Genomic DNA, 243,793 nt, shown 5'->3' with positions numbered 1-243,793 from the left:
ATTGGATGAATCTTAAACATAAAACGTATTTCAAGATTGTGAACACGCTTCACGAATAAAGAAAAGCCTGAAAAAAATAAAAGTCACTTTATACTTTTGTCTTCTAGAAATAACTGTGTTAATATTTTGGCCCACTGTCACCTCTCCTTAAGGGCAGGGACTGTGTTTTATTGACCTACAAATTTCGGAGTTAGCATACTGCCTGGCCCTTATGAGCACTCAAAAAGAATTTTTCTATTTTAAAAGTATACCGTACATAGTTTTGTAGCCTATCCTTTGCATTTAGCCTCAGAGTTGGTCAGTTTCCCCATATGCGTTCTGTAACTACTGCATAACATTAAAGTTTTCAAGTTCAAACTCACTTTAAAAACCGTGACTTTACTTTGGCAAGGAGTAAAAATTTTGCAAGGGAAAAAAATTTAAACGACATGGGTCCAGAAGGACTCCAGGGGAAGAAGTTTGGGGAGCAGGGTCGCTCCGCCACAGACTCACCGCGCCTGGGACACCTGGACACAGGCCACCGCGGTGGGGAGGGGTGAGGGTCCAGTGACCATGGCGCTTGGCGCTTTTTCGGGGGCTTTCGCGCGGGACCGACATGGGAAAAGAGGGGGGCCCTCCCCGCGACAGGGAGGGTCTTCCAGCTCCGGCTCCCCTTCCCTCAGAGGAGCTGCCTCTCCTGCACTGTCTGGGCACCGGAACTCGAGACAGTTCTGTCAACAGTCAGCCGGGGAGCCAGCTCCCGGGACGGCCCAGAAAAACTGAGCATGCGTGGAACGCACCGGGCGTGCAGTCCCGGGAGAGGTTAGAGGTCGCGAGGAACATCTCCGCGCCGGCATTCCACAGGAATTAGCTGCTCTGGTGGCTCCACAGGGCGAGTGGCGGCGCTAATGCACTAGTGTGCGGCTCCCAGGAGTTACACCCGCTACTTCCACGCCATCCCACTCCTTTTCCTAGGCTCCCGCGGCCGTCGGAAAAACCCGGAGAGGCGGACCACTTTCGCTTCGCACGCACTTCCCCTCCCCGGCCGGAAGGGAAGGCGGGGCAGACAAGCATCGCATGCGCCGTTCGCAGGCGGCCCCTGGAGTAGAGTCGAGTTACTGGTTTCGTCGGCCCGGCAGGAGTGCGCCTGCGCGGTCTCCGGGTTCCCTCCACCTCCGCTTCCCCTCCCCCTGTCCCCCGCGGGGCCTCGGTCCGGCGGGACCATGTTCACCAGCACCGGTTCCAGTGGGCTTTGTGAGTACCGGACGCCGCCATCCTGGCTGTCCCCTACACACCACACTGGGTACCTCCTTGAGGAGGCTGTGGGCAGCGGGGACCCTCGGGGTTGCAGGCGGTTTGGGGGTCGATCTGCCGTCCCTGTGCCGGAACCTTGGTAGTTCTTGCCCGTTGCGGGGCAGCGGACACCGCCCCCATTTCAGCCTGGAGGGGTCAGTGGGGACTGAGTCAGCCGCCAGTCCCCCACCTGTGAGCCCCAGGTGCGATGCTCAGATGCTCCTGGGGCTGCTGCAGGTGGGCTGGGCAGTTAGGGTCTGGCTGGGTTGCCCTGGTCTTATGGCCCGGCCCCCTGCCCTCAGCGGTAGGTTTGCCAGCTAGAAAGAAGAGGCTGTCCGGGTGGAAGCGATGCTGGAAGCCTGCTCCCTTCCCAGTCACCTTGCTCCATTCATTTAGGCTACAGGGGACCGAACTGGCTCTCCCCCGGATGCAAATTCCAACCTCTGTTTCAGGAGCTGACCCCTTAGTTTTACTTAGATTTTTTTTTTCTCCTCAGTCTCTCTTAGGAGTTTTTAGGCAAACAAAAACTGATTAAAGTACTTGAAAGTGGAAGGAAGTTTGGAAGTAGTTTGGCACGAAAGCAGAGACATTGCTGCTGGATGTTGCTATATTTTACTGGAGTGTCAGCTGTGGAGTGTCAGCAGATAGAGGGCAGAGAAATATATATAGCCTTTTAAACGACTTTCTTTTTCTCATTGAAATGGCTTAATTGACTTTTGTTAAGGTGGACTGTATGTTAACTAAACAGCACTGAGATTAGGCACTGACACAGCAACAGTGAATTGTTTGAATAGCTATAATTTTTGCAATTGCTTGTCACTGTTAACGCTTCATATCTCTATACCTGTGAAGTTAATCTTACTGAGTACAGAGGCAGTTGACATTTCCAAATATTAGTGATCTGTTGTGAATGTTAGGAATCTTTTTCTGAGAATACATATCTTAGCCTGGGAGTAAGTTAGTATCAGGGCAACAGGCATAATTATAAATCTTCCTCACTTCTCAACTTCTCAGGTTCTGAAGTGGGTTTAATATTTGTGATTTCCCTTGTTTCATACTTAATTTGACTTATGGCATCTTTCAGGCATTGGCCTCAGAGTATGTTACAACTACTAGGTAATTAATCTTCCCCAAACTACCCTTTAGAAAAAGAACATGACTGTTGAAACTGATAGTCAAAAGGTGGTGTGATTTTCCTGGGATCTGTGAGCCATACACTGGTGGATATGAAATTAATGGTAGAATTCTTCAATTTTATTTGTTTTCTTTCATCATTTTGACCTATCCTTCCTTGCTGACGAAAACACATTAAAGAATTTAAAAAGGAAGCAAAATCTGTAATTGGTTACTATGCTGTATTAGCTATTATGTTGGCAAAGTGTATTCAGATTTGATACAGGGTGACTCTGGGGAAGGTAGTAATATGTGATTACCTGTGGCACATGGTTGATGAGTATTGAATTCTAGGAGCCAAACTGCTACCCAGGGAGAGGCCTAGGCCAAAGGCTCCTCCTTAGCTGTCTTGCCCTTTTTCTAAAATAAATGTATCCACAGCATAAGAATTGATGGAATGGCCATTCCTCAGAAGTCCATGTCTTATATGCTCATTTAACAAACATTTTGAGCATCTCGGAAACTGCGAAGGGCTGGGAATGCGACATTAGACAAGTCTTGGTGCCAGTGTTTGCAGAGCTTACAGTGGTGTTTAGGCACTGGTTTTCCAAGACTGGTCTTTCAGCAAGTCTGAGTGGGAAAATTTACTTTGCTCTGAAATTTTTCTTTGCAGTGCGCCCCACCGAGAGGGAAGTGATTTCCTTTAGATAAGTTGTGTAGCCCTTTGGTAATTCAGAGTTCTCATCCTGAGTAAGTGTCCCGAGGATGAATAATCTGCCTAGCAGTGCCCCCAGGGATGCTGAATAACATTCTCTTTTTAAGGGAAAAATCCTGGCCATTTCCTACCACTGGCGTATTTCCCACATCTGTGACTAGTAGATAGTTTATTTGTGTTATACTTGCTTTCCTCCCTCTCTCACTCATTCATTTATTTATTCAACAAGTGTCTGTTTACCACCCACATAAGCCACACACTGTTCGTGTATAGAGGATAAAGTGGTACACAGGATGAAGGAGACCAACATCCAATAAGTAAGTTATGTGTTTTCACGTAGTGATAAGCGTCATGAAGAAAATCTGAGGGTAGTGGCATAGACTGCGGTTATGGAGGACTTTAGCAGGACGCTAAAAGAATGCTAAGGATGCTGCTTTAGCAGGTGTGGTCAGCGAAGATGTTTGGGAAGGTGACCCAAATGGCGTGAAGGAACCCACCTGTCAGTTTTTGTTGAAAAGTGTGCATCTTGCAGAAAGAGAGCAACAAGCACAAAGGCTCTCAAACAGGCACAGCAGAGCGTTTTCAAGGTGTTGAAGACAGCTGGTGCTGCCAGGGCAGTAAATCAAGGGAAGGGCATTTGTGACCATGTCTATGAAACTGTATTGCTGTCTGCCCTGTCAGGTAATTATGACTGGATAAAAGTGCATAGCAGGCTTCCCTGGTGGCGCAGTGGTTGAGAGTCCGCCTGCCGATGCAGGGGACATGGGTTCGTGCCCCGGTCCGGGAAGATCCCACATGCCGTGGAGTGGCTGGGCCCGTGAGCCATGGCCGCTGGGCCTGTGCGTCCGGAGCCTGTGCTCCGCAACGGGAGAGGCCACAACAGTGAGAGGCCCGCGTACCACAAAAAAAAAAAACCACCAAAAAAAAAAAGTGCATAGGTATTGTGTTCATGCTTTATCTTAGACCCTTGCTTAGAAACAAATGCTACCACTCAATTACGTGTTGAATAATAGATGTATCATTTCTTACATTTGTTAGTAAGTGTTCCCATGACTTATTCACTTCACAGTGTATTCACTCTAACATGGACTCAACCAACATTAATTGTGTGTCTGTTGTATTCTAGGTATAGGCCCCACCCTCAAGGAGTTCTGTGTGTAGTGGGGAAAAACTTAAAAAAAGAAATGAAACAGCTTCTGTACTGGGTGCTGCAGGTTTATGGCAGCCGTGGGCTGGGCAGGGGAGGGGCATGGTTAAGACTTCCAGTGTGGGCGCTATCTCAGCTGATGTTGAGGGATGAGTAAGAGTTTGTCAGGCACGCAAGTGGGGAGAGAGCCTCTATGAGGGACGGAGCCTGCGCAGGGCCTGGCCGAGAGGCAGGAGGTGATGAGCTGGGGGATTGTTGCTTACAGCTGAAGGGAGCAGTTTCTGCACAGAGGTGTGCAGTGACGTCATTCAGAGGGCTGGTGAGTCGAGAGCTGGGGATGGAACATGAAGAGGGAGAAGCGGAGGCGTGGCCACAGCTGCCCCTGTTCAGGAGCACAGCCGGGACCAGATGGTAGGGCAGAGTCCGGGGAGCAGGAGAAGGTGAAAATCTAATACAACGCTAGTCGGGAAGGCTTCACGTTGCTGTGGCAGGCAAGACGGATTATTGTTGCGGATGTGAGCAGTGTTTTCCATATGCTGCCTGTGGCATGGCCACACAAAAGCAGCTATGGAGCTTTCTGAATGTCCAGATTCCTGGGTCCCGTTCCTAGAGAGTCAGATTCAGAAGGGCTAATGTGGGAATCAGAAATCTGAATTTTTAAAACATCGGGGGGGGGAGCTTCTAACGGACAGACTTAGGTCAAGGCAACAGGGTGGCCAGCAGCAGGGGCCCAGAGAACAGTCAGAGTCCAGTGGGAGATGCTCACAGCCCCAGTGAAGGTGGTAGCCGTGAGAATGGACAGGATAGAAGAGAGGGGTTCTAAAGATGTGCAGGCAGGTAGGCTGTGTCCGTCAAGCCCGTTGGACTGGGGGAGAGAGAGAGGAGTTGAAGGTGACTTGGGGTAGACAGGTGGTGTTACGGTTCACAGAGGCAGGGGGCGTGGAGAGGGAGGAGCTCATCTGGGGAAAGACGTTTAATGTCCAGGGGCTTGTAAAGTCCAGTGGGAGATACCCAGGGGCCATCTGGAGAGAGGGAGCTGGCCTGGACATGGGTTGTTAGGTGGGAATTATGCTGTGGATGTGAATGAGGACGCTGGAAGCAGCGAGTAGAGCTAGAAGGCTAAGGACAGGACTTTAAGCAGCTCCAATCCAGTATGTACTGCGTGGTGGAGAAAGAGTGGACAGCAAAGTAGGCAGAAGTGGGTGTTCCTTTAGGAGAGAGCTGTCTCCACCCAACCTAATTTGATTCGTCCTCTTTCGTTGTAAACAAACTCCTGCAGTTTCTTCTCACTCTCTCACGGTGACTCTGATCACCAGATTCTTGATCCCCTTGTCTCCAGTTTACAGCCCATTTCTGGCGTCTTCCACATCCAGTCTGGAGACCGCGTTGCATTCCCATCAAGAGCCTCGGCTGTCCTGCTCTCTCACCCGGCAAAACCCCAGCCTTGTATTGATGTGGGGTGTCCAATCCAAGCTGAGTCCTCAGCACGACTGCTCAGTTACATTTCTTGGATTTCGTTGTCTCCCTGTGCACTTCCCCTGTCATGGTCAAGAGTGTTCCCACTCTTAACCCAACCTAAATATAAGGGCCATCACCTGGGCACGTCCGCTCGCTAACTTGTTTGTATCCACACTTCAACAGTTGTTATGTAGGCGATGTTTGAGCTGATTTTTGAGGGATGAGTAAGGGTTTTCAGGCATGTGAACTTAGTTCCTGTTTTCCAATCTAAAAGAATGAGGCACCCTTCTAAGTGAGGCCCACTCTCCACCCATTCTTTTTTTAACTCATTCCTTGCTGCCTTTTCTAGTGACGCTCCCTCCTCCTCTCTTTGCCTGGCGTGCATTGAAGCTGATGCTTTTTCCTGTGGCTCTTCAGAGACCCCCCCCAGAGTACTTCGGATCCCTTATCTGTGGAAAGGAGATAATATTATTCCCTATTTTATTGGGTGGTTTGTGAAGATTAAAAGATTTACTATGTGTAAACTCCTAGAGTTTTGCCATAGTAAGTACTCAGGGTTAAGTATTTTTAACTGGATCCTTCTTTGGGGTCTGTTCTTAAAACTGCGGAAGCATAACCCCTCCATCAGTTGACCGTTTCTTTGTTTCTTCTTCCCAACCAAGCTTCTTGAACGATGTCTTCACTTTTTTCCCTTTCTCCCTTCCCTTCACTCTTTAGCCCTCTGCAGTTAATCAGCTGTTTTTTGATGGTCACCTGCTGTGGCTTGACGCTCACTGCAGCCTGCTTCTGCTCCCCCCACCCCTGACACCACTGAGGACGAGTGACCGGGGACTTCCTTGTCAACAGATCAGATGGGTGCCTCTCAGTCCTTATCTTAGTGGAATGTTCTCTCACACTGGCCTTGATGAACACTTCTTTCTAAAACTCTTTTTTTTATTGAAGTATAGTTGATTTACAATATTATATTAGTTTCAGGTGTATAACATAGTGATTCAATATTTTTATAGGTTACACTCCATTTAAAGTTATTATAAAATATTGGCTACATTCCCTGTGCTGTATATTACATCCTTGTATCCTATTTATTTTACACCTAGTAGTTTGTATCTTTCTAAAATTCCTTGTTCTTTGACTTTTTCTTCATATCTCCTGACCACATCTACGTAGTTTTTCACATCCTCAGGGTCTACTGGACTTGGCATTAAGTTATTGTTACCTTAAGAAGAGTAGTTTCAGTGGATTATTAAGGCCAAAACCTATTTTTGTTGAGGTACGGAGTGAACCAGAGGTAGAGAGTAGAAATAGAGTCGACCGTTGGGATGGACAGCTGGCAGTCTCAGGGCACAGCTGGAGTCATCCCTTTGAAGACTCAGATGGCTGTCAGTACCCAGGATATCATGCTAACTCAAGCCACACAGTCCTGAGGTGGGAACCAGTACAGACTTACCAGAGTGAGAAATAAAGTTCTCAAATGAGCTGGCACTTTCCCTCGAGTGAAACTCGTTTTGATCTAAAACATTAGTTAGGGAGCCTAGAGTCAGGTGCAGTTAGGGGAGGTTGATGAATGTGAGGTCCAGCGGTAGCAGCCTATGGTAAGGACATTCATTTCGCTCTAGAGATGGGTGAGCCACAAGGCCTGGGGGGTCATTCAGGGTCTGTAACCCCCCCCTTCATTTCAGCTTTAGGGTCCAGCCTCGGAGCCCAAAGGCTCTGTCCCCAGCATCATCCTGAGATGGACACTTCCACAGTTTCCCAGTGTAGCTGTGGTTGTGCTCCCAGGAAGGACCAAACTATGTTCTGATTGATATATTCTTTCTTTAGGTATGTACTCAATGTGTTGAATACATAACTTGTGGGAGATGATTAAAATAAATCTTTATTTTTGTCTCTCACCATCTCTTTAAAATGCACTCAGCTTGGAAAGCTTTTTCCTTTTATGAGAAGGCATCAGGCCTTATGCCTTTTTATTCACTCTTCAAGTTATTATTTCAACAGCTGTTTAATGAACATGGCTCATTAAGTGAAAGACAAAAGGTGCATTCAAGTGGCAGTGATCTTAGGGAATAGAAGTCACAAAACATAGGCTCAATTTAAAAATTAAAAGTATCCAGTTCAGTGTATTAATCAACACTCAGCCTTCGTTCAAAGGTAAGACTTTTTCTCCCTCTTTCTCCCAGTTAAGATTTGTAGTTGGCAACCACTTGCTGTCAGAGAAGGTGGTATAGTTGGCTTCTGTCCTTTTGTGTCCCCTCTGACCCCCCAGTTTCCTGTTTCTGACCTTACTGGGTTCTAGATAAGGTGGGGTGGGAGGAGGAAGGAATGGTGAGGAACGAGGATTGTTCTTAGGTGGCTCTCTGAGCCTGGTACCTGGTTAAAGCTGACTCTGTCCTGTGGGCTTTTTAGAGTCTCTTGGGAGGCGCCCATTCCGGCTGCTTCCCTGACCTGGAGGGATGCATTGTTATGCTGGTGAGCTTTATTTGGTGTCTTTCATAGCTCCTAGGAACTTAGGTCCACCTACAGTTTCCTCCTTCCAGGGCTTGTTTGGCCTGCTTGAGGACACTGCTGGACTGATTGGAAGATGACCCCACTGTTGCCTCTGGCCTGTGGTCCACCTCTGCTTGCTGGAATTGCTGATTCTTTGCCCTGGTCATGCATTCTTATCTCAGTGATCAACATGGCTTCTCCTCCTTCTGCTCTCTAGAAACCCTGGTACCCTGCTCTCAGGGGTCACGTGTTCATCTCACTCACTAGGCCCTTTGAGCCCCCCACGCGCGGCTCAGCGCGAGGGCCTGGATTTACGCACAGCACGTCGGTGCTTCACTCCACGCGTCTTCCTCATGACGTCCTCTCTTTTTTTTTTTTTTTTTTTTATTTATTTTTTATTTTTTTGTGGTACGCGGGCCTCTCACTGTTGTGGCCTCTCCCGTTGCAGAGCACAGGCTCCGGACGCGCAGGCTCAGCGGCCATGGCTCACGGGCCCAGCTGCTCTGCGGCATGTGGGATCTTCCCAGACCGGGGCACGAACCCGTGTCCCCTGCATCGGCAGGCGGACTCTCAACCACTGCGCCACCAGGGAAGCCCCGACGTCCTCTCTTCACAGCAGAGAACTCTCACCCGTCCACTCACTGTTTATATTCATGATGTGACCGAGAGGAGTCTCAGCGTCATGGGACTCCTTTTGGTTCTCTTTCTTTGTAAAATCTGCATTTTGGTGTGGAGTCTCCCTTTGGTGTGCAGCAACCCTTGTAGTTCAGTACCTCAGTGGAAACTGTAATTTTACTATCTTGTTTTAGTTGGACTTCTGTTTTGGGGGCCAAGAATCACTTGGCTGGCCTCTTTAGAGTTGACTTTAGAATATATATATTTCTGCTGTGATTTCATTCTTTGTTGTAGTAAAGGATTAACTCAGCAGGCCTGGGTTGCCCAAACCCCTGCAAGAGTTGCCTTTAATGCTTGACTCTTGGAGATAAGCTATTTCCCACAGTTCTTAAGTTTGGGGGGAGTATATCTTTGAAACTCTCCAAGAATACAGTACTTTTTATTCAAGAATTTTGATTGAGAAGGAAAGACAGGTATTAACTAGGGAAAGGCAAGCTTGAGGGAGGATGCTTTTAAAACAATGTTTTTCTTTTCAGTCTAAAAGTAAGATTAACCACATTATAGAAAGTTTGCAAGACAGAGAAAAACCACAGTTAGCATTTCAGTTAATTTTCTTCATCTTTTTCCCCCTATACATTTATGTTCTTATTTTAAATGAACTGATTTTGTTATTATAAAGTGAATACATGTTCACCAAAGAACATTCTGATGTCTGGAAAAGTGTTAGGAAGAAATAAAAATATCATTTATTGATATCTTGGTGTTTATCTTCATACGTTTTTCATTGCAAAAATGAATATCCAAAGAAATAATTAAAAATAAATTGATCACACCTGAATACTTGAATACTATCTTGTAACTTGTTTTTATTTCATGCAGTACTCTTAAAATGTAATGATTAATGACTGTATATATTCTTTTTTCTCTTTTGTCATAAGCATTTTCTTAGTACGCTATTCTTGCAGTTAGGTTGGTGCCTCCCTCCTTTTTTTCTATTATAGTAGCACCGAGAGCATCTTAATTTTCAGATATTCCCAGAAGTAAAAGAGGATTAAATGATGAGTATTATCTTATAATTTTGATACTGCCAAATTCTAACCCCAAAGAATGGTACCTGTAACTTTACCAGCAATTTAAGGGAGAAAAGATTGCTTTACTTAAGTTATTACATTTAATTTTCACAGTAAGTCTAGGTATTGTTTTTCTGTTTTTTTCTGCAAATGAGTACGTTGAGGCTCAGAACATAATTTGTCCAAAATCACATAGCTAGTGTGTGGAAGAGCTAGGATTTGAACTCAGGTTTGCCCACCTCCAAAGCCTGTATTCCTTCCATTGTGCCATGCCACATTAAAGAGACTAAAGTGATGTGAATTTAGTCTCTTTAAGGAAAATGGCTAGGAGGAACGGCAATATAACTTCTAAGCCTTGGGAAGAACATCTGGGAAAAAGAATCATAAGGTAAACGAGAGTTCTGCCTATCTCTCTATAATTTTTCAATCAACAGCTAATAGGTGTGAGTTATTATTTTACTTATGTAACACCGTAACTGTAAATTTTACTTATGTAACACCGTAACTGTAAATTTTACTTATGTAACACTACTAGGCTCTGTCTAAGCAGGTTACATGTATTAACTCTGTAATTCTCAGAGCAACCCTACGAGGTAGTAGGATTCTTTTCGCCAGTTTGCGCATGAGGAAGATGAGGCCCAGGTATTTCCGTAACTTTCCCAGCATCATATAGCTGGTGAGGAGCAGGACTAGGATTTGAATCTAGTGGCTGCACACTGTGTGTTCTGAACTAACGCACACTACTGCTGCTCAGACACAAGGAAGTTTATTCACGTTTCTCTCTCTTGACCACTGGGCTGTTCGTAGGCTCATGATGAATATAGCAGCTCTGCTTAGCAGTGGAGCTTATTTCCCAGCCCTTGAACACTTATTCTGGGTCCTGGCAAGTTGCTTTTTATTGCCCCCCTTGTGACTGCTGCAGCTGGTTCCTCATGTGTCCGCCATGTTCCTTCTTTCAGTCCATGAGTCTCCCTCTTTCTTCCTAAAGCAGAACCAAGATCCAGTTTTGCTTTTACTAGAGATGTTTTATGTCCTAATTAGGATCTTTTTGTAGGAGCTAATGCACTATTGTTGTTTTTATTTGCACGTTTTTCTTTTTCCTTTATTATTATTATATTTCTCTTCCCTTTAGTCAAGTTATTATCTAACTTCTACAACTTTTTCCATTCTCAACTTGTGGCAGTATCAGTTTTAGTCATGAAGGCAGAACCTACCTTAAATCAAGCTACTTTAAAACTTGCATTTCTATGGAATTTTAATAAATACAACCTGATAAAGAGTATCTCATAAATAATTTACTCCAGCATTTTTGAGGTGTGCTTTCTAGAATGCACTGGTACTGTGCAGGGCTGCTTAAAATTTTTTTTTTAATTAAAAAATTGTATTATTTTTAAACCCCAAATTTTATTGTTCAGTTAATTTTTTCCAGCTTTATTGAGATATAATTGACAAAAATTTTATATATTCATGTTGTATGTGATGTTTTGTCATTTGAATACATTGTGAAATGATTACTGCAGTCAAGGTAATTAAAACATCCATCACCTCACAGTTATCTTTTTGTGTGTGTGTGCGTGTGGTGAAAACATTCAAGATCTACTCTCTTAGCCAGTTTCAAGTATACAATACATTATTCCTACCTGTGGTCATCATGCTGTACATTGCTTAAGTTTTAGCCCTCATTTAAATTATAATTATAAATGAAAATTATCATTTAATCCTCATTTAAATCATGATTCTCTTTCCCAGACATTTTTCTTAAGATTTTTATAAGTTATATTGCCACTGTTCTCAGACATTTTCCAATGCTTATGTTACCTTAGTCCCTTGAATGCAGCGTGATAAAGTGGAAAGAGCACAGTATTAATATTTGGAAAGCGTCCTGAAGCCAGGATGTCCCTAATGTTGTTTTTAAAGATTGACGATGGAAATTAGCACTTCCAAGGCTTATGGGCCCGGCAACAAGGAAATTTAACTTTTTATTAACTCTTTGTTTCTAAGACTTAGTGGGAATGGTTTTCATTGTAGAAAATTTGGCAAATAAAAGGAAGAAACCTAAAATTCCATTTCACTGTGCTGCCCAGACTTCATCCCTGTTAACATATTGGTGTTCTATACATTTTTTCATATGTATGTATGTAAACAGATTTAAAGCAAAATTGGAGCTACGTGCAGTTTCATATTCTGATTTTTGCATTTAACCTTAAATGAATTTGCCCCATGTTATTAATAATGTTCAAAGATGACTTTTAACATTTTTTTGTTTTGCCTTATTACAAAACTGAAACATGCTTGCTGCCAAAAAAATTAAAATATTACACAAATACGTAATATAGAAAGGAATAGTCACACATTACTCTCCCACCTAAATAATCATCACTGATATTTTAGTGCTCATTCTTTTAGATTTTTTTCTCTACAGGCTCTTACCTGTGCATTCTTTCTCTCTCAGGCAATGTTATGGTGAACGTCTTTAAGTTATTGATCACATCTTTGACTTCATCCGAAAGAAATGATCACAAACGTGGAATTATAGTGTCAAAGAATAGGAACATTTTTAAGCTCTTGATCTATATTGCCAAATCCTTCCAGAAAGGATGTGTCACTTTACACTTTTCAGCAGTTTAGGAGAATATCTTTCTCACCAAACTCTTGTAACACTTGAGTATGATAATTTAACATGATTTTTGCCAATTGAGAGATTGAAAAATGACATTTCATTGTTTTAATCTGCATTTCTTTGAATGCCTGGGAAAGTGAGCTTATTTTCATCTTTCATATTTATTGGCCATTTTAATATATTTTTGAACTGATTTGACTATGTCCTTTGCCCTTTTTTTTTAAATTGGAGTATTAGTGTTTGTTTTGTTTTTGTTAAATTGATTAGTAAAAGTCCTTTAAGGGTACTAGCTTTTGTCATGGTATATGTTACGAATATTTTAACCACTTGTCAGTTGCTTTTTAATTTTATTCATGAAATTTTTCTCATATAAAGTTTTTCATTTAAATAAGTCATTAAAATAAAGGGATTTAGCTCATAAGTTGTATTTAGCCAAATTCATCCTTTTCTTTATTAAGTCCTCCTGAGATCTGTTAAATATTCATTCAATATTTTTGTATCTTATATTTTTCTAATTATGTAGGTAATATATACTGCTGGTACAAATTCAGGCTACCCGGAAAAGGAGAAAGTGAAACGTGAAATTCTTTCTTCTCAGTCCCAACAGTTTGGAGAATATTCTTGTAGATTGTTTTTTGCTTATGAATCCTGTGTGTGTGTGTGTGTGTGTGTGTGTGTGTGTGTGTGTGTGTGATTAATATAAGAGTAATATAAGCATATGGTAAAAGTTTATATAAGGATATAATATGAATTCTCTTCACTAGCAGTAGCCACTTTTAAGTTCCTCTTTCTTTGTTTCTTCTGTTATTACAGCTTTAAATGATGTATTTATGCCTTTATTGATTTGTCAACTACTGGTTCTACTTATAGATTCCACATAATGAAAGATGAGGAATTTGCATACCTCCAACCTCTCCATGTTTTAGTTTTGGTTTGGTTACCCCTTGTAGTGGTTACATTTATAATTTTAAACAATGGACAAAACGCTTTATTTTTATTTATTTATTTATTTTTTTTGTGGTACGCGGGCCTCTCACTGTTGTGGCCTCTCCCGTTGCGGAGCACAGGCTCCGGATGCGCAGGCTCAGCAGCCATGGCTCACGGGCCCAGCCGCTCCGCGGCATATGGGATCCTCCCAGACCGGGGCACGAACCCGTATCCCCTGCATCGGCAGGCGGACTCTCAACCACTGCGCCACCAGGGAGGCCCACGCTTTATTTTTTGATTCATCAATTTTGGGCACAGTCAGTAGACTACACTATGAAAATGAGAAAAATTAGCCCAAGAACATCTACTTTTTTGTCTCTCAGTTCTTAATTTGTGTTCTATGTATGCTGTGTGTTTTTATAGCCTGTTCTGTAATGATAGTTAAGCCTTCCATGCTTTGTCTGTAGGTTGATTTTATATAGAAAATCATAACAATAGCTATATTTACATTATTATGATTGTGTATTCATTGTTGAACCAAGGTGTGTGATTGGTGTCGTAGAAGAAGATAGAGGGTTTCCCTGGTGGCGCAGTGGTTGAGAGTCCGCCTGCCGATGCAGGGGACGTGGGTTCGTGTCCCGGTCTGGGAGGATCCCACATGCCGCGGAGCGGCTGGGCCCATGAGCCATGGCCGCTGAGCCTGCACGTCCGGAGCCTGTACTCCGCAATGGGAGAGGCCATGACAGTGAGAGGCCCACATACCGCAAAAAAAAAAAAAAAGAAGAAGAAGAAGATAGAGCCCTAGGTCAGAAAACCTGTGCTACTTCAAGGAGTCTCTTAATTTGTTTTAATATTTCTTTACTACTGAAGTTCACACTCAATTATTATTGCTGTTTCTTGACCCTTGCATCATTTTCTTCTCTGAGTCTCCTGTTTTCTCCCCTGGCATCCCTCCTGCAGTAAACGTTTCGGTGCAGAGGACACGGGGGTGAGCTTTCCGGATGCTCACTTGACCATTCTTGTACATAGCGAAACACTGGATTTGCAAGTAGCTGGTGTGGGTTTCCTCTTTACTTGTGGGTAGGTCTTTGTCCCCAGGAGGCCCGAACCTCAGCTGGCAGGGCTGCCTGTAGGCTCAAGTTTGCAGAGCTTGTGAGCAGCCTGCTCTCCATATAGGGTGCAGAGGTGGGGAGCAGGAGACAGGCAAAGACGGTGAAAATCCCCTGCTGTGGGCCAGGGTGGGGGGCTTGGCTCTTGGTGTGAATCTTACTCTGAGTGAAGCCGCCCTTCCTCTTACCACCCGCCTCCCACTGTTCCACGTTACCCAGGCTGGCATCTGTTGTGGGCGTCTGAAGATGCCCGAGCTCTTTTCTAGTCTTTCTCAGCCCTCAGACCCTTACAATGTCCTCCCTAAGTAGATCGCCGCTTTCTTTGGAGAGCGTTTCTCGGATTTTATTTTGGGGGCAAAGGCTTTTCTTCAGCTGGGGTGGTCCAATGAATGGTTGTGTATGAGAAAATGCGAAGGAGTGTGTCTGGGGGCGGGGTTTTGTGGAAGGGCCTGACCCAGCTGCCACATCAGGCACGTGCGCCGTTTATACCCGGGATGGTTTAAACAGGATGTGGGCTCAACACTAAGGGCCATTGAAACAAACTTAAGATAGTAATTCCCTTTTCAGTTCTTTTTCCTCTTGATTGTAACAAAGAGAAAGTCTCAATTAGCTGCTAGTCTGAAATACCTTTCTAATAGCAGCTAGTTTCCTCTGGTAATGTAGAGAACAGGAGGCAAGCCCAGATCTTTCTGCAGCAACAGTATTAGTTAGAATTTAGTAAACTGTGTTTATTTTTATAGTTACCACCTACTGATGACAAAGTGACACTCGTTTTGCACTTATAATAGTGATATAAAGTTTCCTTTAAAATACATTTATTTAACTAGAACATAGTAAGATGATTTAAAGAAAAATATTAAATAATAGGATAGGTAACACTGGGATATAACAAAAATTGTGGCGCCGTAATGGGACTGACTGAAGTTTGAGAAATACTGAAAATTATTCTGTTGGGTAATTCTGTTTGCTTATGCTCCTCTCCAGGTCTTGGTATTTATTGATTAGTTCCCTGGACTATTTGGAAGGAGGCATTTCTCTGGTGTTTTGAAGGTCCTTTTATTTCAGTATGACTTTGGGAGGGGGGAAAAGTGGACGGGTGTAGGAGCCTGTCATCTTGAACTGAAATTTTGTTGAGCTGTCTTTTTGGTTTCATTGCTTTTATTTGATTCTTGAATCCATTTAGAATTAATTTTAGTGTTTAAGTGGGGTTTTTTGTCCCCACCAACCAGCCAGTCTCAGCAGCAGTGGTTAAAGATGTTTAGTAGCATCTCTACTCACACGTGGATTAGGTGCTAAAGGCCGTGTACAGGTCCAAACTTAAGAGGATTTAAGCTTGGTTCTCTATTTTAGTAGGCTTTTCCACCAGACAGGAGTGGAAGAGGTTCCTTGTATCATCAAACTCTAAAATCAGACTTGGGTTTCTCCATCTTGCAGATGTATGTTTTGTTTGCGTCTTTCCCCCCAGTAGACCCGTTTAGTCTACATTAAACATCTGCTGACAGATAACTCCCTCTCCTGCTTATCTTCTCAGATGTTCAAGTGTATGTATGTCTTTATAGGTACGGTATCCTTACTTGTCAATCTACTTTGTTTGATTCAAAGATTCATAGGGTCTTTGAACATATAGAACCATCCTTGGTTTGTCCTCAGCTGTTACCGTTAGGGCAGCACCTTCACCAGCCTTGGTCTTTACGACTCAGCCTTCTCTTAAATTAGCATTGCTCTGATAGGCATTCACCTCAGTGATGATTCTCTAGGCCAGACTTTGAACACTGGCAGGCCACACAGATGTGTTTTGTTTGAGCTGTGTGTTGGTGGCGAGGGTAGGGGGGTGGGAGGAGAGTCACCTTCCAACATTTTAAAATTGGTGTCTTTGAGACAGAAATCCAGATTCCTCTTAGCTCTTGAGATGATGATCTGGCACACCAGGGCTGAACTGTTACGTGACAAAAACCCACTGATACGTGCTTTTTGCCACCTACCTCCCCTGTTTCACTGCTACCTGCCTGGCCTCCTTAGGCACTTGAATTTACAACAGTTCTTTTTTTTTTTTTTTTTGCCAATAACCACACATTTTCTCTTAAAATTTTTTTTTTCTTTTCTCTTACAGTTTATTGCATGGGTCTAGAACAAGCTTGTCTGGACAAGCTTTCTGATTCACTTTTTCAGAGCTGTTCCTACCATTGAATAATTTATCATTTATGTGTAACATTTATAATTTTCTTCTTTGGGCTTTTAAAATTATTATTTCATTTTATTGCATTCCTTGTCTAATTAGCACTTTTTTTTTTTTGCGGTGCGTGAGCCTCTCACTGTTGTGGCCTCTCCCGTTGCGGAGCACAGGCTCCGGACGTGCAGGCCCAGCGGCCATGGCTCACGGGCCCAGCCACTCTGCGGCATGTGGGATCTTCCTGGACCGGGGCACAAACCCGTGTCCCCTGCATCGGCAGGCGGACTCTCAACCACTGCGCCACCAGGGAAGCCCTAATTAGCACTTTTAACAATGACTGCCTTCTTTTTTTTTTACACTTAAGGAAAGGCTTTATGTTTGTATAAAATCTCCCTAAGAAGGATAAACCTGAGTAGTGTCCAGCATAGTGGCAGGACTAAAATTAAAGTGTAGGAGCCTATTGCCACTGTTGATGACGTGCAGATCTGACACACTTTTCTCTGGCGTCGCGAGCCTTTGTGTTCAGCTCTGTTTTAGAACTTCCTTTTTCAATTTTATTGCTCATTCTTTTTTTCCCCCTAATTCATACTATTGAATATTTTAGATATAGAATACATTCTGGTCTCTAGAGGGCAAATCTTCCTCTTTCTTGCCTTTTTTCGGGGTTCTTTTCTGGAAACTTTCTAGCCTTTTCTCCTGTTCATTTTCCTGATGAGTTTTACAAGCGTTGGTCCAGTAACAAGTGTTCACGGGCTGCCCTCCCAGGCCAGGCCCCCGGGCCACCTGTTGGGTGAGGAGTGGTCAGTGCAGCAGACGTCCAGGGCCTTCACATTCTCCCCAGGGTGTTAGGAACAGCAGCGGGTTCGTGGATGGCTTACCGTGTTTTACTTCTGAGCATCGTAGGTAATTGACTGTCACAAGAATAAACTTGGGACCTTTTGATTCTCGGGCAGTTTTATGGACGTCTTTGTGGAGACGGTCACCAGAACGCACTTGGTCACTGAGGGTGTGTTTCATCAGGTTTTCTTCCAGGAAGCTCATAGGCCCGAAGAGTAAAGCAAGGTGGATGCAGAAGGTGTCCCTCGCAGTGCACGGGTTTCTGCATTTTCGTGGACTTAAACACATTGGTTTAGCCCCTTTTTGATGAAAAAGTTTAAGGCAGTGACTTCATAAAACACCAGATCACCCCATTTTTGTGGGACCCCTGAGAAGTTTACCGAATAGTTGACTAGTCAGAAATAGGAAAACCGATCTGGTAGGATATAGCAGCCCCTCCTCCAGGGGTGTGAACCACACCGGGGTTTTTGACGGGTATACTTTGACATGGTGACTTGTGGGGATGGGCAGAGTTGCTGGGTTACTGCCTTTTCCTCCCCCCCATCCCCACCCCCTGCATCTCTCCTCAGCTACGATGCTTCTGTAGCAGCCCACATGGCTAAGCTTTGCAAGACCTGTGGTTAGTATCTTTAGTACCGAAAAGATGCATATTCTTATTCAGGTAGAATTCACATAACATAAAATTCACCGTTGTAACCATGTAAAAGTGTACAATTATTGACTTAACAGCACATTCACATTGTTGTGCAGTCATCACCAACCACTCTCTACTTGCAGACCATTCTTATCAACCCCAAAAAGAAGCGCAGTTCCCGTTAAGCAGTCCCTCACCATTCCCTCCCCTTCCCTGCCAACCACTAATCTGCTTTCTGTCTCTGGATTTTTAAATTCTGGACATTTCATGTATATGGAGTCATAATATGTGGCTTTTGAGTCTGGCTTCTTTTGCTTAGTATAATGTTTTCAAGGTTCTTCCATATTGTAGCATGTGTTACTAGCCTGTGTCCTTTTATGACTAATAGTTCATTGTATGGATATACCACATTTTGTTTATTCATCTGTTGATAGACATTTGGGTTGTTTCCACTTTTTGGCTCTTAGGATAATGCTGCGATGAATATTCAGGTTTTTGTTTGAATATCTGTTTTCAGTCCTCTTGGGTATATAACTAGGGGTTGAATTGTTGGGTCATGTGGTAATTCTATGTTTAACTTTTTGAGCAACCAAAAAGATACAAGTGAAGTACTAAAAATAGTAAGAGTGAAAATCCCTTTGGACCATGGACCATGATATAAAGATATCAGATTTCCTTGTTATATATTACAAAAACTTTTTCTTTGGAGTCAGGCAGAACTGGTCCAGATCTCAGCCTAACTAGTTGTGACTTTGAACCAGTTATTTAACCTTTCTTAGCCTATTTTTCACCTAGAACGTTCGGATAACTAAGTATTGCCTCAGGTTTACTATAAGCATTCACTGAGATGGTATTACACAGAAAGTGCTTTTTTTAGCACAGTGCTTGGCAAAAAGTGATCCACATATACTGTAATAATTATTTTAGGATAATACGCAGTCACCGTAGCCTGATTGCTATTCTTTGCCACAGAGAGATGGCTTTGTACTGCCATCATACCAAAGAGGTGAATGACCCAAAAGGAAACACCTTAAACTTTGGTGTTTTATGTTGTCTTTACCATAGATGTTTTGCATTTTTATTTTTAGATTAATGCATTGTCTGTCATTCTCAAAATCTGTTACATCCCTATTTTCAAAAGTGGAAGGACCCATTGTAAAGAAGTCACATTTTTTAACCTTCCATTTGATCACTGCTTGGGTTCCTCATGTATGAACCACTTTCTGGCTCCACTCACAGGGGGGCCAGCAGATTGCTAGCAATTTGCCTTATCTCACAGTGTAAGGATTTAATGAAACTTTTAACTGAGTTAGTAACTAGTTAAACCAAAATTATTTTTTCTAATTCTTAAAATATTTTCATAAAAAGTTAAAACCTCCCGTGAACAGATCATTCAGAGATTGCCACTGTTAATATTTTGATAGGTGCTTTTAAAAAACCCATGTATTTATGAACTATTTTTTAAAAGCATTATTCAATATATAATAATGCTACTGGAAATATTGCACTTACTATTTAGGAACATCTTTCCAAAGCATGAAATACTTTTCTACAACCTAGTTCTTAAAATGGAGTATTATTCCATTTTATGGATAGAACATAATTTATCTATTTTCCTTTTGGACATTGATGTTTCTAGTTTTTTCACTATTATAAACAATGCTGTGATGAGCGTCTTTGTAGCAAAAATCTTTGTGTATATCTGTGATAATTACTTTGGGCTAAATTCCTAGATGTAGATTTCTTTTTGGATCAGAGGGTTTATATATATTTTTTAAACTTTTGATCAGTTTAACATTTAATAAGTACCCACCACTCTGTGTTGTACCCTCCCAGACTGCCGTCTTTTTATATCTCCATTCACAAGTGCATTTACTTTTGTGACATAGGGTACCACTTGGATTTCTTATTGCTGTTTGTGACTATGTATGTCTTTCATTTAAAAGCCACCATGCAGGTGACAGTCCCTTTGGACCACGGAGCTCTGTGGCCGCGCAGCATAAGGAGCAGTTTTATTTGTAGTCAGATTGTCAGGGTTTGTTCTTCCACTCCCTGGCCATTAGATCAGACACCTCTTCTTGAACAGCATTCCTGTGTCCTCGGCCTCACCTCTTATTCCATGTATTTCTGTACTCTTGTTTGGTGTAACCTGGTCTGATTTGGTAAAGCTTATTTCTCTGTTCTTCCCTTGGGGCTTCTTTTCTGTGGCCACTCTAGACATTTGCGGGATGATGGATAAAAATGCTTTCCTGTTTCTTCCCTGGGTGATGTTTCTGAGATACATTCACAAGGCTTCTTAGAAAATCCTGTGGGACTCAGCACTTGACAGAAACATCTGTAACTCATAGAGGTGGCCAGCTTCGTAATGAATCTTTGTATGGACTCCCTCTGTGTTTCATTCCCTGTGTCCTTCACTTCTGCTCCCTGGAACCACATTCCAAAATAAACTACCTGCCGGCTAGTCTTTGTCTTGCCTTTTATTTTAAGTGGAACCCAGGCTGAGTCATTTGTGATCACGGACAGGTAACTCACGCTTTGAGTCGCAGTTTTCTCATGATAAACTTGGAGAGGGTCACGTCTACCTCATGTAATCCTTTCCTTCACCAGATACTTACTAAAACACTACTCTATGCCAGATACTGTCCTGGGTATAGAAATATATAGTAGTGAGCAAGACAAGCAAGACCCTGCCTTCATTGAGCTTACATTCTGATGAGGGAGACAAAGAAGGAAACAAAGAAGAATTTCAAATAGTGAAAAGTGCTCTTCAATAAACAAAAAGTCACGAGGGAATGCTACTCTGAGATGCTGTCCGAAATGAGGACCGAGTGGTGAGGACAGGCTGGATGTGGGGAGAAATCTTGAGCAGAGGGAGTAGCAGATGCAAAGGCCCTGAGGGGTAGGAGCCTCAGGAGCAAGGTGGTACACATAAAGTGCTGTGAATGGGACTTTGCACTTGCCAAGGGCTCAATAAATGTTGGATAGTATTAGGAGTAAGGTTACATCAAAGGGATAACCTGGCATTAACTACACAGCAGTAGGTGACCAGTTTTGTCTCATGAACGGACAAAAATTGGCTTCATAGAATAAGCACATAATTGTACAGGATGTGAATAGAGTTGTGCAGTACATTTTTCTTTACCAATGTAGTGAGTTACATTGATATCTGCTTTGCATTCCTGGTATAAACTTCACTTGATTGTGATGTATTATCCTGTTTATGTATGGATTCAATTTGCTAATATTTTGTTGAGAATATTGCAACAAAATATTAGCAAATTGGTCTGAGATATTGGTCTCTTGTTTTCTTTTAACGTCTTTGTTTTTGGAATCAGTGTAATGTTGGCTTCATAAAATGAATTGGGAAGTGTTCTCTCCTTTCTACGTGGTGGAAGAGTTTATGTAGGGTTGGTATTCTTTTTCCTTTTAGTGTTTGGTACAATTCTTCAGTGAAGCCATCAGGCCTAGAGTTTTCTTTGTTGGAAGACTTTTAACTATGAATTCAGTTTCTTCATTTCTATAGGACTGTTCAAATTTCTTTTTGACTTTGATAAGTAGATTGCATCTTTCAAGGAATTTGCCTATTTCATCCAAGTTGTCAAATTTGTGGCTAAAATGTTGTTTCTGATATTCCCTTATTATCCTTTAAAAATTATCTTATTTATGATAAAAGTACATACATAAAATTTACCATTCTAACCATTTTTAAGTGTACAGTCCAGTGGTATTAAGTGCATTTCACAATGTTGTACAACCCCTTACTAGCCTATTAATGTCTATGGCATCTGTAGTGATGTCCCCTCCTTTATTCTTTTTTTTTTTTTTTTTTTCCTGGTACGCGGGCCAATCACTGTTATGGCCTCTCCCGTTGCGGAGCACAGGCTCCGGACGCGCAGGCTCACGGGCCCAGCCGCTTAGCGGCATGTGGGATCCTCCCGGACCGGGGCATGAACCCGTGTCCGCTGCATCGGCAGGCGGACTCTCAACCACCGCGCCACCAGGGAAGCCCCCCTCCTTTATTCTTGATACTGGTAGTTGTGTCTTTTCTTTCTTTCCTGATCAGTCCTGCTAGAGGTATATCAATTTTATTGATCTTCTCAAAGAGTTAGTTTTTAGTTTCATTGATTTTTCTGTATTATATTTTGGTTTTCAATTTCATTGATTTCTGCTCATAATTCTGTCTTTCCGTATGCTTGCTTAGGGTTTAGTTTGCTCGTCTTTTTCTAGTATTTTAAAGCTTGTACTCTTTATTGTCATTTGAGACCTTTTCTCTTCCTGTATAAGCATTTAATGCTATAAATTTCCTTCTAAGCATTGCCTTATTTGCAGCCCACAAATTCTGCTTGGTTGTACTACTTTTTATTCTATTTAACATATATTCTAATTTCCCTTGTGACTCCCTCTTTGACCCAGGTATTATTTAGAAGTATGTTGTTTAATTTTCAAGTACAGTTGACCCTTGAACAACGTGGGTGTTTGGAGTGCTGACCCCCATGTAGTCGAAAATCCGAGTATAACTCTATAGTTGGCCCTTCATATCCATGGTTCCACATCCGTGGATTCAACCAACCATGGATTGTGTAGTGCTGTGGTATGTACTTATTGAAAACAAAATCATATAAGTGGACCCTTGACGTTCAGACCTGTGTTGTTCAAGGGTCAGCTGTATTTGGAGGATTTTCCATCCATCTTTCTGTTGTTGATTTCTGGTTTAATTTTGTTGTAATCAGGGAACGTACTTTGTATGATTTTAATTTCTTTAAATTTATAGAGGTGTGTTTTATGGCCCAGAATATGGTCTGTCTTGGGGAATGTTCCTTATCCATTTGAAAAAAAATGTGTAATTTTTTGTTGTTGGGTGGAGTATACTATAAATGTCAATCAGGTCAAATTGACTGATATTGTTTTTCAAGTCTTCTATATTCTTACTGATTGATATGACAACGTATTACAGTGTGGGTGGATGGCTTAAACAACAGAAGTTTATCTTCTCACAGGTCAGGAGGCTGGAAGTACAAGATCCAAGCCTTGGCAAGTTTGGTTTTTCCTGAGGCCTTTCTCCTTGGCTTGTAGATGTCTTCTCCCTGTGTGTTCACATGGTCTTTCCTCTGTATGTGTGCATCCCTGGTGCCACTTCCTTCTCCAATAAGAACAGATTGGATTAGGGCCCCACCTTTGTGACCTCATTTAACCTTAAACTACCTCTTTAAAGACCCTATCTCCAAATATAGTTGAATTGGGGGTTAGGGCTTCAACATATGAATCTGGAGGAGGGCGGGGGACATTTCAGTCCATGACACTGATTTTCTGTCTACTTGTGTCATTGATTACTGAGAGAGGAGTGCTGAAGATTCCTACTATATTTGTGAATTTATCTGTTTCTGTAAGTTTTTGCTTCATGTGTTTTGAAGTCTTATCTCAGCTCTCATATTCTGTGATTCACTATTTGCCCACCTCCACAGTTGAAGAAGGGTATAATGAACACCTAGATTCTGCAATTAACATTTTACATATTTGCTTTATTAAATATCCATTCTCTGTTTCATCAATTTGTCTTATTTTTTGGTGGATCTCAAAGTAAGTTGTAGTCACTTTATCTCTAAACACTTAAGCATACATGTTGTTAACTAGAATTTAATAATCATTTAAAGTTCTTTTTTTGTTTGTTTTGCGGTAAACTTCATATGGCGAAATGTACAGACCTTGAGTTAATCGGTAAATGCTGCTGTCCATAGTAATACTGTATACTTGTCCTGTGATGTGGGACTTCTTGGACCATTGTATATTATCTGTTACTTTCCTCATAGGTTTTTGGGATCTGATTTTTGCTCATCTTAAGAGGACTTAATGGTAGTGTTATCTGAGTTAAGTAATCAGGTCTGTATTTTTAGGGGTTTAGTCCTAGGCAGAATTAAAGTGATTGTATAAATAGGATCCGTTATTAATTCAGTAAATATTTTATTTATTTTTAGTCTTTAATTGTGGTAAAATACACATAACATAAATTTTCCATCTTAACCATTTTTAAGTGTATGGTTCCATGGCATTAAGCCCATTCACATTGTTGTGCATTTGTTGCTAGAACTCTTCATCTTGCAAAACTGAAACTCTATACCCATTAAACAGCTCCCTATTCTTCTCTCCCCCCAGCCCCTCAAAACCACCTTTCTATTTCCTGTCTCTGAATTTGACTCCTTAGGTACCTCATAGAAATGGAATCATACAGTATTTATCGTTTTGTGTCTGGCTTATTCCCTTCAGCATAATGTCCAAAAAGTTTATCCATGATGTGGCATGTGAAGATTTCCTTCCTTTTAAAGACTGAATATAATTCATTATATTCTGCTGTATGGATATACCACATTTTGTTTATCCGCTTATCCATCAGTGGATGCTTGGGTTGCTTTCACCATTATTTATTGAGCATCTCTTATCTATCAGTCACCTTTCATTAGGTAAACACTTGTTGACTGCCTTTACGGACCTGATCCTGTTATAGGCATGAGGGATACTGCAGCAGTGAACATACGCAGACAAAATTGTTGCCTTCAAGAGGCTTATATTCTAGTGGGGACTGAGGATGGGGAGATGGACAATACACAGAGAAATGTATTTCTTGATTCCAAATTGCATTTTTTCACATTTTAGTGTTTCTAATATTGGGCTGTACTTTACAGTTGATGCCATCTTAGAGTTATTTGACAGTGTTTCTTTTTTAGTAACACCTAAAATAATGGTATATCTTACAGTCAGTTTGAATCATAGATTTGGTGAATCACTATTAATAAGTCAGTTGTTGATAAGTGCTGTGAAAAAATAAACCAGAACAAAGGGGATAGAGAATTACATGGGACATCCACAGATAAGGTGACATTTGAGCAGAGCACGTGTTCAGTGCAGGTGATATTTTTTTCATAGCAGGACTTCCTCCCTGCAGGACATAGTGTGTTGGTTCACATTCTGTTCTCACTCTGGACTGGTAACAGCTTGTGGACTAGTTACTTTGAGCAGCATTGGTATAAAGGGTAGAGCCCTAGGAGGTGGGGGGTGGAGATGGGGGTTAGGGAACAGTTTGCAAGGTGGGCCCAGATCTTGTAGGCATGGTATGGGAGAGGGTGACAATTTTCCATCATAGGAGCTGGCAACAGTTCTACTGGCTCGCAACAAAAACTTTGGATCATCTTTGATTTCTCCATTTGCCCATACCTTATACCCAGTCAGCCAGCAAATCCTGCCTGCTGTACCTTCCAAGCATACCGCAGTTCTGACCACTCTCACTACCCCCACCCAAACCCCCCTGGTCCAGGCCATCCTCATCTTCTGTCTGGATTATTATGATAGCCTCCTAACGGGTCTCCTTTCTTCTATGCTTGCCTTCCTGTAATCTCTTCTCAACTTAGCAACCAAAGCGATCCTTTGAAAACACGTCTGATCATGTTATTCCTTTCCTTAACGTCCCCAAGAGCATCCTGTCACTCTCCAAGGAAAGGTTACGTCCTTATGGCCTATAGGGTTCTACACTGTTTGCTGCTCGACTTCTTTGACCTTATATCCTGCCTCTCTGCTTTTCGCTCATTCTGCTGTTAGCTGCCTTGGCAGCCTTACTGTTTCTTGATCGTATTGAGTGTGTTCCTGTCTCACAACACCTGGACTTGCTCTTTTCCCTGCCAAGAATGCTGCTCCCCAGATATCTGCAAGGCCCACATCCTCAGGTGTCTGCTCAAATTTCACCTCGTCAGAGGGCCTTCTAATCACGCTATGAAAAAGAGCACCCTTCTTTCCCCACCAGCACTATGTTTTCCCCTAAACCAGGATAGGCTAGTTATGCTGCCGTAGCAAACGGCTCTAAAATGTCAGGGACCTGAAACGACAAGGTTTGTTTCCTACTGCTGGTGTCCCTCCATGGTGAGTCGCCTGGCAGGGCCTGTTCCGTATTGTCCTGAACTCTGGCGTCCGGCTCGTAGCATAGCCACCATCTTGAGCATTGGCCAAGGGAAAGGCCATTCACTGGCTCTCCAGTATTTGCCTGGAAGTGACATCTATTATGTTGACTTGGCCAAAGCAAGTCACATTGCCATATGCCACTTCAGTTAGGGGCAGGTGTGGGTGGGTAGCAGTCCTATCTTTTATCTGAAGAGAGAGCAGGAAGTCCATGGTGGGTAACACAGCCTCGCTCTTTACCCCACTTAATTTCTCTATAGCATTTGTTTGTATCTGACATGATATTTACCTTGCTTTGTGTATTTTCTTTTCTCTGCTGTCTAGACTGTAGGTCCCACAAGGGGAGGGACTTTGTCCATCATTTGCTGCTATACCCCAGGACCTCGGATAATGCATGGTGTGCAGGAGTAGGTGCTTATTAATTGGAGAGATATGAGTGAGAATACCAAAGCAAACCATTCATTTATTCATATGGTGACATGTAAGCCATTGGGAGTGTGCAGCAGGAAGGTCTGAGGAGAGGGCACACTTACTATAGAAGAGCGGGAGCATTGCTGGTCCGTGGAGAGTGTCAGTTTGAGATTTGAGACCGTGAACCTACAGTGGAATCTTGCAGGCAGCCAGGAAGAGGCAGGAATGAATAAATGATGGGACCCATTTCACAAGGATCGGTGAAGTCCAAGTTGAAGGAGGAAACCTTCAAGGCGCACCTCTGTCACCTCTGCTCCGTCTTCAGTCCTGTTGGAATAATAAGGGAGGAGCTTGCCTTTAACCAAGGAGGCCCAGTCTCCTGGGGTTGTGATTGTGGTGGTTGGAGCAGTTTTCCCTATATTCATTCGTTATTTACTTCTCATAACTGTCTTGAGGTAGCGTCTCTTATCTTCATTTTACAGGTGAGGAAAACAGGCTGAAATTGCTCGCGTTAGGACTTAGGTTGGTCAGGCTCACAACCACGGTGCTTTCCGGTACGTTTGGGGTACTAGGTGGTGGGGACTCCGTTTTCTGGGGGGCGGGGAGCTCCGTTAGCTCTTAGATTCCCTGGAGCCTTGATTGCATCTTGGTCGTGAAAATAGTATGCAGCCACTTTACCGATGGTTCCAGTTTAGCTGTTTGTAAGACCTTACCAGAGAGGAAATAGTTGGGCTATTTTTATATACGCAAACAAGTGCAATAACCACACTATACCAACCATAACTAGTAGCTTCACTCCCCATGGAAGTGCACCTCACACGATCTGAGAATGTCTCTGTCTGAAAGTGTCTGTGACGCTTTCCTGTGGTCTTGCCTGTTGATGATCTGGACGTTTCATTCCCTCAAGGAGCTGTGCTAGGTTTTATGGCCAACATAGAGAAGAGAAGGCAGGTGGCCTCCCTCGGGAATCTTTAATGTAGTCGGCAAGGCCAAACAGGTTCCAGACCCTGACTCCTCAACTAGTACCTGGAAACGGGGATGCAGGTTGGGGGAAGAGCCCCTCAGGCTAAAATGGGAGAGACTGATGTAAGGAAGTGGAAACTGAGCTGTTGTTTGAAGGCTGCGTGAGATTTAGACAAGGCTCCAGGGTGCCCGTGGTGGAAAATCTCAGCAGACCACTGCAGGCAGCAATGTTAGCACTTTTAACCGCCTCTTAAATTTCTTAAAGTGAATGTTTATGTACGTGAATCCCAGTCATGCTCAGGAGCTAACTGGTCAGTTTGATAGAAAACATACTCCTCTGTCTATTTCTCTATACTTTGGTTTTCTAAAAAGGTATTCCATGGAAGTAAACTTGGCTTGGTCTTGTATAAGAGCCAGATGACAGTGAAGCCCCCATCAGCCGATTTCACTTGTTTTCCAGTGCCCTTTGATCACTTACCTCTGCAGGAAGATGTTTTGAAAATATATGTTAATAAGAATTAAATTCCAGAGTGTGTGAACTTTGTCTTCATTCTAATTCAAAAGAAGTGAATTCTCTTGCTTTTCAATCATGTGCTTTTTAAAATCATAGGGACAGTCATTCTGAAAGCAGTTTTGTTTTTCCCTCCAGACAAAGCACCTGTGTCCAAGGGTCTTTTACTGGTCCCCAGTGCCCTGTCCCTCCTGCTGGGCCTCCTCCTGCCACACTGCCAGAGGTTCTTTGTGTACGACCTCCAGGCAGTCAAGGACGACTTCCAGGTGAGCTCCGCTCCACTGGCCTCTGGGAGGGGAGAAGGCAGGCCTTCTTCTTTGATTTGCCTTTCTTCCTGCCATTCTTAGTCTCTCAAAGCCTCTAAATTTGTAAGAAATAGTATTTATTATTAATATTCCACTAACAAGTAACTTCTCTAGTTGTATTTATTGATAATTTCAGCAAAGCAGATTATAATGAAGCAGTTGCAGTATTTCCTTTTACACATCTCTTTTCAGCTTCAGTTTTTACTCATGGAAATGCAATTTTTAATTTCAAGAGAATTAAACAATGTTAAATCTGTTTTTTGTATGATTAGTATGCATACTTAACATTTTCAAAAACTTGCCTCAGTTTGAATATGTTAGAGGAGCTAAGCTCTCTCTCAGCTCTAATAGATTGAGAGTCTGTGAATTACTTTTACAGTGGTGGTTAAACCAAGTAGGAAATTTCTCTTGGGTTTTTGCTGCTGGGAAGAGCAGAAGTCTGTGGCTTTTGAGATTTATGGGTTGATCACATGAAAAATGCTGGTGCTGGGTCTTGTCTGTGAGTTGGAGTGCAAAAGGGGTATTCCGTTACCATTTCCAACTTGGCAGGGATTTCCCCACACCAACACTAAGCAATTCTCAGACACCAACTTGGGTGTCCTACAGTTGAACTCAGTTCTGATGCCATCTTCCCAGAGAGCATCACATTCCACAGGGTTAGGGCTTAGTCCCACGGGACTGCCCACTGCACTCGCACTTCAGATACCAGTCACCAGCCCAGGTGGTTACCTGTACCTCTGACCGAATGGCTATAAATCAGAGTTCCCACGACCCCCTCCCTGGGCTCCATTAATTTGCTAGAACAGTTCACAGAACTCAGAGAAACGTTTTATGTACTGGATTACCAGTTTATTATTAAAGGATAAAGATGAACATCCAGATGGAAGAGATGCACAGGGCAAGGTAAGGGGAAAGGGTGCGGAGCTACCGTGCTCTCTCTGAGCCCCACTGTCCTCAGATCTTCACATGTTCATCACCCAGGAAGCTCTCAGAACCCTGTCCTTTTGGGTTTTTATGGAGATTCATTCCATAGGCAGGATTGATTAACACTGGCCATTGGCAGTGGATCCACCCTCCAGCCCCTCTCCCTCCCCGCAGGTCAGGATGTGGGACTGAAAGTTCTGACCTTCTAATCACAAGGTTGGTTCCCCTGGAAGCCAGCCCCCATTCTGAGGTGCTTCCAGAAGTCACCTCATTAACATGACAAAAGACACCGTTATAGCTTTCTTCACTTTGGAAATTCCAATGGGCAAAGACCAAAATATATTTCTTATTATAAATCACAATATCAGAGAGTGTTAGTGCAAATTATGGTTATAACCTGCCACCTTTTCTTTGCTAAATACTTGATTAGCCATTTTAAGCATGATAATCCATTATTGAGCACTGACATCTTTTCTTCATAGGGATGTAATTAATGCCATTGCTTAGGTGGGCTTTGCCAAGTTCCTGTGATTCAGTTATTTATCCATACTACTGCTTTCTGTTGGAATATAGTAGAGCTTCAGTATGATTTCAGTTGCTGTAATACAATGATTCTTAATCCTGTCTGCACAGTAGAATCACCTACATAAACTGTTTTTTTTTTTTGATGCCAAGACCTCGCCCTAGACCAACTGAGTCAGGGAGCCTAGTGGTGGGGCCCGGGCATTGGTGTACTTTTTTAGAAAGATCCCCAGGGGATTATATGGCCAGCCCTGAGAACCACTGCTGTAAGGGAATGTCAGGGCCCTGTGGCCCTGTGTTGGTACCTTTACTGTTTGGGGGGTTAATTTGGTTCACCTGGCTAAGTTGGCAGCAGTCCCCTTCTCCTGCACCACTTTGTGGGCATTTGTGCTCTAGAGGTGGGACCTGCCTGGATGGAGGACAATCACCCTCTGTCTAGGAGTGCAAATAGCCACACTCTCCTGCTAGAACCTCTTAAGGAGCCCTCAGTGTGCATTTCTAAGAGCTGCTACAGAGATATGGAGAGTTTCAGTTCTACCTTGGGGAATCTGAGCTTAGAGTATTAAAAATAAGCAGTATAAAGTAAACGTAATAAATTTGCTAAGGAAGAGACCTGAACAAATCTTACTCTTATTTGTTATTCTTTTTTAAATCCCCATCTAGATTTGGAGGTTGATTTGTGGAAGAATAATTTGCCTTGATTTGAAAGATACTTTCTGCAGTAGCCTGCTTATTTATAATTTTAGGATATTTGAAAGAAGATATGGAAGCAGAAAATTTGCAGTAAGTTTTTATGTATTTTCCCTTTGCTACTTAGGTTATAGAAAAAAATGTTTCTGTTTTCTTGTTTTTAAATAGTTTTATTTTGTTAAGCTTGGTGTTTCATTAACAATTATCTTTTTATTACGTGATCCTCTGCCTGATTTGGAACATGGACATTAACCAAAGAAAAAATTTAAATTTAAGCCATTAGCATAATAAAATAATAATGATGATAATAGATAATAATATCAGTGTGAGTGGGCAATAACTTTTTTTTTTTTTTTGGCTGCACTGAGTCTTTGTTGCTGCGCGCAGGCTTTCTCTAGTTGCGGCGAGTGGGAGCCACTCTTCATTGCGGTGCGCGGGCCTCTCATTGCTGTGGCCTCTCTTGCTGCGGAGCACAGGCTCCAGTCACGCGAGCTTCAGTACTTGTGGCTCATGGGCTCCAGAGCACAGGCTCAGCAGTTGTGGCTCACAGGCCCAGCTGCTCCGCACATGTGGGATCCTCCTGGACCAGGGCTCGAACCCGTGTCCCCTGCATTGGCAGGCGGATTCCCAGCTATTGCGCCACCAGGGAAGCCCAGCCATAACCCTTTTAATAAGGATTTTTATTTTGATAAAATTCTAATCACTTATTTTGCTTAATGGTTTGTGTATTAGTTGTAAAAATAAGTCATGCTATAAATATCTTTTTTTCAACATACTTAGGAATTACGGAAGTTAATACATTTGACCAATACGGTTTTACTCCCTCACTTTGAAAAGTCTATTCAAACAAAAACAAACTTTAAAAATATATATATATACCTGAGCTGGTTCTAATTAAATAAATGTTAGTTTATTTGTAGAAGACTCCTCTCTGTCATGTTCTTCCTGTTTTATTTTCAGTCCTTTCTGCTGGGCTCCTGGGTGTTGTCAGTGGCGGGTGACTTTATCCTCGCTGAAGCTGTGCGGTATTCCTCTGGTATCACTGCAGCCAGAAACTTGCCTTCTGGATTGTAAGTAGCTCTCAAATATTAGCTTAATTCATAACTACTTAAATCTGACTTAGAGCGTGATTATACATGAAAGTCAGTAAGAGGATATTTTAAACTTTTAGATATAGTAAAATTGATTTTATATGTAAAAATTCCAGTGTATACTTAACATTTTCATTATGTTCTTGAAACGGAATCTGTTTTACACTCACTCTTTTTTTTAGCTTTCAAATCTCATATTTTAGAGAATTTTTAATGAATTTTCTGTTCTGGTCCTGAAGATAGAATTGTGTTTTCATAGTGAAATTTTGTCTTTGTAGCTTTGTTAACTAATTAAACATAAAAACACAAAATTTAATTAATTAGGGAACAAAATTTATTTGTCTGAAGTTAAGCTTCTGAAGAATGATGCTTTTCTTAAATGATATTGTTTATATATTTCCACCAAAGGTAAAAGAAAATCACTACATAGGTTATAACTTTGTAGCCAATCTGCAGTGGGCAACCTAACTCAAAGAGGGTCTGTGCTTTCATACTGTGTTGGTCTTCTTTAAAAACAAAATGAGAAAACATGCATTCGTTTATGAAATCATTGGCATTTAGGAGCAGAGTTGTTGGCACATATAAGTGCCTTTAAAGCATCCCTGAATTAAGTTTCTGAGACTGTTTGTAAGAGACGAGATACTATAAAATAAAGGTAACATATATTTAAAATGTGTGTGTACTAACTTCTGCCTTATTTTAATTTTCAGTATATATTTTTGAGAACTATTAGGCTATTGCAGGTACCTTGATTTAGATTCACTTTGGATCTCTATTTTTAAAATACGGTTAGTGACCTTATAGCTCTCACACTTGCATTGTTAATATTGATGGTAATAGCTACCCTTCATGGGATTTACTGAATTATTGGCATGAGTACTGATATTTAGTTGTCTTAATAATGTATGATCCTGAATAATATTTTAACGGAGACCCATAAAGTTCTGTGTCATAATTATGCAGTTTTTGAGTTTTACGGGTTGTAATTGCAGTTAGACTAAGAAGTTTAAGTTGACTATTCTGCTGTTGTGGTAAATAGTGTAGTCATTAGGAATGATTCCATGTTGATTCAGAAAAGAAGTAGCATTACTAAATCATTAGTTTTCCCCTAACGTTTCTCACTGAGGCCAATTCTTTTTGGTTCTTTATAAGGCCTACTGAGGTGTAGAAGGGTTATGTGTATTGTGTATGTTTGTGTTAGAATAAAGTTAGTGGGTGGGTAGTAACATAGCTTTTAATTCTTATGTACATCGTCCCCTTGTGTGATGACTTTTTTTTTTCTATTGCACATAGAGTTCAATGACACTTACTTCTTTGAATGCATGACACTTATTTCTTTATGGAATCGTGACTGGTACCTATAAGGAAGATTGATTCAATTTTGAAGTTGGTGGCAATGTTTTTACTAATTCTTAAGGCCAGAAGGCTTTTACCTATTTAAATCTTAGCTAGTAGCAAGAATTGCAAATTTGAGTAAATTCAAAAGTTATAGGATCCCCTTTGAAAGACAGTGTGAATGTTAATTCAGACATCACCTGAATGAGAATATATTTCTCTTTCCTTTTAAATCATGAAACATTATAGTATGGCTTTTTTGAATCTTGACGCGTTCTCAAACACAGACTTCTTGGAACCTAAATCTTTACTTCAATAAACTTTGCATTTTGTAAATATATCTTTTATTTGATGGTAAGCAAGCTTCAAAAACTCAGGAGAGGAAACCCTTTTTAGTCAATGTGTTTTATAATTTGCAGTGTTTTCCACATAATGTCTTGTTACCTTTTTCTTTCTCATCAATGCCAAGTTGACCTGCACTTCCTGCAATTCTTCACTTCCTATTTAATTCTCACTCTCTCTTTTTTAACCTCACCACTATTAAAACTTCTCTTAGGGCTTCCCTGGTGGCGCAGTGGTTGAGAGTCCGCCTGCTGATGCAGGGGACACGGGTTCATGCCCCAGTCTGGGAAGATCCCACATGCCGCGGAGCGGCTTGGCCCGTGAGCCATGGCCGCCGATCCTGCGCATCCAGAGCCTGTGCTCCGCAACGGGAGAGGCCACAACAGTGAGAGGCCCGCGTACCGCAAAAAAAAAAAAAAAAAACAAAACTTCTCTTATAAAGGTCACCAGTAACCAACTAATTTCTAAAGCCAGTGGCTTGTTTTCACTTGTCTTATCTGACCTTTCAGTGGCACATTAAATGCTTTTGACGTCCCATTATTTTTTGAAATAAGCTGCTCGCCTGAATCCTAGCACACTGCTCTCTCCTGGTCCTCTTTGACCTTCTTTACTCTGTGCAGCTCCTTTCTCAAGCTTACTCCAGGTGCACTCTCTGTGCCGTCGCGTCCACCCCGATGACTTCAACTACAGTTAGCATCTGTTGTTTGTTTCCCAGCTCTCTATTTCCAGTCCATATTGCTTTCTTGATCTTTCTTCAGTCCTATTTCCTAGTGACTTCGAAGACTCCAGGAAAATTCGTCATGTTCAGAAGCTCTTACCTCCCCTGATCACCTCTCTTTCTGCACTCTTATCTCCTCCTCCTTCTGTGCTCCTTATTTTAACTAATGGCATTTTCATCTACTCAGTCATCCAAGCTGGAAACCTTTCCCTCTTCTCATCAGTGGGGTAGGGCACTGACTCTTACTCAGTCGAAGTCCTATGGAAGTCAGCTCTTCATCGCATCTCCTTGACTCCTTCTGTCATTATCCCAGTCTTAACCAGTCTTTTCTTGCCTAGATTTTTGCAGTAATTCTCCAACTAGTCTTCCTATCAATTCCAAAGTATTTCATGCCATGTTTTCAGAAGTTATCTTTCTAAAATACAAGTTTGACCATGCTAATCTTCCTTTTAAAAACCTCTAAATCCTTATTTTCTTCAGAATAAAAATCAAGCTTCTTCAAGGCGGCATCAGGGCCGTCTAGAATAGTATGGATGGCTTAGGCTTTGCCATCACATAGACCAATTTACCTGAGATTCCAGCTCTGCCGTGTATTATTTGTGTGTCATCTTAAGCAAGTTACTTCTCGCAACTTCCCTCATCTGTAAATTGGGGCTCATGCTCTGTAATTCACAGGGCAGTGGAGGGAACTAAGTAAGGCCACTTATGCAGACATCCTAGCAGTAGCAGCCACCCCACCCCATATATTGTTGTTTTTTTCTTTCCCTTCAAAGCCCTCATAATCTGACCCCAATCCAGTGTTTCAAGCCACTCCCCTGTCAGTCATTCAGCTTTCTTAACATGCTGTGTATTTGTATTCTCGTACCTGCTGGTTTTCTTTCTGCACCCTGTTGCCCTTTGGCAGGATTAATTGTCCTTTTTTTTAAAAAATAAATTTATTTATTTTATTTATTTATTTTTGGCTGCAACGGGTCTTCGTTGTGGTGCGCGGGCTTCTCATTGCAGTGGCTTCTCTTGTTGCGGAGCACGGGCTCTAGGCCCATGGGCTTCAGTAGTTGTGGCTCGTGGGCTCAGTAGTTGTGGCTCGTGGGTTCTAGAGCGCAGGCTCAGTAGTTGTGGCGCACGGGCTTAGTTGCTCCGCAGCATGTGGGATCTTCGTGGACCAGGGCTCGAACCCGTATCCCCTGCATTGGCAGGCAGATTCTTAACCACTGCGCCACCAGGGAGGTCCCCCCCACTAGTCTCAAGGAGAGTCTGGTGCATACTCGGCTCTCAGTAAGTGTTTATTGAATGACTATTGTCTGTTTCCAAAGGAAAATGAACTTAGAGTAGGTGGGGGCTGATGGCAATGGCCTTTACAGCACCCTCAGGTGCTTTTGCTTCTGCAGATTTTGCTCTGCAGCAGTAACAGTGATGAGTTGAACGTAGTTGTTTGTGTAGGAATCATGGAAGTTTGGTGTTTAGAATACAAAGAACTGGATTTAGACCACCAATTCGGAGTATAAGTTAGACCAAAGGGAGCTGCGTCTAGTTGGAAAATAATTCAATCAAATTATTTCAAACAATAGCTCCATTATTTTGCCTGCTGACCTGATTGACATCATGACTCACCTGCACATAGAATTAAATCCAAAAAGTCAACTATGTATTTAGATAAGGCTTGAATATGAAACACGAATTGGATGCTTTTCTCCCAGTAATTCATGAAAATGTTTTATACAGGTTTTAAAAATAAAGGTAATGAATTTATTGAAGTACTTTAGTGTATTTAATTATGCTGCCACAATAATAAGATCTCACAAAGGAGGAAGGGTTCTTAAAGTTTATTATTTTTTTTCAGGAGAGAAGGGACTTGATGATATCATACAGAATATCCACTGACCCTAAGTTAGTAAAGTGAATTTAAAGAGATCGAAGACAAACAATGACCGTTCATAACATTTCACTGTTTATGTTGCTTAGGGACCGTAAGCTACCTGAGCGGAAGCTCTTTCTGCGCACACTCCGAAGATAATTGCGGTATAGCATGACACTGATGACTCGAGCCTGAAATTGTTTTGAAACAATGTAGTAGAGAATCACATCCAGACAGGTGCTGAGGTTCATGAGGAAGGTGGTGAAGGCTCCCCAGGGGTTGTAGCTGTTCTCGTCCCCTCCCAGCATCAGGAAAGCAAAGCAGATGTGGAAAGGCATGAAGCAGACAAGCACCTGGACCATGAGCGTGATAATGATCCGTATAGACTTCTCCTTGACTTTTGGCTTCAGCTTAGATGTCTTACCGTGAAGGAGACTATGAATAATGACCAAGTAGCACCCAATCATGATGAACAGAGGAATCAAGAAAAAGAAAATCAGTCGAGTGAAGTTCAGCACGTTAATGGCTTTTAAGTGGATGATGTCAGAAACCTTGAGGCAGGTGGCAGTGGTGGAGGCTTTATCTGGGTCTTCATAGAGCAGTAGGAGTGGGATGGTGGTTGTCAGGGTCATTATCCAGACTCCCACACACGCTAGCATGGCCTTGCATGTGTTTTTAAGTTCCTTGGTGTATTTCGGCTGTACAATGGCCATGTATCTGTCGGCGCTAATGAGAGCAAAAAGCCATAGAGCAATACTTGGATAAAACACTGTGAGAGCCCCAAGAATCTGGCAGAAGTACTCTCCAAACGGCCATTCACCTTTTGCATAATAAAACATTTGAAAGGGTAAGCTCATGATAAATATCAAGTCCAGTAGTGCCACATTCATCATATAGATGGTTACAGTGGTTCTCTTCTTGGTGGTACAACTGAAAACCCATAAGGCAGTGACATTAACAAACAAGCCAGTTATGAAGATACAGCTGTAGAAGACAAGGGCTGCTATTTTGTATTCGTCTGGATATGGCTCGATAGAAGGGCCAGGTTGAGCTTGATTGTGAGGGGTGGTCATCGTATAGCTTGTTGTGGGCATGACACTTAGAAACTGTAAAATAGTTAAGAATAGGAGGAATAAAACTCTTTGTTGAAAAAATAAATGCTTAACATTCTCACACTCGACTTGGCATATCAGTGGATTTTAATTTTGACAGTATTTTATGTCATAGAGTCAGTATATGTGTCTTAGTATTTATTAAGAAATACACTCCCTAGGTATTATTACTAATATGTACTAACATATTAGTGTATTAAGATGGTCTGGTGTGTCATGATGCACTGGCAAATGTATTCATTTTCTCTCTGTAGTGTGAAATTGGGTAGCAGTTGTGCCTATGGTAGGTATCCTTTGTTTGGGACTAATTGGGGAAAGGCCATTCTGAATTTTGAATCTTAGAAAGTATTGATAGCTTGCCACTTTTTATCATCTTCATTCTGTTTAAATATTTGGTAACCCAGATTAGTAATGTCCAAATAATGAATTTTTACTCATTAAATATAATTTTAATATATAAATTATGTATTGGAAAACTAATAAAGAAACCATATAACTGGTTGCTTACTGAATATTCACAGTAATTCTCATTTGAGAGCAGGAACTTTTCCTTTTTACTGCTGAATCCCCACTGCCTGGTGAGGACATAGTAGATACTCAGTAAGTAATATTTGCTGAATTGACGGATAAGTGAAGGAAGGAAACTTTGGCGGGGTTACCCATAGCAAGCACTCTCTAGTTTGTCAATGAAGGCTTGCTTCATTGGCCATCAAACCGTTTTTTTTTTTTTTTTTTTTTAAGTGGCAAACACTTCTTCATAGTATTATGTTCTCTCTAGATTATCATAGGTCTAGAAACAGCAGTGTCTTGTGCCATGGTATACAGATCAAGAACTTTACTCTCTCTGTTTTTTTTTTTTTTGGCCACACCTTGCGGCATGAGGGATCTTAGTTCCCCGAGCAGGGATCGAACCCGTACCCCCTGCACTGGGAGCGCAGTCTTAACCCCTGGACTGCCAGGGAAGTCCCACAAGAACTTGACTCTTAAAACAATAGATGGGCTAGTTTTTAATGCACAGTTGGGAGTGCCTAATGCTGAGTCTTCCAGATGGTGTTTACCAGTGCCCCAGAAGCGGATTACACTCCTTGAGAATAAGATATTGCTCGTGTGGTAACTTTCACGCCCTCACTCTACCGAGATCCAGAGGCGTAAGTATTATTTGTCAAATTTAATTTTAAAAAAGGAATCTCAAAGACAAATAGTTATTAGTAAGAAGTCACTCAGTAACTTTATGTGTTTGCAGAAACTAATTTCCACCCCCCCAAATGCCCATTTCTACTGGAAAGGAGTTTAGCTGTGACCCCCTCAGTGTGAAACTTCTATCACCCACGATATAACATCAACAACAGTGATTTTAAAAATAGACTCGCTACAAAGAGATGGAACCTTGTGGCATCCCCCTTGAAATATGGAGGTGTAAGAAAAGTTTCCCTCAAAAATGTCACTTTGCAGAATGGTCTGTCTCTCATTCACCCCTGAGTCTCTCTTTAGTGAAAACTGGGGGAGGTTAGCCATCTGGTAGTGGCATCATGGGCTGTAATTTAAAATTAATTTGAGCAGTTGCTGAGGACAAACACAAGCTATGAATTTGTTTTCTTCTCCCCCCTTTCTTCCCTTCCTACCTTCCTGACTGTAGCGAGTTTGCCAAATATTTAGGTTAAATATGATTTTGGAGTAGAATTCTATATATTTAAAAGCCTGTATTTATTAAAATTTCCAAATATTGTATTGACTAGAATATTAATTTCTATAAAATGAGAAAAATACTACATAGAAAAATTAAATCTCTAGTATTACCATACAAAGGAAAATAATTTTAGAGACTTGACTCATTTTTAACTTTCCATGAATTTTTAAATAGTAAAAATTGTAATGTAAATGACATTTTGTATCCTTTTTTCTTTTGTATCAGAACTCCCTCCACCCATCCTTATTCCCGAATTTTGTCACAGAAATTCCTTACTTACAAACCATTTTTGAGTAAATCTTTTTCCCCTCATTGAATTCAAGCTGACTTTATGTCACCAACAGTTGTGTTCATTTGCTTAAGGTTAACTAAAATATGTGTGATGTATGTGTTTTAAAGGCATTACCATATAGGTTGTACTCTGTACACACAGATAAATTTTTGGATAAATATTGAAAAGTGATTGGCTTTTAAGTGAGCATTTTAAAAACTTTGGATTCCATGATTAGCTATAGTCTTTTCTTAAAAGCCTTTAAGTACATTCTGTGAAACAATGTAATTGAAACCAGGTGACAAAGACTCCTAAAGATATTTCTGACTTATTGTATCAACATTTTCTTTAAGTTGAAAAAATTTACATTTACTATTAATGTAAAACAGTATTGAAAATAAATGAAACATGTTAATAATGTAGGAAGATGACAGTATATCCCATTTGAGGGTCCTTCACCAACATAGTTTCAGTAATATATTATTAAAATAAAACAAAGATTTTGAGATTTAGTAAATAAGTACAGCATTATTTCTGATAATCTGTGATGAAGTTAATTAAATGCTACTTACCTCCTGTCCATCAAAAGGCTGTGTTTGAGAGGAACATTTCTCGGTATACCCAGTTCTGTAAAAGATTTCTTTGAGTTGCTTGTGTTAAAACAGCTCTTTCTAGAAATGGTGTATTTAAGAAATGCTGTATTTCTTTTGTTTTAGGTTCTTCCGTTGCTTTAAGAAGTTGTTTCAAATATAATACTCGGTATAGGAGTTGGTACTTGTTCAGCTGTAATTGCTGCTTTGTCTCTTTCAGGAAGTACTCTCTGAAATAAGGCTTTTTCAACTTATGACTTTGCCCTGGATGTGGTTTTTCTCTTTCACAAATGATTTGTTTATGAAGTCATTCTTAGCATAAGCTCCCCATGAAATGATGGCATATATTTAAGAGAATCATACAGAAAGGAGAAAATGTCTTCAGTTTGTTTACTTAGTGCTTAAAGTCTGCATCATCTGTTGAAAGAGAATGAGATTTGATGCTGACTGAATAGAATTCATAGTATAACTTAGTTTCTAAGCTGTGTGACTTTGTTTAGTTACTTAAGCACTCTGAGCCTTTGTTCCTGCTTAGTTTCTATAGTGCTAAAATAGAGATAATACCCATCTGGTAGGATTGTGAGGACTCTAAACCAGAGAAGCCCAAGGGCTAACCTGGCACCTAGTAGGTAACTTCCAAACAGCGTTAACCCTTTACTACAAAGTTCCTAAAATCATTGAATATCTGCTTTTTACTGCTAAACCATTTCTTTTGTGTGTGTGTGTGTGTGTGTATGTGTGTGTGTGTGTGTGTGGTGTGTGGGCCTCTCACTGTTGTGGCCTCTCCCGTTGTGGAGCACGGGCTCTGGATGCGCAGGCCCAGCGGCCATGGCTCACGGGCCCAGCCGCTCCACGGCATGTAGGATCTTCCTGGACCGGGGCACGAACCCGTGTCCCCTGCATTGGCAGGCGGACTCTCAACCACTGCGCCACCAGGGAAGCCCTAAACCATTTCTAAATGGTAGAAATTTTGGGACCCTCAATTATTTGCTTCTGCTTTTCATATACCTTTACCTACTTTGGTTTGCTTTATTTATTAAGTCCCCAGTGCTTCATATCCCTTTTCTATCACATGGACATCTAGAAATAATTCCTTTTGCAAAAACATCCCTACAACTTGTTAAGAACTTTGGAAGTCTTTAGTGGAATAATTTACATATTAGGAGTATTTTAACCTAAGAAGGGAAGTGAGACCAACGAAAAGGGAAGTGAGCAGCCCCAATCGTTGCCTGCCCGCCTAGTTACATTACAGTTTTTACTTTCTCTTTTCTTTTAAAAAAATCATAATTTCATTTGCTTGTACTAAAATTTTAATTATCTTTATACTTGGTTATGCGTGATTTATCAGCCTTTAAAAGGTACATGAACTTAACTGGTTTTTTAATTTAAGACAGTTTGAGGGCACATGCTCCTTTTTTTTTTCTTCCTCAGACAAAACCGTAGTAAATCTGTGACTTATAAATTGTTGAAATCCTTTCCTTTGGTGATTAAAGTACTTTTGATTATGTTAATGCCAGAGTAATGGGTTTTAGAAGCACAAGCAACAGCCACAGCAACTATTTCTTGTGTAAATGAGGATTTGAGGCCCAGAGAGGTCCAGTGACTTGCTGCAGAACTCAGACAACCAGGCCCAGCCTCTTCTCTGCCAAGTTCAGTGCCCTCCCTTTTCTGCCCTAGCTGCTATAAAGACTTCTCGTTGTGAGGTGATTACATTGATTTATTCACTAGACATGATTTGCTCATTGCTGAATTACAGTAATCAGTTTTTTATACATGGAGTTATGTTTCATATGCAGGATAGGAGTTTGATATTTCACTTGGAGATAGGAACCTCTTATCTGCAGATCCAATCTTTTCATTGTGTTAATTTCATATAGCCTATGACAGGTCTTCTAAAATTCAGTATTGATTCGTGTTCTCTGTGCTGCTGAAATCAACAGGCACAGGGAAGGCATATATCTCATTAAGACAAATCCCCTTGTACACAGGGAGATTCTTCTTCCTGACTTGCCAGTCTCTCAGAGAGAGGTACCCAGGGGCACAGCTTGAAGGTGGGTCCCGCCTTTCTCTCCATCTTTGCCTTACGGGATTTCCTACTCCTGGCCTTTCACAGGCTGTTCCACCAACAGCTGTGACATTCCTTCCCACCGCACTCCCATCTCTTGGCTTGGCCGGCTGCTATTTATCTTAAAAGTTTTAGCTTAGATGTTGCCTTTCCCAGGAAGTTTTCTCTGACCCCTGAAGCTGGTTGGTTATTCGCCCCTGTAAGGTTCCTTAGCACTGGATTCTTACCCCTGTAGTGGCTTGTGTTTGTATTATTATTGGGAGTTTATTTGCCTTTTATCCTTCACTACATTGAGGTCCTTAAGGGTTTGCATGTGTTGTATATGTATGTATTTAACAGGCAGTTAGGAAATACTGGTTGAATGTGTGACTGAAAAAGTAGGTGAAGAAATGGAGGGTCGAATTATTGAGCCCAGTGTCAGCATCAGGGACACTTTGACTTGCTAATGTGAGGGGAACCTGCCAGTCACAAGGCAGACTGGAGGCAAGACCCACTCTCCTTCTCTCCATGACCCTGCAGCACTTAGCATTGTTCTCTGTGTTCCTGGCTCGTCACACAATAATTTTATGTTGGAAAAGAATTACAGTTAAAAAAAAAAATTCCCCAAACCATTTGGCAGCAAGTAAGTAAACAATGGATCAAGAATTAAACTTTTATACTGTCTGGTTTGCCTCTTTAATACTTGAACCTAATGAAATTTTTATTCAAATAGAAGAGCTTATCTCATTTGGGGACCATTCATGCAGCTTTAATTTCCTCACTTATTTTGGGATATGAGTGAAAGAAATTTTTCCCCTTGCAAAAGAGGGATTTCACAGAGTTTTCTTCACTTTATAAAGTCATCTGTTTTAGCTCCTTTTTGAATTCTGGTTTAGATGCTAAAAGCCCTAAATGAATTTTTATTTTAATACTCGAGCCCAGTTTTAGAGTGAATATAATCTAGTTATAATTAGTTATAATTTAGTTAAGCCAATTTTATAATTATCAGAAAGGATGTAGTTAATAGACTTACACAGTAAATCCCCATTATAAAAACATGCTCTTTGGGACTTCCCAGTTGTTAACAATCCACCTTCCAATGGGGGGAACACAGGTTCAGTCCCTGGTCACGGAACTAAGTAAGATCCCACATACTGCGGGGCAACTAAGCCCGTGTGCTCTAGAGCCCGCTCACCACAACTAGAGATCCTGTGCGCCACAACTAAGACCCGACACAGCCAAATAAATAAATAAATAAATATTAAAAAAAAAAAAAAAGAAAACATGATGTTATATCAGAGATTTGTCTATGCCACAGATAAAATTGTATTTCTCGTTCTTAACACGTTTCTCTGTACCTCAGCAAGTGTGAGTGAGGCTTCTCCTAGTTCCTCAGACCAGTATTGTGATGAGGGGCCCACTGTAGTTACTGTTTATCTTTCCCAGCTCAGGTGGCCATCAGCACACACAGCCAGAGCAGTTGGTAGACAGCCAGTCCCCAGAAAGGAGAGGTGGTGAGGGACATGGGGGGAGCCCCAAACTAGGGTGAAAATATTATCATTTGGCCCTGACGGTCTCCCACTTTGATCTTATGGAATCTTTGTACCATACCCCTTTCTTTTTCAAGCTTGCATCTAAACTCACTGCTCTTTTTTTTTTTTTTTTTTTTTTTTTGAGGGGCAGATATATTGAATAGTGGTTTCTGGATAAAGAAGACTGAGATACTATTTGTCTAAATCTATTTTATTTTAAACCCAGCAACTTACAGCTGTAGCCAAACTAGTATGGACCTCCTTTCCACTTGACTTCCTAAATTGTATTATAAATTTAACATTTCCCAAATTCCTTTTCCCTGGCAATTTTTGTTCAGTTTCACAATTTCACAGACATACAGACAATCAGATGATTACTTACCTCACAGCAAGCAAGTTGAACCCAGATAACCAAAATGATAGATAATTCTAAAACTAAAGTAAATAATTAATTCTAAAAATAATTAATTCTAAAAATAATTCTAAAAATAAAATTGATCTAAATTGGCAATCAAAGTAGAGTTCCCTAAAGATATTAAAGATTCTTTCACTTAGAGGATCTTAGGAGAAGGCATCAACATGACAGTGAAATCATTCCTGGACCCACCAAAATCCCAGGCCAAGAGTTTGCAGGGTGACGTCTCACTAACTGCATGGAGAGCCATTCATTGGTCCCCGGGCACAGACAATTAATTGGAACTCTCTGGGTATTGTGATGTACATGGCCACCTCGTACAGATTCTGATCTCACAGTTAAAGGAGACATGTAGAGGGAGATGAGTTTCTAGGGGAAGATATCTAGTAATATGGTGAAGTAGCAGCGTAGAAGAAAAAGGTATTGTGGAGAGTCAGGATTGGTAAAGAAATGAGAGGTGTGTTATTGAGTTACTTAAATCCAAACTTGTATACTGGTGTGTGTGATGGAGGATTTTAGTATCAGGCATCTGTATACTAAAAAGTAACAACATGTCTATAGGTTGAAGTTTGTTGGTTTAAAAAGTTACTTAAGATTTTTTATTATCTCTGCCATTACTCTTATCTGTATTATCAGAGGTGAACAATCATTAAGCAGAGGTCTAAGTGCTTTACATGCTTCACTGAATTTAATCATTATGCCAGCAGCAAAGTATGTTGAGGACGCAATAGTTGTATGGATGGTGTAACCCAGGGATATTTACTCAGGAGTCTCAGATTGTGAGATTGTGTTGTACTCTTTCTGTACTATGGTATTGTACTTTGTTTTAGTAAATTTTGTTGAAGTTGGTCCTACTTAATAGAGAATAATCAGAATAGTAATTTGATCTGTAGCAAAAAAACCTTCTGAGGGAATAGACCATCCTTTCCTTTCCCTGTTTCTCACTAATGAGTTGATATTCCCAAGGAAAGATTTTGTAACTGGATTCTGTCAGCCTGTAAGTTTAATTTTGGGAGGGAGATCTCTGCCATTCGGTGAGCCAAAGACTTTAAAGCACTCAAAAATGGGTATATCCAAAAGGTTGGTAAACATGTATAAGTATGCTGGACCTCATAAGTAATCAGGGAAGCGAAAATTAAAACCATAATAAGGATGTTACTACCCACTCACCAAAATGGCTACAGTGAAAAAGACTAACAACAAGAAGTGCTGGCTGAGTAGTATTCCATTATACGTACTTGGCCAACACTGGAGTATTACTTGTCCATAAAAAGAAACGAAATTGAGTTATTTGTCTTGAGGTGGATGGACCTAGAGTCTGTCATACAGAGTGAAGTAAGTCAGAAAGAGAAAAATAAATACCATATGCTAATGCATATATATGGAATCTAAAAAAAAAATGATACCGAAGAACGTAGTGGCAGGGCAGGAATAAAGACATAGACATAGAGAATGGACTTGAGGACACAGAGGGGAATGGGGAAGCTGGGGCAAAGTGAGAGTAACATCGACATATGTACACTACCGAATGTAAAATAGCTAATGGGAAGCAGCAGTATACCACAGGGAGATCAGCTCGGTGCTTTGCAACGACCTAGAGGGGTGGGATAGGGAGGGTGGGAGGGAGACGCAAGAGGGAGGGGATATGGGGATGTATGTATGCATGTGGCTGATTCACTTTGTTGTGCAGCAGAAACTAACACAGTACTGTGAAGCAATTATACTCCAATAAAGATCTATTTTAAAAAAAAAGTGTTGGTGAGGGTACAGAGCCTGACTGGTGGGAGCTTAAATTTGGAAAACAGTTGGATAGTAAGTACTAAAATGAAGATGCACACACCCTAGGACTCACAGTCCACTCCTAGGTAGAAATGCGTGTTCCTGTGCACCAGGAGTTAGAGATAAGAATGTTCACAGTAGCATTATTTCTAATCGCTCCAAATTAGGGACAGCCCACATGTTCAGCAACTGGAGAGTGGATAGATCAGTTGTGTCGACAAACAGTTGACTGCTTTTCACAATCAAAATGAATCACATAGAAGGCGCATGGAACAACACAGGCAAATCTTGTGCATATGGTGTTAAGTGAAAAAAGCCAGACATGAAGGAATTCATATTGTACTATTCCGTTTATATGAATTTCAGAAAGCAGACCAAACTGAAATAAAGAGTTGAGGGCTTCGCGCATAGGCGATAAAAACTTTTGGTGGGTTGCAGGAGCGTGTAATACGTGGGGCACACGGGAGAGCTCCCAGGATGCTGGGAAGTTCTGTTTGTTGAACTGAGTGCTAATTATTTTAGTGTTTGTTCTGTGATAATTCATTAAGCTGTCTATTTTTGTTTTGCCCTTGTATCTGTAAGGGTCTCAATAGAAAACAGATGGCACACTTAAACTAGAGTAATTCAAGGGCTTATGTATAAAAATCTAATGACAAAAGAATGGAACCTAGTGACAAAAGGGGGACCTTTGGCAGGACTGTTGCCTTGTTGTGCCCACCACCTTTAGGCCCAAAGAGGTTAAGGAAGGGAGAGGGTACTAGAACCTGGAGGGGTCACCCCTGGAGAGTCAGCTGCCTTGGAAACAGTAAGTGTGAAGGAACAAGGGACAAGGGGAGGAAGTCCCCTGGCCTCAGGCTCCTCCTCGCCCGGATGTCCTCTGAGGCGCTAGCAGAACTCAGCAGAAGCCAGGGGGCCCTTGAGCCTTTGGGTGGAACCTGTACCCTCAGCCTCAGGAACAGAGCAGGGTGGAGAAGAGAAAAGAAGCAAGTGGATTTTTCCAGCATGCTGGGTTTTCTGTATGAGTGTTACATTTTATATCAAAGAGGTTTCTTTAAAAAAGCTTAGGCTTTGAGTTGGCAAAACTGGGTTTGAGGGTATCTGCTTCTAAGTTGTTTCCGTGAGAAATTTTTTTTAAACACCTTGAGTCTCATCTCATCTGTGAATCATCTATTCTTAACTGTGAATCATCTCATTCTTATAGCTTGTGTAAAGTACATGTTTTAGACACCAAATACTAGTTTTCATTGTCTCTCTCCTGCCTGAAATCTCTTTTTTTTCTTTGCATCATATTTTTCCTGGGAATTTTCAGACTGGGAGTGAATAGCAGTGCAAGAGGTCTGTCTATGCTACTCATTAATTAGCTGAGTTATTGTTTTTAAAAGTTACTTAATTTTCTCTGATCATGACTCTTCCCAGCTGGAAGAAAGGGGAATTGGGATGAGGCTTTCTCGAAGGGCTTCCCACCTCTGGCATTATACATTTCTAAGGAACTCTTCCCACTGCAGTGCGTATTTTATCTTTGTCTCCTTTTGAATTTTTGTAGGACTGGAGATGAGAGACATAGGATAGTACTTGGGCCTCTGTGCCCTCACAGCTTCTGCGTGGAACCCCAAATGTGTCCAGGAGTCATTTAGTCAAACCTCATTGCAGGGAGCCTTGAATGTGTTTGTTGGTATTTGGGTCCTACTTGAAACTCAGAGCACCCAGAACCCTGTGGGGGTCCCACTAATTCCTGGCCTTTGCCTTCCTTTCATATCCTTTATTGTGTTGATTTCTTTAGTGTGTATTTTTTTTTAATTTTTAAATTGAAGTATAGTTGATTTACAATGTCAGTTTCTGGTGTACAGCAAAGTGATTCAATTATGTATATATATATTCTTTTTCATATTCTTTTCCATTATGGTTTATTACAGGATATTGAATATAGTTCCCTGTGCTCTGCAGTACGACCTTGTTGTTTACCTTGGAGTGTATATGTTTTAAATCTTATTTAAAATTTATCTTTAAGTCAACTTAATCTTTTTTTTTTTTTGGTACGCGGGCCTCTCACTGTTGTGGCCTCTCCCGTTGCGGAGCACAGGCTCCGGACGCGCAGGCTCAGCGGCCATGGCTCACGAGCCCAGCCGCTCCGCGACATGTGGGATCCTCCCGGACCGGGGCACGAACCCGTGTCCCCTGCATCGGCAGGCGGCCTCCCAACCACTGCGCCACCAGGGCAGCCCAAGTCAACTTAATCTTAACATATTTGATATTATTTATTCTTTAGACATTTAAACATTTCTAGTAGACTGTTAGATTGTTCCAGCTAATTTGCCTATCTACTTTTAACCCTTTTTCCTTTAACCATTACTTTTGTAAGTGGCAAGCAGGAAGTGCGGCTGTGAGGATGGGCCGGGCCCAGGGCTGCCCAGCTCCTAAGCCTGCGAGGCTACCCGCTCTGTCCGTTGCCCTCCGCCACCCTCTCAGGAGAGCTGTCGTTCTTGGTGGTGGAGAACCTCCTTGAGACATTATAATCCGCCTGCAGAGGAAGATGTAAAAATTGTGCGGGGTCTTTGTTTCTTTGGTAATAAATCTGTACTCGTCTGCGTTACTCAGAATTGTTGTTTACCAGAACTCTCCCTCTTACGCTTAAAAATTAGTCTAGCCCCAGTGACAAATCAGTTGAATTTTTGCAACCATGGTATCTCCTTATTGCTAATGCTTTTCACATGGATATTCTTTACGAGAAGTTTATGGCTTTTAACTCATATGGCCTTTTGCCATCCACAAGCCGTGCTATCTGAATAAGTATCTTAACAGAAAAGGGAAGGAAGTGGGTGGGTAGTACCACCCTCAGAGACCTGCAGGGCGGCCTGCTGGTGCGCATTTGGACGGAGGGACATACATCCTTGGCTTCAGCCTGCCTCTAGTGGAGGATTTATTCTTCTAATGTTAATGTAGTTCTTTATTTGGGGATCAGTAATCCTAGGTTTTTAGAGTTGGGAGTAGGAGGTGTCCATGGCTCTCTCTTTTACAGTTGTGTTTTTATTCATCCCTTGCTCGTACTCTCATCTCATGTATTATTCTTCATATTTTGTGTCTGTCTCGTTGACAGGGACCTGGTGCCTTCGTCTTCACATGTGTCAGAGCACATAGCATAGTGCTTCACACACAGTAGACCCTCAGAAAATAGGCTTTTTGATCTGACAAGTGTTTGTGTGTTTCTTTTTCTAAAGGAAAGAAAACTATACGGTGTCCCCCCAGAATGAAAGCCTAATGTTTCTAAATAGATAGGATCACAAAGACAATATCAAGCAAAAGAGTGAGACGAGATAGATTAGAGTTGGCTGAGGAGAGGCCCTAGGGCGAAGGTGTTTCGGCAAGATAAATATTTGCGGTATCAGAAAAGTTAATACAATTTATTTCATGTAGGAGGACTTACACATGTGTAAGCTCATGTATGTTTTCCACTGTTCCATACTGATTGACCTCCAAGGTTGTTTTGACATAAACACTGTGCTTTTACTGCCACCTACAGGTGACAGTGGGTCGTGGAGCTCTTCACCTTGACCCGATTTGAAGTCTTGTTGAGATTGAAATCAATGTTTTAAAAGCTGTTAATTGGTAGAAGATAGTACATATATTTTAATGTTAATTTCCCAATATTTCTGTATTATACAGAATTATGTAGTAGACATATCCTTATTCCTCTAAAACGTTTTGGCTTAGAGACCATTTCTGCCTTCATGGGAAGCATTCTGTCGTTTTTAGGAAAGTGTTTTCCTCTGTAGGACCATGTATTCCTGGGCTAGGGCCTTGAGAAGATTCCACTTTAAATGTTATTTGTGCCTGATGTTCTACTAAGAGTTAAACATAAAGGTGACCTTGGGACAAATTTGATATGGTTTAAATGTTTTTTAATTGTAGTAAAATGTACACAACATAAAATTTACTGTCTTAACCATTTTTAAGGTACAGTTCAGTAATGTTTGAAGTACATTCACATTGTTGTGCAACCTGTCTCCAGAACTTCTTTCCTCTTCCCAAACTGAAACTCCATGCTCCTTGAACAACTCCCATCCCTCCCTCCAGCACCTGGCAACCACCATTCTATTTTCTGTCAGTGAATTTGCCTACCCTATATACCTCATGTAAGTGGAATCGTACAATATTTGTCTTTTGTGATTGGCTTATTTCACTTAGCATAATGTCCTCAAAGTCCGTCCATGTTGTAGCATGTGTCAGAACGTCCTTCCTTTTTAAGGATGAGTAATATTCAGTTGTATGTATATATTACATTTTATTTATCCATTCATCTGCTGATGGATACTTGGCTTTCTTCCACCTTTTGGCTATTGTGACTAATGGATGTACAGATATCTCTTTGAGACCCTCCTTCAGTTCTTTTGGTAATATATCCAGAAGTGGAATTGCTGGGTCATGTGGTAATTCTATTTTTAATTTTTTAAGGAACCACCGCACTATTTTCCATGGAGCTGTACAATTTTACATTCTCAGCAGCAGTGCACAAGGGTTCCAGTTTCTCCACATCCTTGCCAACACTTTTTTTCTGTTTTGTTTTGTTTTGATAGTAGCCATCCTGATGAGTTTGAGACGGTACCTCATTGTGGTTTTGATTTCCATTTCCCTGATGATGATTGACATTGAGCGACTTTTCATGTGCTTGTTGGCCATTTATACATCTTCTTTACAGAAATGTCTATTCAGGTCCTTTGTGCATTTTTTTAATCAGTTTTTGTGGTTGTTGTTAACACGTAGGAGTTCTTTATATTTTCTGGGTAATGACCCTTTATCAGATAATATGATTTGCAAATATTTTCTCTTATTCCATAGGCTGCCTTCTTGCTCTGCTTGTTTCCTTTGATGTAAGGAAGTTTTTTGGCATGGTTTTAGGTCCACCCATTTATCATATTCTCATGATAAGGATGAATTGAAATGCTTTAAAACTTTAAATGTTAAGATAGGGTAGAGGGGGCTTCCCTGGTGGCGCAGTGGTTGAGAGTCCGCCTGTGGATGCAGGGGACACGGGTTCGTGCCCCGGTCTGGGAGGATCCCACATGCCGCGGAGCGGCTGGGCCCGTGAGCCATGGCCGCTGAGCCTGCGCGTCCGGAGCCTGTGCTCCGCAACGGGAGAGGCCACAACAGCGAGAGGCCCGCATACCGCAAAAAACAAAAAAAAAAAAACAAAAAAAGATAGGGTAGAGGGCTTCCCTGGTGGCGCAGTGGTTGAAAGTCCGCCTGCCGATGCAGGGGACACGGGTTCGTGCCCCGGTCCGGGAAGATCCCACATGCCGCGGAGCGGCTGGGCCCGTGAGCTATGGCCGCTGAGCCTGCACGTCTGGAGCCTGTGCTCCGCAACAGGAGAGGCCACAACAGTGAGAGGCCCGCGTACCGCAAAAACAAAAAAAACAAAACAAAACAAAAGATAGGGTAGAATAGATTTTCCTCAGTAAAATCCGTTTGTCCTTTAGAGACTTTCCCCAATGACTTAATCTGAAGAGTATTTATCTCCAGTCCTCAACACCTTTCCTTCATCCGGGAGGGTGTAAAGCAGGGTGAACAGAAACAAGCTGTATCCCAGAATTGGCTCACTTCAGAGCCTTTCACTCACAAGTGCTTCCTTCTTATGCTCTGGAAATTGTTTGTCTCTATTATTACAATAATATGCAAATGAAAGAACATTGACCTTTCTATAGTGTTCTTATTCCCTGCTGGGCCTGATTAATATGTATCAATGATTGCCTTGAAAATGCAGCATGTTTGCAAATGAAATTTGCAAATTACAAAAGCTTGGGGAGATATTTTAATAATAGTAGAGCAAAGAAACCCCGGAACACAGTGGCTCAGAGAACACAGGTGTCTGTTTCTCTTTTGTAACATCCCTGGTGGGCAGGTGGGCTCTGTTCTAGGAAGTCATTGGGACCGAGCTGGTAGGGCAGCTCTGTCATCCTCACCATGTGCCCTGCAAGGTTTCCATTTCTAGCAATAGGGAGGAATCAGAAGGGAAGTCCAGGATAAGGGACTGCTCTTTCACCAGGTACTTTGGAAGTTGTACATGTCACTGCTGCTCATACACCATTGGTCACGTGGCCACACCTAATCGTAGGGGAGGCTGGGAAACTAGCTCTAGCGAGGGAGCCAAGTCCCTGGAGATAAGGGAGAATGGGTCTGGGGGGAACTGCTAGCAGTCGCCTTCAAAGACCAAGAGCTGTAATACATTAACTGGTTTAGCGAGTTATGGGCTCTGTGATCAACGTATAAAACACTGAAGAGAGAGAACATCAGGTCTTTCTCTTTAGCCTAAACAATCAACTGCAGAGTCACTGAACATCAGGATGGCTGTTTCGGTAGCTGTGTGTCTGGAAAAGCTAAGGGAAGCCTGTGAGATGGCATTGTGATGTGACTACCAGTTGACACCGATGTGCTCATGGATGCTGTAGGTAGTATGACAGGGCAACAAGCACGGCTCTGGTGGTCCTCGTCCGCAGCAGAACAGGGAGGGGATGCAGACCTGCCATGTGAGGAACAGTTGAGAGAGCAGGCAGTGTTGATCCTGGAGAGGAGAAGACGGGGCAGGAGAACAGTCTTCAGCTGTTGAAAGGGACTACAGTATGAAAGAGGGGTTAAAAACTGGGCGGGGGGGCATGGCCAAGGGTGAAGTAAGACTTCAGAGATGCTGCAGGAGGTTATTGGGCTTGGTAAGGGGTAACTCAGAGGCACTCACTGTCTCGAGGCAAAGTGATTCCCTTGGGAGGTGTTGACTTGCAGACACTGAAGATACTCAAGCAGTGGCTGGAAAAGCACCAGGCAGGGATGTCCAGTAAATCCACACGTTGGGCAGGTGGCAGGAGTGAAATCTCCGTGAAAGCCCTTGAAACTCTGAGCATCTCTGCTCGTGTGCGCTTCCTTACTGTGGGATTCGCTGGTAGGCTTAGAGAACTAGAGACATTCATAGGAGTCTAGCAGAGGGACAGTGTTTCCCAGGAAGTTCTGTGCAGCCCAGCAGCGGTATAGCAACCTTGTTCTCCTATTCTCTAAATAACAAAGACATAAGTATTCATTAGTGGATGAATAGATTAAAAAAATGTGGTACGTGTATGTACACACACACACACACACACACACACACACACACACACACACACAGACACACACACACACACCGGAACATTTATTTGGCTATATAAAAAGGAAATCCTGTCATTTGCAGCAACGTGGACAGACCTTGAGGGCATTAGGCTAAGTGAAATGAGTCAGACAGAGAAAGACAAATACTGTATGATCTCACTTACATGGGAAATCTTAAAAAAGCTCACAGATATAGAGGATAGATTGACAGAGGTGGGAGGTGGGTGGCAAAATGGGTGAAGGGAGGTCAAAAGGTATAAACTAAAACTACAGAACTCCTGAGGATCTAACATACAGCACGGTGGCTGCAGTTCATAATGCCGTATTGCATATTTGAAAGTTACGAAGAGAATAGATCTCAAAAGTTCTCATCAGGACTTCTGGGGTTGGTGAACTCACGGAGATTCAGGGAGAGTGGAGAGTGACGCACTTGGAGGGAGCATGGAAGCTCCGTGTCCTTGCCCTATATCTTGCCCTATGCATCTCTTCCATCTGGCTGGTCCTGAGTTATATCCTTTTATAATAAACTGGTAATCTAGTTAAAGAAAAAAAGGTTTCATCACAAGAAAACACAGTTTTGTAACTTTGTGTGGTGATGGACGTTAATTAGACTTACTGTGGTGATCATTTTGCAATATATACAAGTATTGAATCATTCTGTTGTACACCTGAAACTAATATAATCTTTCATGTCAATTATACTCAATAAATATAACAAGAACATAATTCACTGCAGTAGATTATTATACTAGTGAAATAAACTATTTGTAAAATGAAGAGGTTTTTTTTCCTATATAATCTACATGATTGCTTTTGCTTATGAACAAAGAATTTTTTTTTTTTTTTTTTTTTGCTGTACGTGGGCCTCTCACTGTTGCGGCCTCTCCAGTTGTGGAGCACAGGCTCCGGACGTGCAGGCCCAGCGGCCATGGCTCACGGGGCCAGCCGCTCCGTGGCATGTGGGATCCCCCCCGGACCGGGGCACGAACCTGTGTCCCCTGCATCAGCAGGCGGACTCTCAACCACTGCACCACCAGGGAAGCCCCAAAGAACATTTTTAAATTTTTGAAGTATATACTTCCAGAAAATACTTTATAAATACTTAAAATTAAAGAGAAACAGAATGAAAAAGATCTTGACAAAATTAAAATTTAGGGTAAAATGACTAGAACTAAATAATGAGTTCGTAGGGTGACATCTTTGAAACATATGTAAAATAAAATATCCAAAATAATTTATATTTTTCATATATTACTAACAATTCTTATAGAACTTTAATATGAACGGTTTAAGCTTCCATGTTAAGGATATTTTTCCCTTTCTGAGTGAGCACATAAGCAGTTTAATTGGCTTTGCCTGCAGTCACGTGATGAACCATTAGATGGCAGTGTTAGGCAGAATTTGATAAAAACTAAATCTACTCTGAAAATTATTAAATGGGACTCAAATGGTGAAATAGTTTTGTAATAAAAAAATACTAGAGAGATATTGTGGTTTATACAAACAGCTTGAACAGTTTGATACCCTGTGACTGTCTTTAGAGCCTGTATACAGTAGTTAGAATTTAAAATGGGTATTGTATATGTGTGTTTATTTATTCCTAAATTACATGGCAAATTATTTCAGACACCATTGGTATAACAATTGTGAAAATCCTATGATAAAAACGTAAGAATAATTTTAGGTTCTGATTATGAGTGGGCTCAATATAGCACAATTTCAAATTTATAATTATGCAAGATGAAGTAATACCCTACTTGGTCCCAATGCTAATCGTAAGAAAAAAAAATACTGTTATCTGGGCTAACCAAAGAGAATTATGAGCAGAGATTTTTGTCAAAGGGATACAGTAATATTGTTTTATGTTTTGTTTCTCTGAAGTCTTATATGAGGCACAAGCTATATTTTTACCAGAATGCACATGTATGTAAAAGTTAATAAGAAAACACTTGGAATTTAGCAGAGGTGATAATATAATACTATGTTATAGTCATCAGCTTTTATTTTCCCAAATAATGTACCTTAGCTGATCCTTGGGCACAGAATGGAGTGGTAGATTTTAATGCCTACTTCTAGCATTTCTATACAATATCCAAGGGTATAGGTATCAGCAACAAATAGAATATTTTCAAAGCCCATAAACTGAGGAAGTAGGAGATAAGAGTTTGCCCTAAGACAAACTATATAGTTTCTATATATATTTAGAAATTGATGGTTAATGGTGTGGACATAATATCCTTCTAAGGAAGGATAAAAGTAAGGAACAGGAAGCTGAACTGTGAAGGGTGATTTTTACTATACTGTCTGTGTACTTTTAATAACTTAGAAAATGTTCTAATGTTTTATCTAAGTTATTTTTTGAAAAGTCAGCTTTAGTCTGACTTTAGTCTGAGTTATATCCTTGAAAATGGAAATGAAGGAATAATTTACACAGCAAGGAAAGGAATACCTTGACACTCCCTTGTATTATAAGGTAACACTTAGTAGTGTTTGAGCGTGCATGTATATATGCATGAATGAATGAGAGAATTCTACCTCATCTCTTACAAGAACGATCAGCTTCCTCTGATTTCTCTATTTCTTCATTCAACACATTTATTGAGAACCTGCTTTGTGGTAGACAGTATGTGTTCCGGGCTCTGAGGTTCCTACACTGATCAAAACAGACACAGTCTTTCTCATTGACTCTGCATTATAATCGGGGATAGAATGCAGTAAACAAGATAGCATAATATAAGGTGTGACGGGTGATGATATATGCTGTGTAAAAACAATTCCACCAGTCAGCAGGAAAGGGAATACCAGGGTGTAAGCATGGTCGCAGTTTCAAACAGTATGGTCAGGAAAGGCCTCGAGGACTCAAAGGGAGAGCCATGTGATCTGGGGCAGGGGGCGGTCTGGGGGTGGGGGGCGTTGTATTCCAGGTGTAGGGAACTGCCAGCACAAAGGCCCTCAGCTGGAGGCCTGACTCAGGCAACTGTGTAGCTGGAGCAGAGTAGGTGGGGGGAGGGGATAGGAGGAGGTGAAGCCAGGGTGGGGAGGAGAGGTCACCAGGCTTGCCAGGCCTTTGTACCAGCTTTAGCTTTTTTGTTTTTGTTTTTTTTTTTTTTTGCTGTACGCGGGCCTCTCACTGTTGTGGCCTCTCCCGTTGCGGAACACAGGCTCAGCGGCCATGGCTCACGGGCCCAGCCGCTCCGCGGCATGTGGGATCCTCCCAGACCGGGGCACGAACCCGTGTCCCCTGCATCGGCAGGCAGACTCTCAACCACTGTGCCACCAGGGAAACCCCCAGCTTTAGCTTTTACTCAGCGAGCAATAGGGAGCCCTTCATGATTCTTTGGGAGATGGAGGCATATTGGTCTATACTGGGTTTTTTTTTTTTATTATGGTTCCTATTCCTGTAAAAAAGTGTGTAATCGTTTTGCCCATTTACACATTGTTCTGTTACTTGTCGTTCTCATATTACCAAATTCTCCCTTAGGGCATTCTGTTGTTGCATCTTGTAGTTTGTGATTTTTCGTTGTGAACTTATTTTTTTTTAATTAATTAATTTATTTATTTTTGGCTGCGTTGGGTCTTGGTTGCTATGCGTGGGCTTTCTCTAGTTGCGGCGAGCGGGGGCTACCCTTCGTTGCGGTGCATGGGCTTCTCATTGTGGTGGCCTCTCTTGTTGCGGAGCGCGGGCTCTAGAACGCAGGCTCAGTAGCTGTGGCGCACAGGCTTAGCTGCTCTGTGACATGTGGGATCTTCCCGGACCAGGGCTCGAACCTGTGTCCGCTGCACTGGCAGGTGGATTCTTAACCACTGCGCCATCAGCGAAGCCCCATAGTGAACTTATATTCCGTGGGTTTTGTTTGCTGTGGGAGCCCTCACAAGCCCTAGCTCATGAAAGGATTTCTGTAGGAGGGCTTTGTGTTTACTCTTGCTGGGTCCCCAGGCGTTTTTGCTGTCCTGCAATAGCTTTTATGTTATTTTCTTACGTTAGTGTTCCCATGCCATTCAAGTGGGGTAAATCTAGACCACAAATTTAGGTATGATATTGGCCTTGGATTGTGATGATTTGTTGGGACTGTTTATTGTTTTCTTTCTTTCCCAAGGCCTCTCGTGTAAGCTAAATGTCTTCACCGCTTCAGCAGACTGAGTGGACTATTTTTAGCCTTCTCTGTAAAAGCATCTGTGCTCAGTCCTCCTCTTCTTCCTTGAGCAGCTTGAGGCCATGTCTCCTATCTTAGGCTGTATCTTAGCCTAAAAATTCAGCCCCCAACACCGGGGCATGTATTTAGTACCCTCCTTGGGGCGTCACTGAAGCAACACATGCTTTGATTTCTCTTTTTGTTCAGATATTTGGGATTATTATACAGAAATTTTTAAGCATATGCAAGCGTGGAGAGGGCACTATAATGAATCCAAGTTTCAACATCACCCAGCTTTGGTAATGATCAACTCACAGTCGTCTTGTTTTATCTGTATCTTCACTCACACTTACGTGATTCTAATGAACCCCTGATGGACTTGCTGTGGCCTCTTAACCAGGTGCAAAATATAGGGTCGTAGGGCGTGTGTGTGTGTGTGTGTGTGTGTCTGTGTCTGCTTTTTGCTCTCTATTCTATGCCATTGGTCTCTTTATCTGTTCATGTGCCTCATACTCTAATATCTTTCAATCATTTTGCTTTTTAGTATATATTAATATCTAGTAGAACAAGTCACTTTTTTGTTCAGCTATTTCAAAATTAACCTAACTACTCGTGTAGTCATGTACTCTTCCATATGAATTTTAGAGTAAGTTATCTTAAAGTCAGCTGGAACTTGATATGGTATTGAATTTATAGATTGCTTTGGGGGAGAACGGATACCTTTATTAAGTTTTCCAATCCAAGAGCATCAAGGATCTCTCCATTTATTTATAACATCTATGTTGTTTATTAGATTTAAACATTTTATGTTACAGATATTTTGTAATCCTAGATACCATATAATTTTTGTTGTGGTGAATGATATTGTACTTATTTATTAAGTTTCCCAAGTGCAGTTATTTTATTGCTGAAGTAGAGAAATGTTAGTGATTTTGTAAGTTGATCTTGAATTTGGCAACTATATTGAGCTCTCCTATTTATTGATTTTGTTTATTTTTCTAGGTGGTATGGTAAGTATATGTTTTACTTTTTAAGGAACTGCCAAACTGTTTTACAAAGTGTCTGTAACATTTTGTACTGTGATCAGCAATGTATGAGAGTTCCAGTTGCTCCGCATCCTCAGGTCATTTGGTAGTATCAATTTTTAAAGAAAATTTTTAGCCATTCCAGTGGATGTGCAGTAGTATCTTCTGTCGTTTTACTTTGCATTTCCCTAATGACTAATGATGTGTTGAGCATTTCTTCATGTGCTTATTTGTTATTGGTACATCTTCTTTCAAATCTCTTGCCCCCCCTGCCTTTTAAAATTGGGTTGTTTTCTTATTACTGAGTTACGAGCGTCCTTTAGGTTTTGGATGCAAGTTCTTTATCAGATGTGTATTTTGCAAATATTTTCTCCCTGTCTTGCTTGTCTTTTCATTTTCTGAACAGTGATCTTTGAAGAGCATAGTTATCAATTTTGATGACATCTAAACCATCAGTCTGTTTTTGTTTTTTTTTTTAATGGCTCATGTTTATTGTGTCCTAAGAAATCTTTGCCTAATCCATGATCACAGAGATCTTTTTCCATTTTTTTTTTTTTTTGTGGTACGCGGGCCTCTCACTGTTGTGGTCTCTCCCGTTGCGGAGCACAGGCTCCGGACGCGCAGGCTCAGTGGCCATGGCTCACGGGCCCAGCCGCTCCGCGGCATGCGGGATCTTCCCGGACCGGGGCACGAACCCGTGTTCCCTGCATTGGCAGGCGGACTCTCAACCACTGCGCCACCAGGAAAGCCCTCTTTTTCCATTTTTTTCTTCTAGAAATACTATAGTTTTAGGTTTTCCATTTAGATTTTTGATTCATTATGAATTAATTTTGTATATGGTACAAATTATGAGTTGAAAGTCATTTGTTTATATAAGAATATCCATTTGGATATATAAGAATATCCAACAACAATATCTAGTTGTTCTAGCCCCTTTTATTGAAAAGAGTATCCTTTTTAAACAGAATTACCTTGGAACCTTTGTCAAAAGTTACTTGACCATGTACAAATGGGTCTGTTTCTGGATTCTGTATTCAGTCTCACTGACATTTATGTTTATGCTTTCCTCAATAGCACACTGTCTTGGTTATTGTAGCCTTCTAAATCTTGAGATTACAGATATTGTGAGTCTTCAGAGTTTTTTATTTTTCAAAATTGCTTTGGCTCTTCTGGTTTTTTTGTTTATCATTATACATTTTTTTTTTTTTTTTTTTTTTTTTTTGCGGTACGTGGGCCTCTCACTGCTGCGGCCGCTCCTGCTGCGGAGCACAGGCCCCGGACGCACAGGCCCAGCGGCCATGGCTCACGGGCCCAGCCACTCCGCGGCACGTGGGATCCCCCTGGACCGGGGCACAAACCCGCGCCCCCTATCATTATAAATTTTAAAATCAGTTTGTTGGTTTCTACCCCAAAAGGCTGCCGGGGATTTCCCTGGGATTGCATTGACTTTATACATCAATTTGAAGAAAACTGACATTTAAACAACATTGAGTCTACTAATCCATGCACATGTTCTGTCTCCATTTATTTAGGTCTGCTTTTTAAAAAATTTCTCTTTTCAGTGTTTATAGTTTAGAGCGTACAAGTTTTGCACACTTTTTTTAGATTCATATCTAAGTACTTTATAGTTTTTGGTGTTATGGTAAATGTTAATTAATTAATTAATTAATTAATTTATTTATTTATTTTATTTATTTTTGGCTGCGGTGGGTCTTCGTTCCTGCATGTGAGCTTTCTCTAGCTGAAGCGAGCGGGGGCTACTCTTTGTTGTGGTGCGCGGGCTTCTCATTGTGGTGGCTTCTCTTTTGTTGTGGAGCACGGGCTCTAGGCGTGCGGGCTTCAGTAGTTGCAGCACACAGGCTCAGTAGTTGTGGCTCATGGGCTCTAGAGCACATGCTCAGTAGTTGTGGCGCACGGGCTTAGTTGCTCCGCGGCACATGGGATCTTCCCGGACCAGGGCTCGAACCTGTGCCCCCGGCATTGACAGGCGGATTCTTAACCACTGTGCCACCAGGGAAGTCCCGGCAAATGTTATTTAAATTTAAAAAATTTTTCAATGGTTCCTTGCTAGTATATAGAAATACAATTGATTTTTTTTCAAGTAAGATTTATTCCAGGAATACTGATATAGTTCAATGTAAAGATATCAATACCTATTAGCATATATCATGTATTTCATTACATAAGTGGGTCAAAGGCAGCAAAAATGATCATTTTACAATTCAAATATAACCAAGTCATGGCCATGCTTAAAACAGAAACCTGGCTTTCTATTGCTTTTTTTTTTTTTAATTGTGGTAAAACCCACATAATATAAAATTTATCATCTTAACCATTTAAGTGTGCAGTTAAGTCTTGTTAAATATATTCACATTGTTGTTCAGCAGATCTTCATAACTTTTTCATCTTGCAAAACTGAAACTACACCCATTAAACAGTAACTCCCCATTTCCTACTCTCTTTTCAAGCCTTTGTACCCAGCATTCTACTTTCTCACAGAGCTGTTCTAGTAGCTGTTTTTTTTTTTTTTTTTTGGAGATCCTTTAGGATTTTCTATGTAGATATTCACGTTGTCTGAGAATAGACATTTTTGTTTCTTCCTTTCCAATCTGTAAGCCTTTTATTCATTTTCTTGCCTTATTCCACTGACAAAGACAATCCAGTATGATGTTGATTAGGTAGAGAGGGTTGACATCCTTGTCTTGTTCCAGATCTTAGGGGGAAAACATTTGGTCATCATTAAGCATGTTAGCAGAGATATTTCCTAGATACTCTTCATCAGTTTGAGGAAGTCTCTTTTAGTTTGTAGTTTGCCTAGAGTTCTTTACCTTGAGTAGACTGAATTTTGCCAAAATTGTTTTGCATCTGTTGATATGGTCTATGGTTTTTCTTATTTAGACTGCTTTATGGAGAATTACATTTATTTTTGAATGTTGAACCAACCTTACATTCCTGTGATAAACTCCACTTGATGTATTATCCCTTTTATATATTTCTAGATTTGATTTGCTAATATTTTGTTGAGAATTTTTATGTGTATATTCATGTGTAACATCGGTCTGTAATTTTCTTGTAACATCTTTGTCTGGTTTTGGTATGAAGGCTAGTGCTGGTCTGGGACATGTTGCTTTCTGTGCATTTTCTTAAAGTGTTTGTGTAGGATAAGTATAATTTTTTTCCTAAATATTTCGTAGATTTTGCCAGTGAAGCCATCTGGGCCTGGAGTTTTCTTTTTTGGTACGTGTTTTTGTTTTTGTTTTATTCCTCTATGAATTCAGTTTCTTTTACATATTAACAAGTCAAAAGAACTATGCAGATGTTTATATACACACAGATATTTATACACATACGGATTTTTTTGTAGGTTTACTTATAATTACAAAAACTTGGAAGCAACCAAGATGTCCTTGAATAGGTGAATGGACAAACTGTGGTACATCCAGACAATGGAATTATTCAATGCTAACAAGAAATAAACAAGCCATGAAAAGCCATGGAGGACCCTTAATGTATATCACTAAGTGAAAGAAAGCAATCGGAAAAGGCTACATGCTGTATGATTCCAAATATATAACATTCTGGGAAAAGTCAAAACTATGGGAACAGTAAAAAGATCAGTGGTTGTCAGGGTTGTTAAGGGGAAGGGAGGAATGATTAGGGAGAACACAGAGGATTTTTAGGTCAGTGGAAGTACTCTATACAATACCAAAGTGGTGGACATATGTTATTATACATTTGTCTAAGCCTATAGAATGTCTGCCAAGAGTGACCCATAATGTAAATTATGAACTGAATGATAATGTTATGTCAGTATAGGTCCATCAGTTTTTTTGGTTTTTTTTGCGGTACACGGGCCTCTCACTGTTGTGGCCTCTCCCGTTGCGGAGCACAGTCTCCGGACGCGCAGGCTCAGCGGCCATGGCTCATGAGCCTAGCTGCTCCGCGGCATGTGGGATCTTCCTGGACCGGGGCACAAACCCGTGTCCCCTGCATCGGCAGGTGGACTCTCAACCACTGCGCCACCAGGGAAGCCCGGTCCATCAGTTTTTAACAAATGATAATGCGGAGGCTATGCATGTGTGTGGGATATCTCTGTGCCTTCCTTTCAATTTTGCTGTGAACCTAAAACTGCTCTAGAAAGAATAGTCTTTACAAGAAAACAAAAAACAGTTTCAGTGATTCTTCGCTACTTTCACTTTTCAGTGTCATAGATTTTTGCTCCTATCATTATTTCCTTCCTTCTGCTTGCTTTGAGTTAATTTGATCCTCTTTATCTACTTTCTTAAAATAGAGGTCTAGACCATTGATGTAGACCTTGCTTTTCTAATGTTCAATATTAGATGTATTCAATACTTTACAGTTCTCTTTATGCACTGCTTTAGCTGCATCCCACAAGTTTTATGTTGTTTTTATTTTCATTCAATTAAAAATATTTTCCAACATCCCGTATTACTTCTTCTTTAATTCATGGACTATTCAAAAAAGTTTTTAATTTCCAGGATTTTCCAAATACATTTCTGGTATTGAATGCTAATTTAATTCTGTGTAGTCAGAGAACCTACTTTGTACGATTCCAATTCTTTTAAGTTCGTTGAAGTTTGTTTCTTGGTCTACCTTGCTGAATATTCCAAATGCACTTAAAAAGTGTGTGTATTCTGGGCTTCCCTGGTGGCGCAGTGGTTGATAGTCCACCTGCCGATGCAGGGGACACGGGTTCGTGCCCCGGTCTGGGAAGATCCCACATGCCGCAGAGCGGCTAGGCCTGTGAGCCATGGCCTCTGAGCCTGCGCGTCCGGAGCCTGTGCTCCGCAACGGGAGAGGCCACAACAGTGAGAGGCCCGCGTACCGTAAAAAAAAAAAAAAAAAAAAAAAAAAAAATGTGTGTATTCTGATGTTGTTGGATAGTGTGTTCTATGAATGTCAATTAGGTCATGTTGGTTGATGTGTTTTTTATATTTTCTGTATCCTGAGTGGTTTTCTGTCCACTTGTTTTGTTAGTTACAGAACAAGGAATGTTGAATACTTGAAATCCAATTGTGGATTTGTCTATTTCTCCTTTTTTTTTTTTTTTTTTGTGGTACACAGGCCTCTCACTGTTGTGGCCTCTCCCGTTGCAGAGCACAGGCTCCGGACACGCAGGCTCAGCGGCCATGGGTCACGGGCCCAGCCACTCCACGACATGTGGGATCTTCCCGGACCGGGGCACGAACCCGTGTCCCCTGCATTGGCAGGCGGACTCTCAACCACTGCGCCGCCCCGGAAGCCCTATTTCTCCTTTTTGATCACCCTTAACTTCAGCTTTCTGTAGTTCCCTCTTAATTCTTAGTGGGGTACTCTTTCTTTGCTTTTTTTTTTAAAATTTATTTACTTTTATACAGCAGGTTCTTACTAGTTATCTATTTTATACATGTTAGTGTATACATGTCAATCCCAACCTCCCAGTTCATCCCACCCTCCCCACCCCCACTTCCCCCCTTGGTGTCCATATGTTTGTTCTCTACATCTTTGTCTCTATTTCTGCCTTACAGACCGGTTCATCTGTACCATTTTTCCAGATTCCACATATATGTGTTAATATACGATATTTGTTTTTCTCTTTCTGACTTACTTCACTCTGTATGACAGACTCTAGGTCCATGCACCTCACTACAAATGACCCAATTTCATTCCTTTTTATGGCTGAGTAATATTCCATTGTATATATGTGCCACATCTTCTTTATCCATTCATCTGTCAGCGGGCATTTAGGTTGCTTCCATGACCTGGCTATTGTAAATAGTGCTGCAATGAACATTGGGGTGCATGTGTCTTTTTGAATTATGGTTTTCTCTGGGTATATGCCCAGTAGTGGGATTGCTGGGTCATACGGTAATTCTATGTTTAGTTTTTTAAGGAACCTCGATACTTTTCTCCATAGTGGCTGTATCAGTTTACATGTGGAGTACTCTTTCCACGAGTATTTTCACAGTGTATGGCAAAGCTTTGAGTCCTTGTATACATAAAGATATTTTTTCGTTTGCTGTCACTTTTAAATAAGTTGGATATACAAAATTTCTAGGTTGAAGTTCTCTTTCTTCAATATTTTTAATAGTATCACTGTACTATCATATTGAATCCCCTGTGTCTTTTGAGAAATTTGAGGTTGATCTTATTGCTTTGTCAGTTGTTTATTCTTTGCCTTTGGAAGTTTTTAGAATTTCCCCTTGTCTTTCTTAAATATCACCATAAGGTGTCTACGTGTAGGTTATTTTTATCTCAATTGTATGGCTAAGAGACCTTTAGTTGAAATATGTGTGCCTTCTTTAAATGACTTATGGTTTTTTTAAACGTGTTACCTCCATGTCTTCTCCCTGTTCAGCCTCTTATTCTGACTTCTGGTAGGATCCCTTAGTTTATTTTTCTAGCTTGGTAATTTGTTCTTCACCTGTATTTGTCCCATCTGTTAAGTTTTTCATATTTAATGTTTCCATGTAGTCTGATTTCATATTTTTAATATTTTCTCTTATATTAGTATAGATATTAATACATATTATAACTTGGGGTTCATCTATTATAAAAATTCTGCTTTCATTAGTAATATTGTTTGGTTTGTTCTTTCTCTTTCGTTGTGATTGTATTCTAAGGATGCCTAGTTAGTTTGGCCTCTGAACTTGTGCTCCCCTGAGGCGTATTAAACATTTTGGCAATGTCAGAGCAGATCCCTGGGGCAGTGAGCCCCCCCAGGATAGAAAACCCAGTCACCACAGAGCCCATTTGTTACCCATTCCTGTTTGCTGACATCCCATCAGGCATGCAGGCTAGGTGGGGATTCACCTTCAAACTCTTAGAAATAAACAATATTGAGAAGAAGCAGGTTTTTTATATGGTAATTTGTCTGAGTGGGGAAGGGAGGATGTAAAGAAAGAAGTAGGCAAGGGAATTCTACCTCTTGTCACCAGTACCAACCTTGCAGTGTTGCTGTTGACAGATTGAGTGGAGATCTGCTTATTAATACTTTGTGACAGTTTGTGATGAGGTGCTTTCATCTCTTTTGGTTCTACACCTGGTGGACCCTGTCAATCAGGGAAGTCAGACATTCTCTTTTTGAATTTTTCCTGAATTATTTTGATTATTTCCCTTCTATTTTCTTGGTTCTCTCTTTCTGAAAAATCGTACTATCTGGGTGTTCAGCCTCTTGGACAAGTCTAGTTTTAATCTTTTTTTTTTTCTTCTCTCCTTTTTCTTTTTGTCTTTTTGTTCTCCTTGCTAGGAGATGTCTTGGGCTCTGTCTTCTAATTTTAATTATCATTTTAAAATAAACTTTTATTGAACTACAGCATGTACATGAAAAGTGTACGTATCCTAAGTTTGGAGCCTACTGAATTTTTACAAAGTGACACCCTTCTAAACACTATACAGATGGAAAAATAGAACATCACCTGCCTCCTAAAAGATGCACTTGTGCTGCCTCCCAGTCACTACTTCCTCCCCAAGGTCTATCCTGACTTTTAGCCCTGGTCTAATTTTGTCTGGCTTTGACCTCTATATAAGTGGAAATGTGGACTGCTATACCTAGTGTCTTTCTCTCAATATCATGTTGATGTTGCTGTACTTTGCAGTAGTTCATGCTTTATTTATCCTTGTATAGTGTGTTTTGTTGTATGAATTACTGCTATTTATTCATCCTATTGTTGATGGACATTGGTATTGTTTCTGATTTGGGATGATTATAGACACTGTTGCTGTGAACACCCTTGAACATGTCTTTTGTTGTGTGTATGTATACATTTCTGTTGGGTGTACACCTAGGAGTTGAAAGCTGAATTGTAAGGGGTACATATGTTTAGCTTTGGCAGATGCTGCCAGTTTCCCTGTGGGTCAGGAGTTTGGGAGCAGCTTAGCCGGGTGACCCTGGCCCTGAGTCTGTCATGTGGTTGGAGTCAGAATGTCAGCAGGGACCATGGTGGTTTGGAGGCCTGACTCGACTGGAAGACCCTCTTCCAAGGTAGTGCACTCACATGGCTGTTGGCAGGAAGCCTCAGTTCCTCACCATGAAGCTGCCCGAGTGTCTACGTGACCTGACAGCTGATTCCCCCAGCACAGGTGTACCAAGAGAGTTAGCAGTCCTTTTCACTGGATGTGGATGTGTAGTGATATATTATTGTGGTTTTAGTTTGTGTTTCCTTTATGACTAATGACATTAAGTACCTTTTCATCTATTGAGTACCCTTTAAATATTTTTGCTATTCTAGTTTTAATTTCCATTAGTTCTTTTTTACTTTTTCAATATTCATTTTTGCTGGCATCCTGTTTTTGTTTCATAGATGTAGTCTTTTTTCTTGTATCTTTCATGATATTAAGGATAATCCTCCCCCGCCTCAGGGTTTTCATTTCCCTGCACAGTTTGTTTCTTCTGAGTTCCTTTTTTCCTCCTTGTTTTCTGCTTTTGATGTTAGGGGCTTTCCTTAAATATCTCTGAGCCTTTGGCTATCTGTCTATATTTAAGAGCCAGTTTCTTAAAAAGCTGATTGAAAAAATGGATAGTGTGTGAGGGGCTGAATGACCCTCATGGACTACACGGTAGGGTCCCCTCGTTGGGATGTTCCACTGTGAACTCGCAATATCAGGGTCTATAAATATATGCCTTTTTTTCCCTCATGAACTGTTCCTCAGGGCATGCTCTTCAGCCTACTACCTGTAGGCTGTAGGTCTGGGAGTCTCCACATGTCATACATAAACTTTGATTTCCAGTATTGTATTTGTATTCTCAACCGTGCATGGGAGTCCCCTAGTCGCAAGACCCTCCTTGTTACCATTTCCAGATAATAACCCCACCCCGAGTTGTCTGCCGGGATGGAGAGGGGCAGTCAGCAGGTGGACAGGGTGCTGGGAGGGGATCCGTGCCCTGACTGCCTCTTTGCAGCTCTGGGAAAACTCGGTGCCACTGATCCCGCAGCCCTTGGGAAGCTCGGGTGTTAATCAGTTTGCATCTCAGGTTTCACCGTGGCTGCTTTAGTATTTAGTTTTCTCAGGTTTGCCGAGTTAGTTACTACTCTACACTTCTCACCCAATCCCAGCAGCTGTGAGCATCTTTTCAAGGCTCGTTCGCTATTTCTTTGCAAATTGTGTTTTAGGCATCTCCACACGGGTCACTGTAATCTGCTGGAGGGGCCTGCTCAGTGTCAGGATCTGTCCACAGGAATTTAGTGTTCTTCGCATTTTTGCAAATACCCAGTTTCCAGCAGGATAAATTTCCTGTTAGTCTTATCATAGAGGGACCTTTCCTGATGTCCTTGATGATCAGATTATATGTTTGACATAGGTCTAATTCTGCCTCATGACATTGCAAAGGATAAAACTTTTTAGGACTGGGCACAGCCAATTCAGGAGGCTAAGAAACAAATATTACGGTGCTACCATATTTATTTGGTGGACGGACTTGGTTATTTAGACCTATTTTTAAAACTCAGTCATAGATATTTAATGTAATTCTTTCTTAATTTTGTTGCTCTAAATGAGGCTTTCATTTGGACCCCACCAAGAGGTAGTGTTAACTTTTAATCTCAGAAGCGCTAAGCGGGGCTTCCCTGGTGGCCCAGTGGTTGAGAGTCCGCCTGCCGATGCAGGGGACACGGGTTCGTGCCCCGGTCCAGGAAGATCCCACATGCCGCGGAGCAGCTGGGCCCGTGAGCCATGGCCGCTGAGCCTGCGCCGGAGCCTGTGCTCCGCAACGGGAGAGGCCACAACAGTGAGAGGCCTGCGTACTGAAAAAAAAAAAAAAGTGCTAAGGGATTGGGTTCTCTCCAGCTGAGGGCCAATTGGAGAGTAGCAGCACACCTATAATCATCTGTGGGCATCTTGAACATCAACCGTTGGGATATTTTAAGGGAAGTGGGTATTGTGGGCAGAGTTAACAATAAGTGGCAGTTAGCCTTGTAAATTACTTGTCCCTCTGGTTTGAACTTGGGCTAAATATTCAACACGTAAATAATCATCACAGCTTGAATAATGTCCAGTGCCTTAACTTTAGAAGTAAAGTGATATTTCTCAAAGATAGAGCTGCCAGGGCCTCCGGATTTGAAGTGATCACATTAATGTGTTTAGATTAATAGATTAGATGAGTTGAACCAATAGATATTTTAAATATCTTATCTCCTTTGATTCCCATTTTAGAAAGTACTTTGTGAAATTGGTATGATTATCTCATTTTATTGGTAAGAAAACTGATTCTCAGAGAGACTAAGAAATCTGCCAATCTTGACAGAGAAGTCAGTTGGAATTTTGACCTAGATTACTCCACTCTAAAAATAGAATGCCTCGCAATCAAGATAAAGCAGTGGAAGTTGACAGGCTGCTAGTTGATCATGTTTATCAGTCTGCAGAGGATTATGTTTCTGAGTGTTGGTCACAGCAAAGATTTAGACATTCTTTCCTTAATGAGTCCCTCTTTATAAAGTCTGCTGTTGTGTAGCCAAAGCCTTTGGAGCTTGAGCCCTGTTACCGCCCCCAACCCCTTTTCCCACAGTCCCCACTTTCTCCTCTTTCCCCTTCTCGTATCTTGTAGCTTCTGCCCACCCTGCTCCGTTTAGCCTCGGTCCTCCTCTCCCCTCCCAGCAGTACCTACCGGTTTGGTTAGACCCACCAGGGATTTGAGGAAGTAAGTACTTTAATGTGACTGCACAAAAGCGAAGTTGACGAATGAAAGAGAAGTTTCTCAAATTTTTATTTAGAATGAGAGGTGTGAGATAATAAATAGCCCGGACTCCAGGGCTTCAGGAAGGGCTTAAAGGACACTTCTCAAAGAAGCTTTCTCTGACCATCCCCACCCTGCAGTTAGGTCACAGTCTCCTGTGATGCGCTTTCTTAGAACATTTCTCGTAACACTTGTCACCGCAGAGATTAAATAATTGTGTAATAGACCATTTAATATCTGTCTCCTACGTTAGCATGTAAGCTCTGTGCAAGCGGGAGACCGTGCCAGTCTTACCTACTGGTCGTGCCTCAGCATAGTGGCTCCCACAGAGTCGGCGCTGTGTTGGATGGGTGGGTGGATGGATGGGTGAACGGATGGCGGGTAGGCAGATAGAGCAAATAAATGAATGGAAAGCCATCGGTCTGTGGATTCCAGTTCATCTCCTTTTGTTTGGACTATCGCAGTAGCCCCCCAGCTGTTCTTCCTGTCACCAACTCAAAGCTATCATCTGCACTGTCGTCCCCCCACCTCCGTAATTTTATCTCCAAAAAGATCTTATCTTACTCCTTTACACCTTCTTAAAGCTGTGACTTCCTACTGCTGTTTTGTAAAGTTTAACTTGTTAGTGAGACACCTTGGGGTTGAGTTCCCACCAACCTTTCCAGCCTCGTTTACTCTCGTTCCCCACCTGTGCTCCTCACACCAGCCTCATCACATTATTTACCACCATCTGTCACCCCTTGTCATTTCACATCTCTGAATCAATTTATTAATACATCAGACAGTTCTGAGCACAACATCATTTGTCCCCTTTGGCTGGCAAAATTCTGCTTGACCTTCAAGGCTCACCTTGGACATCTCTACTCTATGAAACCCTACCCCAGCCAGAAGTGATCACGCCTTCCTCTGTGCTCACAGATGACTTTATGCTTACAAGTTATGTACAATATTTATTACTCGGTTTTGTAACTGTTTACCTAATTGGCCCCTCTCTCAACTTAGTGCTTTTAGGAACAAAATCTTACTTTCTTTTATTAAAGCTCCCTCAGCGTGGAGCATCTGGGAGACAGCATGGAGCAGTGAAAAGAGGGTTCTTGAACACCAGAGAGACTTGGCTGCGGCGGAAATTTTGATCTGCCACATGCTAGTTACTTCAATTTTTCTTTTGTACTAATGCCCTTTCCTTTCTTCTTTTTTTAAAAAATTATATTTGATTTATTTACTTTCGCTGTGCTGGGACTTAGTTGCGGCACGCGGGATCTTCCTTGCAGCACGCAGGCTTCTTAGTGGCAGCATGCAGGATCTAGTTCCCCAACCAGGGATAAAACCTGGGCCCCCTGCATTGGGAACATGGAGTCTTACCCACTGGACCACCAGGGAAGTCCCTAATGCCCTTTCCTTTCTTTTCTTTTCTCTTCCTTCTTCTTCTTTTTTTTTTGTAAGTCACCTCAAAGCTGTTACAAGAAAAATGTAAAAAATGAATTTCAAATTTGAGTTCAATGATATGTTTAAAGGATTGAAATGTTGTAGATTTATAAAATCATTCCCAGGATCTTACCTAAAGGAAAACATATAATCCATCCATTCTTATATTCTCAGAATAGCTCTTTTCTTAACCAAAAAGTTCTCAAACTTCCCATCAGTCTAGTTTCCGGGTGTCTAATGCTGTGTGTCTGATGTCATGCATCAAGAATCAGCACACACCATGCCTGTCCAGGCACTCTGCCCACACACTGATGTCACTGTAACCCTCTGTACAATGGGAACTGTCGTCTCCTCTGAGGAAGCAGGCTCAGAAACCTTGAGCACCATTTTCTGTAAAGTGGCGAAAGAAAAATCATGATGATATTAGAAGATGCATAAGGAAAGGAAGTGGCTTCTGTTACTTCACTTGTGCATTTGACATTGTCTAGGAATGATTAGAAATGATCAAGGTATTAGTAATGTTTGAAGCCCAGTGTCTTCCGAATCAAATTAAGTGGCATAAATAGCGAGTTCCTTGCCCTTGGAGATTGCTGGTTGATTGTGAAAGGAGACTCAGGTTTTTTACACTGCAGGGATTTCATTGACAGTTGCAGTGGCCAGAGCATCTTTCCAGGGAACGGATTTAATGTACTGTATCTTGTTTGAAAGACTTTGTAAGCTGTCATCAGAAAGTATGTGAAGCCACACGATCAGTGATTTTATATTTGAATGTGAGGGGCAGTGATACAGTTACCCTAAACCAGGGTTTTCTCAGCCTCAGCTGGCGCTTTTGGCCGCACAGTTCTTTGCCGTGGGGGACTGTCCTTTGCATTGTGGGATGTTGAGTAACACCTCTGGCCTCTGCCTCAGATGCCTGTAGCACCCCAGCCTAGTCATAACAGCTAAAAACGTCTCCAGATAGTGCCAGATGACATTTGGGGCGCAAGATTACCCCTGATGGAGGGCCACTGACCTAAACTAAGCTTTTACAGAGCTTATCACCTGTTTTGAAATCCCACACTATGCATGGTGCTGGGTGGTAAACAGAACCTTGAAAAGCGTTGGCGTACACCCTTGAGGAGCCGATGACCTATGAAGCTTGAGATCTTTTGACTAGGTAGAATATTTCTAGTTACTTGACTGAAATAGCTTTGGTTGAGGCTGTTAGTAAAAATTTGTTTCAAAGAAGTTTAACATCTGTTTTCATTTCTGCTTTTGTAAGTTGCTTTGCTACTCAATTCCTGTATTTTAGCTGTCTTCCTCTTAGGACTTAAAATATTTGAGTATATGTCAAATTTTCCAGTTTGGTAGGAAATATGTTTTATTCAAACAGAAGTGAAAATGTTAATAACTTTAAATTAGGATAGGATGGTGAAAAGTTTAATGTTGTTAATCAGGCTAGATGACAGCAGTGTAGATAATACTGAAGGGAACTCAAAGTCTGGTTCTATTCAAGATTCACTTCCTGTTTTTTTTTATCATTGGTTGGAAAGTTGCACCTTATGAAAGATTTTAGATTCAGATCATTGTATTATTCTAAGAAAAAAAATTCAAAATGCTAACCGCGCCTTGGTAACCATAGCAAAATATACAACACACAAAAATAATCTCATACCTATCTTAGGGTTGACGTTTTTTGTATATGGTATATGTTGGGTTCTGAAGTATCTAATTTGCTTCTTTTATCTGAGGTCAAAGGAAAAGAGACTTTCTCAGTTACAAGACACAGGCATGCCTATTAGTTGAAGTAATAGAACCGACTCTGGCTTCTTTAGCAGAAAGGAGGTTTATTATTAAAGTAGTTCAGAGACTATTTGGGAGGGCAAAGATCCAGTCTTGGATGCAATAAAACCATAATTAATACTTAAATTTATCCCCTCCCATAAGCTGATGTTGTTTGCCTATTTAATGTTTAATGTTGGCTTATAGAACATAGGATTCATGAAGGCACCTTGGTCTTTATTGTTTTCAGCTCTCACATCCTGGTACCTAGAACAGTACCTAGCTCATAGTAGGCCCTTAATAAACATTTTTTGTATAAATAAGTTACTAGACAGAGGATATGTTCTTTAGTATCAGCAACAACATGGAGAAAAAATACAGTGGTGTTGAAATGTTAATATTATACATTCTATTGGGAGGAGTTTTTTTGGCAGCAAAACTTATTCTTTTTCTTTAGTTATCTTGACAAATAAATATTGAACGACTATTTTGTACCATAGAGCCCTATTTTACATATGTTCCTGATTTAAATGAACATCCACAGCAGTCTTGCAAGAGTAGATATTGATATGGTTGTATCCTTTGTGAGAAAGTGGAGGTTCTGAGAATTCATCGAATCATCAGGGTCACAGCTATTTAAGTGGCAAAGCCTAGATTGAAATTCATGCCTGTCTAACTTTTAGCACAGACATGCCCCTCTGTGCAACACAGCCTCAATGCCGCTTTCTTTTTTTTTAGGTAAAAAAAAATCAAGTTAATGGTCACCTGTTCATTCTATTAGAAAGTAATCTGAGTGTATAGACTCATCAAACTGAGGCTTCCTATTTGGATTTTCAACTACAGTGTTACAAATGTTTATAAAAGTAAATGTTAGTCTCTAAAGACAATGTTTATGATTACATTCAAATTTTGCTGCTAAAATGAGAAGTACAAAAATAATCCCCCATGGAATGGTATCTGAAAAAGCACTATGAAGTACTCCAGTTATTTAGCTCTTAATATTCAGTTTAATTTAATAGACAGAAAAAAATCTGTGCTGTTTCTCTTCAGAGCTTCCGAGTGCTGCCACTGTGTTTTATACTTTTTTAAAAAATTCTGAAATAATTCAGGCCTTATAGGACAGTTACAGGAATAGGACCCTAAACCCAGATGCCCTAGTTATTAATGTTTTTTACGTTTGCTTTATCATTTTCTCTCTATGTACCCATGGTATTCTTTCTGAATCATTTGAGAGCAAGTTGGAGATGTAATGCCCCTTTACCCCTGAATACATCAGTATGTATTACCATAAAATTGACAATTAGCCAGTTTTGTAGCAAAAAAGAAAAAAAAAAATCTGGTCCACGGGACATCTCAGAATTACATCCTATGTTTAGTTGTTATGTCCCTTTACTCTTTAATCTGGAACAGTCCTCATCCTGTCTTTGTCTTTTGTGTTCTTGACATTCTGAAGAGTATGTTAGTTACTTTATAGAAGATGGTACTTATTTTAGTCATGTGGTAAAATTAAAGATTTTGAAGGAAGCATTCGATGAAAATAATTTGTACTTCCCTTGTTTTTTTTTGGTATAACCTGTTAAAGATTTTTATTATGAGAACGCAGAGAGAATAATAAAAGGAGCCCCTATTACCCAGAATTCATCCTTCACATTTTTGCTCCCCTTCCTTATTCTTATTCTATTCCCCGAAAAACTAAATACTTTTAAGCATTTTGCAGCAATTTCTAGACATCGTAATATTCCATATTTAAGTAAGGTCTAAAAAGTAACAACGTTTGCTTATATAAACATATTACTTTAACCTAACAAAATTATTTAGAATTCCTTAATATTATATACTACCAAAACTATATTCAAATTTCTCTTCTATTCATTTTTTCTCTTTGAAAAAGCCCTTTACATTTGGTATTGCATTTGGTTGTGATATCTCTTAAGTTTCTCTGTCTCTCTTTTTTTTTTTTTTTTTTTTTTTTTTTGGCGGTACACGGGCCTCTCACTGCTGTGGCCTCTCCCATTGTGGAGCACAGGCTCCGGACGCGCAGGCTCAGCGGCCATGGCTCACGGGCCCAGCCGCTCTGCGGCATGTGAGATCTTCCCAGACCGGGGCACGAACCCGTGTCCCCTGCATTGGCAGGCGGACTCTCAACCACTGCGCCACCAGGGAAGCCCTCTCTCTCTCTTTTTAATTAGACACTCCTTGCTCCCTTTTGGTAGAATACTTTAATATTTTTTTATGGTATAGTGAATATGCCTGGATTAGCTTGCTCATTGTCTTTTCCAGGGTCCTCAGTGTATATCCACATAAAGCAGAGGTTGGAAAGCTGGATGCTGTCTTTCTTAAAGTCCCTCGCATCCGGAGTGCTGCCTGTGATTTAGGTTCTTGTATGGTGCTTGAGTTCAGTGTGAGCCGAGGCAGTAGCATATGAGATGCCCATTTTGCTGGTCCATTTCTACAGACTCAACAGGGCCCTGCAGGTTACAGTGTTCAGACAACTTCCTGATCTCTAGACTCTGCTGAAATGACGTAATGACTTCCTGATTCCCAGCATCCTGAATGTGGCAGAGGAAGCAGTCTTCATGGTAGACCAGTCCTTACGTGTTGTTCCAGGAGCCTGTTCCTGGACGCGAAGTCTGGATCTGCCCTTCTGGCCCTTTCAGAAATTTCACAAACACCTAGGTCTGTATACTAAATCTTTTCCTGCCCCAAACAGCTGGAGAGCTTTCTATTATCTGTAAGTGAAACTTGACTGACAGAACTGGTAATCAAAAGAACGTTAACTTTTATCTTTGACTTCAAATGTATATGTATAAAGCAACGTACCTGAATCTGAAACATTCAGATTTGAACTGGGATGTGGTTTAAGGGAAAGGAAGCAGCTCTGTGCCCATGTGTGTGTGTGTGTTTATGAAACCCTGACAATCTTTTCATGCAGATTTCTGGTATAACCTGTTCTTTGCTGGTGACTTTCTCACCAAAAGCCATCTCTTACTAGGACTTCTTGTAGGTCTGTTGACACTACCCTCCCCTGTGCTCCTGGGATATGAATGTGGCCCCGTGTATCCCATTCCTGTCTTCCCATATGACTTGGGATGTGCGGCTGACTGGTGAGAGATGGAGACCAGCAGCCGTGTGACCTCCACCTGCCTCTCCCTCTCAGTCCCCTGTGAATCCATTCCTGAATTTCTGCTTCCACCCCTGATGTAACAGCAGTATGGGAAATGTGTTGGGGACTGCACTTACCATTTTTTAAAATTTATTACAGAAAATTTCAAACATACGTGAATGCAGAGAGAATAATAGAATGACTACCACACACCCATCACCTTATCAGCATTTTGTCAAACACACAAACTTCAAATAATTTGACAATTGGATCCCTAATGGTACACTTTTTTTTCTTTCTCTTTTCCATTTTACTATTTGCTTTCTAAATTCTTCATGGCCAAGACCTACAGTATCTCTCAGCCCTGCCCCTGCCTTCAGTTGACCGGCCTCTCTGTGGCTCTCTCCCCCTGGGGTCTCTCCCTCCTCCCAGGGTCTCCCCTCCCTGGGTCTCTGGGGACCTGAGTGCATGGGTTCAGGCACCATCATAGGCCCCGTCTCAGGTAGAGCCCTTACCTTGTGTTGGGACTCACAACAGGGACTGCATTGAATTATAATATATGATAGACCAATAATATTGTTTGCATTGATTTTTTTTAAACCCTAACACAGGCAGTAACCCCATATATTTTCACTACGTATTAAAAAAAAAAAAAAGCAGATGTTTCACTGTAGGACTTAAGGGGAAAATTGTGGAACTGAAGCCGTAAGAACACATCAAAATGTTACTTTTTTTAGAGTAGGATTAAAACCTTTTGCAGCCTTAGTGTAGTTTCATTCTGACACACTTTTTTTCTTCTCAACCTGCATGGGAAAAATCATTCTTACAAGATATGGGAAGAGAAATAAATGTTCTCACACTCTGAGAAAACTGTTAAAAGCCCATCAAAAGTTACTTGAGTTCTTGGTTCAGATCCATTGCGGTAGGTACCACGTGAGACGGAAGGTGGTGTGGTTCCTGCCCAGGAGTGACTTGCAGTTCACTCAAGTAGGCAAGACAGCTGAAGATCACTGTGAACAACAAGAAGCAACGTAGTAAGTGTGCAAATAGAGAAAGCAGGTCTTTACAATTTGTGGGGAAGATAAACTATTGAAACATCATAGCAGGTATTTTCCCATGTACAGACCCTCTTATACAGTTTCTTCCTTCTAACAATTACAGTGCTGCAGAGATTTCTCCACGTTTGAAGAGTCTGGATGTGCATTATCTGGGATAAATTAAACAAATGAGAGTAGTCCTCGGTAGCTTCCTTGTATGTGGAGGAAGAAGGAAAGCTAGTGGCACTCCTCTTATACTTTCAACAGAAAACTTTCTTTTTGAGAAAGAAATCTTCGCTAATTTAAATGTCATTCCAGTTTCTGATTTCATGCATTTTCCAGGGTTAGTATTTCAGAACTGAGCATGTATTAGTTATCTGTTGCTGCCTAACAAACTACAACACACAAAAATAAAACCTCTCATCCACATACTTGAATAGTACTAATCATAAAGTGTCCTCAGCTAACATTTGATGACCTGTAGTCAACATATATTTTTTTGAGCATTATCTCTATGCAAGGTGCTGTGCTCGGAGCTACCCAGAATAGGAAGAAGTAAAAGTCAGGGTCTCTGCCCTGATGGAGTTTATGTTTCAGCTGAGGGACATAAGAGTGATGCACGGGAAATAACAGATCATAGGCTGTTTGACGGTTAGCAGAGAGCATACATATTCTGTACTGCCGTTATTTTGTTGATAAGATAACAGAAATCTAGAAAGGCTGGAAGTCTGGACAGAGGTGATGTAGCTGACATGCAGTCAAACCAGAACCAGGTTTCCAGGCCAGTGTATTTTTCCTCTCCCTTTGTTTTCAAGATAATGTTTGTTTAAAGTTAAAACTATGTGGCATAGACTGTATAAAAGCCAAGTAAGTTGAGGAAAGGGAAGATGCGTGGCTTTGAGTAGTCAAAGGAGAATTAAAGGAGGAGGTATGATTAGACTATGAGTGTAAAGAATAAATGGCAGAAGCAGAATAATCCAACCAGGAGAACCAAATATTTGTTATATTCACAGCACAGACCAACTATACTATCTTGAAAGGTACATGTTGGGCAGTGGAGGGAAATGAGGTTGCAGAGGCTTGAAAGTGTGGGAGAAGAATGTGGACTTCATGTGCTAGACCGTGGGGAAATACTCTCAGTCCTAGAGCGTGAAATGACACGATGAAACTGCGATTAAGGAAGATTATGTTTGTTTGCCAGGAGAACTGCACCGTGTGTGCATTTTTCTTTTCTTACGCTCATTGTATTGGTCAGTTGCATTCTAAGTAGGTTAAACACTGTGTTGATCAGAGGCCAGCCTGTGTTGTGGCCACAGTTAACCCTGAAATCTCAGTGGCTGAATACATAAATGCATTTCTTATTTGCGCTACTTGGCCAACACAGGTGGATAGGGTACAGGGGTGGGGAGTTCTCCATTTACTCATTCAGGGACCCAGGCTGACAAAAGGTCACACCATTTAGAACCTCGCTGGTCGCTGTGGCAGGAGAGAAGAACAGTATGGAAGATCCCTCACTGCTCTCCAGAGCTCCAGCCTGGAAGTGAGCGACCGATACCATTTTTGTCCCCAACCCATTGGCCAGAGGTAGTCATGTGCACCCCCAGAGGGAAGTTGAGGATATTCGAGCAGTAAGTGTCTCTTCCAAGGCTCTCTGAGGACCTGGGCATATAATTCTACTTGCTTAAGAGAGACAATGTAGTGATTAAGAGTGACAGACCCTGGAGCCGGACTGCCAGAGTCTAGAGCCTGTCTCTCCACTTACTAGCTGTGTGGATCTGGGCAATTTACTGAACTTCTCTGGAGCATAATTTCCTCATCTGTAAAACAAGGATAATAATGGGACAAGCCTCACAGAATTATTGTGAGGCTTGATTATATATAGAGTGCTTAGAGCATTATACTATGTAATTGTTAGGAATTATTTAGTATTGCTGTTATTATTAATCTGCTGGCTTCCACTATAGCACCTGAAAGGAAGGCTAAAGTTTCTGACTCCAATTGAGGGGACCAGTGGGAAAGAAGTTGTAGTAATTTAGGTGTGTGATGCCAGCATCCGGACTAGGATGATGATTTGGGACAGAGAAAAGACGGGCAAGAGTGAGTGCAAGAGGAGAAAACCCAAGCAGGGTTCACTGGTCAAATACCGTGGATGAGAGAGGATGATCAGGTGTGGGTGACTGAGAGAATGGAGCTTGAGTTTGCAAAGAAATTAGGGGGCCCCTGCGGAGAAGGACGATAAGCGGAAAGTCCTATGTGGTGATGGGAAGTGTCTGAGGCCTGGGAAGCCACAGGAAGCGGAGGAATGGAGCCATCTCTTAATGAACATGTTTCTGTAGGAGGTGACATCCTCGTGCTCCAGGTCAGGCTGCAGGCACTGGGGCCAGTGCCTGTAGTGCACTGGATTGAGTCCCCAGCTCTACGTCTCCATGGCCTGGCACTCCACTTTCCTCATCAGCAAAATGGAGAAAAAGTTTTACCTACCTCTTAAAGTAATGAGGATTAAATGAGATAATGCCTGTCAGGTGCTCGAAAAAGTGGCACATAGTAAACAGTCAGTAGTCATTCCTTCTCAGCTAATTGAGCTTTTAGTTGAGTAGAAATTTGAGGATTATTTTTTAAGTGACCAGTTCTTCAGAGTTTAACGTAAAACAAACTTCCAGTGACATCGGTTCTCATGAGTGCGTTTAGTCTTCCCTGGATTCAAAAGAGTGGGCTGTGTTGTCACCAGATCCGCTCTTCATTTTTTCACTCTTACCTGAATAGTCAATGAGCAAATGTTTTTAGCTTTGCAAAGAATAACAAATTACAGTGGGCTAAGAGTGACCGAAATAGACCATTTTAAAGGCTAATTTAAGGTCAGTGCTTCCTGTTTTAAAATTGCCTGGTACTTTTTACTAATCGGTAGGAGTCTCTGCCCTCGCCTCTTGAAATATAAAATTGTTTTCAAGCAGAACATATTTCTGTATCTAGATTTAAATTGGCTTCTTGGGAAATTAGTTCTATTCTTTAATATGTCTAGTTTATATTGCAGGGTCTTAGAGCGTCTTTGTCTTCAATTACACAATTACATATTCTCTAGCATATGTAATTAAGCATTCAATTACACAATTACATATTCTCTAGCATATGTAATTAAGCATTTAGAGTGTTTCTTTTCATTTCATTGAAAAATTAAGAACACAGATATTTCAGTAGGGCTTTAGTATTTTGTTAGTAATAGTACAAAACAGGTGCTATTCAATTAGATGGATATCTGAGAGCCTTCTGTGAGTGAGGCTCTGTACCACGTGCTGTGTATATAACCTACAACATTCTCATCCTCAGGGAACTCATAGCCTGAGTTTGTAATCTACCTGCTCTTGGTTATTTGTCCTACATAAGGGTTAGCTAACCTGCTGGCCTATAACGAAACAAGCCTTGTAATACTTTTTTCAGGGTCTGTGTGATTCAGTTCTGTCTCTTTTATGGCTGGGATATGAAGTTAGGGTTACATTCCTGATGCTGCCTCTAGCTTACCAGGTGCCTTTTCTGAATTTAGGTTTCTTTATAAAGTGTGGGTGATACAATCTGCTCATCCTGTTTCACAGGATTGTGAAAAGGAAGACATTACATAATGCATGGACTATTTTTGTGAATTATTGCACCCTTCATATATACATGATGTCATTTCTAAAATCTAACCTTTACTATTCTATACTATCTATTCTGTACTATCACTGAAGGGTCTACATGTTTATACTGACTCAAATTAAGTAGCTTTGAGAGGTTTTTTAAAATTAATCAAATGATCCTTTTAGAAATAAAAATAAAATTATGGAAGAGGTAAATATGGTTAGCTGCCATATAACTATCAGCTTTTCTAGATGATTTTTCCTAGCTACCTGTTATTATTTAGAATTGTTAATAACATATCACCTGACTGATGGAGAAAATATTTATAGGTTGTGATTTTCAAATAATGTATTATATATAAGGCCACCTCCTTATTTCTGTAACAGAACACAAAATTATACAGCATTGTCCCTGTTCTCCAAGTTTACCTACTCCTGAGGGAAATGCATGGGAGATAAACCTAAAGCCAACTAATACTACAAGACACTGGGAGCGTGCCCCAAGGCCTTGTGTGAACAGTGGCTGCATGAATGAAATAGGAAGTAAGGTCCTTTTGAAGGAGAGCGAATAGCTGAGTTGACTAGAGTACAGACCTTTTTTTTAAAAAAGATTAATTGGAAGTAGGTTTAAAGTTTACCTTTTTGGCAGTATGGCTACTGATGATTGGATAAAATCATTTGCACAGACTTGTGGTGTAGTGGAAGAAGGAGGGAGAAAACTACTCAGAAAGAAGCGTGTGTCATTCCTTTGTCAAGTGACATAGGTATTTACTGCCTTGTTTGGAGGATCTTAAGAACTGACCGTCAGCACTGAAAGGACTCTCTCATCTGCTATGAAACAACAGCATGTTGGCTTATACGTACAACAGTCTATGCTGGAACATAGTCATAGAGCTAGGGTGCCATAAAGATGATCTGAAATTCAGGAGGCTTTGTTTCTGGTTTTCCTTTAGCAACTTTCACAGTGGTTTCTCTTTTGGGATCCAACTCAAATGACTACATAAGTGCCACCCTTTATAAAATTTAGTGTTTTGCCCTTTTTTCTCCTTCACTTGGAAAAGTTTATTAGATGGAGTGAAGGAGAGGCCCTAAGTTCCTGACTTACATCCTTGTGGTCTCACCTGTCTCCGTAAGGTGAAACAAGGACCAGTGCCTATTTTTGACAGTGGCTTTTTAAGGTCAGCTAGCTAGCTATGAAATTAACAAAATACAAATCAGAAAGCACTCAGTAAATGGTGCTGAATCAACCATTAAGATTAGTTTTCTTACAGGATAAAAGTTGAAAATGAGTAAGAGAAGACTTTAAAAGAAAATATTTCCAGGATATAAAGCCTAATAAAAATTTTAAGTATGACTCATGGCACAGCATTTCATTTCTTTAGTTCCATTATCAAACTTGGTGTCATTGCTAACATGGATACTGTATTGGGGTAATTTGGGTATTCAATAAAGCAAATTTGAGCTGGCAGATGGGTGACTGTACTTGCAGAGGTCATGCCACTCATAAAAAGGTATTTATTTGAGCAAATATATAATGTTGTAAAGAATCCTGGCTACTCTGAAGTTTATGATTTTGCATTTTACTCCCCATCTTCTTTAGGTAAGCGACAACTAAACCCCACTGCTCATCCTCCCTGCCCTTTCTGGTAACCCAGACCACTGACATACAGATACAGGGTACTGTCAACTTCTGTATAAATAAGAAACCATCCCCTAGGGACCCCCAAAAACCAAGGCTATTTGTATATTTTTTTATTCTCAGGAAGAATTTAGCAAGTGGTGCCTCCTTCCACATCAAGTCCTTGTCGTACTCCTGAGCAGTGGCCCTCGAATGCTATGCTGGCTGTTTGGGAAGAGCTTTCATTGCATTCGTCACCATCATCATTATAATGTTGTTGTCCAAAATCTGTCTACTGCTAACTTTATCCTCCCTGTAACTTTTGCTGAGAGTTGACAGTGAGCATTGAAGGACATACTCCTAATTTTGTGGCATCCAGCTGTTTATTCCAAAAGAGTTTTTTGAAACAAAAATTTATGACTCAGAACAAAACAAAACAAAAAAACTTATTATCGAGGAGATAAAGTCTAAGATTGAAAGAAACACGCACTGAAGAAATACGTTATCAAAAAAAAAGAAAAGAAATATGTTACAATATTAACATTTCTACACTGGCAATATACAATTTTAACAGTCTTTTTTTCTTTTGCCAAATTATTGGCAGGAAATATTAATGATTAAATTTTTCATTAACGCAAAACTTTTCTTTCTACACTGTGAGTTATCAAAATACGCTCCCTTTTGGTGTAGTATTTCATTTACAAATTAGAACTTTGCTTAATGTTGTTCTCGAGTGTAAAAAAATGCATATATATCAATTTACTTCCAAGTCGGAGGTGGGAAATAGTGCCCAATGAAAGGAATTTAAAAGAATCCTAATTAGAAGTTAAACAATCATTTTGATTTATAAGAAAAGTCCTGCAAAGTTTGTCATACAGTTTACTTTGCTATAAATCCAAGATTTAATTCCGTTTTACTTTCCGTTTAAAGACTTGGAATGTATCATCATTTGAGTTTCCGTCATTTCACGTGAGTTTTCTTCAGGGGCTGACTTCACGGCACTGGAAATTGATACACTGACTTGACGTTTCAGCATCTTCATGACCTTTCTCTTATACCCTTTACATGCAAAGAAATATATAAAAGGGTCCATGCAGCAATTGAAGTTCATCAGGCATACTGTAAAGTGCAGAGATATCTGGAATGAATATCTTGGGCTACATTCCAGGAGATCAGGAAAACGAAGCTTCTTAATCATGTGTTGAATAATTGCAACATGATAAGGTGTGAAACAGACAACAAACACAACAATTATAAAAATAATTGTGTTGAGAGCCTTTTTGTTTACACCAGATTTCTCAGTTAATGGGTTTTGTTTGGCAGTTTTAAAGAGCTTGCAACAGATTTGAGAATAGCAGATAAGAATGATTACGAGCGGAAGTACATATCCTACGAAACATGCACCAAGCAGAATCCAGGGGAGAGATTTGGTTTCTTCAAAGTTTGGATATTCCATGCACGTAGTCCTTCCAGCCTCCTGCTTTGACATAGGTTTTATGAGCAGTGGGAGTGTTTGAGCAAATACGAGAATCCAGACAAATATGCAAATGCATTTTGCATGTTCAATTCTTTTCATCTTGTTGTACCGCAGGGGGTGCACCACAGCAAAGAACCGGTCAATGCTCAGGCAGGTCATGAAGTTCACACCTGCGTACGTGTTGATGTAAAACACGAGAGCAGTTATCCTACACAAGGCCTCGCCAATTCTCCAGTCAAAGCCCAGTGCATAGTAGGCTATCCGTGTAGGCAGGGCAGTGGTGAAAAGTATGTCTGAAATCACCAAATTGGTTGAATATAGAGTGGTAGAGTTGATTTTTTTCCTGTTTTGAATAATGACAGTCAAGGCCAACAAGTTTCCCACGAGCCCAATTATGAAGACGATGCTGTAATGCAGAGGCATGAGGATCCTGGCTGTGCGGTGGTGGGCGTAGAGGTCACAGTCGCCTTCCAGAGGAGCTGTAGAGGGTGTAGTAAAGTTGTCCATTTTCATATCCATCAGCAGTTGTTCAAGGTCTCTAAAAAAACCAAGAAGGGGACATTTAATTCAAAGCATATTTAACTAAAAGCGATATAAACTGCCTCCTATAGATCTAACTTTTAAAATTTCAAGATTGATACAATTTTTTAAAATCTGTGGTACGTAATGTGGTTACATACTATATAGTAACAGAAAGAACAGAGAATAAAATTTATGTTTTTACTCTCACAATTTGGTGGTTTTGGCAAAGCTCTGGCAAAGGAAATAGAACCATTTAAATAGGGCAAATGTATTTTTGTGGGAAGAGGGAATGCACTAACTTCTTCGGCAGAAATTTCCCCTTCCTTTTTCTGAATCATCGTCTGGTTAAGAGTAAAATCATGTAAAGCACCCCACATTTCAGGAAGCGTAAAACTTTGCTTTTAAATTGAATATCAGTTGGACTTTTTTTTTCCACCAAATGCATATCACTGCCAGGAAATGAAATCAGTCACACATTTATGTAGTGAAATATGAACTTACCACAGTGATCTGATTTGTGTTAACCCAAAAATTATGAGAAACAAGCTAAGGCCTTTGTTAGGTTTTCTTTAAAAAAAAGAAAGAAAGAAAGAAAGAAAGAAAAGAAGACGATGACCACAGCAACCCCGACAAAAAAGAAGAAAAAGAAACAAAAAGGGAAAAAACGTAAGAGCTTCAAGGGGAAACTTTAAAATTAATGCAGATACCCCACTGATGCATGCAGTATGTGTTCCTGCATGTACACACTGTAGGAAGCATTACACATGTGGTGTTCTGTGTTCTGCTTTATTCATTTACCACGTTCATGGATCAGTGTAATCTATATTTTTGTCATATGTGTAGATCTTATATAGACATTTGATAGATATTCTACAGTATTACAGTGTGTTAATGCATAATTTGCTTACCTACTCCCTTTATGAATATCTGGATTATTTCCAACTCTTTTCTTGTTATAAATAATGTCTAAGATGAAATTTCAAGTCCTCAGTTGAAAAGTGGAAAACTCCTACAATAAAACTCCGTATATGAGGTTGAACTTTGATAAAACTAAGGAAGAGAAGAGCAACAAATTCTGTGAAGTTATTTTTAGAAGAAAAATAATTTTCTGATAGGTCTGTCTCTGTGCACAAATCTGAAAGGCACCAAAGCTGAGGGAGAAGTTCAGTATATCTAGTGATGATGGTCCTATATGTTAAAGGAAAGAACTCTATCCCTAGCCTTATCAAAGCAGTGACTACAGATCTACTTCTCCGACTGCTGTATTAAATGAATTGGAGCTCTGCTAACTTAGTTCTAACTGTCTTAAAACAGTGATGCTGACGGACAAGGAGGGTTCTGAGAGGACTGCACTAATGTCATAGGTGTGCATTATCTACAGTGTTGATAGGTTAATCATGAAAAATGGGAATACAACCTAAAGCAAAAGGAAGCAACAAAGGAAGGAGAACTTTTTATTAATCAAGGGAATATAAGAAAGGAGCTGGGAAAAAGCAAAGGATGAGGATGATAGGTAGAAAACACAAAATAAGAGGGTAGGGGGCTTCCCTGGTGGCGCCGTGGTTGGGAGTCCGCCTGCCGATGCAGGGGGCAGGGGTTCGTGCCCCGGTCCGGGAAGATCCCACATGCCGCGGAGCGGCTGGGCCCGTGAGCCATGGCCGCTGAGCCTGCGCGTCTGGAGCCTGTGCTCCGCAACGGGAGAGGCCACAACAGTGAGAGGCCCGCGTGCCGCAAAAAAAAAAAAGAGGGTAGGAAATGCGTCACAACAAATTTAAATGGCTTGAACTCACCGATTAGAAGACAGAGACTGGCAGTTTGGATTTTTAAAAATCCAGCTGTATGCTGCTTAGAAAAGAGGGAACTCAAAGCGATTTGGAAAGTTTGAAAACACAGGCACGGGAAAACACATACCAGGCAAACCCCAACCAGTGGAAAGCCAGAGTAGCAATATTAACATCAGAAAAAAAATAGAATTCAAGGCACAATCAATATTAATAGGGGTAAAGAAGGTCGCTACACAAGTTAAAAAGAACAGTTCACCAAGGACATAAAAAAGAATCATGAATTGTATGTGTAACAGCAAAATTTGACAGAATGTAAAGGAGAAATGGTCAAATCCACAGCCATAATGGGAGATTTTAACATATTTTTATTAGAATATGACAGGTAAAAAAAAAGATTGACCCAACATGACTTAAAAGCTAACAGAATTTGTGCTGAAAGCACATTAGAATTATTTGCAAATTTAACCATGTACTAGATCATGAGAGGTGTCTCGGATTTCTCAGAAAATCATTAGCTAGCAGCTCACATTCCTTGTGAGTAGTACAGTGCAACTAAGTTAGAAATCAAAAATAAAAAGATAAAGGATGCACTTGGAATCTAAAAATATATTTTTCTGAGGAACTCGTGGGTTAAGAAATCACAATGCAAAATTTGAAGTACTTAGAACCAAAGGACAAAAATACTACAAAACTGTGGAATGCATCTAAAGAGTTAATCTGAGATTGGTGCAAAGCCTTGAATGCATTTATTTCTTAAAAAATTGAAAATAGGTAAGTTAAATATACAGCTCAAGAAGCTAGTAAAGAACTGAGTTTGCCCCAAAAGAGTAGAATAATAAAATTAATTGGAGATATTAATGAAATAGAAAACAAAACAAACAAAACCCAATAAATATGGACTTTATATTTTGTGCGGGGGTGGGGGGATGGAGTGATTCTTGAAAGGGAAATTGTGTAAATTGCAGTTGTGGAATAAAAGTAGGAAAACTTTATGCAGTTGGTAGGGAAAGGCTTCACTCGTGTGAGAAGTGGCTTTCAGGAGCCGAGACTGGACATGAGGGAGAGGTGGAAATTCCAGGCACGGGTTGCAGTTTAGGAACAGGCATCTAGAGCTGCCTTTATTTTTCTAATTTTTGTGAAAAAAATTTTTTTCTGAAAATCTCAACATGTAAATTTTATTTCAAGGAGTCTTCCAAAGCAGGTTCCTGGGAACCGCCTTTAAAATACATGGTGGGGGAAAAAATACACTGTGGAGTCTGCTAATCCTCCATCTGAATAATAATTTTTGTAGAGATTAGGAGAGTTACACTAATGTATGAATCAGAGAATGTGCCATTGCCTACCAGTTGTAAATGCCTGCCCAGCTGCTTCACCGAATGAAATAAAGCATCCAGTAGAGTCACAAAAGGCAGTGTTTTCAGAACATTTTAAGTTAAGGAAAAGATGTTTAACACAGTGTTAGTTTTTTTTGTTTGTTTGTTTTTCGGTACGCGGGCTTCTCACTGTTGTGGCCTCTCCCGCTGCGGAGCACAGGCTCCAGACGCGCAGGCTCAGCGGCCATGGCTCACGGGCCCAGCCGCTCCGCGGCATGTGGGATCTTCCCGGACCGGGGCACGAACCCGTGTCCCCTGCATCGGCAGGCGGACTCTCAACCACTGCGCCACCAGGGAAGCCCCAGTGTTAGTTTGAAGTGCGAAAATTTGCAACCAAATCAAATGTCCATCATTAGGGAACTGGTTAAGTATTTTATGGCCATATAGTAGAATACGATGCAGACACTGAAGATGGCAATGTAGATGCCTATTTCCTGACAGAGAACGATGTTAAGTAAGATTCCACAACAGGCCACTTTGCGGGTAGGAAAAGCAACTATTCACACACTCATCCCTGCATGGATATATAGGCCAAAACATAATTCACAAGTACAAGTAATTTTTGAGTTTCATCATATATTCTAAATTTTTAACACCAAACATGAATTGACTATGAAATGAGTAAATAGGTAAATAATCTTTTTGAATCTGAAGAAATCTTTTTTGAAATTCAGCTCTTCTTGCAAAAGCCTTGTCCTCTGACATACTTTTCAAAGCTAGTGCTCTTTATTCAGATTTATGCCTTAGTTTTCGCTAGGTGCCTACCTTAAGTCATGTCTGGAAGAACCGTCCCAGCAGCCCTGCAAGCCAGGTGTTGCCATCACGCACGCACTCTCCACTCGAGGAAACCACTGTGAGAGAAGGTAAGGGTCATGCTGGATCCTTCTCTCTGCCGACCTGGCTTCAAGCCTCCTACTCTGTCCAGTCCTCGGCAGGGGCAGCTGCTTCACGCTGCCTTTCAAGAACTGAGAATTTGTGGTTTCAAAGTGGTCTGGACTTCAGGGCCATCCTCACCTGTACACAAACAGCCGGGGCACATGTGGCCTAGCCGTTCCAGAGCAGGGAGACGATTCTTCCAGAGGACAACGGGACTCCCACTCCAGGAGAGGTGCCTTCCCAAGTGGGAGGCTAGACTGGTGGACGCTGCGTCATAGAGCCCCGAGGGGGAGACTGGGGAAGGGCTGTTTGCTGCCTGGCCCTGCCCCGAGTCAGTCCAAGAAAGGCACTTGCACAACGTGGATGTGTAAATGGGCTGACCCAGAGGATCTCAAGTAAAGGAGAATCTGGGCTGTTTCGAAATGTGTTCTTTTGGATATTTAGTAACCTCTGGAAGGTTGATTCCATCCGTCAACAGCTCTAGTATACTACCTTTGGTGTTACTTATCCTGTGTTATTAATGCTATAGTTTTAGTCCATTTTATCTTTTCCAAATTGAGAGAAAGCCACTTCCACATACTTGACTGTTGTTATCCCGTTCTTATATCAACCAATCCCAATTTATTATCATCTTCCCTCAGAAATATTATTTTATCCCTTCCTTACTCATTTTAGGATTCAGGATTACTTTCCTGAACCTTGACTTACTCCGTTCTTTTATTCAGCAAAAATTGTTTTTAGTGCCTCCTCTATATGCTAGATCCTGGAAATTCAGAAATGATACCTTTTAATGTCTGAGGACCTCAAACTGAAGGTTGGATGTTGGGAATGTGCTGTTGTCCGAATGAGGTGTTATCTCAGTATTTGCTATGTGTCTTCTCACACACACACCCGGGTTCTGCTTGCTCTTTGTGTTACAGTGCTCCTTTACCAACCTTTCGATTGCAAATTCCCCTTTTAACTGTTTCTAGTCCTTCCTCTTTTAGTCATAACTAAAGCCTTTCTTTCTTTCTTTCTTTCTTTCTTTTCTTTCTTTCTTTCTTTCACTATATTTTAAATATTTGTCATAATTATTAGACAACAGCGTCTGACATGGTATTTAGGATAGATATACCGAGTTGTACTTGAAAGTTTTGATACTATGGCTCGTCATTTTATTGCCTTAAGAAAAGCATAAAGAAATGTTTGTTCTAATTTTTTTTCCTTAGAATACTTGTACGTGTAATAATTATCATTTCCTCATGATGCTTCCTAATGAAAAGATGTACAATGTTCCTAAGTCGTCCTTTAGTGCCCCACAGCTGAGAGACAAGAATGAGGATTGCAAGCTTTGCCTGAGGGCACAGATAGTACCTGGGCTGAGGGAAGTGTGGGTCCTTATTCAGGTTCCACCCAAGGAACTACGGGGCAGCCATCTGTGCCACTTCTCTTAACATTTTTGTTAATAAGCAAAGGAGCCTCTCTCAGGTTTGTCTCTGTAACGCAGTATTGATCCTTTTCACGTTACTAGTCTCCTAACATGTGTAAAACAGCAAGTTCTTCCACAGCAAAATATCCTCCGAAGTATTTTCACTTACATTCTTGAAAGTGGGCCTGTGTGTGCTTTTCTCTAGAATTGATTTCCTCACTAATAGAGTAGCTAGTGTTTCTTAAGACACTATCGTGTCATTTTTGCATAACCAGACATGTTGACATGAACTGTCAAGTTCTTTCTAGCCACAGAAAGGAAAAAATAAAAGGTCCCCTCAAAACTCATTTATTAGTATTAAAGAAAACTTAGAGCTAATGTGATTTGTACTCTAGAACTATTTACCCTGGATAGCAACTCGGAGGCATTTGTGATTTTTCACAGGGTACTTCTGCAATCCCAATTTACTTGCTTGGATAATGATTTTCTTAGCTTTTATTTGTGGCAGAAACAGAATAAAATCCTCATTATATTCAAAGATTTTAGTAAATGCTAGAATACCGGCTTTTGGTGTTTAGCTTTAAGATTCCTGAAATGTCTGTCACCTTTACCCCTAATATTTATTCGCTTAATAATCATCAACACTTAAAAGTGAGAAGGGGTTAAACTTCTAGTAATTTTGTTTAAATTCAGACCTTAGCAATGAATCGAATGGGTCAAATCATGCTGACATGATCATTAATAAGAGGTGACCTCTCTGTGAGGTGAAGTCTGCTCAGGACCATGTTTACACATTGAGATGATGTGACTCAAAGTGCCCACAGTGGCCTGCACCAAAGAGGAAGTTACAGGAGTGTGCTCTCAAAAACAACCCAAAGAATGGACGTGCAGATACAAATGATACTTGTCTGTTGTTAAATGATGAGTGGTGGTGTTTGATCCCATTGTTTGTCTGATTTCTGTTGCTACACTGTCCTTTGGTTATTTTGTTGAAGAGGGGTAAGATTGAGGGGAAATTCCTGGAGTGGGAAAATAAAGTCACTGGGGAAGGAGGGGGCAGAGAAGGGCTGCAGGCTCAAAGGTGCAGCAGGGATTTGGTCTCCCAGGAGGCAGACGAGCACCGATGGGTCAGGACAGCAGGCCGAGGCTGTTCACTGCCTTTGAGGACAAACATACCCCGTGGAAGAAAGAAATCATGGCTGCTTCCTCCTGTTACCTAGTTTTAGACGTATTTGTCAGTCGCTTGAAAAAGCCTCCTTGTTCTTGAAGCTGAGCAAACAGGGACATCTGAGTTTGGTCCAGTGTCACACATACCGGGGCCTAGCACCCAACCAGTCATGTTTCTCACCTGCTTCAAGGTGACTCAACAACCATCACCTGAGCCGCTGTGCGTCCCACTGGCCTGCAAAATAGGCAGGTGCGAAACAGGCATCCCTGAGGCACAGACGGGCAGTGACGAGCACAGGCCCAGCCTCGCGTCCCTCCCCTGGTGCAGTCTGATGGCCGTTCCAGACTACTACACTGCTCCGAACCGCTCTGACAGCAAGCACACACCCCGATAACCTAGTCAAAGAGATCTTCCTCCACTATCAGGTGATTCTTGTTTTTCACTAGCTTTGAGTCCTAAGTTGATAGCTGTGTCCAAGACTGATTTTTTGGGAGACTATATAGGGAAGATTGTCCAGAAAGGTGACCACTGACAGGTGCCCCCACTTTCTCAGACGGAACCTCCCACGTGCCAGAGCGTTTATGGCAGGAGTCGAGTCATCTGTGGTCCGTGTGTCTGAGGGCACCTCTCTTCCCTGTCTCCTAGGGAGCTCGCTTGCTTGCATCCTCCGGCTTGTGGAAGGGTGACCCTGCGGCTGACCCCAGGGCACAGCCTGGTCCTGCCCACCTCTCAGTAGGTCTGCACAGGGTCATGTGCAGGACAGTGCACAGGGAGCTTCCTCAGAACAGAGAAAAAACAACCCAGCATTGGCCCATCTGCACTTTCCTCTTTGTGCCTCAGTGGTGTCCTGAACCCAACGGGCACCCGCTAAAGACACTTCACCTTCTGTAAACATGTACATTGGAATTGATGGGAAAGTGAAAGGTGCCTGACATTTGTGTTATCTGCTTAAACACCCACTTGCACATTTGGGGTTTTACATAGTCTGGCTATTTTTCTTCCACCTTTCACTGATTATCTATTCCTTTTGTGGCTTTTGGCAGCTTTAATACTCACTAGGATGGTATGAAAGTCTTCAAAGATGAAGACAGAGGAGGTGGTAGCACTACGGACTTGAAATATATGGCATAATGTTTAGGAACTGGAAGAAAAAATAATCCCACCGTGATACTCATTTCAGTGTAAGGAAGACAACTGTGTTTCCCTGTGGCATGATTTGACCTGTATGTAGGATAACCAACTGCATAATATACAAAGACTCCTTATAATGAAGGGCTGAGTCAGTATAATCTTTATCCTCTGAATCCAAAATATTTCTAGAAACACTATGTACCCTGTCTCCTTAAAGTTCAAAGGAGTTTCAAATTTTGATTTTCGTCTCTATTACCTCATAGAAATTAGTCAGAAACATTAAATATCCTTATTTTATGGATAAGCAAAATTCGGGAGAGATTGGATCATTTGCTCAGGGTCCCCCCTCAGGACAGTTGCCAAGCCAGGGACCACGCAGCCGTGCAGGCCTCCGTGTCCTCGTCCCCCGCTGCCTCCTGCCTTCAGCCCACTGGCCCCCGGCCTCTCCTCTGCACGTCCCCTTCTGTCTGTCCGTCTGCCTGTGTGCGTGCTGCTCCCACTGCCCTGCCTGCCTCAGGCCACCCTCTCTTCTCCGTGGAGTTGCAGTTGCAACGCGCACAGTGCCGTTCAAATGGTGCCCAGGCAAACTGAAAGCCGTCTGTCACGCCACACGGTCTCCTTCGTGCTCGGGGTCTGCTTCCCTCTTCAGCTGGATCTCTAGCCGTCTTCCATCCTGTGACCCCCTGGCTCCGGCCCTACTAGATTGCTTGCTGTCTTTTGATGTCCTGTGTTCTCTCACAGCTTCGTTCCTTTCTGACCCTCTTCCTTCTCTCTGGAGCCTCCTCTCCCCGGTCCTGCATCCTCAGCTCCCGCTTTCCTTCAGGGCTTCGCTCAGAATCAGCTGCTCCTGGAAGCTTCTCTGGTTTTATCCTCTCGTGCTCCCCCGACAGCACCTCCCCCTGCCCCGCAGAAAGGCAGCGTGGGGTGTCCTCACCAGGGCACTGCCCTCTGTACTGGCATCTGTACTGTTTGTTTTGTTTCTCTTTCCTACTGGCCTGTGAAGTCCTGAGAGTGGGGGCTGTGTTGTTAATTCTGTGCATCTCCAGCTGGCCCATGATTAATGCTCAATAAATATCCATTGAGGAATAGCAGAATCCCAGCTTTCTTGATCCTCAAAGTTTCTTATCAGACTGCAGGATACGTTTGATTGATAATAGTAACCAGTATTATTCAGCATAGACTGTGTCCCAGGCACTGCCCTGGGCACCTTATGTATGTTCACTCACTGAATCTCACAAAACTTTCCCAAATCCATTGCCACTGGTGAAACTGAGGCACAGACTTATGAGTCTTGCCTAAAGACGCAGCTGTTAAGTGTCAGGATTTAATCCAGGCAGTTTGGCTCCAGAAATCACATTCAGTGTAGTATGTTTTAGCCCTAGCTCCTATTTCCAGCATGATCTGATGTTTTTGGTAGGAAACAAGTAAAACAGGAAGACATCTCAAAACTTCAACGCATACCAACTCATACACCTGTCTCAACCAGCGAGCGGAGAAGGGTTAGGGAGATGGGAAGAGGGAGGAGGAGGGATATGTTGATATAAATAAGGAATTCATTCACTTATTTGTAGCATATTTCAAGGGAAGTAAAAGTTTTATAAATAAATTTAGATTTTTACTATTTTTAACGAGATTTCTATAAAACAGTTTGGACTAAAATTTCCACTGAGAGAAGATGGTGAATACCTAGGATAGCTCTTATGCTGTTAATTTATTTTTATACTGCTATTTAAATATTTGCAGATATTTAGCAAAATATTTTTATTCTTCTCTTTGGGCTTTCCAGATACCACAAGGATCTTTGTTACCTCTGTCATTTTCAGAGGATTTCAACGTGTGTTATTTCATCTTACATTGAAGCCCACTATTTTACAAACTTCCTGGGAAGCTGGGAAGGATACAGACTGGAGGATACTGCACATCCTCAGCACATACACAACCAGGGCATTTTAACAACTCCAGGAGGCCCTTAACCATAGCAGAGAGAAAACTGTCACTAGTAAACTCCTTTACTGGATGGTGAGCTCTTTTTTTAGATGTAAACTTCTTAAGGATGATGGCTTTATCTCATTTTATCCCATAGAGTGTTTCAGGACTGGCCAGCAACAGATATCTAGTAAATGCCTACGGAAAGCATAAATGAATGAAAGTCATATAGTGACCTGAGTTAATATTTATTCCATTAAATGACTGGTCATGTTACTGAAAAGCTCTCAGAAGCTAGTTGAAAGTGATTTATAAAAGGAATTCCCACCACCACATGATAGGTGAACCTTGTGAGTGAGAATGCTTTCTGGAGCGGCGTGCTCTTTGCAGTATTATGTCCAAAAACTATGATTAACCCCCAAGAGAAAACATGCACTGAAATACTAGCAAATGCAAAGTCCAGACAGAAAACACAGTTAGATGTATAATCATCCATAGACTCAGTCTTTATGTAAAATATTTTCTAAAGATCTAGAAATAAGTTCAAGAAAAATAATTCCCATAGAAATGATAGGGCAAGGAAACTTTGCGTATTGGATTCATCCTTCCGTGGTTTAATGGGCAGAGGGAAGAGAGAATGGTAACAGGCAGTTTTCCAGCACTTACTGTGAGAGCCAGTGCTGTAAGACCTGGGCAGTATGATTACTCCCCATTTTACACATGAAGCAGTTGAAGCCTGAGAAGTAACTTGTCCAGGGTCACGCAGCTGGTAAATAATGGAGTCCCAGTTCAAGCCTGACTCCAGAGCCCATGCTCTTAACCACTACACTATATTGTACTTAAAGTGAGACCACCTCCCCCCCAAAATAAAAAAAAAACACACCCTCCTTTAGAGGAAGTCTCTGCACAGCTTATATTTTACCAAGTTTCTGTTACCTCCATTCCCTTCCCAACCTGGATGTAAATACTGGCAATTCACTGCATATAAGTCATTGTTTTGTGATATTTTCTAGGCACACAGAAGTTCTAGAAAAAAATACGGAGATGCGTTTAGTCTTTCTGATCATCAAATAAATATAAAGCAAACAAGAGATGTTCTTTTTTCACTTATTAGATTAATAGTTTATATTTAGAATTAAAATACTCATGTTGGCTGAGAAGCAGTGAGGCCCAGACTGTCACTGGTGGGAGAGTAAATTGGTAAAATGTTTTTGTAAACTGAAAAATATCAATTTATATCTGAAGTTGTTTTTTTTTTTTTTTTAATGTGTACCCTTTGCCCCAGGAATTCTACTACTGGGATTCTATCCTGAGAAATAATAGAAAGTATAAAAGTAGAGAAATAATAAAAGTATAGGAAAGACTTTTATGTACTTACATATGTGGTCAAGTAGCAACATGTACTAACTCTTTTATTTTAAATTGTGCCGTATAACTTGTTATAAGTACAGTACATTTAAGTGTAGGAATACTCCATTTTAAAATAACTTTACTCCTTTCCTTCATAAAGTATCCTGAAATACTGGCAGTATTTGATGATTAATATTTGATACTGTTTTGTGTAATTGTGAGTTCACACAGAGGTACAAAGTAAGCCCTGTTTTTTGGCAAAGATATTTCTGGCATGATCCATTGCTTTCACCCAGCTTACCATCAGCTTATTAGAACTGCCAGTCACCAGAGAGTCTCAACTATATTAATGATAAAATCTTTGTTAGAAATGTTTATAGCCTTTTGTTGAATAGATTCTTTACCTTTACCTTAAACCTTAATTAGGGTTTCAAAGTTCTTCTTAACTCACAAGACTTTGTTGAAAAAGCAAAATATCTGGTACTTACCTCTTAGTGCCTTGTTGGGACCTCTGTGTGGTAGCAGTCAGTATTCGCCCAAACTGAAGTGGGTTAACCTTGGCACGTTGTTTTAAGGGAGATTATGCAGACATCCTTTTATGGTGGTGGCTTTTTTTCCTGTCACCCTGTGACTGAGCACAGTAATGATCAGTTAGCCTCATGTGTGCGTGTGCACTTTTTTTTTTTAATGGGAAGTGAAATTTTTCTGTTAGTGATTTTTTTAAAAAGAGTTATCCAAAAACCCCTTGGAATTTATGAATTTTTGATATCTATGGAACTTTATAAATTTTTCTATAAAGATTTAAGTTTAAAAAAATCCTTTGGAAGAGACTGAAGCAATAAACCTTAACCAGGAAAAAAAAACAATCATAGTTATTGATGATTTTGTATCCATATTATGTGTAAAGTGTGAATTTTTAAAGGTTTTAAGGGAAAAAATGTCAATTTTGACAATTCTGTCTGCCTGGAAACTTGGTGCAGGGAGTAGTTCACTCATTCTGTATCTTATCAACAGCTTAATGAGAAAGAAACAAATTTCTGTGGTGAGTGGAGAAAAATGCTCTTTTGCCTGTGTACAGTGATTAGTCAGTATTTTCAGGCGGGAGACCAACTGACTGGATCGCTGATTGCATGGACACATGCGTGACAAGGGAAGAGTTGAAGGGGGCATCCTACAGCTAGAATTGCCTCTCGTGCACAGGATGAAGGAGACCTGTGCTGTTCACCTTCAGGTCTTAATGGACTCAGTTTAAACCAACAGTGTCACATGGCTATCAAAATGCAAATTGATTTGCAGGCTAAAATAATGGAAATATAGCGCTCAGAACAAGAGAGATGATCTGGCCATTCCCAGTGAGCTCAGGAGGCTGCGTTTTACCAGGGCACGGATGACCTTAGAGCATGGGTGGTGAGAGGTCTGGATGCCAGGTCTTAGGAGAAATGATGGAATAAACTGAGCATGTCTGGGCTTGGCCGGGATGTGATCATTATCCTCACGTGTTAGGAAGCTCTCCTGGTAAAGGGTTTAAATTGTATGTGTCAGTCTTCCTAACTCCAGAGAGTAGAAGGAAGGCCTTGTAAGAGAAGGTTACCAGACAGCTTTCAAATCAAAATGTGAAAGTAGATCTCAAAAGTTGAGATCATAAAAAAGTGGCATGTTGTCTCTTATTTAGGTACTTGCATAAACAGGATGACTATTTTGAGGGATGGTGTAGAGAGAATTGAATCATTGGGTAGGAATTTGTAACCCTGTGACCTCAGAGGCCCTTCCACTCCAGGATTCTGTCAAAGTGGCTGAGAACCTTTAGCCTCTCAGTGGTGTTATTCCATTGAGAGGCTTGTTAGGTTCTTATAAGCTCTAAAGTGCTGAAGATCTGTAGAGAAACCTTGTCAAACGGAAGAGCTACAAGTCACCTAAATTCTTTGGGTCTCCACCCCATTATATAAAATAAAAGTATTGAACTAAATGATCACCAAGATAATTCCTAGTCCAATAATTCTGTGAGGGGGAAATATAGAGATTTTATGATTTGGTGGATCGATATGATAAAATCTTCTAGAACTAGTTCCTTTAAAACTTGGATTGAAGAATCCTTGAAGAAGACACTGTTGAGAAGAAGTCTTTCAATTTGTTGAAAAGCCATCCTGGTGGGGTTTTGGTTTTTAGTTTTTGAAATAGTTTTTATTAAGTAAAACATCGTTATATGATGAAATCTAGGTAAAGTAAATGTTCTAGCAAACTGGATCTCCCCTTTTTTTTTGGTATTAGAGTAGTCAGGTGTATAAAGAAGAGGTGATAGGGTAATTGTCCTCTGAGATGCCATTGAGGTTTATTGTGAGATCATTTCATGAGCTCACAAACCTTATTTTTATTGTTGAAAGTTACCAGGATTTCTTCAGTTGTACTGTAAAAGTGGAGTCCATGTCCTTTTCTGTAGAAGAGATGGACGTTTGTGACCTGAACTGAGAGTTTCTACTATTTTATTTGTTCTGTCAAAGCACAGTTGTGAGTATAGAGTAGATACTCAATAAATATTAGTGACATTAGTGAGTGAATTCCTTATAAACCGTGTTCCTCTTTTCTGAACTTCAGCCCTGTATGCTTAAGCCAGACAGGACTTCCAGAAGTTAGCTGTTCACCATACAAAAAGGTCAAAATGAGTTATTGTTGCCAATATAAGGAACAAATGTCATAAAATAAGGAAAAGAGAAAAACTGGTCAGTGACTAAAAACACTCAGTGTGTATAGAAATAGCAATGGAAATTTTCTACAAAACAACCTGTATAACCGTGGTCTGAACTATATGCTTTTGTGTTATGGGTAGATGTGGTTTAGTGTTTAGTCATCATTTAAAACTACACAGTGATGAATAACTTCTAAGGAATTTTGAAACTTCTTCTATTGGTATATAAGATACGAGCTGGGGTCATTAAAATTCCTATCAATATTTCTTACTTTACATTGGAATGTAACCTCAAGCAAGAACTCTGCTTCAGATTTTTTATTATAGCTTCACTCTTTACACTTTATTGCTAAATGTAAACAGAAGACCTTCTATAAGTTAAGTACCTAAAGACATGTTCTGTAGTGAGAAACTCAAGTGCAACCAAAATAGAGTTTTCTTATTATTACCAAGAGAACAACAGGCCCTATTTTGAGTATATCTATGAAACTGTGTGTTTTAATCCCATTAAAAACAACAAAACAAGAAAAGGGGCTCTTTAAAACAAAAGACAAATTCTGCTGTATGGTTTTACCATTTTAAAGAGAAATTCTTTGATTCAGCAAGTACTCACTGAGCAACTACCCTGTGCCAGGCGTGCTTCTAGAGAGTGGAGGTAAAGCAGCAAACAGACTGACAGAGATCCCTGCCTTCGTGGAGCTTCCATCCTAGTCGTGGAGACAGATGATAAGTAAGCCGCGTAGTAAATTAGGAGGTTATTGGTGCTATGGGGAGAGGAGAGAGAGAAGGCAGAGTAGGGGTGGGGCTGTGATGAGGTGGGCGCGGGCTACAGTTTGGAGTGGGGTGGTCAGGGAGGGCTTCTTGGAGAAGGTGCCATTTGAGTGAAGACCTGAAGGGTGTAAGGGAGTGAGTGATGCACTTGTCTGTGGGAAGATGGCCAGGAGAGGGGGAAGCAGCGGCACGCACCCTGGGGCACAGAGTGCCCGGTCCTGTGTCCGGGAAGCGGTGAGAGCGAGGAGGGGGAGTCTACGGAGTAGAAGGCAGGTCGGGGTGGGGGACGCAGGGTCTTGTGTGTGTTTGTCATGACTTTGGCTTTTACTCTTGGCTGGCGGTGGGTCTTTGCAGGATTTTAAGCCCAGGAGCGATTAATTTGTTCTTTTTAGTGAGAAGAATGCACAGCTGCTTCATCAGCTGTGTTTGTATGTAGTATTGATATTTAGAATGACAATTTAAATAACGCTCTGTTAAAATTGCTTTCGTTAATGTTGCCGGTCGGTTACGGGTAAGTGTCCACATTAGGCACTAGGGGATGCAGCCCTAGATAGAACGTGGTGCTTTCTCATAAAGTGAATGATCTAATGGGAGATTTTTTTTAAAAACCCTATGTAGGGCTTCCCTGGTGGTGCAGTGGTTGAGGGTCCGCCTGCCGATGCAGGGGACGCGGGTTCGTTTCCTGGTCTGGGAAGATCCCACACGCCGCGGAGCGGCTGGGCCCGTGAGCCATGGCCGCTGAGCCTGCGCGTCCGGAGCCTGTGCTCCACAACGGGAGAGACCGCAGCGGTGAGAGGCCCGCGTACCACCAGAAAAAGAAAAAAAGAACAAAAAACCCTATGTAGTTAGTTAAGATGTAGATCATACAGCTGTTCAAGAATTAGAATTGTTTCATTGCCCCACATTTAATGAGCTTTTCTCCTGTGCCAAGCACCGAGTCCAATGCTGGGATAACCACGAGGATGTATCTCCTTCCCCGCCTTGGGATGTATTCAGCCCAGGAGGAGGGCTAGAGGGGCATTCCAGACCCCTCCGCCGAGCTGTCTGCAGACCTCTGCTGCCCTGTCCCTGCCGTCTCCTTACGAGACCGCAGGAGGCTGCATCTTACCCGTCTTCGGGTCTCCAGTCCTGACCAGGGCCTGGCGCTCAGCTGTTCGCTGGTTGGGGTTTTCCCTCTTCTAGCATTTACTACATTCTTATAGCTGCCTGTAGATGATGCTGCCATTTATCACATCTTCAACATGTGTTTGGTTTGGTTTGGTTTTTAATAGAATCGAGAGGACAGTGAATGATTTTTTTAATAATACATTCTCTATCGAAAATGGGAAAATGCACGAGAGGGACCTGTTGTTTCCACAGAGATGATAATGAGAACATTTCTTTATGGAAGTGAAAAATATTTCTTGCATTTTTCTTATGGTAAAAGCAGTCGTTCTTTGTACGATGCCACTTATCCAAAACATGAGAAAATAAAAGACTAGTTAAATTAAGCCGTGAGTTTAATGAAGAATGGGTGTAAGTGTGTGTCCAGACCGCATGCCTCATTCACGTCTCCCGCCTCGCCCTCGTAGGAATGTGAGTTCGCCGTCCTGGAGCTCTAGTTCCTTGAGGTTCGGGGCTGCTTCTTACTTAGAGATGTGGACGGAGCTGCTGTGGCTGGCCCACTGCCTCTCACACAGATTCACTCAGACAGTGAAACTGGGGTAGCTGTGAGGGTGAAGGAGGGCGGCTAACCAGCAGGGGGGTGGAGGCATCTCTGGGCAGAGGAGCTGAGCTCTGTCATACACCGTAAGTGTGAGTTTCCTAAGCAGAAAAGTGCACGGACACTCTTGTGTTGAAACAATAGCCTGTGTCAGTGAATAGTTATCAGAGCCTAAGGTGCCCAGGGAGCATCTGGGCGGGGACGGAGCGAGAGGGGATGGGCCAGATCAGGGGAAGGGAGAGGAGGACGGTTGCAGGGAACCACACTGGTAAGAAAGGCTCGCAGGACTTTGCTCTTTCGTGCTGTTTGAATTTCCTCTTTGAATACTGGCAGCCTGTGGAAGGAAGGGTTTTAAACAAGAGTGTGACATGATCAGAGTTGTATTTGGGGAAGACAATACTGTTGGCAGTGTTAGCAGATGGATTAGAGAGAAACAAGACTTTAAGCAGACAGACGTTTGTGACTTTGGAATATGTCAGGTCGAAGGTATCAAATCGAGTTTCATAGCCAAGGTGAGGGACAGCCGGACAGTTTGGGGACTCACTTCATTTTTTTAGTTGAAGCCATAGAAGGGCTTAGGATTATACCAGGAGAGACTGGAGCCAGAAGAAAAGCCTGTAATGGAACCCTGGAGAGGGTAGGAGAAGAGTGGTGGGAGACCCACGGGCAGACCAACAAGAACACAGGGTTTAAGACAAAAGCAGGAAGGAATTTGAGGAAGGGAGGACAGGAGCAGCGAGCCGTGTCGAGTGCTGACGTGAGATGTAATTGGACAGAGTCTGAGATGAAGATTTTGGATTTGACTGTGTGATGAATTGTAATGTTTCTTGCTTTTGGTTCATCTAGTCTCTTTCATCAGATTTCAGGTCATTCGTGAGAAGAAAACATAGCATCAACTTTAAATTTTCTCACAGTGCTGACAGTTCATTTGTAGATGCTGAACCACCTCTTTGCAATAGTTTTTTTTTTTTGCGGTACGTGGGCCTCTCACTGTCGCGGCCTCTCCCGTTGCGGAGCACAGGCTCTGGACGCGCAGGCTCAGTGGCCATGCCTCACGGGCCCAGCCGCTCCTCGGCATGTGGGATCTTCCCGGACCGGGGCACGAACCCGTGTCCCCTGCGTCGGCAGGCGGACTCTCAACCTGCGCCACCAGGGAAGCCCCCTTTGCAATAGCTTTGAGAGGGTCGACAAGGGTTAGATAATTAGAGGTCTCATAAAATGTTATATATATGTACAAATTATTTTGGATGTGATGTACGTCTAGAAACCAACTTGTGTATCTAAGACCATGCTTTCAGACTGAAATAAAATGATAAGCAGTGTTCCTTCAAATATACATTTACCATTGGTGTTTTAAGTTGAGTGTTACACCATAGTGACTTTGTCTGTTTGTTTGTTTGCACAGCCTGGCACCTGTGTTTGCTCTGTTTGTACCATTTTACTGCTCCATCCCGAGAGTCCAAGTGGCACATATTCTGGGCCCGTTGTCCATCACAAACAAGACACTGATTTATATATTGGGACTACAGGTACAGTATGCATTTTTATGTTCATGTTTCTTTAACCAGATCTCTCTCTCTCTCTTTTTTTTTTTTTTCTCGGTCTTTTTCTCATTTGATCTCCTTGAAAACAATGTGTTTTTTTCCCATAAGTTTGGCTTCGTGATCTCTATCAAACGTTCAAAGGAAGTGTTACAGAACAAGAACGTCAAGGCATATAAGATACTAGAATACTTTCATAGCCTTTAGAAATCTGATAAGAGCTTTCACTGTAATTTGTATCGGTGGAAAATATTTTAATTTCATTGTACAATTGCGTTTAAGTATCTTTTAAAAATCATAGTATGAAATGGAAACAAATGAGAACAGTCAAAAGGTGGAAAGTGGAGAACCACTGTCAAAATTAATTTATTGAATAGAGTGTCACAAATAAAGCTCTGCAGCAGGAACCAGATATGCTCCGCCAGCTTCATAACTCCTGAGCTGCACGGGCTTGATTGCACTGTCACCATCCACTAGATGGTTTGACACGAAGGCCATTAGAGGACTGACCGTTTGACTTAAATTGAAAAAGATTATCTTCACCAGTATTCAACGAATGTTGATTGCTCTCTGCTGGGTTCCAGGCGCAATAATAGAAGATACATGTGATTTTCAGTTTTCCACCTGTCGTACCTGTCACTTTTCTTTCACTCTCACACCTTTTGATGTAAACTTTTATTCTGCTGTTTCCTGTGGTACCGTGTGTAGCTCGGCCTTTTGATCCACCATTATGCTCATAACATTCCTTACCCCACGCACGTGGAACCGGATACCAGTGTCACTGTAGAATACCCCGCTCCCTCCCCTTTTAACCTTCAGCATTTCCTCTAACTTCTCTAGTCTGCTGTCCCGTGTTAGCAGTGGCTCATCAGGGGTGGGTGTTTCCTAACCACTTTACAGCCGTTTCTCATGAAATGTGTTTATTCTTCATCTCTCAACCTATATAGCGTTACACTCTCCCTTATTCTCCTTAATACTCCTATAACCTAATAGCCCATTTCCGCATTTTACTCCTATTACTAGGATTTGCTGTGGCATGTTTAATTTTTTTTTAAGATGTTACAACAGAAGGCAGAATGCAACGGTAGAAGAGCACCCTGGATGGGGGGGGCAGGAGACCCAAGTTCCAGTTCTGACATGGCCCACACTACCTTGAGACTTGGGTCAAGTTATGGAAGCCTCTGAGCCTCATTGTTGACTCTAGTTATAGAGCATCTTTTGAGGGTGAAAAACATTGTTTTATTCATTATGGAAGATATAACAATTGTAAATATTCATTATGGAGTAGGAATTCAGTGGAGCATTGTGGAAAGTCTTTGGAGCCACGTAGACTTTGGTTTAATTAGTTGCTCTGGTAATTATTTTCTTTCTCTGTCACTTTTTCTGAGCCCCCATTTGCCCATCTGTAAAGTGGGGACAACGATATCTATCTTACAGGGTCATTGGAAGGATTAGAGATGTAGCATTGAGTTTTTAGGGTAATCTGAACAGATAATAAGAACTAAGTCAGTTGGTTCCTATTATTAATTAATCATTTATGTCTCTATGGCTGCCACCTTTGGTTTTTCTGAGATTGTGAGTGGGTTGTTTTCTTTTGTTGTGTTTTGTTTTGTTGGTGAGGTAGAAGTTGGTGTCAGGAAGCAGAGGTGGAAATGCCCCTGGCTTCTTGATAAACTCTGCAGTCCTCAGCATGAAGGGCATCCAGGGTTTCTTCTTGCCTGTCCCGTGTCAGCCCCCACCCCTCCCCACCTTGACATGAGCGTGAACCCTTTGTTCCCCAAACTTCTGTTCTCTCCTTCCATCCCTCCCCTCTGGACCTTCGCACACGTTTCTGTGCCTCTGTCTCTTACTCAACAACTTCTTAAAACCAGGGACGTTTGACGCATGAATGGATGAGTGAATGAATGACTTAAATCATTATCAGAAGAGCAAAAATATTTGTGAAGGGTCATTTAAGTGCACATGGCCCAAGGGCCAGTCCTGTAATGCCCGGTGCTGGGGGCCGTGGAGGATGAGATGAGGCATGAGATGTGGCCCCTGCCCTCAAGAAGCCCCGCTGTGAGAGGAAGCATACAGTAAGTGCTGTGAAAGTATTAGCTGTTTTATTGTTCTCTATACTTTTAGAAAAAGACCACAGAAAAATATTTTTCCACATAATTCTCATCCTTGTTATTATCAGTCATTCACACTGAACAAGCATCCATGCTAGATCAAAGGATTAAATTTTAGATCAAGGGATTAAATTTGAAGTTGTAGCCAGTGCTCATTTCCACGTTAGCTGACACAAGAGCACAGCTTGTCAGATTCTTTTTTTACCTGTGCTTTGTCATCTCTTACCTTTGTCTTCTTTCTGTGTATTTCTATGTATCCTTGATAAATGGGCACCACTTTGAGGTTTTCATGTAGCACAGTGTCAGCAATGAACCCGCTTCTTTCTCCACAAGCAGAAGTGCTTAAACTCCCCATCTAAAGATCTAAATGTGAACAAATGCTAAGCTACAAGCCTTTTTTTAATCTATATATGTGACTTTATTTTATTCCCTAAATATTTCAGTGTATATTTCCTATAAACAAGGGCATTCTCTTATGTAACCATTGTTCAGTTAACAAAATTGGGAAATTAACATTGATACAATCTTATTCAAATTTTTATCTTATTCAAATTTCACCAATCGTCCCAATAATATCCTGTTATTAGGCTACAAGTCTTTTCTTTCTTGCAGGAATGCTTTGAGATGTCTTGTGACTTTTTTTTTTTTTTTTTAAACCCTGAGCATACCCTTGGATGTAAATGATTTGGAAAACAAAGGGAGAGGTTTCGTGAGACCCAATTCTAACTGCTTTTGCCATTAATGAACTTTGATACCATTACTTAGTTTGCTCTTTCTTGGGTAAACTGGAATGAGAGTATCAGCAGTTAAGCAGAGCAGCATTGGACATGGACCTGTATGCTGGCAGATGTCTTCCATCTAAAACTAGAGTAGCAATAACAAGAAATTGAAATGAGAGAATTATATAAACTAATATTACATGTCATTACTTAACACCAAGCATTGGGTGGTGACTACATATTTTGTATGTTGTTAATGCTAATAATTTCTTTCTATATAGTATTTTACTTTGTTTAAGCCAATTAATGTCCATTTGTAATTAAGAATGTGCTTGAATTTCACTTACTTTTCTTTGCACGGGAGTGGGCTGGGTTCAACCAATCTGTTTTAGGCTATTGAAAAGCTGAGTTAGGTCTTGGTATAAAAAAAAAGAAAGAAAGGAAAAGAAAAATTAGTATGTTGTTTTCTTTTATATAACAGAATTGATATTTATTAATTTTCTATTTGTTTATATTAAGATATGTATAATGAAGACTTAATATAAATGGTTATGGCTGTAGTTATGTAAAAATAAATATGCTGTGACTGGCAGTTGAATTTCATTTTTAGTTGCCTTTTTTTTTCTTTTATAGCTTTTCACCTCTGGTTCCTACATCTGGATTGTAGCCATAAGTGGACTTGTAAGTGTGATTCCCCCCACCCCCAATTCCCCCTCTTTTCTGAACAAACTTTAGGAAAAATGTCATATTTAGATTATGGGTCATATTCAGGTGTCAGATTGCATCTCAAAGCTACTTCCTTAGTGAGGAAAAAGCCAGTTGCATGGATAATTGAGATGAAAGAAGCCAGTTTGTCTCAGTTTTCAAGGTAATTTTAAAGAAAGTTTTAGCTGAGTTTGTCAGTGTTATTTTTAAATTACTTAGTAGTTGAACTCATAGTAGGACAAAATGGCAGAAGAAGAAAATGAAGAAGTTGGATTTACCAAAGTTAGTGAGAGATATTCTGCTTGTTTTGGAAAGAGACATGGTCATGCAAGGGGAAAAATAAGGTTAAGTGGAAAGTCAGGTGGATTGGAACTGATGGAAGATTCATCAGGGTGTGTGGCCAGGGAAGGAAGAGGGTGCATCTCCTCTGTGTGGCAGACCGCCTTCATCTCCCCCATCCCCACCCTGCTGTATTTTATTTTATTTTATTTTATTATTTTATTTTATTTTATTTTAATAAGCATATAAGTTTATTTTAATAAACTCTATGAGGTATTGAAAATGAATCTAAAGCATGAAATTGAGCTTTATTTTTCATCCATGGCTTAAATTTGAACTCCCAAATTTATCTAAAAATAAGTTTATAACTAGAATATGTGAAATATAGTTTTCAATTTCTTTCTTGGAAAAGACTAAGAAAATTACAGACTGGATTTATAGTAACATGTATAACATCAAAGGGAAAGGATTTGGAAATAACTGCATTCCACTACAGACATTTTAAGTAAGTTATCACTACTTATTCTTGTTTCCTGGGTGAATGGTATTTTGAGACACTGGGTCATTACTTTAAGCCTGCTCACTTCTTTCCTTCCTTTATGCTCTCTGTTTTATTCCTTTTCTATGTTTATTCTTTTCATATACAACTTAATCCTTCACTCCTCACAACATCCAGCCAGAATTCTGGGGATTGAAGTCACTTTGTTTCCCCCTCCCTAAACATTTTTCTCAGATGCCCAGATTTGCTTCAGGACCACAGAGCTGAACTCCATTGTGGGGCCTTCAAGCCATCTGAGCCACCTGGTATTCTTAAGACTTGTAGTGATTTAAAGGACAGCCTGGGGTCATACTAATCCTGTGGGGCACAGTGGCCAGGCTCTGCCCAGTCTAATCTCATCCCCACTTGAACTGCCAGCTTGATTGGCAGGTACTTAACCAGCCTGCAGACAATAGATAGTTCATTGCTTTCATAATGAAAGAGCATGAGAATTCACTCTTTTGTTCATGATAACGTTCTGTTTCTCTTAGCAGTGATAATCTTGAGCCCTTTTTTGGATATTTTCCTAAAGCGTTCAAAAATTTGAGAAGTACCTTATTGTGTTACATTTCATTGTGTTAGTTTACTGTTAATTGATTTGCTCACATTATCTGAACCCCTCTTTAATAACTCATTATGTGACTCATTTGTTTTAAGGCATCCCATTTTCTTACTTTATTCTGTTTTCAGATTCCTGGTTTTAAAATAAGTTCTTGCTGTCACCTCAGAAAGTTTCACTTTGTGACATTCAGTGCTCTAGAATTGGAGGTTGCATTTTTCATCTCTTTCTAGTCTTTTTAAAATCTAAAGTATGTGTGTTGTGATCAGTCTTTTCTCATACAGATGCTTAACAGGTGGTAAGGTGCTTGATTTAATTTTTTAAAGGAATCAGAAGTTTAACAAATTTTTAACATTAAAATTCCTAGTTTCAGAAGAGTGAATAGAATTGCTCAGCATTTGAAATATAATCCCCAGATGAATGTAGCTAGCATTTGAATAATCCCACTATTAGTAAACACCTTTGAGACAATGGAATCTTCACTTTATAGTAACTAATTCAACTAATATTACTGACCTCCTACCATTACACAAATCTGATAAATCTTCATATCAGCCTTGTTCTTTATTATTATTCCACCATAGTTAGATGATACTATGTTTACTTAAGATGATTAATATCAGGGATAATTACACGAGTTTTCCTTCATGCTATACCATTGATGTTAGTGCTTGTTTTGAATTTAATGAATATTTTGTTTCTGACTTTTTCCAGAAAAATCATACTTTTGTTATGAAATATTTAATATAATATGGTATACTTTAGATAAGGATAATTACAAAGGAGGATATTCAAATTATTTGTGAATGTTTGGTTTACCCACACCACTGATTGAGGGATCGAGATCTGAGATTTCATGAAGCCACAGCTTGTCCCAGATGTCTCTTGCTCAACCTGACTTCTCCTCTCCCCGTATTTATCAGGCAACTTCCCTTTTTTGTTTTTGTATGGAGGGGGTTGTTTTTATGCTAAATAAAATACTAAAAAGAAAATAAAACTTTTATTACCAGAAAGAAATGCACAGATGGTTTCCAGTGTTTTGGAGGAATGTTAGAAAACCTGTTGATAAAATAATCACCTTTCAGCTCTGAAACCAATAGTTCTCCTAACATACTATATGTAGTAAGGAAGTAATTTTATTTCAATCTGTGTTTTTAAGAGAAAGAGCTTTTTTTAAAATAAAAAGACATTTGTATAAACCTAAGTCATGTGTTATCTGCTGTCATAGAAACCAAAGCCTTTACTCATGCCCTTCTGAAAAGCTGCCAGCTTTGGGTTTATTTTGTTTAGTTATTGGTGGATTTATTTTGCTTAGGCTGCTTTTTGTCTCTCCTTGTGTCACCCATTCTTTCATGATTAGAAATGTTTCTGAGTACATAGCTTAAAAATGTCCTGCTGACTAAAAGAGGAGGAGGAGATAAATTACATCAGTACAGTATTTTGCTAGGTGGGAGTGCACTTTCTGTCTTCAGTGATGTCACAGAAAAGAATAAGGACTAAATATTTTTCCTGGGTGGAGGCGGGGTTGGGGAAGTGCGTTTGGCTTATGAGGAGCAATAATGAGTTAATCTGACCAGGACAGCTGTCTCCCCACAGTTCTGTTTTGTGATCCCTCAGGGATTCCAGCTGCTGCCAGAAAGGATAAGGGTCATTCGGTTTTACGTAAAGATTAAGATTACAGTAAGTCCCCTACATACGAACCTTCAAGTTGCGAACTTTCAAAGATGGCAGTGCGCGTTCACATGTCCAGTCAAGTTAGTTCACGTGTCTGGTGTACATTGTCACGTGCGTGCATCCTCTACAAGTGGTTGTGCTTTTGTGTACTTTACGGTACTGTATAGAGTACAGTACCGTACTCTATACAGTATCTGTACAGTAGTACAGAATCTTTATCTCAAGCCCAGGATGTCAGGAAGCAAAAGCGTAAAAGCAGCGGTGATGTACCTGGTACTTGCCTGTTCACTCGATGCCAGCGCCTGGAGGCCAGCTGTGGTACTGTACTACTGTACTTTTCAAGGTACTGTACTGTAAGACTAAAAATGTTTTCTTTATTTTTTGTGTTTGTTTTTCATATATTATTTGTGTGAAGAGTATTATAAACCTATTACAGTACAGTACTGTATAGCCGATTGTGTTAGTTGGGTACCTAGGCTAATTTTGTTGGACCTACAAACAAATTGGATTTATGAACGTGCTCTCGGAACAGAACTCGTTTGTATGTAGGGGACTTAACTGTATTCACACGTACCATTGATACATGTTTTAATGTTGTGTTGTTCTTCCTTTGACAATTCTGGCTTTTAACACCAACATTTTTTTTTTTTTTTTTGGCTGCGTTGGGTCTTCGTTGCTGCACACAGGCTTTCTCTAGTGTGGCAAGCGGGGGCTGCTCTTCGTTGCAGTGGCTTCTCTTGTTGCAGAGCACAGGCTCTAGGCACGTGGGCTTCAGTAGTTGTGGCTCGTGGGCTCTAGAGCTCAGGCTCAGTAGTTGTGGTGCACGGGCTTAGTTGCTCCGCGGCATGTGGGATCTTCCCGGACCAGGGCTCGAACCCGTGTCCCCTGCATTGGCAGGCGGATTCTTAACCACTGCACCACCAGGGAAGTCCCAACACCAACATTTAATATCTAAAATACGACTGTTTTCATGAAAGTTTGCAAAATTGTAATTGGAAAGCTTGGCTATAGTAGCCAAGTGAAATATTTCAGTGTTAAGTGAGTGCTTCAGAATGTTAGTATACACCTACTTTCATCATATTCGCACCTCATGTCTAACTACTCTTCTTCATGTCTTTGGTGAGAGACCTTCAAAAATTGAGGCCACTCTGTATGTTCACAGTTCCTCCAGTCTTGTTACACATTAGTACTTTTTTTTCCTTAAAGAAAACGTTGCTTTCTTATCGAACTTTATTTAAGTTCTTTTGTGGTTCTACAGAAAGTCTTTGGGCCCTCCGTATCCTTGCACTTCTTCATTTTCTGCCATCTTATGAATCATAGTTATGAGTCATTACCCCTGGGATGTACCCTGATTCTCAAAAGCTGATGTCTCGGGCCTGAGCTGATTCTAGCATGATTAAAATAGCCTGCTTTTGCCAGTTTTTCTCTTTTTACAGTTCAAATCTTTATCATCATCTGGTCCTCTTTCAGGGTGTTTCGCAGCAGATGAACAGACAGGCCTGTACTTCTCAGACTCCAGGCTTCTCCCCTTCAACCTGTCCATTTACGATCTAGTCATTTCCTGCGTCTGTTACCTGTTCTGTACAGTATGTCAGACTTTGATTATCTTGTGATCAAGCAACCTTAGTGTGAGAGAAAATCTGTCCTACCCAGTAACAAGATTAGAAACGTAGATTCACACCAGATTCGTTAGGACTTTGGTTGTGGTCTGAGTTTGTATTTTTATCTGTAGGCAGGGAGGATCTTTAAAGCTTTTCAAACAAAAAACTTCACAATGGTGCAAGATTATAGAAGTCTTATTAGGGTTTGTAAGTCAAAGAAGGGGGGAAGGAGAGAGTTGAGCAACCTTGAAGGAGTCAGGATGGCTCATTTGTGGGCTGTGATTTGTCTGTCTCTCTTCCCCCAACAAGAGTTTTGAAGACAAAAAAGTAAAACGTTGTCTTATGGTAACTGTAAAAGAAAAAGTATCAGACAGAACCTTATGTTGATGGGCTTTCCAAGTCATGGTATATCATTAAGGAGAAAGCTTATGGAACTAGCATAATCTACTATGGAAATCAGAACTTCTTTGGAGTAAGTTTTCGAGCCCTGACCTGCGTCTCGGGTGAATGAGGATGGGGAGTTGGGTCCTCTGAGCCTTGCCCTGCTTTTCCTGTCTTTCTCTGCTCTTCATGCTTCCTTTTCTTCTTCCTTATTCTTGCTTCCCTTAGATTTCTTTTCCCAATTCACCAAAAGAAGGGTACAGTGTCGCAGGTCAGGTAACTCATCTGATGCCCAGGGTTTTCAGTTGAACTTTAGGGACTGAGATGATTTTCTAGCAGTTCACTGAAAATGAGGGCAGGGCTTCCCTGGTGGCGCAGTGGTTAAGAATCCGCCTGCCAACACAGGGGACACGGGTTCGAGCCCTGGTCCAGGAAGATCCCACATGCCGCGGAGCAACTAAGCCCGTGCACCACAACTACGGAGCCTGTGCTCTAGAGCCCGTGGGCCACAACTACTGAGCCCACGCGCCACAACTACTGAAGCCCGCGCACCTAGAGCCCGTGCTCTGCAACAAGAGAAGCCACCGCAATGAGAAGCCTACGCACTGCAACAAAGAGTAGCCCTCGCTCGCCACAACTCGACAAAGCCCGCATGCAGCAACAAAGACCCAACGCAGCCAAAAATAAATAAATTTATAAAAAGAAAAAGAAAATGAGGACAGAAGCTGCCGAGGGAGGTCAAGGCTGGTTAGAGCTGTGAGGTGGGTTGGGCTTGTGAAAGAACCTAGTGTAGAAGTAGAAGATGGCAGTGGATCCTTAAGAAACAGCCATATTTAGAGGGTGCTTTCACCTTCTTGCATAACACAGTATTTACAATCCCAACACCAAATTGAGTGCTTATGAGTCCATTGTACAATTCTCTCTCTCTCTCGTTCATTGATTCATTCATACCTTCTCTCTCCCCCCATTTTCCCTCCCTTCCTCTCTGTGCCCCCTTCCCCTGTCCCAAAACCCTCTGTCCTCTGCCTTGTCATGACAATCACAACTCAGTCCAGGGCTGACAGAATGTCTTACTAGACAAGTGTTACACAGGGAGTGACTAGTAGACTTTTAAATGTTCAGTGCAGAACAGATGAAATCATGCCAATGTCTTGATAAAACTGTCAGAGAAGTGCCTCATAAAATATAGCTATAAAATTTTCATTACTGTAACTTACCTTTTACTAACTTACCTTTTTTTAGGCAAAAACCTTTCAGAGGCTTTCAAAATTAGGCCTCCTCAGGTCCCTCTCTCAGCCCTGTGGACCCTGTGCTCCAGGGACACTGAGCATCTTATTCTTCCCGACATCTCATGCTGTCTCAGGATTCTGTGCCATCACTTATTTTTCTTTAACAAACACATGGCACTTACTATGTACCAGGCACTTGTGGTAGATTATATTGTTTGTTCAACTGTTTTGTGTGTTGAGAATATTTGCTGCCCGTCTCTACGGGCCCCTCCCTGCAGGGCCTGCCTCTACATGCCCTGTTAACATCAGACTCTACTCTGTGACTTACATGAGCCACTGGACCATGAGCAGAAGTGATGAATGCTTCACAAGCAGAAGTTTTCAGAACCATTGTGTGGTTCTGCCATTGCACTGTTCCTTTTGTCGTGAGAAAAGCATGTGACGTATAGAAGCTGCTCCTTCAGCCCAGACCCCAGAATGAAGAAGACACACGGATCAGGGCTGTGGCCAACATGTAAGATGAGTGAGGAATAAACCTTTGTTATAAGCTACTGAAATTTGGGATAATTTGTTACCACAGTATAACCTAGAGAAAGCAGACTAATACAGCTCTTTTCTAAGCAGTTTGCAAATATTATTTAATTAGTCCTCCTGAAAACCTGATGATGTAGGAACTGTTGTCCCCGTTTTATAGATGAAGAAACTGAGGCACAGAGAACTTAAGTTATTTGCCAAGAATAACTGATAAGTAGTGGAGACAACATTCAAATGCAGGTACTGGAGCTTTGGCGTCTGTGCTCTTAAGAGGTGGCTTTGCATAACCATATGCAGTATCTTCCAACTATATCCATTCCTTCACCATTAGATGCCTTCTTTTCCTAGAAAAAACTTATTCATTTAAGTTCTCACTCTGAAGCCTTTTCTGAGTCTGCCCTTTCAGTTTAGAAACTATACATTATTCTTTATTTTATAATCCCCAGTGCCTAGCAAAATGTCTGGCATTTTATCTTTATTCTATAACTAATTGTTGAGTTTCAAAATTCAGTATTATCAAAATAATTATTTCTGTACAATAAAACACTAACTCTTCGTGATTGTTAGGATGCTGTCAATGTGTACTGCCTTACTAGGTTTGTTTTTTTTGTTTTTTTTTTGTTTTTTGTGGTACGCAGGCCTCTCACTGTTGTGGCCTCTCCTGTCGCGGAGCACAGGCTCCGAATGCGCAGGCTCAGCGGCCATGGCTCACGGGCCCAGCCGCTCCGCGGCATGTGGGATCTTCCCGGACCGGGGCACGAACCCGTGTCCCCTGCATCGGCAGGCAGACTCTCAACCACTGCGCCACCAGGGAAACCCTCCTTACTAGGTTCTTGACATGCTCTGTGTGGTGGTGGAGAACCTGGGCTTACCATTTGAAAGATGAGGAGGCTGAAATTCAGGTTGCACAGCTGATGGATGATAGAGCCAGGACCAAAGGCCAGGTGTTCTGGCGGTCCAGTGGGTTCAGTGCCTTCCACTGCACATTTCAAGGCTCTCATCCATGTCTGTTTCAACCCCAGGACACTTAGGTACAAAGCTGTTCTTAGATCTTCCCTTGACTACACCACTAAGATGAGGCCCTGATCATCGTCAACGGAGACACGATTCTGGAGGGAGATCTTGGTCATGAAGAAGTTTTAAAAGTACCCAGAGGTGCCGAAAGACACATATCCACAGCAACTTCCTGCAGCCTTCATTAAAAATTTTGTGGGCCGACCAATATCCAAGAAAACTTGATCCCGTTGGCAGCCTCTGCTTTCTCCCTATTATGAAGAATTCTGTCTATAGCTGTACTGTACTTTCTTTTCTAATATCATCAAAGATATTTAACTGGTCCTCCATATGATGGATTAAAAATGCAGCTCAAACCTCACCTTCAACAAACTCTTTGTCTTGTGTTTCTGGCATTGTCATGTACAAGAAAACGAAGTAAAGGATGGCTTTGAGAAAGCATAAAGGATAGTATAAAACATATTGAGCCGGGTCAGTACTGCTGCTGGTCAAAGGAAAAAGAAATGGAGATAAGGAAGAGGTTAGCAAGAAAAACACGCATACATTTTCATTTTAGATGATTACTGGTAGATTACATGGCTGTTGCCCCACAGAGCATTTTCTCACAGGGTCTTTACATTGTTTTCCTATCAGGAGATGGAAAGTCTTGAATCAGTTTTGATTATCTCTTTAAACTGATTTTTTAAAATAGAAATGTCCAGTGTTCCTTCCTCTTTGCAGCTGATTGTGTTGATATTTTTCCTATATCTTGACTTTAACCTCTGGTAAAGAACTATGGTAAAAATCAGTGCATGAGATTTTGAATATATTAATTATAAACAACAACATATTATCAGAAAGTCTTATGTTAGTTTATGTTAGCTTGGAATATTTTTAAGATATCAGAAGTTTTTTATTGCTAAAGATTGGTTTTAGTCTCTGAAAATCCCACCTCTTTTATAAAGTTTAAGAGGAGAATTATATATCCAGAAATGTCTTAATCTTTCTAGATCTTCACATTTACTTTTTTATGAAAAATTTTTTTCTTTTTTGTTCATTAAAGTGTTACATGCAATAAAATTTACCAATTTGAAGTATACAGTTTGGTGAATTTTGGTCATTGTATACAGTTTTGTAACCACCACAGTCGGGATAGAAAACAGTCCCATCACCCTAAACATGTTTTTCACGCTGCTGTGAAGATCTGCGTACACATTTATGTGTGGACATATGTTTTTACTTCTCTTGGGTAAATGCCTAGGAGTAGAATTGCTAGAATTTATCATATGAAAAATATATGGTACCATATTATCTTACAAAGTGACTGTGCCATTTTGCATTTCCACCATCAGTACGCGAGCATTCCAGTTCCTCCGCCTCCTTGCCAGAACTTCGCATTGTCAGTCATTTTAAGTTCAGTCATTCTAGGTGGCATGTAATTATATCTTGCGGTGTTAATTTGCGTTTCTCTAATGACTAGTGATTTGGGCATCTTTTCCTGTGACTACTAGCCATTCGTATATCTTCCTTTGTGTTGTGTCTGTTCAAATCTTTCACCCACTTTTTCGTTGGGTTACATTTGTATTATAATTAAATCAAAAGGGTTCTTTTTATATTCTGGATATAAGCCCTTTGTTGGATATATTTTGTAAAAATTTTATACCAGTCTGTGGTTTGCCTCTTTGTTTCCTTAACTATGACTTTGAATAAGCAAAAGTTTTAACTTGATTAATTCAGTGTTTCAAGTTTTAAAATAGTTTGTGCTTTGGTATCTTAAGAAATATTTGTTAATCTGATGTCACAAACATTTTGTCCTATGTTTTCATCTAGAATTTAATAGTTTTTGCTGTTACATTTAGGTCTAAGATCCACTTTGAGTATAATATTTGTGAAGTTAAGGGTTGAGGTGTATTTTTTTCCATACAGATATCTAGCATTGTTCCATCAACGCTGAAAAGACTCTTTTCTCTTTTGCGTATTACCCTAGCAGCTTTGTTGAAAGTCCGTTGACCAGTGTGGGTCTGTTTCTTGACTTTCTTTTCTATCTCAGTGATTTATGTTTGTTCTCATGCCGGTACCATACTGTTTGAGTACTTTTGAGTATGGTAAGTCTTGAAATCAGGTAACATAAGTATTCCAACTTTGTTCATCTTTTTCAAAACTGGTTAAGCTATTTTAGGAACATTGACTTCCCATACGCCTTTTTAAATCAGCTTATAATTTCCTTCAAAAAAGAAAAAATACAGTTAATATTTTGCTTGAGATTGCACTGAAAGTATAGATCAGTTAGGAAGGATTGCCATTTTGATATTTTAAAATATGGCCACAAATTATTTTATACTTCAAGAGATGGAGCTTAATTCCCCTCTTCTAGAGTGTGGGCTATACTTAGTGATTCACTTATAGTGAATAGAATATGGCAGGATGGAGTGTGACTCCAAAAGGCTGATTGTAAGAGACAAGTTACTTCTATCCTGCTCCGTCTCAGGTCATTCATTCTGGGAGAAGCCAGCTGCCATGTCACAGGGGTACTGAAGCAGCCCCGTGGAGAGGTCTGCATGGCAGAGAATGATGGCATCCTGCCAGCAGTCAGCACTGACTTGCCAGGTGTGTTTCTGAGGCACATTAGAAGCTGGTCCTTCAGCCCCAGTCAGGAGTCCCAGATGCAGGCGGTTAGGCCGACATCTCGACTGCAGCCTCATGAGACACCTTGAGCTACAGCCACCCAACTAAGCAGTCCCTAGATTTCTGACCCACATAAACTGTACATATAATAAATGCTTATGGTTTTAAGCCCCTGAGCTTTGGGTAATTTGTTATTCAGTAATAGATAACTAGTACAACTATTTTAACAATATTGGGTCTTCCAATTCATAAACATAATATGTGTCTACATTTTTCTAGTAATTCTTTAATTCCCCTTTTTAATTTTTAAATTTTTGACGTACAGGCCCTACACATCTTTCATTAAATGTATTCCTAAGTTTTTGTGGGGCTTTGATGCTATTTTAAATGGAGTTATTTTGTTCCAAATGTTTGTTGCTTGTATGTAGAAACGCAGTTGATTTCTGTATATTGCTATTGTATCCTATAGTTTTGCTGAATTTGTTGTTTCTGGTAGCTTTTCTGTGGATTCCTTTTGGTTTCCTACACATATGATCAAGTCATCAGGAAATATGTTTGGTTTATATGTTTTACTTCTTCATTTCTAATCTGTGCCTTTTATTTTTCTTGCCTATTGCACTAGCTAAGACCTCTAGTCCAATGTTAAATAAGAGTGGTGAATAGACATCCTTGCCTTGTTCCTGGTCTTAACAAAGGCTTTCGGTTTTCCCTGTTGAGTCTCTATCTGTAAATGCCTAAGTTGTTCTTGATCTGTACATTCATTTTTAATTTATTATTTTTAGTCCAATATAAGAAGCAGATTTTAACATAAGCCTGTTTTCCCCTCAATTTTAGTTTGTTGAATCAGTTTATGAAAGTGAATATAAGTTTAAAGGGGGGTGGTCTCCTTGTTGAAAGGGAAATTCAAAGGTATTTACATTTTAGCATTTGATTAAGGCTTTTTTCCATGTGCTAGAGACTCTAGCTGCCTCCCAATGTATTTTTTTCCTTCGTAACAGAACCTTCATCTTATTTGAGGCAGCAGGGCCTCCAACTAAAAGATCACATTTTCCAGTCTCCTTTGCATCTAGGTATGGCTATCAAACTAAATCCTGGCATCCTGGCTAATGAGCTATAAGCATACATATTGGTGGGACTTCTAGGAAGGCTCCTTAAAGTAGCCTTTTGTCCTCTTGTTCTTCCTCATTTTCTTCTCCCCGCTGCCTGGAATGCAGTTAAGATGGTTGGAGCTTTTCTAACATGAGGGAGAAATAAATTTGTGTTGTATTTAAGCCACTGTTGTTTGCAGCTTTCTGCTTTATGCAGTTAACCTAATCCTGTTGACGCATGATTTTCTGAAAGAAAAAGCTTAGAGCAGCTTTCTAAGACAATTGGTTAGAAACAAATAATCTGTTATTAGTTTAATTAATTCTGTTCCTATTCTAATTCAACTTTTCAAGAATCAGAAGGATACCCAGTGTTTAAATAGATACTTTAAAATAATATTGAAAAAGAAAAGAGGGCTATGGGAAATTCATGTGAATCACTTTTGTACTTGACAGAGAACAAGATAGCAAGACTCTTTCAATAAGTGCTTAAAGCCACATGATTCTGTCATGAAAACAACAGTCATTTCATAATTAATCACAAATGGCACAAATAACTTCGGGCATTTCTAACTTGTGTACATACTCTTTGCATAATAAAATGAGTAATTTCCAAAGTTCCTTCCTTCTTTCTTTAGCGTTTTTCAGTGAAGGAGAAGGAACAGGAAAATGTAAGTTTCGTTAGAGCAGGGATTTTCTTTGTTTTGCCTCCTGCTGTATCCCAGTGTTTAGAACACAGCCTGGCACCTTATAGAAGTTCAGTAAATACGTGTTGAATGAATACGTGAGGCCTCAGTGGGCCTGGTTTCCTCAGGACTTGAGTGAATATAAAGTCTGCATGAAGGGGTCCAGACACAAGGGAACGTTTGTTCCCTCAGCTCCTCTTTATCTTGGGACGGCAATGCTCTCCCCCCAGGAAAGCAGCCCCTTGTGTTTGTCCTACTGTCCCATTAGATGACAAGTTTCTTGAATGTTGGGACTGTGGTTCACCAGGACCCTGGCAGTGTAGTTTGCCAGGTAGGTTTTTGTTCAGCCACAGTTGACTGGAGAAAGAGATCAACAGAAAGCTGAGTGATGGTGCCAGGTCATGGTTTCTCACCTTTGCTGGCTGTGGTTTCATGCTAACACTAAACAAGACCAGAGGACAGTTGAGGTTTACTCTCTGTAATCAAGGGAGTTTCACATGTTTCCACCCAGCAAATTAAATTCTTTTTTCCCTTTGGCCTGGACTTTCAGCTGCACAAGGTCTGGAATGCTCTCTGGTTGCTTGACCTCTGGGCCCTTTACCTGGCCAGGATTCCCAGCTCCTGCCGCTTGAATGCTCTGGTTCCAGCTCTCCCTGCCCTTCACAGACACAGCCCGCTTGTTCATTTCCACTGTATCTGAGCATCCTGGCCCTGACTCCTGGCCTGCCCGAGATCACTGCCACGGCTTCATCCCTTGTCATTGGGCCTCTCAGCTTGATCTTGGGCTTCTGGGCTCTGAGGGCCTGCCAGACCTCTCCCTTAGAATTTCCCCTGGCCTCTTGACGTTGCAAATCCCAGCAGGTGGTCTATTTTTAAAGCCTCTTTTTTCACAAACTCTGTGGGTTTCAAGAAGACTCTCATTCAGAAGTCCCAGTATAAGAAGGGTTTATGAGTTAATGAAAATTAAAGTTAAAAGTAATGTGTAAATGTAAAGTAGTATAATAAATAAGTGATACTCTCTCAAGGCTTTTGGGAGTAATGAGGTATAACTTAGGTAAAATGTAATGTGTTTATCTTATCCCCCATCTTCTCATAGAATAGGGTGATGTGATTATCAAATATTTTTAGGAAACTAAATTCTTAAAGCTCTTTATATTTTAATCCTTTGTGTGAATACCTGTGTTGACCAAAAAATTAATCAAGAGTCAATCTAAGAAAGCATGGAAAATTTTATCCGAGCCAACCCAAGGATTATAACCCAGGAGACAGCCTTTCAGAGAGCTCTGAGGACTGTTCCGCAGGGAGAAGGGGGAGGCCGATACACATGTGATTTTGACGAAGGAGTACATGCAGTCAAGCACACATCTTAGTAGAAGGTTACTGCTATTTGCAAGGAACAGATACCTTAGTTCATGGTTTTAGTGCTTTTCTAAGTATGCAGAGATGCAAGAAACTAAGTTTATAACATTTTCTCCTGAAATATCTGTCTTAAGAGCCAGTTCTGTCCGTTTTCCCAGAGCACAAAGTGCTGCATCCTGAGCTTCACCTTGAAGTCCTTTCAGAGTGTGCTGCTGCTGTAGGTCAGCGACTGCAGCGGCTAATGGCTTGCTTCTTGGAGAACTGGATGGTGGGCAACTTTGTTTATTCTACAGTCCCTTCCCTTTCGGTCTTAGTATTGACTAAGGTTTGGGAGGCATTTCGTGACCAGTTTTTCCCACTGTGCTTAGGAATGCTCATTCCCAGGTCAGAGGAGGATTTCACTGATAGGCTACTCAGTGCTATTACTGGACTAGGCCCTGTTAACAGTAGCCAGAAGCCTCTGGACCTCCTGTCTTACTAGTCTATTATGGTCTAGGAAATGGTTCCCTCTTGTTGCTTCTTCCCGTATCTAGAGTCACACTGTTACAATCATTGATCTTATAGGACTGTATATTTGGTCAGTTGTTTCAAGTCACCTAATCATCATTTATTTTACCACACATTTGGTAATGCAAAAAAACAATAATCTTGTAAAATAGGCAGAATACAAGTAACATAGCCAGTAAAATTAATAAGGTGATAAGTCAGTATCTAAGCTAAGAGCTAAGGTGCAGCCCAGTACCTCCCCAGGTTGTCTGACCAGTCTATTCTGCACCAATCTCTAAGGAAAATGATATGTTGGCATTGTACCTAAAGTTCACCTAAGGTGTCCGCGTGTACAAGGCAAGTGGTGGGTCACTGTGACCATTTACAGGATTGAGTAAGGAGTGTTATCATCTGAGGAGTTACATAGTGGCGCCAGAAGGAGAAAGATTCACCTTTGTGGTTGGGCAGGTATTTCTGCCATAGGGGACATCTGGCTAACACATAGTGCAGATGCACAGTGCACACCAGAGGAGGCGGAGGAGGACAACATGGGCAGCGAAAGTTTTGTGTTTAAATTTTTCTTCTCTTGCCTTAAAATATGAATTTTAATTTCACCACCTGAAACATTTTACAGTAGCACTTTATTTGTTTGACAGCTTGAGGTCAGGCTGATGTATCAGAGGCGTGGACAGGTGAATTCTACCTTTTTTGTCACATGGGAAATACGAACTTAGGACCAAAAAAGTGTGTCTACTGGCACCTTTCCAATTTTCTTTAAAAGAATGTAAGATGACATTTTTGGGGTTTTTTGGACCCTTCATTCACGATTCTCCCAGCAGGTGCTCTTCTATGTGCTACTAGGTGCAAACAGTGATCAAAACCAACCAAAATTCTTCCCCTTCCAGAGCATACATTCAAATAAGTAACCCTTAGAATAGAACTTTAAGCCAGTGAGCACAAAAGCCCTACTTTATCCCTGCCAGAATTTGCAGTCGTGCATTTGTTTATTACTGGGTAGGATGTCCTAATTCTTCATAGGATGTTCCTACCGATATTGAACACATAATTTCATAGCTGTATATGTGATGGTGAGGGGATAGATATGGGCAAGAGAATGAAAATCTTCGGCCTTCTTCAATTCCCTGAAGGAATCTATGACCAACCCCACCCCCCCATTAAGAACCCGCCCCCTTACTAAATTGTGAGCTCCTTAAGTACAGGCAACAATTATACATTGTCGTTATTTTTTTCTGTATTTCTTTAAAAAGTATATGATTTCATAAAGCATAAATAACACTGTATTAATGGGTTTATAACATATATAGGTATAATATAATTAATACAGAAAAAATAGCACAGTGAATGGGGGTGATGTTAAATGGAATTATACCCTTGAAGTTTCCTATATTTTAATTGAAGTAATTCAGTATTAACTCTAAGCACCTTATGTGTGTATTGTAATCCCTAGAGCAAACACAAGAAAAAAATATGAGCTATTGCTAACAAAATTCCATTAAACAAATTAAAATGAAATACTAAAAAATATTTGCTTAACACAAAAGGAAGTAAGAAAGGAGGAACAAAAAGCAAATGAGATAGAACCAAACAGCAAAATTCAACTATGTCAAGGTAAGTACATTAAGTGTGAATAGGTAAACACATTCATCAAAAGGCAGAGATTGTCAGACTGGATTTAAAAGTAAGAAAGTGCCATATGGCGTCTACAAGACACACTTTAAACACAGACACAAAAAGGGATGAAAGAAAATGAAGAAAGATTAATCATGGAAATAGAAATCTGAAATGGCCATATTAATATAAGACAAAATAGATTTCTATGTGAGTATTACTCAGAACAAAGAGGGATTCTTTATTATGACAAAAGGGTCAGTGTACGTGTGCCTGATGACAGCTTCCAAATACACCACCGTTTTCCAAATACATGAAGTTAAAACAACTGTGGACAAATGGACAAATTCACAATCGCTTTGAGACTAAAAAATACAAGTGTTTAATTTTTCACTTAATTCAAATCTCACAGTTCTGATTTGATCAATTTTTTTCATATTTTGTTATATTTATAACAACATTTTGCTATCTTCAGCTAAATCAGCGTGATTTTGCTGTTATACAGCTCCATTTTCTATCTTCCTTTTTATCCAGATCTTCAGAAAAGGAATCCTTACTTCCTCGCCTCCAATTCATTATATATTTTGGCCATATTTACTTCCTGTCTCTTTCTTTATTACATATATATATGTTTGTTACAGAGAGTGCTGCCCCGGACGCCTCCCCTTCCTTCTCCCCTCATCATCCTGCTGCAGAAGAAACCACACTCCGTGGTTCTGTACTTACCCTATGAGTATGTGTCCATAAGCAGTAAATACTAGTATGTTGTGTTTTGAAGTTATACAAAAAGATGAATACAATATGTAATACCTTTTTAGAAACATATTAATACATGTACACCGAGTTTATTTAACTGCTGTTTAGTATTTTGTGGGATGAATAAACCACTCTTTAACCATTCCTCTCCTGGGACACTGTTCCCTAGCTGTTACACAGAGCGTTGCAATTGAGAATTTCCTGAAATACACCTTTGGCAGCTCTGCTGGGTATTGTCAAATTGCTCTCCCCAATGGTCGGGCCACTTTGCCTTCCCTCAGGACTGTGGGAGAATTCTCAGTTCCCCCTCATCCTCACGAAAACTTGAAACCAAATTTTTCAATTTTTGCTAATTTTTATTATATTTAACATTGTTCAGTTAAGATTTGCAATTCTCTAAAGGCAAGTGAGGATAAACATCCTTTCATGTGTTTGTTGGATATTTGAATTTCCTTTTTTTTTTTTTTTTTTTTTGCGGTACATGGGCCTCTCACTGTTGTGGCCTCTCCCGTTGTGGAGCACAGGCCCCAGACGCGCAGGCTCAGTGACCATGGCTCACGGGCCCAGCCGCTCCGCGGCATGTGGTATCCTCCCGGACCGGGGCACGAACCCGCGTTCCCTGCACTGACAGGCGGACTCTCAACCACTGCGCCACCAGGGAAGCCTGAATTTCCTTTTCTGAAATTGCCTTTTCATCTGCTTTATAAATTGGGTTGACTGTCTTTTTCTTACAAATGGATAGTTTCTTTATGTTCTGACGCTACCTTTGTTGAGGACAAGAATCCTAAGGACCTTCTCCCAGGCTCTTGTTGTGTTTCCCTTCATTTATGGTAACTTTTGGCCCCCTGTAGCTTTTATTTATTTGTTTGTTTTTGGCTGCATTGGGTCTTTGTTGCTGTGCACGGGCTTTCTCTAGTTGCGTCGAGCGGGGGCTATTCTTTGTTGTGGTGTGCGGGCATGCAGTAGCTTCTCTGGTTGAGGAGCACGGGCTCTAGGCGTGTGGGCTTCAGTAGTTGTGGCTCGCGGGCTCTAGAGTGCAGGCTCAGTAGTTGTGGCACACGGGCTGAGCTGCTCCACGGCATGTGGGATCTTCCCTGACCAGGGCTCAAACCCGTGTCCCCTGCATTGGCAGGTGGATTCTTAACTACTGCACCACCAGGGAAGTCCCCACTGTAGCTTTTAAATTGTAAAGTAGATGAATGTGTGTTTTCTTTTATAGTTTGGGCTTTATGTTTCTTATTTAAAAATCCGTCCTCATCCCAGTGCCAAAAAGATGTTCCTCCTGTATTTTGTGCAGAAAGATTTACAGTGTTATAAATTATATTTGTGTCCTTAATCCATTGGGAATTTATGTGTGGTGTCAGGAAGGGAGAGCTGTTTTGTCTTTATCCTTATGTGTGGCCCGTGTATTTTTTTTCCCGTTTAACGCACCCATTTCTGCTGGTAACCAGGTGCCTTGTACTGGAGTCTTTTTCTCTGCTCTTGCTCTTTACATCGATTTGAGTAGCTCTACATAAAGACCACACTGTTTTAACTACTCAGACTTTATAGCATACTTTGAAATCTGATAGGCCTTATTATGTTTCCCAAAAATTATCTTGACTCTTCTGGATCATTTATTCTTTATTTTTAAATCTTTTTATTGTGATGCATAACACACACCAAAATGTTCATAAACTATAAATGTCATGAAGCCAAACAACTCACTATGAAGTGGACACACCCGTAAAACCCTATGCAGGTCAGAGCACTGCCGGCCCCTGGAGCCCTCGGTGCCCCTGCCTTCTGTGACTGCTCTCCTGGCGCAGATGGTCACCACCGCCATGCTTCGCTTTATGGTTTTCCCACTTGACTGATCCATTTACAAAGTGGAATCATAATGTGTGCAATCTTTTGGGTCCAGCTTCTTTTTCCCAACATTATGTTTCTAAGAATTTAAACCTTAATATTCCATACAAATTTTAGGATTGTTATTTAAGTTCCAACCAAAAAGCCCCGAGTCTCTTTTGTATTATATTGAATATATATATTAATATGGTGAAAATTGATGTCTTAACAATTTTGCATCTTCCCATTTGCAGATGTGATGTTATGATATCTTTATTTATTACTAGAGGTTTTTTTTTTTTTTGCAGTACGCAGGCCTCTCACTGCTGTGGCCTCTCCCATTGCGGAGCACAGGCTCCGGACGTGCAGGCCCAGCAACCATGGCGCATGGGCCCTGCCACTCTGCGGCATGTGGGATCCTCCCGGACTGGGGCATGAACCCGTGTCCCCTGCATCGGCAGGCGGACTCCCAACCACTGCGCCACCAGGGAAGCCCTAGAGGTTTTTTTAATGTCCCTTATTATAGTTTTTTAGTTTGCTATAAAAGCCTTATATATTTTTTATTAAATTTATTCCTAAGTATCTCATTGTTTTTGTTGCTGTTGTCTGCTCACAACTCATTGTTTTTCCTTCCTCTAGGCAGTCAGTATTTGATCTCTGGTTACTTTTGTTGACTTAAAGAAAAACACACAACATAAGAGTTGTGAGTTTAAGGTTTATTCAGGGTCTTACTGAGGACTGTAGCCTGGGCCGTAGCTCTGAGGAACTGCTCCAAAGAAGTAGGGGAGGCGCCAGTATAATAAATTATGAATTTTTTGGCTGTGAAATACATCTAGTCAAGTATACGTCTCAGTCAAAGATTACTACCAGTCAGAAAGAGCAGAATCTCAAGTTAATTTTAGTGCTTTTCTTTGTATGTGAAGGTGCAAGGATCCGGGGTCATTGAAATTCTTCCTGAGATATGCATCTAGCCCTCTAGGGGCCTGTTTATCTAAAGCGCAGAGTGCCTCCTCTGGATTTTTCACCCTGAATTCTCCTCAGGGTGCGCTGTCAGCGGGTGACTGCTGTGGGTTGTGCCTTACCCTTGTATGATGAGCTATGCTCTTTTGTTCTTTTTTGTTCACACTTTTAAGGATTTCTTTCTCTGTTTCACTGTAATGGATCTAGATATAAATTTCATTATGTTATCCACCTTGGGACTATTGCACTTTCAATCTGAGTATCTATATTCTAATTCTGGAAAACTCAGCTATTACCTCTTGAAGTATAGTCCCCTTCTTCCTATATTTCTTCTGTTGTCTTCTTCTGGAAGTTCTGTGAGACACACACGGAAGGCCTCTCTGTCTGTATGAAGTCCACATGTGAAGAGCCCCCGGCCTCCCCTGTTGGCCTGCTCTACCCACTCCAGAGCCTCTTTGATGCAGGCCCAGCAGCGCTTTTACCTTCTCCCTGTAGAGAAGGGAGAGGGTAGACGGGGGCTCTGCTGGGTGTGGGGAGGAACTGGGGTTGCTTCTTGCACGGAGTCCAGTGATCCTCCACTTCACTCCCACCTTCACAGTACCTGGTGCCTCTAATCCCTGAGTCTGTCGGGGGGACCCTCTCCCTCGTTTGGATTTACGCTTCTCATATGCTAAGTATTTCTAACTACTCAATGTGTTTTCCATTTTGTTAGTGTGGTTGAGGATTACAGATGCTTTCTAGTTTCAGTGAATGTGAAGTTTGTTTCTGTTTTTGTTTTCTTTGTCGTTTCGTACCATTTTTGAGAGAAGTAGCATAGAAATTATTTGAAACCAAAAGTCCTTTTCCATCCACTCTTCAACCTCCTCCAGCGTGTCTTTGGCTCCTACCACTGCACCAAAACTGTTCTTAATTTTGCCACATCCAACAGTCATCTGTCTTCCTCTCTCTGTCTTACTTGAACTCCGGGCTACGTTAGACATAGCTGACTATTGCCATGTTAAAACACTGTTCTCTTAGCTTCAGTGGTACTAGACTCCCCTAGTTTTCCTTCTTCTCACTGGCGGTCCCTCCTCAGATTTCTTTACTGGCTTCTCCGACTCTGTCCATCCACAAGATGCTGGTGCACCCTGGGTTCCGTCCTAAGTCCTCTTCTTTCCTCTGTAATACGTCCCCCGCCCTCATTATCTCCTGTAGTCCTGTTGCTTTAAACACGGCCTTATACCACTGACTCCCAAATCTTTATCTCTGCACACTTTTCTCTTGAGTTCCAGATTTTTATATCCAACAACCCTCTTGATAGCTCCACTAAGATTTCTAATGGATACGCCCAAGCTCATTCCGGCATTGCACTTGCTGTTTTCTCTGCCTGAAACATTCTTCCTCCAGTTCGTCAAATCACTGGCACCTCGCTATCCTTAAGAACTCTGCCCAAGTGTCACTTCCACCCGACCTAAAGAAGGTCCTTGCTCCAAGTCACCTTATTTTATTTCCTTCATAGATCTTGTCTGCAATTGTTTTGTGTGTTGGCTTGTTTACTGTCCAATCTCCGTGTTGATCACGATTACCTCTGTAAGAGTAGGGCTTTATTTATCTTGTCTTCTGCTATACTTTAAGTGCCTAGAACAGCACCTGGTATATAGCAGATGCTCAATAAAATTTTGCCTAATTAGTTAATTTAACTTTTATTAGTAAAACATTAAAGTGTACTTTTCTCTTATTAGACAGAAATTTGTCAAATATGTTCTAATTTGGTATGAATAACTTATCCTAAGAATCAAATTCACAAAATTAAAGATCTCTCTTTAACAAAGGAATAGCCATTCTCATTTTTACCTAGGAAACCATAGAGACTCCTTAGACTTCTCTTACCGTATAAATTGCCTTAAAGATGAAAAATAGCCTTATTCGTAAACAGAATTTTTAATTGCTAACTATTGGCAAGGATTTTAAAATCTAGGAAAAATACTTGCAAATTTTATTAAAACACTGTATACATTTTAGGTAGTCTTTATTTTCTGATAAATGTATTGTATTTACATATTTGATATTGATGCTGGGTCACATCATCGAATATCAAAGTTGTTTTCTCTCAGTATCTCTCTCTAATGGCCATCTGCCAATAAGAATAACCACAGAGTTAGTACCGTGTGAAAGTGTTTTGATAATCAAATATTTCATGGCTTTTTTTTTAAAGACAACATTGTTCTTTTAAATATTGTACCAGTACTTTGCATGTTAAATAGTTAGGATTTTGCTGTCTCTTCTAACTTAATAAAAACACATTTGTTTACTGAGTAAATTCAATTTTTTGTTGGTTTGTGCTGCTTAGTATCCTGCAACCTGATAGGAGTTCTGGTTATCACCTGACACTACAACAGTGAAGGAAAACACCACCTGAAGTGTTTCGCGGTTATTGGTTTCTACGTTAAGTATGTTCTTTAACATTTTATGACATTTCAGCAATCCAGCTGGACTCTTTTTCTTGTAGATTTCCGGGCTCTGCTACAACAGCAAAATGTTACAAGTTCATGAGGTGCTCCGCGTCCCCAGCTGGATGGCACAGTTCTGTTCTTGGACACTGGAGCCCATCTTCTCATCTTCAGAACCCACCAGCGAGGCCAGAATCGGGATGGGGGCCACGGTAGACATTCAGAGACAGCAGAGGATGGAGCTGCTGGACCGGCAGCTGATGCTGTCACAGTTTGCACAAGTGAGGCGGCAAAGACAGCAGCAGGTAAACGATAATAATCACAATGGGAAATTCAGGAATCCTCAGGGGCCTGCGTCATTTTCTCCTCTGAGACTGTATGTGTGCATTGTATCATAGATACTTCGACATGTTTCCAAGTGGAATGTAGGTCTCTGATAGTGGCTATTCTTAGTGTTTTCTTTTTAAGGTAAAAAAAAGTAACTTGCAGCTGAAAGACTGGTCAAGCTGGACATTCTTGCTCCACTTCTATTAGATAAGCATGATTTCTTAGAGAAACACCAACCTAGTTAACAAGACGGGATATTTATCTGTTCTTATCATCTTGTAAAAGCCACAGTGTCTTCCTGTTAAAATGCTTATTATTGTGTGCTCTGGACTGAAGAGCAAATGTCAGACTTCTTGATTTTCCTTGGTTGAAACGGAGAGAATATGAAGGTAAGAAAATTTTCAAGGGAACAACCAACAAGTAGATCAGATAAATACTGTGTTTTCTTAGCCTTGTCATTAATCGTCAGGAAGTACTGAGCATTTATCCACAAAAACTGCTCTATCCAAACAATCCAACACCACACTGGTCTTTCCAGGGTTACTCTGTCAGGCTGAAACCTCATACCTGGCCCTTCTTTGGCACTTCTGTGATCCAGTGCATTGGGTTCCTCGTTTCTTGTCTCCGTCCCCTTTACCCTCTGGGGTATGAGAGAGAGTTCTGTTCTCTCCTGCCATCTCCCCATCTCCTGCCTGCATTGCGTGTGAGAAGTAGGTCTTCATCGTGTGTGGTCTGGAAAGTGAAATCAGGCGTGATGTCCCTGGACGTCAGTGGAGAGGTGGGTCCCAGAGTTTCTGTCTGGCGTGGGAAGAAGGGGGCCCCTTATCAATGGGCCGAGTCTGCAGGTAAAAGAGAGAAGTGAAGGCTGTTCCCTACGGGTGTATTTGAATTTGAGGTGACCCTGGAACATACAGTAAAGGTGCCCCTGGTGTAGTTGAACATGGAGGACAGGCATCACTCTTGGAGAGGTCAGAGCTGCAGATGCAGATCGTGGATTAAGTGTGTAGGGTTGGGAGGTGAGTCCTGTAGGAGCATCACATCCAGGATGAATGTAGGCTATAGGCTAAGCCTGTATTTAGCGGGAGGAAGTGGTAGATCCTTTGAGGAAACAGAGGGAAGAATGAAAAGTATGAGAACCCAGAACAACCAGTGTCCAAACAACTGAGTAATAATGAGTGTAACTATTTTCTGATACAATGGACAGAGCTATGAGGGAGAGAAAGAGGTAGTGTCTGATTCTGAGGTTCCTGGCTTAGCTAAGGAGAGAGATCAATGACAGCACCCTCCCACCACCATCAGAAGAGCAGGCGATGGGAAATACACTGACTGGGGTACCTTCAGGCTACCTGGGGGGAGATTCCCTGGTAGATAGCTGTGGTCTTGTGCTCATGAGCAAAATGAGAGGTTGTGGTTCTGAGGTTGGTGTCCCCAGGCACACTCTCGTGTGTGAAGTGGATCGGAGAACGCCGTCAGCATGAGCATCTTTGGGGGAGTGGTGGTGAAGCGCAGAGGGAGACTTCGAGCCCCAGTCACAAAGAAGGCCCGAGCCAAGCTTACGGTGCCCAAGCCCTGGGGTTGCGAGAGACCTTCCGAGTCGTCCCAGATTCAGAAAGGTGTTGGCGCAGATTGCAGGCGCCTCTCCCCAGATGCACGCCATCCACAGAGCAGGTGTTACTTGAGAACCATCAGGTGCCCGCCCCCCGGCAGCAGGAGGATGGAGGGGGAGAATCTGGGTCGCAGACCCGATGCAGATCCGTCCAGAGCATCCGCCCCTCATGCTGCTTGGATCTTCTTGTTTTACTTAAGTTCTCGGAGCAACAACTCCAAGATTGCAGTGGTGCTCTTTTCCCAGGAGAAACCTTCAAGAGGAAGGTTAGCAGGACAGACTGCATCCCCTTCTGCTGAAGCTGGTCTCGAGGATACACTGATGACCATCTCCCTCGTCTGTTGTCCACTTGAGAGTCCCCACCCTTGGCTGGAAGGCTTACATGATGAAGTGACACATGCTGTCATCCCTGTGGGGTCTGGGTCCCTGGTCCCCAAGCCCTTCCCGGCTGTGTCTGCTGCACTTGTCTGTTTACTGTAGAAACTGGGTGAGGAAGTTCAAGAGGTGCCCTCGCCGATCACCCGAGGCCGCCCGTGATCTTCCCTCCCCTGTTTGTGCCCGTGGCTGTAGCTTTTCCTGATGATCAGGATTAATTACTCCTGCCGGGATAATGACTCCTTTCCTTCCCTGCTGGTCTTTTGGCACAAGAGCCCAACCTGAATGGGCAACAGCTGTAACTTAAGATGTAACGGTATTCTTGCTTTGTCCCCGATGGAAGCGTTCCCTTCCTGTGAGCCGAGCTCTGTAAACTGCGGAATCCAGAGTTGTGGGACGGCAAGCCCAGATTCCCCAGGTGGGTCCCCTTGAGGGAGGATAATCAGGGCCACTTCTCCTTCCATCCCTTGTTTCCAAGGGCTGTGTGTTCCGCCTGCTGGGGACACAGCACCCGTGTGAAGGTTGTTGATTTAGGGTCTGTACTGCACACTAGAGCCTCAAGCGCTGTCCTTGGCGGGTACCATCTCCAGGTTGGCGTCTCACTCCCACCTTCACCTGGCTACCCATTGGTCTGGCGAGCTGGTAGCGCCTGGGTCGTGCTGTGTGAGCGTCAGTGTATCCCGTGGTCTTGGTACTGCCGCGCCCTCTTTGCTGGAAGCGGGCCTTGTGGTCTGATGTGATGTCATCTGGAACCCTGGTCAGTACCTCATGCCCTCTGCCAACCCACAGAGGTGGTGCTTAGCGACAGAAAAGGCAGGCAGCCCCATAACCAGAAAATGTGTCAGTTCCAGGTAAAATGAATTGCTGCCTGTAATAGTCAACTCAGGTTGCCCTAACAGAATAGCACAGACTGGGCAGCTTAAATAACAAATTTTTCCTCGTTGTTCTAGAGGCTAGAAGTCCAAGATCAAGATGCCGTCCGGGTTGGTTTCTCGTGAGGACTCTCCTTGGCTTGCAGGCAACCACCTTCTTGCTGTGTCCTCACATGGCCTTGTCTTGGTGCCTGCGTGTTCCTGGTGTCTCTTCTTATAAGGACACCCGTCCCATTGGATTAGGGCCCCATCTTTATGACCTCATCTAACCTTAATTACCTCTTTAAAGTCCCTGTCTCCAAATACAGTCACATTGGGGGTTAGGGACTTCAGCCTATGAGTTTTCGGGGGCCATGTTTCAGTCCATAACGGTGCCCCTTCCAGATTGAAAAGGGCCCAGTATAGTCTACCTGGCTCTGTGGCTGTTGGTTCTCCCTGGTGGATGGTGGCGTACGTATCAGGGCTCAGCACGGCTCTCTGTTACTCAGGAAGCTAAGTCCACCTTAGTGAGTGGGGCCCATGCAAGTGGGGCTCCTTCCCGGCCATCTTGGCTGCTCTGTTCACCTGCCAGCCCTGGGATGGCCGGTGACAGAGGCTGGCTGACGTCAGTCTGCTGAGTCATTCTGTCTCTCTCTTCTGTGCTGGATGTTCACAGCAAACACTGGAACCTAGATGTCACGCTTCATACCTGTTCCTTGGTTGGACCCACATGACTCTTCCCAGGCCTCCTTGTCCCCTACCTTCCCATCCCCTGACCACCTAACCAAGTCCTTCACCACGTCCAGTGACTCCCTAGGTGTTATTACCTCCCGCCACCTCTCTTTCCATGCAAAGCGGACGACCAAATGCACTGCCCAAGCTCAACCCATTGGGAGCGTTTGTCCCCGTCACTGTCCTTCAAGGTGACCCCTGAGTGGAGCTGTAGTGCAGCCATGGTCTCTTTTCAGCTTTCAATTGTGTACCAAGCCAACCCATCTATGAACCGAATTTGGCCATTTTCCTCCTTGTCACTTGGTGGTTAGGGACCCACCCCCATGTAGCAGGAGGTGTGAACTGGAGAAGAGGTTTTTATGCAACAGAGGTTATCGACATGGTGGTCTTGGCGAACCTGCTTGTGCAGCTCGCCTGTGCCCCCCGCCCTGCTCGTGCTGACCCTGGATACACCACTTACATCGGACGATGGCTTTCTTTGGTCCCACCTGACCACAGAACTTGGTAGGTCTCACACTTCTGACCACGCGCTCACTCTGTACCCGTGGTCAGGCGCTTCCTGTCCCCCAGGGTCCAGCAGCAGTGTTTCAAAAGTGTGTAATTCTCTGCTGTGTATGCGTGCCCTTGCTCCAGTGACCTGGACATCCACATCATGGTGGTCCTCTGTGGCTCGCTGCAGACTCCACCCGGTGTCTTCCCCACCACAGATACTTTGAATATCATAGTATCTGCCGGGTTGCACAGCCCAAGCATCCGTGACTGAAACAGACCAAAATCCCCGCCCTCTTGGAGAGGGCCTTCCAGCCGGGCGACTGTGAAGTGACGTCCTTTGGTCTGGCTCTCCCCGCTGCGTGGCAGGCTCTTCCACTTTCCGAGGTCAGTCTTGCCCACAGTTCAGAATCCCAGCCCCTGGGCTCTTGCCGCAGACTTCTAATTGTGCTGGAGAGAAGAGCGTGAGGTTCTTTAGTCCGGGGCTTACTCAGTGCCCTCCTCATTTCTTCCCAGCGTCGGCCTCGAGAAACACAGCTGTTTCCTCTGTGTCCCCTGAGGCTCGGGGATGCCCGTCTGCCCAGAGACACACAGCTGCCGGCAGGGCTGCAGACTAGGGGCCCAGATGTGTCCGATTCCAGGACCTCTGTGTGTGTGTGTTGTTGTTGGTTTTTTTCCTTTCCTTTTTTGCTTCGGCTGTCAGGAAACTCGATGCTAAGTTTAATGTTCAATCAAAGTTAGAACTTGTGCTTCCATCTTCTATGTTTTTAAAATATCTTTTTTGATTGTTTTAGTGTCCTTGTGTCTTACTGTAGGCCTTCTCAAATTCTGTTGTTGCATTTAAGATAAGTCTCTCACTTGTTTACAAACTGTGGGTTTTCACATGTTTTTCATAGAACCCAGAATTTATTCGGTCAAAAAACCAATCAGTTCCTAATTACCGTACATTAGATTGATCTGTTGGCAGTTTTTAATTTCAAGCACTCCAAAATAATGCCAAAGTCTTGTCTGAGTGTAATTCCTTTGTACGTCTTTTGCCTGCCTCTGTCGGATTTTGTCTCGCCGCCTGGCAGCTGCTGCTTTGTGCTCGCTGTCGCCTGCCCGCCTGTGGTCCGCACTTGGCTCTGCAGTCGCAGTCAGCCAGTGGTCGTTATTGAGACAGTGACCAAGACTGGGGGGGACTCGGTGGGCACCTAAGAAGTGAAAAACATGTCTTTTCCCTTAATGAGTTTGTGATCAACGTCAGGGAGCTCAGCAGATACACTTGAATTAGAGAAACATCAAAGAACGATGAAATACAGACCAGAGTGCTCGGGGCAGGCGCCACTGGGGTCCTGTTACAGTGAGAGGAGGTTTCGGGGGCTAGAAGGATGGGCAGGATGTGGGCGGGTGGAGAGGATGAGTCAGGTCATCCCAGGGGAGAGGACCAGCCAGAGGGAGGGAGGTGTGGAGGCGATAAGGAGGCCTGAAAGGGGAAGGCCTCGAGGAGACATGGGCGGCTGAAGTGGTAGGGTACCTAGTGACAGAGAGAAGTATAACACAGCGACTGTAATCGAGGGAGGTGTTTGTTTTTCAACCCGACGGCAGAGTTGGATTTTGACATTGGAGGCTGTCAAAAGTGGTTTAGTCAGTTGTAAAGGTAGGACAGGTATCTCAGAGAACTTCCCCTCATTGCAGCATGTGAGATGGGTGGAGAAAGGAGAGACCACGGAGGAAAAGACCAACAGGAGATTTTAGAAATCCAGCGCTCGGCTCTGTGAGTGCCTGACCGGGACAATGGCCCGCTCCTCACTGAGCTCCTAACCAACATTGTCCCCTGAGGTCCAGCCCACTGATCTCTCCCCCTGCACACTCGCAGTCCATGGCTCTCCCCTCTGTGCTAAGCTCATGGCTCCCAGACTTAGACCTATGGCCTAGACCTCCTCTCTCCTGGGCTCCAGACCTAAATATCCTACTGCCTGCCGGGCATCTCCACTTGAATGCTCCACAAGCACCGGAAATTTACCCTTGCTTTGCTAAATTGGCTTCTCTTTCTCACTCCCTCCCTGATGGAAAGCACCATCGTCCACTCAGAGGCCCAACCCAGAGCACTGTGGCTTCCCCTTGGACTCCTCCCTCGTGCATCCATGTCCCTCGTGTCCCCTCCCTCACCTGCACCCCAGAGAGTCTACCTTCTCGCCCTAAACCCACCACTCCCTCTCTCTTCATCCCCCTGCCTTAGTTCAGGCCACCGTGGTCACTCACCTAATACAGTCGTGTCACAACTGCCTCCCTCTCCCCGCCCTGCCCCACACTCCAGCCCCCAGTGCGAGCTCTGTGAAGACGCAAACCTGATTGTCTCACTCCCACCAAAGTCCTTCAGAGGCCCTCCTGAGCCTACAAGGCAGTTCACGCTCGCTACACAAGGCCCCTGCCTGCTTTTTAGCCCGTCCCTTCCCCCGGCCCCCAGCAGCCTCGGGCTAATCATGCTGAACTGTTCACAGTTCATCTCAGCCCCGTGTTGTTTCTCACTTCTTGCCTCTTCATCTACCCTTCCCTCTGCCAACAACAAACTTCCCCTGTACCAACTTCCCCACCGCACCCCATCTCCTCACCCCACACACAGTCTCTGCTTGCCTAACTCTTGCTCACTCTTGAGTAAACTGTCTGAAATCCCCTCCTCTGGGCAGCCCTCTCCAGCCTCCCGGGCAGAACTGACCCTCTGTCTGTCCTTAGAGCCCCTGGCGTCTTTCCTGACCTCGCCACTCCCGCCCCTCACCATTGACTCACGTCCCATCTGTGCCAGTGGTGTGTCTTGGGGTGGGGGTGGCTTTTCCATTGTGTCTCTAATGTGTGAATAATGCCTGGCATGTGGTAGGCACCCATACATTTGGAGAATTAGTGACTCGATATGTATATAATAAATATTTACAGAGTTTCTTAATGTACTGAGGCCAGCTGAATACAGGTGAGTAGTCCTGGCTGGAAAGTATACAGCTATCCTCTGAGAGGACAAAGCACTAAAGACAGCCCGAGACCCATGTTTAGGGAGCGCAGAGAGGAGGAAGAAAGGAATTCCAGGGGGCGGGGAGGAATCCGGGAGAGTTCAGTGGCACAGCAGCCCGGAGAGGAGTGTTTCAGGAAGAATGGGAGGGGGGTGTTCAACAGATTCAGAGGCTACCCTCCCACCCCCCAAAAAAGGCCAGGCAGAGACAATGACGAGGAGAAGATAACAAGAGTCAGCAAGCATTGGCTCGCTCTTGAAAGGAGTTTCAGTGGGAACGCACCACGTCAAGAAGTAGTGCAGGGTCTGGAAGCAGAGGAAGGGCAAGCATCGCTTGTGCCCTGAGCAGCCAGCCTCATCCTAGGACATTGCCACGGGAGTCACATCCTGGTTCTTGGAAGTGAACTCTGACGTTGCACTTCTGAAGCAGTTGTAACATGCTCTGCAGCAAATACACCTCCATGGCTCTAAAGGGCAGTGAGCAGTGTGATGGCTCTGCAGACCTTGCCTCATCTGGAGCTTACAGGGTCAGTGCACAGTGTCCTGAAGTTCATCATCAGGCACAGTGACACGACCTTTCTGGACACGTCCACGGTGGTCACTACGCAGAAGCTTTTGGCTGATTGGCTTATGGACTCGTGATGAGGGCTGAGTAGACGACATAATAACGCCCGGTCCCTTTCTTCCAACTCTCATCTCCCCCCACGGCAGACCTTTCCCACTCTTCTGTACGTTGATGTAGCGGCAGCGTGTCAGTCACACATTGAGTCTACTCCCACCAGCTTCTTGCTCTCAGGTTCACTCCCCGCCCCCAACAGGGGTGCTGGCTCCATGGTCGGCGACGTTGCCGAGTCATTTTGGTACTAGCAGCTGCGGATCATTTTCCACTGCTGGGACCGTTACGTAACTTTTCACGGGTCTGTGCTTTATTCATTCACCAAGTAGCATTTGAATTCTTGAAGGACAGGAGCTGTGTGCTCCACTTATTTATGCCTCTTTTGGTTCCACCGCAGTGTGCAGCCCTGAGGGAGAAAATGGCACTGCCCTGGCCTTCAGGAAGCTTGCAGCCCCTGGGGGAAGAGAGATGAGTCAATACGAAGTGCTAGGTTTCTATTGGAGTTTGCACCAGCAAAAGAGTCCTGGTTCTCCCTGAGGGACTCAGCAAAGCCCTATGTGGTTGAGGGCAATCTGGAAGAGACCAGCACTCAGGCAGGCATTTCAGGCCTAGAGAACCGTGTGAGAAAAAGCACAAGGGCTTGAGACAGCTGTGGGAACACAAGTGATTGCATTTGCCTAAGTTCAGGGCTTCCCTAAGGAGGAAGCAGTGAAAAAGAGGCTGGGGAGAAAGCTGAGGTCAGGACATCGGGGGTCTTGTGCTACACTGAGGAGTGTTTTTTCTTTCGTCCTGCTAGAAGTAGTGAGTCAGTGAAGGCTTTAGGCAGAAGAGTAAGTTAGATTTGTCTTTAATAAAGATTACTTCGGGGACTTCCCTGGTGGCGCCCGGTTTCCATCCCTGGTCAGGGAACTAGATCCCACATGCATGCCACAACTAAGAGTTCGCATGCCACAGCTAAGGAGCCCGCGAGCCGCAACTCAGGAGCCCACCTGCCGCAACTAAGAGCCAATGCAACCAAATAAATAAATAAGACTACTTTGGCCATGACATGAATACCCTTGAGAAAGCTGATACTGGAGGAAGAAGACCAGTCGAGAGATGGTGAGGATTCTCTGAGTTCTGGTGGTGAGGCAGCATGTCCTCAATGCGTGAGACTACATGGCCACAGTCAAGCTCTGCGAGCCTCTGTGCGTTCACACCTCCAGAACAGTCACTGAAATGCCCTGTAGTGATGAACATTTGAACAGCAGGGTTGCTGCAGGAGTCTCTGCAGCTTCTTAGCATGGATTCCCCTCTTTGCTGGTCATGATGCCATCACGATAGAAAAGCAGAATATAAATGAAAAGGGGAAGAAATTTGCAGTTAAGGAATCAACACTGGGTTGATGGGGAGATCTGTGCACAGTCTATCTAATAGGGTTGTCATGAGGATAAAATAACTTATGCAGAATTACTTGATATACCAGAAAGATCTGTCAAATATTAGTTATTCTGATTGCACTGGGGATCTGTTTTTGGGCTCTAGGAAGTTTGAGGGAGAGTCCTGATTTCGGAGCTAACCGGATAGTTACTACTCTTTAAAACTTGTAACCTTTAGAACGAGGGTCAGTAGGCTATGGCCCATGGGCCAAACCCAATGCTAAGAATGGTTTTTACATTTTCAGTGGCTCTGTAAGCACCTACAATAATATCTTTGATTTTGCCTATTGGTCTTCAAAACCTAAAACATTTCCTACCTGACCTTTTACAGAAGAACTTTGCCCACCCCCGCTCTAGAAGATTATGCAGCCAGCAGCATTCCAGGCAGCTCTGTTTCCCGGGAAGTCTGTATTCTCTGAGTTGTGATCGTCTGTTACTTGTGTGACCACCATTCTCTCTGTTGGCTGATGGTGATAATGCCATCATGTACCACAACGTAAACTTGGTGATAAGACTTTCTAAGGTATTTCTGGAAAATCTCCATTTACTCTAGAAGTAGAATTACGGGGAAGCCCACTAAGAACGCATCATGCTTGGTATAAGCCAAGTGGGAATTTTGCCAACAAAGCAGTGAAGTCATTTGGTGCTCATTTTTCTCATTACCTCTTCACTTCCTCCGGCTGCCTGTGTTTCCTGATTGATGATCACCTCTGTTAACAGGAACGAGCAGCTCATTTGACCTGCAAGGAGAGAAGATGTTGATGCCGACAGCAGCTCACCATCATTCACACGGGCATTTCAGTTATTTTCTCAGCATTTGGTTGAATTGTTAGCTAAGTTTCTAAGCGAGGGTGAGGTGTATTCTCTCACCCTCACTTAGAAACATTCTGTGGCTGTGAAAATTTTCTCTTTATCCACCCCAGCAATCGTTGTTAGGTGACATCTAACATATACATTATTATGAGTCACATCTGCCTTGCAAATCATGCGAGTTCCTTTTATTAATCAAGGATTTTTAATTTAGTAAAATATTTTTAGTGTATTAAAAGTGCTCCCAGGTTCTCTTTTTTTTTTAAGTTTTTTAATAACTTTATTGAGATCGAATTCATATACCATACAGTTCACCTCCTTAAAGAGTACAGCTCAGGGAATTCCCTGGTGGTCCAGCAGTTAGGACTCCACACTGTCACTGCCAGGGCCTAGGTTCGATCCCTGGTCGGGGAACTAAGATCCTGCAAGCTGCGCGGCGTGGCCAAAAAAGAGAGTACAATTCAGGGGATTGTAGTGTACTCACAGAGTTATCCCACCATCACCACACTGAATTTTAGAACACTGGTATTACCTCAGAAAGAGACTCTTCCCATTAGCAGTCACTCCCCAGGCCTACCACCCACCTCGCCCTGAGCAACCGCCCATCTATCTTCTGACTCTCTAGATTGGCCTGTTCTGGACATTGAATCTAATCATATACTTTTGGGTCCTTTGTGACGGGTGTCTTTCACATGGCCTCATGTTTTTGAGGTTTGTCCATGTGGCAGCATGTCTGATTGTCCTTCCTCCTGGTGAGTGCCACCCCACGGAGCCGGTGTCTGTCAGTGCCCCTGCATCTGGTCTCTGAGGAAGCTGCTTACTCACCTCTTAGTTTCCATGAGCATCCTTTCCACAAGATTTATTTAGTGTTCAGCCAGGCTCTGGGGAGCACCACAGCAGACAAGACAGCACAATCTTTCCTCTCCCTGAGCTGAGAGTAGGAAGAGGCGGTTACAGCAAAATGTCACGAGTCCTCTTCTAGGAGAAGCCACTTGCCCAGCCACGGAGGGTCAAGGAAGTGTGTCTGGAGTGGAGCCCTGAAAACTGTATACCTAAACCTGTGTGTGTGTGTGTGTGTGTGTGTGTGTAGCAAAGGAGTCCACCTTGAATCCAAAGGGAGCGCGTGTGTGTGTGTGTGTGAAGCAAAGGAGTCCACCTTGAATCCAAAGGGAGCATGTGTGTGTGTGCGTGTCTGTGTGTGTGTGTGTGTGTGTGTGTAGCAAAGGAGTCCACCTTGAATCCAAAGGGAGCACGTGTGTGTGTGCATGTGTGTGTGTCTGTGTGTGTGTATAGCAAAGGAGTCCACCTTGAATCCAAAGGGAGCACGTGTGTGTGTGCGTGTGTGCGTGTCTGTGTGTGTGTGTGTATAGCAAAGGAGTCCACCTTGAATCCAAAGGGAGCATGTGTGTGTGTGTGTGTGTGTGTGTGTGTAGCAAAGGAGTCCACCTTGAATCCAAAGGGAGCATGTGTGTGTGTGTGTCTGTGTGTGTGTGTTTGTGTGTGTGCGTAGCAAAGGAGTCCACCTTGAATCCAAAGGGAGCACGTTCTCAGCCAACATGAACCCAAGCAGCCTTGAAGACAGCACACGGGCACGTGGCATGCTTCTCAGCACTTTTCCTTTTTAGCTTTGCTCTTTCACGTTTTGGTGCAATTTGATTTAAAAACCATCCTTTTCAAGTTGCTGTGCTGCCTTGTCAACAAAGCAATCTAATCAGTTAGAGTTAGTTCTTTTATGACTTTTTTCTTTTATGAGTATGAAGTGTATAGTATCAGGTGCGGAATAAGTTACTAGTGCTTGGTTGATAAAAATCTGCAAATTAAATGAAAATTAGGTGCAAGAACTCTATTTTCAAGTGAAATTAAAGCTAAGCTGTTTATCTCCACCTGCACCTCCTTTGCAGAAACTACTGTTATGTTTTTGGTGCTCTTGTAGTTGGTCATACTGACCTTTTTGACAAAATTCAGAACAGAAAGATAGGATCAATATAAATTCTAATCCCTGTCCAAGGCTGACTCATTAAGTGACCTCGAGAAAATCATTTCTATTTTCCATTCTGCCTTGGTCTTCATGAGAAAGAAGAGTGTGGTACAGTCCCATGGTGCTTAAGGAAACAAGTAAACGATGATGACATACTTGGTGTTTTGGAGAGATAGAAGTTATCAGCAATCCTAATTCTTTTCATAATTTTTATCTGCTCACTTATTAATCACTTTTTAAAACCATGAATGAATTTAGAGATGTACCTTGAAGCAGACATAATGTCAAACAGGGGAACATTAGAAAGATTGTCCCTATAATCATTTTGTAAATTTTTCCTCCTCAAAAAAAGCCATCGCTGTGGGTTTTAAAACCAGAATACGGGGCTTCCCTGGTGGCGCAGTGGTTGAGAGTCCGCCTGCCGATGGAGGGGACACAGGTTCGTGCCCCGGACCGGGAAGATCCCACATACTGCGGAGCGGCTGGGCCCGTGAGCCATGGCCGCTGAGCCTACGCGTCCGGAGCCTGTGCTCCGCAGCGGGAGAGGCCACAACAGTGAGAGGCCCGCGTACCACAAAAACCAGAATACGATTCTAGTGCAGGACAGACCCCTGGACCACCTGTGAGTGTCTCAGCAAGAATCCTTCTGATCATCTCAAGAAGGCTTGAATTTCATGGAATCCACCCCAGCTTCAGACCCTGCAGTCTTTCGCTGTGGGTGACAGATGTGGCTTTGTGAAGAAAGCAGCAGGAGTACAGGAATTTCCAGACTCATGAGTCATGATCTCCTGTCCGAGATTAGAGCACAGATTAGCGATACCAAGATTTTTTTTTAAATCATACTTTTTTAAGTGATGGTGGTGTATGCACCCTGGTTGCGCCTGGATTCCCAGGGTGGGGTGAGGGGTGCAGGTGCAGGTTTCATTGGTAGTTCAGAACGTGGGCTTTGGGCTGTGAGAGACCACTGTGAGAGTCAGCACTTCACTTCCACAAATCCACATTCCTCATTCGTGGACTGTCCATCGCTGCCGTCTAATAGGGGTGGTTGCTCAAGGATCCTTGATCATTAGAGATGCGCGTTAGAGCTCCTTGATCAGTGCAGGGAACACTCATAAGCAGTACTGGAGGTTATAAAATGGAGGGTGTCTAGACCAGTGTCTGTCCGGGCATCCCTCCTGCAACAGCTCTGGCAGGAGGCCACTGGGCTTCTGCTGCAACAGTGAAGGTCTCTTTTTGAGAGAGAACTGCTTGGCTTTCAAGACATCCTTTAATATACTGATTAGGAAGAAGCAACTAATAATTATTAATTTAAGGATCATCTAGTCCAGTTTTCTGCTTTACAGATGAGGAAACCTAGACTCAGTGTTACATTCTCTTCGATTGGCAACCTGACCTAGTTCTGTAGAAGTTCAGCGGACAGGGAGACCAGTAAGGATTTGGATTGTCAAGAAAGAAGCCAGTTAGAGGCACAAAACAAGAACGGGGCCCTGTACAAACTTGTAGGGTGGCAGATGGTCGTAGGGGACGGGAGGGCATTTTAGGTAATAGACACAATTGGAGCAAATGTGGTCTGAATAAGCGAGGGACACAGTCAGTGGAAGGACTACGCAGGGAAGAGGTAAGAGGTAGTTAGGATGAGGCTGGTTTTGGAGGACGTTCAAAACAGGACAGAATAATCGAGATGTGAGGCAGTAAGATTTTCAGTTGAGGCAGTGGTGTTGTGAAGGGGCTTGGTGGGGTAACTCATGCACAACTCACCCGCCATGGCGTGCAGGTTGGATGGAGGCAATACAGGCACACCTTGGAGACAGTGCAGGTTCGGTTCCAGACCACTGCATTAAAGCAAGTATTGCGATGAAGTGAGTCCCACGAATTTTTGGTTTCCCAGTGCATATAAAAGTTAGGTTTACGCTACACTGTAGTCTGTTAAGTGTGCAGTAGCATTATGTCTTTAAAAATGTGTATACCTTAATCAAAAAATACATTATTGCTAAAAAATGCTAACCATCCTCTGAACCTTCAAAGAGTCATAATCTTTATGCTGGTGGAGGGTCTCGCCTCGATGCTGACGGCCGCCGACTGATCAGAGCGGTGGGTGCTGAAGGTTGAGGTGGCCGTGCAATTTCTTAAAATAAGGCCCCAGTGTTGCTGTCACCCCCAAACAATTACAGCAGTAACGTCAGAGATCACTGATCGCAGATCACCCTAACAAATGCAATAGAAATGAAGAAGCTTGAAGTATTGCGAGAATTACCAGAATGTGACACAGAGACACAAAGTGAGCAAATGCTGTTAGAAAAATGTCACCAACAGACCTGCTCAGTGCAGCGTTGCCAGAAACCTTCCGTTTGTAACAAATGCGGTATCTGGGAATCACCATAAACCAAGGCCTGTATTAGTGGCAGTGAGGTCATCTATGAGGCTGTTGGCTTAATCTCAGAGGGGGGCGACAAAGACTTAAACAGTGGCAGACCCCCCTGAAGGGAAAAATCAGTGGTACTTGAGAATTGGCCGGATTTGATTTATCGCGGAGAGAGTTGAGTCCAAAAGGGTCCCCGGGCTTTCAGGCGATGCTGTCCACCCTGGCCCAGTGTTGGCTGAAGGACGAGTAAGGGAGTGAGAGGTGATCGCTGGAGGGCGAAAATGAGTGACCACTCTGAGGGAGGAGATGTGAAGAGAGGGGAAACCCTGAGTGGTCCCCAGTCTCCTCTTTAATAACAAGTTTCACCTCTTCTTCTCTCCAAACATGTACTGGTCACAAGTACCAGAACTAATTTTAATTTGGACTTTTATTTAGTAATTGCTGTGTAGAGCTAAGGTTAAGGAGCAGAAGAAGTGACCAGAAAATTGGCCGACAGAGAAGGGAGGAAACAAAAGATGTAACGCAGACGTCGGTCACCCCTGTGCCAAAAGGTGCCCTTCCCTTCATACTTTCAAGGAAGCTGCATCTTATCCCGTGCAGTTCTTACTAACTTGTGTTCAGTGTTCACAAGCACGTAAATGAAATTAAGAGAGTAAAAAGGCCTTACAGCAAGAGAGAGGTGTCCTCTTCCTACAGCAGATGTCCCCAACCTGGGGAGCTCACTGCCCCTCCCCAGCACTTCCTCCTCACAGGAGACTGAGCGTTCCCATTCTGTACCAAAATCAAAACCAAACCTCCCCCCAGAAGGTGGGGACACCTTTGATCCTGGCTGTCCATGGAGGAGAAGGTCCCCTTCAGAGGAGAGTCCGCCAGCCTTTGGGAAACATGGCAGACACAGGCACTGTCTGGCTCAGCGTGTTCCCAACACCACCCTCCTTCCTCGCCCCCCAGAGGCGGGGAGCCCATTGCCAGGGAGAATCTGAAGCCTGCTGCTCTTTCTCCAGAGTCCTTTCCTCTGCCTGTTGTGAAAACCGTACCCATGTCTTGGGAGAAGTAGGATCAGCTGTGGTGGGAGGCCCCAGCCTCTCAAGAGACAAGTCATCACTCGACACAGAGGACGCAGGGTGCACGGCTGGTGGCGTGCACAGCTGGAGTGTCCCTTGCAGGGAGCAGCAGTGGCCGAGCCTTCGAGTCGCGTGCTGGGCTGTGGCACAGGTTCCTGATAGATGCCTCCTCATGCCTCCCCGGTTCAATCCCTAGACCAGCACCTGTGGCCACAGCCCTCTGAACCCAACAATGGGGAGGACGGACAGTGCCGTGGTCCCCAGAGCTCTGGCATTCGGAGCGAGGAGGAGGAGCCGTGGCAGAGAGCCGCAGTGTCTTCTGTTTCCTCACCTCGCCACGCACAAACTGCTTTGTGTTTTGCTGCGAAGGATAATACGATACAAAGTGTCTGAGACCCCCAAGCTGGCCGATAAACCACAAAGAAGAAGTGGAACTGAGAGCTGTAAAGCTAGCCTGGGATTGTGTTCAAGTCACCATCTAGTTTCCCTCTGGCTGATTATTTTCTCCCCACACCTACTAAGACAGCTCACTGCCCAACAGCCCAGAAGGATACTCTAATGACTGTTTCCATGGCGTCTGTGCAAACGTGAGGATGTGGCACTTCACACGACGTGGCCAGCTTCCGTCTCCTGCGTGCTTCTGCTGTTCGTATTCCTACGGCGTGACCCTTGAGTTGCTTTCCACATATGTGATAGGATTTATTCCCGGCCTTGTGATCGTCCCTCCATCTTTCATCCGTGTGATGAATGTATTGCTAGTTTGCGTGAGTGGTGGTGGTAATGGGGTTTGTTCTGTTTTTCTTTCTTTTCCTTTGTTTTCGGGTTTTGCCATGAAGCTATCGCTGATGACAGCAGCCTCTGGCAATGTTTCTCTCCTCTTGTTGGTAGTGCTTATTGTTAGTTCTAAGTCTAATAAGATACCTCTCACGTAGCCCTTAGTCTAATCACATGCTGCATCTTCAGTGCCTCTTGTTTACTTTCTTATGCGCCTTTGTTTTGTCAACTCAGCTAAGCTCTTCCAGGGCCGTAGGAAATTAGTCACTTCTCTGTGTGTCACAGCGCTCTTTACCTGGCCCCAGTACAGTGCACTGCACGTAAAAGATAAAGGAATGAAGCCAAGCATACCCATAGTCACACTGCGAGCTGTAGCCGCCAAGGGGCACTCAGCAGCAGTCCAGTGCGTTACAGATGCCCCCTTCTGCGAGGAGTCCCCATTTGCAGTCTCCCAGCAGTGTTCCTTTGAAACTACTGGCTCCTGTGTTAGAGGGAGAAGGTGCCTCATGCCCTTAAAGATCCCGTCAGCCACGTGGTGTTCTCTGCTCTCTGAGCCTCCTTGCGTCCTCCCCTCCCACCCTGTCCATCCTGACACTGGGGCCTGTATTACAACGAACTGTGAGGTCTTTGTTGAAGAAAATCCCATAGAAGTTATCTCAGCAATATGCTTTGCTGTGTATTTGTCCACGATTTAGTCACTCAGCAGATATTTCTTACGTACTTGAATGTGCCAGGCGGCAGGCAAGGCTGGGTCTACAGAGAGAAGATGAATAATCTCAGCCTTCGTGGGGCTCGTCACCTGCTGTGAGATTCCTACCAGGGAGCATGTCACTGAAGTGTAACGTACCAAGTGCCGTCCTTGCAAAGTGAGATGTGAGGGTACATGGGAGGAGCCGCTCACCTCGGACTCGGGCGAGTAGAGAAGCCTTCCGGGCAGGAGTCGAGAACGTGAGGCCGGAGGGGTGAGGAAAACCATTGGAACGGTAAACAGGAGGCTGGCAAGCCCTGGTGAGAAACCTGAACGGCATCCTAAAACCAGTAGGGACTTGAGTAGTATCAAAGAAGAATATCTACGATTATCTGAAAAGGCTCTTAATGTACTCCCATTTGTTTTCTAACTATATATCTATACGTGGCTAGATTTTTTTATATACTTCAGAAGCCAGAGTAGCGTGTAACAGAATTGACCGCAGAAGCAGATACGAGAATCCAACTATATTCCGTTAAGTCACACAAAAGAGGTTTACAAAAATAGAAAATAATGACATTCTTCTCATTAATTATTTTTCTGTTTTGGAAAACGTTTTTTTATAAAAGTATGTTACCAAGTAGTGATTTTTGCGATTGCTGTTAATGAAGAAAAAAAGTATTTTAAGATTAATGACAAGGCAACGGGGAACCATTGAAGAGCTTTTAAGTAGAGAGGTGACATGATGAGATTTGTATCTCAGGAAAAATCACTCTGAAGCCATGCCCGCCCTTGATGGCGATCTAAAATAGGACAGTGAGAGTCAGGGTGGAGAGAAATGGATGGACTCCAAAGGTATTTAGGAGTTATAATTACCAGAGCCTGGTGAGCTGGCTTGTGCTGTGGAAGGACATTGATGTCATTGGGGACAGAGGAAGAGGTACGGGGTTGACAATGAGTGTTGTCTGGGATGCGCTCCATTTGACACGTCTCTGGACCACCTAAGGGGAAGCGTCAGGAGAGCTGGTCGTGTGGCTCTGAGGGGCAGCACCTGGAGGGGGAAAGCGGGTAGGAGTCTCCACCACATGCAGGGAGACTAAAACCATGGGGACAGACGTGGAGAGAGAAGAGGAATAATCCTAACAGAACCTTAAGGGACGCCAGCATATAAAGGACACGAACCGGAGAAGGCATCTCTGAGGGGCGCTCAGGGTGTGACCAGATGGCTTGAAAGACCAAGAAAGTGTGATTCCACAGAAGCTAGAGAGGGGTGTCGGGAGGGATGCGGTAGGGCCCAGTGCAGCCAGGGGTCAGGGCGGGCGGACAGCGGATGAGGCACCACTGATCAAGCAGAGGGTGTTACGAGTAACCTGGAAGAAAAAGAAAAAGCAATTTAATGGTTAGGATACCAGACTGGGAGCTTCGAGAAGGCACAGACATTGTCTTAGTTCTCTTTTTAGCTTCATGGCTTCAGGTACTACCAGGTACTTGAGCAGACACTCAGTAATTCCGTTGATTTTACCTTAACTGATGCACCTGAAACAGTCTGGTCTCCTCTGCGTCTGAACTCCATGGTAGCCCGTACCCAGTGTAAATTGCTCACATTAAATGTACAAGTATTTCCTTAGGGTCTGTGGCAGAACTTCCCGAACACTGTGTCACGGTCACAGATGGCCTGATGAGGTACTGACCCCCTCAGCCTTTGGGGCAGCTGGGAAGGGCCTGAAGCTGCCAGGCTGGTTGCATGCAGCTTTCTCTGTCCTGTGTGTCACACAAATGTATCTTTCTGTGTGTGCCATGATGTGGAAAATACTGGACAGCCATGGTCTATAGCAGGATTAGTAGTTCCTGTACAGGTGCCACCTCGCCTCCTCCGTGCCCAAGGCAGGTATCACTAAGCAGTCATGTCACTGTTTCCTGATGAACCCATACCCTCCCCCAGAATCTTCCCGACATGGTCCGCAGGCAGCCACAGACAGTGCCGTGGAGGTGGCCCCGCCTGCTTTACAGTTCAAAACCTAGCACTCTGATAAAGGGTTTCAGATCACCAAAGATGGAGAATAAAGGATGCATTTCTTTTCCCCCAGTGACTGACCTTTTAAAAATAAGATGAGGATGCTTTGGAAAGAATTTTAATTGTCCTAAACCATCACATTCATTGTGCCTGCTCTGTAATCATTCTATGCTGGGGAGGCAGCTCAGGCTGCTCTGAGCTGAGAGCTGTGCTGGCCACCTGGGGAGTTTCATGCAAATCTGACCCCCAATGCAGCTCTCCAGGGTGCTATAGGCCAGCTGGGAAGACAAGAAATACCACTGTAAGATACAATGCAAATATTAGATAGTAATAATAGCTAATATATATGTAATAAGCTTTTAGAAGTTTTCAAGCTCTGTTTTAAATGCTTTACATATATTAACTCCTTTATTTCTCATATCCTTATGAGGTGAGCGTAGTTATTATTCCCATAATACAGATGAGAAAACTGAGGTTCAGAGAAGTCAAAAAAAAATGAAGCCTAAGTTCACATAATAAGTGGCAGAGCTGGGATTTGAACCCAGGTATTTTGGCTCTGGAGAGTCCTCTCAGTCACTCAGCATCCTCTATTTTTCATTCCTCTGTTATTTCTCCTTAGCATTGCTTTGGCCCTTGAAGTAGGAATAAACCCATTCTCAGTCCCCTGTCTTTGAACAGGCTGACAAAAATGCCTGGTTCTCCTCTCCATTGTTGAAATCATCCTCATCCTCTAAAACTCCGCTAAGCCCCCATCCTCTTTGAAGTTCTACCCCGAGCTTTGGCTGTGCCCTTTAACTGATGCCTTCTGGCTTCCTTCCTGGTTATACACCATCTTGCCTGCTTCTGGCTTTTCCCTTTCTGGATGTCATGCCTTCCCCGAGGAGATCAGGCGCTCCACGGGAGCAAGGACCAGACCGTGTACCTTGCTCCTCTCTCCCGTGGGAGCTGCAAGTGCCCCCAGAGGACCCTGGGGGGCTCTTCTGACCAGGCTTCTCGGTATAGACACTGCCTGACCTGATCGTCCCTTCAGAAACCCACCGAGGCCTTTAGAGGTGGAGTTCTACTCCATGTGAGTTCCACTTGATGAACCGTTAACAAAAGTTTACTGCTCTCAGTTGGAAAATTAGTTGTTTATTGATTTTCACAAGAAATTTTACTTCATTTGTGAATCTCCTTACAACTAATAACATAAAATGGCTGTTCAGAATGCAAGCTGTTTCCTTCTTCCTCTTTTGAATATGTGGTTATTGCTTTTGAAGAAGACAAAGTGAAGGAAGCGTTTCCTGTTTGCAGAGGCTCACGCTGAACCTACAGAAAGAGCAGATTAGTGTCAAAACATCCCAGAACCTAGAGCTCCTGTAACTTTCTGCTTTTTAAGCACTTTTTTACTATCACAGCTTGGGGTTTAGTTTTGTTTTGCCTACTCTTTCACTCTCACTGCCTTTGAAGAATAAAATGTTAACAGAATCAGCCAAAGGTTCATTCCTCTTCCCACCGTTCCGTAGCAGGTGTGTCGGGTCTGATGCTTTTGTATGGTATCCACTCCCGGTGCGTGTTTGTATCTTCACCACCTGTGAGTGTATATCAAGGCTTCTCAGCCTGGACACTGTGGGCATTTTGGTCCAGGCCATCCTTTGTCGCGGGGTCTGTCCTGTGCCTTATAGGATGTTTAGCAGCATCCGTGGCCTCTACTCGCTAAATACCAACAGCACCACGATCCTGTCCCCAACCTCCCACCCCCAACCCAAGACAACCAAAAATGCCTCGACATAGCCAAATAGCCCCTGGGAAGCAGAATCACCACTAATATATATATATATATATATATATTTATATTTATATTTATATTTATATACTATGTATATGTAAACTATCCATAAAATAGTTTAAATAGTATACTATTCTAAATATTTTTTTAATTTATGTAAATGGCATTGTATATACATATTCTTATATAACATTCTTTGTTCATTGTATTTTTGAGATTTATCCATTAGGTCCTAGTTCATTTATTCTAGCTGCACATATATAATAGAACCACTTAATAATTTATTTCCCTCTTTAGGGACAGTTGAATTTTTTACATTTGCTTACTTAATATTACAATCAGTGCTTCACAGAATATCCTCATAAATGCCCCATTAGGCACTCATAGCTCCCTGGAGATGAAATTCCTAGATCATAGAACATCCTCAGTTTTACTAGATTTTGACACATTGTTCTCTAAAATGTTTGTGCCAATTTAAACTCTCATCAACAATATGTGGAGTTCCTATTTCCTTCACATCATCCGTATCCTTGGTATTGTTAGACGTTTTATTTTTGCCAGTCTTACAGGTATGAAATGACTTATTGCTGTTTTAATTTGCATTTCCTAATGCTAGTGGGGTTGAACATCTTTTCTTATGTTTATTGACTCAGGGTTTCCTCTTCTGTAAATTATTTATTCATATACATTTATTCATATACATCTGCTTTTCTCTTGTATTATTTATTTTTTCTCATTGATTCTTTACATATTCTGGATACTGTTTTGTCAGTTATATGTTACAAACATTTTCTCTTAATCTGTACTTTGCCTTCTAGCTTTATTTTTTTTAATCATACAAAAATTCTTGTTTGTAGTAATTGTTAGCAATCCTTTTTTATGATTGATCCTTTATATTTTTGTTTTAGAAATCCTTTCCTATCCCAGCAACATAAAGAATGTCTCTTATTTCTTCTAAAATTTTTAACAGTTTAGCTTTCCAGATTTAAATCTTTAATCTATGGGGTTTATTTTATTTTATTTTTATATTTAGTCATCTTGGCTGGTTTAATCACATTGTTGTTGTTGTTTATTTTTTGGCTGCATGACGTGGCGTGTGGGATCTTAGTTCCCCTACCAGGGATCGAACCTTGCACCTCCTGCATTGGAAGAACGGAGTCGTAACCACTGGACCACCAGGGAAGTCCCTGTGGGGTTTATTATAAAATAAATTTGTTTTTGTATACGATATGAAGTAAAAGTCAAATTTTATCTCTTTTTTTAAATTAATTTATTTATTTGGCCATGCCGCACAGCATGTGGGATCCTGGTTCCCCAGGGATCCTAGTTCCCCAGTCAGGGATCGAACCCATGCCCCCTGCATTGGAAGTACAGAGTCCCAACCACTGGACCGCCAGGGAGGTCCTCTCTTTTTCCGTCTCTATAACCATTTGTCCTAGTACTGTTCATTAAGTGGTGTGTCTTTTTCCTGCTGACTTACAATGTTTCCTCCATCATACACCAAGTGCCCGTGTTTACTTTTGATTTGTTGACTGTCTCTCCTGTTTCTTTGACCTATTTACCTATCATGTGCTAATACCGTCCTGCTTTAATTCTTGTAGTCTAACAGTAAGTCCTAATAACTAGTAGAATAAAAACCCCTCCCTTATACTTCTTGAAAATATTCAGGTCTAGTTTTGACCCTTGAGGTTGTCTCGTTCAACCAAACACACACACACACACACACACACACGCACGCACGCACACACTTGTGAGTTTTGAATATATACCCATTAGGAATAGGTTTAGCTCCATATGACAGAAAACAAAATCACAGAAACCTAAACAAGGCAGAAGTTTGTCTCGTGTAAAAGAAGTCAGATGTTGATAGCCCCGAGCTGGTGGGGCCCCTGCACGAAGTTGTGCCCCGAGGCTCCTTCTCTCTGGCTCTTGCCCTGTCCTCAGCCCGCCTGGGCTCCTGGAAGGAGGAGGAAACAATGAAGAAGGGTGCATCCCTCCCTTTAAGATCTCTCTGGAGCAGGGTGGGGGAAGGATGGATTGGGAGTTTGAGATTAGCGGATGCAAACTAATTTATATAAGATGGATAAACAACAAGGTCCTACTGTAGAGCACAGGGAACTATATTCAATATCCTGTAATAAACCATAATGGAAAAGAATATGAAAAAGTGTATATGTGTAACTGAATCACTTTACTGTACAGCAGAAATTAACACAACATTGTAAATCAACCACACTTCAATAAGATAAATTTTTTTAAGATTTTTTTAACTCATTTAGAAGAAATAAAGAGATCTCTTCTGGAGGTCCCAGATGCCCTTTTTGCTTGCATACCAATGGCAGAACTGAGTCCTCGTGGGGGAAGCTGAGAAATGTACTAACTGTGCGTCACCGCCCCCCCCAAAAAAAGTCCTATTTTTAAAGGAAAGGGAATGTGGATATTGAAAGTCAACCAGCAGTCTCTGCTACAGCCTGGAATTGGCAGAGTGTGAAAAGATGACAGTATTGAGTCTTCCAGGCAGGAATGTGCTGTCTTTCCACTTATTTCGGTCTTCTGATATCCTTCAATCAAGTTTACCATTTTTCGGGCCTCCCTGGTGGCGCAGTGGTTGAGAGTCCGCCTGCCGATGCAGGGGATACGGGTTCGTGCCCCGGTCTGGGAGGATCCCATATGCCGCGGAGCGGCTGGGCCCGTGAGCCATGGCTGCTGAGCCTGCGCATCCGGAGCCTGTGCTCCGCAATGGGAGAGGCCACAACAGTGAGAGGCCCGCATACCACAAAAAAAAAAAAAAAAAAAAAAAAAAAAAAAAAAAAAGTTTACCATTTTTCATAGAGATCTTGCAAATTTTTTGTTAGATTTAATTCCTAAGTACCTAATGGTTTTTATTTCTCTTTGTAAATAGGAATTTTTTGCACTTATACTTTCTCAGTGATCACAGGCAAGGAATGTTACCGTTTTTTTTTTATTTTGTACTCATTGGTTCTCATTTTCTAGGTAGACAGTCGTCACGTGTGATGACAGTTTCTCCCTTTCCATCCTCCTGCCTTTTCTTTCACAAGTGGTTGGTTTCATCCTCATTATGCCATGACTCGTGTTGAATGCAAGTGGTGATAAGACGCATTCTTGTCTCTTCATCAAGTTTTATTAAACTATTTTTATATCTGTTGAGTGTGAGCCTTTGGTTTTCCTCCTTTAATGTGTTAATGTGTGAATTACATGACTATATTTTCTAAGATTCCTGAGATAAATCCTAATGTAGTACATCATAATGGATAAGATGATGATCTTTTTTGAACATGGTTGGATTGAGTTTGCTAATCTTTTATTTAGGATTATTGCATCTGTCCATAAATGAAAAATAGATTGTTTTATAATTCTTCTTTCTCATAATAGCCTTCTCTGATTTTTGGAAACAGCGTTATATGGCCTCAAAAAATTAGGTGGGGAGCACTTCTTCTTTTCTATTCTCTAAAACAACTTGTGTAAGATGGCAGGTCCTCAAATTTTTCATAGACTTCACCTGTAGATTTTTGGTAGGTAGATTTTTAAGTATTATTCCAATTACATTAATGGCTAAAAGTCTAATCAGGTTTTCTATTTCTTTGTGTAACTTTCTATTGAAGTATAACATACAGAAAAGTTAGCATTATATAAAAGTAATCATACAAATGTACTTTTTGGTGTTTATTTTATTTAACATTTTATTTGAGAGATTTAGCCATATTGTTGCATACAATTGTAGTTTGTTCATTTGAACTGCTATTTAATACTATATCATGTGAATATACTATAATGTATCCATTCTACTTAATGGGCATTTGGGTAGTTTCCAGTCTTTGAGGTTTACAAACAACACTGCTGAGAACGTTCTGGTCCCTGCCCTTGGTGAACGTGTGTTTGCATTTATGTTGTCCAGGAGTGGAACTTGCTGAGGTATCCATGTATGTGCAGCTTTAGTCAATGTTCCTGAACAATTTTTAAAACTGATTACCAATTTCTATTCCTTCTTGAGTTTTGGCGAGTTATATTTTTCTAGAAAATTGTCTATTTCATCAAAGTTATTAGCACAAATAAAGTATTCTTATTTAATATCTGTCATTATCTTCCTTGTGTTATTCCTAATATAATTTGTGCTTCTTTCTTTGTCTTTTCACTAAGCATCAGGTTTATTCATTTTATTTGACTTTTTCAACAGTCAGCATTGGGTTTTCATTGATTCCTTCTGTTGTGTCTCTGTTTCCCACTTTATTAACATTTGCTCTGTACTTCGTTCTTACCAATTTCTTTAGACCATTGTTACCTTCTCTAACTTCTTAAATTGTATTTAACTGTTTAATTTTCAGTCTTCATTTTCTTTAAGCTCAATATTTTAAAATTCCATCAACTACTTAATTATATCCCACAAACTTTGATTGGTAGTAGTCTCGATTTTATTCACTTTTAGATATCTTCTAACTTCCATTATGATTTTTCATTTTTGATCTCAAATATGTGCATTTTTGTTTGTTTTATATTAATTATAATTTTGATATTTATTTTTAGTTGCATTGTAGTCAGAGAATATAGTCTGTATAATATTTATATTTTGGTATTTGCAGACATTTCATATAGGACTTAGTGCACTGTCACTTTTTTAATAAATAATTTACTTATAACAGAAAAGAATGTATATTCTCTAAAAATTGAGTGCAGGCTATATATGTCCGTCTAGACAAACTTGTTATTTATGTTCTATATTGTTATTAATTGTCTGTCTGCTTGATCTGTCAGTATATGCTAAAAATTAAATGTATGTCTAGATGTTTCCACTTCACTTGTAATTTTGTTAAATTTTACTTTCTGTATTTTGATGCTGTCATGTTATATATAAATAATATCAATGTATCTTAGTGGTTTTATCCCTAATAATGCCTCTTTTGCCCTTGAGGTCTATTTATATGACATGAATATAGCAACATCAGTTTGCTTTAATATTTCTTTTTCCATCTGTGTACATCAACTTGTCTATGTCTTTATATTTTCAGTTTGTCTGTTGTTGGGTTGGGGGCAATGGGAGAGATTTCAAAATTGACAGTCTCAGCCTTTCAGCTTGTGAGTTTGTCAATGTATATTTAGTGTGATCATTAATATATTTGAATTTATTTCTACCAGTATCTCTCCAGAACAGTTTTGCATAATATCTCTATTTTTAGTTTCCCTATTTTTTAAAAAAACTATCTTTTTTTATAGTGTCCTATTCTTTTTTTTTAACTCCTTCTGTATCTCAGTCATCTTAAAACTTCTAATTTTATAGTTTTTTTCAGAATGTTGTAAATTTAAGTCCTTGGGGATCTAATCCTCCTATTTATTGTACACACTGACTCTTGCTCATGATGGGCTTTTTTCCTCGTGGGTTTTGTAGTTTGGGGTCCGAGTCTTCCCCCACTGGAGCTGTATCTATGAATCCCATCTAATTCATCTATTTCCAGGATGAGAGAGTGTCTCTCCAGAATAACTTTAGATTTGCTTCTGCTTGGCTCCTCAGGTGTATCCATCTCCAATCCCAGGACGAATTTTATGTACTTTTCGATGGGTTCTTAGAGCAGATATGTGGTGTAACTTGAACCCCAAATCTCCCTGCAGTTCTCACCTCTCAGGCAGACCGAGATTCCTGCTCCCTCCCTCAGGAAGACCTGCTCTTTGGTTGGTTTTTCTCTCATCCTCTCTCACTGGTGGTGCTGCCATTTGAGGCTGTGCCTTTAAGGAGGTAATGAGCTTAAAGTCACTGCCTCTTTCAGACCCAAGGCCTCCTCTCCTGAACCCAAATAGGTGATAAAGCCCAAGTAGCTCTGGATTAGCAGGTTGTGCTCCCCCTTGCACCCCATCCTCTCTTCTTTACTGCCCTGGTTTTCCAGAGCTTGTTTCTGGCACCTTGGGGCCTCCATCTTCCCTTTATGTTCAGCTGTGCGTATGAAATATTTTTAAATTTTGTCTAGCATGTTTAGGTATTATAATTTTCCTATATTATAATAGGAAAAATTTTAGGTTTTCTCAGTCTCTAAATCTTCCAGAACTAGAAGACATCCAGAAACAGATTTAAGTTGATAAATTTAAAAGGTGGCATATAGGTAAAAAACGTCAATTTTTTAAAAGCATCATGCAGCGCACATTTTTTCTTCACATAGTGGCTTTTTTTCATTGATGACATAGAAAAGGCAACGGATGACATCGCCACCAATGTGAAGTTATCCATAAAGCCACACAGAGGACAGGTGTGAACCTCTTGTCCCTGCGTGTAAGGTTTACCTTTACATTCCCGAGCCTGTCCCCCAACCTGGGTTTTATCTCCACCTGCAGTCTCTGTCCGTGGACCTTGCTCAGAATTTACTCAAATTTTAAAAAAGAACAAGAACAGGGAGAAGAGCTGGAGGAGAAGGGGAGGGAGCAACCTTTTAAAGAGCTGCTGAAGGAAGCTCCAGGTTTCTGGTTGCCTGCCCTGAATTAGCCTCCACTCGTGTCTTCCTGAGTCCAGCGGAGTTGGGACAGTGTCGGTGGGGACACCACGGGGCTGAGGTTAGGAGTGACTGCGTGTGTCTTCCACTGCCTTCTGGAGTCAAATTGCACAAATCCCTTTGGCAGTACCTGCTACCTTCTTTTCTCTCTGTGCACCTACTGCAGGCTGCCGATTTTAGCCTATTGATTCAGCTCGCACACAGCAGGTCCATCTGACATTTTATTTCCCGTCTGCAGCCGTGACTGCATTGCAGGAGAAAGCTCTTTAGTGCGTTACCATGTTTCTGCTCCTCCCCTGTCTGATCGCTGTGCATTGAATCTCTTTTTAGGGAGGAATGATCAACTGGAACCGTCTTTTCCCTCCTCTACGTCAGCGACGAAACGTAAACTATCAGGATGGTCGGCAGTCTGAGCAGCAAGCATCCCCTCCTCTAGAGGTTTCGGAGGAGCAGGTAATCAGTAACACCTGGTACTTACCCTAAACCCATGCTTCACACTCCAAGCAGTTTTGGTGAACGAGACTTGAAAGAAATCAAGCATATAAATACAAAGATTTTGATATCAGCTCAACCACCACCTACACCAGTGATAGATACATGGGCCCTTTATTGGCTACTGTGGTTCTTATGAGTTTGAGGAAGGCATAATTTGAAAAAAAAATGCATTGTGATCACTTATTTTTAAATCTGTGATATTTCATGTTTACTGAAGTTGGTTCACTACGCAGGCTGGGAGAGAAGGAGGCAGGAGGACAGGGAGCTTCTCTGTTTTTATGGTTTTCACTTAGGAACCAAGTGAATGTTCTACCTACTGAAAAAGCAAATCAGCAATGGGGACAATCATAAAACTAAAAGGAAACTGAAATAAATGTTCTAGCTGTATCTTAAGTGAATAAGATAATCAAAAGGGAGAGGGAAAATTAATTTTGGTAACTTTTGAACATAATATGCCCTCTTAGAAAAAAAAAAAGAACTGCAAACCTCAAACTCTTCATGGGTTTATTTTTCATGGTGGTATGAGTACAGCAATTCTGAAGTTATATTGTATGTATTGTAGATTAGAGGAAACGGGGAAATAGGATGATCTAAAGGGACAGGATGTATGCAGCTTAATCTCCGGTGGCTCAGGAAAAATAAATGGGAGTGTGTGTGTGTGTGTGTGTGTGTGTGTGTGTGTGTGTGTAGACAGAAAGCAACTGTGGCAAAGTAATAATTGGTGAATGTGGATGAAGAGTAATTGGGTTCTTTGTGCTCTTCTTGAAATTTTTCTAGAAGTTTGTAATTATTTCACACTGGAAAGTTTCTGAAAATCTAAGCTAGTAGGTTGAGAGCACTTCAGTAACAACTCTTTTAAATTTCATACTGCAAATGTTGCTTTCTTCTCATAAAAGCAAATCAAGGTCAGTGTTTCATAGCGAGTCACTCCATGCACTTTCCCTGTTCCCAGAGCCAACAAAAGCCAGTCCTACCCAAGGTACTCGGTCTCTATGTATCCTGACTTTTTCTGGAACTCAGGAGGGGCTTCTGGGCAGGGCCCCCACTGGCACCTCTGGGTTAGGCCACCACAAGTGAGAGAAACCAATGGAATATGCCTGACGAGCTGACCCAACCCCTCGCCCTTAACTTCTCAGCTCAGACTCATCCTTTGAGCAACTCGTTAGGGTTGAGAGATAGATTAAGGAACCATAGTTCTCTTCCACCTCCATTAGTGAATTTCCAAAACGCTGTTAGCCCCATGATTAGAAAATAAAGCCGAGTAACTCAGCATTTGTAAGGCATTTATAATAACAGATTAAAAAATAAACTAGGGCTTCCCTGGTGGCGCAGTGGTTGAGAGTCCGCCTGCCGATGCAGGGGACACGGGTTCGTGCCCCAATCCGGGAAGATCCCACATGCCGCGGAGCGTCTGGGCCCGTGAGCCATGGCCACTGAGCCTGTGCGTCCGGAGCCTGTGCTCCCCAACGGGAGAGGCCACAACAGTGAGGGGCCCGCGTAAAGCAAAAAAAAAAAAAAAAAATAAACTAATACTCTCAAATTCAGGTGAAAAGAAATAAAGTTCTGTTATATTACTGTTTCCTTGATAGAACCCAGGTCACATCCCTAACAACAGAGCAGCCGTTAACGATAGAAAGTATTTAAAGGTGAAATAGTTCTTAGTTTTGACACTTGAGAGAAAAAAACTGTCAAAAAATGATAACAAGGTGAATGTGTGTAACTGAAGTCTTTAGCGTTTTTGTTTTTAATGAATCATTCTCCTTGATCCTCCCAGAATGATGAGAGCGAGGTTAACACGATGTCGGTATCAGTTCTAAATATCATTTACTTCTTCTTGGCTCTGTTATGAAAAGATGTAAATACATGAGAGGTTGTTTTTAACATGCTTCCTTATTCATTGACCTTTCTGAATCTTGTCTTTCCTATTTCTTGCTTATCCGGAAATGGCCTTACAGACTGCCCCGCAGTAAGATACGGAGGCCCCCTCAACATTACTTCTGTAGACTCTCAGTAGTTTTTGTGGTAGGTGCTCGAGAGACTGTAAAAGAGAAGAAAGATGTTGTTCTTAGCTCAAGACATTTACAGTAACATTTACAAGTGTATAGTTACATATAATCCCTTGGTTAGTTGGAGGCTAGACACTGTCTAAAATATTATTTCGGGCTTCCCTGGTGGCACAGTGGTTGGGAATCCGCCTGCCAATGCAGGGGACGCGGGTTCGGGCCCTGATCCGGGAGGATCCCACGTACCATAGAGCAGCTGGGCCCGTTCGCCACAACTGCTGAGGCTGCACTCTGGAGCCCACACTCCATGGCGGGAGGGGCCCCCCCAGTGAGAGGCCCCGCGCACCGCGACGAGGGGTGACCCCCGCTCATGGCAACTGGAGAAAGCCCACGCGCGGCGATGAGGACCCAATCGGCCAAAAATAATTAAATAAATTAATTAATTAAAGAAAATTATTTGTTAGTAACATTAAGATAGTTTGAATTAACAAAACCTTTTTATGCTTATTTTTCAATTAGATGTGCTGTACTTTATTTAAACATCAGTCATGTGATTTTAATGCATTTAAGAAACTTAGTAATTTTCTAAACCAAGGAAAAGAGAAATGATTATTTGAGTTTTTTCTGATGTGAGCAAATACTTCAGGAATTTTAGTGAGAGTTATTTAAGATAGGAAATGTAGTCCATCTATTTTGAAAACAACATTCTAAGAAAGAATGCAGCATCCCCCATTAAGTCTAGTAAGACTCTAGCATACGGCCATAGAAATGTTTGCCACTTTTTCTACTATTGCTATTAAGTTTCTGGATTTTTAGTTCTTCACGATCCACTCCTACTATTTTTCAACAAGCACCTTTGCCAGTTCATCACCCCTTGCAGATGCCACCCCAAACCCTACTTGTATCTTAAAAATAAGTGTATGCATTATTGCGTTTCTGTCTCTTTTTATTTTTTTCTTCTTAACCAGGGATTTTCATATTACACCCATACACAAAATTAACAAATAATGAAATTTTGTCATATTGGCCTCAATTTTTTTTGTTTTAACTCAAAAGGGAAAAAAGCTTCCCAAGTTTGTCTCTCTTGAGCCCTCCCCAAGCTTAGAAGGTGTCCCTTCAGTTTATGCTTAATGGGACGCACAGGTGAAATCAGACAAGGAAGTTAGACAGGACTCACTGAGCCAATGCTGGCATTTAACGAAAGGAGGACAAGCATGGACTTCACAAATGTTGACTTCCTCGCTTCCAGTCACGTCTCCCCTTCCTTGTAGTCAGCCAGCAGTTATCAGCTGTCTGCTCTGCCCAGTCTAACCCCTGGGCTAGGTTCTTGAACTGCAGAGATAGGTAAGGCAAGCGATTCCTGCCTGCACGTGGTGCAGAGCCCAGTGTGGAGCCAGGCTCAGGGGCAGCTCTTGCCAACCGTAATCAAATCTTGCGATGCTGCTGAAGGATTGCCAGTGTGGGAGGGCGGGGGGCAGTGCTCTTTGTAAAGATGGGGCCTGGTGAAAAGCACATCAGATCGGGGGAAGCGCAGGTGGGTGAGGTGGGAGCAGAGAGTGACTGCGGGGGCAGGGGCCTCACGTGGGGAAGAGGTAGGGAGGCTTCCCAGTGGTCCTCAGCGGGGCATGGACCTCTGCTTCCGTGCTGTGGGCATTAGGAACAATGCAGGATTTTAAACAGGGAATCCCATTGTTGGATTTCCCTGGAGGACGGACTCGACGTGAAAGAAGGGGCATGTTATGCTCATAACCACGTGTGTAATGTCTTCCATCCCTGTCCAGGGAACATGTTACAGTGCAGGTGCTTATGAGACTCTTGCCCACTTGAGGTATGGTACCACTTCGTACGTTTATAATACGTGAGACCCGTCGTGTGGATTCCATTCATGTCCTCTGAAATATCCATCGGCCCAAGAGAGATGGCACACAGACACTCTCAGTCATGGTGGATACGTAGCGAAATGTATTCAGTATGAGGGAATCTAAATCTCAGTGAGTCTCTCTTCTCATCTCCGGAGTCCTCACCACTGCCTCTGACAAACCTATCTAAACTCCAAAATGCTCACCTTATGAAAACTTAGTGCTTCTGCTCTGAGTATCTGGACCACAGTGAGTTGGGTGTTGGTATAGAGTCGCCCATGTCATCTGGTTCCCTGGCGGACGGTGTGCTCCATGAGGGCCAGTACCATCTCTTCCGCGTTTCCCTCCTGACACAGAGCCTGACACACAGCAGGTGCCCCAGTGGTGGTTAGAGCAGGGCTGAACGTGAAGGTGTGGTTGGAGGGCTTCTTTTTCAAAAGAACACTTTTTTTCACTTAAAAATGTGTTAGAGGGTGGTCCTTCGTCAGACCTTTCCACCTCTAATCTCTAGTGCTAGTGTTAGAACGTGTTATCCATTAGAACGAAATATTGGGTGGCAGTCAAATAAACCAGCTTTCAGGGGTGCCTAATTCTGCTGAGTACTGAAAGATGTAAGCAAAGGAGCCCCCCCAGCCTGCAGCCAGGGCCTTCTCCTGCCTGAAGCAAGCAGGAGAATACAAAGATGAGGGGCCGCTGAGCCACCTGCGGCCGGGCGGGAGCGTAAGATAAGCAGGTACAGTCCACTCAGCCAACCGTGTGATCACAGGGGTTCAGCAGTTCCAAGGAGGAGAGAGGGAGTCAGCTGATAGGGAATGAGGGTGGCACTGACCCACAGGTGTCTGGCATTGAGCTTGCCCTGATTGGTGACAAATGACAGCTATAATGAGGGCAGGGAAGGGCAAGCCTACCTCCCAGGGCCTCTCTGGGGTCACTCCTCCCGGCAGGGTGTGCACATGGCCTGGGAAGCGGCCAGCCACCATGGGCAGCCCACAGGGGACTGGTCGGGACTACCTTTCAGGTGGGTGTTGTTTTCTGCAAGAGTCAGAATTTGGGAAGTAAGAACCCCAAAAACGATTTGTTTTTGACACCCTTAGCTAAAGGGAAGTAAAGAAAACCACAGTCTTCTTTGAACAAAACAAGCAAAGGAGTGTTTCAAACTGAGAGGAATTGCTCTAAATCTCATTGGAATGAATGTCCTACTTCACTTGTGTCAAAGAGTAGTAGAATGTTAAAGTGGGGTTTTATTCACTTTCTTGAGTAAGAATTACCTTGAGGTAGTAGGGGCACAAGTTCCAACCATAGAGGATTAAAAAAAAAAAAGAAAAAGGAAAGGAAAACCAGTCCAGATTTGTCTCCTTTATAGGTTTCTTTTCTTGTTTGGTGAGCTCTCTCCTTGGGAAGCATATTTCCACCTCGTCCTCCTTTGCAGCACTGCCAGGTGACAGTGACAGGGCTCTCCCACAGCGCCCGCTCCTGTCCCAGCTCCCAGACCTCGGGCCGGCCTCAGGGGTCGCTGACGAAGAGCAGCTGTTAAGAGTCGGAGGTCACCGCAGAGGGACCTTGTGCAAGTGTGTTTCCCTCCCGGTGAGGAGGCTGAGCTACAGTTTCAGTGCCGGCCGCTCCCTGCCATCCTGTCCCTCTGATCTTGCTGCTGGGAAGTTGCATTTTCAATCGTAAGAAACAGGCCTTGGAGATGTGATATTTGAGTCACTTGAGATTTTATGAGTAAGTGATGGGGAAAATGGGAAAAGCATCACATCCTCTTTGGAAAATAACCCAGCTACACCTGGTTTCTAAAAGAAGTTAGAGAAAAGGATCGTTCAAGTTTTTAGGCTAGAAACCAAGATGAACCCTGTTCTGATGTTTTATGGTGAGTATTTTTAGACAGAAACTTTCCTGCGATGCACAGGCAGGAGGAGGAAGGTACCTACGGGGCTGGAATAGAGAAGGAATGTTGAAGGAGATGCGTTTCAGAAGGTTCTCCAGACTGCCGCAGACCCACCAGCGCGGCACTGACTGACGTGCTCTTGACTCTGCTGTCTTCCTATCCGCCTTCTTTCGGGCTGTGGCCACCTTAGTTTTGTTAGGCCAATTCTTGTTTACGCAATTTAAACGCTAGAAACAGGTAGCAAAGGTCCCTTGCTTTGTTGTTCAGCGTGGCTGTCTTCAGCCATGGCGGGAGGTGTGCGTGTGGGTGTGCTTGGCTGTGGACCGGCGTGGAATCAGGTCCCTGTCATCTGGGGACACGGGCCTCTCCCTGGATGCCAGTGACCCTGGTCCTAGGAGACGGGGTGGTGGTGGCCCTTCTGCTCCAGGACTCCCTCCAGCCACTCTGAAAACAAGCCTGTGTTTGATCTTGTGAAAGACACGTCAGTTCTTTGACCAATGAAGGGTATAAAACTAGCAAAGTAGAAACAGTTCAAGTGAGTGCTGAAAACAAAACCCGAGGGCAGTTTTGTCACGTCGGAGGCTCTGAGGGAGTGATCCTCCACACCCGGCCCAATGGCTTCTCAGATCATTCTCAGGACAGAATGGTCACAAGAGGTAACCCTTACTGAGCACCTGTTATGTGCCGGTCACCATTCTAGGCCTTTCACACCTGTCTCTCCTACCCTCAAAGCTGTGAGGAAGCTGGGAGCCCGAGGCTCTAGTCCCCGGCCTGGGACCACACAGTGACTCCGCAGAGCCCCCTCTGCCACCTGGTGGGGTCCCCACCTCCCAGCAGCTGAGGCTGGGGCGCTTCTCTAACAGCTGCCAGCTCCCCTGTGGTTTTATTTTAAGGAATTGTGAACCTCTAGAACCTATCCATGTCTTGCTTACGCGACCGCAGGTCTGCGTGGCCTCAGTCTTCTCTTGCTACTGTTGAGCACGGGAGTTCCCACATCATGTGCTAAATAAAGCTTCACACTCAGACGGTTACGAAACGCACAAGGGTTGTGCAAGTCAACACGGAGGACCACGACGGTGATTCTCAGTGTCCACCACGGGGGCTGCAGCTCTCTGCTGCGGCCCTTACCGTCCTGGCCGTGAGCTGCTGAGCCCCCGAGGAGGGGCAACAGTGGGAGGCACAGCCCCCTGCCTGGCTGCGGCCGCCCCAGCCAGCGCTGTCCTCTGCAGGATGTCGGGGCAGCCAGGAAACCCCGTCGGAGCCCCTCTCTCTGTCCTTCTTCTGGTTTTCTGATCGTTATCCTCATACCCACGCCCGAGCATGCCATTTCATTTTTTGTAGATGTTTACAGTTTTGGACACTAAAGGAAACTTACAGATGCCCTCTCTTCCTGTGCTTGTTCAGTTTTTAAATAGCGTTAACACTGTTTCTACTTTGTGAGCTTTGTCATCTGGTCAAAGTACCAGGTCATTCAGCAGTGAAAATCCTCTAATCACACTCGTCTTCTCACCCCTGAAGAAATGCAAAAGGCTCCAAAGTCAGCTTTAGGCAAAGGGCTGTGATGGCCACTCAGCCACTGCCTGCACAGAACAGCAAACATCCTTTTCAGCGGAGACCTGTGAAAAACCCAGCTCAGCTGTCAAAGCCAGTGACGGAATGTGTGGTTGTGTGTCTGAAGAGAGAATGAACCCGGAGGAAGCCTTGTGTGCAGAGAACGCGTTTCTCCTCACGCCAGACATCACCCCCTCAGGCGTGGCTCGGCCAGCGCTTTTTCCTCGGGGCTGCAGTGCCATGGCTGCCCTGCTCTGTGTGTGCAGCAACCCGTGCTCAGCATCTCCTGGATTTCGGACCAGACTCGGAGTCGGTGGAGAGAGAACTCCAGTACAGTTGGAAGCTGTGGCCGGCAGCCCCGCCCGGGACCAGCGCCGGGGTGAGGCTCACACGGCATCAGCTCCAGGTTATGAATCGTGAACTGCCAAACAGGTGGATTTGTTCCTCTCGGCTGGGCGCAAAGGAGCAGCCAGGCGTTAGCTGTGCTTGAAGTACTAGAGGTGACAGCGAGTGTAGCATTTGCCACATTGCTCACCGTCCTTGAGAGCAGCCACATCGTTGGCCCGTGGCGTCACGTCCGTGGGTGACAGAGACAAGGCAGGCAGAGCTGCCCACCCCCTCACTGGCCACGTTCACTCCAATAAAGATAGTGGTCCTTAACTGGAAGTGACTGGAATAAACATCGTAAAAGGCCATTTCAGTCCAGGAGTGTATGAAGTAGCCTGGCCAGAGTACCCAGACCAGTGAGTTGGTCTCTCCCTGTTGACGCACATCCAGCGGGTCCCCGAGTGCCACTCAGTGTGAAATGACCCCAAGGAAAGGCAAGAGTGTGGATTCCGATCATTGAACGGCAAAACTGATGTGTCACGTGTGGCAGGAGCCTGAAATAGATTATCGAGGAGATACTTGTGAGAGGTAAAGAGCCTTGTGGTCTGAAGGCACCAAACTGATCCTGTTGACACAGGATGCCACCAAGACATTTGCACTTCTCGCCACGTCGGGAGAGATGTTAGTGACATTGCAACAGATAATAATATGAAGTTTGAAACTGGTTAAAATTCAAAAAACCTGTTGATGAGCCCCTTGGATAGAAAGGGGAGGGCTCTGGTGAGTTCTGGGCCCTGTCTTTGACCTTGTCTGCTTGGTATTTTAACTTCAGTGACGTTGTAGAGCTTAGCAAGTGTGCTAATCAGATGTGGGGATGATAGAGTTTGAGGGAGCTAACACAGGAAACAACAGAATTTAAGCCAACAATAGTTTTGGTTGGCTAGAAAACGATCAGAGGATGTTCGACAGAGATGCTCCCAATCCCTGGAAGAACAGATACAAACTTACTCGGAGGCCCAGCTTGAGCGCCTTTCACTCAGGGTTTATAGCAGGCCCACTAACTCACCACCCCAGGATGCTGTAGCTACACACTCGGGACATGTGTACACGCACACACATGCATGCACACCCACTGTGCCAAGGGCTGGGATGGCACCGTCTAGCCGCCCTCTGCCCTGGGCAGACCATGCCAGCAGTACCATATTCTGCAGCAGCACAAATGGACGAGGGCTGGAAGGGGAGAGGCAGGCTGGAAAGTGCTGGATTCTGAAACACAGGGGTGAACGGAGGCCGCCAGGGCCCTTACAGTGTGGTGGTAAGGAGAAGCTGTCGGCCCTACGTCACAGCCGGGAGAAGCACAGGACAGAGGCCGGTGGGACCGCGAGACCCCTACTCTGGGTTTCTCCTCGGCTGGGAAACACGGGAAAGGGCCAGGGGCCGCGAGGTCAGCGGGTGAAGACGCGTTATCAGGCCAAGGGCAAAGGGGAGAGCCTCCCAGCCGAGGACACACCGGCAGCAAAGGGGGGAGACACGGGGCCACACGGCCTGGGACCGACCAGGAGCTGCGTGCCTGCAGAGGTGGGCAGGCCACTCGAGCGCCTCGTGCAGAGAAAGGATTGGGGCTGTTTCCTGTGGCTTCAAAAGGCAAATTAGGGCCTTTGAAGTCCCACGGCGGTAACTAGTTAGACTCAGATTCGGCTCCCTTGAGGAGGAGCTTTCCATCCCGGCCAGTGAGTGAAGAAGTGTTCCTGAGACTCCTGAAAGGGCCACTTTTGCCCAGAGCAGGAGGTGGAAGCAGGGATCCCTGCCGTGCTGCCCACGCCGGCAGTCAGTCAGTCAGTCCACGACCCCGGAAGTTGAGCTGGAAGTCGGCGGTCTCCTCCCCCAGGCCGGCCCTGAGGAGGCGTGTGTGGAGGTGGAGAACTGGCATGAGTTCCTTAGAGGGAGGACCCTCACTGGGTGCTTTTTTGTTAATCCTAGTCTTAACGACCCGCTGATGAGCGATCAGAGCGTCAGTTTCAAAAACAGCAGCTAGAACCCCAGCTTCTGAAAAGTGGGCCGTCTGCTCCCAGCCGGTTAGCCTCTCCCTAAGGCCCCCTGAGGGACGAGGAGTCGGGGTCTCAGTCACCCCTGCGGCCACCCGCTCGCTCCGCCTGCCCTCGCGCCCCCGCGCACACCCCCCTCAGCTGGGGGGAAGGAGAGGCAGCGGCGCTCTGACCACTGGGGAGCCCCAGGGCATCGCGTTCTACCGGAAGGACGGTTAGAAGTGGTGAGAAGTCCCCAGCCCCTTGTCAACTCACACCTCGTTGGAGATCTCAACATTTGTAAGAGTATCACTTTTCACTATATATTATTGCAAATGTAGTATATTTCAAAATAAGTAAAAAAAAAAAAAAAAAAAAAAACACCTGCGGCTAGTCCAGGGTCATAAATGTTTTTATAATACATTTTAAAAGTGGGAAAACAGGTTACGAATAAACTGTAGTAACACTGCCTGTTTTGACCTTGGAGACTGCCTGTATGTAAAAGTACAGGAAACCTCTACATTCACAGATTCGGGATTTGTGGTCAGAAAGATGGAGGCCTCGACCTCCCTGCCCTCGGCGGCTTGAGCTGCCTCCTCCGCGCGGTTCTGCCCGGGCTTCGCCCGCTCTGCGCGGCTGCTGCCCGCAGGCCAGCGGGGACGCCGGGGACGCTGCACCTGCCGTGAGACGCCGGGGGTGGGGGGCTCCCCAAGGCCGTGCTCTGCCTGAGCCAAGCCAGGAACGCAACGGCGCGTGTACCCTCGGAGCCCGCCAGCCTCAGGACGCCTGCGGCTTGGATAAGCTCTTCCTCGGGAGTCAGATTCGACCCTGAAGGAGTGTGGCTGGTGCAGACCTGCTTCCCAGGCCCCGCGCCGCAGCTCGGCCGCCCTCTGCTCATCCTGGCAGGTCACTGACCCTCGGAAGCCCCCTTCCTCGTCTCTAAAGTGAGGACTCAGTGAGGAAATGCGTACTTATCGGCTGTATATAGTGAGCACCGTAAAAGGTGAGCCGGTTGTAATTTTATAAGCATCAGATTCCACACTGAAATGAAAACCAGTTGTGGTGTTGTTGTTCTTTAATCTGTCCTACAGAACTCACACGAGGAACATTTGGGGGCTGGTGGGTCCGTGGCAGTATCGTCAGCCTCATCAGGCTTTTCTGGTTTTGTTTCTGTTTTCAGGTTGCCCGGCTCATGGAGATGGGATTTTCCAGAGGTGACGCTTTGGAAGCCCTGAGAGCTTCAAATAATGACCTTAACGTGGCCACCAACTTCCTGCTGCAGCACTGACGGTCCCAGCGGACAGCACAGGGGCTGGCGGGCTGCTGACCCCAGCGGTGCCGTCCCGCCACCGGCTCAGCCCCGGGACCCGGCACTCTCTGGCGAGACGTCCTCGCTGTCCTCCTGAGCAAAGGGTGGTCCCTGCTGCTCCCTCCCTTAATTCCAAGATCATTACCTTTAAGTGTCCAAAATAAGTTTGCCATTAAGGTAGCATGTATTTTCTATCTTTATTTTTTTATGGAGTATTTTCCTTGGTTTGGAGAATTAATCTCCCATTCCTAATGTGTTTAAATTGCATTAAAATTGCAGATTTCTGCAAGCAGTTGAATAGCACTCCGGATGGGAAATTACTGCTATTGTCATATTCTTTTTACTATAATGCATCTTCCTACATTATATCTGATCATAAGTGCCGGAGAGGGGACTGTTACTCAGAAAGGAACTGTCAAATTTTCTTTATGGACTTTTTTCATTGCTTTTTTTTTTTTCCCCCTCAAATTTGCTTTCAAACCCCAGGTGGCTGTTCAGGGTCCCCACTCCCTAGGGATGAGCAGTTCATATCTGCCGCACGCAGAGTTGGCCAGACCCAGCCAATGAGGGAGAGACAGGGAACTGAACCCTCTTCCGCCTGTTCCAGCCCGCTCCAGTCTAGGGGGTTTTTCCCAACTACTCCCTGCTTCCATTAAAAAACAACGATAATAATCAGGTACCGATTCGAGGTTCTGGAATACTCCATGAAACTTAACTGGAGTTAATTTTGCTTAGAATATCCACAGTTAGCCACTGAGGCTAGGAGTAAAAATGGGACAAAGAGAAGAGCGGGCTCCGTGGAGCAGTATGGGGCGTCCTAGCTACAGGGCCAGCCCCTCTGGAGTCAGGTTCCACCTGGCCCTGGGGTGATCCGATACCAGCCTGAGGCAGGGTAGACTGACCCCACCGTGGGGAGGAGGGGCGTGGCCGGAGCGGATGAGCCTGAAAAGATCTAAAGCAAAGATTTAAGGAAACTTGCGACTCTTGTGTTCTGCAAAGCCAGCAGAAGCGTTGCAAACTGATGCAAATTTAGACATGCGTGGTACTTACAATAAAGTTTTTAATGTGTTTTACTTTTTGGTGTTTCTTTATTAGACTTACCTAAATAAAACTTCGTTGTAGTCTGTACTATTCTTTACCATCCAAACAAACAAAAAAATTTTTTTATCAGACTGCTCATCTTTCTTCAGAAGATTTGGGTGCTTTCTTTGAAGTGAGAGGCGCCCTTTGATTCCTTTAAGTAGGACTGGCCCTGTGAGTGAGTGCAAGTGAGGCCCCATTCCGAGGCTTGTTGGGGCCGTCAGGCTGCTCAGAATGGGGCCTGAGGTGAGTTTCTGGGAGCCTAGCTGGTCCCAAGCACAGGCCCTGACTTGCTCTGAGTGTCCCCATCTCAGGTGTAAGGACAGTTGACAGTGATGGGACGTCCTTGACCACGGTCACTGGCAGGGCATGACTAGAGGGCCGAAGAGTGCGGATTTGTGTATGACCTCTGCAGCAAATCTAAAGCCACCCTCTGGGCTTCCAGTGCGAAAAAGAGCAACCATATCGAAAAACACACCATCTCCTGAGTTCCTTCTCACCTCCAGAGAGCACCTAGTGAAGCGAAATCAAACCAGAGGCAAAACTCTCACTCGAGACTTTTCACTGCTTCTCTCCCAGAGGATGGGGAGCGGAGGGCCCCCTGTTGGGATCACAGGGTGAGGCGTAAAGAGGATTCACCACCCCAAGTTCTTGTTTGTTTTCTTGTCAGGATTCCCTCCTAAATGAGAGAGCCTTGTCCAGCTGAAAGGAGCCTCGGTGACCCTTGACTTCAGTCCTTTACTAGAAATCGAGGTCCATACAGGTGGCGTGACCATTGGACATGCACCGACGGTGGCAGAGCCAGGACCCCTCAGGTTTGTCCTGGCTGCTTTCAACCTCTTTTCCAGTTCCCTGCGGCTGCCAAGGTCTCACCTTCCCAGTGGTGACCCGTTATTTTAATTCCTTTTCCTGCAGCTTCCAGGCCGTTGTCCCCCTTCGTCTGTCACCACCTTCTAGGGCGTCCCTGACCCCACCCACACCCCTGCACACCCTCCACGTCTGACTTCACTCTCGGACCAGTTGCTGCAGTTCCCACCCCTTGCTTCCTGCACATTTGACACAAATGGCACCCGCTGCCGGAGTGTGAGTTCCTGAAGACACCCACACCTCTTGTCAAGACACCCGGAAGTCCTTCAGGCTGATGGGACCCCTAAAGGACCCCATTTGCGTTCATGCATGGGCACGCATGCCGTAGGGGGGGCATCAGCGAGCCACTCGGTTTGGTTCCTAAGAAAAGATCATTTAGGCTTTTGATCTTGTGCAAAAGTTATCAGATAGGGCCTAATTTGCAAGTGAGCAGATTCCAGATTGTAAAGTAAGAAAGAAGAAATTGTCCACAGCGAGCCACCCCTCCCCTTCCCAAATAAAGGAAACCCTGCCTTCCAAGTCCTGATTCATAAACCTAGACTGAGTTCGGGATTCAAAAGTGAACACTTTAGGGAACTTGAGCACCTGTGCTCCAGTCCCTCAGGCCCTGCCCAGGGCTGCTCCTGGAATCGGGTCACCGGTCCCCACAGTTAGCATCTGTCCCTCTGGCTGCCCTAGAGCTGGGCTCTGATGCCCTGCTGGGAAATTCCAGCCCCCCATGCAACCTGCAGGGGCAGTGGGAGGAGAGAAGGAAAGTTTCACGTGTTCCACCTCCAGACTTTTCCCTGGGGACTGGCCTGCCTCCTGTCCCTCTCCCCCCAGCTCCGACCATGTCGCAGGGCCCCGGGGCTGCTCCCCTGTGGTGGCCGCCCTCCTGTCAGTGCAGAGAAGGGAGGGCCCCCCAGGGATGCTGCGGGGAAACCCTCTCTTACTGTGCGAGCCCAGGATTCCTCCCATGGGGCCAGAATTGTCTTTCCAAACTACTAAATGGGCCCGAAGCCAGGTCCACCCAGCTCTCCCCAGGCTGCTCCCAGCTACCCGGGGCTCCTGGGAAACCGCAGCTGCTCTCCTAACACTGTCAACGTTCAAGGTAAGGATGTTGACCCCCCAGACTTCACAGGAGCCTTGGTGGTGATGCAGTGTCTCCCCCTGAGATTAAATTGGCATTAAGGTCAAATCTCCTTTTCAAAAGTGGCCCGGTGGACCGGCCTTGCTGGCTAAACAGCGGACTGGACTTGATGTCTTTCGGGGTCTTTAACCGGAGGCCCTGGGTTCCTGTGGTGCCGCCTCACCGCCTTTGTAAACCCCTTATCCTGAATTTAGCACTTGAGTTCAGTACAAGATTGTGGCTGTCAGGTAATCCCTGTGACGCTTCCCCCTCACTTCCAGGCCAAAGGTAAAGGGGAGGAGTTATCAGAAGGCCGCAGGGAACCCAGGGGCGAAGGCCTGTGTTGTGGTGGGAAACGGGGTCCCAACTCCATGCTCCTCGGCCTCTCTGGTCCCCCTGCTCCTGCGGAGATGCACTGGACCCCCTGGGTGGGCAGTGGAGGACCCGAGCCCAAGTGGCTGACTTTTCTGTCCTACAAGATTTCCATTTCAGTTCTTCACAGGGGACCGTGGTCAGTTCTGCTCTTTTGCTATTCTAAGAGCTGTGTGTGTGGAGTTTTTATTGTAAGATTATGCAGTGACATTCCACGGAAGTACTGCGTTGTGTCTGAACATTGCTCAGCCTAGTACTTTCTGTGCAAAGTCTGTGAAACCCTTATTTCGGTAGCCTGTACCTGACCCCAGCCTTTCCTGTGCATCAAGCCGCCAGGGTCAGAGGTCCTTTCAAAACCCCCCAGTGGGCATGGAGAGTCAGGGCTCCCTCCTCAGCAGGCTGGGTCCTGTCCAGTTTAAGTCTACACAGACATAAATGTGACACCTAAATCAAGTGTCCATAAATCGACACCTGCTGGTGCCTTAAGGACCTGTTTAAAGGGGGAAAGCTCACTTGTTTTGTTCAAGCAAATAATTGGAAAAGCCAGCCCCTCAGCAGAGTGGACAGAGACAGCCCCAGTGTCAGCAAAACAGCAAGTAAAGCCCAACACCCACTCCCAGCCTGTCTTGTTTCTGAGTGTTTGTATGAGGGGCCATTTTAAACATTTGTGAAATTTCTAAATTCGGAGCTCAAAACCACTCCAAATTTGAGGATACTGTTGCTTTGGGCAGAGGAGGGAAGGAAGTGGATATATGGGAAGAGGGCATGGGGCCTGTTTCACTCTTGTTTTTGATATTTTACATAGACGCTGTACGTAGTATAGGGGTTCAGAATGAGCTATAATGAGGGTTATTTTGAGCTAAAGACAGTTGAGATCCTGTGGGTTCAAGGGACGCCACTGCCCTTCCCCTTACTACCTAGAAGAGTTGAAACTGGGGATTTTTCCCAGGAAAGAATTATTACCGGAGATAAATTTCACCAAAGTGGCCCCATCTGCGTGTCAGGAAAAACATCTAATTACCCAGCATCTGCTCTTCTCGTCCTGTGAGTGACCCTCCCATCCTCAGAAGCCCCGACCCCGTTCCTCAGCTCAGGATGGCGTCTAGACCTCATTTTACCTTTCTGTCTCTGACCCTCTCGTGTATGTGGGCTTCCTGTACATATGAAAAACTAAATTGTATTTTCTCTGTCTCGTGTCAATTTCATTCTTAGACCAGCCGGAAGAACCTAGAAGGTTAGAGGAAACCTAACCAACAGTACTCTTCTGTATTACAAAATATTCAACAAAAAGTTGAAACTCTCCAAAGAAATCTCGCATCCCCCCTTAAGGGCTTGCAGACTTCTTCCAGAGGTTCAGACTGAGAGGGCCTAGTGCATCCCCTACATTGGGAGGGCCCCAGGGCCCAGGCTGGCAGAATGTGGCTGCAGCCCCAGGGCATTAGAATGGGGGGGAAGACAGCATCTTTGGGGAACTTCTGCGCCCCTCATTTCACAGTGAGGACACTTCCAGCCGAGCTCCTGGTAGAGATTTGGGGAGGGCACAGCATGTCCTCAGGACTTTGCATGGATTCAGACACTTTCCAGGAGATTCCTTACATGGTCCAAACCTTATCCCACCTGTCCAAAGCTGGTGGATATCCTCAGAGTGCCAGACCCAGGCCTCCCCTGGACTGTAATGTCTGGTGGGGCTTGTGGCTTGGGTGGGAATTAATCCACTTCGGTCCCATCTATGCTCCCAGCCTAACCATGTTGGGTCCAGTTGAAACAGGAGGGAAGGGGGCAAGGCACAACCTTTAAAAGAATGACATGGCAATAGGACTTGACAAAAACTGGTTAGAACCAAGTAGGTCCAAAATGGCGGAAGATTCAACTTCCAGTAGACCTTGAGCCTCATTATACGCTCATTGTAATACATTAGCTGCTAAATGACACACCCACCAGCACCATGACAGTTCTGAGGCTAACCATATAAAAGGCCAAAAGGTGGGCAGTGGCCCAACACCTGGAAATCTCCCACCCCTTCCCCGAAATAAGTGAAATAATCCTCCCACTCATTAGCCTGTGAAATTACCCAGCCCATAAAAACTAACCACGCCATATTTCGGATCTCTCCCACCTTCTGAGATGGACCACACTCTGTGGGGTGTGTTTCTCTCTGAATAAATCTACTTCTTACCTATCACTTTGTCTCCTACTGAATTCTTTCTGCGAAGCAAGACATCAAGAACCTCAACTTCACCGGGAACACAAAAGCGCCTCAGGTGCAGGACAAAGACCTGCTGGGACTGAGGAAGGGGCTGGGACCCAGGGCCTGGGGCCAGCACCCCACAGAGCAGGATGCCGCGTTCCAGAGCCAGCTGCAGCGCTCCAGGGGACCCTCCCAGACCTGAGCTGAGTGATGCTTCTGGTGAACCTGACAGGTAACCAGCGATTCTGTGAGTGCCGGTCATTCACCACTGGCTGCCTCGTGCACCAAGGGATGAAATAACCGTCCTAAAGCCCCTGTGGGGAAGCCTTCGCCACCAGCTCTGCCCCAGCTTCGCCCACTTCCCCGGGGGTCCGACGAGTGAGTGAGTGAGGATGCGAAAAATTAACAAAATACAGTCTCCACCATCTGGGGGAGTGGCCACTCTAAAGCGTTCCTGGAGAGAGAGAGAGAGAGAGAGAGAGAGAGAGAGAGAGAGTGTGTGTGTGTGTGTGTGTATATGTCCGTGTCCCCACAGCGACAGGAAATTCTCACATGCCAGCAGGGTGTCCAAGAATTCAACTCAATTCTAACAGAATCTCCTGGAGATAGAATCAGATTCCACAGGTGAAGGGCTCGGTCCCACGAGATGCCTCCACTTCAGGTGCGAGTCACGAGCCCAGGTTGTTACCTGTACTTCTGACCACCTGGCTATAAATCAGAGGTTCCCACAACCTCCTCCTCGGGTTCAGCTAATTTGCAAGCACAGCTCACAGAACTAGGAAAACTCATTTGCTCACTAGATTACCGATTTGTTTTAAAAGGATGTTAAAAGATAGGAATCCACAGACAGATGAAGAGATGCATAGGGTGAGGTAAGGGGAAAGGGTGCGGAGCTTCTGTGCTCTGTCTGAGCCCCACTCTCCCCAGATCTCTACGTGTTCACCAACCCAGAAGCCTCTGAACCCTGTCCTTGGGGTTTTTATGGAGGCTTCATTCCATAGGCACAATTGATTAAATCACCGGCAATTGGCCGTTGATTCGACCTCCAGCCCCTCTTCCCTCCCTGCAAGTCGGGATGAGACAGAACGTTCCAGCCCTCTAATCAGATGGTTAGTTCTCCTGGCAATCAGCCCCCATCCTTAGAGGCTTCCAAAAATTACCTCATTCTCATAACAAAAGACACCTTACATCATTCTCTACACTTAGGATATTCCAAGGGTTTTGGAGCTGTGAGCCAGGAAATGCGGATGGAGACCAAATATATATGAGAAATAATTTTGGTCATCATGTCATCATTGTCATGACTGACAATATTCCTCCACTATTTTTAATACAAACGGCACCTTCCCTCTCATCCTAGGCTGGGAACTGGTAGTTAGGCAGTTAATCTTAAAAAGTTGGGTAAAATGCAGAACATATATACACACACAAACGGGCCCTGATTTACAGTAGTTTGACTTATAATTTTCCGACTTTAAGATCATATGAAACTGATACGTATTCAGTAGAGACCGTCCTTTGAATTCTGGATTTTGATCTTTTCCTAGGTTGGCAATGTTCTTTTCAGTCCGATCCTCTTGCATGACGCTGGGAGTGGCAGCCGCAGCTCCCTGTCAGCCTTGTGATCACAGGGTCAACAACCGTTCTGCACCCAGACAGCCATTCTGCTTTGCACCGTCAGTACAGTATTCAGTACATTATATGAGGTACTCAACACTTTTTTTAAAAAGTAGGTTTTGTGTTAGATGATCCTGCCCAGCTGTAGGCTAGTGTAAGTGTTCTGAGAACGTTTAAGGTAGGCTGGGCTAAGCTGTGATGTTTGGTAGGTTAGGTGTATTGATGCATTTCGACTTAGGATATTTTCAACTTACAGTGGGAAGACCTGTATATATACATACATACATGCATACATACATATATGCTTATGTACTGTGTATATATACACAGAAGCCCATATATTAAATATTTTAAGTTAAAACATGTCAATGTAATTAATTCACCAGTCTTCTGGTGTTGATGTCGCCAAGGCCTTTTTAATTTTTTTTAATCATAGTTATACTAATTAGAAACTTGTATCTTTCATAATCCACACCCATATTGCATCATTTATGAGTTCCAGTTTGGATTTTTTAATTAACGTTAGCCCCAGAACTCAGCAAAGCAATCAGATTGTGCATCATCTCGGATTTTTACATTTTTTCCAATGTCCTATAAATGTTACACTCACATCTGTTTTGACAGCACATTTGGTTTTGTAAGCAATTCACCTTTATCAAACTTTCCAAAGCGTTCAACTGAGTTCTTGTAACAACAACTCTTTCTTTTTGCCTTTATACTTTATTGGTTTATGTAATACTTATTTAATTTTGATAGCAGCTGATGTGAAAAGGTTTGGGAACAAACACAGCTGTCTCTTGGGGTGTACAGGGCCCCAGTTGTGGGCACAGAAGAACAGGGGCTGGGGAGAGGCCACCAGCCACAAGCAGACTGTGAGTGGTGGGCGACCCTCACACCCACACAACTCCTGAGATGGCTAAGTGGGGTCTGCTAAGAGAATTTCTATCGTAGCATCAATCAAGGATAGCGAGAAAGGCATTCATATTAGGAGAACCGCCAAAGAGGTCTCCCAAAGGGCGGCAGTAAGAAAGTTTAGGGGCCTCTGCCCCTGATTTCTTATTCTGCTGCCTAGATGGCCCCCAAAACCTCACTGAGCTGGAACAAATGAGTAACAGGGTGTCACCAGTTCCAGCGCCATGATTAGGGGACAGGGTTTCTTGCTCAGCATCCCAGGCGCAGCAAGCCTGTCTCCCAGCTCCCAGCTTCCCTGCCTCCCACCATGAGGTCCTAGGAGGAGCACTGTTTGGGAGGGGGTTTCCCCTCTGACCCTTCTTGAGCTCTTGTGGCTGGACTAATAATAAAATTGACCCAAGACAGACTAACAGGAGAGAAAGAAACAAATATGAATTCTACTCAGGGAGGTCTCATAGAAACAGGACCTAAGAAGTGGCCAAAGCAGGCGGCTTCTATACTTTTTAGACAAAGAAACAAATTTGTGAGGAAATGACAGGACAAAGAAACTTTGGCTTTGGTGCTTAATTAGTGAAGAATCTAAACAGAATTTGGGCGTGGGGTAGTCAATGAAATAAGTAACAAGGTTTGCTTATACAGGCTTTTTGCCCGAACTCCCCCTCTGTGGGGATTAGGGTGTCCTATTTCCAGGTGCAGGGAGTGGACCTTTCATAGGAGAGATTTATTTCCTGCCTTCAGGGGAACAGAGACGAGGGTCAGAGTGTCCCTCTTACATCAGCTGTTTCTTAAGTAACTTTAATTCAAAATAACCAATATGCCATTGGTGCACATTTGGGGGCCCCCTGCCCTGGGCCCCGACAGCATCGACCAGACGTTCGGCGCAGTTGACGCTGAGCGGGGCGTCCCCGGCCTCACCCTCCCTGGCTGTGCCCTCCTCTCTCCTCCTCCCCTCTCTTTTCAGGTTTCTCTCCAACACTGTTTGATACCAGCCCCACGCCAGCCATTGTTTTCCCAGATGAGGGCGGACACCAGCCAGAGGCTAAACCTCTGAATTGAATCAAGTCCCCCCACCGAAGTCAAAACGAAAGCTGCCAAAGATACACCAAGACAGGTAGCGGGCAAACCCCGCAGACTCACAGGAAACCAGGCTGCGCTTGCTGGTCTTGCCCGTCTCGCCCGCAGAAATCCCGGTGCTCAGAGCTGAAATGACATCAGCCGGCATCCTGATGAAGGAACGCGAAAGCCCTTGAGGCCAGGTTCTGGAGCTGCCAGCGACTCGCCGAGGCTGCCTGGGGCCCAGTAGGCCTCTTACAGGTGCCTAAGGAAACCGGTGGGAATAATAGCCTTCACTGTCTTGGCTTCTCTTATTCTTTCAACAGGTGATAGGAGGTGTGAAGTTTGAAAGAAGAGGGCAGGATCCACTTATTTCCCTGAAATCGGGTGGAGAGATGAAGACTACTGTATCATCTGGTGGGGGCTGCCACGAAGTCCTGCAGACTGGGGGGCTTCAAGAACAGAAGCGAATTTCCTCACCGTTCTGGAGGCTGGACGTCTGAGGTCAGGGCGTCGGCAGGGTTGGTTTCCTCGGAGGTCTCTCTCCTTGGCTTGTAGACAGCCGTCCTCTCTCAGTCTTCACACGGTCGTCCCTCTGTGTGTGTCTGTGTCCTAATCTCCTCTTCTTATAAAGACACCAGTCGTCTTGGATTAGGACCTAACGACCTCATTTTAAAGACTCTGCCTTCAAGTACAGTCACATTTGGAGGTACTGGGGCTTGGGACCTCAGCATATGCATTTGGGGGGGGGAACCCAATTCATCAGTAACAAATCCCTGGGGGATGGAATTAAAGGACACGACGCTGACAAAATGCCCCTCCTCACCCCACTCCACAGGGATGACGATCGCTGGGGCAGGTAAGCTGCCTCATCACACCTGAATAATAATAAAAGCTACATTTTAAAGCAGACCCTCAACTCCCCCTGGAAATAACATCCACTTCACGCTCCCAAGCCTGTGCCCACACCCTGGACTTCTCTTCTAGGCTTCAGGCCTTAGATGTCCTGCTTTGTACTGTACACATCCATACGCCCATGCCAGGGGCACCCAAGCCCACCTTCTCCCTATAGCTTCTCCTGTGTTCCCAACCTTGGGAGTGATACCACTATCAATCCAACTGTCTATCCCCAAACCTGGGAGTCCTCCTAGTCTCCCCACCCTCTCCTCCTGTACTTCATCAATCTCCACTGAACACTTAGCACATTGTGTGTCCTTGTCTGGTTACAATTGTGTGTGTCACCTTCTGGTCTGTGATCCATGAGTTTCAGGGGCCGTGGCTCCGTTATCCCCACTGTATCCTCAGAGCCTAGGCGAATACTTGATAAGTGTATGAATTAATGAAGAAGTGAATGTTGAGGAGGAAACCAGCCCCGAGACAGAATTGTAAGTTACAAGCGAAGCGGCGTGTCGCCAGCCTGTCCTTTCTGCAGGGCTCTCCCCCATCCCGCTGAGCTGCCACCTACTGGCAGGGGCAGCAGCAGGTTGAGCTGATGAGTGTTCCTGGGACTGAATGTCTGGCAATGTCCTACCTCAGTCAGTTTCTAGGACTTTACCCTTTATGTGCAGCCGGCCAAAGGGAATACTGTGAGGCATTAGCATTAAGCACACAAACAGACACACAGGAGGGCGCCTCGCTGGCCTGGGATGGGCCACCTCCCCTGCCTGTCCCACTGCAGAGCTACTAGGGCAACAGAGCACATGTCAGGGCTTCTTGGAATCAAAGAATGTGAGCACTGGAAGGTGGTGTAGACCTCAAGATTTTCACAATTACAGAGGAAACAGGGCATCCCTGTCATGAGGGATTCATGTGGCCTGAGGTGTGACCTGACCTTCAGGGTTGGAGTCCCCACGGGGGGGCACAGCCCATCCCTGACCCTGGCTGCCCACAACCCACACACACGCCAGAGGGACTTTGCCTCTGTGTCTACCACTATGCAGTCACTTGGCGAAGAGAGAAAACTGTAGTGAAAGCTGGACCGTGGTTAACTTGTGGTGTGTGGCGATGCCAGGGGAGCAGGGATTCTCAGTGAAAATGAGCTTTCTGGAGAATGCCGAGAGCCCATAGGGACATTTGGGTATCTACCAGCTCAGTTTATGAAACTCCATTCTTCCTCCTTAAAATGTCAAGCAATCACGAGACCCTCCACCCAAGGGGAGAATCTCCCCAACACCTCCTCTGGTTGTCCGTGCCCTGGAATGGGACTCGGGGGTCCTCATTAGGTCCTGTAGGTATAGGTAGAGCCCATACCTACAGGGCTGCCCTGGACCCTACACATTCCTCTGAACTAAGCTCCCACACGCAGAGTGAGGGGACCCTCCGAGGGGGTCACTATGATGCTTCCGTTTTGACATGAGGTTGTCTTGATTGGACCTGAAAAACAAACCATGGCAGTTCAACTTTTTTTGGACCAACTAGTGTTTAAAACAGACCCCTTTTACTCCTTCCACCAAGTCTCATCTTGGACATGGGGCTCTGATGTGGTATAATAGGGGCTTAGAGCTGGGAAGGGGTCAGGGGTGGGATGAGACTCAAAGAAGAGTGTCTGGAAAGAGGGGTGCTCAGAAATGGGTGGTGTTATAAGTTGGATTTTGCCCCCCAAAATAAGATTAAGTCCTAACCCCCAGGACCTGTGAATATGACCTTAATTGGAAATAGGTGTAATCAAGTTAAGCTGAGGTCTTGGCAGGTGTAATCAAGTTAAGATGAGGTCATAAGGGTTGGCCTAATCCAAAATGACTAGCCATAAAAAGAAGCAAAATTGAGTTATTTGTAGTGAGGTGGATGGACCTAGAGTCTGTCATACAGAGTGAAGGAAGTCAGAAAGAGAAAAACAAATACCGTATGCTAACACATATATATGGAATCTAAAAAAAAATGGTTCTGAAGAACCTAGGGGCAGGACAGGAATAAAGACGCAGACGTAGAGAATGGACTTGAGGACACAGGGAAGGGGAAGGGGAAGCTGGGACGAAGGAGAGAGTGGCATGGACATATATACACTACCAAACGTAAAACAGATAGCTAGTGGGAAGGAGCCACATAGCACAGGGAGATCAGCTCAGTGCTTTGTGACCACCTAGAGGGGTGGGATAGGGAGGGTGGGAGGGAGATGCAAGAGGGAGGAGATATGGGGATATATGTATACATATAGCTGATTCACTTTGTTATAAAGCAGAAACTAGCACAACATTGTAAAGCAATTATACTTTCTTTCAATAAAGATGTTGAAAAAAAAATGACTGGTGTCCTTAGGAAAAGAAGAAAATGCCTCATGAAGACGGAGGCACATGGGGAGAAGACCATGTGAAGATGGAGGCGGAGATGGGGTGATGCTTTATAAGCCAAGGAACGCCAACAACTGCCAGCAAATTGCCAGAAGCTGGGAGTGACCTGGAACAGTCTCCCTCGCAGCCTCAGAAAGAACCAGCCCTCCTGACACCTTGATTTTGAACTTTTAGCCTCCAGAACTGCAAGAGAAGGTTTTTGTTGTTTTAAGTCACCCGGTTGATGGTACTTTATTACAGCAGCCCCAGCAAACTCATACCGTGGGTGAGAGAGATGCTGGCGTCTCCAAGGACCCCTCAGGCCAGGTTTCTCAAGCCCGAGTTGCAGCAGGATGACCTGAGGGCTTGTTAAGACACTGAGCGCTGGGCCCCTCCCCCAGACCAGCGGTTCAGCAGGTCTGCGGTGTGGCCCAAGAATGTGCATTTCTAACAAGTCTCCAGGTGGTGGTGATGCTGCTCTTCCGGGGACCACACTTCGAGAACCCCTGCTCTAGGGGCCTGGGTGCGGCCTGGGCATTGGGACCTTCTGGTCCCGGTAATGATGAGATGTCTATCCCTGCTGATATGAGTTGTGCCAGCCCACTCGGCAAACTTCCGTGGCCACAGCCAGTTTTCATTTAAATGCTTTCTGTAGTTTTGAGTGGTTTACACAGGTGCTGGTTCATAAAACACCACCTCCACCACACACACACTGACCCCATGTGATAGATGTTATAGCCCCTATTGTTACAGACAAGGAAAACGAGGCTCAGGCACGGGTGTGAATCCTCAGCAGGACGCTTCTCCCTCCTGAGTCCCTGAGCTCAGGAGTCTGCGCTCTGAGCCCGGCTTTGGAACATCCCTGGCTGGTTCAGTCCTCAGAATTCAGATTTCCCTCTTTGTACGTCACACGCATCATCGCCTTGTCTGAATCGAGAGCCGTCACCCTCCTCCTGCGGCAGTGATTGTTGCTGCTTCCGGCCGGAGCTCACGATCTCGTCCTCTTTCCTGATCCTGTTTTGTTCCCAAATGCCCTCCGGATGTGACTTCCTCCTTCCCGTTTCCAGGTGCTCAGCGCAAACCAGCCCCAAGCAGCTTCCGATGTGAGGAGCCTGGTGTGCAGCAAGGACAGGTGATGAGAAATGTTTGGGAGGATGGCCAAGAGGGACTTGGAACGTCCAGAGTCAGACAGGTCTGCAGCCCTGCTGGCCTGGCCGCTCTCCACGGAGGCAGCCCCTGGTTGTGAGGGCAGCAAACTGCAGGCTGGCCAGGCCCTCTCTTGCCACCTCCATGCCCTTTGATGAGGGCGGGGTTAGTGCAAACAGGGTGTGAGTGTGAGCTTTTCACCCCAGCCAGGTGTGGACACGAGCTGTGGGCTCCTGTGAGAGGTACTCAGGGTGCAGAGATGGACCTTTCAGCTGAGGTTCTTCACCTTCAGTCCACGGGCCCCAAGAGCAGACTTGCAAATTCTTCCAGCCTTTAAACACCATTCCTGCCCCAGCCGCAGGCAGGAAGCACCCTCCACCGTGAGCACCACGTCCCCAGGATCGACGTTCAGTGCTGGGACCTGTCTGGCCACAGGGGCCACAGCCCTGTGTCTGTGGGTCACTCTGGAGCTGAGTGTCCTCCCTGCCCCAAGCCCAGCGGAGCCAGAGTCGGGGGCAGGATGGAAGAAAAGCATGCCCAGAACCTCGACGTGAGCCCCTGAGAGCTTCTCCTGGGACACAGCAGCGTCTGAGGAAGGATGCTCATCAGCTCAAACCAGCGAGGGCGGGCTGAGCACCAACTCCCGTCCCAGGTGTAACGTGGACTGTGATGCAGGGGGCTGAGAGGAGGAGGCTGTGCCCCGGACGTCTCAGGAGCTGACAGTCTGGTGCCCCGTGAGACAGCCCCCACTCAAGAGAGCCACCGTGAAGCTCTGCGCACAAGAGCCAAGTGCCCCAAACTTGGAACTTGGGAGGTGGAAGCAGCTGATCGTCTGGAGCAGAAGGAGGCCACTGTTGGTCAGGGACCAGGGACAACCTCAGGGGGGACCCGTCTGGAGCTGGAGCTTTGGGGTAGGGGGCCAGGGGGCGCCGCGGAGGCCGTGAGCATGTTGCTTTGGGCCCGTGCCACGGAGACAGACGTCACGCTGGCCCTGGTGCTCCCCACACGTTGGCAGGGAAATGTGTGTTTTATTTTACAGAACTCAAAATCGCCCAAGTGGAAATGCTCTGTGCCTTGTTTTAAACTCAAGAAAGCGCCGGAAAGGTTTGTTTTGACCGAATGGAAACAACACTCCCATGGATAAGCGCTTTCTGACACACACAAAACAAATGAAAAGCTTGTGCCCACTTTCCTGACTTTCTCCCCCAGCGATGTCCCCAGTCACACACGTCATACAGGAATGTGTACCCCCTGCACCAGATTCAGACTCTTCCTACAAAAGTGCACAACACCCAGTCCCTCACCCCACTCCCCCGACGCCAGAGGCGGCTGGGCCAATAACTTGGAGTCAGTGCGTCCTCCCCATGTTTTCTGACTTTCTCAGGAAAACCTTGGCATTTTTGTAAACGTTAGCGCCAAGCTTTTAGAAATGTTTTTTGGGGGGGGAGTATTTTTGCTCTTTACAACAACTTGCCACCCCAATTTGGAAACCTTGTCTAAATTGTGGATCTAGTACTCAGCCAATGATTCTTCTGGTCGTGACTGCATTTGCTGTGAAAATACTCTTTTCCTGGAAGAAACCACACACCCTTCAGAGGCCAAGGACACAGTGGCGTTTATTAGGATACATCAGAGGTAGGTTCACCGTAAAGCTAATGAGTGCAAGCTTCAGGGCTCCTCACTTACCATCCAAGACCTTGTACCTAATTTTGCATCTATTGTTTTGTATTCTTTTTCTTAAAGAACCCACACCCGCCCAAATCGTATAAGCTTTGGGCCCGCAACCCTGGACCCCCTACCCCCAGATGCAATCTTAAAGCCCATGACCTATTTAGACCTCATTCTCCTCTAAGGGCAAGGAGCCTCCAGCCTGGTGGATATTTTGTGCTTCTGAGGAACTTTTTCCCGGAGGGGAGGAGGAGGAGGATGCTGACGCTTTGAGCTTCCAAATGCTGAGGAGCCGTTTCCTGTAACATGTAGATGTGAAGAAGTAAATGACGGGGTCGATGCTGCAGTTCAAGTTCATGAGGCACACCGTGAGCTGAAGGCACAGTTTGAAAGCCCTCTTCTCGGGGCAGGTTGGCTGGTGGAGCACCTTTCTCACCATGAACTGGATGACACTGAAGTGGTAGGGGATGAAGCACACAAGCACGGCCACCAGCACCACCAGGGTGAGCGGGCAGGCCTCGCGGTGGTGCCCCTTCCTGCTTGTCAGAGGGTTGTCCCGGGCCGTCCTGCACAGCTTCATGGTGACCTTCACATAGCAGAAGAGAATGATGCCCACCGGCCCGCAGAAGCTCAGAGTGGAGATCACTAGGGCTATGCCGGGCAGCGTGAGCACCGGCTGGACGCTGTCGTGCCCCATGCAGGTCAGCCTGCCGGCCACGAGCTTGTGCATGGAGAGCAGGAGCAGGCACGCCGTCTGCACAAACTCCAGGACCCACACAGCCACACAGATGAGCCTGGCCCGCCCAGGTCCACGGAGCCGGGAACGCTGGTGGGCGCGGACCACAGCCACGTAACGGTCCACGCTCACGCACGCCATCAGGTAGATCCCTGAATAGGTGTTCATGTAGAATATGAAGGCCGTCAGCCTGCGGAACCCTTCACCGAAAGGCCAGCTGAAGTCCAGCACATAGTAGGCGATCGTTGGGGGCAGGGCCAGGGTGAACAGGAGGTCGGACACTGCCAGGTGGACCAGGTAGACATTTGTTGAGTTGATCTTCTTGCCCTTTTGGTAAGCAAGGCGAAGGGCAAGGATGTTTCCCAGGCTGCCGAAGACCAAGAGGGCCGTGTAGAACAAAGAGAGCATCAGGCTGGCCACCCGGGGTGGGTGGTGAGGAAGGCAGGAGTTGGCGTGGTGGACGAGGCTGTTTGGGTCAGCCGTGCAGGAAGCCATGTCATAGAGGTCCTTGGGGAGACAAAAAATTAAAATGTAATATTGTATCCATGGGGTTACGCCTCTATCGAGTAATACTTAATAATTTGCTGAAGCCACATGCCCGTGAAAAGCATATATCTTTATTTTTTAACTTTATTGGATTATAGTTGATTTACAATGTTGTGTTAGTTTCAGGTGTGCAGCAAGATGATTCAGTTACATATACATATACATATATTCATTCTTTTTTAGATTCTTTTCTCATATAGGTTATCACAGATTAAGTTCCCTGTGCTTTACAGTAGGTCCTGTGGGTTATCTTATATATAGTGTGTGTATGTTCATCCCAAGCTCCTGATTTATCCCTTCCCCCAATGTTTCCCCTTTGGTAACCATCAGTTTGTTTTCAATATCTATAAGTCTGTTTCTGTTTTGTAAATGGATAAAGAAGATGTGGTACACAGAATCTACCTCTTTTTAAGTAAATTTATGTGGAAGTGTGACATACCGTTCCACTCACTGTTGCTATGTAACAAATTACCCCCAGAATTTAGCAACTTAAAACACTTTATTATTTTCACAGTCAGGTTTTGAACAGGACACTGTGGGATTGGCTTTTCTCTGCTCCCCACTGTTGGGAGCCCCAGCTGGGAAGAATCAGCAGCTGAGGGTTCCTCCGTGGCGGGGCTGGGACCATCTGGAGGTGATGCTACTCAAATGACGCTGACTTTTGGCTGGAGCCTCAACTGGACTGTCAGCTACAGCACCTGCACGTGGGCTCCTCGTGAGGCGGGGGCTTCCTCACAACATGGTGGCCTGCAAGTACCTCAGTGTCTTACACAGTAGGTTGAGGCTCCAAAAGAAAGTGTCCCGGAAACTAGGTAGAATCTCCATCTGTTAACCATGTCTTTTATTTTCTATATTCTGGTGCTCTGACATCCTGGGGCCTGGCTGACCCTGGAGGGGCTGCGCTTCCCTGGGTTAACCAGTCCCTTGAGCGTACTTTTCAAACGCAAACCAACCACTCCCACCACCTGCCCTAATCAACCCAGGGCCAGGTACCAGGGGCAGCCCCTCTGTCCCAGAGCCCCCTGAGATGATTCAAACAATCCTAAGCCTGCTGACCCTGCCTTGCCTGTTCCCTTCCACCAAAACCACAGTAAAGGCTCTTGCCCACATTTCTGCTCCGCTGGCTCTGTCTCCTGACCAACCCCAGCTCTCCCCCTGTGGCTCCCCGTGATGTGGCATGGCCCCTCTTCTTGGGGTCTGTAAGTAACAAGCTCTCTTTTTCAACAGCAATCATCCCCTGATCTGTTGGCCTTACTGACCCTCAGATTTTCTATGAACACACTGTACTCAAAAACACTGCATCACCTTTTCTAAGCTGGCCTGGGAAGTGTGTATCATCACGTCCGCCTTCTGCTGTTACAAGTGAGTCACAAGCCCACCCAGAATCAAGAAGAGGAGACATAGCTCCCACCTCTCAATAGGAGGAAGGTCAAAGAATTTGCAGCCACTTACAAATCACGACACGTGCAAAAATGTGCACAAATCATAAAAGTAGACCTTGATGATTTTCATAAAGTGAACACGTCTGTGTGATGAGCCCCCAGATTAGGAGACACCTCACCGGCACCCCCAGAAGCTCTCCTTTGCCCCCACAGCCTCTACCTCTACTCAAGGGTAATCAATATCCTAACTTCTAAAATCACAACTCAGTATGCCTGCTTCTGAACTTTAATGAAATCATACACTATGGGTGTGTGTATTCTCACACACAGAGCTTTGGGTCAGCATTAGTTTGTGAGATTCACCCACACTGTGGTGTGGTTGTGGTTTGTTCCTTCTCATTACTGTATGATAGTCCATTGTACGTATGCGTCACCACCTATTTACATCCATCCTACTGTTGGTGAACATTTCTGTTATATCAAGTTCAGCTATGCATGTTCTTTCACATGTCTTTGATGACACATAAATATCTATTTTGCTGAGTACTGTACATAGCTAGGAGTGGGGCTGGTGAATCACAGGTTCTGCACGTTTCGTTTTAGTAGGTCCTGGCCATCACGTTGCCAAAGCAGCCGCTCTGCATACTCCCAACAGTGTATGGGGTTCCCATGGCACCTCATCCTCACCAGCCCTGGGCATGGTCAGTCTTTTTCAGGTGAACCAGTCTGGTAGGTGTGCAGGGGTATCTTCTTGTGGTTTAAATTGGCATTTGCCTAATGACTACTGACAGTGAGCGCCTTTTCACAGGTTTATTGGCCATTTATATACCTTCTTTTTTTTAATGTGTTAGACATTATTACTATTATGATTACTGTTCTATTACTACTATCACTACTGCTATCATTATCTTTTTTATTATTTTTATTGGAGTATAGTTGCTTTACAATGTTGTGTTAGTTTCTGCTGTACAGCAAAGTGAATCAATTACACATATACATATATCCCCTCTTTTTTGGATTTCCTTCCCATTTAGGTCACCACAGAGTGTTGAGTAGAGTTCCCTGTGCTATACAGTCTGTTCTCATTAGTTATCTATTTTATACATAGTAGTGTATATACGTCAATCCCAATCTCCCAACGCATCCCACCCCCACTTCCCCCCTTGGTATCCATAAGTTTGTTATCTACATCTGTGTTTCTATTTCTGTTTTGCAGATAAGTTCATCCATACCATTTTTCTAGATTCCAGATGTGGAGAAAAGGGAGCCCTCCTACACTGTTGATGGAAATGTAAATTGGTGCAGCCGCTATGGAGAACGGTATGGAGCTTCCTCAAAAAACTAAAAATAGAGCTTCCATATGACCCGGCAACCCCACCACTGGGTATATACCTGGAGAAAACCAATGCTCTCTGTGCAGCAGGTGGAGCCTGAGTGACTGTCCCTGTGATGCACACGTGATCACTGTGAGTGCAGAGGGTGTGCAGTTTACCCGAGGGCTACAATAGCTCACGGGACCAGAGATCCAGGTGGAGGTGCTGAATTTCTGCAGTCACATGCTGGCTTGAAGGGCACCAGCTCCATGAGCCCCAAAACCTCACTTGAGTCAGGACACAGCTGTTCCCTCCTTTACCAGTTTGGGGCTAGCTAGTAGGGGTCCTGCAGTAGATTATGCCTCATTGCAACCTATGCATAGAGAGCTCTGTCTAGTCTCTACAGGTGGAGAAGGGGCCTCCATTCAAACGGAAAGTAAGAAAAGTCCATCTGAACGGTAGAGAGAGGAACACTGAAAAGTCCTTTGAACCTCAGGATGATGGATGGATGGATGGATAGATGGAAATGATATAGTGAGGATGATTAGATAGATAGATGGTTAGATAGGTGGGTAGGTAAATAGATGGTAGATAGATAATAGATTAGATAGATGTAGAGATGGTGACTAGATAGACAGATAGAGATAGATGAATAGATAGCTAGATAGAGATAGGTAGGTACGCTCTCCCAGGGGTCCTGCCAGCTCCGAATCCAGAGGGAAGGCTCTTCTTATTCATCCCTTCACTGAACAATCTGGTCCTCAGGTCGCACTGAGGTGGGAGCTGCAGGGATGGGCTCTGTGCCCCCAGCAGGGCGAGGAGGGTGTCTCAAGGGGCCAGTTTAGCTCAGGAGGGTCTCAATCACAGGTCGACTCAGCCGCTGAAATCACTGGCAATCAGTCACAGAGCAGCGGTTTGACGCCTGTTGGAACTTTCTGTGTCCCTTTTCCTGTCTGTCCAGGACTCACTGGGCACAGGGGTGGGACTGGCTCCTAAGGAAACCCCACCCTGAGCAAGCGTCCCCCCCTTCCTGACTTTCCTGGGCCTCTTCCCCAGGGCAAACCACACGCCGGCCCGCAACCCAGGGCGCCGGGTACACCGCACAGCCCCGAGGCCCCACCAAGCGCCACTTCCTCCCCGAAACCTCCGGTCTCTGCAGCAGCCCCCACACCTGGTGCTCGAGCATCTGAGGGCAACTCACAGGTACCCGCTCCCCATGACTCACCCCTCAGCGCCCTAGCAACCTCCGTAACCCCGTGCCCCTCGGGCCTCTCCGAATCTTCTTCCTGTTTTGGTATTTGGCACAAAACAAGCTGTCTGGATGGTGGGTGATGCTGGGAGCCCCGTGGTCCCCCCTCCCAGGGCACCCACGGAGAAGTCACATCCACGTCCCGAAGAGGGGCAGGCGGGTGCTGTCACAGCTGTGAGTCCGGGGAGATCAGACCCAAATGAGGAGCCGTCGACAGAGGGGCCCTGACGCCCCGGACCTGCCGCTCTGGCCTTCCTGCTGCTCCAGCCCAGCCCCCTGCTTGTCGCTGTGGGTGCAGACCTCCGCGTGAGCGTCCCTTCCCCAGCGGGAGCACTGACTGCCCAGTGCCTGGCCGCTCGGTGGGTCTGTGCACTGTGGGCTCTGGCCCACACCTGCTGAAGGCGTGCCCCTTGGCCCCTTTCTGCCCCGACCCCCGGGTTCTCCCCCCACGAGCGCAAAGTATCCCATTTCTCCAACTCCATGCCATCTGCTCTTAGGAAATGAGCCACTGTTGGCTGGTAGGGGAGCAGAAGCTTCCACCCCAAAATACACCTGTTTGGCCTAAGGATTCTTTTAAGCTGGTTATTTTTAAGAAAGCACAGGCACAGAAGAAGCTCTGAAAACCAAGTCGAAGTTACCCTTTGTAAAAGACACATATTTGTAAGAGTGTCTCCCTTGTCGTACCAAGAAGAGGGGTAATGACTCAATCTGTAGAAACTCTAGTCAATGCAGAAGGCAAGGACTGACATCTGCAGAGCTACCTTACCCTTGTTTACTGTGCTTCTCCCGCTCGCCTCTCATCTCTAGCTTCCCCACTCCTAACATCTTCTGTTGTCTTCAGCTGAGGAAAGCATTTGAGGCGATGGTTTCGCCCGTTTCGGCGAGTTACTCAGTTTTCCTGGGTCTCTCCCACGTATACACATTATTCAGCTTTTGTTTGTTTTTCTCCTGTTAATCCGTCTCTTGTCAATTTCGTGATTAGGCCAGCCAAAGCGGCCAGAAGGGAAGAAGGGACATGTCCCCTCCCCTACAGTCTTTTACGTCTTCATATGAAGCTACTGACGCATTTCCCACTCACAGGAGTATGTGCCTTTTGAGACTCACCCAGCTGTGACTGTGGAGGGCCAGGTGTGCCCCTGTTAGGGGTTATCAATTAGTGCAGCCATGTAGGGAAGAATGATCCAGAGAGCTTCCAGAAGGTTCTAAGGGTCTGCACCCCAGGGTGTGATCCAGGGAGAGCAGCCCAGTTCCGTCAGCCGGTTTTGCTCCGTGACATGAGACTGACACTGACCTTTGGTCCTTCTGCCCGGTCAGGCATGGCAGGGGTCCTGCTGGTTGCTGGGGTCCATAGGGATGCTCTCCCTGTTCCCAGCAGAAGCAGAAAGAGAGGGTGTGTGAAGAGCAGAACAATCTGAGCCCTTCTCTCTGAGCCCCAGTGAGGCACGTCCTTCCCGCGGTGCCTGAAAAGACTCACCTCTGGTCGACTTACCTCGCTCACCAAGGGTGAGGCCAGGGAGCCCAGCGGAGTCTCGTGTAGCGGCCAGCTGCCTTCCCAGGGGGCCCTGGAGCATCGAAGGCGCCCCGAGCACTCTCCCCTCTGCAGGAATTGAATCAGTGCACCGCACTAGACTCCACACTCTTCTTCCCTCCCCCACCCCTGCTGAAAAAAAAAAAAAGAAAAGAAAGAAAGAAAGGGAAAACAAAAAAAAACACCCAGGGTATCAGCCAAGGTGATCTTCCTGCCACAGGACAAGCTCGCTCAGACACATGGCCTCCCACGCAGGCCTGTCTCCCACGCCTCCCGAGAGGGAGGGAGTGGGGGGATGTTGCTCTAGGAACCGGTTTCCCTTCTGTTCCATTTCTATGCCCCCCACAGGCAGGGATTTAGGCCATAGATGCGACTCGCAAGCCACCAGAGTCAGGAACTTCAAAAGCAGCCAGTCTTCTCTCCCCCATCTCCCCTCCCCCCATGAGGGGGTGATGAGCGACGTAAAGCGAGAAGCGCCGTCTGGGGACCCTGCCAAGCTCAGGCTGCGGGTAGGGAAGCGAAGGGAGGCTCGGCCTGGCTCGGGATTCCCTGGGTTTGTGATCCAGGCGAGGTGTTCTAACGGAGCCCGAAAGCCCACGTGCAGCTCTGATGGGCCGCACTCCCAAGGGCTGCACTTGGCGGTGGCTGGACGGCAGATGAAACCAGGGTGTCCCCCAGCCACCCCTTCTCCCCGTGCCCCCCTCGTTTCCCTACCACACAGCTGGCGAATCAGTGAGGCATCGGACCCACCCCCAGATCAAGTTGCCCCCCCAGGCATGTGAGCGTGAGCTTCTTTCTGAGCGTTCTCTGCACGCGGAAGGAAGGCGCTTCAGTCAGCAGCCGGCTCTCCAGCCCGGCCTTGGACCCCAGCCCCACCCCCGAGCTCTGTGTCTCTGGCGTGACATCCCTCACGCCTTGGTTCCCCACCACCCCTCCTCTGTCTAGAATTTGGGTCAACACGCCCCCCTAACTGACCTCCCACTGATGAAGGCCATGGGACCCCATTTTTCCCTTGTGTAGACTGGTCCCTAAAAGATGTCCCCCAAAGCTCCAGATCAGTTGGAGAGAAGTTTGGTAAAGAAGCCCTGTCTTACCTGCACCTTTTACCATAAACTTCCCTCCCACGGCCCAGAAGGAACAACTAATGCAGTTTCCAGAGGTGCCTGACTTACACACAGATGGCAAACCCCAGGAGAACCTTCCTTCGTGTCCTCAAGACATTTAGGGCTCTCCCACTAAAAGGGCAGACTAGGAGGCGTACGAAGGGCAACAAACTGTGGAATGCCCTCACCCCACACCGTTCACTCATGGGTCGTTCAACAAGCGTTTACTGAGCGCCAGCTTCGAGCCAGGAACACGTACGTACCTGTGTGTGCTGGGAGGGGAAGCTTTTCCTCTGCCCTCCTGGGTTTAGTGGCTGCAGTTGTGTCCGCTAATTGGACAAAAGACTAACGAACAGGATGAACAAACAGGAGAAAGGCGCACACATTTTATCTGATGTTAACATTTTTACTCTGACTTGACCCACGAGGCTTCACAGAAAAGAAGTGAGGAACCAAAGTGGATAGGAATGAGTTTATACAGCATTTTAACAAAGAGCAGTAGGGCTTCCCTGGTGGCACAGTGGTTAAGAATCCGCCTGCCAATGCCGGGGACCAGGTTCGATCCCTGGTCCAGGAAGACCCCACATGCCACGGAGCAACGAAGTCTGTGTGCCACAACTACTGAGCCCATGAGCCACAACTTCTGAGCTCGCATGCCACAACTAGTGAAGCCCGTGCACCTAGAGCCCATGCCCTGCAGCAAGAGAAGCCACCGCAATGAGAAGCCCACACACTGCAATGAAGAGTAGCCCCTGCTCGCCACAACTAGAGAAAGCCTGTGTGCAGCAAGCAAGACCCAATGCAGCCAAAAATAAATAAATAAATAATTTGTTTTAAAAAAAACAAAACAAAGAGCGGTAAGTGGTGGAAACTAACAAGACAGAGGAAAGCAGGGAGGGGGTGTGGGGATGCCGTAATAGATGGGGAAAGGAATAGGAGATTGAGGGCTGTCTAGTAAGGTTAATCATGCACCTTCCTCTCTGTTGGCTCTGGACTAAGAGTCTAGAGTCCTCTCAGATGATTAAGAGTTGCTGTCTTCCTGGTGAGGAGGGTGAACTGCCTTTACAAATGGAAATTTCTATCCTGCTTTTAGCCAAATAGGAAGAAGGCAGAGAGATTTTTTTCCTTCTCTTTCTGCTATGTTTCTTAGTTGCCTTCAGCTCAAAATAATCCTTATGCCAAAGTGGCACCTGTGGGTGGCATGTTCTGGTCCCCTTCGTGTGTACACGTGACTGGGAAGTCCATGGTGGGCTCTCCTTGTGTTCATAGAAACACATCACTCAGTCCCCGAGCACGTGCTTGGCCTGGAGCCTAGCAGGTCCCTTACGAAGTTACCATCTCTCCTGCCCTTTTATGATCTTGTCCAGTGTAAGTAGCAGCCCTCACTGGCCACCATCCTGTGCTTACCACCTGTACTGTGCATGGGATTTCACGCTCTCAGGGGCTGTTCTCCAGTCATTTCTTGGGCAGGGGTGTTTCATTTCAACCAGCTGTTGAGTTCCTCAGCGGTAGGAACCTCAGCGGCATGTGGGATCTTCCCAGACTGGGGCACGAACCCGCGTCCCCTGCATCAGCAGGCAGACTCTCAACCACTGCGCCACCAGGGAAGCCCCCGTTTTTTGTTTTTTTTTAAATGATGGAGGAGGAGAAGGATTGGGAGTGGTTACAGATGTATTTGTTTCTTCCTCCTTTTTAAAATCCATTTAATCCTTGATAGACTTCTACACACTTGACTAACCTATTTATTCCCTCATGTGGAGTGAATGTCTACATTATGCTGAACTTCCAGAACCAGCTAGAGATACAACAGCGACAGAGTCCTTCCTTCTGGTGAAATGGACAGATGAGCAGGCAGGCGACCTCTATGGAGAGACAGACGCAGCTGAGAGAGTGAGTTCAGGGCACTAAGGGACCACCCGAGGGGATGCTTGTCCTGGTCCCGAGTAGTCAGGGAGGTTTCCCAGAGGTGAATGATGAGGATGTGGAAGAAAACATTCCTCTAACCTTCTAGGTTCTTCTGACTGGTCTAAGAATTAAATCAACATGAGACAGATTAACAGGAGAAAATCACATTTAGTTTCGTATATACAGGAACCCCACATACAGGAGAAGGTCAGAGACCCACACATACATGAGAGGGTCAGAGACAGAAAGGTAAGATGAGGTCTATACGCCATCCTGAGCTGAGGAATACAATCAGGACCTGGGGTTTCCAAGGACGGGAGGGTCAATCATGTGGGGATAAGAAGAAGAGCAGATGTTGGGTAATTAGATGTGCTTTCCCTGACATACAGATGGGGCCACTTTGGTAAAAGGTAACTCTGGTAACAACTCTTTTTCTGGGAAAAATCCACAATTGAAGTTCTTCTAGGTAGTTAGGAGAGGGGCAGTCATCTCTCTAGAACGCGCAGGGTATCGATTGCCTTTAGCTCACAATAATCCTCATGCAAAAGTGACACATCTGGGGCGGGGGCGGGGGGGTTCATTATGAACCCCTACAAAATGCACCCATGTACTAGCAACTAGATTAAAAGCCCAGAACAGTCTATGCACCCCAGCAGCCCCATCCAGTCACTACCTCCCAGGGTTACTATGTTAGTAACGACACTCGATTATTTTTGCCTGGTTTTGAACTTCATATAAATGGAATCACATGGTATGTGTTCTTCCAGCTCTGGCTTCTTCTGCTCAACAGTATTTTGGTGCAACTCATCCATACTGTTAATAGCTGTAGTTCATTCACTCCCACTGCTGTCTTTATTCCTTTGCTGGGATAGATCAGTACTTATTTATTCATTTTCCTGCTGATGAACATCTGAGTTGTATCCAGCTGAGGCTGTTACCAATAGTGCTGCTACAGACCTTCCTGAGCACATCTTTGGGTGAACATCTGCACTCATTTCCTTTGGGATATGCCCAGGGCAGAATTGCTGGGCCACAGAGTACACATGGGTGCAGTTTTAGTTGATGCCATACTTAGTTGATATTTAAAAGAGAAAAAGAGAGCCTCTAATCTGCTCTCTCTGCATATATTTTTGTCTTTTCTGGATGCTTCATGTAAATGGAATCATCCAATATATGGCCTTTGGCATCTGGCTTCTTTCACTGAGCATAATGATTTTGAGGTTCCTGTTGTGGCATGCATGTTTCAGCAGTTTGTTTCTTTTTGTTGCTGAATAGTCTTCCTGGGTCTTGGTTTCTTATTAACGAAGGGGAAAGATATTTTTAGTCCTACGGAAACCATGCCTTCCTCCAAGGACCCAAATGAATGAGAGGTTGGTCCGGGTGAGGCTTCTGTGCCTAGGAGACAGAGAGAATGTCCCATCATGGTGATGGAGATGCAGAAAGATTCACTGGATGGAAAAAGTTAAAACACATCTCAATGGGTTAGAGTGATGAGCAGAAACCAGTTAGGTCAAATGTCAAAAAAGCCTCTCCTTTGGTTTCAAATATCACTTGCATAAGTGAGAATTGCCAGACTAGATAACACCTTGAGGGCTGTAACAGGAGAACAGAGGAGGCCTGAATTCAGAGAGATGGGCTACGCATCAGCATGGCCCAAGGTCAGGGCCACTCCGGGACCAAAGAAATGGGAATCCCCTGGTGCAGATTAGGATCAGGAGCTTTTCAGTCCTCCCACGTGATTCCAATGTACAGCCAAGGTCAAAGTCAAGGATGACTGTGCTAAAGGTTACGGGACACCCAAAGTAGCCGACTGCTGTACCAGAAGGGAGGGTCTCAGGTGGAATCCTGGTCTTCCCCTAACAGCCCCACGCACACCTCCTCTTCTGCAAGGCCAGCAGGAGGCCTTGTAACTATTGTCCTCACCTCCTCCACCAATGCCCTAATGCTGGCTCCACAGAGAGGACCTGGTAGGTGCATGGACAAGACCAGCTTGTCACAGGACTGAGAAAACTGGTTCTTCCTACTTTATTAAAGAAAAAAAAAACCCAAGTATTACCTGAATACATTCTCATAGAAAATTCATAAAGGACAGTTCCCCTAGGACGAATCACAACAGTCTGATATGCGTACTCGTAGACACTTTTCCATGCATTTACCTCTCTAGGTAATATACAACTACATAGCTTTTATTTTGTCTATAAACAAATGAGATTGTGCTTGAGGAATTATGTGAAAACCTGCTTCTCAGTATATCACCAAGATCGTTGCATGTCAGAACGCACAGCTCTGATTCGTCTCTGAAACAGCTGCAAAATGGGAGGTGACTTTCCTCACTGAACCATGGGTTTTATCCTACCTCACTCTCAACATTGCTCACTTCTGCAAATGTCACTTCTGTGAGCCTCCTTGTACATATATACCCATGCACATGTCTACATTTTTTGTTACTAGGATAGATTCTTAGAAGTGGAATGTCTGGGAGTTCTGGACTCTGCATTCAGCTTTGTTCATTTATTTGCCTGTAGAGCTATAGTGACTGTAACAGGAAAGTCAGTGGTTTCATTCTTGGTTATATTATGGATTCTGTTGCTCTTGTGAGTAGGTTCCCTTTCCCCTTACCTTTTCTAATTAGTTAGAGTTAGTGATTAAGAAAACCATAGTTTTTTAATTGTGGTAAAATACACATAGCATAAAATTGACCTTTTTCACCCTTTTTAAGTGAGTGGTTCTGTGGCATTAAGTACATTCACATTGTTGGGCAACCATCATCACCATCCAGCTCAAGAATTTTCTCATCTTCCCAAACAGAAACTCTATACCCATTAGACACTTACACCCCAGTTCCCCCTACTTCCAGCCCTCAGCAACCACTGTTCTACTTTTTATCTTTATGAATTTGATCTAGGAACCTCACACAATATTTGTCCTTTTGTGTTTGGCTTCTTTCACTTAACATAATGTCTCCAAGTTTCGTCCACAATGTACCACTCCACTGCTTTTCATGGCTGAATAATAGTCCATTGTACATGTATGTCACATGTGTTTTATCCAGTCATCTGTCAGTGGACACTTGGGTTGCTTCACCCTTTTGGCTATTGTGAATACTGCTGCTGTGAAGAGTAGGAACACTCAGTGTACAAACATCTGTTTGAGTCTCTGCTTTCACTTCTTTGGATATATATCCAGAATTTGAATTTGAACTCCTTGTTTAATTTTTTGAGGAATCATCACACCATTTTCCACAGTGTCTGTACCATTTTACAGTCCCACCAGCAATGCACAGGGAGCCAATTTCTCCACATCCTCACCAATACTTGTTATATTCTATTGTTTTTTTAAAATAGCCACACAAATGGATGTGAAAGCCATTGATCTGTGTATGTTGGTCTTGTGTCCAGCCACCTCCCCAAATTCTCCCATTAGTTTTTCATTCGGGGTCTTGGATTCTCTAGGTAGTTCATCACATCACCTGCAGTAGTGACAATATTTTTCTTCTCATTTTAGATTCAGGCCCTTTTGTCTTATTTTCCTACATTGTCAAGGATCCACATTACAAGGTTGAAGAGAAGCAGTGATGGCAGGTACCCCTTCTTTCTAGTGTTTCACTATTACATGTCATGATTTGTGCAAGTTTCTGGTAGACCCTGGTTAGGGTTAGGAATGTGGCCTCTGTGCCTGCATTGCTAAGAGTTTGTCAACAATATCCAGCTTGTCAAATGTTTTTGGGGTGTCTACTGAAATAACTATGCCTCAATTCAGTGAATTACACTGATAGGTTCCCTAATAATAACCCATTCCTGTATTTTTTGGATAAACCTACTTGTCATGAAGTATTTGTGTTTAATGTAGAGACTGAGATATAGTAGATCACCCCCAAATGAACAGGAGGCCAAAGGCTAATGAAACAGAAGAGATAGTGATGGATACAGATCGTATCCTTGTTCCAAGAAGGGCATATCAGTGGGGGAAAATCCCAAAGGAGCAAGATTCTTCAAAGAACCTTGACCCTGTTGTAATAAGATGGAGAAAATTGTATTCAACCAAGTTAATATCGAGGAAAGTTCTAGCTGCATTTGGAAGAAACATTTTGATAAACAGTTTGCAATTGTTGAAATGTCAACCCAAGAAGAGCCTCATGTTGGGCTGAGAACCTGAGCTGCTGGGACGGGCAGGGCTGGGACAGAGGTGACTTGTCTCTGGCATGAAAAGGAGAGGAAGAAACCGTAGAAGGGGAAAGCCAAAGAGACTGGGCGGTGCTGGGGAGAAAGGAGAAAAAGAAAAGGAAGCAAACCCTGGCATTGGGGCGGCCAAGGAGGGCCACTGGGGAGAAGGGATTGTCTACTGGGCTATAGGTTGTTTGGGGTAATTACCTGCGACTGATGCTTTTGCACATCTGGGGCCCAGTGGGGGAGCAGGAAAAGGGCCAACTTCTGTCTGCAGCTGGAGGACGCCATGCAGGTGGAGCCTAGGAGCTGAGGGCATCTGACTTCTAGATCAACCCAAGGTTTGGGAGGTGACAGCACCTTGCACCCGAGCTGGCTTGGGGGTTACAAGGGGAAAAGGCTAAGTACGACTTGGGGGATGAAGCTTCTGGTCTGGAGGATCTTAATCATATGTATGTGGATCCTTCAAAGAATCTACCACTGGAACTCAGAGGGTTCATGAACTTAAATAGGAAAAATTTACATCTTTATTTTCCCTAACCTCTCACTGAAATTGAGCATTGCCTTCTATTATGAACACAGGCGACAATCCCTAAGGTTTAGCCGTGCCGAGAGAAATAACAGATTTTCACACCACACTTTAGCTGTTGCCAATATCTCAAAATGTTTTTTATATTCGTTGCTGCTTTGAAATCACGTGGTCATAGACCCACCATCTGGGCATCAGAAAGAGTAGGATGGTGCTGGACCCTAAGGACCAGACTAGAGGCAGGGTGGAGGTACTCCACCTGGTTTTCTGTTTTGTCATTTAATCCAGCACATTCTCTGTGCCAGACACTAGTAGCCCTAGGGCAGGTACATAGTAAGGCAGAGAGCCTGCCCGGTGGAACCCAGGGGCTGGGGGAGGCGTACAGCTCATCCAGACAAACAACCGCACCACAGGGTGACACTGCCCTCTTCCAGCTGCAAGAGCGCAGACGCAGGGCTTGTGGGCTCAGACAAGGTTTCTTACAGGAAGTGACACTTGAACTGAGATTTTCAGAATATATTAAGAAGTGCACACAGGACATAAAACTTTCCTCTGACCAGAAAAATCCCTCATCAAGTGTGTGCGTGTCTCAGCTTAGAGTTCAGAGGAGCAAAAAGCAGAAATTTCCCCTGGCTGTGGGGCTGAAACAGGAAACCACCCAGAAGCCCTCAGCAGAGGAGGCCGGGAGTCCCCAGTTCCCTGGGACGGAGTGGACATTTCACAGGAAACACTTCTGGGTGCAGCCCGAATCTGTTCCCATCCCTCTCTGTTGGAATAAAGGCTCCATGAGCTCACGGGTTGTCGTCTGTTTCGCTGGTGAATGAATCACAAGCACCTGTGCCCGGCGCAGATCTGGCCCCCGCAGATTTCAGTTGAATGAGTGAATAAATCCAGCTGCAGCCTTCTAGAGCTGATGGGGGGCAGCCGGATAGGGCGGCCCTGACTGCCTCTCTGCGTGGCATTTGTGTCTCCAAATCACCATGGTGCCCTGCACTCTGGATGACCTGTAAGACCCCCTCCTCCCCACCCCCAAACTCCCGTGGATACAGAATTGCTTCAAGGCAGTGGACAGGTGGAGCGCCCATCACCTGGCCTGCTCTGGTGTGAATGTCTGCCCTCTTCCAGGATGGCAAGGTGTTGTCGCAGAGATCTGCAGGGTCCTAGCGGACATCTGAGCTGCCTGGATTAGGGATCCCTTTCCTCAGAGCATGGTCTGAGCTGGAAGTATGAGTCCCAGTTAGTAGAAACAGAAGCTTGGGAGCATCCTCACCGGAACCTCCATCCTGAGCTCACAGTGGGTGGAGAAAGTCGCCTCCTCACGGGGCCTCCCATAGGCTGATCCCTGATCCATAAAGGATAAAGCAGAGCATTTCTATGGCATCTCTGTTCCTCCCAGCAATGTTATGGGCTGAACTGTGTCCCCCTCTCAAATTCATCTGTTGAAGCCCTAACCCCCAGCACCCCAGAATGTGACTGTATTTGGAGATAGGGTTTTTAAAGAGGTGATTAAGTGAAAATGAGGTCATATGGGTGGACCCTAATCTAATATAACTAGTGTCCTTATAGGAGATTAGAACACAGGCACACACAGAGGGAAGACCACGTGAGGACACAGAAGACGTCCGTCTACAAGCCAAGGAGAGAGACCTCAGAGGAAACCAGCCCTGCCGACACCTTGATCTCAGACTTCTAGCCTCCAGACTGGTGAGGAAATAAATTTCTGTTGTTTAAGCCCCCCAGTCCGTGGTGCTTTGTTACGACAACCCTGGCTGACTCATACAAATGACCTCACTCAGTGAAGTTTTTCAGTGGGCTCCCTGAGGTGACACCCACACTCTCCTGTCACCACAAAGGAGAAATAAACAGAAGTGCCTTCAAAGACTCATAGGTCAGAAAGGCCTCGGGACTCAGGGATGGGTTATTGGGTTATTTGGTGACCTTACTGTTTCTCTGTAAGAAAAACAGGGCTTCAGAGCTTGAATTTCCCAGAAGAACAAGCTGCTCTTTGCTGATGTCAGAAGACTCACGCTCAGCAGTAAGCTGATGTTTGCTCATGTAGATTTTACACACAGAGAAGGAGAACCACGGACCCTGAATCAGGTTAAAAGTCTGACATCTGCGGGGAGGTTAGTGGGTTTTATTGTTTAAAAAAAAGTCTTATGGGGCTTCCCTGGTGGTGCAGTGGTTGAGAGTCCGCCTGCCGATGCAGGGGGCACGGGTTCGTGCCCCGGTCCGGGAAGATCCCACATGCCATGGAGCGGCTGGGCCCGTGAGCCATGGCCGCTGAGCCTGCGCGTCCGGAGCCTGTGCTGCGCAACGGGAGAGGCCACAACAGTGAGAGGCCTGTGTATCGCAAAAAAAAAAAAAGTCTTATGCATGCCTTAGTCTTTTACCGGGTTCATTAGTACTGTGCCTGACTTTACAGCACAAAGAGAACAATAAAAGTAAGTACAACTTGGAATTCCGTTTCATAAGGTACTTGGCAGCCAGTCTTTAAGCTTTAAGTGCATTTCACTGATGACTTGGCAATGCCTCCAAGGGCTTTGGGAGCACGTGGCCATCCCACCTCTCACTGCCCCTCCCCCATCCCCAGCTCAGTTTGCCTTCAGTTGCAGGGCAGGTAACGGCCTCCAGCTGGGCTCTGCCTCCTGAGAAAGTCCAGGCGGCTTTGGTTGGTTTTGGTCGGTAAGTGACTGAAGGGCACGCTCCTGCAGGAAAGAGACCCGCGCTGGGTTGTGCCGCCTCCTGCTGTACCCTCTGCCCAAGGTGAGTGCACTCTCATGGGCCCGGAGTTGCCAGGGTGGGAGGTGCAGGGTTTGCTGCTACCTGGCCCAGTTGCTTCACTTTCTGGGCTTCCGTTTCCTCGTTGTAAAGTGAGAAAAATAACAGCCCACCCGGCGGATTTTTGCAGGGGTTAAGGGAGTAACATATGAACGGACTGTGTCTGGGATCTTGTAAATACTAAGAGTCCATTCCCTTTTTTTCCCCGTCCTGTCTCACCCAGCACCGTGCTGGGCACACGCTGAGGTTGGGATAAATAGTGTGGATGAATTGGTGTCCTGACCTCATCCACATCCCACCTGTCACCTGTGTCCATCTCAGATGGGATTGTCTTTGAAGAACGTGAACTTTAAAACTAATTTTCTGATAAAAGTAACTGATGCTCCTTGCATTCAGTTTGGAATATGTACTCAAGCATAAAGAAGAAAATAAATATTATAGCCAACTCTAACATACAGAGATAATCATTGGTTAATATTTTGCGGTCTTTCCTTCCAGTCTCTTTTCTATGCATATGTGTACCCAAGTCCCTTTTACTCAACTGCCTGAATGTTTACCCCGAGCATCTTAGAGAAACCCTTCAGCACCTAAGGCCTCAAAGACAAGACCTTACTTATATAGCAGAGCTACGTTTGACAGCTGTTTCTCTCTCCATAGTTGATGTGCCTGCATACACCAGGGCCTGTCGCACGCTTCTTACAGACGTAAAATCACTCTCCTATCAAAAACGCAACAGAGAAAGCTGCCGGGATACTTCCAGCCTCGCAGCTTGTGATGAGCGCCTTTTAAGTTAGGCAAATGATTTAGGGAAAAGAATTCCCCTGGGTTTCTTGACCTCTTGTTCTGTGCTCTGTTATTTAGATGAAGAAATACAGTCATCTTGGTTTTAGTCTTGTTGAGAAGAAAATAGCTGCTGGGACCTCTGGCCGGGTCCTTTCCCCAGATCAAAGTTTCACGGAGGAAATCGGAGGGCAGGCTGTTGGTGCCCGGCACCCCTGCACCACTCACCTGTGCAGGTCAACCAGGGTGCCCAGCCGGGAGGTGAAGTGGGCCTGCAAGGCTGGGCAAATTAATCTGATCCAAAGCATTTTTAGGAAATAACAATGCAAAGAGCATTTTGCTCAGGTGTAACACATTATGGAGAGCAGCAGGGCTGTCCCGCATCCTCCTGATTTGATACAGGGTCCACGATTTCACGCTGGAAGTGTAAACAGAACCATAGCTGTGATTCTCACATAACTGAAGCTTGACTTGGTGGGTGACTTTTTTTTTTAAAATAACTTTATTTGTTTATTTATTTATTTTTGGGTGTGTTGGGTCTTTGTTTCTGTGCAAGGGCTTTCTCTAGTTGCGGCGAGCGGGGGCTACTCTTCATCGCGGTGTGCGGGTCTCTCTTGTTGTGGAGCACAGGCTCCAGACGCGCAGGCTCAGTAGTTGTGGCTCACGGGCTTAGTTGCTCCGCGGCATGTGGGATCTTCCCAGACCAGGGCTCGAACCCGTGTCCCCTGCATTGGCAGGCAGATTCTCAACCACTGCGCCACCAGGGAAGCCCTGACTTTTTTTTTTTAATTGGAGTATAGTTGGTTTACAATATTGTGTTAGGTTCAGGTGGACAGCAAAGTGATTCATTATAGGTATATATATTTTTTCAGATTATTTTCCATTATAGGTTATTACAAGGTATTGCATAGAAGTCCCTGTGCTATACAGTAAATCCTTGTTGCTTATCTATTTTATGCATAGTAGTTTGTATCTGTTAATCCCATACTCCTAATCTGTCCCTCCCCCCTTCCTTTCCCCTTTGGTATCCATAAGTTTGTTTTTTATGTGTGAGTCTGTTTCTGTTTTGTATACAGATTAATTTGTATTATTTTTTAAAGATTCCACATATGAGTGATATGGTATAATATTTGTCTTTCTCTGTCTGACTTACTTCATGAAGTATGATATTCTCTAGGTCCATCCATGTTGCTGCAAATGGCACTATTTCATTCTTTTTATAGCTAATATTCCATGGTGTGTGCATATATATGGCATCTTCTTAAGTCAATTTCTGTTGATGGGTACTTGGGTTTCTTCCATGTCTTGGCTACTGTAAATAGCACTGCTATGAACACTGGGTTGAATGTGTGTTTTCAAATTAGTTTTTTTTTTTTTCTGGATATATACCCAGGAGTGGGACTGCTGGATCATATGGTAGCTCTATTTTTAGTTTTTTAAGGACCCTCCATACTGTTTTCCATAGTGGCTGCACCAATTTACATTCTGCTGGTAACTTTTGATTCCTGAAATCTGTCCTTGGTAATTGTGACCCTCCACCTGTGTGCTGATGAGCCCAACTACCCTTCAGATATATTTATGTGTGTGTGTGATTTTGTGAGAGTGTGTGTGTGTATAAAGGGAAACACTCCAAGGTCACAAACCTGAGTTACACGCGGACCCCTTTAAATGAAAAGGCTTCCTTGTGAACCAAAGAAAATTGAGACTTCTCTGAGAAACTGCATTACAAGTAAAACCCTGTAAGCACAGGTGATCTCGGGCGTCATCACAGCCATCCACATATCACCAAGACCCCCCTGCATGGGGTTTCCCCAGATGGAGTCATTCAGTTGGTCCTATCCATTTTTTTTTTTTTTAGATTATCACTGAAATGAAAACATAGCTACAGTTAATTCTTAAGGGGCATGTGCCCTCCTTCATCAACTCTGCCAACTATTTTTAATAAACTCCTAGTCCAAGAAATACCAGTTTAGAATGTGGGTAAAGAAGAAAATGGTTGGTGTCACACTGCCCATTTGATAGTGTTCATAAGACTGTTCCTGATTGGCTGATCCTTTAATCTCATATTTAAAAAATTCTGTAAGGCTTTTCTTTTTTTAAAAAAATTTTTTTTTTAACCCCACATTTGTTTATTTATTTATTTTTGGCTGTGTTGGGTCTTCGTTTCTGTGCAAGGGCTTTCTCTAGTTGTGGCGAGCGGGGGCCACTCTTCATCGCGGTGCGCGGGCCTCTCACTGTCGCGGCCTCTCTTGTTGCGGAGCACAGGCTCCAGACGCGCAGGCTCAGTAGTTGTGGCTCACGGGCCTAGTTGCTCCGTGGCATGTGGGATCTTCCCAGACCAGGGCTCAAACCCATGTCCCCTGCATTAGCAGGCAGATTCTCAACCACTGTGCCACCAGGGAAGCCCCTGTAAGGCTTTTCTTGGATTTCACTTGAATCCAAGTCTTGGAGGTACAGACTTGCCTTTGCCTTGGGGGGACTCTGCCTGAGCTGAGACAAAGGTTGTGTGCTGCAGGTAATTTGGTTGATGGGACGTGACCCCAGAAGGCAGCAGTGAAGGACAGGTGAAGGGAAAGAAGAAGAGGGAAAACCATACAAGGCGGGCGTGCGAGTTGCCCACCAGAAGCTCCTGCAGAGGGTATAGGATGATCTCAGAGTTGTCCACCTGCCCAGGGAGGACTGGGAGAGTGGCACCCCTTGCTTAGCTCATTATCTGGCCCCCCACTGGTTGAGGGGGCCCCTGGGGGCAGTAACCCATGCCTTCCTAGGCTGTCTGCTGAGTGCTGGCCTCTGGAGATGCCCTGGGTGATCCATTCATTTCCTGCTGCTGCTGCTGTAACAAAAGCACCACAAACTGGGTGCCTAACGGACACTTTTTCTCTCATACCTCTGGAGGCCAGAAGTCCACCATCAGTTTCGCTGGGCTGAAATCAAGGTGTCTTGGAGATTTGCTCCTTCTGGAGGCTCTAGGGAGAACTCTTCTCCTTGCCTCCAGCCTCTGGTGGCCACGGCGTTCCTGGGCTTGTGGTCGCGTCTCTCCAGCCTTTGCTTCCACCTTCACGTTGCCTTCTCCTCTGTGTGTCAAACCTCCCTCTGCCTCTTTCTTGTAAGGACATGTGATGGCAGTTAGGACCCACCTAGGTCATCCTCCTCATCTCAAGATCCTTAGTCACAACTGCAACGACTCTTTTCCCAAAGAAGGGGACATCTACAGACTCCGGGGACTGCAACATGGAGAGATCTTTGGGGGCCATTTTTCAGCCGACCACAGGTGAGAAGCCAGAGGCAAGCCTCGCTTGCTGCAGGTGAGACCCATCAGGGCCGAGCAGAGCGAAGCCTGTTGGAGCTGCTCACCCTCCCTGGGGCTGGAAGCAGAGGTGAGGCTGACATCACCAGGGCAAAAGGCATCTGATAGAACCAAGTGGACACCTCTGACCGACAGACCAGGCCTGGCAGGAGGACAGTGCAGGCGAGTCGCTGCAGGCCTGGGGAATTCTGCAGTTACGTTTCAGTGCTGGTGCATGTTTTCCAGGTGTTGTGGCATCTGCTTGATTGATTTCTGCGGGAGAGCAGTTTCACATAGCCCTGTCCAGGGATGCGTAATGAAGAGAACCTGGGCTAACACCTCGGTCATCTTTTTCTACACGTGCTTTCTTTTCACTCATGTGGAACGTCACTGGAAGAATTGCAGTAGGTGCCTCCCTCGTACCCCTGCCCTCACGTGCTCCACCCTAGAGAACTTTATCTCCAAAAAATCTGCTCACGCCCCACCCCGGTCAGGCCCTTCAGTGGTTCATGGTGCTGCACTGGGACAGCACTGGGATGGCTGTGCTTTTTTTAGTCCCCTGCTTATGGGGAGGGGACACTTGAAGACACGAGAGACTGACAGAGATAGAGGGATACAGAGACAGAGACACAGAGGAGACTGACAGCATCGTAACTCACTGAGGTTGCACTGTTGAGAGTTGGTCACCGTGAGTCAGGGAAGGGTTTCCAGTGGGACGTTGTCCACCCTGAGACGCCTGAAGCTCTAAAGACCTGTGAATTGGAAGCAACTCTCCCAGGAGGGCACGCGGCCTTCCCACTGCACTTCTGTTCCTGCATAACTACTGGCTGAATGAATAGAATGAATGGATAAGCAAAAGTAAGTTAATATCAACACTTGTCATTTGAAAATCTTACCAAAATGCAGGCTGCTTATTGCATAGGTCATGCACCCACAGAGTTGGAAATTCACAAGGTGCAGAGAGATGCACGCCCCCCACCCCCCAGTTGCTGTAGAGACAACCAGAGCTGTCTGCCCCGTGTGTATCCTTGCAGAATATTTTATGCATAGATGAGCCAAAATGTGCGTGCATCATTGCTTTTTCCATTTCACCGTATCTTGGAAGTCATTCCATAGTAGTTTTTAAGGAACTCTCATTCTTTTGTCTTACGAAGTTGCCTAGCATCTCATTGTATAGGTCTGTGCCAGAGGTTATTTAACGTGCTCTGTTAATGGACATTCCCATCATGTCCAATCTTTTGCAAACAATGGAGTAGTTAATAACCTTTCACAAAAGTAATTTCACAAAAATAATTTCTTGCAAATATATCTGTAAGATAAAGAAGTGGGACTTCTGGGTCAAAATGTAAGTGTGCTTACAGTGTTTATAAAATATTGCCTAATTGACCTCCACAAAGATTACACCAACTTACACTGGTATAAGATATTATACCAATATATTCTTATATTATAAGAATGTCTATCCCCCCACACTGTTACCAACAGAGCATTTTATCCAATGTTTTGATCTGGGTCAATCTGAGAGATGAAAATGGCATTTCAATATAACTTAATTTGAATGTTTCTTATAAGAGTGAGGTTGAACATCTTAGTATATGTTTAAGAGGCTTTTGTATTTTCTATCTGTGTACAGTTAAGTCTTCTTTGATCATTTTTCTTGTTCTTTTTTCTCATTGGCTTGTAGAGCTCTTTATAGATTAGGAAAATTAAGACGTTGCATGGGATATGTCAGTGATGAAATAGATATTGAAAATCATTTCAGCAGAAACTTTTTACTTAATTTTGTAAATAGTTCATTGTTAATCCACATGTAACTTATGGTCAGCCCTCTGTATCCGAGGTTCCGCTACATCCTTGGATTCAGCCAACCACAGATCATGTAGTACTGTAGTATTTACTATTGAAAAATATCTACATACAAGTGGACACATGCAGTTCAAACCTTAGCTGTTTAAGGGTCAACTCTAATTGATCACACCAGGCAATTTTATTTCTGGGAATTCAATTAATACTTTTGATTATAATGATAAGTTTTTATAATCGGTAAGCTTTTCTAAACTTAATTTTTAGGCTAGTTGACTATTAAATCTTTTTGGGGTATCTGACTTTCTTTCTTGAGGTTTTATTTTAGCTCATACCATTTCCATGGTCTGACACGTGTCCTGATGATTCACATCTTGCGGCCATCCTAAACCCACATCAAGTCCCAAGTCCTCAATAAAACTTGCCCAGCTGTCCCATCCATGTGACCTCTCCCAGTTCTCAGTCTCTGAGCCCATAAAGTATGAAATTCATCCCACAATGTTTCCCAGTGCCCTATATTGCTTTCTGGTTGCTCTACAGGTATAAGTCTTATCCCTTCTAGGAAGCTGGGACATCTTTCACGTTCTTCTCAAGACTTAAGACTCTCCTGGGAACAAAGTATGAACGTGATAAATACGTATTAACTGGAAATAACTTTTAGAGGTTCTTAACCTATGTTCCATGGATAGAATTCAGGGTGTCCTGAATTAGACTAATCTATTATATTATATCATATTATATTAATTATATTACTGATGTCCTTATACGAAGAGAAAGATTCACACGGCCACAGAGGGAAAATGGTCATGTGAAGACAGAGGCAGATGTTGGAGTGACATTGCCATCAACCAAAGAAAGGCTGGGACCACCACAAGCTGGGAGAGGCGAAGAAGGATCCTCTCCTAGAGGCTTCAGAAGGAACATGGCCCTGCTGACACCTTGATTTTGGATGTTTAGCCATCAGAACTGTGAGACAAAAAATTTCTGTTGCTTAAGCCACCCAGTGTGTGGTATTTCATTATGGCAGCCCTAGGAAGTGAATACACACACTACCTAAAACTTTGTCACCAATAGAAATCACAGATATTTTCATGCAAGGTTATGTTTGCTAAAAATATCTCAGAATATTGCTTAAGCTCATCACTATTTTGAAATTACAGTAATTAAACCCAAAGCTGTATATTTTTATTTAATTGAGTAATAAATAACATAAATTAATCTTAAGCTATTTTAATATTCTCACCACTATATTTCAATATAATTATTTTAAATTTAATTTCTTAATTGAATTATAGTTGATTTACTCAATATAATTATTTCCTTTGTTATTCCCTTTAGTTTATATTATGCATTTGAAAACATTATCCTGAGAAAGAGCTTGTAGGCATGAGCAGAATGCCAAAGGAGTCCATGGCCCAATAGTTCAGATTCACCTGCAGTACTCAACTGTGTCCAGCAGAAGACACTAGAGCACTTATGCAAAGCTGCACATACAATGCTGCCTGTTTTACTGTTATTTTCCCCCATTGGAGAAACAAAAATGTTCTTTAAATTCATATTATTTTTAGAATAGTAGTAATGTATGCACAGTGATCAGAATATGGAAATACTTACAGGCCAGCTATCCTATTTCTTTGTTGACTCTTAAAATTTCCATACCATTTTTTAAATGCTTAAATGAACAGTTGGTACTAAAGTTATTATTTTTTTTATTTTTTGCTTTATAACAAATTTAATCAGTTATACATATGCATATGTTCCCATATCCCCTCCCTTTTGCGTCTCCCTCCCACCCTCCCTATCCCACCCCTCCAGGCGGTCACAAAGCACCAAGCTGATCTCCCTGTGCTATGCGGCTGCTTCCCACTAGCTATCTACCTTACGTTTGGTAGTGTATATATGTGCATGCCGCTCTTTCACTTTGTCACAGCTTACCCTTCCCCCTCCCCATATCCTCAAGTCCATTCTCTAGTAGGTCTGTGTCTTTATTCCTGTCTTACCCCTATGTTCTTCATGACATTTTTTTTTCTTAAATTCCATATATATGTGTCAGCATACAGTATTTGTCTTTCTCTTTCTGACTTACTTCACTCTGTATGACAGACTCTAGGTCCATCCACCTCATTACAAATAGCTCAATTTCATTTCTTTTTATGGCTGAGTAATATTCCATTGTATATATGTGCCACATCTTCTTTACCCATTCATCCGATGATGGACACTTAGGTTGTTTCCATCTCCGGGCTATTGTAAATAGGGCTGCTATGAACATTTTGGTACATGTCTCTTTTTGAATTATGGTTTTCTCAGGGTATATGCCCAGTAGTGGGATTGCTGGGTCATATGGTAGTTCTATTTGTAGTTTTTTAAGGAACCTCCATACCGTTCTCCATAGTGGCTGTACCAATTCACATTCCCACCAGCAGTGCAAGAGTGTTCCCTTTTTTCCACACCCTCTCCAGCATTTGGTACTAAAGTTATTTTTAAACTGTATCTTATAGCTGGAGCTACTTTGAAATTTCTGTGTCCTATATGAAAGAATGTAATGAGCATAAAATGGAAATTAATATAAAGAATAACCTGACCACATTACAAATACAAATATATACAAAATACCAAATACTGTGATCCATAGTGACCATGGTATGGAGGGGCCTTCTAGGTCTTTGGCCAACCCAGCTAGAACATTATCTAAAGGCTTCCTAGTGTACATAATGTAGTCATTTTTTTCTTGGCAAAAGAAACCCTTTCCAACTGTCTTTTCTCGGAGAATCTGATCACCCTGATATTTGTTAAAGTATCCCAACAAACTGCATGCTGGGCTATTCAGTTGCCTATTTTACAGAACAGTTTTGACAGGGAGGTCAGTTGGAAGGCAAGACCTGTTTGCTCTTCTCTTCCTCCCATCAATAGTCTAACCCCCAACTCACGGCCCTTCACAGACAGCAAACTTCACAGACAGCTTTCTGCCTGGTTTTCCTGGTGAAGCAGGATCAGAGAATGAGGGAAATGCAGTAACAGGTGAACCCCACCTATTTCTCCTTTTGACGTTGGTAAGGCCTCTCCTCTGTTGAACAAATTAACAACGGTCTCCTCAGTATGCCAGACCCGTATCCTGAGTATCCCTGTGACCCAGGACATGGCAGAGAAATATTCCTCAAACCTAAAAACTCTACACATGGCAGGGCCACCTTCTCACACTGGATGGCAACCGTGTGGCATAATTTGGGGCTTAGACGGATATGCCTTCAAATCTTTTTTTTTTAAGTTATTTATTTATTTATTTTTGACTGTGTTGGGTCTTCATTGCTGCGCATGGGCTTTCTCTAGCTGTGGCATGCAGGCTCGGTAGTTGTGGCGCACGGGCTTAGTTGCTCTGCGGCATGTGGGATCTTCCCGGACCAGGGTTCGAACCCGTGTCCCCTGCATTGGCAGACAGATTCTTAACCACTGCACCACCAGGGAAGTCCTGACTTCAAATCTTAACTGCAAATCTTAAGTGATATTGGTCAAATTACTTATCTTTGAACATACTCTCTGAATAATAGTTATCTCCAATGATACTTATCTCTGAATAGTATTCACCTCTGAAATTATCTCTGAACATGAGTTGTCTTCTCCATAAAATGGAGTAGCAGTTGCTGTTTCCTGGGATAGTGCGTATTCAATTCAATTTTGTTTGTAAAGTAGCAGCTGCACAGAACATATTCAGTCAATGTGAGCCCCCATCCCTTCCTGCCTCCCCAAAACGCATGCTTTCCCCGTGGAGGAGCTGCACAAACCAACTTGAGTGTTACTTTATCATCCTAGAGAGACTTAGAAAGTGGAGGCTGGTAAAGATAAATTTCAGGAGAAGATAAACTCATGACTCATTCAAATATAAAAAAATGGACACGTGTCAAAGATACTATTTAGCTCCTCATTCAGTGAGGAAATCAGGCAGATTTTATGACTGTTTCAATGAAGAAGTCAAGAAGCACAAATATACATAGAGTAAAAGAAAAGTTGAAATGAATAGTAAAGGAAGCAAAGCTGTTTTTTTCCCCACCAGCTGAGAAGGGGGAGTCAGCTGGACCAATTCCAGTTAGGATGGAATTTACATGGCTACCAGTTATCTGCTGCTCTTAGAGTCATCAGATAGCTCAGAATCAGAATCAGAAGTAAAATTCCGGAATCCGCTAAGACAGAGGGTATGTTAATAGACAATGCATCGTTTTCCGTTAGAATACACTTTTTTTTCCCCCCTACCGCTGAAGGTCTGTGCAGAAGTAATGGGCTCCGTTTTTATTTCCTACTTCCTAGAACTAGATCATACAGAAAGTACCCTGCTATGGCCCAGGTTGTGAAATCACTAAAAATCAAAGTCCCGGGTCCTGGAACAAATCTACGGGCTCCAGAGGCAAACAAACCTGTTTGCTAAGAATCAGTGCGTTGCAACAAAGTCCCAGCAGCGCACAGCCCCTCAGGCCACCAGCGCCCTTCTCCCGCATCCGGGCTGCAGCCGGGGCAGGTGGGCTGCGCGCGGTATCGCCCTACGGGAAGCCGCAGCCCTCCGCCCGCTGGCAGGGAGGTTGACCTGTGTGGCCGGCTCCGAGTCAATTTCACGCCCAGCGGGCTGCTCAGGTAAGGCCCTCCGCCCAGCAGAGCGCCACCACTAGCTCCCAGTTTCTAGCTCCGGTGGTCTGCTTACTAATACAAAACCAATTTTTCCACAACGTCTTCGATTCTTGAGACTCACCAGAAGGCCACGCCACCTAATTTGGGACCCTCCCACTTCCATTCCTGAGCTCGGGAAAATGTTGGTCCTAAGGTGGCTCCTTAACGTTGCCAGTGGATGGGCATTTGGTCTGTGACTGTCATCGCCAGAGAGTGCCTTGCTTATCACTCGGGGTTAGTAATTAAGTACGCAAGGGAAGTGATCCGGAACCATGATTTTTATTGATTGAACCACCTGGCTTCTGTGTTGACTAGCAAGTGGATTCAGCTCCTGTTCCAGACTTCTTTTGCTCCAAATAGGTCCTCCCTTCGGACTTCCTACTTTGCAGGGTAGGTGAGTGAGGCATTCACTCCTACTGCAAAATTTAAGGGGTGCCAGGGTGCAAAAAATTCCATAATTCAGATAAGTAATATTTTAATACGATTTTAGGAAACCAAAATCAATGCAAAAAATCCATGATGAACAAAATGTAAAAATTTTAAGTAAAAAGAGGGTCCAACTTTACACGCAGGACCCTGAGGGTGAGTCCTGGCCTTGCCACCTAGCCTAAATAAAAGCAAATCAGGGCTTCCCTGGTGGCGCAGTGGTTGAGAGTCCGCCTGCTGATGCAGGAGACACGGGTTCGTGCCCCGGTCTGGGAAGATCCCACATGCCGCGGAGCGGCTGGGCCCGTGAGCCATGGCCGCTGAGCCTGCGCGTCCGGAGCCTGTGCTCCGCAACGGGAGAGGCCACAACAGTGAGAGGCCCACGTACCGCAAAAAAAAAAAAAAAAAAAAAAAAAAAAAAGCAAATCAGGCAAGTAGCACCTTAAACTTTGCCCCGCTGGTGCTTAAGAGTCTAGGCTCTCACAGGTAAACGTGCATTTTCTTTTTTTTTTTTAACATCTTTATTGGAGTATAATTGCTTTACAGTGGTGTGTTAGTTTCTGCTTTATAACAAAGTGAATCAGGTGAATCAGCTGTACATATACATACATCCCCATATCTCCTCCCTCTTACATCTCCCTCCCACCCTCCCTATCCCACCCCTAAATGTGCATCTTCAAAACAGTGTATGTACACTTAAGATTTGCATTTCATTGAAAGTAAATTTTACACTAAAATAAAAAACTAAACAGATATTGAACTCTGCTTAATTAAATACTTAAGGGAAAGTGTACTGATGTTTGAAATTTACTTTGTCCCCCCCAAAAAATAGAATAGGTTGTAGATGGGTGGAGGAAAGAATAAAGGGATAGATATTGATAAAATATAATAAAATCTTAGTAGTAGAAGCTAAGTGATAGGTATATAGGTGTTCACTGTAAAATTCTTTCAACTTTGCTATATTTTTGGAATTTTTCAAGATAGTTTTAGAAATTTAAAAATAATTAGAAAAAGTATATGAAGTAATATATACATTTCGTGTCTACCATAGTAAATGTGGGTCACCAGCTCCCAAGTTAGGGATCTTGTACTTACTATTTTCCCTTGTCCTTTAATGAGTAGAAAATGTTAAGGATTTGACTCTAAGTAAACAAAGTTTACTGTCCTCAATGACATGTATTAGACCACACCCCAGTCCTGTCTGGCAAAAGTCTCCAATGTTTATGTAAGGACAACTATGTGCTTTTATTTTTTTCTGAAGCCCTGACATCACCTAGGGTGTGATAATATGACACAGAAGAGTTTCTAAAGCAACTAAAGATCCCGTAGACCGCAACGAAGATCCTGCATGCCGCAACTAAGACCCAGCACAGCCAAATAAATAAATAAATATATTTTTTTTAAAAAAAAGGATGGACAGAGACAAACGGTGGAGTTTGAAAGAGCAATATTCTTATTGGAGGGTGGATGAGCAAGGTCTGGAAGTGGCAGCAAAGAACTCTGAAGATATATACTTCTCTCCCCGCATGCTGGACAAGGAGCCTGAGGCTGAAAGTTCTTACATCTGGGCAGTGCAGCAGACAGATTCCAGGGGATCCCCCAAGTTCAAGCCATGTGTAATCCCTTTCACTTGATGAATGGTGGGCAGGGTCTTTGACTTCTAACCAATACCACACTTGATTAGGTTATGTTATATGGTAAAAGGGGTCGGGCGTGACTCCCATGATTACTTTATGATATACATTGTACAATTATATCACTGTATATACAGATATATATATATATATATATATATATATATATATACACACACATACATAAGGTGTTACCTTGCCGGCATGAACTACAGAGGTTGTCCTTGATGGTTTGATGAACGGAGAAGCCCTGCTGAGGAAGTCCATGGGGCAGGGAACTGCAAGTAACCTCTAGGACCTGAGCTGACAGCCAGCAAAAGCCAGGGACCTCAGTCCCAAACCTGTAAGGAAATGAATTCTGCCAACAACCTGAATGAGTTGGAAGTGGATTCTCCTGCAGTGGAGGCTTTATGTGGAAACACAGCCCGGCAGACACCTTCAGCGTAGTCTTGTGAGTCCCTAAGCGAAGGACCCAGCTAAGCCAGCCTGGGCTCAGAAACTGTGAACTAGTAAGTGTGTGTGTTGTTTGAAGCCCTGATGTATATGGTAATTTGTTACCCAGCAACAGAACACTAATACAAGCAGTGATGAAGGATACAGAGACGTAAGACTAGGTAGGTTCAGCTGGATTTATTTATACCATCATAACATTTGCCTACATCAAAGCTGGCTTCTAAGCTGAAACTCTGATCATAGCTCTCCCCTAAATAAAGATCTTCAGTGGGTCCCCGGTACCCCTCAGATACAGGGCGTTCAGCTCTCCAGTCTCCTCTCTTCCTGCCACAGCTTCCTTCTCCCCATCGTCACCCCCCATCCCATCTCGCTCTTTTCTGTCAACCATTCTCAACCACTGCCTGAGCTCCCCCAAACCCACTGGGCTTCCTCTCTCCTCTGGCTGTGTTGCACCCCATGTAGCTCTCCAGCCTCCTCCCTCACCAGTTCCTACTCTTCAGTTCTGACACTTCCTCTTCAGAGCCTTCCTCCAGGCCTGTAGGGTGAGTCAGGGCCTAGGCTTTGCGCCCCAGAGCTCTATCATTGTATTTGTTACTTGTGTTGTAACCACCAGTCTGCTCCCTTTCTAGCCTGGAAGCTCTTTGCAGGAGACTGAGCAGTAGCCCAGCTGGTGGAGCTCTTCTGGGGCTCAGATTAGGAAAGGGAATCTCCTACCTGTGGCTGCAACAGATGCCAAAGTCAGAGGGGCTAGCAGACCCAAGAGCCAGGTGGGAAGTTGAAGATTAAAAAATGTAGGTATCGAAGGTTGGTTTTATGGCACGGGTTCCATCCCTGGTTGGGGACCTAAGATCCTGCATGGCATGCCGGTGCAGCCAAAAAAAAAAAAAAAAAGAGAGAGAGAGAGAGAAGGGCAGATTTCAGCTCAATATGTAGATAACATTTTTTTTTTTTTTTTTTGCGGTATGCGGGCCTCTCACTGTTGTGGCCTCTCCCATTGCGGAGCACAGGCTCCGCTCCGGACGTGCAGGCTCAGCGGCCATGGCTCACGGGCCCAGCTGCTCCATGAGATGTGGGATCCTCCCGGACCAGGGCACGAACCCGTGTCCCCTGCATCAGCAGGCGGACTCTCAACCACTGCGCCACCAGGGAAGCCCAGATAACGTTTTAATAAAAAACTGTCCAAATGGAATAGACTGTCTTTGGAAAAGGTGAGTTCCTCATCTTTTAAAATGTAATCACAGTTGAAGCGACCATTTGGTGGAATGTTAAAATAAACTTTTATGAACTGAATAGTTCCTCAAATTAGATGACCTTTGTATTTCCTTGCATGGTTTTTAGCTCACTCATATTCTCTTCTATACCCTGTTTTGTTATTTAAGTATATCAAACCATGGAAAATCTGTGCATATAGTCATCTAAAAATCAAAAATAGAGAAAAAATGTAGAGAAATTTAAAAAATAAAGAAGGTTGGTTTTCTGTTTTTTTTAACAATATAGTTAAATTCATCCTGAAAAATGGAATATGGAAATCTAGGATTATGATTAGCACATTTTATAGTAAGCTCTCCAGAGCTTGGAGATTATGTCTTTTTTTAAACTGAGATATAATTGGCATACAATCAACTGCACATATTTGAAGTGTACAGTTTAAGTTTGTGTGTGTGTGTGTGTGTGTGTGTGTGTGTCCCTGAAGCCATCACTGCGGTCAAGACGGTGCCCATCTCCATCACACCCAAGGTCTCCTCAGGATGCCCCTTTGTAATCTCTGCCTCTCGTCCTAACCCCCCTCCCTAGACAACCACGGATCAGCTGTCACTATAGATTAGTTTGCATTTTCTAGTTTTATATAAGTGGAATCATATCGTTGTACTTTTTCTTTGTCTAGCTTCTTCCATTCAGCATAATTTTTCTGAGATTCATCCATGTTGTTGTGGGTATCAGTAGTTCATTCCTTTTTATTCCCGGGTAGCATTCCACTGTATGGATGTACCAAGACTTGTTAACCCATTTGTTATCCACTGGGCTGTGTCTTAGTCAGTTCCAACTGCTGTAACAAAATACCATAGACTGGGTGGCTTAAACAACAAGCCCTTTATTTCTCATGGTTTTGGAGTCTGGGAGTCTGAGGTCAGGGTGCCAACATGGCCTGATTCTGGTGAGAGCTCTCTTCTTCTGGAGAGAGCTCCCTCTCTCCTCACAGGGCAGAGAGAGGAAGCTCTATTCTCTTTCTCTTCTTATAGGGTCACTAATCCCGTGATGGGGGCTCCGTACTCGTGCCCTTATCTAAACCTAATAACTTCCCAAAGGCCTCACCTCTTAACATTATCCCATTGGGATTGGGGTTTCAACATATGAATTTTGTGGGTACACAGACATGCAGTACATAAAATGTTATTTGCTGTTTGGGGCTCTTACAAAGGTGCTATGAACATTCATGTACAAATCTTTGTATAGACATATATTTCCTTTTCTCTTGAGTAAATAGCTGTGCATGGAATGGCTAGATAATATGACTGGTGTCCGTTTAACTTTTTAAGAAATTCCCAAAGTGCTTCCAAACTTGCTATACTGTATTACATTCCCACTAGCAGTGTATGAGTGCTGTAGTTCCTCCACATCCTTGTCAGCACTTGGTATGGTCAGTCTTTTAAATTTAGACATTTGAATAGGTGTGTAGTAATATCTCATTATGGTTTAAGCTGCATTTCAATAACAACTAATGATCTGAAACATCTTTTCATGTACTTATTTGCCATCTTATCTTGATGCCAGAAATCTGAGGGCCAAGATACAAAGGCATGTTTGTGAACGTAAGTGGAGGGTGACCTGGGAGATTTCCTAAATAACCACACTTCTTAGCATTTCTTAAAAAAAGTAAAAGCTTTATTGAGATATAATTCACATACTATAAGATTTATCCATTTAAAGTATACAATTCAATGTGAATTTACTATAGTCACACAGTTGTGCAACCATCGCCACAATCAATTTTAGAACATTCTCATCACCCCGCAAAGAAACACAATACCCTTTAGTTGGCATTTCCCAAACCCTCTATCTGCACTCCCTCTACCCTAGGCCACCATTAAGCTACTCTCTGTCTCTATAGATTTGCCCATTCTGGATATTTCATATAAATGGAACCATAAATATATGGCTTTTTCTGACTAGCTCCTTTCACTTAGTATACTGTTTCAAGGTTCATCCATTTGTACTTCCATGAATCAGTACTTTATTTTTTTTAATAGCTAATATTCCATTCTATGGATATAATACATTTCATTTGTCCATTTATCAGTTGATGGATATTTGGATTGTTTTCACTTTCTCACTATTATGAATAATGCTGCTATGAACATGCATGTACAAGTTTTTGTGTGGATATATGTTTTCATCTTTCTGGGGTTTGTACCTAGGATTGGAATTGTTGGGTCATATGGTAGTTCTATGCTGAATCTTTTCAGGAACTGTCAGACTGTTTTCCACAGTGGCTGCATCATTTTATATTCCCACAGGTATATACGGGCTCCAATTTCTCCACATCCTTGCCAACACTTGTTATTATCTGTTTTTTTATTATAGCTACCCTATACCAGTTGGCTATTATGTAACAGGGATGAATTGATGAAAGTAGCGAAATAGGAAGCTTGGGGTGGAACAGACATCTACCCTGGGCTCAATATATATTGAGCACATGGCGGGGAGTGTCTGAATTTGGGTTCCCTCAGAATCAGACACTGAGAGAAAGATCCCAGTGTAAGTAGTTTATTTTCAGGGAAAAGAAAACACTAGAAGGGGAGTAAGGGAGGGAGACTCAGAAGGCAAGGCAGCCAGTATGGGGTCAGCAATCAAGCCAGGCGCTACTGTGGACAAGGAGAACTTGGTCTCTCTAGGGAAACTCTTTTTTTTTAAGATGTTGGGGGTAGGAGTTTATTAATTAATTAATTTATTTTTGCTGTGTTGGGTCTTCGTTTCTGTGTAAGGGCTTTCTCTAATTGTGGCAAGCGGGGGCCACTCTTCATCGCGGTGCGCGGGCCTCTCACTGTCGCGGCCTCTCTTGTTGTGGAGCACAAGCTTCAGACGCGCAGGCTCAGTAGTTGTGGCTCACGGGCCTAGTTGCTCCGTGGCATGTGGGATCCTCCCAGACCAGGGCTCGAACCCGTATCCCCTGCATTAGCGGGCAGATTCTCAACCACTGCGCCACCAGGGAAGCCCTAGGGAAACTCTTTGAGAGTCAGTACAAAACACACACCTCCAAGGGCTCCTGAGAAGTGAGAGACTTGGGGTATTTATACACTGTGTCCAGTCAGCCATTGATTAGGGCTGCTCCCAGGGGAAGTTAATTCCTTGCCCCTGCCATAAAGATAGCCCAACAGCCCTCCACTTAAAAAGGAAACAGGAAGTTTCCAGCAGTTTGAACTTGGGCTGGCATGCACTGAAATGGTTTGAACAAGGAGAAAGAGACAGGACGCTGAGAGAGTGTACTACAGGGGCTATGAAATTGTGCCTACCTACCCCCAGGGAGCTTAAGTCTCAACAGGGCAAGATGTGACTATGTGGCCGAAAGAGAGAGCAGTCAGCGGAATACCTTGTCAAAATGATGATCTGAAAATTGTGAGGTCAGAAAGACAGAAACGATGACCACGTATTGTGAGAATCTATTTACATGAGGTGTCCAGGAAAGGCAAATCTATAGAGACCGAAGGCAGATTCGTGGTTGCCTGGGGCTGGTAATGGGGGCGGGGAACCAGAGAGTGACTATAAATGGGCTGGGCGACTTTTTTTGATGGATGTGTTCTCAGATTGGATTGTGGTGATGTCTGCACAACTCTGTAAAAGTTTTAAAGATCATCAAATCATACACTAAAAATTAGTGAATTTTGTGGTGTGTAAATTATACCTTAATAAAGCTGTTTTTAGTCAGTGGTGTAGAGAGGCTGAAAACTGCCTCGGGTGCCTGGATTCAGAGCCAGGCTCCATCCTTTGTCACTGCATAACAGGCATCGTGCTGCCCTGAACCAGAATCCAGGTGGTGCTGGGGTAAAATTACTTTGAAGTTGGAGATCCATCAGACATTGACTGCCATGAGCTGGATACGTTACCCAGTCTCGCTGGGCTTCCTTTCCTTCATGTGGACAGTGCTGGGTGTTTTCTAAAGATCACAGAAGTACCTAGCAGATAGTATTGGATTTGTTACCTGGTGCCATTAAGGATGATTTCTTGGCCTTATGAGGCCTAAATACGGTAATGGGATAGCCGTCCAAACAAAAATGGATTGGAGAAGCATCCTAGCCCCAGGACACTTCTAAAATGAATGGGACTTTTAAAATGAATAATGTAACAGTGCTAACAAGGAAGAGTACAGTGTAGGTCTAAGGAAAAGCGCATCAAGGAAGAAAATGGCAGTGAATAGCTTTCTGGGTGCGAGGCTTTCAACAATTTATACAGTTGGTAGAAAATCTGGCTTCAGGAAACCTCTAACTCAGCTTGATGAAGAATGAAAGGAATTTCCATTAGTTACTCCAGCTCCTATTCTGTCCTTCTGATGACAAAAGAAAATTGAAACCACTGAACCGTGCTTTATATAACCAAGATTATTGATTTGATTTAAGCAGGTAATAAACTTGGCAGGAATGCCGCACGTGATTGGTTGGATCAGGCTGTACAGTCATCAGTTTTAGTCAAACTATCTTTTAAATACCAGTCGAGAAATTTCTCTTGCGTTGGACATCTCTCAGCTCAGCCTTCTATCACAATGTTCCCTCAGTACTTTTGCAATCAGCTGTGGTTACTAGAAGTGTTTTGAGATGGGACTTTATTAGCTGCCAGCAAAATTAAGTCAACTGATTAAAGCTATCTGGAGGTGGGTTTCATGAAATATTATCTTATGGCTATCTGATTTTCAGAATGAAGCTTAGCAGAACAAGAGAATCCTGTATATGACCAATCTTTCAAATGAGTTTGCCTTTAGAGTCATTTTCAAATGACCCTAGTGGTGATTTTTATGATCTTTTTTACTTCTCTGAATTTTATGAATATTATAAAATAAATTGGTATTATTTTATTTTAATTGTAGGCATTTTAATTTGTTTAATTATGCTAAACAATACAGGAATATATTCTATTCATAAAAGATTCAAACAAACAAACAAACAAAAAAAGATTCAAACAACCCAAAAGTGTTTAGAGTAAAAAGTAAAGTCCTACACCGCTACTGTCACCACTGATCGCAACAAATTTTGCTGCGGCTGTAAGAACTGTGACAATTTAATGAGCATCCTGCTAAGACTTTTTTTTACAATTATATGTAGTCTCCACGGTATTATGTTATGCGTTTTGATTATATGTTGTGACTTGCCTTTTGTGCTTAAAAATGTTTGGATGATCTTTAAATGTGTATATGTATATATATGTGTGTGTATATATATATACATACATATATCTATGCACACATATATGTATACATACAGATATATACATACATACCTATGTAATATACACATATATATACATATATACATTTAATGTATATATATATCTTTATGTGTATATATATCTTTTAATTGTTGCATAGTATTCCAGTGCTATACCTTATTTTACAGTTCGCACCATGATGGACATACATTTGGCTCTCCAGTTCATTGAGCATCCTTTGTACATATATGTTTGTGCACATGAACAAATATTTTTATAGGAGAGATTCCTAGAAGTGGAATCAGTGGATCAAAAGGTATTTGCGTGTATTGTAAAGCAACTATACTCCAATAAAAATTAATTTTAAAAAAGATATTTGCATTTTTATTTTCAGTAGATACTGCGATATTGCTGTTCACACAAGCTAAACCATATATACTCCCGCCAGCAGTTTATAAGTGAATAGCACTTCCACAAATCCTGAATATTATCAATTTAAAAAATTTTTGGCAGTCTGATAGGCAAAAAATATCTTGTTTCGTGAAAGATAGTAACATGGAGATGAGGCATTTTTCATATATTTATTGCTTCCAAATATTCCTGCCTTAGCATCTGCTTCACCCCTGCCTAGAACCATCCTTGAAAATCCAACTCAAGTCTTACTTTCTCTTTGAAACTTTTCTAAGCAGAACGGAGTGGAAAGAGTATATCTTAGAGACTCTGAAAAACTGTATGAATAGTATTGTTCCTAATTATTCACTCCCCTTATCACTGAGAGTCCCTTTCCAGTTGCCCTGCGATTTGCAGTGGCCTCCCTGTAGGAAGAGTATACTCTGCCTGTCTCATTATCATCCAACTTGGCTGTAAGGCTTGCTTTGACCAATGGACTGTGAGCAGTAGCCACAAACGCCTATTTCAAATGGAAGCTCTCGGGGATTCCCTGGTGGTGCAGTGGTTAAGAACCCTCCTGCCAATGCAGGGGACATGGGTTCAAGCCCTGGTCCAGGAAGATCCCACATGCCATGGAGCAACTAAGCCCGTGAGCCACAACTACTGAGCCTGCATGCCACACTACTGAAGCCTGCGCACCTAGAGCCTGTGCTCCACAACAAGAGAAGACACCGCAATGAGAAGCCCACGCACTGCAACGAAGAGTAGCCCCCACTTGCTGCAACTAGAGAAATCCCATGTGCATTAATGAAGACCCAACACAGCCAAATGGGAAATGCTCAGTGCAACCCGGCTTTGCAAGGCTGTGTTAACCTGCCACCATCTGGCTCGCTCTGTAATTATGGGAGCTGCTTGTTGGAGCGGCCTCCGTGGTGTATAATACCAGTTATTCAATAGTTTTAATGTCACTCTGCCTTTCTTTTTCTTTTTGTACCAACTACAGCAAGATTAAAGCAAACCCGACTCAAAGATCTTTTAAAAATCTCCCCAGAAACCAGATGTTTTTCATTTTGTCCTGCTGTCTTGGAGACCATGTTCATATGTATCCATAACTATTACACAGTCGTAATCACAGCAAAGTTTTTTTTTTTAAACATCTTTTTTGGAGTATAATTGCTTTTCAGTGGTGTGTAGCAAAGTTCATTTTTGTGTCTTGCTTCTTTTGTGTAATATGATGTCATAAGCATTTCCCCAAATTTATACATAGTTTTCAAAATTATGATTTTAATGATTTATGAGCTCTTACTTTGATTTAAGTCAGATGACTATGCTATAAGTGGTGGGTGCAGGAGGGAGAGAGAAAAGAACGATACAGTGTCCTGTCTCCCCACTTACTGGGACCTCCTGCAGCCTGTAGATTTCCCCAACAGGCATGAGATAGCTAGACAAAGTATGTATCAATAGCTCAAAGTTCTCCTACTGGGCTGAATTCATAGCCCTGGAGAAGGAACTCCTGTAGAAATCACAAACAGCTGTAATTGCAACTTTGCCAAGATACCCAGTTCTCCGGTCCCTTACTTGCATTATGGCCCTTTTGTTGAGGAAGTTCAATCCCCGTGATGCCTCAAAGCCTTTCGTAATGCCCTAATGAAAGTAGGGCAACTAGAGCAAATGGTTAGTTTTGAAAACAGTCTGTCCATTAAGTTCTAGAAAAAGATCACTAATTTCTCAGCAATATCACTTGATCTCAAAGTGACTAACTTGCTTATTTTCAAACATTTTTTAAAACAGGGTCATCCACCACCATGCCCTGAATCGGTTGTCTATATATAATTCCCCATGTCTTCTTTCAAGTTGGAAAAGTAAGAAAGAAAAATAAGAGAGAACTTGATAACACTAGATATTTGACACATTTTCCTGTTGCTAAGGCTTAAAAAAATTTTTTTTTTCATCCAACACAGTATTATCCTGTGCTTCGCTTGCTGCAAGCAATTTAGCAACAGGATTTACCTAATAGGGCAGTTTTTGCTTGATCTAATTTTAGGTAATTACCTCTCTTTTCAAAGCTTGTTTCCGTAGTACTCCTACTGGTCCTGATTTGTCACACAGCAATGTTTACCCCAGGATCTCCTGCTCATAAGGGAATAGAAAGAACAGCTCAATTTCCTTCATCAAATATCTAGCATGAAATGTAAGTAAATGTGTAAAATAAGGAATTCCACACCACTCATAAAAATCTATCCACAAACAGGTGGAGAATGAAAAAACAAAACCTGAACCAGAATGCCTAAGTCAATAAAAGATTTCATAAAACCAAGCAAACGCTAAAATTACTGACAGCTGGATATCTAATCTGAGTCATTACCCAAATAGGGAGCCCTTCTTGATGTTCACCGAATACTGGGTATTTTCAATCAAAAGGCTATGCCTTCCTGGGACTGGGTGTGCTAGCGCCTTAATAAAGCTAGTAGCCCCTGGAAATAAAGAAGGAAGTCTCCCAGCTCCTTAGCATCCTGTCTCAGTTTTGGGAAAAACTTTTTCCTTTTAGAGCCTCAGTCTTTTTGTTTGAGCATGTTTTAAAATGCTTTACCTCAAAGAGGTACCTTTTCCAATGAAAAGAGGTACCTTTTCCAAATAAAGAGGAAAAAAAGAGGTACCTTTTCCAATAAAAAGAGGTACCTTTTCCAAATAAAGAGGTACCTTTTCCAATAGAGAGGGAAAATATTATTTCTTTAGGACCTCTGTGCCAGGCACTGAATAGGTGCCTTTTGGGTGTTTTCTCATGGAAACCAAACTCTGAAAACTGCCTCACTGACTCCAGGCGGGAACTATAATAGCTTCCCTGCTGTCACACACAAGAAAAGACTTTGTGAGGACTAAAATAATGAGGGTAGTTGGGGGGAGATTTCAAACTCCTAAGAGAAGTCACCTGGGTGGGGTAGGAAGCTACCTTTTTTTTTTTTTTTTTTTGCAATACGCGGGCCTCTCACTGTTGTGGCCTCTCCCGTTGCAGAGCACAGGCTCCAGACGCACAGGCCTAGCGGCCATGGCTCACGGGCCCAGCCTCTCCGCGGCATGTGGGATCTTCCCGGACCGGGGCACAAACCCGTGTCCCCTGCATCGGCAGGCGGACTCCCAACCACTGTGCCACCAGGGAAGCCCAGAAGCTACTTTTTACTTTAAACATTTTTTACATTATGCAATACTTTTGAAGCAATCAACTTTTCAGTCGTAACTTTTCCTTTACACATAACGTGCTAAAGTTATCTTCAAGTCTGTAACATATTATATTAAAATAACAACTAACGTTATTCACTTCAAATTTAATGATTCCACTCAAATCTAATGAAAAAACCTGAAAATTCCATTTTAAAATAAATAGACTATTTTAGGGCAGTTTTAGTTTTACAGAAAAAAATTAGCAGAAAGTACAGAGTCCGCATATACCCCCCTCTTCACCATAAATATTTTCCCTATTATTAACATCCTGCATTAATGTGCCATACCTGTTACAATGGATGAGCACATGTTGATACATTATTATTAACAAAAGTCCATAGTTTACATTAGGGTTCACTCTTTTTTTTTTTTAATTAATTAATTTTATTTTTGGCTGCATTGGGTCTTCGTTGCTGCGCGCAGCCTTTCTCTAGTTGCGGCGAGCAGGGGCTACTCTTCGTTGCGGTGCATGGGCTTCTCATTGCGGTGGCTTCTCTTGTTGTGGAGCATCGGCTCTAGGTGTGCGGTCTTCAGTAGTTGTGGCACACGGCCTCAGTAGTTGTGGCTCACAGGCTCTAGAGCTCAGGCTCAGTAGTTGTGGCTTGCAGGCTTATTTGCTCCACGGCATGTGGGAAATTCCCGGACCAGGGCTCAAACCCGTGTCCCTGCATTGGCAGGAGGATTCTTTTTTTGGCTGCCTTGGGTCTTTGTTGCTGCCTGCAGGCTTTCTCTAGTTATGGCGAGCGGGGGCTACTCTTTGTTGCGGTGTGCGGGCTTCTCATTACAGTGGCTTCTCTTGTTGCGGAGCACAGGCTCTAGGTGTACAGGCTTCAGTAGTTGTGGCACAAAGGCTCAGTAGTTGTGACTCGCAGGCTCTAGAGCACAAGCTCAGTAGTTGTGGCGCACGGGCTTAGTTGCTCTGCGGCATGTGGGATCTTCCCGGACCAGGGCTCGAATCTGTGTCCCCTGCATTGGCAGGCGGATTCTTAACCATTGCGCCAACAGGTTTCACTCTTGGTGTTGTACATTCTGTGGGTTTTGACAAAGTATAATGACAGCTATCCACCATGACAGTATCATACAGAATAATTTCACTACCCCTGAAGTCCCCTGTGCTCCACCAAGCTTCTGGTCACCACTGACCTGAATTCTCTCCAAATTCTACCCAGGCCCCTCTGAGCCCTCTTCTTTCCCAGGCCTCAACCTTGGCCCACGAAGACTTGGTCAAACACTATCATGGTTTCTAACATCTCAAGTTCGTATCGCTAGGATGATCCTACCCCCTCTTAAAGTGCCTGCCTGAGAAAACTCAAGGCTGCCCAAAGAGGTGACAGTTCCAGCCAGTGCCTGAAGATAGGGGTCCCTTCTCCCAGCCTCTGTGGGAGGGAAGGAGCCTAACTTAGCAAACCCAGATGGTTTCACGTGGACCCACCCCATTCCCCACTTTTTTAACTGTTCACTTCCCTGACTCTTCGCAAGTCCCCTCTTCCCGTCCTCCCACCTTCATGCTCCCTGTAAACACCCAGTCACCTCAGCATGGATCAAGGTTGAATTCAGTCCACGCTGGGTTCTTTTCCCTTTTGCAGCTGATCAAAATCCTTATCACTTGAACTAGCATCAGGCTTTGTTTATCTTTCACGTCACTCATCTTTTTACCATCTCCATAGTTTTGCCTTTTCCACTGTGTCATACAGCTGGAACACACGGTATGCAACCTTTTCAGGCTGGCATCCTTCACTTAGCAATACGCATTTGAGTACATCCCTCCATGTCCTTTCATGGCCCGACAGCTCATTTCGTTTTAGTACCAAATGATATTCCATTGTCTGGGTGGACCACAGTTTGTGTATCCTTTCACCCGTTGTAGGATATTTTGGCTGCTTCCAAGTTTTGGCAACTGTGACTAAAGCTGCTGTAGACATTTGTGTGCAGGTTTTTGTGTGAACAGAAGTTTTCTGGAAATGTAGTGTTCGGTTTTTTCTTTTACCTGACACGTGATCTCTAGTCACCAGAACACTTCAGAATAAGTAAAACATGGTAAAACCTGAATGAACTGGAGAATTTTACATGTGCAGTGCTCAATTAACTAGGATATTTTCCTCTGCATTTGACTTTAAGTAGAGAGCGCAAATATATAAGAAAACGACTTATAAACTGGCTTTATAAAATTCACCTATATGATGGGCTTTCTTGCTACATTGTGCAATTTTGAGATATCTTAGAATGCTTGCCTTGGGACTTCCCTGGTGGTCCAGTGGCTAAGACGCCATGCTCCCAATGCAGGGAGCCCAGGTTCGATCCCTGGTCAGGGAACTAGATCCCACATGCTGCAACTAAAGAGTTCGCATGCTGCAACTAAAAATCCTGCACGTGGCAGCAAAGATCCTGCGTACCGCAACTAGAACCCGGCTAAGCCAAAAAAAAAGCTTACATTGTCCATATATCCCTACCAAAGAGATCCCTGTATGTAGGATGCCATGCTTGGTACCAGGTGATTTCACAGCGTACCATGACCATAGCCACACTGATTAGGTGATGATTAGGGGCCTGGTGCAATGGCAGGAAGCAGTTTTGGAGGCAGTCTTTTATGAGAACTCTACCCACCAGGGACGAGGTAATAGGTATCTTTTGTTTATTCCACCAAGAAAAATATCCTCCTCCTTTTGAGAAACATTCCTTCTGACCATGTGGCACGTATTTGGGAAGAACTGTGACCACAGCAGTTAGTCGAGGGGTGAGCTCTGAAACCACATCAGAGCAACACAGCCCTTATCCGGAAATGTTTTAATTTGCAGCCAGAGAATCTATTATTCATCTCTTCTCTGATGATGGAAATGTGGATCTCTGGAGCTGTCAATCATCACACCCCCTGCCCTGTGGATGTTAACTGTATGAAAGAGAAGTAAATGAAGCTGTTACAGGGAAGTAAAGACAAGAGTCAAGGTGGTCCTCCAGGCTCTGGTTTCCACTGTTCCTGAGCCCCTGTCCTTCCTGAAGATCTGCAGTAATAGCCCCTTTTAACTTAAACTGTTTTGATCTGGGTTTGTATTATCAGTTGAATTGTGTCCACCCAAAATTCATATTTTGAAGTCCTAGGCTCCAGTACCTCAGAATGTGACTTTATTTAGAAATCAGATCACTGCAGATGTAATTCGTTAAGATGAGGTCCTTAGGGTGGGCTCTAATCCATTAGGACTGGTGTCTTTATAAAAGGGGGAAATTCAGTCACAGACACATATAAGAAGAGTGCCATGTGAACATGAATATGGCCATCTGCAAGACAAGGAGAGAGGCTTGGAATAGATCCTTCCCTGGCAGCCCTCAGAAGGAACCACCCCTGACGATACCTTGATCTCAGACTTCTAGTCTCCAGAACTGTGAGATAATGCATTTCTGTTATTTAAGCCACCTAGGTTGTAGTACTTTGCTAGGGCAGCCCTAGAAAATGACGCAGTTTATTACATGCAACCGAGAACTCTGACTACCACAAGAGCCCTCTACTGGACAGCGATGGCTAAATCAGTTCAGTCCTCTCAAGGGAGTTAGAATGACAAGGCTCAATGAGTTGACTGATCAATAGTGACGGGAGATTAATCCTTTGTCCGTTGCTTCATTTGCAAATATTTTCTCCCATTCTGAGGGTTGTCTTTTGGTGTTGTTTATGGTTTCCTTTGCTGTGCAAAAGCTTTGAAGTTTCATTAGGTCCCATTTGTTTATTTTTATTTCCACTTCTCTAGGAGGTGGATCAAAAAGGATCTTGCTGGATTTATGTCATAGAGTGTTCTGCCTATGTTTTCCTCTAAGAGTTTGATAGTGTCTGGCCTTACATTTAGGTCTTTAATCCATTTTGAGTTTATTTTTGTGTATGGTGTTAGGGAGTGTTCTAATTTCATTCTTTTACATGTAGCTATCCAGCTCAGTAACAAAAAAACAAACAACCCAATCCAAAAATGGGCAGAAGACCTAAATAGACATTTCTCCAAAGAAGATATACAGATGGCCAACAAACACAGGGAAGGATGCTCAACATCACTAATCATTAGAGAAATGCAAATCAAAACTACAATGAGATATCATCTCACACCAGTCAGAACAGTCATCATCAAAAAATCTAGAAACAATAAATGCTGGAGAGGGTGTGGAGAAAAGGGAACCCTCTTGCACTGTTGGTGGGAATGTGAATTGATACAGCCACTATGGAGAACAGTATGGAGGTTCCTTAAAAAACTAAACATAGAACTACCATACGACCCAGCAATCCCACTACTGGGCATATGCCCTGAGAAAACCATAATTCAAAAAGAGTCATGTACCAAAATGTTCATTGCAGCTCTATTTACAATAGCCAGGACATGGAAGCAACCTAAGTGTCTATCGACAGATGAATGGATAAAGAAGATGTGGCACATATATACAATGGAATATTACTCAGCCATAAAAAGAAACGAAATTGAGTTATTTGTAGTGAAGTGGATGGACCTAGAGTCTGTCATACAGAGTGAAGTAAGTCAGAAAGAGAAAAACAAATACTGTATGCTAACACATATATATGGAATCTAAGAAAAAAAAAAAAGGTCATGAAGAACCTAGGGGTAAGACGGGAATAAAGACACAGACCTACTTGAGAATGGACTTGAGGATATGGGGAGGGGGAATGGTAAGCTGTGACAAAGTGAGAGAGTGGCATGGACATATATACACTACCAAATGTAAAACAGATAGCTAGTGGGAAGCAGCCGCATAGCACAGGGAGATCAGCCTGGTGGTTTGTGACCACCTAGAGGGGTGGGATAGGGAGGGTGGGAGGGAGGGAGACGCAAGAGGGAAGAGATATGGGGAACATATGTGTACGTATAACTGATTCACTTTGTTGTAAAGCAGAAACTAACACACCATTGTAAAGCAGTTATACTCCAATAAAGATGTTAAAAAAAAAAAGTTACGGGAGCAATGGATGAGGAGACGCTGATGAGTATCCATGGGGACAGGGCCCTAACCTAGGGGACAACAGACTCTCAACTTCCGTGTCTTCTGAGCTCCTATCAAATGATTTTCGTACTGCTTTGATTTCCTTTGAAACCTACTGGCTTTGCTATTGAGACATTTCCCTCATCCTAGTTTTGCATTCCCTAGCACTCGAGCTACACTGAGTGTGCCCTTGCTCCTTGCAACCTGAAAGATCTTGAATCTGCAAAATGAACAATATTTATGCCAATGCAACTAGCAAGAAAATATGGTGGTGGACAGTTCGGCACCTACCCCCTGCGCCTCGTCCCCAGCTTGCCTTCCTGCCTCCATGGACTGTCCAGTGTATGTCCACCCTTCCAGATGTCATCTCTTTCCTTCAGTCATGTGGTCACTCTTTGTTCTGGATCTTTTTCCACTTCTCATTCACTCAGCAGTTAGAAATAATCCAATGTGAGAACTGTTGGATCAGTAGACCGTCAAACCCCATTTCTCGAAGCTTCTTTCCCCAACTACGAAGCTACCTTCCCTATTCAGATTTACTCAGAGCCTAATTCCTTCTTCAGGTGCTGTGTTCGCTTCCAGATTTCCATAGTTAAGGAGAGAATGCAAGACCCTCACTTCTCTCAAATTCTCCTGCCCTTAACTCCTTCAGAAAAACTGCTCTTTTTTTTTTTTTTTTTTTTTTTTGCGGTACGCGGGCCTCTCACTGTTGTGGCCTCTCCCGTTGCGGAGCACAAGCTCCGGACGCGCAGGCTCAGCGGCCATGGCTCACGGGCCCAGCCGCTCCATGGCGTGTGGGATCTTCCCGGACCGGGGCACGAACCCGTGTCCCCTGCATCGGCAGGCGGACTCTCAACCACTGCACCACCAGGGAAGCCCAACAACTGCTCTTATAAAATGACAAAGTGGTGAATTTATCAATCTTTCCCCACCCCACCCGCCCCAGAAGAATTCTAAGACTTAAATTACTTTAAATTACATAGATAATATAAGTTATAAAAACTTCGATAGTTACAAAGTTAAATTCCCCCCACCCCCCTCAAGCTTACTATTGTTGCTTCTAGATCATTTTCTACGCATGTACCTATATATTTGAGTAGCAGTGGAAATATACAGAATTTTTGGTCCTGGTTTGAGCTCTAGAACTGTTAATGGGAATCAAGACCAAACCCCTAAAAAGTTATAACCTGTCTGTCCTAGCCTTTTGGAATATCCTTGCCCTGCATGGTATAGCTCTCAAGACAGCCAATTGCTCACGGTCAAGCTGTCAAACAGAGGCTCAGTGTCTGATAACAGCTGTGGATTTTTGAGAAACAAGTTGGCCTGTGGGATGACTGTGGCCTCACTTCCTGCTGGTGGCCATGGTAGGAATAGATGAGGGAGACTGGGATCCCTCAAGGAGTGATTACAGTGTTGATTGCCACAGCCCTGTAGGGGCCTGCTGCTCAGTCTGCGGTCAGAATCTCGGGCTTCTGTCCTGGATGAGGTAAATAATGACTAAGGAGTCCTCATGCACTTGGTTTAAGTTCTTCTCTCTAGGTTTTTGGATAAAGCCATTTAAAAACTTCACCTAGCATAACTTGGTTACTTTTGTAGAGCAAAATCAAATAAGCCAAGTGCTATTGGAATGCCTGGCAGCTTCCTAATGCTTAATTCTTGATGAGAACTCTGATCCATTTGTAAGACACACTAGAATGATGTGAAAGGGAAACAAATACAGTACTTAGTCTATGATCACATCATCATACCAACATTTTTCCATTTCAGAAGGAATTCTGACCTCATACCACAAAGTGGAAGTTGTTGGTTAATGGATGCTAATGACAAACCTAATGGTGCAGCAGAGGCCAGTATACTGTGCTATAGCCCAGGGCAGAGCACAAGATTTATGGGAAGATGAGAGCACTGCCAGTTCTTTCATAAGTAAAAGAAACATCTTATCTAAAAGATATTTTTCCAATAGCACCGTGAAGTTTCTTTGCCCCCAAAAGGCTGAACCAAAAAGAAATAATGGCAGGTATCACTCAAGTTTTCCTATAAAAAATATCTTTCTACATATATATGTAAATATATATAATATATATATATTTATGTGTTTAAATACATATAACCTGTCTATATAAAATATTTTTACAGATGAAACATATGTTCATTATTTTTTTAAATGGAAATACTGCAGAACTGAGAGGGAGGAGATCAGCTGCATCTGACTGCATAGAAATAACCCACTCTAAGAATTTTCACATGTGTCCTTCCATTCTTTTTTTCTGTTTATATATTTTTCTCCATTTTTATTTAGTTATTTAATTTTGATTGGAGTATAGTTGATTTACAATGCTGTACTAGTTTCTGCTGTACAGCAAAGTGAATCAGTTATACATAAACATATAGCCACTCTTTTTTAGATTCTTTCCCCATATAGGTGATTACAGAGTATTAAGTAGAGTTCCCTGTGCTATACAGTAAGTTTTTATTAGTTATCTCTCTTATATATAGTACTGTGTATATGTCAGTCCCAATCTCCCAATTTATCCCTCCCCACCCCTTACCCCCTTGGGAAACATAAGTTTGTTTTCTACATCTGTGACTACTTCTGTTTTGTAAAAAAGTTCACTTGTACCACTTTTTTAGATTCCACATACAAACGATTTTTTCCCCATTTTTGAACACCTATTTCTATGAGTTTTAACACATGCTTATATTGTGTTACCCCCACCAAAATCAGGGTACACAATATTATCACTCCCCAAATTCCCTCATTATCCCTGTGTAGTCATACCTTCCCTCACCACTAATCCCTGGAGCTAGCAAGCACTTGTCTGTCACTATAGCTTTGGGTTTGGGGAAATGTCATATAAATGGAATCATAGAGTCTGTAACCTTTTGAGATTGACTTCTTTCACTCAGTGTGTATAAGATCTATCCAAGATGTTGTATGTATCAACAACTCATTACTTTTTATTCCTAAGTAGTATTCCACTGTATGAATGTACCATGGTTTGTTTATTTACAGATTGAAAGACATCTGGTTGTTTCTAATTCTGGTGATTGTGAATAGAGCTGTTATAAATATTTGTGTACAAATTTTTATGTGAACAAAAGTTTTCATTTCTCTAGACCTTAAATACCTAGGAGTGGGATTCCTGAGTCATATGGTAAGTGTATGTTTACTTTGTAAGAAACTGCCAAACTGTTTTCCATAGTGGCTGTATCATTTTGCATTCCCAACAGCAATATATGAGGTTTCCAGATGTTCTACATCCTTGCCAACAGTTGGTATTACCAGTGAATTTAATTTTAGCCATTCTGATAGGTGCATAGTGGTATCTCATCATGGTTTTAATTTGCATTTTCCTATTGGATACTGATGTTGAACACATGTGCTTATTTGCAAGCCACACACCCTCTTTGATAAAGTGTCTGTTCAAGCCTTTCATCATTTTTTAATTGTGTTGTTTGTTTTCTTCCTGTTGAGTTTGGAGAGTTCTTTATATTGAAATCAAGTCCTTTGTTGGCCAGGTGATTTACAAATATTTTCTCCCAGTCGATAGTCTGTCTTTTCATTCTGTTAACAGGGTGTATATATTTTCTAAAAACAAAACTGAAATCAGAAGGTGCATGCTGTTTTATAATATACTTTTTTCATTTAGCAATGTATCTTAAACATCTTTCCATGTTATTACTTCTTCTCAATATAACTTTTATGGCTGTACAGTATTGCCTTGCATGGGTGTACTACTGTAATTTATTTAACAAACTCTTCTGTTGAACATTTAGGTTGTTTTTAAATTTTTTACTTTTAAAAACATTACACTGGTGAACATACTTAGAGCTAAATCTTTTCACATTCTAAGTATTTCTCTAGGACAGATCCTGAGAAGCAGAATTGTTCTTTCATATTATATACATTTTAAAGGCTTTAAAAAAATACACAATGCAAACTGTCCTCCAAAAAGGATATTTAAGTCTCATGATCAGATATGAAGTCACATGGGGTACTCTCATTGCTTTTTAACTTTGCTTCCTTGGTAGCTTAAAAAAAAAGTATGTCTTTTTTTCTAATATGTTATTCTTTCATTACAAATAATGCTGAATATTTATTTAAATGCTTTTTGCTGTTTGTATATCTTTGTGTGTGTGTGTGAAGTGTCTCTTCATGTATACTTTTATATAGGGGTAGTTCATCTTTTTCTTATTGTTCTATAATAACTATATTTTATTGCAAATGTTTTCCCCTGGTTTTATTTCAATGTACCTTAATTGTGCAGGCCCCTTTTGAGTCCTTGTTCAAATCCTTGTAAATCAAAGATCCATCAGTGTTAAGGTCGCTGGATTTGGCAAATAAAAACAAACAACAAATACTTTTTAAATAAATATGCTCCAGATAGACATGGGACATACGTACTTATACTAAAAACTATCTGAAGTGTAAAGGTAACTGGGCACCCTGTATCTTACCTGCAACCCTAGCTAAGAGTCAAAACTGCATGGAACATGGCTGAATTGCATGTTGGGTTCTAAAGTCAGCACAATTGGCAAAAATTGTATAAGGCTGAAAGTGCCTTTAAAAGTCCTTTAAGTAGGGCTTCCCTGGTGGCGCAGTGGTTGAGAGTCCCCCTGCCGATGCAGGGGATGCAGGTTCGTGCCCTGGTCTGGGAAGATCCCACATGCCGTGGAGCGGCTGGGCCCGTGAGCCGTGGCCGCTGAGCCTGCGCGTCCGGAGCCTGTGCTCCACAACGGTTGAGGCCACAACAGTGAGAGACCCGCGTACCCCCCACCAAAAAAAAAAAAAGTCCTTTAAGTAGCTTTCAAAGTCAGAATGCGTGGAGTCTGCCTTCTACCTTATACGGTAATTCTTATGCTCCATGACTTTAAGAACCTCTCAGGAATAGGAGAAAAGTCCCTGGGCAGATGGCTGGTCATTAAAACCATTTCCCTCTTGTGTCAGTAGGTATGGGGAGGAAAAAGGGGAGGATGTTAAAGTGTTCCTGTCTGCCTACAGGCTTTTTCTGTTTTGTATCAACCTTCTAAGATGTTTAAACAAGTGGTTATTGGTAGTTGTGGTGGTTCAACAAGATTCAATAGTGAGGTTCATCCCACATGGGTATTATGTTCTAAAGTTAGTGCTCAAGAAAACATGACCACACTGTGACTCCACTGAATTGTTTTTATACAGTTACCCTTCAATCCACACGCCCCAACTCCCTCAGTCCACATTTTATTTTCAGTAAACATTCTAACCCCAAGTTACTCAAATATTTTTCTTGTGGGGGAACTTGTATATTTTGGATCATTCAGCAGCTACTTAAGAGTAATCATGGTGACAGGCCTCATATGGTTTGTTGAGCAATCATGTCCTGTTTCCTGCACCCTTTCTCTTTATTTCCCTTTCTGGACATTTTTTCTGAAAACTTTGTCCAACATTTTACTTTAGGGAACTATACCTAGTGATACTCAGAAGTTTCAAACCAATCATTAATCAGGAGCCCAAAGCAAAATGAACAGAATGATGTATTTATTTCTCTCAAACACAATTCACAAATGACATTCAAATCTCATTTATTTCTAGCATATTTAAAACATTCTGATGAAATAAAAAATGTGTAATCCTTGCCAAAGTTCATTTTAATAGGATTTGACCTGTAGTAAAAGACATTGTCATATTGTCTCCTGTTCTCTTCATTTATATGTATATCTATAATATACATATATATTCAACATATTTCCATTAATATGTGTATAAAAATGTTCACTCAGGTTGTTTCACATATTAGATATATTGCTTTCATTGGTTAATACTGTCTAAATATGCTGAACTTCTTTAATGCCAATTTCTAAATCCAACATGGTATAAAAGAATTACATGGCTCTTCTCAAATTGCTATGGTTTCTGGAAAATCTTATTTACTTTTGAAGAGATTGGCAAGTCAAGGAGCAACTCAAACATTTACAAATAAATATATATACATATATACACATACATAAATATATAGGTACACAAATATACATACACAGAAACATATGTATATGTATACATATATATTTAACTTTTTATCATGGAAAATTTGAAATGCATAAAATAGAGAGAAGGGTACCCTCCTGTGCCCAACACCCAACTTCAATGATAACCAACTTTTTCACAATATTATTCACAATAATGATATTATTCACAATAATGATATCTTCCAATTTTAGTATATGTGCTGCTGAAGCGAGCACACAATAACGATATCTCTTTTTTTTTTTTTTGCCGCATTGGGTCTTTGTTGCTGCACATGGGCTTTCTCTAGTTGTGGCGAGTGGGGGCTCCTCTTCACTGAGGTGTGCGGGCTTCTCATTGCGGTGGCTTCTCTTGTCACAGAGCACGGGCTCTAGGCATGCGGCTTCAGTAGTTGTGGCATGCGGGCTCAGCAGTGGTGGCTCGCGCGCTCTAGAGCACAGGATCAGTAGTTGTGGCGCACGGGCTTAGTTGCTCTGTGGCATGTGGGATCTTCCCGGACCAGGGATCAAACCCGTGTCCCCTGTATTGGCAGGCAGATTCTTAATCACTGTGCCACCAGGGAAGTCCACAATAATTATATCTTTTAATAAGCTTTTTTTCAAGTATAACATACAGAAAAGTGCACAGATCATAAGTGTGTAGCTCTATGAACTATTAAAAGGTGACTGCACCCAGGTAACCACCACCCAGGTGAGGCTATAGAACGTTACCAGCACTGCAGCAGCCCTACCACATGCCCACCTAATCACTACCTCTTTATAGATCCCAAAAGGTAACCACTACCCTGACTTCTAGCATCATAGATTAGTTTTGCCTGTTTTTGAACTTTATGTAAATGGAATCATACAAGTATTCTCATTGTCTTTCTTTTACTTAATATGTTTCTGAGATTAAAACACCTTGTTGTGTTTAACAGTGATTTGTCTTCATTGCTGTGTAGTATTCTATGGTAGAACTATACTACAATGTGTTTATCCATTCTACTGTAGATGGACATTAGAGCTCTATCTTGGTGAATACATCTTTTGGTGAATGTAAATAGGCATTTAGATCTAGGAGTGAAATTTCTGGGTTATAGAATATGTGTGCAAAACAACTTTCCACCAATTTGCATGCCCACTGGCAGTGGATGAGCATTTCAGTTGTTCCACAGCCCTGTCAACACTTGATATTGTCGGTTTTTAAATTTTAGCTCTTCTGCTGTGGGTGTAGCTGTATCTCATTGAGGTTTAATTTGCAATTTCCTCATGATTAATGAGGTTGAACATGTTTTCATTTTTGTTGACCATTGGCTATCTATTCTTCTGATGTATCTGTTTTATCTCTTGCCCATTTTTCTACTTAGTTGTCTTTCATAAGAGTTCTTATGTACTGGATAGGAAACTTTTGTTGGTTATATGCATAGCAACTATTGCTAAATTGCATTTAAAAAATGCAGGGTCATGAAAGAAAGCAAACAACTAGAGTACTAATATTGTTCACTTGCCTCACTTACGAGATGAAGGTGAACTATTTAAAAATCCATAAAAATTATCACAATCTGAGTTTGAGGTTGGGGTTTACCCAGTGGCCTAATATTTTTCACAGAAGTTTCAGGAAAAAGGCAAGTATATCTAATGACACAGAGGAGTGAATGGGTGGCTAGTTTATCCAGACAAAGTGCCCACTAGATGGCATTATCTTGGTGAAAAAGTGCAAAGAAGCCCCTGACAGGAGTTGGCCTGGTAATCACAGGTAGGCCTTGTTGAGTATAAACAATTTCACAGAACATGAACATCAGCAAGGACTCTCTGATCATGTTCAAGACAAAACAGGAGCCCTCTGTAATTATGTCTAAACAACAGGCAAAACCCTGAACATTGTCCAAACCACAAAATGACCAGACACCCCCCTACTCTGGCTAAGAGTAATGCCTGCTGTTTCTTTACCAGTTATATAACTTTAGCCTCAGTCTAGTCTGCCCTCCTCTAGATAAGACTTATTAAGATATCCAGTCTTAAGAATTACCACTGCTTCCTGGCAGCATCCAACCCAGAGCCAAGCTCCACTTCTTTAAACACTCCCCCAGATCATGCAGCACAAGCCCCAAATCCTATGAGTCTCCTTCTAACACCCTCTTACTGAGACACCCCATGGTTCCCCATGGTGTGCATCCTCCCTCACTGTATCGAGCAATAAAGTCGACCATTAAATAGAATGGCTTAAATATAAGCCATTAAATATATGCATGTCCCATGGAATATTTGGGACGTACAAAGACTAAAAAATTATTAATTGTTCATATGAAATTAAAATTTAACTGAGCATCGTATATTTCATTTGCGAGTAAAGACACAGAAGACGTGGGAAATGCAGAAAAGCACACTGTCCAAATAACTTTGGCGTAAAGGGGTGGAAGAAACAAAGGCCAGATTGTTAACAGGCTTAAATCGGAGCCGGCAAATGCTACCTGTAGCAGAGGAAAGGAGAAAATCTTATCCCTCAAGTTTTACAGCCGAGTCAGAAGTATTAATATTGGAAGAAAGGGAGCGTCACAGTCAAGGGGAGGATGGAAGCAAAACTTCATTTCTTCCTAGTTTGGAACTAGAATCCCCACTCAGCCTTTCTGCGTGGCAGCGCCCAGGGTAAAAGCGCCCACAAGGAAGGGATTCCATTTTGCGGCCTGGCTGAGGAGCCCGGCGATTTTCCCACGCCAGTCCCGGGATACCTGGCAGACAGCAACGCCAGGTAACGGAGAGAACCCGGGACCAGGCCGGATCCGGAAGTACGGAGTTCGCTCCGCCTCGCGGCCAAGCCCCGCCCCTCGGCCCTTCCCACTAGGCCCGGCCTTGCGGGATGACGTGTCTGAACTCTGGAGGCGGAAGCGGGGAAGAGGTCGCCGGGGTAGGAGCGGCGAGGTGCGGCTGGTTGGCCGTGCGCACGCGCGATTCGCGCAGTGGGCGGACCGGATTGCGCCTGGAGTCCGGTGACCATTTTTGTTGAGGAAGACTCCACTTCTCCGGGTTTTTGCTGATGCTGAGCTCGGCCGATAGAGGCGGCGGCTTGGTTTGGAAGGAAGAAGGTCAGGGACCCCCCCGCCCTTAGACATCCCCACTGCAGCGGGCTCGGTCTCAATGAGTGGCCGTTTGACTGCGGGCAGTCAGTCCCCCTTCTTTCCTCTGTGAACAGAGGCGGTTAAACGCGTGTGGAAAACCTCAGGTTTATTTCGGCGCTGAAAGTCCGCGATTCTAAATTCAGATCTAGAATTTATGGGGTCCGGCCAGTACCAGTCCTGTAGTGCTTTGCGGTTACTTGCCCTTCCTTTATGTGCTAGACGCTGCTCTAGGCTTGGGGCTGTAGAGAAGAGGTCCTTAACTCCCATGGGGTTTACGTGTAAACAGGGAGTGAGACAGTAAACAAATAACCACGTTAATTCCAGGTAGTGATAAGTACTGTGGGATACCAGGGTTAAGCAGAAGAGTGGAATTGAGGGATTTAAAGATTTTATGAGATCGCTGTTGTCAAGAGTGGAACCTGAGAGGCTATAGCAGTAAGTACTAGTGCAAGAGAACTAAGATTTTGGCTTGGGCTAGGGGGTAGCTGTGGACATGGAAAGTATTCAAAGGATTTAGTCTAGTTTAGCGGCCCGGCGAGCACAACTTGTTGAAGGACTGTATGTGGGGAGCGAGGGAAAGAGAAGTTTAGGTTACCTCCCAGGTTTTTGGCCTGAGAAGCAGGCGGGCAGCGGTGCCCATTTTCTGCTTTGTGGAACACTGGAGGAGGAAAAGGTTGGGATGGGAGCGGTGAGATAGTGAAGATAAGTATTTAGTGGCACCAGGTAACTAGAAGATAGCGAACAAAAAATGTTAATTGTCTTGCCCCCTTCCTTTCTAAATGGAGAGAACATTGCTTCCTCTTGTTATGTTGGAAATCTCTATGACTTCAAGTCTAGGATATTATAAATTCTTTTCCCTGGCCCAAGGAAGTTCAACAAATATGCTAGTTGATTTGCTCGAGGGAGAAGTGACCTAGACACGACCCCACTGCTCAGGCCCGCCTCACCTGCCTACCCACCGTCACCCCCGTTTGGGTTATAAAAGTGGCTGCCTTTCCTCTGCCCAGCACTTCATGTGCATTCCCCCCCCACCCTTAAACTTCACAACAAACTAAAGAAGATGGACATCCTTTTCTCTCTACTTCCCAGTTCTCCCCTATTATCTGGGACTTGGTGTTTTAACTTGCTCAAGGTCCACATAACTAGATAGTAGTGTTCCAAAGCTGGAGTTCATAGTGCAAACTACCTTTGCAAGGAAGAATTCCTTCATTGTTCTGGTTACGCCACAGTATAGAACAGTGGGTCTTAGCCTTTTTTTTGCAGGGTCATAGATTCCTTTGAAAACTTAATAAATGTTATAAACTTTCCAGGGGGGAAATGTGCACATCCCCACAAGAATTTAGATAGGATTGCACGGGTCTCCACATTTTTCTGAATTGTCCACTTAGCAAACTTGCCAATTCTTTTTTTAAAAAATAACTTTATGAAAGTTTAGTTTTATTTATTAAATTTATTTATTTATTTTGGCTGCATTGGGTCTTCGTTGCTGCGTGCAGGCTTTCTCTAGTTGTGGTGAGCGGGAGCTAGTCTTCATTGTGGTGCGCAGGCTTCTCATTGTGGTGGCTTCTCGTGGCCAAGCACAGGCTCTAGGCGCGCGGGCTTCAGTAGTTGTGGCACACGGGCTCAGTAGTTGTGGATCGCGGTCTCTAGAGCACAGGCTCAGTAGTTGTGGTGCTTCGGCTTAGTTGCTCTGTGGCATGTGGGATCTTCCCGGACCAGGGATCGACCCCCGTGTCCCCTGCACTGGAAAGCGGATTCTTAACCAGTGCATCACCAAGGAAGTCCTGACTTGCCAATTCTTGAATTCTGAGCGGGAGGTAGTTCTGGGTTATGATTCCTTGCTTATGTACTCTAAGTTGGTGCCCTCTTCTGCAGATTCGATTGAACTCTAAAGCTCAGAGGAATTGACTTTATAAAGACTGTTGCCCACCAGTCCAGTTCTACAAGGATCAAGCTATTCGCTACTGCAGTCGTGCACCAACAGTGCACCCTGAGGGGAATTCAGGACGGAGGAAAAAACAGGAATGTTCTGTGCTTTATATACTGGCCCTGGATAGTTAAGATGCGTATCTAAGGAATAATTGCAGTGAACTCAGATTCTTGCATCTTCTCATACATACAAAAGCACTAAAACCTTTAACTTGAGACGTCTGTTCTCTGTGTTTAGCAGTAACCTTTTGATGTTGGCCTACCTGTTTTTTTCCAGCCAAAAAACAACTATATATCCTGGCTCCTCCCTTACCTCTTCAGAACAGTTCCTCAGAGCTATCTGAGAGGCGGTCTCCTGTGCTATGGTCCTCAGTAAAGTCCCCGAATAAAATTTAACTCACATCTCTTATGTTGTGTGTTTTCCTTTGTCACGAAAAGCAAGTTTCTCCTTGAAAAATACTCAAAATGCACCACACAAACACACACAAGTACGTCTGTGCATATACAAACGGACATCGCATCACTTCAATAGGAAAAGTGACAGAAACTTGCCCAGGGATGATCATAGCAGATTTCTATTTTGCTGGAACTACATTTCTCACTGGGCTCTCAGGTGTGCTCCTGTCTTCCTTTGCAAAGAAATGTCAACACTCCCTTCTCCTATTTGTCTACTCCCATTTTCCCCCCACCTCATTTCCACTCACCTCTTTAAAGAGATCTTGTTTAGTCTATGCAAACAATCACTGTCCCACGCAAGAATGAGTCACTGCATCCAATGCTGGGAACCTGTCCGTGCACACACCTCTGAGTAGCTGTCTATTTGAAGATTTGTGGCTAGTTCCTCCCCATTGGTTTCCTTATCCTGCACCCAACCGTCTCCCAAACTTCTCCTTCCCTCCACCAACTCAGCCTTCATCAGCAAGTACTTTTTGGAGCACCACCTCTGTAACAGGGGCTGGTGTGCCTTGGGCACTGTAGTGAGGAAACCGTGGAAAACCAGGGCAAGGCAGCAAGCACGGGGCGCTGGACAAGTGAGACGCTCTACGACGCCCCACGGGGCCTCTAGATCGGAATTTGGAACAGGACGGGAGCGCTGGACCCTCTCCCGCTGCAAACACCCAGCCGACCTGCTGAAAACCTGGCAAGTGGATTTCCGCCACTCTCCCTCCCGGAAACTCCTCGGGGCGCTTGCGGCCGCTCTCACTGAGCATGTGCAGGCGGCGCTGCGCATGCTCCGTCGAAGTCCGCTTCGGCGTCTGTTGCGGAACCCGCGGTGGCTCCTAGCGCAACCGGAACTATCCGTCGCGGGGCCGGCCTGCTTCAGCTCCGGCGGACTGGTTGTCGTCGCCGAGCCTCCCCGTCCCTCCTTCCCTCTTCACCCCCCGCGGCTCTGCTGCCCTTTCCCCGAAACAGCCGTTATGAGCGCGAGGCTGCCGGCGCCGTCTCCACCTCGGTGGCAGTTGCTGCTGTCGCTGCTCCTGCTGGGGGCGGCCCCGGGCCCGCGTCGGAGCGCCGCCTTCTACTTGCCCGGCCTGGCGCCCGTCAACTTCTGCGAGGAAGAAAAAAAGAGCGACGAGTGCAAGGTGGGTGCGGCCTGGCGGACCCCCCGGTGCACAGTCGGAAGAGGAAGCCTCCCCCTGCCAGGGGGAGCCGGCGTCTCAGGGGAAGGGGGCGTAGCAGTGGGTGCGGTCGGGTGTCCCCAGAAGTGCGTGGGGTTGGCCGTGCTGTGGGGCGCAGGCTCTGGAACGGCCTCCGTACCGGGGTAGATTCTGGCGGACTCGGCGGGCCAGCTAGCACGAGCAGGTGGGCTGAGTTTTCCCGGAACAGGGACTGTGTGTGTACGGCGCTCGCTTTGGCGTTGGAGGCGTGCGGGTCAGCGAGCGTTCCACGGGCGAGTGTCCGCTCACAGCCCCGTGTCCTGCTTCCAAGGAAGGGGACGGCCAGGTCTTCTAGTAACGTGTAATTTTATTGCTTCCCGTTTTCTACTTTTCTGGAACCCTGGTTGGTTATGAGGACTTGTTCTTTCTAGGACTTAGGTGTTTTAACCTCACGGTTAGCAGTCGCTTCCTTGTTTGTGGGATTTAACACCCAGAACCGCGTAAACCGCATTAATAAGGAGTCGCTGTGATGGTTGAGACAGTTAATGTCTACCATTTAAGTGTAAAAAAAAAAAAAATTAATATGCAAAAAATATGTAAGACCCCACTAGTTTCTCTGAGATCGTTTTAAACACTTAAAAGGAGCGGACAACAGGAGAAACCGGCGTTTTCTTCCTAGGGCAGATCTTGAAAACTTTGATCTCTTACCACTTTAAACTCAAGGTTTTCAGTTTAACCACTAGTAAAAGAGACGTAGGTAGAGTAACCTGCTTTTAGGTTATTAGGTAGAGGGCAGGAAAGTATACATACACAGTTACTTTAGTTGCTAAAACTTACCCTTTGGGGCGCAAGAAACTTTGAAACCGTCAATACTTTTAACAGTTCAAATAATCGTTCAGCAAACTTTTACAATCTATAAGTAGGTTTATTTACTAAGCTTGGTTTTTTTAAGTTGGTGTTTATTTTATTACTGCTAGCTTTACTATAGTTGTGAATTTTGAGCTTATTTTAGGGCACTAAAGAAGCTATTAAACTTTTCATGGCATTTTACAGTTTCTGTTTAAAAACTTGGATCTCTAAAAATGTCTAAGAATCTTTCAGGTGTACTCACATCAACAGTTAGTGCTTGAATACTGTAACTCTCGTACCTTGCAGTGCAAGAAATTTTCACTCTTTGAGAGTTCTGACTGAAAGAAAATAGTGCTTCCAAGTGGAAGAGAGCTAGTCTCACAAGCACACAGGTTTTTCCATTAAATATTTTAGTAATCAGCCTTTAAAACTTAGTATTTGGTCTTTAAATTTAAATTTAACAGCAATCGTGTATTGTCTAACTAGTGCCTTAGACACAAAAAAGATATTCCTGTCTCCTAGGAACCTCAAAGGTCATAAGCTTATGACAGATTATCAAAATCTGATATGTTATAAAAGATGGCTGTCCAAAGTGCTCTAAAACACAAATAAGGAAACATCTGCGGATTGGAGTCTTCAGGGAAAGCTACAGAGAGGAAGTGACATTTGAGATGGACTTCAGACATGAGTATGAGTGGAATTTACAGGTGGTCTGCTGGTTAGATAATTTTGTTTCCTCAACAGGTCCTTCTTTAGGTAGTTACCTTTTAGTTAACTTTCGATTAATTTCAGGGAATCCTTTTGGATTTTTAGTTTTCACAGGTATAGGGATAAAACAGGCAAGACAGATCATTTTTCTGAAGTGTTTGGATTTCATCTTTGTTGCCAGCTACTTTCACATCTTGGTCAGTGGAAACAGATCTTAGACCAGTAGAAAGAGGCACTTTTAGCAGTCTTTCCCTAGAATTTGACTAACTGGTGTAGGGAATTTGAAGTACACTTTAATATTTCTTCTCTTTGCTTCTCAAAGGAGAAAAACAGTAAACTTAAATTTCCATTACTTCAATCAGGGTATTGATATTTTTTTTCTCATCCATTTCATATTTGTTAAGGAAGACAGTCTTGTCTACACTGTCAGAAAAGTTGAAAGGACTTATTTTAAAAATTGGAAATGGGAGTTGTGAAATGGGAATAATTATTTCCAGAGGTGCTTTTAGGTTAGGGAATCAGGAGTTGGATGAATTGGGTAGGTCATTGATACTATTTCTATCAGTTTTTCCAACTGTAAGATAGAGATAATCATATTTGCTTACTATATATTCCCCTTGAAAGATATTTTGCCTTTCCTGGAGGGAAAGTACAATATTTATCATTGTTGCAATATTATACAATATTCATAAGTGTAAAGATGAACCAAGTTTATCTTCAGCATAAGTAATTTATGGAGTATAATCTTTACATATCTTGTGAAGTCCATGTCCTGTATTTAGCTCACCATGTATATTGAGAGACAATCAAAAGAACCGTGAGGATTTGGTCATTTTCTCCTCTCAAAATTATTTTATGTTCAATTTACTGACATAGAAACAGAAGTCCAGTGAACATACAGTCATATTCATATTCCTTTAACTTCTGATTTATGATCTTCATTAGCCTTAATAAACAGTGTGACTGTGTTCTGTGCCTTTTTTTTTTTTTTTAGCTTGCTATCATTACAGGTACATTTGAGTATCAACATAGTGCACATTTTCATTGACTGTACAGTATTTCATTGTAGTGTTACAATACTATGGTTTGCTTAGCTGTTTCTTGCTTGTAGGGCATTTAGATTGGTCCCGGTTTTTCTATACTGTAAATAATTTTGCTAGAATGTATTTAGCAGGAATTCATTGCATATTCACAAATTACTAGGTCAAAGGGAAGAAGCAATTTTATAGCTCTATTTAATATTACCAGGTTTCTTCGAAGAAAAGTAGGTTTGATTTACAGTGCCATTAGCTGAATGATTCCATGTGTCTTCACAGTATTTTATAGTTTTTATTTATCAATTTAATAGCTATGTGATGGTACCTAAACATTTTTTAATGCTGCATTGCTTTTGTTGCTGTTGAGGTTTCTCCATCTTTCAATTCTCTTATTTGTCTTATTTTGTTAGTTTTTCAAACCACAGTATTAAAGAATTGAACCATGGTATTCCTTTCTGCTAGCATTTTACTTTCTTAAGCTCAGGGGATAATATGTTGACTGCAGTAAGTAGAGTAAGCCCTGGTCAGAAGTGAATAGATAAATGTGAAGTTACCTTTAGATTGAGTCTTAAGTGTGCTAAGTGGCATTCTAATGGCTGATAACTGAAGATTAGTGAGCAGTTCACCCTTGCTGCTTTTAACTTTCAAGCAATTATTTAATGGCTTGTCAACATGAACAACTAGCTCTGGAAAACATTTGCCACTTTTTTACTGTTTGATGATGTGTGTGCACGGACAGGTCATGTTCTTAGATGAAAGAGTAAGATTTTCTTTCCTGTCCAGTAAGGAAAAATGACCAAATATACCCCCCTGGTGTTAAAAAAAAAGTTTAAATGGATTAGTTCAACAACTTTTTTATTAAAAAAATCAGAATCACAATTTTAAATTTCCTTTCTCAGTAGTTACTTTTAGAAGCTTTTAATAAATTCTGTGTCTATTATTTTGGGAGCAGTTGCCTATAAATATGGAATTAGTCAAATTTAAGAAAACAGTTCTAAACGTTGCTCTGCACAAACACAAGAATGAATGTATTATTTACCTGCTTTAACTTGACCATAGAGATTTTGAAGATTTTGAAATATTTGAACAAAAAATATAATTTACATGTGTACCTAACAATATAATTGGTATATATTTATCGATATTTAGTTTCATGTTTTCATAGGCTTTTTATGTTTGTTTGTTTTGCGGTACGCGGGCCTCTGACTGTTGTGGCCTCTCCCGTTGCGGAGCACAGGCTCCGGACGCGCAGGCTCAGCGGCCATGGCTCACGGGCCCAGCCGCTCCGCGGCATGTGGGATCTTCCCAGACTGGGGAACGAACCCGTGCGCCACCACTGCGCCACCAGGGAAGCCCCATAGTTTTTTTTCTGGAAGAAGAGTATTGACTCTTAGCTACTGGAAAGTAATCAGTGTGTGAGGGTTACTGATATTGTTTCAGGCATGAAATCTGTCATTGGAAAGAACGACTTTGGATAAATCCACATTCCAACGATTGTTCTCTGTTCCTGTGAAAAAGTACATGGAACTGAGTTAGAAGGTTTGCGTTCAGAAATTAAATTTTCGAATAAAACTATTTTAAAACTGTGATCGTTCATTATAGTGGATGTGAGAGCTAGGATTAGGAAAGCAAGCGTTGTTGATACAGATAAAATACTGTCTTACTGCTGTCTACAAAGGGAAGCCCTTTTCAAGAGGTGTGTTCTTGAACATCTGAAACAAAACCACAGACAGGTGCTCCACATGCAGACACACATAAGTTCTAGAAACTGGTCTGAGCTCAGTCAGCCTTAGAGCCCAGTTTCCCAAACCCCTACTTCTGTTCTTCCTTGCAGTTTTCTATTGCAGTGTCCTCGTAGTAAGTGTTGTACTGTAGTTAGTTGTAGCTGCCTAAATATATGCACTCTACAAGGCCATTGGCTATTGCCATGAAAATTAACTAAGTGTTGATGAAAGGCTTTGTAAGAAATTTGTGAAATATATTTTTCTTTGTTCTTCTTACTCTCACCTTTTCATACCTCTTTAGTGCCCTTTGCTAATTACAGTGATAGAAACTACAATTTGTGTACTTTATGTGTGCCAGTTATATATTAATCTTAGTTAATCCTCCAAACAATCCTGTGGTTTTTAGATAGGGAAACTGAAGCTGGGTAGGATGCGGTACCCTCTCAACCAAACATACCTCCATAAGTAGCGAAGCTAAGATGCAACTCCAGGAGTGTCTGAGTCCGAAGTCTAGGCTCTTCACCACGTTGGGGTACTCCTGGATCTTCTAGACTGAGCGCCGTACCTCTTCTCCTGCCCTGCCCTGCCGATCCTGGGCTGCTTGTAATCCTGGACTTCCACAGTTATTGCAGTTACAACAGAAAGCTCTTTATCTATGTCATCAGTTTTTAACCAGTTACATTTTATGTTTATTCCTTTCTTTGATACAGTTTAAAGTTGAAATTTTATTTTTTGATGGGAAGTGGAGGAAGAACCTTAGTATCTAGGAGATCAGCTTCTGGGCATTGTTGGTCAGGTAACTCAAAGCTCATGAACATCCATTTGTGAGTTCCAGCATTTCTATTGGGATTTTAAAATTGTATCTGAGCTAAGGTTTTCCTTCTTTGGACTTTTTCCCACTGTGGGCTTCTCCAATATTAAAGTAATTGAAGCTTCCATAGTTTTCCTTTTCTATGGCTGTACCTTGGTATCTCAGACACTTTTGTGACTAGTCACTTGCTTTGATCATTGTACAAAGTCACATTTCTTCACTGAGATTTCTTTCTACCTTGAAAAACAGTTGTAGGTGTCGGGTGGGACATACATGACGGCAGTTGTAAAAGCAGAATCAAAACAAAGGAACAGGGCTTCCCTGGTGGCGCAGTGGTTGCGAGTCCGCCTGCCGATGCAGGGAACACGGGTTCGTGCCCCGGTCCGGGAAGATCCCACATGCCGCGGAGCGGCTGGGCCCGTGAGCCATGGCCGCTGAGCCTGCGCGTCCGGAGCCTGTGCTCCGCAACGGGAGAGGTCACAACAATGAGAGGCCACCGTACCGCAAAAAAAAAAAACAAAGCAACAAGGAAATGGGGGGAAATGCAGTCCTATAGCATGGCATGCTTTGAAGTAATAAAATAGGGTGTAGTTGTGACCAAAGTTGGGATCAGAAGTAGAGTGGGCAGATGGGGACTAGAAATAAAATTGTACATTTGGGAGAAGGATTTAGAAGGAAGATGATAGAACTCTAAATTAATTAAAAGCATTTCCATAAAAGGTTTCTTAGGGTGGTATTGTAATCAGTCTTGTTTTGTCTATGTCTTGCTTTAGAATTTACAGTCTTGCTTTAGGATTAATCTGTACATTTCTTAAAATGGTTAATGTTGTCACAACTTTTCATGCTTGTAATAACTCATTTTGGGACAGTTGAAAGTGGGAATGTGAAGAAAGTAACCTTTAAGGAAGGCTCTTTTGAGTCATGTAAGTGATATCTTGGAGTTGGCTATCTCCAGAAGGAGATGCACGTAATTAACTCTTGGATGGGGAATAAAGAAGATGTTTAGAATGGAAAATGACCTTAAAATGAATCAAGTATTGCTCTCTTACAGCGATTGCTATTTTAATAAGAAAACTAAATCCCACTAGCTACCCTAAGAA

The 243,793-nt window shown here is 43.4% G+C and overlaps 5 protein-coding genes across 5 annotated transcripts in view; 2 read left to right on the top strand and 3 right to left on the bottom strand.

Annotated features, from left to right (window-relative positions):
- Nucleotides 1–1,180: 1,180 nt before the first annotated feature.
- Nucleotides 1,181–164,380, top strand: UBAC2 (UBA domain containing 2; the record flags this gene model as incomplete). The annotated part of the gene is made up of 9 exons (XM_079721697.1): nt 1,181–1,233; nt 28,136–28,263; nt 30,412–30,531; nt 31,399–31,508; nt 100,299–100,422; nt 103,898–103,945; nt 125,659–125,904; nt 153,276–153,398; nt 164,273–164,380. The coding sequence occupies exons 1-9, from the start codon at nt 1,203–1,205 to the stop codon at nt 164,378–164,380; spliced, it is 1,038 nt and encodes a 345-aa protein (XP_079577823.1). The 5' UTR covers nt 1,181–1,202.
- On the bottom strand, nt 35,857–36,873 carry GPR18 (G protein-coupled receptor 18; the record flags this gene model as incomplete). The annotated part of the gene is made up of 1 exon (XM_079721962.1): nt 35,857–36,873. One exon carries the CDS (start codon nt 36,871–36,873, stop codon nt 35,857–35,859), a length of 1,017 nt encoding a protein of 338 aa, XP_079578088.1.
- LOC307064996 (G-protein coupled receptor 183) lies at nt 81,636–82,718 on the bottom strand (the record flags this gene model as incomplete). The annotated part of the gene is made up of 1 exon (XM_079721719.1): nt 81,636–82,718. The coding sequence occupies one exon, from the start codon at nt 82,716–82,718 to the stop codon at nt 81,636–81,638; it is 1,083 nt and encodes a 360-aa protein (XP_079577845.1).
- A 15,461-nt stretch (nt 164,381–179,841) lies between the features above and the next one.
- Nucleotides 179,842–180,909, bottom strand: LOC307064956 (G-protein coupled receptor 183-like; the record flags this gene model as incomplete). The annotated part of the gene is made up of 1 exon (XM_079721666.1): nt 179,842–180,909. The coding sequence occupies one exon, from the start codon at nt 180,907–180,909 to the stop codon at nt 179,842–179,844; it is 1,068 nt and encodes a 355-aa protein (XP_079577792.1).
- A 56,460-nt stretch (nt 180,910–237,369) lies between these two features.
- Nucleotides 237,370–243,793, top strand: part of TM9SF2 (transmembrane 9 superfamily member 2) — a 45,049-nt gene continuing 38,625 nt past the window's right edge. The window contains exons 1-2 of the mRNA XM_079721612.1: nt 237,370–237,675; nt 237,794–237,910. Coding sequence (XP_079577738.1) covers nt 237,385–237,675; nt 237,794–237,910 — 408 coding nt within the window. The 5' untranslated portion in view covers nt 237,370–237,384. The remainder of the gene's footprint in view (nt 237,676–237,793; nt 237,911–243,793) is intronic.

This window comes from Hyperoodon ampullatus (assembly GCF_949752795.1).
Source record: "Hyperoodon ampullatus genome assembly, chromosome: 16".
In the NCBI taxonomy this organism is placed as follows: Eukaryota; Metazoa; Chordata; class Mammalia; order Artiodactyla; family Ziphiidae; genus Hyperoodon; species Hyperoodon ampullatus.
The sequence above is the reverse complement of the archived record's forward strand: the minus strand, read 5'-3'. Positions and strand labels throughout refer to the sequence as shown.